Source organism: Bos indicus, chromosome 26, assembly GCF_029378745.1.
Source record: "Bos indicus isolate NIAB-ARS_2022 breed Sahiwal x Tharparkar chromosome 26, NIAB-ARS_B.indTharparkar_mat_pri_1.0, whole genome shotgun sequence".
Classification (NCBI taxonomy): Eukaryota; Metazoa; Chordata; class Mammalia; order Artiodactyla; family Bovidae; genus Bos; species Bos indicus.
The window spans coordinates 11,292,938-11,581,295 of NC_091785.1; the positions used below are offsets into that span (position 1 = coordinate 11,292,938).

Sequence of the window (288,358 nt, forward strand, 5' to 3'; positions counted from 1 at the left end):
CTGAACTCTAACAGGAGATTTAGAAGAACCAGGCTCAGAAAGGGAAGCACTCCTGATGGTCTAGAAAATTCCTTGAGGAAAGAAACAGAGACCTCACCTATATGATAGCTTTTGGCCGCTGTTCATATCGTGATTTTGCATTTTTCATTATTTATCATGTCTCTGGTTGAATGCATTTGTTTAAAAAAATATTTGGGGTGGGGGGAAGTAGGGTGGAGAAATTGCCGCCAATGCAGGAGACACAAGAGACATGGGTTTGAGCCCTGGGTTGGGAATATCCCCTGGAGTAGGAAATCGCAACTTGCTCCAGTATACTTGCCTGGAAAATCCCATTGACAGAGGAACCTGTGGGCTACAGTCCATGGGGCTGCAAAGAGTCAGACAGGACTGAGTGCACGTGCGTGCACACACACACACACACACACACACACACTCACTCACTCATTCACTTAAGGGTGTAGGACAGGGGGGTTTATCTTGCCCCCTTGCCCCTTCTGGTTCTCTGAACCAACTTTCCCTAGAGCAGTTTTTTCTGTCTGCTAACTTTAGGAGAAGGTGTGTGCGTGTGTCAAGGGGAGCCGGTCTTGTTTGAGTTTTGTGAAAAAAGAACAAAATTCTGGCCTGAACTGCTGAGGAGAGAGTGGTCTTTAAGTTGGACACCTGTTCTTCACCCAATTGCAGTCCCCACCTGGCCCATTTTATTTATTTATCCGTCTGGTCCCTTCAGTCATCTGAGTTCCCACTAGGAAATCTCTAAATCCTCCTGCATCTTAATAAATCTAAACATTTTAAGATATTCTTTCAAAGGAGTCTAACCTCTGCAGGCAGGTATATCCCTCCCTCCCTCTCCTGACAAGAGTATTACCAGTCTAAATACAAAGGTACACTCCTTGTCTGGGTTCCAGCAAATCCCCAGAAAAATCCCTAGCACATAGAGGTATTCAGTAAATACTTGTGGAATGAAGTATTCAGGATTAGCGATTAACTTTGGAAAGGATCTATGATGATTAACAGAGCAAATTAGTGTTTAAGAGGACCCGGACAACCACCTTAACTGCAATATCATTGTATTTTATGTTACCCATTAGAGCCAGCTTAACATGCTTTGGTTTAAATATTTTATTGTTGTGCAGTCTCTCAGTCGTATCTGACTCTCTGTGACCCCATGGACTGCAGCAAGCCAGGCTTCCCTGTCCTTCACTATCACTCCCTATTAACATGTCCTGGGTACAAATACAGTCAGGCTTCTAGGTTTCAATTTTATTTCTACAGAAGGATAGGTATATATTCCAGGCAGTAATGAAGAAAAACAATAAGCCTGAGTCTTAAAGAAATAATGAGTTTGCTTCTTTTACTAAGATAGTCTTTTTAAAAAAAAAAAGCTCTGAAAATCAGGTTTCTTAATGGCGCCAGGGCAGGGATAGGTGGCTGAACACTGCCCCCTTGTGGTTAGTATTAAAACTTAACAACCTAAGTGCCTACACTTAGGCGGCTGAAACTCCAATATTTCGGCCACCTGATGCAAAGAACTGACTCACTGGAAAAGACCCTGATGCTGGGAAAGATCGAAGGCACGAGGAGAAGGGGATGACAGAGGACAAGATAGTTGGATGGCATCACCGACTTGATGGACGTGAGTTTGAACAAGCTCCAGGAATTGGTGATGGACAGGGAAGCCTGGCATGCTGAAGTTCATGGGGTTGCAAAGAGTCGGATATGATTGAGCGACTGAACTGAACTGAAGTGCGTACACAGATACAGAGAACAGACTAGTAGGGGTTCCCAGAAAGAAGAGGGAGTGCGGAGGAACAAGTTAGGGGTAGAAGATTAAGAAATATGAACTACTATGTATGAAATAAATAAGCAACAAGGATAAATTGTACAACACAGGGAAACATAGCCACTATTTTGTAATTATTTTAAGTGGATATAATCTATAAAAATATTGAATCACTATGTTGTACACCTAAAACTAATATACTACTGCAGACCAGCTATCAGATCAGATCAGATCAGATCAGTCGCTCAGTCGTGTCCTACTCTTTGCGACCTCATGAATCGCAGCACGCCAGGCCTCCCTGTCCATCACCAATTCCCGGAGTTCACTGAGACTCACGTCATTCGAGTCACTGATGCCATCCAGCCATCTCATCCTCTGTCGTCCCCTTCTCCTCCTGCCCCCAATCCCTCCCAGCATCAGGGTCTTTTCCAATGAGTCAACTCTTCGCATGAGGTGGCCAAAGTACTGGAGTTTCAGCTTTAGCATCATTCCTTCCAAAGAAATCCCAGGGCTGATCTCCTTCAGAATGGACTGGTTGGATCTCCTTGCAGTCCAAGGGACTCTCAAGAGTCTTCTCCAACACCACAGTTCAAAAGCATCAATTCTTGGGCACTCAGCCTTCTTCACAGTCCAACTCTCACATCCATACATGACCACTGGAAAAACCATAGCCTTGACTAGACGAACCTTTGTTGGCAAAGTAATGTCTCTGCTTTGGAATATGCTATCTAGGTTGGTCATAACTTTCCTTCCAAGGAGTAAGCGTCTTTTAATTTCATGGCTGCAGTCACCATCTGCAGTGATCAGCTATACTTCAAATTAATTAATTAATTAAAAGTTCAATCTGGAACGTTTTTAAAGAAAGAACGCTTTGGTATTTGGAAAGTGAAAGTGAAGTTGCTCAGTCGTGTCCGACTCTTTGCGACCCCATGGATTGTAGCCTACCAGGCTTCTCCGTCCATGGGATTCTCCAGGCAACAGTACTGGAGTGGGTTACCATTTCCTTCTCCAGGGGATCTTCCCGACCCAAGGATTGAACCCGGGTCTCCTGCATTGGAGGCAGACGCTTTAACCTTCTCAGAGAAGAGATTGAGAAACCTGCCTCATCTGACTTCAGAATAAACTATCAGTATCAACTATCAAACCAGCTGACAACACTGGATGGAGAGCAAAGATTTTAGACATTTTTAATTTTATCGTAAAACTCACCAAGTAGTGTGTATTGAACATCTGGATGGAAATCACTGGGATGAAGATGATGAATAAGATCATGGAGTTTTTTCTTTTTTGAAACAAGGACTACAACTTTATTTGGAAAGCTAGGCGTCCTAGAAGATGGCTAGTGCCCCCGCGTATCATCTTATCTGGGTCTGAACGCCAGTTTCTTTTACAGACAGAGAAGAGTAGGAGGTGAGGAAAGTGAAAGTGGCGTCGCTCGGTCGTGTCCGACTCTGCGACCCCCTCTTTGCGACCCCATGGATTGTAGGCTACCACGCTCCTCTGTCCATGGGATTTTCCAGGCAAGGGTACTGGAGTGGGTTGCCATTTCCTTCTCCAAGATCATGGGGTTCTGAGGAAGAATTTCACAGCCCTAACTTTGGATGGTTCTCTGTAGGGTTTAACTGCTCATACTCCTTTGTAAGACCAGGAGCTTTGTGACGGCAGCAACCCTTCCTTCAAAGCCTAACTGTCCTAAACCCCAGGCCTCAAGGTCATCAAAGAGTTGATACCACTTTGCTTCTGTTACTGAGAACTAGTTCAATGTTGATCATAATACCTAACATTCTGAGAAATACATACATGTGCCATGCACGTATCAATGTGTTGCCATCCGTTCACTGATTCCGTCTGCACGGTGACCCAGTGAAGTGAGTATCTGTACTGTCTCATCTCACAAGTGAGTAAAGCCATGGAAAGATTACTCTGCTACTATGTACCCACGGGTACACTGGGGAAGGCTGACTACTCTGTCATGCTGTCTCTTGATGACAAAAGCTCGCCCAGGGGCCTCCAAAAGTTGTTCTGCAGGTTGTGTGTTGTGCAGGGTTGTGGCCCAAGGAACTTGGGGACAATCATCCAGCACCTTCAGCTTGCCAACTGTAGCCCTGGGGGGCTGCATCTGCCCACAGGGGTCTTTTCCTAATTAGCACAGAGGTGCTGGGAGCCAGGTACTGAGTTTAATGCTCTGTCTGTATTATCTCGTTTCATCCGTTTGTCTCCAAGCCTCTGCCTGTTCTGTTTGCAAGATCCCAGTGCTTCCTGCCCATGCAGAGAATTCTGTATTGCTGACATTTTAAGAAATTTAGGTCACATGACTCATTTGTAGACCAACCTCTGAATAGTGCCTACTTTTATTTTTATCTGTCAAAAGATGTTAACTGTCTGGGAAGCTTTAATTAAGCAACCAGGTCAACTAGGGGAGAATGGGTAATTTTGAAAGACGCTGTTAATAATTTAAAACATAAACTATTTTAAACCTATATTTTGTGCATCTTTAGTAGCAATATTTGTATCTAGTAATTTGTTCATTTTTCATCCAACCAACACTCTTTTTTCTTTGGTTGGTTGGGTTTTTCTTTGTTTTTGTTTTGATGGTCAGGCACTAAATTTGGTAGTGAGAATTCAATAAAGAATAAAATTATTGTTACCCTAAAGAAAATCCTAGTCAAATAAAGGAGAACTATAGGAAATGGAGCTTCCCTTGTGGCTCAGCTGGTAAAGGACACGCCTGAAATGCGGGAGACCTGGGTTCAATCGCTGGGTTGGGAAGATCCCCTGGAGAAGGGAAAGGCAACCCACTCCAGTATTCTGGCCTGGAGAATTCCATGGACTGTATACAGTCCATGGGGTCGCAAAGAGTCGGACACGATTGAGTGACTTTCACCCTATACAGTCTCTTTAGGAAATGGAACTTATTTATTTGTCCTTATATATTTAAGGGCTATTATGTGTCAACTCTCACAGCATCATCTTTCAGGATTTGGAATAGCTCAACTGGAATTCCATCACCTCCACTAGCTTTGTTCGTAGTGATGCTTTCCAAGGCCCACTTGACTTCACATTCCAGGATGTCTGGCTCTAGGTCAGTGATCACACCATCATGATTACCTGGGTCGTGAAGATCTTTTTTGTACAGTTCTTCTGTGTATTCTTGCCATCTCTTCTTAATAAACTCCAGTACTTTGGCCACCTCATGTGAAGAGTTGGCTCATTGGAAAAGACTCTGATGCTGGGAGGGATTGGGGGCAAGAGGAGAAGGGGACGACAGAGTATGAGATGGCTGGATGGCATCACTGACTCAATGGACGTGAGTCTCAGTGAACTCCGGGAGTTGGTGATGGACAGGGAGGCCTGGTGTACTGCGATTCATGGGGTTACAAAGAGTCGGACACGACTGAGCGACTGATCTGATCTGATCTGATGTGTCAACTGACACTAAAGGTATAAAGAAGCTCTGAATTATTACCACCAGAGAGGACAAATGCTTCTCATCCAAAATATACTTCCATCAAGTCAAAGTTACCTCTTATAACTAAGCAAATTAGGAGTATCCAGCACAAAGTTCACTTACTTCAAAGTGCTAGAATTCGTCACAGAATCTTCTCAGACCACTCTCTCCAAATAATCTCAGAAAGATACTCAAAGTGGAGTTGCTTTTTAAACCTAAAATTCATGAGAAGCCTTGAGCTTAATTACACTGACTACCTTAAAGAAAAAAACAATTGTATGCATAATATAAACACCAATGAGTATGAATCTTTAAGTCCTCAAAATTCGTCACAGTTAGCAATGTTTCCCAGATTACAGTGTACTTTCACAGACATTTTTATTTGATACTCATAAAATCCCATAAGGAAGGTTTTAACCTACTTTAATCTCTTTCTAGAGGATTAAGCAAGTCCAGTGGGGTTTGCCCATGTTCCTTTAGGTAATAGAGCCAGGTGTATACTCAAACCAAGTATTGTGTAGATTTCACAATGACATTACAAAATCCCACATCATAATTTGTTATTCCTGTCTTGACAGGGTTTTTATCATTCACTGCCAGCTTGACGAACAGATTCAAGCTACAATAATTCAGTAAGAAATAGATACTTTCAAAACACATCTGAAAAGTAATATCTCCCTCCGCAGAAGCCGCTGTTACTTGTAACAGCATATAATGGCCAGATTCACGGCCTGTTGTATGTTGTGGTGTCAAAGCATCCGTAATGGCTGATTGATGAGAAGTCAGCTGGCTTTGCAGTGAAAGTAGTTCCTGAACTGATAGGGTTGTACAGTTTAATTTCACTAATTCTGGGACAGACCAGGAAATTCCCAAGAAAGCGATGCCACCTAGTGGTAAAATCAGGCAGTTGGCCATATACCTCCAATAAACTGCAAAATAGAGTAACTTAGTCAACCGTGAAAAGGAGTGAATTCTCATACTCTGAATTCTTTCCAGAAGGCTCTCAGTTGACTTTTCCCACATCCACTCAGAGTAATCACTGTCTATGGTAGTGATAGCCTCATGGGATGTATTTCTTTAATAATAAGACAGTCAAAACGACTCCTTGATCCCCGGGCTGCAGAATGGATGTTGCGTCACAGTGTGAAACAATATTAATCTCTTTATATGTACACATCAAAGCGCTTGGATGACTGGCATCTTGTCAATGAGCAGTAATATTGTGAAAGGAGTCTTTTTTTCTGAAGAAGTAGTTTTTAACAATGGGCTTAAAATATTCAGTAAACCATGTTGTCAGCATATGTACTATCATCCAGGCTTGCTGTTCCATTTACAGAGCATAGACAGAGTAGATTTAGCATGGTTCTTAAGGGCTCCAGGATTTTGGAATGGTAAATGAGCGTTGGCTTTAACTTATTGTTATCAGCTGCCTTAGCCCCTAACAAGAGAGTCACCCTCTCCTTTGAAGCTATGAAGTCAGACATTGGCTTCTCTCTAGCTGTGAAAAGCTCTAGTTGGCACCCTCTTCCAACAGAAGGCTATTTCAGCTACACTGAAAATCTGTTGCTTAGTGTAGCCACCTTCATTCCTTATCACAACTCGATCTTCTGGAGGACTTGCTGCAGCTTCTACCTCAGTGCTTGCTGTTTCGCCTTGCCACTGTTTTATGTTATAGAGATGGCTTTTCCCCCTTAAACCTCATGATCCAATCCCTGCTGACTCCAGACTTCTCTTCTGCAGCTTCCTTATCTCTCTCAGCCTTCACAGAATTAAAGAGAGTTAGGTCCTTGCTCTGGACTAGGCTTTGGCTTAAGGGAATGTCGGGGCTGGTTTGATTTTCTATCCAGATCACTAAAACTTTCTCCATGTCAGTAATTAGACTGTTTAACTTTTTTATCATTCCTGTGTTCACTGTAATAACACTTTTAATTTTCTTTAAGAACTTTTCTTGGCAGGGCGGGAGGGATAAACTGGGAGATTGGGATTGACATATACACATTTATGTATATAAAATAGACAACTAATAAGAACCTGCTGTATAGCATGGGGAACTCTACTCAATACTCTGTAATGGCCTATATTGGAAAAGAATCTTTAAAAACAGTGGAGATATATATATATGTGTGTGTGTACATGTATAACTGATTGACTCAGCTTTCAACATGCCTCCTTCATTAAGCTTAATTACTTCTAGCTTTTGATTTAAAGTGAAAGGTGTGTATCTTTGGGGAATTCCCTGGCAGTCCAGTGGTTAGGACTCTGCACTTGCATTGCTGAGGGCCTAGGTTCAATCCCTGATCAGGGAACTAAGATCTCACAAGCTGCATGGTGGGAAAAAATGAAGTGAGAAATGGGCATCTCTTCCTGTCACTTGGAGGCCATTGTAGGATTGATAATTGGCCTAATTTCAATATGGCCAATTGAAACATTATGGAATGTTTCTTAGGAACAGGGAGGCCCATGGAGCGGGGAGCAATGGGAAATGGCCAGTCGTTAGAGCAGTCAGAACACACACAACATTTTTTGATAAGGTTCTCGGTGCCCCCAAAACAATTACAATAGTAACATCAACGATCCGTGTCAACAGATCACTCTAACAAATATAATACTAATTTTAAAAGTTTGAAGTGTTGTGACAATTACCAAAATGCGACACAAAGACATCAAATGAGCAAATTCTGTTGGGAAAATGGCCCAACTAGACTTGCTCAAAGCTGGGTTGCCACAAACCTGTAGTTCTTAAAAAATGCAACTTCTGTGAAGTGCAATAAAGCGAAGCACAGGAAAAACCAAGCGCGCCTGTTCTCTGCCTACCGGAGAAGGGCAACACACTTCACAGTGGGGGCCAGGGCAGGGGGGCCGTGCAGGGAGCCTCCCAGAGAAGCTGGTTTCAGAGCTGGAGTTTAATGGAAACCAACACACTGTGCAGAGAACGCAGCTTGAATTTAAACAGGCTGCCATGAGGCCCAGTCAGTGCAGCAGTGCGCGTCTTGCTGGCGCCTCTTCTAGCAGCGAGACCCAGGTGCTCATATTCTAAACGGAGCTCTCTCCGGTCAGCAGCAGACACATAGCTGAGAGTGAACTCTCACACTCCGCGTGCTGAGAGCCGAGGGCAGCTCTTTCATAACCTTCTCTTGAACTTCAGACTTATTCTTCCCGTGCATATTTTATATTTCTAATAAATATAAAAATATTTTTATATTTCTAATACGCATCTATAATTAATACATGTTATTGAATGATATATTTCCATGAGTACCTATAAATGCAAATGAATAGGAGAGACTTGGCAGTGTATGTACTGAACTGCCATCAGTGCTTCCCTCTGGGGAGACAGGAAGAGTGGAAAAGGGGAAATAGGTAATTACTTGATGTGTTATTGAATGATTACATGGAGGTCGTGTTATTTTTATAATTTTTAAGCTGGCAAAACAAATGTGATTTATACTTTTTAAATTCATTTTATCGAAGTATATACTTGATTTACAATGTTCTGTCATTTCTGGTGTAAAGTGATTCACTTATATCTATATCTATATCTATATGTATATATACACATATAACTGTTTGCATCTGCTAATCCTAAACTTCTGCTCCATCCCTCCCCTACCCCCATTCCCTTGTCGACCACTGGTCTGTTCTCTGTGAGTCTGTTCCTGTTTCATAGGTGAGTTCATTCGTGTCCTATTTTACATTCCACATATAAATGATATCATATGGCATTTGTCTCTTTCTGACTTCACTCAGGAAGCTGTATTCAATATCTTATAATAACCTATAATGGAAAATAATTTTTAAAAGTGTATATATATTTGTATGTGTATATATTCATATTACACATACATATATATGTATCACTTTGCTGTACTTTGTTATTTTGTTTGAAATAACACAACATTGTAAATAAACTGTATTTCCAATTTAAAAAAAAACAAAAAGGCTGAGGAAAGACTAGTTGAAGGAAACATTCAGTTGTTCAAGATATACTGAGTACCTGTTAATACCAGGTGCCAGATCCTGTGCTGAATTTTAGAATGTTTAAGCTTCTACCAAGATACGGACTGTTGGATCATTAATAGCTGATGTTGGCAGAGAAACGCTGGGACCCTGCATTTTGCCTCCACACAGTCGTCTATCCTGAATTGTCTCAGTGTGGGAATGTGTGCCAGCTGTAAGTCTCCAGAGACTCAGAAAACGAAGTAAGTGTCCTGACAGTATGAGTGAGCTGGAAAGAGAGAGGGGAAGGGAGAACCCTGTGGGTACCTACCGCTTACACTCACTCTCCTCAACAGATGTACACATCTTCGGAGTCATGATTTCTGAGTTAGTGTCCCTGAACAGCTCTGTGCTCCCCTAAGGACAGAGGAAAAGAGGGTAAATTATGGCCCCTCAGACTTCAAAGCAGCACAATTTTCAGAAAGTTCAAATGATCCACTTCTGCCAATAACATGGGGTGCCAATATAGTCCTGCCATCTGTTTTAAATTCTGACTGCCACAACTGCTACATATCGTAAATAAATATTTAAACCAGCTGCCAAGATGAAATTTTCTTAATAGTACATTTGTAAAGTATCTAATTTCAAGTATGATATGGAAAAGAAGTATGAAGAGTTTATAAAAGGCTAGGAAAAACGTTTTTTGAGTACAATGGAATGCAAAGGTCAATTCCATGCTTATTTGGTTTCCTCACTAAACCAGAAAAGTTTGCCCTTCCTAATCATGCCAGCTGACTCTTTGAGTTAGTGTGTGTTATTAATCACCATCCTAACTCCGACTTAAACACAAAAATGTGGTGCGGTCATGTGATTGGAATGTTCTTTAGCGTCCCTGCCTTTGGGGAATTAAAATGCTAGCTTTAACTTTTTTGAAAGAATGATCCCTATTTCCTAAATCATTTCCTTCAGGAAAGTCAAGTTTATTGAAAATAATGGGGGGAAAGAATCAAACAAAAAAAGAGAGAAATAATCACTATGCAGTGTTGATGCTGGAAGTAGATGTGTGCCTCACAGTCTTGAAAAACACCCCTGCTTGGTGGGCTGGGTGGACAGCCAACTATTAGAACGGCCAGCTGCGACTGTGAGAACAAAGGGTCTTGGCCCAAGTGATGTGATTGGCTCAAATGTCAAAATCATTTGGGGATTTTGTATACTCCCTGTTGACTCTTTGTTTAAGTGCTGCAAGGAAGCTGTAGGAGGTCATAATTGCAAGAAATGCAACAATTAATAAAAGCATGCTTTGAATAGAGTTTTTTTAATTAAAAAAATTGCTTTCTTGAAGTATATTCGATTTACAATATCACGTTCATTTGGCTTCCCTGATAGCTCAGTTGGTAAAGAACCCTCCTGCAATGCAGGAGACCCTGGTTCAATTCCTGGGTCAGGAAGATCCCCTGGAGAAGGCAAAGGCTACCCACTCCAGTATTCTGGCCTGAAGAATTCCATGGACTGTGTAGTCCATGGGGTCGCAAAGAGTTGGACACCACTGAGCAAATTTCACTTTCATCATGTTCGTTATAGCTGTATACACAGTGATTCAGTTATACACATATATGTGTATATATGTATTCTTTTTCAAAGTCTTTCCCCTTATAGGTTATTACAAATATTGAGTAGAGTTTCCTGTGCTATACAGTACATCCTTGTAGGTTAACTGTTTTATATGTGTAGCCTGTGTATCGGAGAAGGCAACGGCACCCCACTCCAGTACTCTTGCCTGGAAAATCCCATGGATGGAGGAGCCTGGTGGGCTTCAGTCCATGGGGTCGCGAAGAGTTGGACACGACTGAGCGACTTCCCATTCACTTTTCACTTTCCTGCATTGGAGAAGGAAATGGCAACCCACTCCAGTGTTCTTGCCTGGAGAATCCCAGGGGCGGGGGAGCCTGGTGGGCTTCCGTCTATGGGGTCTCACAGAGTCGGACATGACTGAAGCGACTTAGCGGCAGCAGCAGCAGCAGTAGCAGCAGCAGCGTGTGTATATTAATCCCAAGCTCAGTTGCTCAGTCATGTCCAACTCTTTGCGACCCCATGAACTGCAGTCTGCCGGGCTCCTCTCTTCATGGAATTTTCCAAGCAGGAATACTGGAGTGGGTTGCCATTTCTTACTCCAGGGGATCTTCCCAACTCAGGGATTGAACCCATGTCTCCTGCCTTGGCAGGTGGATTCTTTACCACTCTACCACCTGGGATTAAGCCCCATGTTAATCCCAAACTACTCATTTATCCTTTCCCCTACCTTCCTTTGCTCTTTGGTAACCATAAGTATGTTTTCTATGTCTGTGAGTCTCTTTTTGTTTTGGAAATAAGTTCATTTGTATCCTGTTTTTGGAGAAGGCAATGGCACCCCACTCCAGTACTCTTGCCTGGAAAATCCCATGGATGGAGGAGCCTGGAAGGCTGCAGTCCATGGGGTCGCTGAGGGTCAGACACGACTGAGCGACTTCACTTTCACTTTTCACTTTCCTGCATTGGAGAAGGAAATGGCAACCCACTCCAGTGTTCTTGCCTGGAGAATCCCAGGAACGGGGGAGCCTGGTGGGCTGCCATCTATGGGGTCGCACAGAGTCGGACACAACTGAAGCAACTTAGCAGCAGTATCCTGTTTTTAGAGTTTTTTAATATAATATAAATATTTATTAATGAAAAGATATAATAGCAATCTGTGAACACATATTTAAGTCATGAAACAGCTCTACAGACGTGGATGTAGACCTGTGTATATACATTTGCAGTGAAATGATTCATGTACTTTAAACTTTCAGAATGATGGACCTTTCAGAATAATAGAGTGTATACAAAGCAAAAACAAAAAGTGGGCTTTTTTCCTTTATATTTTCACTTGATCATCACCTCATTAAGTGCGAAGAAAACATGCTTATAGTTCTAGATAAATGACCCCGGGGAGTAAATTTTTAGCAGTTATGCAGTAAGAGTGAAAACAATATGTTTATTTTAATGATCTTTAATTTAATATGGTACTGGTTTATCAAAATAACAGGATTTCAGGATATGCTGGAAATTAATAGAGCTTTGTAAAGAAACAGAAATACCTAAGTGAATAAGTGACTCACAGTCATTTGGGAACTTTGACATTCCTGAGCCTGAAGAATTTAGAGCAGTTCCTCTTCTCAGTTCATGGGGAATACTACTTATTTTAAACCAGAAGAGATGGCCAAATAGAACATGAAAAGATGCTCAACATTACTAATTTTTAGAGAAATGCAAATCAAGTCTACAATGAGGTATCACCTCATGCCAGTCAAAATGGCCATCATTTAAAAGTTTCCAAATAACAAATATTGGAGAAGGTGAGGAGAAAGGGGGACCCTTCTGGTGTACAACTGCACTCTTCACATGCTAGCAAAGTTATCCTCAAAATTCTTCAAGGTAGGCTTCAGCAGTACATGAACTGAGAATTTCCAGATGTACAAACTGAGTTTAGAAAAGGCAAAGGAAGCAGAGATCAAATTGCCAACATTTGTTAGATCATGGAGAAAGCAAGGGAGTTCCAGAAAAGCATCTACTTCTGCTTCATTGACTACACTAAGGCCTTTGACTACGTGATCACAACAAACTTTGGAAAATTCCAAGAGATGGGAGTACCAGACCACCTTACCCACCTCCTGAGAAACCTGGATGTGGATTAAGAAGCAACAGTTAGAACCTTACATGAAACAATGGACTGGTTCAAAATTGGGAAAGGAGTATGACAAGGCCATATATATATCATCACCCTGCTTATTTAACTTCCATGCAGGGTACATCATGCGAAATGCCATGCTGGATGAAGCACAAGCTGGAATCAAGATTCCCTGGAGAAATATCAACAACTTCAGATATGCAGATGATACCACTCTGATGGCAGAAGGTGAAGAGAAACAAAAGAATCTCTTGAAGAGCATGAAAGAGGAGAGTGAAAAAACTAGCTTGAAACTCAGTATTAAAAAAACTAAGATCATGGCATCTGGTCCCATACTTCATGGTAAACAGAAGGGGAGAAAAGTGGAAACATGAGAGATTTTATTTTCTTGGGCTCCAAAATCACATGGTGATTGCAGCCATGAAATTTAAGGATGGTTGTTCCTTGGAAGGAAAGCTGTGACAAACATAGACAGCATATTAAAAAGCAGAGACGTCACTTTGCTGACAAAATTCTGTGCAGTCAAAGCTATTGTTTTTCCAGGAGTCATGTATGGATGTGAAAGCTGGACCATAAAGAAGGCTGAGCACTAAATTGATGCTTTTGAATTGTGGTGCTGGAGAAGACTCCTGAGAACCCCTTGTACTGCAAGGAGATCAAACCAGTCAATCCTAAAGGAAACCAACCCTGAGTATTCATTGGAAGCACTGATGCTAAAGCACCAATACTTTGGCCAGCTACCTGTTGGGAAGACCCAACTCACTGGAAAAGGCCCTGATGCTCAGAAAGATTGAAGGCAAAATGAGAAGGGGGCAACAGAGAATGAGATGGTTAGCTAGCATCACTGACTCAATGGACATGAGTTTGAGCAAACTCTGGGAGATAGTGGAGGACAAAGGAGGCTGGCATGCTACAGTCCATGGAGTCACAAAGAGTTGGACACAGCTTAGTGACTGAACAACAACAACCACCTCCCCAGTTGGTGGGCATGTAAATTGGTACAGCCACTATGGAGAACAGTACAGAGGGTCCTTAAAAAACTAAAGAAAGAACTACCATATGATCCTGCAATCCTGCTCCTGAGCATACACCCAGAGAAAACAGTAATTTGGAAAGATCCATGTACCCCAATGTTCATTGTAGCACATTTTACAATGGCCAGAACAAGGAAGCAACGTAAATGTACACCACCAGAGGAACGGATACAGAAGATGTGATACATATATACAATGGAACACTCAGTTCAGTTCAGTGGCTCAGTCGTGTCAACTCTTTGCGACCCCATGAATCGCAGCACGCCAGGCCTCCCTGTCCATCACCAACTCCTGGAGTTCACTCAGACTCACGTCCATCGAGTCAGTGATGCCATCCAGCCATCTCATCCTCTGTCATTCCCTTCTCCTCCTACCCCCAATCCCTCCCAGCATCAGGGTCTTTTCCAATGAGTCAACTCTTCGCATGAGGTGGCCAAAGTACTGGAGTTTCAGCTTTAGTATCATTCCTTCCAAAGAAATCCCAGGGCTGATCTCCTTCAGAATGGACTGGTTGGATCTCCTTGCAGTCCAAGGGACTTTCAAGAGTCTTCTCCAACACCACAGTTCAAAAACATCAATTCTTCGGCACTCAGCCTTCTTCACAGTCCAACTCTCACATCCACACATGACCACAGGAAAAACCATAGCCTTGACTAGACGAACCTTTGTTGGCAAAGTAATGTCTCTGCTTTTCAATATGCTATCTAGGTTGGTCATAACTTTCCTTCCAAGGAGTAAGCGTCTTTTGATTTCTTGGCTGCAGTCACCATCTACAGTGATTTTGGAGCCCCCCAAAATAAAGTCTGACACTGTTTCCCCATGTATTTGCCATGAAGTGATGGGACCGGATGCCATGATCTTCGTTTTCTGAATGTTGAGCTTTAAGCCAACATTTTCACTCTCCTCTTTCACTTTCATCAAGAGGCTTTTTAGTTCTTTTTCGCTTTCTGCCATAAAGGTGGTGTCATCTGCATATCTGAGGTTATTGATATTTCTCCTGGAAATCTTGACTCCAGCTTGTGTTTCCTCCAGTCCAGCGTTTCTCTTGATGTACTCTGCATATAAGTTAAATAAGCAGGGTGACAATATACGGCCTTGACGTACTCCTTTTCCTATTTGGAACCAGTCTGTTGTTCCATGTCCAGTTCTAACTGTTGCTTCCTGACCTGCATACAGATTTCTCAAGAGGCAGGTCAGGTGGTCTGGTATTCCCATCTCTTTCAGAATTTTCCACAGTTTATTGTGATCCACACAGTCAAAGGCTTTGGCATAGTCAATAAAGCAGAAATAGATGTTTTTCTGGAACTCTCTTGCTTTTTCCATGATCCAGCGGACGTTGGCAATTTGATCTCTGGTTCCTCTGCCTTTTCTAAAACCAGCTTGAACATTAGGAAGTTCACAGTTCATGTATTGCTGAAGCCTGGCTTGGAGAATTTTGAGCATCACTTTACTAGCGTGTGAGATGAGTGCAATTGTGTGGTAGTTTGAGCATTCTTTGGCATTGCCTTTCTTTGGGATTGGAATGAAAACTGACCTTCTCCAGTCCTGTGGCCACTGCTGAGTTTTCCAAATTTGCTGGCATATTGAGTTCAGCACTTCCACAGCATCATCTTTCAGGATTTGGAATAGCTCAACTGGAATTCCATCACCTCCACTAGCTTTGTTCGTAGTGATGCTTTCTAAGGCTCACTTGACTTCACGTTCCAGGATGTCTGGCTCTAGGTCAGTGGTCACACCATCGTGATTATCTGGGTCGTGATAATTTTTGTACAGTTCTTCTGTGTATTCTTGCCACCTCTTCTTAATATCTTCTGCTTCTGTTAGGTCCATACCATTTCTGTCCTTTATCAAGCCCATCTTTGCATGAAATGTTCCCTTGGTATCTCTAATTTTCCTTAAGAGATCTCTAGTCTTTCCCATTCTGTTGTTTTCCTCTATTTCTTTGCATTGATCGCTGAGGAAGGCTTTCTTATCTCTTCTTGCTATTCTTTGGAACTCTGCATTCAGATGCTTACATCTTTCCTTTTCTCATTTGCTTTTCGCTTCTCTTCTTTTCACAGCTATTTGTAAGGCCTCCCCAGACAGTCATTTTGCTTTTTTGCATTTCTTTTCCATGGATATGGTCTTGATCCCTGTCTCCTGTACAGTGTCACGAACCTCATTTCATAGTTCATCAGGCACTCTATCTATCAGATCTAGGCCCTTAAATCTATTTCCCACTTCCACTGTATAATCATAAGGGATTTGATTTAGGTCAAAATGGAACATTACTCAGTCATAAAAAGAACAGAATAGTACCATTTGCAGCAACATGGATGGAACTAGAGATTGTTGTACTGAGTGAAGTAAATCAGACACACAAAGACAAATATCATATGATATCACTTATATATAGAATCTAAAAAAAAAAGGCTTCAGATGAACTTATTTATAAAACAGAAGTAGAGAACAAGCTTGATTACCAGGGCATATGGGGGTGGAAGAGATAAACTGGGAAGTTGAGATTGGCATATACACACTACTATACATAAAATAGATGACTAATAAGAACCTGCTGTACAGCACAGGGGATTCTACTCAGTAGTCTGTTATGGTCTATATGGGAAAGAATCTTTAAAAACAAGTGGATATATGTACATGTGTAACTGATTCACTTTGCTGTCCGCCTGAAACTAACACAACATAGTGAATCAACTATACTTCAATAAAAATTTAAAAAGGAAGTAATAATGACTTTCATTTTCTCAACAGAGGGAAATGCAAAGACATTTTTTAAGATAATGAGAGAGACCTGGATTCTGCCAACCCAGAGATGGGACTGGGGACCAAAGACAAGCACCAGGCTCTTGAGAGGTGATCAATAAGAACTTGCCGAATTTACGAACTTCTGTCACGGAGACCTCTATGAACATGCTGTTAGAAAACTGAGTTTTTTGTCATAGATTGTTGTTGTTGCTATTGGAGAAAATTTGGAGGAGCCCTAGGTGAAGAAAGACTACATGATTGCAAGGTGTAATTGCTGTTTTCCCACAGTGTGAAATAATTATACAGTGTTGTCTCTGCCAGTTAGTATAAAGGTCTTTGGGGGAAGAGATGAAATCTTTAAGTTTCTGTGCAAACTGTCGTTAAAGTTTCCCGTGTGTTTGCAGAGCACTTCCACAATGCAAAGTGTTTATTTAGTAGCCAGAGATGACAGCAGAAGTAAGTAAGGGCAGGCTGACCTTATGAAGATGCCTTTCGTTGCTTCCATACTTGGAGTGAGGATCGTGCGTCTCATTCGAGACGAACCTCTGACCATCTTAAGAGGAGTAACTGCCCAGCTAAGAGACTTTCTTTCCTAAAAACTAAACACCAAAGGAGGTATTAGAAAAATGTGGGAGTGGAATAGCAGCTGAAAGCCCAACTATTAAACTGTGCTATTTGTGTGTGTTGTTTTGAAGGCTGTCAGCTGTTTTGTGGTAGCCATGGTGGAGTGACATCCATGTGGTGCCATCATTTTTAACACATAGACAGCAATTGGGTTTATTTAACCCATAGTTGATCATCAAACAATGTTGCTTTCCTACAACTAGGTATGACCTGCCAGAATATCAGGAAGTCTCATTTAAGTGTGGATATGATGTTTAATGTTAGTGGTAACATAACTGTTGAGACAATGAGTCTCAAATTTTAGGTTTTTAACAATTAGAAGATCTTTTTTAATGCATTCTGGGACCCCAGTCCCAGAGCTTCAATCACAGGCAGTCTGGGGGAGGTCTGCAAATAGTCCTGCATGCGTGTGTGCTAAGTTGCTTCAGTCGTGTCCGACTCTTTGCGACCCTATGGACTGTAGCCTGCTAGGCTTCTCTGTCCATGGGATTCTCCAGGCAAGAATCCTGGAGTAGGTTGCCATACCCTTCTCCAGGGGATCTTCCCCACGCAGGGATCAAACCTGTGTCTCTTACATCTCCTGCATTGGCAGGCGGGTTCTTTACCACTAATGCCACCTGAGAAGCAACCTCCCCACCCTTGCAAATAGTCATGTTAAGCAAACCCTCCAGGTTATTCTGAGGCATGTTGGCCTACACCACACTTCAAGATACTCTATATTCTGGGCATCTCCTTCTATAAAAGCCACTTGACGTCTGAGATGATATAATTATTTTAGTAATTATGCTGGGCTGTTATGGAGAATGTAGGATTTCACTTGAAAAAAGAAAACTGTCTTTGACCTACATCATTTCTAAGGACAAAAATGTTGAATAGGAATAAAAATAACTCAATAAAGAACTCCTCTTCTAACTATCTTTAAGGATGGCAGTGGGTTTAGAAGACAAGGTCTTCCTAATATAAATCATAATCAAGACAAAAATAGTATGTCATTTAAATATTAGCTATTGAAAAAAGGTTTACTTGCTGAAACTAAATATTTTAAATCTAATGAGAAATACTAAAAGCCAAATACCAAAATTTCTATATACCTCTCTTTCAAAGTAATTGAACTGGTTAAAAAATCACCACAAGATGAGCTGTTTCATGAGAAATATAAGTTTTCTAAGTCCTATCAGAGCTAAGAAGTGTAAGGGATTGACTAGAATAGAATTTATTTCAAATCATAATAGAGGAAATTGATATAGAAGTCAATAATTATTCCATTTTACAAAAGTAATTTTGGCATGAGTCTTCACAATGACAAGTCAGTGCTTTGTAGACCCAAGTATTTCTTCTTGGACCAGATGAAATACAAATTATTTAAACCTCAGAAAAATGTAGTCAGTAAGTTTCTTGTTTTCTGTTTTATGAGAGCTCTAGATGCACAAGTCTAGCATCAATGTTTGTGTAAATTGTGGTGGAAGTATGACGAAAAGAAAGAGAGAAGGCCGCAGGGCGGAATGTTAATATTAACTGAATAACAGAGAAGGAAAGCCTTGGAACTGAGACCTCAGATCAGCCCATGTGGAATTCTGAGCCTGGGCATGAGGAAGTTTCAATAAGATGAAAGATAGCAGTGATAGTTACACAATCAGGCATTGTGCTATGTACAATCCCTTTTGGAAAATGGAAGCAAATATCTGGATTATTTGAACTCAGAGAAAACCTTGATTTTTCCCAGGCCATTTCAAGATTCTTGATGACTGGTACATGATCATGGGTATGCTCCTTTACCTCTCCAAGCCTTGATCTTTTCTGTGAAGTGGAGACAGGAATGCCCACCGTGTTCGTATGCTGGGTGCATTAAAGGAGGTTACGTACATGGAATGCCAGGCACATGAACGGCTTAATCCTCAGACCTGTCCTTGTTATGAACTCTTTTCTGTGTTAACACTTTTTTTTCCTCTTAAAAGTGATAACTTTATAAAGGGCAGGCTCAGTGTCTGATTCTTAGAATCAGAAACGCAGGTTTGGAAGAATGTTAAAGGTCATCCCTGTCCCAATCTCTCCCTCTTCATCCAGTGCCAGGTCAGAAACTGTGAGAGTTCAAAAGAGTTCAAAGCAGGCTAATAAATTGACTCCTTCCTAACTGATATTCCCTAAACAGTTGTTCAACATTTATTTGGGAATTAAAAACGAGAATAAAAGCATAAAGTGTAATTTCCACTCCTCATACTTACTTTGGGTGAAGCTTTTAGCATAATTTTGCAACTCACCACTTGAACGATCAAAACTAATTTCTCCTGAGTTGAAATGTAAGACTCCATTATTGCTTCCAGATTCTCTTTTGCAGTACTGCATCAATAAGCTGACATTAAAACATTAGCAGGCGTATGACACAGGGAGCTCAGCCTGGTGCCCTGTGACAACCCTGAAGGAGGGGCTGGGATGGGGCTGGGAGGGAGGTCCAAGAGGTAGGGGACATACGTATACCTGTGGCCGATTCACGCTGTTGTGTGGCAGAATCCAACACATTGGATTGCAATTGTAAATTGCAATTGGATAATTGTAAAGCAATTATCCTCCAATTATCCTCCAATTAAAAATAAATTAAAAACTAATTTAGAGTATAAATAAACCTATGCTTCGTTTATAAGGGCTATAATATCCAATTCATTTTTCAATGAAATTGGTCATTAATGAATATCAAAATTATGTTTTCCCTGGTGTCTCCAAGAAGATGGCTTTCAGATTCTCTGGCTTTTATGTTGCCTACTTTTGCTGCTTTTTAAAGACTGTTCCTGACTGGTATTTCATACTTTGTTCTATAATTAAACTATACCATGGGGAAAAAAAACACATGAGCAATAATTAATCAGTAGTTAGCATTATATAATGAGTTGATAAATCTTAAAGTCTGTATGCAAATATATTTGGAATTTGCTTGGCATCCAAAAACTAGACACAATTTGGTGTTTTCTTTTTAAAGCAAATCTTAATGTCATATACCATTTTAGAAAGGTTGTTTTTTTTTTTATATCAAAGGGTAGTTATATCTTGGTCATATTCAATGTCTTTCTCTATGGCCATGAAAACAGATTATGCCACAGATGAAATGGTCCTTAAGGTTCTCTGAGACCAACTGTGTGATGCACAGATATTCCTCCAGCCTGATTTTGCTGAGTAGTCGTCATGGTTAATTAATGACCATGGTCGAGGCTGTGAGGTCAGGACAGCTGAGGTCGGTCATTGGCTGTAGAAACACAGCCTGAAGCACACGAAGAATTGTGTAATTAACTGAATATTTAGGGTACAGTCAACAAAACTCAATTGTTCTCAACAACCAAGCCATTTTCTCTGCTGTCACTGAAAGCTGTGTGGGTCGGATCTGCAGATAATTGCCTCCCTTCTCCATCTCATTTTGCTTGTCTAAACATTGCATAAATAACTACTTGATAAATTCAATGTTGATGTTGGCACGTGAACAGACAGACAAGAGTGACTGCTTGTTTCAAAATTTATAATTCCAACATAAATAGTAATCAAACCCCAAAGGAGACTGCTTAAAAATATTCCTGTTTAACATTCACGATCCCATTTAACTTGCCTAATTTCAACCCACACACTTGTGGAACTTAATACAAAAATACTCTTGGCCTATTTTTAAAATAATGTGACATTTGACAAACTGTTCAAGTATTGAATTTAAAAATATGCTCTGTGTGAACTATAGTTCTAATATAAATTCCAGATGCATCACTGGCAGGATTAACACTGGGCTTTATCTCTTCCCCAGTGCACCACGTCTACACACACACACACACAAACACACACAAACACACACAAACACACACAAGCATGAACACACAACCTAAATGCTAGAAAATGTAGTCTGAGAACATTCCATGAAAAAATATTAACCGGTCAGGGTAAGTTAACTTGAGTAGTTAATGAAAAAGCAATTATTTCAACATTTAAGTTTTCTTTTAAAATTACAATTTACATATCTCTTAAAGATACAGAAGAAGAAATGTACCACCTGCCTCACTATGGAACATGCTAAAATAGACATAATTCATTAGACACATTATGGCAGCCAAATGGCAAGAATTTTTTAGATGCCAAACCTGGTTAGAATAGCAGCAGTGAATTTCATGAACAGAGGGAAAGCAGAGGGAAGAAAAGAGAGAAGGAAAAGTCTAATATTAAAAAGATCCAATTCTTTCTAGTTGCTTTACAACCAAAGGGGAAAATTAAAACTCTTCTTAAGCTGTAAGAGCAAAAATTAAAAGAGAAATTCATTTGTTAAAAAAAAGAAAATGGAGACAACTGGGACTGAGGCTGCTGGCATTTATTTTTGCTGGCATTTATGATTTATTATTGTTACCACATCAACTCTGTGATAGATATTTGACTAAATGCACTTGGTTATTGTGTCTGAAAATGTGAGGATTCAAGGAACGTGCAAGAGAACTCAATTCAGTTTCTCAGTTAAGTCCAACTCTTTGCGACCCCAAGCCAGGTCTTCCCTGTCCATCACCAACTCCTGGAGCTTGCTCAAACTCATGTCTATTGAGTCAGTGATGCCATCCAACCATCTCATCCTTTGTTGTCCCCTTCTCCTCCTGCCTTCAATCTTTTCCAGCATCACAGTCTTTTCCAATGAATCAGTTTTTTGCATCAGGTGGCCAAAGTATTGGAGCTTCAGCTTCAGCATCAGTACTTCCAATGAATATTCAGGACTGATTTACTTTAGGATAGACTGGTTGGATCTCCTTGCAGTCCAAGGTACTCTCAAGAGTCTTCTTCAACACCACAGTTCAAAAGTATCAATTCTTTGGCACTCAGCTTTCTTTATGGTCCAACTCTCACATCCATACATAATTACTGGAAAAACCATAGCTTTGACTAGAGAGACCTTTGTTGGCAAAGTAATGTCTCTGCTTTTTAATATGCTATCTAGGTTGGTCATAGCTTTTCTTCCAAGGAACAAGTGTCTTTTAATTTCATGGCTGCAATCACCATCTGCAGTGATTTTGGAGCCCAGAAAAATAGTCAGTCACTGTTCCCACTGTTTCCCCATCTATTTGCCAGGAAGTGATGGGACCAGATGCCATGATCTTCATTTTTTGAATGTTGAGTTTTAAGCCAGCTTTTCCACTCTCCTCTTTCCCTTTCATCAAGAAGCTCTTTAGTTCCTTTTCACTTTCTACCATAAGGGTGGTGACATCTGCATATCTGAGGTTATTGATATTTCTCCTGGCAATCTTGATTCCAGCTTGTGCATCATTCAGTCTGGCATTTCGCATGATGTACTCTGCATACAAGTTAAATAAGCAGGGTGAAATATACAGCCTTGACGTAATCCTTTCCCAATTTGGAACCAGTCATTGTTCCATGTCTGGTTCTAACTGTTGCTTCTTGACCTGCATACAGATTTCTCAGGAGGCAGGTAAGGTGGTCTAGTATTCCCATCTCTAAAAGAATTTTTCACAGCTTGTTGTGATTCACACAGTCAAAGGCTTTAGTGTAGTCAGTGAAGAAGATATTTTTTCCGCAATTCTCTTGCTTTTTCTAGGATCCAACAGATGTTGGCAATTTGATCTCTGGTTCCTCTGCCTTTTCTAAATCCAGCTTGAACATCCGGAATTTCTCAGTTTATGTACTGTTGAAGCCTAGCTTGGAGAATTTTGAGCATTACTTTGCTAGCGTGTGAGATGAGTGCAATTGTGCAGTAGTTTGAACATTCTTGGCATTGCCTTTCGTTGAGATTGGAATGAAAACTGACCTTTCCCAGTCCTGTGGCCATTGCTGAGTTTTCCAAATTTGCTGGCATACTGAGTGCAGCACTTTCACAGCATCATCTTTTAGGATTTTAAATAGCTCAGCTGGAATTCTATCACCTCCACTAGCTTTGTTCGTAGTGATGCTTCCAAAGGCCCACTTAACTTCGCACTCCCAAATATAATGAGTAGAATATTTTATGAAATTGAAATGACACCATAGGTTAAAATAAAGAATATCCAATTAATGTAGATAATTTCACTTTTGTGCTATATATAAAGGATTTTTTTCAGCTTTCAAATGTAACTTATTTGTGAAAAATAGCTGTACTGAAATATAATTCACATACTATTTAATTAATTTATTTAAAGTGTATAATCAGTGATTTCTGAATTGTACAAGCATCACTTCAATCAATTTCAGAACATTTTCATCACCAAAAAAGAAACCTCATTAACAATGAGCAGTAACTCATTTCTCTCAAATCCTTAGACTTAGTAAACCACTAATTAGCTTTCTGTCTCTATATTGTGTGATAGCTTAATCTCTCAGTTGTGTCCGACTCTTTGCTACCCCCTAGACTGTAGCCCATCAAGCTCCTCTGTCCATGGGATTTCCCAGGCGAGAATACTGGAATGGGTTACCATGCCTTACTCCAGGGGATCTTCTTAACTCAGGGATCAAAACTGGGTCTCCTGCATTGAAGGCAGATTGTCTTTTGAAACTAGCCCCTTTCACTTAGTATAGTAGTTTCAAGGTTAATCCATGTTGTAATAGATACCAGTACTTCATTCCTTTTTATGGTTAAGTAATATTTATAGCTATAAATTTCTCCCTAAGCATGGCTTTACCTGCATGCAACAAAGTTTTGGATGTTGTGTTGAAATTTTCATTCATTTCAGTTTATTTTCTGTTTTCTTTGCGATTTTTGTTTGACCTATTGATTACTTAGAAGTGTATTGTTTACTTTTCACATATTTTGAATGTCTCAAATTAGCATTCTCAAATTTGATAATATATCCTTGCTTAAAATTTTATTTCTAAATTTTCAAGAAGCTTTATAAGAGACTCTGAGATGAGGCAATTCTATGGTAGTCCAGTACTTAAGACTCCACGCTTCCATGAGTTATGGGTTCAAGCCCTGGTCAGAGAACTAAGTTCACACATTTGTGAACTAAATTAAATACTCAAAGCTTACGAAATGGGTTAGCCATCAAACTGCTTCCCCAAAATATCTTTCATTTTCATAGAGGTGGTGGTAATGAACGAAAGCAAGATGAACTCACTGGCATTCCTTAGAAGCTGAGGCCATAACTTAATCATATTTGTATTTCATGTCCATCTGATTTTCCAGGCAACTCAGTGGGTAGAGAATCTGCCTGCAGTGCAGGAGACACAGAAACGCAGGTTTGATCCCTGGGTTGGGAAGATCCTCTGGAGGAGGGCATGACAACCCACTCTAGTATTCTTTCCTGGGAAATCCTAAGGACAGAGGAGCCCGGCGGGCTACATCTGTAAGGTCACAAAGAGTCAGACATGACTGAAGCGACTGAGCATACTCCTACACCCATCTGACTAAAGGAAGTCTTGTTCTTTCCTATTATATCACCCTGTTTCTTTTGTAGCATTTATCACTATCTGATTGTTTTCTCATTTATTTATTGGTCTCTGCTTAAAGTCAATTTTCCCTCACCAGAATGGAAGCCAAATGAAAGGAGGGATCTTGTTGTCTTATTCATAAAAGAATGTATTCTAAATGTTACCCAGTGCCTCCCGGATCATAGGCATTCAGTCAAAAGTAAATAGAATGAGTGAGTACCTAGAAGACCCTGTAGAAAATGTGCATTCATTAAACCTTCTTCAACAAATCTGGAAGGATCGTCTTCTGATCACTGGGAGGAAAAGTGCCTTCTCTCTAAACAGTTCTTACCAATAATGGAGTTTATGGCAATCTCTGATGGTGAAACCTTCCCACTCACTAAACAGAACCACAACAGAATTGTATCTACTAGTTTCCTGTGGGAAAATGCTCAAGAGTTTATATAACCATCTTAGTTACAGAGAAATGTGGTCCACTAAGCAGCTCTTGGAGAACCCCATGGACGGAGGAGCCTGGTAGGCTGCAGTCCATGGGGTCGCTAAGAGTCGGACATGACTGAGTGACTTCACTTTCACTTTTCACTTTCATGCGTTGGAGAAGGAAATGGCACCCCACTCCAGTATTCTTGCCTGGAGAATCCCAGGGACAGAGGAGCCTGTTGGGCTGCCGTCTATGGGGTCGCACAGAGTCGGACACAACTGACGCGACTTAGCAGCAGTAGCAGTAAGCAGCTCCTGCACAAGGTCTGGCACAGTAGAGGAAATAAAGTAACCACGATAATGGAATAGTATGTATTCAAAAGCACAATACACAGTTTACTCACGTTAATAGGACATTTTGCTCTACTATCACTTTGAAGCCAGATTAATTCTAGTTTCACTTTACTTGAAACTCTCTGACAGCTCCACACTGACTACAGAAGAGACCAACATCCTTAATGCAGAATACGAGTCCTTTCAGAATCTGGCTGTTGCCCTCTCTCCCGTGTCTGGTTTCTCTCTCACTAACCACAGCCTGGCTGAAGCAGACAGCATCCAGTTTCCTGAATACACAAGGCTTCTTCTTCCCTCAATGCTTCTCTCACCCTGCTCTCTCTGCTTGGGCAGCCCTTCCCTCCTGGTCCGCTCGGTGCTCTGGGCTTGCTGGTTAAGGCTCTGTGAAAACTTTTCTTGTACCCTCCTCCAGGAGAGAGGACCAATGTCTCCTTCAAGTGCAGCTTTCTACCCTCACTTGGAGGACTTCAAACAGGACCTAGTCCACGGCTACTGTTAGAACTACATTTCCCACCACTCTGCCCATTGTTGACTCCAGACGCACCGGCCTCTTTACGGGTCTTTACCACTTCCATTGACATTTTCCAGGAGTGAAAGAATTTCTCCCAGGTATTTCCATGGTGTGTCCTCAACTTTATTCAACTCTGCTCCAGCATCACCTCCTAAGAGAGGTTGTCTTTGAGCATTCTAACCAAAGAAATTTCTCCTTTTCATTTTCTAAACAGAATTACCTTGCTCTCTGGCCCCTCTATCTTTTTCCTCTTTGTAGTACTGATATAACATTATGTGATTAGTAATGTTATCTGTCTTCCCTTCCAGAATGTAAGCTCTCTGAGGATGGGTCTGAGTTTTGTTTACTGCTGTGCATATTTGTGAATGAATGAATGACACCTGAAATTATATGGTTGGTTGAAGACGTCTATCTTCCCCGCACTTGACAAACATCGGTCATAACCTATTCCTCCTAGTCTACTCAGTGCCCCTTCCTGGCACAAAATAACTTAATATTCCTTGTACAACTGAATGATGTCAAGTATAAATTACCTGTAACAATGGTTCTCAACAAAGGGACTCTGAATCCATGTAAAGATGGATGAAGAATACATAAACTGAAGAATGCAAGTAAATATTTCCACAATTCCTTTACTGAAACTCTTGGCACCAGATGTGTTTCAAATTCAGAATGCTTCCCTACTTAATTAACACCCTTAGTAGGGTCTGGTGGAGAAGGCAATGGCACCCCACTTCAGTACTCTTGCCTGGAAAATCCCATGGATGGAGGAGCCTGGAAGGCTGTAGTCCATGAGGTCGCTAGGAGTCGGACTTGACTGAGCGACTTCACTTTCACTTTTCACTTTTATGCATTGGAGAAGGAAATGGCAACCCACTCCAGTGTTCTTGCCTGGAGAATCCCAGGGATGGGGGAGCCTGGTGGGCTGCCGTCTCTGGGGTCGCACAGAGTCGGACACGACTGAAGCGACTTAGCAGCAGCAGTAGCAGCAGTAGGGTCTGGGGCAGTACCCTGTAATCAAACACATTAATTTCTTTGCAACGTGTAGAGACCTCCAAAGTGTCATAAATAATGCTCAAGTCAACTTTTTCTGTGAAATGAATTATCAAGATAAATTTTAAGAGTTTGGGATTTCAGAATTGTAGATGTGGGCTGTAGATGTAGACTAGCATATTGAGATCTGTGTAGTATTTTAATGCTAAAATGGGTTCCCCACATTCCAGTTTAGAAATCACCGATTTAACCTGTTCATTTAAAAAAAATCTATTTTTTTTTCCAGCATAGCTAGCATTAATGAAGTATATACTGTGTATCAACCTCTGTGCTAAGCTTTTTAAGTATACAGGTAAAAACTACTATTTGCCTCATTTTATAAGTGAGAAAGAGCTTCCCAAGTGGCACTAGTGGTAAAGAACCTGCCTGCTAATGTGGGACACATAAGAGATGTGGGTTCGATCCATGAGTTGGGAAGATCTTGTGGAGGAGGGCATGGCAACCCACTTCAGTATTCTTGCCTGGAGAATCCCATAGACAGAGGAGCCTGGTGGGTTATGGTCCATAGGGTCACAAAGAGTCAGACACGACTGAAGCGACTTAGCACCCATATGCACACATATGAATGAGAAAAACGGGTTTAAAGACAGGGTTAACTACTTGCCCACACAGCTCATCGGTGGATAGGCTGGATTCAAACAGAAGCTGTCTCACAACCAGATGTCCTGCTGTGGATCTTCTGGTCACCCTGACTTCATGGAGTTCAAGATAAGCATTCTTCAGTTCAGTTCAGTTCAGTCGCTCAGTCATGTCCGACTCTTTGGGACCCCATAAATCGCAGCACACCAGGCCTCCCTGTCCATCACCAACTCCTGGAGTTCACTCAAACTCATGTCCATCGAGTCGGTGATGCCACCTAGCCATCTCATCCTCTGTCGTCCCCTTCTCCTCCTGCCACCAATCCCTCCCAGCATCAGGGTCTTTTCCAATGAGTCAACTCTTCACATGAGGTGGCCAAAGCACTGGAGTTTCAGCTTCAGCATTCTTAGTCTTGCCAAATTTCTTCATGATGTTGAGCCAAAGTGTCTGTTATTCAAGTGAATGTAAAAAAATTCCTCTGGGTACTACTTCCTCATTGTTTAAAAAAAAAAAAAAGACTGGCTATAAGTAGCCAACATATAACTGATATTTGTATAATGGAGTAATTTATTTCCTTAGTTAAACCCATATTATATACATTTATAATGAGAGATCAAGTGATTCCAGATAATTTAAAAATTGTGTAGTTGCACTAACATGCCTTGATTTCTTTTGAAGAACCATGATCCAAGGGGTGTTATTCCCTGACGGATGAGAGTAGGAATGGCAGAAGAGAACAATCTGAAACAGGTACTCTCACAGGCGATATGTGGGTTTTCGCACTTACCTTTTTCAAAAACATCTTAGTTTCTGGAATTTTTTTCAGCCAGGTGGAAGTTGATCAAATGTTTTTGTGATGACCAAATTTTGAAACTCTTTCAGAATTATCAAATACAGTAGTGATCTTTTGGGAATAAGGAGTTAGTTGTGTAAGAACAATAAAGCTACATTAAAAAAATAAATCCTTGCATAGGGCTACACTACAGCTTTAAGTGAAGACAGAGCATTTTGGACCTTACCAAGCTTACGTGAAAGCTTCAAATTATGAAACATAGAGTAGCTAAAGTATAACACATATTCCTTTTATGATACAAAAGCAGATAATATGGACATAAAGGTTAAGATATGAAAATGACATACACACTAAAACAAATCACAACAGAAACAGGCTTTATTTCAACCAGACAAGTGAACACTTTCATTAACATCAACTTCTTCAAGACTTGAAGACATGGAAATTAAAGATGGTGCCCAGAAGGCAAAGAAGGAAAGTCTCATCATGGAACAATGGTACTGCCCTTCAAAAATCCCTTTCGACAATATGCTCAATTCAAAAGATTAATTAGTTCTGAATCATTAGATCTCATGTTTCAATATTTGTACAAAGCTCTCATTTTCAAGTTACCCATCAGTCCCAATGATATCTTTCAAACAGAAAAAAAAATATAGATCAGTATCATAATTTTTTTTTAAATTTTAGAAAGTGGGATTGAAATACAGTTTTCAGTCTAAAATATTTTAAATAAAAAAGTTTGTTATTATTTAAGATGCATTGTTACAAAGCTCCTAGGTACATACATGTACAAAACACAGATGTTACTACATGACACCTCAACCCATGACTTCTCCTAAACATCCCAGTGTGAACAGTTATCTACCGGGAGACTTTCCCTGTAAATTCCAGCATCTTGCACAGGATTTGCTGCCACTCACATGCTCTGCATGGATGAGGACATTTAATCAGAGAACATTTCAATGTAACATTATAACCCAACATAAAAGAAATTCAATGCAACACTTTATATTCATAAGGGTGATGACAAAATTGCATATATTAATCATTTTCAACTTTTGCCAGACTCACTAAATTCATGAACACTTCTTCAGAGTTTTCTCTTCAAGGGCACTTTTGAGAGCTTTAGGTCTCGTGCTTAACTTTGTATTGAGTTGGTCAGCACCTTGATTAATGTGAACAAGGACACTGAAGAATGAATGTGTTGCAGGGGTGGGGGAGGGGTCATCCGAGGACAGAAACGGGGAAGGATTCTCTTTTTCCATAAGACAGTCAAACAGAAAAAACAAGACCAAAAAAAGGGAAACAGACAAACAAACAAACAAAATAGTGTTCACAGTAAAACATGCCAGATTTGTAGTTTCATTTGAAACCAACAGCAAATCATGAAACGTCATGAAAAATATGTCAAGGTAAAATCTTCTAGAGTCATTACTAAATGAAATTAAAAATTATCACACTGATCAGTAAACCCCAGAAGAAAAATAACCAGCACTTACATTTCAGGTCCTTCTTTAAACATCATTCAGTTTTTCAGAGTCAATGCATAAAATTGGTAGGTTTGGCCACGTTGCACAAATGTTTTTCTTTTTTTAAAAATACCGTATACAGAAAAAACTCTTGTATTCCCCATTTTGAATCATAAGCTCAAAACCCAAGAGTAAAAGATCAGCAAGAAGGATTTTAAATTATGTACAAATCCAGCAGGTTCATCTGCCATAATGGCTTGGCTTCCGTCCCGTGGCTCTCACCCTCTCCAGCAGCAGAGCTTGCGTCCCTGTCCTCACAGAGGGCTGCTCCATGTCTATGGCTCATCTCTACTGGTCATCAGGCATTTTGAACAGTTCCAACAGTGCCCCGACAGCTCCAAAGTAACCCTACAACAACAATGGGAAAACTTCTGTATGATTATCTCTGAACCTTGGCCCAATACCTGCTGTTTTTCGTAATTTGAGGAATGCTGCCCACTAATGCTGTGTGTGCGTGCATGCTCAGTCACTCATACATGTCTGGCTCTTTGAGACCCTATGGACCGTAGCCCGCCAGGCTCCTCTGTCCATAGGATTCTCCAGGAAAAAACACTGGAGTGGGTTGCCATGCCCTCCTCCAGGGCACCTTCCTGACCCAGGGGCTGAACCCGCGACTCTTTGTCTCCTGCATTGGCAGGCGGGTTCTTTACCACTAGCACCACCTGGGAAGCTGTAGATAATGAGAAATTTAAAACCTGAACTCTGGTATGAAACATGATAGAATAATAATAATAAAAAATGCACTGTGTATCTATTTGCTTATAAACATTAATTAACAGATGTAAAGTGCTTAGAAAAATCTCTGGCACCACAGTATACACTACTACCTTGCTGTTGAGTATTTTTAGGATTTTTCGGATTATAATTATTTCATTTTAATCCGTGTTATGGCAAAATTCACATTATTACCTCCATTCCACAGATAAGAAATGGAAGGTAATAAAGTAAATTACCCTTTCAGGGTCACATGCCTTGTCCTGGGCTCAATCCCCAAATCTATCTGACTCCAAAGTTGTAATGTCTCACAGGAAGGAACTCTAAGCTTCTCTCATCTGTAAAAATGACAGAACCTGAAAAACAGAAATATTTAGAGAAGTTGGTTTCCAAAAGGCAGGAGACACCTCTTCTCTGCTTTTGCCTAGCTCAGTGGTTACTTCCTGCAGAAATGGGTGGCAGATGTCAGAACACTACACGGCAGGGATCTCTGTCTCCACTGCCAACTGCTAACATTTATTGAGGGCTTGCTATAAGCTAGAAATTGTTCTAAGAACGCTATATGAATTTCTTCACTTAATTCTCACAATAACTTTATGAGACAAATACTATTATCACTTCATTTTACAAAAGCTAAAAGAGAATGGAGAAGTCATTGACTAAGGTCTCCAAGTCAGTGGGAGCCTGTGTTCTCAACTGCTTCACTAGACTATTTCTTTTAGTTCCAAGATACATGCATGTGCATGCTCAGGCAGGTGTGACTCTTTGCAACCCTATGGACTGTAGCCCACCAGGCTTCTCTTTCAAGAATACTGAAGTGGGTTGCCATTTCCTGCTTCAGGGAATCTTCCCGACCCAAGGATCAAACCAGCATCTCCTGTGTCTCTTGCATTGGTAGGCAGATTCTTTTACAACCGAGCCACCTGGGGAGTCCACTTCTCTTAGGAGATGCTCACTCATATAACTGAAATGAATGAGACTGAGTGAGGACTCCAGGCAGGGCAGGAAAGCCACCTTACCAGCCCTCCCAAAAGTTCTCTCTCCATACCTTCCTCCAGAAAGACCTGCCTAACTGAGAATGAACCCAAGGAGGTAGAGAATTTTCTGAGAAGTACCTACAAGGAGATACAAAAACGCTCTATTTTCATTGGCCATAGAGACTGAGTTTAACACTTAGTAACAAACCATAGCTATCATCCAGAGGCCTAAGACTGTATGAAGGATATGCCTTTATACCCGGAGAAGTGGGTTCCCCAAAACATTGGGTTTTGCTCCCTATCTTACCATCAACTAACTACCCGTGTGCCCCATAGATGGCTTTTAATCCCTGATGACTTCCAGAGTTTGTTTTCTATTTTAGTCCAAGAGGATCATAACTTAGGGTTGCCAGATAAAACAGATAAATGCTAGATAAAATAAGTGTGTCCTATTTGATTGCTAAATATAGTAACACTAGGGTTTCCCCAGTGGCTCAGTGGTAAAGAATCCACCTGCAATGCAGGAGCCGCAGAAGATGCAGGTTCAATCCCTGGGTCAGGAAGATTCCCCTGGAGGAGGGCACGGCAACCCACTCCAGGATTCTTGCCTGGAGAATCCCATGAACAGAGGAGCCTGGTGCGCTACAGTCCACAGGGTCGCAAAGAGTTGGATACAACTGAAGCGACTTAGCACAGATATCCAGAAGAGTGTTTTTCTTTTTCATTTTATTTTTTTAAACAAAACTTTACAAGGAAAATCGATTAACTAAGTAGATAGAAAGGGAGATGCTCTGGTTGGGGGAAGGAAAGTGAAAATTCTGAGGCCCCATCCTCCCCACAAAAAAAGTTAATATCATTTCTTAGCCTGCGTAAAAACATGAAAACAAAAACTTTCTTTAGTACTAATGTCTATCATTGGCCTTTAACTCTTTTGTATTTAACTTCCTATTGTTTTATATGCTTTAATAGAACATAGGTTTGCTGCTGCTGCTGCTAAGTTGCTTCAGTCATGTCGGACTCTGTGACCCCGTAGACAGCAGCCCACCAGGCTCTGCTGTCCCTGGGATTCTCTAGGCAAGAACACTGGAGTGGGTTGCCATTTCCTTCTCCAATGCATGAAAGTGAAAAGTGAAAGTGAAGTCACTCAGTCGTGTCTGACTCTCAGCGACCCCATGGACTGCAGCCCACCAGGCTCCTCCATCCATGTGATTTTCCAGGCAAGAGTACTGGAGTAGGGTGCCATTGCTTTCTTCGAGAACATAGGTTTAGAGAGCCCTAAATAACTTAGAAATGAATCAGCAACTTTTCAAGTAAATAATTCAGTTTGGAAATGAGAAAAATGCCACAGTATTCATTACAATGGAAATTTATGATACTGCCTATTCTTCCTGCTGCATTATATCCAAGGCACTGGGTACCTGCTATGATAAATAGCTGCCTTCTAAAAAAAAAAAAAGAGCTGCTTTCTACAGTATTGATTTTATTTTCTTCCATTTTAAAATTAATTAATTTATTTTTGGCTGTGCTGGGTCTTCGTTGCTGTGTGGGCTCCTCTCGTGGTGAGCCGGGGCTGCTCTCTAGTTGCAGTGCTCAGGCTTCTCGTAGCAGTGGCTTCTCTTGTTGAGGAGCACGGGTAAACAAGTTCCAGTAGTTGTGGCACATGGGCTCAGTAGTTGTAGCTTGTGGGCCCGAGAGCGCTGGCTCAGTGTTTACTCCACGGCATGTGGGGTCTTCCCAGAACAGGGATTGAACCTGTGTCTCCTGCACTGGTAGGCGAATTCTTCACCACTGAGCCACCAGGGAAGCCCTACAGTATTGATTTTAAAGGAGGATAGAGGAGGTGGGAAGAAAAGAGGGCCCCCCTACTCACTCTTAGAAACCTCCAATTTAGAAACTGGATATAAGGGACTCTGAATTAATCAGAGCTCTCTACTTCTGTAAACAGGCTGCCTAATGTCTAGCACACTAGCCTCTCAAGGCCACCAGGTTACTAAGAGTAGCCTGAACACTTCTGTTCTCACTGACTGAGTTGTTTATTTGCCAAGGGTCAGTTGTGTTTATCCTCAAATTTGTTTAGGACAATTTCATTATTAATGTAATAATCTAATGTAAGTATATACCACCAAAACCAATAAAAAGAGTACAAGATGGAATGGTCACCTCTATGAAAATCCAGTTATTTTCTTAAAAAAGATGAAAAAGCTAGTTAATAATAGTCAAAGTTGCTAGGAGAGTAAATGTTCAAAGTTCTCATTACAAGGAAAAAAATCTTTGTAATAATGTGTGGTGGTGGATGATAACTAAACTTATGCTATTAATAATAACCATTTTATAATACATACATATATTGAATCATTATTGTATACCTTAAACTTATACAGTGTTATGTGCTAACTCTATCTCAAAATTGAAAAAAAAAAAAAAAAAAGCTACAAAGATTGAAAAAGGTAGTCACAACCGTTGCCCTCTATTTAGGTAGATTCTACATATGAAAGATTGGGATAATTTAGAATGATTTTGCAATCAAATTACTTCATAAGGATCTTTAATTTCTTGATCTACTTTAAAGAAACAAACCAAAAATCAAAAAATGTACACAATACTGTGGATTATAAAAAAGAGACAATTACAAAGCTCCCATCAGCAGAACCCAGGCTCAAAATTAGGTCTTGCACCTGCCTCAAAAAATTGGTGAGCAAGTGAACATTTACACATTTTATATTAAAATAGAATGTTTAAAGTAGGGAGGTATTTTCCTAGGATCACTCATTTTTTAACTTTAAAAAAAATCAACCATCTACTAGTCTTGATTGTCGGAGAAGGCAATGGCACCCCACTCCAGTACTCTTGCCTGGAAAATCCCATGGACGGAGGAGCCTGGTGGGCTGCAGTCCATGGGGTCGCTAGGGGTCGGACACGACTGAGCTACTTCACTTTCACTTTTCACTTTCATGCACTGGAGAAGGAAATGGAAACCCACTCCAGTGTTCTTGCCTGGAGAATCCCAGGGACAGAGGAGTCTGGTGGGCTGCCGTCTTGGGGTCGCACAGAGTCGGACACAACTGAAGCGACTTAGCAGCAGCAGTCTTGATTGTTGGATAAGAGAGCTTCCATTTTATATACTGTTCTTCCTTATCTTTTGCATAAATACAAACTAAGGAACCCGCTCACATGTTAGACAACCCAAAAATGTCCACAGAGGACAATTAAGTCCATGTGAACTCAACTTACCTCATGTTCCAAAAACAGAGCTTTTAGCTGTCCTTTGGACCAAAAATCCATGGCGTATGCTAGCAGCTTCATGGAGACCATATTGATTCTGAGAAAATTCCCAACGAACACAACCCTATCAATATTCTGGGAAAAGAAAAAACGAAAGAGAAACAGTGAACCATGGCATAAAAATAGCATTTAACAGATCCAATGCTTTGTATATCACTGTGCTCCAGGACTTTGCAGAGTGAATTTGTTGTTGTTGTTAAGCAGAATTATTTCAGGATTTCCAAGGTGAAGCCAAATCAACCTCATAGTTCATTCCACAGTTTGCATGGGTGAGGCAGAGACTGATATTGGGCTTGTTTACAGGTATTATGTTAGGTTGCCCTGGGTCTAATATAAAATTCACCTCCCAACATTTCATATATGAAATTAAAACTGGAATTCAAGCTCGACTAAATTGCTTGTGCCTTCCTTCAATCCCCCAAACTTCCAACTCTAGAATATTATCAACTTATAAATTATTTTTTTTTATAAATTTTATCTATTTTTTTAAAAAGTTTTTGGTGCTGCGAAGGCAGCACCAAATCCCAACCACTAGGCTATCAGAGAACTCCCAACCAACTCATAAATTAAATGGTTATGGTATAAGTTATTCATCTAACAAGTCTGGTCAGGTTGCTCTGTTGCAAACACTGGGAATACAAAAAAGAAATGGTACCCAGTTTCGCCCTTTAGGATATATGATGAAATATCCTGTTTGATCAATATGTGGGTTACAATAAGATAATGAAAATCACATTTATATTTTTGTTGTCATGGATACAGATTTGTATTCTGAACACACACCTCACACTGAACTCAGCCTGTCTGCCACACAGACGCTGCTCACCATCACTCACTCAGAGAGTCGGTTGCTATGGTCACTCACATAAAAGGGAACAGAGTCTTGGGATCTGGCATTATTTTCTGTTCAATCTATCAAGAGCAATCAGAGTGTGGGAACATCACTTTCTAACTGTCTCAGATTTCAACAATACATGTTAACAAATCTATTAACCACAGTGAAAATTTTCCCTGGGTAGAGGTGTGGGAGGTAACTTTAATGTTTCCACAAAGAAGAGCTGTAGCCACAAACTGCCCAGGTAGGACTTGCTCAAACTTTCGGTCCTGCTTTGCTCTGGCAGGAAGCCAGAAGAAAGGGAAATGGCATTAGAATGGGATAGATACTCCTATTTCAAATAAATTCCAGGTGCGTCAAAGATATAAACGTTAAAAAAAAAAAAGAGACAAAGAAAACACGGAAGAATTCTTTTTAAAAATGTTGAAGTAGAAAAGGTGTAACACTCAGACTCCATTAAAGAAAAGTCTGACATATTTAATTCAAAAATCAAATATTTATTCAGCATGTTTACCCTATAATGCAGATAATACAGAGTCAAAACAAAACAGAAAAACTAAAACCAGTGCTACCTCTAGTGAGGTTAAAATTGAGGGATGGGATGGCAGTGGTGACTCATTTCCATGTATACTCTACTTGTGGTGTCTTCAGAGCTCTGTATTATGTGTTTGTACTCTCTATTCCAAAAAAAAAAAAAGAATACAAACTTTAAAAGTTGGTAGAGAACTATTTGATAGCATTCCAGTAATCACAGAAAAATATTTTAGAGTCAGTAAATGTGGTGCCCCTCCGTGAAATGGCTGGAATCAAAGATCCTCCAGTCAGTGACTCCAGGGAGCAAAGCAATGGCTGGCAGGACGCTGGCCAACAGAAGCCTGGCCCCAAGCGATCCGTGAGTCCTCTTATTCATTCAACACCACAGAAACATTCAAAAGAGTTACTCCAACTGTTAATAGGATGTACCATGGCTACACTACAATCCAACAATAAATGGTATTAACACTGAAATAAAAGTCAAAAATAAAAGCAGTTACTCTACTCGTAAAGTGATTATGATACCTGTAAAAAGATCTGCTGGCTCACGGCAGCTCTCCGGAAAGTAGGGGAAATGGCACCTATTGCTCTATTGGATGGAAGACATTCCACCCAAGTGACCTTTGAGAGTTTATGGGCACAGCCAACTATACACATACTAGTCCTAGGGCTTGTTTGGCTACTTGGGAAAACTTTCCTCAAAGGTTAATGTCAAAAAGTAAATTCTCTGTTAAAGTGAATCCCATGACCACAGTGGACTTTGAAAAGGCATGTCTCTGGAATACATACTTTCATCTGAATACCACCCTCATTTAAACTCCAACTGAAATGGGGGCTTACAAAAAGCATGACACTGATCCATAGGCCAGTGACAAATTCTGTTCAATGCTGTAAAAGGAGTGTGTCTCTTTCGTAACCCTAGAGTTCAAAGGCAGGGCTGTCACCCACCTGTCATACAGGCTGCCTCCTACCCTGTGTAATATTCCACTGTTCAACTAGAAGGGGGCTGGAGAGGGTTTCTGCAGTTACCTGTATTGTTCCAATTCTTGATCTGAGTGGTGGCTATACAGGTGTGTGTGTGCACACATGCACATGTATCTGACAATCTGTCGGCTGTACCCTTGTGATTCGAGCCCTCTTCTGTATATATGTCACATTTCTATGAAAACTCATATTTTAAAAACTCTTACTGATGCTCCAGTGCTAAGTCGCTTTAGTCGTATCTGACTCTTTGTGACCTCATGGACGGCAGCCCACCAGGCTCTTCTGTCCGTGGGATTCTCCAGGCAAGAATATTGGCAAGCAGGGTCTTTACCACTAGCGCCACCTGGGAAGCCCCACTACTGATGCTACGGTGATTCTTTAATACTTTTGCTATTTCTTATTCCACATCCTAATGCCTCTTTCTTGTCTTCCTAATACAACTCGGTGAGAACTATTCTACTTGACACATCTTGTATTTCAGAAAAGGGTTCTGTTCTTCTCAAAGCAATTTTGCAATGTTTTAAAACACGTTACCAAAGCTTTGTCAGTCACCAACTCTGCCCTTTCTTGTGCCTGGGGCTCTGGCTGGCCTCAGCTGTAGCAAGCTCTCTGTGCTTTGATAGCCCTGTACAATGCTGCTTGAACTCCATGCCACAAGGCAACACTGTAAAGAAGCTGAAAGCAGAGAGAATATCGAAAATTGCAAGTGGAATGTTTTACCTGCAACTGTTTACAAGGATGCATGAGCTTTCCCTCACCGTTCAATAGGTATGTGTCCACAAGGTTGGAGAGGTTATAGTATGGACTGTCATTTTTACTGTTTCCCCAGTTAGATGGTTTTATTTGTCATCACCCAATGTCTCCTTAAAATACATACTCCTCTCCCTCCCCCAACAAACATCCCTCATGTTCTGCAAGGTATGATTATGAGAAACAGCAGGTTTTCCAAGGATCTGTAGTGTTGTGAGGGTCCCCAGTTACTGCGCTGCCAAAAATGGTGTTTATGAATGACAGATGGCTGTTCCCGGGTGAAGGCCTTACCTCATTCAGCGCACACATCCGAGCAATGGAGCCAATGTTGTTGGTGATGGTGACGAGGGTGGCTCGGGCGAGGTCTTCCTTGCTGATGGAGTCTCGCTTTTCCTTACTCATCATGTTGCCAAAGCTATGTTGGAAATATTAGCGAGTGTTCAAAATCATCCTCGGGCAGGCCCCATGCTTCCACCAAAGTACAGCGGAGAGTTTTATGAATAACTCTGATCAAGCTCAAATGACCTGATTTAGCTACCATGGATTACAAGCTGACAGGATTACCATATGGATGATTGGCCGCCCTTTTCTTAATAGGGACAAAGTAGCATGGCTATTAACGGGGGGAAAAATTTTTTTTTTAATGCCTCTAGATATCTGGACAAGAATGGAACAGGGGAAACTGTTGCAGTTTTCCAGAACCTTCTTTCAAAGCTGCCTTATTTTAAGCACAGGTATCCAAAGCTAAACATCTCAGTGCTTCACCAAGGGCAGGAGATCAAGTCTGAGCTCCAATACCATAGATCCTTGCACCAGGCTGGTGGGTTGACATTAAAAAAAAAACAAAAAACTAAATGAACAGCCAGGGTGGAGAGACTGCCTTGTGTTTAATCGCTACTGCTCCTAGCTACTTAGTCTCTACCTTGATGCTACCGCAGATCCTTGAAGGCCAAATCGTTCATAGTCTCCTCCGTAAATGTCCTTCACCAGCTTATCAACATTGGTGCTGTCGCCTTTGGCTGCCATTTCCAGAGCTTCTTCAAAGGTCTCACAACCAGTCAGCAAGCAACAAAGGCCTAGGAATGTTCCACCTCCAAGACTGAAGGAACAATAAGGTTTATTTTTTAAGTTTTACTGGAAGACTTTGCCCATCCAAGTCCCCAACTACATCAAGACCACTAATACGGGTGAATCAAAACAGAAAAAAAACTAAGGGGGCACTTGAATTAAAGTGCTGGGTGAAAAAGAGCTTCAGGGTAGATCGGATTGGAAAAAAAAAAAAAAATAGGGCAGAGACTAAAAGAAACATCAAGGAAAACTTGCCCTGAATTTTAAGAACAAAACCCAGAGAAAGACTCTCACTGATTTCCGTTGTGAGACCTTCAACCAGCCGCTGACCTAAGTGCTTCATGCAATCGTCCCGCCTAGAAACTGGGGCCAAATCATGAGCTAGCTCCCTTAATTTGGGTGGTGTGGAAGCGGCAAATAACCAGAGAAATGACTGCTATTAAAAAAAAAAAACAAACAAACATATGTAGCTAAATGCAAATACTTAGAAACTGTGTATACATGAAGCACAGTTCATATCTAGAGAGACAGACTCTATGACGACGAGACTGAACTGGGACTCTGCCAGGAATAGCCAGTCCCAAAGCTGTATCTTTCCTCCGACCTTGCTTCTCCTGCAGAAGTAATGTCACTGAAGATTCTCAGAAATTTCAAAAAGGAAACAATTGATGGATCTCACATTTGATTTTTTTTCTAGTAAACTTTGGAAAAGATTATTAGTATTTTACTTACCATGCGATAGTCAAAAAATAGCAACAGAGATCTTAAAATGGTTTCAGTGCTTGAACCATGTTTTAAAAGCTTTCAGTTTTTTTGTGGGGGTGGGGGGGTGGTGCTGCAGGGAATTCCTCTACGATAGTCTTTTGAGACAAAATTCGAAACCAATCATGATAGTTGAGAGGGAACTCAATTGTAAATTAATGTCAAAGTTATTTGAGGGGAAGAAAAGCAGATTCAGAATAAAACTGTCAGCAGTGAGCGCCTGGCAGAGAAGAGCACTGATATGGCCATGAATGGGCCTTACTTTCTGTTTGCCACTCAGAAGAGTAAATGCACATCAGTTTGTTCTGAAATTCCAAGAACTGCCAGCCCTGGGGATTCCATATGTGTTTGGATACTGGCTTTTAAGAGGAAATTCAAATTGAGATTGAGGTTATTTTCAAAACTTAAATCTAAAAAAAAAAAAAAGAAAATTTAGGGTAAACTATATTTATTGTCAAAAAGTTGTTACCAAAAAGGTACCAGATTATAGACACACAGTTCTTTAGGATTTACATCTAAGGTGTAACTGTAATATTTCTTAAATAGTGATTCTTACAAAAATGCATACTTGATTGAAATGATGTGTCTTCGTAGCAAATTAGGTAGTTAGGCACCAGGCATAGCCATGCAAACTAGGTGCAGTCCCGTGAGGACAAAAAGAGCTCCACGGGCATTACACTCTTGACAACTCAGTCACAGCAGAAATTCTGGATTTCCTCTAAGAAAGTTTGTGTTTATTTACATTTAACATGGTGCATCATGAGATGTTGTTAGTTTTTAGTCTGCCCCACATAGCTAGCATGGTTTAATGGGAACACTTTTTGGCTTGTGTGATGTGAATTTGTCTTGTTTTCTGTGTGTGTGTGTGTGTGTGTGTGTATAAAAAGCTTAGCTCCCATTTCTAGTTTCTACTTTTCATCCACACTAATATCCTGTCTTTGAAATCAGGTATTTGTATTCCTCAAGGTGTTCAGCAACTGACTCCAAACATACAAGCACTTAAAGGCACTGGCTGACTTAGAAAGAAGGCAACTCATCATCTGATGTGTTGGTATGAGTGAAAAGGGACGAGGGCTTTGTATGAGTGGAAAATGACAGGTGACTGACAAAGAATCGGTGCTGAATGGGGAAAGCAAGCATGCACTGGCACAGCTGGGACACTGCAGGTTGGACGAAAGAACGTACAGTTGCAGAAGAGCACTTTATTAACATCCTCAACCTGCCCCCCGTTATCCAGTCTAGTGATTCTCTCGCTCATCATCAGATGCATGTTTGTTTCAGCAGACACATAGCAAAACCCTCAGCAAATCAGAGACCAAAACATCATTGTTTTTTTTTAAAAACCCAACAAACCTGTAGTGAGGAATTTCAGGAAGAAAGTAAAAGAATCCAATTACATGAATGCTCATGCCCTTAAAACAGATTCCAAAAGAATGAAATAAGCTGCACTGCTCATTTCATTGAAGCTTGGAAAGTCTTTACATTCCTCTTTTCATAGATTACACATTCTAACAATATAAGCCGTTAAGTTCTGCTTTTTTTTTTTTCATCTGCTATAATATAATTGGAGTTGTGTCAACAGAAAGGAAATGTTGCTATGAATCTAGGATGCAGTAAAATTACATATAACACTGAAACAAATCATTTAAAATCATAAGTCTAAAAGAAAACTGATATCCTATAATAATGTGGGTTCCTAAAAATAAAAATGCTTAATAGGAAAATAGGGTATAGGAGAATAACAAAAAACCTAGAGTTACAGCCATCCTACTAGGAGTAGCAAAACTTAAAGATCAAGCCATTTGCTTCAATCAGCGATTTCCAAAGTGTGTTCCACACACTGATGTTCACGGCTGACCAAAATATAGGCACACCTCATTTTCCTGTGCTTTACTTTATGGTACTTTACAGATACTGAATTTTTATAAATTGAAGGTTTGCGGCAATCCTGGATCCCCAAGCCTATCAGTGCCATTTTTCCAATGGCACTTGTTCACTTGTGTCTCTGTGTCACATTTTGGGTAATTCTCACAATATTTCAAGTTTTAACATTATGATTTTATGTGTTATAGTGATCTGTGATCTTTGGAGTTAAAGGATTATGACTTGCTGAAGGCTCAGATTATGGTTAGCATTTTTTAGGAATAAAATTTTTTAATCAAGGTATATATATGTATTTTTAAACATAATGTCATTGCGCAATTAACAGACTACAATATAGTGTAAACACAACTTTTAAATGCACTGGGAAACCAAAAGACTTATGTGATCCGCTTTATTGTGATACTGGCTTTATCGCAGCAGTCCGGAACTGATCCTGCAATTTCTCTGAGGTATGCCTATAGTTTATAGATAAATGGTTTTCTAACTTGGATCAAAAACAAAACAAAAAAACTTTGGCAGAATAAATGGTTGGACAAGGAAGACCTGGGGTCCAGAGACTTGATATTTCGTTCCCTTCCCCAACCTGTGGCAGCCCTGGAAAGGGCTCTCTCATAACCTTCAGTCTCCTGCAATACCTTTCCAAAACTACTGGTTAAAGAGAGCTTGTCAGAAAGCTTGGACATCCAAACAGTATTCGCTGATTGCGAAGCACTGGTCATTAACCAGCATTTACCAGTCATTGGAATTTATAGGCATTACTGCACATATATCAGATACCAAGCAGCACAGTTTGGCTCATTATTCAAAGACAACCAGATCCTTGGAACCTCCAAGGTTGAGAGCATGTACCTGTGATATAAATCATGACTTTGTTTAGTGTTAATCAACAAAACTATAAATATCTCTAATTGTGGACAATGGTTAGCTTGTTGTTACCTTGGGACTAGCTCTACCAATTCGATGGCTCCTTTTGGGAGGAAGTCTGTAGTTGAAGATTATACCTTTCTCAGAAGATCACTCTCTTCAGGTAAACCCAGTCTAGCCAAAATATTTACTTGTCTCTGATACTTCTGACAGTCCTAATGAGGCCGTGGGGCCGATTCTTCAGCTTAGTGCTGTATTCTTAGTAAGAAAGTGTGTTGCCTGGAGGCAATTTACACACACACAAGCAGGATCAGTCAGGATGTGTGTACCAGGGTTTCTTTATACCACCAACTGTTAACATTTGGGACTTGACACTTTTTTGCTGTAGGGAGCTATCGTAGGATATTTAGCAACACCCTTGGTCACTAGATGCCAGTATCGCTGAATCTCCAGTTGTGACAACCAAAAAACAATGTCTCCAAACATTGTCAAACGTCCCTCCCCTGAGGGGCTCAATCTTCCCTTCCCCAGTGGTGAACCACTGATTTATGCAGACCCATCAAAAGTCATGTTAATACAGGAGAAAAGCTCCTGTTAATACAGGAGTGCTCGCCTCCTCATGCGTGAGTAGAATTACAGAATGTCGGTACTGGAGAGGCAGGTACAAATTAAGAAACAACTCACTTCATGGCACAAACAAGGATACTGAGGCTCAGAGGAGTTACATGGTATCTTTGTCTATCAAAAACAACACTTTCAATATCATGTCTCAAAGCACGTGTCACACAGCGCCAGTTCCTTAAATCATTCCTCCAAAAATGGGTTCTTGTGGTCCAATAAGTTAAAGAAACTTCATTCTAATCCTCTTACAAGTAAAGAAAACCCTTGTAATTTTGCTTACACTATGATCTCTCAAAGACTTCTGACCCTGTATCTTCGTTCCGTGTTGAATCCCTACTAACAGGAAGCTGAGCCCACATGCCCGTAGGGTGTGTGTACACAAAGAAACACTCCCTGCACCCCACTGCCATCACAGGGCTGTTTGTCTATCCACTGCACTTCCAAATTCCCTGTGAAGTGTGCTGACTATTCCAGTTTGCAGCAGGAGCATTTATCTGAGGGTAAAAAGCACTGTAAACAGAGTCTGGCTCACTGATTGGAATGACATTATTTCAAGCAATTCTTTCTGTGCTAGGCACCAAGGCAGTTCCAAAGGAAGGGTTTCTCTGCAGCCCTCTGACTATCACAAGCACCCTTCCACCTGGCTTCTGGGTTGTGTGACCCTTTTCCCGCACCTGACCAGTTTCCCACCAGAGCAAGACCTGTGTTTTATTAACCTTTCTATCAATCACCCTGTATAACACATTCAATAAATCCTTTTTGGTTGGTTGAGGAGGTAAGATCTTTCTTTTAAAAATGTATTCAATATAAGTAACCTTTTCAGAAACTGGTCTTTAAGGAAGAGGCCTGGGTTTAATAAGCACAGAAAGGTTCTCCTAGTGGAAACCGCGTTTACCTGGTCCCTGTAACTCTTTTATAGTTGTCCTTGGAGTACACAGCTAGGATGCTGACACCTGAGCCCATGTTCACCAGCAACATAGGGTACGGGTTATCCAGGCAGTACGGCTTTTTCTGACACAATTCGGGATTGGTGGGATTTTCAAAGTAGTAACATTCCGGCTTGCCGTTGAAGCCAATGGAGTCGACGTAAAGCAGGCCCTGAATCAGACAGTCCAGTTCGTCCAGTTTGTGGAGCTGCAGGTCAGCAATCTGAAAGAGAACAAGCCCGTGGGAGGGAGACTGCCACCACCTCAGGGGATGTCCTGGGGGCTTTTCTTTGGTCTAAACGTGTCATGAACGTGAAAGGCATGGAACCATTCTTCTAGCACCGCATTGGGAAATCTTGTTGAGACTCAGTCATTCCAGTGGAAAACCAGCCCTTAGCATGTGGGGTGGGTTAAATGCTTGCCCCTGAAAGATATGCCCATATCTTAGTTTTCAGAACCTGTGACTGTAACCTTATTTGGAAACAAGGTCTTTCCATATGTAATTAATTAAGGATCCTGAGATGAAGAGAGCATCCTGGGTTATCTGGATAGCCCTAAGTCCATGGACAATTTCCTGATAAGACACAGGGAAGACTGGATGGACGCAGGGGAGAAGGCCACATGAAGACAGAAGGCAGAGACTGGAGGGCTGCACGACAGGCCAGGAATGCCAGCAGCCACCGGATGCCAGAAGAGGCAAAACATGGGTTCTGCCCGAGAGTCTCTGAAGGAAGTATGGTTCTAGCAACACCCTGATTTCATCTTTCTGGCCTCCAGAACTGTGACTGAACACATTTCTGTGGCTTTAAGCCGCTAGAAGGGTGGTAATTTGTTATAGCAGCCACAGGAAACTAACCCAGCGTACCATGGGGTGAAGAGAGTGAGAATGTTCTGGAAGCAGAAAGACTTCTACACTTCCTTGAAAAGATACACAGTCTTGAGGGAGGCACGTAAGCCTGGGGGCTGGGGACAATCTCCTTTGAGCCCAAATAGCCCAGCTCTCCTTTTCCCAGGCACCAGGCTTTGGAGTTAGAGGGGCCTGACTTTGAATGCTAGCTCTAACACTTAGCTAATTGAGGGATGTGGGGCTAGTTCCTTAACTTCTCAAGCCTCAGTTTCCTCCTCTGTAAAATAGGGACGATACCCACAGCATAGTGTGAAGACTACATGATGATAATATATAAAATGCTGGGACTTCTCTGGTTGCCTAGTGGCTAACACTCTGCCCTCTCTGTGCAGGGGGGCCCGGGTTTGATCCCTGGTCAGGGAACTACATTCCAAATGCTGCAACTAAGAGTTCAAATGCCATAAATAAAGATCCCATGTTCTGCAACTAAGGCCCAGAGCAGCCAAACAAATAAATATCTTAAAAAATAAAATAAAACAAAATGCTTACACATGGCTTGGCAAGTATAGAGGACTCGAAAAATAGTGACTCTTTTACTAATAGCTTAAGCAATGGCACCCCACTCCAGTACTCTTGCCTGGAAAATCCCATGGATGGAGGAGCCTGGTAGGCTGCAGTCCATGGGGTCGCTAAGAGTCGGACACAACTGAGCGACTTTCCTTTCACTTTTCACTTTCATGCATTGGAGAAGGCAATGGCAACCCACTCCAGGGTTCTTGCCTGGAGAGTCCCAGGGACGGGGGAGCCTGGTGGGCTGCCGTCTATGGGGTCACACAGAGTCGGACACAACTGAAGTGACTTAGCAGTAGTAGCAGTAGGTAGTCCCAGAGTGTCCTTTCATGCTCCTGAGAAACAAAAACTCCTTTTCTCCTAGGTACTGGGGGGAAAAAGAAAAGGGGAATGAGTTAACTGAGGGCTAGCCTTAGCAGGCAATGGGTACTTTGCATCCTCAAAAGTTTATTAATGGTCCTCAAGAGTGATATTACTGCTGGTCCCCCAAAAAACGAAAACAATCTAATATTCACCAACATGAAACTGAGTCAACAATGGAAGATAATTTATAGGGTCTAATTTAAATTTTAAAAAATCTCTTTAAGAAAATAATAACTAGTATTTACTGTTTACTATATGCCCAACCCTTATACTAGATCATTTAGTTCTCACAAAAATCCTATGAAGAGGTACCATTATCCTAATGCTGTTTGAGGCTCATAGACCTGAAGTAACTTCCCCTAAGTGACACAACTGGCAAATGCCTTGCTGTTCTTCTGTCTTCATTCATAATGAGTCCTTCTTCTGGGATCTGGAAACCACCTACATGAGTACTATACTTAGATATATTGCCCCCAAAGCATCATCTTCATTATGAAAGTTAATAGCTAGAAGGAAATTTTGGACTTTTTGTCATCTCACTGTCCCAGTCAACAAAATCTACTGAAGCTTTATCTGCAGAGCAGAGTTAGAATAGGTTACTGGCAAGATGGTGGACTTTTTCTTGATATACAGGAAAAAGCATTCTAAATGACACATGATGATAAAGCAAATCTATCAAATGATCCTGAACATTTCATTTTCCACCAAGTGAAATTCTGGGTGAGATGCATACCATGTGTTCGGGGGTAATACTAGAGGTGTAAGAGAGCTAAACGCTATAGTGATACACAGCTGGGTAAACCCTGTCTTCTCTTCCTCCTAGATTCCTCAGCTCTATCCATGTCTTCCATTGCACTCACAGCAAGGGTCACATTCTGGCTTGCTTTGTGGTTCACTGGGTGCCCCTGCACACCACGCTCAAAGGCCTGTCCATTAGAATGGCTTAATAAACATTTCTTAAACAGAACAGGGAAAGTCGTCCCCTCTTAAATCACCCCACACTGAAAAGTAGTGATTTCATCAGCCAGTCTTGGGGTCATAGGTTAATCTGCTTAAAAATTAATCAGAGGTCCATCAACAATATTGAAACCCATGCCCAGAACTAACATCACAAACGTGAACAAAGTGTGTCCAGGAGACGTCCTGAAACTGCTCAGGAGAAAGAAAAACCTGTCAAGGCATATAAAGCATGCAACTTTGCTCTGAAAGGAAAGATCTCAACTTTTCCCTCAAAATCACTTTCAAATAATGTGCTAGCTGCAAACAGACATCTCTTCTATAGCATTTTACTGAGGGATGGGTATTTGTTTTTATTTTTTAATTGGAGTATAATTGCTTTACAGTGTTGTGTTGGTTTCTGCTGTACAACACGTGAATCAACTATATGTATACGTATATTCCCTTCCTCTTCAGCCTCCTTCCTCCACCCATCCCGCCCCTCTAGGTGAGCACAGAGCACTGAGCTGAGCTCCCCGGGCTGCGAAGCTGCCTCCCACTAGCTGGCTACTCTACATGTGGGTGTATTTATGTCAGTGCTACTCTCCCAATTGGTCCCACCCTCTCCTTCCTCTCCACAAGTCCATTCTCTACGTCCTCTTCTCTATTCCTGCCCTGCAAATAGGTTCATCAGTACGATGGATATTTCTGAAGCCTGAGGTCATGTACCCCACACTGAGAAAAAGAAATATTAGTCACTTTCATTGAGACCTATGGAGACCTCCCTCAAAGGTCTTTCTCATCCGGGAAATAGGACAGGCTCCCAAGTGTAAGCCATGAGTCAAATCATTACTTGGACAGCATGTTCAGATCCCAGATACAGAGAAACGCTCTTTCTTGGGACTTAGTTTTCTTTATACTGGGGGTAAAGAAAAACAAATGCTGCAGGAGCCAGTAAAGGAGTAAAGTCCCTTGACTAAACGCTCAAGTAACAGAAGGATGGGGATTGTGGCACACAAGGCAATCCACATGTGTTTAAAATTCACTGCAGCCCACGTGATAGTGGGGGCTCACTGTTGCCAATGATCAGATTTCTCAAGAGTCAGAAATCTAGACTTTTACGTGAAACTTCCAATTTTTAAATGCTGGCAGCTAGTTTAAATTAAATATCTATATAGAAGGGCACCATAACAGCTGTGGGCTACATCTGACTTCCCACTAATAGGCAGTAAATTCCTATGAATTTTATATGTATTCTTAATGGTGATCTCTATAATGGGTCTTAGATGATGGTAGATCTGAAATATCAGATGCAGTGACTATGCAGATGAAGCTTCAGTTAATGTGAACATAACCTTGTCACCAAGGTGTGTTGGTAAATGTTTAACAATTACCTCTCTAGGAGCAAAAGCCCTGGTTTACAGCTTTTACCAATTTCAGTTGTATCATCACTCCCACCATGGCCAGCTTCAAGCTGCCAGCACAATGTCACTAAGCACCAAGTTGGGAAGACACAGTGGGTTCTCACGAGCCAACAGGAGCTGACTCCAGCGCACCACTGCGTGTAACTCTCCTTAGCACTTTCAGAAGATATGATTTGCAGGACTTCCCTGGCAGTCCAATAGTTAAACCCTTCGCTTCCACTGCAGTGGGCACCAGGCTCAATCCCTGATGGGGAACTATGATCCCACATGCTGCACAGTGCAGCCAAAAAGAAAAGACAGTATGAGTTCTGCCCGTTCTTAAATCATTAAGTTTAAACTATTCCCCAAACTTAAAAACAAGAAATCAAAATTAGCCCTAAAACTCAAACTCTGTAAATAACGGGGATAGAGGAAGAAATAAAGTAAAAAAAAAAAACACACACAAAAAAACCCCCACTTTTTTTCAAATTATTACTATGATAAACTAATTCTGTTTTGCCCATTCCCAAAGTCACCCAAGCAAGCATGGGTGCAGTGGGGATTCTCAAATTTTAGGCACCATCAGAACACCTGGAGGCTTTGTTAAATCAGATTGCTGGGCCCCCACTCCCAGAGTTTCTGACTGCCTGTCTAACAATATCCCAAGTGATCCAGATGCTGCTGGTCCTGCGACCACACAGACTTTGGAGCTGAAGAGCTGGTATGAATGCATGATCACAGAGTGACAACAGGCCTTCAATAAAATCACATACTGTCCCCAGTACCAGCTGCTCTAGTTAACTTTCAGGGCTCTTTTCAAGAACCGGATGAGATGGCTGTGTGAATGCCTTGGAAACATGAGCTACACAATTTATACAAGAGGTGAAATAATTCAATCTTCTTAAGCTGAAATACATTTGGAAACCCACTTCCAAACCGAAGGCTCTAATTTCTCAAAGGAATTCAGTGATTCCCTGTATGCTGAAATTAGAAAAAAAATATGGATTATAAACACAAGACATGTTGAGGATACAATTGGAAGAGGTTCTCCTTATGTGCTTCCCTCTGTCAAAAATAACTAACTAGCAAAAATTATTATATATAAGATAGGCTAAACAAGAAGGCCCTACTGTATAACACAGGGAACTGTTGTCAGTATCCTAAACATAATGGAAAAGAATATGAAAAAGAAGGTGTATATGTGTATCAATACAGAGAATCTTTCTGCTGTACAGCAGAAATTAACACACAATTGCAAATCAACTAGTGAAAGTCACTCAGTCATGTCTGACTCTTTGCGACCCCATGGACTATATACAGTCCATGGAATTCTCCAGGCCAGAATACTGGAGTGGATCGCCTTTCCCTTCTCCAGGGGATCTTCCCAACCCAGGGATCGAACCAGGGTCTCCTGTACTGCAGATGGATTCAATTAGATTCAACTAGGAAATCAACTAGACTTCAATACAATAAACTTTCAAAGTAACTAAATAAATAGCTGAATGAATAAATAAATAAATGCATTCATACATACATATGTATGTTCATAAATCTGAAAAAAACCATCCCAGGAGGTTTCATGCCTGCTCTCTATGGGAGTATGCTATTGACCTACCCCATTATATCACTCTCCTGCCCTTGAGAAATGAGTCACTAAATTGTTTGTATGATACACATTTGTATGATACCCCACACTGTCCAAGGTGCTTTTGCTGACATTGGCTCTATAAGTCATACTGGAAATGGCAGAAAAGGTTATCTTACTAAGCTCAAGAACAATCTGCATATAAAATGGTTGACTCTGAACTATAGATTACACTAGGGGCTCTTTGCTCCTTACACAGGAGAGCTGAGAGAGACCAGAAAGAGAGTTGAATTTCAAATATGTTTTGTGAGTGAGAAAAATAACAAAACCTGAGTAGGCAAACAGAAGGCAGCCCATATATTGATACTTTCTTTTATAGATGGCTAGACTGTTAGGCAAGTACTCCAGACTTGCTGCCTGCACCAATCTGTTTATTAGGCTCCAGCAGCCTGAAGGAACAGTTCAGTTCAGTTCAGTTGCTCAGTCGTGTCCAACTCTTTGTGACCCCATGAATCGCAGCATGCCAGACCTCCCTGTCCATCACCAACTCCCGGTGTCCACACAAACCCATGTCCATCAAGTTGACGATGCCATCCAACCACTTCATCCTGTGTTGTCCCCTTCTCCTCCTGCCCTCAATCTTTCCCAGCATCAGGGTCTTTTCAAATGAGTCAGCTCTTCACATCAGGTGGCCAAAGTGTTGGAGTTTCAGCTTCAACATCAGTCCTTCCAATGAACACCCAGGACTGATCTCCTTCAGGATGGACTGGTTGGATCTCCTTGCAGTTCAAGGGACTCTCAAGAGTCTTCTCCAACACCACAGTTCAAAAGCATCAATTCTTCAGGGCTCAGCCTTCTTTATAGTCCAACTCTCACATCCATACATGACTACTGGAAAAACCATAGCCTTGACTAGATGGACCTTTGTTGGCAAAGAAATGTCTCTGCTTTTTAATATGCTGTCTAGCTTGGTCATAACTTTTCTTCCAAGGAGTAAGCATCTTTTAATTTCATTGCTGCAATCGCCATCTGCAGTGATTTTGGAGCCCAGAAAAATAAAGTCAGCCACTGTTTCCCCCTCTATTTGCCATGAAGTGATGGGACCAGATGCCATCATCTTAGTTTTCTGAATGTTGAGCTTTAAGCCAACATTTTCACTCTCCTCTTTCACGTTCATCAAGAGGCTCTTTAGTTCTTCTTCGCTTTCTGCCATAAGGGTGGTGTCATCTGCGTATCTGAGGTTACTGATATTTCTCCTGGACAGAGGCTTCTTTTTTTTGGTTAAATAAGACATGACTTTTCTCAAGTCAGATCCTTGAGAAACACACTTGCTCATGACCAACAAAAATTGAGTAACTTTCTCCTGGGGCATTACCCCAGAGGAGGGATAGAGCCTTTGATAGAGGTTGCTTAAATGCTGTAGGTCACCTTGGTTCACTTCAGGCTCCCTAGAAGAGATGGACACAGGCAACCCTGAGGGACCTGGGGAGCTCACAGCACTAGCAGTGGGTCAGCATCTGCTGAATCAGAATTGAGCTAACACTCAGCTCTCACCTAAGGGGGCACTATGAATGCCTCTTTATGGCTCTTTAGCTTTAGTTTCCTTATCCTTGTAGCCACCTTCTGCTGCCTTCTGAAGATGATGAAACTGAGTCCCACAGGAGGGACATGATTTATCCAAAGGCACCCAGATAGTTAAATGCAGAAACAGAATTCAGGATCAGTGCTTTTTCATTTATGAATTTGCACTTAATGTTCATGCTCCTAGATCTCAACCTTCTCAGTTTCAAAACTCTTCAATTATTGGGCCCCAAAGAGGAGAGTGAAAAAGTTGGCTTAAAGGTCAACATTCAGAAAACTAAGATCATGGTATCCGGTCCCATCACTTAATGGCAAATAGATGGGGAAACAGTGGAAACAGTGGGTGACTTTATTTTTGGGGGCTCCAAAATCACTACAGATGGTGACTGCAGCCATGAAATTAAAAGACATTTACTCCTTGGAAGAAAAGTTATGACCAAGCTAGACAGCATATTAAAAAGTGGGACATTACTTTGCCAACAAAGGTCCGTTTTGTCAAGGCTATGGTTTTTCCAGTAGTCATGTATGGATGAGAACTGGACTATAAAGAAGGCTGAGCAGCAAAGAATTGATGCTTTTGAATTGTGGTGTTGGAGAACACTCTTGAGAGTCCCTTGGACTGCAAGGAGATCCAACCAGTCCATCCTAAAGGAGATCAGTCCTGGGTGTTCATTGGAAGGACTGATGTGGAAGCTGAAACTCCAACACTTTGGCCACCTGATGTGAAGAGCTGACTCATTTGAAAAGACCCTGATGCTGGGAGGGATTGGGGGTAGGAGGAGATAGGGATGACGACAGAGGGTGAGATGGTTGGATGGCATTACCGAGTCAATGGACATGAGTTTGGGTAAACTCCAGGAGTTGGTGATGGATTGGGAGGCCTGGTGTGCTGCAGTACATGGGGTCACAAAGAGTCAGACACAACTGAGCAACTGAACTGAATTGAACTTGGTGGAGAAAAGATTCCATGGATCATTTAAGTAAGTGGCAGCATCAAATTCTACTGCTGGGTAGGGAACACGGACACAAAAGGAAAAGTGAACACCTGAATATAATCAATCTGATTGAAGGGAACGTTCCAGGGCTCTATTGCTAGCTCTTGCAGAAACTACTTATCAATGAGATAAATGATGCTCCTTTTGATTGTGCAAATCAATTTGCATTAGAGCTTTATTCAATACAATGAATAAGGCATTGATTTACTAATTTATTCATTAATGATAAAGTTTCTGGCAAGACTAATCCCAGAATCTTTCAACCCTTCCTTCTTTTATGTTCAAACACTTCTGTTCATTTAAATTTCTCTATTATTTTTCTTTCTTCTCATTTTATTCCCTGTGAGATGAACCTAGACATTAAAGAGATTATCTTGACTATAGAAATGGGGAAATTGGAACACACAGGTGTTAGAGATTGCTTAATAAAGAGGAAGTTAGGACTCCATGCCACTCATCCATATCTTCCATTTAGCCAACTCTGTCAAATCTAAATAAGCAACACAGAGGCAGAATATCCTGCTGGTCAGGATAAGGTATTATTTACTTATTTGGCTGCACCATGTGGCATATGGGATCCTAATTCCCTGTCCAGGGATTGAACCCACACCCTCTGGACTAGAATCAGAGAGTCTCAACCACTGGACTGCCAAGGATGCCCTCAGGATAAGTTACTATTCTTATTATGTAGAACCATACTGCCTAAATCTTGTTTATTTATAAAGGAATTTACCTGTAAGTAATATCAAAGATTTCATTTTTGTTTGTGAGCAAAACTCCTAAAGGACATTCATAAAACAGAAAAGACACAGAGCAAATGGGCAGAAAGAAGTACTCATTTTTAGTAAGATGTATAAAAAGTCTTTCCTGCAGGCCTCGGTCTATATATCTATGAAACTGGCACAATAATTATGTTTTTCACAGGACTCAAGAGTCTGGAAAACTAAAATAGTTCAGAAGGTGATTTACATCACCTTGTCTTTAGCACATTGTGCAGACATAATTGAAACAAAACTGAAGAGGGCAGCTAATATTTACTGGGCATTGTAAGTGCCAGGTACATATTATAGCCGCCAGCCCTATGAAGTAGGAACTATTTTTATTCTCATATAGATGAGGAAGCTGAAGCAGTGAGAGGTGAGGTAAACTTGTCCAAAGTTGCCAAGCCTAGTAGCCTAGTTCTTCCATTGGAGACGCCATGCTTATGGGCATAGGAGAGGCTTCCTTTGTTTCTCTAAGAGGTGGTTTTGTGGTTTGCACAGGGCTAAAGCGGAAGACCCTGATGCTGGGAGGGATTGGGGCAGGAGGAGAAGGGGACGACAGAGGATGAGATGGCTGGATGGCATCACCAACTTGATGGACATGGGTTTGGGTAAACTCTGGGAGTTGGTGATGGACAGGGGGCCTGGCGTGCTGCGATTCATGGGGTCGCAGAGTCGGACACGACTGAGTGACTGAACTGAACTGAACGCGGACATACCGTTCTGAAATCCTCTTCGAACTTGAAAGCCCCGCCTCCCGTGGCACAGAGCGTGGTGTGCAGGCTGGAGAAGTTCTTCTCGCTGCCCATCTGGATGAACTTGTGCATTGCACAGCTGGGGAAGCGGATGAAGTGCAGGTTCCCCTTCCGCCCACACATGGTCAAGTTTTTCAGTTCCAGGTGGACGTCTCGGATCCCGGTTTTCCCATAAGCTGTGTTAGAAGTCAAATACTTCCTGATGCTCTTTAGGTTCTCCACCTCCTCCTGCTCTTCTTCAGCTGTAATATCCTTCGGCTCAAAGTAGACCAATTTAACCAGCGTCCCACCGATATCCATGCCGAACCACGGGAACGCTAGGGGACAGAAAGAGTGACCATGAATTCTGTACATTCAAGAAACAGTCAATAATGAAACGCAGTGGTGTCGCATATGTATGTGCATTTACCATTAAATTTACCAGAATTCTACTCTAGGTGCCTAAAAGAAGAGACAGGCGAGGTGAAATACCCTCTTTAAAATGGTGCCCGTGATTCTGCTTTCATCCCACTCAAGAGTTGGACTCAGAATTGACTATGAGATAAGAATAGGATTCTCTAAGGCAGTCAATGGCCGCTTGCTTCTCAGGGCTCCAGAATGTCACCAAATGGAGTGCAATTTCAATACTTAGAGATACATATTTTGCATACACTCTGGCTCCCAAAAGCTATTTTATCAGAATTTCAGGGAAAGAAACAATGATCTGACACCAGAGGAAATGCTGCTATGCTATCTGTATGTACCAAGAGATGGTATGTTGACCCCTAAGCCTCATGCTCTCTTCCCAGAGCACTCTTGGATGATAATTATCACAGTATACAATTTTTGCCTTCACGAGCTGACTTTTATACAATGTGACTCCACTGCTTCACTCAACAGAATAAACAGGAAGGAGAAAGGAGAGACAGTGGGTTATAAGAGCTGAGGGGCAGACATGATGATTCCGATGGCAACAGGCCTCTCAAAAGAACAGATCGAATTACAACTCATTCCTTTCTTTTCTAAGGAAGAGATTCTCTCTCCATCTCCAGGTGCCCACCCAGAAGTCCTCACCTCAGCCCCGTGTCTCCTCCCCCATCGATTCTGATTTAATTCTTGGGGAGGACCTAGGCATGAGTATTTTTTTAAGTTCCCCAGATGTTCCAGTTTGCAGGCTTGCAAACTGCTGAACTACAAGAACCATGACCACCGATGGTCAAGCCTACAAATACCAGGTATACAACACAGAGGCATGTTTTGTGTAATATTTTAATACATAAATATATGTTTATATTTAATAAAATGCTGGAGAGGCTTACCTATGACAAAATGAATTTCCATAGTAATTATTTTTATTGTTATTGTGAGGAAAGGGCTGAGCTCCCTGAACAGGCTGAGTTTATTTAGAGGCAACCTGGAAAATTAATACTGGACTGTTGAATGCTTTGTAGTAAGCACAGGGCAAACCCAAATGGGAATCTGAAATTTGGAGATCCCTTTTCATCTTCCTCAGTAGACTGTATGGGCTAAATCTGAATCTTACAGTAAAAGTGAGTTTACATTCTAAATCAACTATACTGAGATCTCGGAGAAGGCAACGGCACCCCACTCCAGTACTCTTGCCTGGAAAATCCCATGGACGGAGGAGCCTGGTAGGCTGAAGTCCATGGGGTCGCACAGAGTCAGACACGACTGAGCGACTTCACTTTCACGCATTGGAGAAGGAAATGGCAACCCACTCCAGTGTTCTTGCCTGGAGAATCCCAGGGATGGGGGAGCCTGGTGGGTTGCCGTCTATGGGGTTGCACAGAGTCGGACACGACTGAAGCGACTTAGCAGCAGCAGCATACTCAGATCTAAACTAAAAACACCAAAACTGAGTTTAAAGACTCAAGAAGTTAAAGTGGCTTCTTTCAAAAAGCTTATTTCATTCAGCCCTAGACAACAGCCACTTGAGCCCTGGTCAAATTGTGCACATTATGCCTAGAGATTACACGGCCAGCAACAGAACTAGGACTTAGAGGAAGTCTTCTTTCTAGGCAGCCCCACTATTTAGCCCTCTCCATCAGTACACTGGGAAGGGAGGAGGAAGGAGTACATAGGAGGAAGCCATTCCTGCCTAGAATCTTCTCTCCTGTGCTTGCCTGTTGTCATTTGAGTTCTGATCCAAGCCAGCTCCTCCACACTTGGTAAGCAGTAACTCTAATGGTAAATCCCAAACTCCCTAGAAGATTGAGAATAGCAGGGACTTCCCTGGTTGGTTCAGTGGCTAAGACTGTGCTCCCAATGCAGGGGGCCCGGGTTCAATCCCAGTTCGGGGAACTAGATCCCATATGCTGCAACTAAGAGTTCTCATATGCCATAACTAAAGATCCTGTGTGCCTCAGTGAAGGTCAAAGATCCCTCATGCCACAGCTAAGACCTGGTGCAGCTATATAAATATTTTTTTTTTTTCTCAAAAACATATTAAGAGAAGCAAATTCTGGTAACAAGACTGTTAACAAATGTCCTCTTATCTTTGCAGAAGTTTGCAAAGCAAATCCCACACAGCTCAGTGTAGACTGGGAAGCTTGCCTATCCTAGCAGGAGAGAGCAGAAACCTGGGAACCATTCATCCCTAGCTCACAGATGATGTTCTTGGTCCATTCTCGAAAAATCACTGTCAGCACGGCCCACAGTGTGCATGCATGAGTGCTCAGTCACTTCGGTTGTGTCCAACTCTTTGCGATCCCAGGGACTGCAGCCCACCAGGCTCCTCTGTCCATGGGATTCTCCAGGCAAGAATACTGGAGTGGGTTGCCATTCCCTCCTCCAGGAGACCTTCCCGACCCAGGATTGAACCCATGTCTCTTACGTCTACCTGCACTGGCACAAGGGTTCTTTACCACTAGCGCCACCTGGGAAGCCCAACCCACAGTGTAATAGGTTGAGTCCCAGTTCAGGATTTTGAACAACTGCTTCTCAGAAGCAGCAGCCAGTAACTAGCTCACACTAACTTCCTTCACCTCTCTGGATCACAATTTCCTTATCTGCGAAAGGAGTGGACTGTGTAAGAATGGCCTCTAGCCCCCTCCCTCCCATAAACTTCCCAAGGATTTTTTTTTTTTTTTTTAAGAAACACATATACAAAAATCACAACCAGCCACAATCAAATAGGCCAACCAGAGCCCTAGTTTTAAACCCCACTGAAATATACTGTAGTATGTCAACAGTGTCCAGTTATGCAATCGAGGTTGCAGGTATAATCCATTCTTGTCCACGTAGGAAAGACACCTACTACTGAATAGGATGGGAGAAGTGTATTCTGGAACACTGCTAAGGATAACCATTTTTGACAGACTCTGCCAACATCTATTAAAAGCACACATACATTTTAAAATGCAGTTAATTCCTCTCTCGGACCATATTTTTTAAAGGACTAGTATTTGAGGATGGGTATAAAGAAGTTTACTGCACCCCTTCTTGTTGACTAGTCACCAAGTCATGTCCAGCTCTTTCACAACCCCATGGGCTGAACCTAGCAAGGCTCCTCTGTCCATGGGATTCTGCAGGCAAGAATACTGGAGTGGATTGCCATTTCCTTCTGCAGGAGATCTTGCTGACCTGGAGATCAAACCCATGTCTCCTGCACTGCAGGCAGATTCTTTAACACTGAGCTACCTGGGAAGCCCACTGCATCCCTTACAGTGGCCAAATGTAAGAAAAACAAAAAAGCAAGATCAAAACAAATTGGAAGCAACATACATGCCCTTTAACAGAGAAACTTCAATAAAGCATGACTTTCCAAACCATGGGATATTAGGCAGACATTAGAAAGAATGAATGAGATCTATACTAGAGATACCCCCAATCTTCTACAGATGAGAAAAACAAGAGATACCTAGCAGTGTAAATAACTTATTAACTCCATCTGGTTTGGAAAAAAAAAAAAACGAAGGGAGAAAGGAAAAGAGGAAGGAGGAACGAAGGACAGTGGGCAGGCAGGTGGAAGGCAGACCCCAAGTGTTTATGATTATATGAGCCCACAGGAAGGTAGAGAAGGCCACCCCTTCGGGTTGTTTATATTGTCGGAGGATGGTGGGATAAGTAGATTGTATAGGTAGAGGCTAGAAGTCAGAGAAAAGCATGAGAAAATTCTATACTTAGAAATTTCAGTACGTGAAGAAGTAAAATAAGAATTCAGTGATAATGGAAAATAAGACAGCTTAGTGCAGAATGGACAGAACAAGTTGTATGTAACCCAGAAAAGCCCCTGTGGCCTGTATATGGTTGGCTGTTGTTAATTTAAGTACAGGCAACTGAAAAGAGGTCTCCCTTTTTAAAATGTGTCTAGGGACAGCTAAGCATTTTATAAATTATTTATAATTCCAGTTTCTTCTTCCTGCGTCACCTCCTCCATTTCAAAGCTTTTGTTAGCAGCTCAGCAAAACAGTGGGGGAAAGTGTAGAGTTTTGAAAATTCAGTTAAATGGCATATGAGCAGTTTGGGTTAAGGTAAAAGGGAATAAGGATTGGAAAACTATAGTTTAAATGGCAATATAAATTGCTTTCACTTACTGTATTCATTCCTTACCTTCATAAAAAATTAAATGCCCTTCTATTTACATTTTAATGCTTTTATAGGACACTATATTTTAAATGTTCAGTTTTATTTATCTTCCTGATATCAAGGGCTACCTAAATGATAGTTCCCATATACAAGCTGTGGTTGGAGACAGAAGAGAAAGGGAAAAAAGAAATCCGAATGCAGCCACCATCCATGACTCATGTTTTCTTTAATCCAGGGTATGCAGATGTTTTGATAAATTTAGCTGAACCACTGATAAGAATCTCTTCTGTGTTTGCCAGAAGTGATGCTCCTTCTAGATACAGAATATCTGCACTCACTCTTTACTCTTCCCTTTTAAACCCAGATGCTTTTTTTTTTTTTTAGTTCAGAAGCCTCTAGATCAAGAGGACCCACATCTAGAGTTGATGTTGAAATAACTTTGTTTCACCTCCTAATTTAGTGCCAACTGTGCATCACCTAGGCTCTTTGACTGGGTGGGACTGTGGGGTTCTCTCCTTTGGGGAGGAGATGAGTATTTCACGTGGAGGAAGGAGAGTGAGCCAAATACCTGGGAACCAGAAGCACACCTTGTGGTGGTCACTGGTGCTGCTGGCCCCTTCCCTCCTGGACTGAGTTTCTTTCCCCACTCTTTGTTAATAGATTGTCAAGCAAACTAATAAATAGGTGGGAAAGAAGTTTGAGGATTGTGTAATCAACAGAAAAGAGACTTTTCAAGTACTTTGGAAGATATTTTTATACTATGTGAGTACCGATTATGCTCAAGTTGCCTAGGGACTTCTGCAAGTTAAAAACACCACCAATAACAACTTTAATTTAGATCCAAGTATGTAATACAAACTGTATTTCTTTACAAATTTCCTCAGTGCTAGCCACCCCCTCACTGTGTCTCAATTTGACTGACAGCATAATGAAATTCTCTGCTAATGTATTCACGGAAGCATTGAACTTTAAGAGGTGGAAGGGATCTTTGGTCAAATTCAACACTTTGTTTACAGATAACAAAATCGAGGTTTGGAAAGATCAAGGGATTACCCAAGGTTGATCACAGTAGGTAACAGAAACTATTTTCAGTTTCATGAGCCCACATATTCCCCATTTCGCTAGGCTGGTCTGAGTTGAGTTGTCAGTCACAGACAGAATGATTGTAGGCAGGTTTTTCTCGAGCCATTTACTAACCTGTAAGATGAAGTAGACTAACTAACTAACTAACAGAACTAAGGTTCTGTTAAATTCTTACATTTCATCATCCCAATTACACATATACAAAGTCCTCCAAAAGCATAGCTTTAACAGCATAAAATATAAGAGTTGAAAACCTAAGAACTATTTAAGGACCTGGAAGAAAATGGTAAATGTAAAATTTAATAAAAGGGTTTCCATAACATTGTGAAGAAACCCATAATTATTGTACACAGAGCAGTCTGCTAAACATTAAATACTCTACGCAAAGAAACTTGAGTCATGGTTTCTTTTAAATTAATGCATACCAGATTTCTTGAAATTTTAGTCACACTGCAACCCACTCCAGTATTCTTGCCTAGAGAATCCCCATGGACAGAGGAACCTGGCAAGCTACAGTCCATGGGGTTGCAAAGAGTCGGACATGACTGAGCGACTAAGCACAGCACAGCACAGCACAAAGGTATCAGAACACAAGCACTTCCAGAGTAGGAATGGGAATATAAATGGTTGGAATCCTTCCTCTGGGCTATTTGGAAATATATACTAAAAAGCACCAGATTCCTATGCCCTTTGATACACTGGTTCCGCTTTACCCTATAGAAATAGTTATGCATGCATTCAAAAATTTATCTTAAAAATCATTGTTTTACTACTACTACTGAGGAAATGAATTTCATGTCCAAAAATAAAAGGTTGGTTATAGACAATTATCCATTAATACAAAGGAACAATATATCACCATCAAAATAATTTTGTAAGATAGCAATTAATGCGGAGAAGGCAATGGCACCCCACTCCAGTACTCCTGCCTGGAAAATCCCATGGATGGAGGAGCCTGGAAGGCTGCAGTCCATGGAGTCGCTGAGGGTCGGGCATGACTGAGCGACTTCACTTTCCCTTTTCACTTTCATGCATTGGAGAAGGAAACGGCAACCCACTCCAGTGTTCTTGCCTGGAGAATCCCAGGGACGGGGGAGCCTGGTGCGCTGCAACCCATGGGGTCGCACAGAGTCGGACACGACTAAAGTGACTTAGCAGTAGCAGCAGCAGCAATTAATGACATGAGGAGAATGTTCATTATATATTATTAGGTGAAAAGTGCGGGTGGTTAGTGGTACATTTTGTATGATTACAGTTTTGTGTAAAAATTAAACAGTTACTTGTTCCCAGAAAACAAGACTAGAAACTTCAGGCCAAAATGTTAACAGGCATTATGGATAGTGTGTGCTAAGTCACTTCAGTCCTTTCCAACTCTGCAACCCTATGGACCACAGCCCACCAGGCTCCTCTGTCTGAATACTGGAGTGGGTTGCTGTGCCCTCCTCCAGGGGATCTTCCTGACCCAGGGATCAAATCCACATCTCTCATGCCTACCTGCACTGGCAGGCAGGTTCTTTACCACTAGCACCATGTGGGAAGCCCATTAGAGTGGGCTTATGGTTTTTTTCTTCTGGCTTTGCTGATAGGATGTTTTTCAATTTTTACAATCAATATGTTTAATCTTCATAAGCAGAGTTATTTTATAATTCTCAATCAAAAACTTCTCTGTAATGATGCAAAAGCTAAAAAAAAATGTTTTAATTTCACCTCAATGAACAGAGAGCAGGTCTGTGGTCTTGCTCATGAAAAAGTGTGCCTTCATTTCCTCATCTCAACAATTTGGGTTACTCATCTCAACAATTGCTTTCTCAAGCAATATTCTGCTCATGTCAAGCCTGTTACCAAAATCTAAGATAGCACTATAAAGAGCGTGTGATATATATATACACACACAATGGAATACTACTCAGTCAAAATAAAAGAATTAAATGTTGCTATTTGCCACAACATGGATGGACTTGGAAGGTATTCTGCTTAGTGAAATAACTAAACCAGAGAAAGACAAATACTGTATGCTATCCCTTATATAGGGAATCTAAAAAATAAAACAAAGTAGTAAATATAACGAAAAAGAAACAGACTCACAGATATAGAGCACAAACTAGTGGTTACCAGTGGGGAGAGAGGGGCAAGAAAGGGGTAGGAGAGTAGAGGTACAAACCATTAGGTACAGTAAGTTGCAAGGACATACTGTACAACACAGGGAATATAACCAATATTTTGTAGTAACTATAAAAAGGAATGATGCTAAAGCTGAAACTCCAGTACTTTGGCCACCTCATGCGAAGAGTTGACTCATTGGAAAAGACTCTGATGCTGGGAGGGATTGGAGGCAGGAGGAAAAGGGGACGACAGAGGATGAGATGGCTGGATGGCATCACCGACTCGATGGACGTGAGTTTGAGTGAACTCTGGGAGTTGGTGATGGACAGGGAGGCCTGGCGTGCTGCGATTCATGGGGTCACAAACAGTCGGACATGACAGAGCGACTGATCTGATCTGATCTGATCTGATAAATGGACTATAACCTTTAAAATTTGTGAATCACTATATTGTACACCTTTAACTTACATAATATTGTACAGCAACTATATTTCAATTTAAAAGGTTGGAAAAAAAAAAAAAAGAGGGACTTCCTTGGCTGTCCAGTGGCTAAGACTTCACATTCCAACACAGGGTGTGCAGGTTCCTTCCCTGGTTGGGGAGCTAAAATCCCACGTAACTTGCAGTCAAAAAACCAAAACATAAACAACAGCAGCAATAGTGTAACAAAATCAATAAAGACTTTAAAAATGGTCCACATTAAAAAAAAAAAAACAAAAAAACATTTAAAAAAAGAAAAGGAATGACAGGGGAAGCCTGACACTCAAGAGCAGAGTTGTTTAGCTAGTTAGATGCTTGACATCACCAGGGCTCTTTCAGGCAGGAAGGGACCTGATTTCCCTCACTGTTGGCAAGGCACACCCTTGACAGCCTGAATGTTAAACTTGGAATTCAGAACACACTTAAGAAAGCACAGGGATGTTTGTGGGAATGGATCACCATGGCAAAGGGCCCACGTCGCTGTGTGATAATAGCCCTTCTTCTACTGACAAGCCTCAGATGCCCATCAATTTTCTCCCTCTCCCAGACAGGTGGGAAAGAACCAAAAGGCCGATCATATTCTCATATGCAAAAGGGGAACAGAATAGTGAGAACAGTCCTTTCAGAGAATAATCCTTTCAGAACTCCCAAGGCAAGTAGAAGTATTACCACAAGTCACCAGAACTAACTTCTGGATTTCACCACCTCTGCCATACAGGCTCCAGTTAACTGTTAGGCACCAAAGGTTCCATGCCTACCATATTTTAAACAATCACAAAAAAATCAGAAGAAAATATGAATTTTCATGTCAAAGGAAATGCTGTCATACATAACAACACATCCAACTTTACAGCAACAGTCGTAAAAGGCCTTTTTTTTTTAAATGGAGCAAGAGGCCCATAAAGTCAAGAGTGCCTGAGATCCATGAGAGTGAGACTCTGTTTATATTCTGCTCTGTGCCAACCCCAGGTTAGAAGTGACGTGAAACCCAATCAGGGTCTACTTTGCATGTGCAATTTGAACCGCAGCTCTGTGATTTTCTTACAACTGTATTTCCCGAAAGCAACTCCCATTTTAGTATTTTATGCAACTAAATTTTAAAGTCAAATGTTTCAATTATCTTTAGTTTTAAAAACTGATTGTGTAGGGACTTTCCTAGTGGTTCAGTGGCTGGGACTCTCCTCTCCCACAGCAGGGGGCTTGGATTCGATCCCTGGTTGGGGAGCTAGACTAAATATCCTGCATGCGAAGATCAAAGATGCAGGGGGCTGCAACTATGATCTGGTGCAGCCAGATAAATAAAGAAAGAAAAATAAATATTAAAAAAAACCCAAACAACAACAACAAAAACCTTGACTGCCATCAACAACATTTCTCAAATTTGCCTCATCATAAAAAACATCCAAGGCACTTGTTAAAAATACAGACTCCTAGGCCTTTGCCTGGAGAGTCCAGAGCAGGGGGACTAGAGACAATGTTTTCAAGGAGGGGCCCCTGGAATTCTCATGGGTCAAGTTCAAAACCAGAGTTCTAGCTGAACTAATGCTCTTGAACGCTCGTAAGTACTGGACCACAATTTGAAAGTGAGAGTCAGAGTCTGAATGAGCTGTCTTTGCTCATAACTGCCAGGGAGCTCAGGCTGCCAACTGAGGCCAATGCATGGTAATGACCCGGCTGACGTCCCCATTCCCAGAGGGACTTGGAAACATCTTATCGCTTGCTAATGAAATTATTTCTGGACAATTTATAACACCAGTGCTGCGGGTGATTTTCACATTTTAAAGACAGCTTCTCAAGTTTCCAGTTATCATTCAACCAGGACTGAACCCAACCGACATGGGTCTAGAAATGATACACATATAATTAAATTTCATCATGTGCTCCTCTCTCCCAATGACTTTTAAAGGTAACCAGCCATTCTTCCATAAAGAAGTAAGCTCTGGCAACAGCACTCATGTATTTAGGTCAGGCAGGCAGATATTCTCTGATTTGCAACCCACGGCACAGACAACCCCATGAAATCAGAACAAACAGGTATACTGACATGAAAGTCATGTCTCTCTCTCTTTTTTTTTAAGTTAAGATTTGGGAGGGGAAAAAAAGGTCTTGCAGGGCCCCACTGTGGTGGCACCAGTAAGTGTATTCTTAGCCTGGATCTGGGCCAGGAGGAATCGGGGCCAAGTTGGAGCCAGACATGCTGCTGCTGCTAAGTTGCTTCAGTCGTGTCCGACTCTGTGTGACCCCATAGACGGAAGCCCACCAGGCTCCCCCGTCCCGGGATTCTCTAGGCAAGAACACTGGAGTGGGTTGCCATTTCCTTCTCCAATGCATGAAAGTGGAAAGTGAAAGTGAAGTCGCTCAGTTGTGTCTGACTCTGTGTGACCCCATGGATTGCAGCCCACCAGGCTCCCCCATCCCTGGGATTCTCCAGGCAAGAACACTGGAGTGGGTTGCCATTTCCTTTTCCAATGCATGAAAGTGGAAAGTGAAAGTGAAGTCACTCAGTCCTATCTGACTCTTAGTGACCCCATGGACTGCAGCCCACCAGGCTCCTCCGTCCATGGGATTTTCCAGGCAAGAGTACTGGAGTGGGGTGCCACTGCCTTCTCTGGGAGCCAGACATGACGGGACCCAAAATGTCAAACCCCTGAGGCTAAAACAAACTTTTCCTCGAGTCTCTTCCATGAGTTGCTGACAGGCTCAGTGAGGTGCAATCTCTTTCCAAGGTCCTGGAATCTCTCTCTCCATTCCACCTTCTTACAAGAAGTTAGAACAGTGAGGGCGGTCATTGCAGTGTCCATTGAACTCATCTTCTCGCCCTCACGCCTGAAGTCCAGCCCTGCTTTCCTGCAACAGGTCTTAAGGAGGAGAAATGAAAGGCAGATGAAATTTGTTTCCTATTCCCTTGCAATATTCTCAGGCTGAGTGTGTGTGTGTGTGTGTGTGTGTGTTGGGGTGGTGTGTGTGTGTGTGTGCATGTTCAATTGTGTCCTACTCTTTGGGACCCCATGGACTGTAGCCTATCAGGCTCCTCTGCCCATGGAGTTTACCAGGTGAGAATACTGGAGTGGATTGCCATTTCCTCCTCCAGATGATCTTCCTGATGCAAGGATCAAAACCGAGTCTCCTGCCTTGGTAGGAAACATTCTTTACCACGGCACCACCTGGGGTGGCAAGAGATGTATACAATTACAGATCTTCCATGTGGTCTTCACCTTTAGTTACACCACTCGACTCATCAGAAATGGCTTTGCTGGTGCTCAGCAGTAAAGAATCCACCTGCAAGGCAGGAGACATGGACTTGATCCCTGGGTTGGGAAGATCCCCTGGAGAAGGAAATGGTAACACACTCCAGTATTCTTGCCTGGAGAATTCCATGGACAGAGGAGACTGATGAGCAACAGTCCATGGGGTCACAGTCAGACATGACTTAGTGACTAAACAACAACAATTCATCAGAAATATAGTCCATGAATTAAAAAGATGCCACAGTTTTGACCATGCAGAGATGTGCCAAGGGGACCTGAAGGCAGTGCACCTGTATGACTGTCTCCAGTGTGATCGTTTCAGCCACCAGAGCTGATCCCAGCATCCACTTAAGAATGGTTCTTCCAACTTCCTAATACCCTGCACTGAAGCTCAAGATGGTAATCTCATTACCTCCTTAAACAAATCCCAGTTTAAATCTCCAAGAGGTTTAGCTTTGTGTCTTGACAAGCCACCAGAGCATGCTTACTTACTCTAGGGACGCTATTGACAATTTAATACCAGGGGGTGCTTAATTAAAGAGGCTTTGGGGAGAACGGCATTGCTAGGTGGCACTGCAGAGAACAACGGGGCTACCAGAAATGAGCTTTGTTCATTAATTTTAGCTGTGAAAGCCTGGCAAACCTTTCAGGTCTAGCTGGGTGGGGACTGAGAAAAGATGTGCTAACTGCGCATGTGGCGATACAAGCTGAAATCGAGGAGGTCACAAGGACCCTCCTTCAATGATCTAAGACCAAGTTATATGCTTATGGGGCCACTGATTCAGTGAACAGATACTTTGTTCTATAGACTGGGAGGTTCTATGGTGGAGTCAGGATGCAGCAATGAACCCGGTCTCCTGGCATTTACATTCTCCTCTGCAAGGACTGATCATTAATCAAGAAGTCTGGAAAGAAGAAGTGAAAATTCTGCTATGAGTGAAATTCACATTGTCCTTGTACCAGACATTACTTAATTAAAACAATCCTTTAATATTTACAAAGGGCAGCAGTTCTGTGCAGGGTTCTCTTTTGAGCACAGTAAAGTTTGACACTTCCCAGACATTCAGGAACCTTCTAATTCAACTGCAGATAAAGTTTGAACCTACTAAATGTTTCAAAATCACAGGATGCTAGTGTTGGAGGGATGTAAGGGCACTTTTTTAGGGAAATGCACATCAAAACCACAATGAGGTATTTCCTAAAACCCACTAGGATGGTTATAATTTAAAAAATGGAAAATAACAAGTGTTGATGGGGATATGGAGTAACTGGAACCCTCCTACATCGATGGTCAGAATATAAAACAGTGCAGTCACTTTGGAAAATAGTCTGGCAGTTTTGCAAGAGGTTATTAGACATAAGCTTGTCTATAATCTAGCAATTGCAGTCTTGGGTATATACCCAAGAGAAATGAAAGCATATGCCCACACAAAAATTTGTATGTAAATGATCAGAGCAGTATTACATATAATAGTCAAAAAGTGGAAACAACAGAAATGTACATCAATTGATGAATAACACAGGACATGTCCATACAATGAAATATCATTTGGCAATAAAAAGGAAGGAAATACTGATACATACTAACACACAAGTGAAGTTTGAAAACACTATGCTAATTGAAAAGAGCCAATCGCAAAAGACCAGATATATGATTCCATATACATGAAACACCCACAATAGGCAAGTCTATAGAGACAAACGGAGAAGGCAACGGCACCCCACTCCAGTACTCTTGCCTGGAAAATCCCATGGACGGAGGAGCCTGGTGGGCTGCAGGCCATGGGGTCGCTAAGAGTCGGACACGACTGAGCAACTTCACTTTCACTTTTCACTTTCATGCATTGGAGAAGGACATGGCAACCCACTCCAGTGTTCTTGCCTGGAGAATCCCAGGGACGGGGGAGCCTGATGGGCTGCCGTCTATGGGGTCGCACAGAATCAGACACGACTGAAGCGACTTAGCAGCAGCAGAAGCAGGACTAGGAGTTGTGGGAGAAAAGGGGAGTGATTGCTAATCAGGTTTTTTTGGGGGGTGATGATGTAGTCTAAATTGTGTTAATGGTTTCACTGTGAATATGCTGAAAACCACTGAACTGGGCACTTTCAATGGGTGAATTGTATGTGTGTATGTCTCAATAAAGCAGATTTCATAACATATATGAAGCTCTGACCCAATCCATGCATTTTACCAATGACTTTTAAGATATAAATGCCAAATTATAAATAGTTTTTGAAGGAAATCTTTCTAAAATGCATGACTCACTTCTCATATTCTTAAAGAAACATGAATAAAGTCTTAGCTCTTTTGATGACTCAGGGTCATGTGAGAATCAATTAGTGTACCCACTATATACTGATGCCCTCAAGTACCACATAAACCTGTGCTTCCCTGGCTGCTACGGTTTGAGTATTCATCTGTCTCTGTTATAGCTTTCTATGTCTTTCTTTTCAGCTAATGCTGTTAATTTCTTGGCTGCTGTTGGTGTACTGTAATGTCTATCCCTAACCTGCTATGTATGATTGCAGAGAAACCAGAAGATCAAGTCTGTTAAAGCTGTGACTTGGGTGAAAGTAAATAGACTCGAGAGAGTCCAGGAAGTACTCCAAGTGCAAAATGCACGAGCATCTCCAACTTGATCTACTTTTCAACACTGATTTTTGGCAGCTCAGAAGGGTTTGTTTCCTTCCAGATTCTCAGCTGCCTTCTGGGTTATGGCTGCCAAGATGCCAGAAGTGATGATCGCTGTGATCAGCAGGAACAGCCAGATGTAATATATAATTGGGAAAAGAGAGTCAAATTTCACAGATATATGAGTATTCAAAATATTTTGTCTGGTGCCACTTAGTTTGGGGGCATGGTGCCCTTCTCTATCACTAAGGTGAGACTGTCAAACTCTTGAGCATGGGAGCTTTTTTTTTTTTAAACATCTTAACTGTGGATCTCAAATATGAAAGAGGTAAAAACAGTATCTTACTTAAGTTGGTTTATTTTACAAAACATATCACGTATTTAACATTAAGTTAACTAATAAGAACGATGCTGTTTTGATGAACATAAAGACCGGAAAACTGTCATTTATGGATGACAGGCGCAGCGTCAGGAACCTCAGCACAGTTTATCTTTGTACTTTCTTTGGATTACACAATATGGAGACAAATTTGAGTCACAGACAGTAGGCGTAAATCCTATCTGGTTTTGCAGCAGTTTTCCCTACAATCTCAGAGATTTCGTGAATCAAAACTGATGCAGTAGCTTGAAAAGATTTACTGGAAATGTATCACAAAAAGCTGAATAGTAAAATATCTAACAGCTCCTCAGTTTACTTGTAGTAAACATTAAAAAAAAAACAAAACAAAAAGCCTCTAAATCTTATACATGCTAAAACTCGACGACGACATAATCAGGACACAACAGGTTATCCATTTACTTGTGAGAGCATTTGCCAACCAAATATGCCTAAGCCTTGCCCCAAATTTAATGGAGGGTGGTAAACGTGTGCTTAAGTACTAGCTTATGCAAGTTTATCTGGATGTGTGGGCATAGACACACAGGCCAAATTTCAAAAAATACTTCAGGGCTGCACACATGCCAATCAAAGGTCTCTTTTTAGAAGTTCTGGAGAAGTTTATTCCAGGGTCTATAAAAAATGCAGCAGCATTGTAACAACTAGTGTTAAGGGCATACTATGTGCCAGGCGCTGTGCCAGGAGCTTCACAGGCAATATTTAATTGTCATAACCGAACGAGGTACGCACTGTTATTATGCTCAATTTACAGATGACAAAACTGAGGCGCAGAGAGGTTAATGAACCCACCCAGACATTAGTTAAGTGATCTCCAGCTTTTTAATTACAGCTTTTAAATAAATAATTTTTTTTTAAATTGAAGTATAGTTGATTGTAGAATGTTGTGTTAGTTTCAGGTATACAGGTGTTTACACACACACACACACACACACACACACACACACACACATCCTTTATTTATTTTTGGCCATGCCACACAGTATGTGGAATCTTAGTTCCCTGACCAAGGCTTGAATCCGTGCTCCCTGCATTGGAAGCACAGTCTTAACCACATGACTGCAGTTATATCAATAAGAACTCACTGATGTTTAACTGATTTGATCCCTAGGAATGTTTGACAAACAAGAGTGATACTAGACAGATTCAGGATCTTTTTTTTCTCTTTTGTGGTTAACCTGAAATACAGGGTCATCGGTGGAGAGATTGCCTGGAATCACAAATATCTCACAAGTTTCAGCAATGTCCCTCTTGGCTCAACCCTGAATCTAGCACCTCCAGATTGCCAGGCCCGAGCCCAGACCTACATCCTACTTGTCTTTCTTTATCTCCAGTGTGAGTGCTAGCTTGCCTGTTCCCAGCCTACTGACTTCAGAAGAAAGGAGGGGAGAATTCTTGTAAGACTGTTCCTAACCTCTCAATGAGGGCTTCCCTAGTGGTTCAGTGGTGAAGAATCTACCCGCCAATGCAGGATGCACAAGGTCAATCCCTGGGTTGGGAGGATCCTCTGGAGAAGGAAATGACAACCCACTCCAGCATTCTTTCCTGGGAAATCCCATGGACAGAGGAGCCTGACAGGCTACAGACCATGGGGTGGCAGAGTCAGACACAACGGAGCAACTAAACAACAAGAAACCTCTCAAGCTCAAGACAAAAACTACATAGGAGATACCAGATGCTTCCATCTCAGTGATTTTGGAGTGACCCCAAAGCATCTGTTTTGGGGCACAGGACTATTTCATCCCAAGAAAGGTTTAAAAATCTCAGACCATGAAGAAATGGTTAAAAATTAATGATATTATGGAAATAGTACTTTAAGCATAAAAGCTATCTACAAATTCTTATAGAAAAAAAAATTAATGATAAACAAATAATAAAAGGTACTGCCCCCCGCCCCCCCCCCCACCGCAAAAAAGAAAAGGAATCCTTCAGGGCAACACGATATCAGATTTTCAGCTATCAACAAATAGGATGCAACAATTTTAACCATGGTTAGATAACTGAATTTATTCATCTCATCGTGCATCATAAAATACTATTTTCTCAATTGGATATAATACATTGTTAATGTTTTTAGCAAATAACAGATTATGCCTATTTTTTTAAAGCATTCTTATCCTTTAAACATATATATGAAAATATCTACCACTGAAATGATACGATATCTGAGATTTGCTTTCAATATCATCCAGTTTGGGAGGGGAAGATTTGCATGTAATAGCCTAAATAAAATAAGATTGGACATGAGTTGATAACTGAGTTGAGTGATGAGTACTTAGTAGTTAGTTATACCATATACTCTGCTGATGCTGCGTCGCTTCAGTCGTGTCCGACTCTGTGCGACCCCATAGATGGCAGCCCACCAGGCTTCCCATCCCTGGCATTCTCCAGGCAAGAACACTGGAGTGGGTTGCCATTTCCTTCTCCAAGGCATGAAAGTGAAAAGTGAAAGAGAAGTCGCTTAGTCGTGTCCGACTCTATTGACCCCATGGACTGCAGCCCACCAGGCTCCTCCATCCATGGGAGTTTTTAGGCAAAAGTACTAGAGTGGGGTGCCATTGCCTTCTCCGACCATATATTCTAGTTTTGTATAATGTTTGAAATTTTCCTAAATAAAAAGATTTAAAAACAAAAATCCCAACACTCTCCAAATACTTCTTCAGGACAGTGAGAGAATAAATGGAGCATAATGAGTTGCCTTTGGAGTAAAATGCAAGTGGGGATGAAATGGAGAAGTCCCTTTTTTGCTTGAGAGATCCTGTTTTGGAAGCAAACTTACATACCAAGTTCTTTCTCCTCCTGGCTGAGACAAATTTCAACCTGCCCATCATAACCAGAAACATGAAATGAAGATACTCTGGCAACTCCACCCTGTTACTTCAGCAGCAGTAAATTCTAAATCAGTGTAGAAATTCTAAATTGGCAAGGCTCAACTGGGGCTGGATTTATACCTATAGCCTCTTGATGAAAGTGAAAGAGGAGAGTGAAAAAGTTGGCTTACAGCTCAACATTCAGAAAACTAAGATCATGGCATCTGGTCCCACCACTTCATGGGAAATAGATGGGGCAACAGTGGAAACAGTGTCAGACTTTATTTTTGGGGGCTTCAAAATCACTGCAGATAGTGATTGCAGCCATGAAATTAAAATATGCTTACTCCTTGGAAGGAAAGTTATGACCAACCTAGATAGCATATTAAAAAGCAGAGACATTACTTTGCCAACAAAGGTCTGGCTAGTCAAGGCTATGGTTTTTCTAGTGGTCATGTATGGATGTGAGAGTTGGACTGTGAAGAAAGCTGAGCACCGAAGAATTGATGCTTTTTGAACTGTGGTGCTGGAGAAGACTCTTGAGAGTCCTTTGGACTGCAAGGAGATCCAACCAGTCCATCCTAAAGGAGACCAGTCCTGGGTATTCATTGGAAGGACTGATGCTGAGGCTGAAACTCCAGTACTTTGGCCACCTCATGCGAAGAGCTGACTCACTGGAAAAGACCCTGATGCTGGGAGGGATTGGGGGCAGGTGGAGAAGCGGACGACAGAGGATGGCATGGCTGGATGGCATCACCGACTTGATGCACATGAGTTTGGGTGAACTCCGGGAGTTGGTGATGGACAGGGAGGCCTGGCATGCTGTGATTCATGGGGTCGCAAAGAGTCAGACACAACTGAGTGACTGAACTGAACTGAACTGAAAGAAAAATTATATTGTTCTCCAATCCACAGGCGATGAGAGTGTAACTCAAAATTTGTTATTCAAATAAAAGCAATGGTGAATTATGAAAGAAGTATAAAGAAGTCCAAAGTTATGATTTTGCTCTGATTAATACTTGGGTGCAAACATGTAAGTATACACACACACAAAGACATGTATGTTATTGTCTCCTTTCCTTGATTCCCATGCTGCACTGCTGGTACACTAACACCTACCTGCTCGTTCTACCTGCTGGGTCATCCAGCACTAGCCCCAAAGCGTTAGTCACTCAGTCGTGTTGGACTCTCTGCGACCCCATGGACTGCAGCCCTCCACTCTCCTATGCGCATGGAATTCTGTGCAGGCAAGAATACTGCAGTAGGTTGCATTCCCTGCTCCAGGAGATCTTCCCGACCAGGGAGCGAACCCAGGTCTCCTCTATTGCAGGCAGATTCTTTACCATCTGAGCCACCGGAGCCCAGCTATTTTATTTTTTAGATTTTTTATTTTCTGTGGGGGCCATTTTCAAAGTCTTTTTGAATTTGTTACAACATTGCTTCTATTTTATGCTTTGGCTTTGGCCATGAGGCATGTGAGATTTTAGCTTCCTTACTGGGGATAGAACCTGCACCCCCCTCAGTGGAGGGCAAAAGTCTTAACCACTGGACCACCAGGGAAGCATGTGTGCATGTGTGCTCAGCCATGTTTGACTCTTTGTGATCGCAAGGAGTGGGGCCCACCAGGCTCCTCTGTCCATGGAATTTTCCAGGCAAGAATACTGAAGGGGGTTGCCATTTCCTACTTTTCTCAGGGAAGTCCCAAGCCTAACTATTTTTGATGTAGAAATTTCAGAGGGAAAAAGGAAAGCAGATAATAGTTGTTCATCTAAAATCCAAGGGGGATTTGCTCCAGAACCTTGAACCCCTCCCCACCAAGTGGATACCAAAATCTTCAGATGCTCAAGTCCCTTATATAAAATAGCATAATATTTGTATACAACCTACATGCATCCTTCTGTATACTGGGGATAGAACCTGCACCCCCCTCATTGGAATGATCTCTAGATTACTTATAATACATAATACAATATAAATACTATGTAAATAGTTGCCAGTACATGGCAAATTCAAGTTCTGCCTTTTGGAACTTTCTGGAATTCTTTTTCAAATATTTTAATAGAATCTGTAGTTGGCTGAATCTGCCGACACAGAATCTGCAGGTACAGAGGGTTGACTGTGTGTGAGTCTAAATTCTACCCTTATATTACAGTGGGTTTTCAAACATTTGTAGAATACTTTCTTTCCTGAGAATGAGGCTCCATCATCTAATGTCTCATATTCTAGTACTGTCCTAAGTATCAGAAGATATATTGAGCTTTTTCTCCCATTCTCTGCCCACAAAGCTGTGATAATTCAGTTTGTATTACTGCTGCCCTCTGGGACTTTTCTCTGAGTGACATGTGACCTGTATTATGGTCAGTGGTCAATATTTAACAACTGGATCTCTGAAAATAAAGCCCTGATTTTCGGCGTTTGCCAATTCCCGTTGTGTAAATACACCCATTGTAGCCAATTTCAAGCTGTCAATACAAGGACACTGACTGCAGAGTTGGGATGTAATGTATACAGCTGGCTCCGAGAGCCTGTAGCAGCCAGTTCCAGCACACCACTGGAACTCCTGGTTTGCCCAAGATGGTTCTGGCATCTTTATTAATGGTACCCTCTACCACTCTGTAAGGCTGCTGATGCAAAGGAGACATGGACATTTTGGACACAGTGGGGGAAGGAGAGAGTGGGATGATATGAGAGAATAGCGCTGAGACATATACATCACCAACAGGTAAAACAGATAGCCAGTGGGAGGTCAATGTATGATGCAGGGAACCCTAAGCCAGTGCTCTGTGACAACCTAGAGGGGTGGGATGGGGAGGGAGGTGGGAGAGGGGTTCAGGAGGGAGGGGGCGTATGTATACCTAATGCCTATTTATGTTGCTGTAAGGCAAAAACCATCACAATATTGTAAAGTAATTATCCTCTAATTAAGAAAAAAATAAAATAATTTTTAAAAGACTGCTGATGAAATATTATGTGGTCACTGCAAAGAATAAATCACATTTGGGCTACTTCTTCACAGTAGAAAGCTTCCATGAAAGGAAAGAAGACGTGATACCTTCCCTGACCAAACTCATGCTATCTTTCTTCTAAATACATGGTATCTCTTTAGATGTTTTTCATCAAATGAAGGTAGCTGAGGAAATATGAATGGTGAACAGTTTTAACTATGTTCAAGCCTTCTGACTCATACACACAGTTTCAGGACTTATGGAACTGCCATAGCACAGGAGTAGAATAAAGTCATGTAACTGGTTTCAGGCTACACTACAGCTTGGAATCACATGGAAGTAAATATCACACCCAGAGTCTAGCACGGTACCTTGGCCCAAAGGAATAAAAACTGACTGACCCCTGTGCGACCCATGGGGAGTATTAAATCTCAGTTTTCAAGGTCACCCAGGTCAATACTTACCTGATCTCCTTTATGACAGTCCAAAAAAAGTCATCCTGTAGTCTAAACTTTAATACTTTCTGGTAAGTCAATACAACCTGTACTCAATCACATGGGTGAAGGAATCTGTCAGCTGAGAGTATGGCTCTTGGTTCTTCAAAGGGTGGGACCCCAAGGAAAAGTAAAAATAAAATAGCTATCTTTAAATATCTATATAATATAAATTAGATGTGCTGCATTGTCAAGGAACACAGGGTAGAAACTGTGAGATGGATTCTGACTTAGTGTAAGGAAGGATATCTAACATCAACTCCCGTAATTTCTATTGAGTCCCTATGTTTTGATGGAAGACTCACCATACTGCTGAATCTCAAGTCAGCTGAGACTGAGCTTCAAGTCAGCTAAGTCCATCCCTGTCTCTTCCACTCCTGGACTGCTTACTTCAGGCTGTAAAGCAGTTGTTTTTCCGTAAGCCCCAGGATTCCCAGCAACTGGTACCACTTAGGCTGGCTTTAGCTTACAGAGGTCCATGCAGGTCCAGAGTGTCCCGAGCCTCTATCTAAAGTCCTGTGGCCTAAGATTCAGCATAGAGTCAAGGCCAGACAACACCAGAAGGTTCATATTCTGGCCTTGCAGGCAACAAGCACCCAGAAGTATCCATCTCATCTTCTGCCAGAACAAAGTTTGCTAGGCTGAGGGTTAAAAAACAACACCTAAGCACTGGATGTGGCTGTTCTGAATTCTGAAGCTTTGTTTGTGCAGCTTTTATAAAGGAAAAGTGCTCCCTTTCCTTATCTTTCTCCTCTCCATGGTGCCTATCTGCCTCACTCAAGGGCTGAGATATCAAACGGTAAAAGATCAAAGGAAGATACTTCCTGTTTTAAAAATAACTTTGTCCTGACACTAGATTAGCAGTAACATAAGTTACACAGCTTTCTTATTCACATCATTCTCAGGCAGGGCCTGCTCGTACTTGGTCTCAAGAGTTGCCATGGAGCCACCTATGAAAGTGACAGTGAGATAAAGACACGACACAGCCATGTGTCCTGCTTCCAGAAACCTCAGAAGGAATTAAGGAAGCTTCCATTTAGGAGATGATGTCAGATCAGGTTGGAGGATACCCTGAAACCCTGTCCACAAAAGTACTCAGTCAGAGCAAGATGGGTTGATGAGAATCCTGAGATTTTAGAAAGATTTGAAAGCCTCTGTGACTAAATAATAGCAAGAAAATTAATATTGAATACCTTTTATAAATAGTAGCTAGTATGAATAGTAAAATATCTTTTGCTCTGCACACATCAGGATATAGGCATTCTACTATACGAGACTTCACCTACATTTCCCACATTTGGTGCTCAAAACCGGTAAGATGTGTGTGTGCATGCTAAGTCCCTTCACTTGTGTCTGACTCTTTGCGACCCTACAGACTGTAGCCTGCCAGGCTCCTCTGTCCACGGGATTCTCCAGGCAAGAATACTGGAGTAGGTATCTATCTATTTCCTTCTCTAGGAGATCTTCTCGACCCAGGGATGGAACTCACATCCCTTCTGTCTCCTGCACTGGCAGGTGGGTTCTGTATCACTAGCGCCACCGGGAAAGCCCTATTTTCCACATTTGGTCCTCACCACTGGTAAGACAGATGCCAGTTATTTGTAGTCAACAAAGTGAGCCTCTGAGAAGGTAAGCATCTCAACTGAGACTGCACTGTGAACAGGTAGTAGAATGAGGCTCCGAATCCAGGTCTGGTGACTCCAAAGCTCCTTCCACTCTAGAACACCACCCATTCATCCTGGGAATCCAAGAGGGTCCTGAGCCTGGTCTCCTGACCCAGCAGAGTCCAAATCGAAGCTCAATTTTCCCGAGTCCCGGAGCCCTTGCTCGGTTTCCTGGAGAAGGATAAACGGAAATTTATTCCTCACAGTCCTGGAATCCAAGATTAAGACACTGGCAGATTCAGTGTCTGGTGAGCTCAGTTCCTAGAAAGCGGTCTTTTTTATTTTTAAGCTTTTTATTTTGCATTGGCGTATAGCTGATCAACAACGCTGTGACGGCTCCAGGTGAACAGTGAAGGGACTCAGCCGTGCATATACATGTATCGATTCTCCCCCAAACTCCCCTCCCCTCCAGGCTGCCACACAACATTGAGTGGAGTTCCATGTGCCACACAGTAGCTCCTTGCTGGTTATCCACAGATAACTGTCTTTTTGCTTTTAACCTCTGGAGAATTCTCTGGCCTCGTCCTTATGACCTAATCACTTCTAAAACGCCCCACCTCTTATTACCATTATCTTGAGGGTTAGGATTTTGATATCTGAATTTCGGGGGGACACAAGAAATAAATCTAGAGTAGGACCTATCTCATAGGGAGCTGGGAGTGCTGTAATGAGATAATCCATGTAAAATGTTTTGGTTCCTGGCACAGAGTAAGGGTCCCTTAACATCGGCTACTGTTACCTCCACTAACACATGAATGAGCTTTTTGCCAAAGGTGTACCAACTGTATACACCGATCTCTTCTACAAGTTTTACAGAACACACTTCCTTTCCCAAAATAATAGGCTTAATGTGGCAGAAAAGAAGGCAGCTAGCTGAAAATGGAGGCAGACTTGGCTTTGAATTCTGGCTCTGCCGTTCACTGACTTCAGGTAGGTTGCTTCAATTCTCCAGGCCTTTCTTTCCCCATCGTATAAATCGAGTGTGGGAGTGCTGACCACATTCTTTTGTAAAGACACATAGAGAGCAATGGGACACACAGCTGTTGCTCAATCATAGCTAAGCTAGTTACTTGGTCAATCAAAGTGACCACTGTAAGTACCCACTATTGTCATAAATCTTTTCACCTTCTTTCCAAACTATAGAGAAATCTGTTAGAGGCACAGATCATTATTTTGATGTAACTGCCTCTAAAAATAACACTCCCTTACCCCTTGGAATCATTGACTGCTTTCAAATACACTCCCAAGGATAAAACATAGTCAAACATACACACATACAATTAGCCAACTCTAAGCATCTAAAAGATCTCATAAATTAAGTAATGAGATACCAAGCTTGATAGCTGCACTATCCAGAGGAAAGAAAGGTCTGCTGAGACATTCTGAGCACCCTATCTAATTCAGAATATTGTCATCCCAAGGCGAACACTGCCCTACACAGTGAAGGTAAAGCATAAAATTAAATGTAATGGAAGTCAAACCTTGATTGCTTTTCATGGTTATTGGTTTGTATTAAAACATACACACACACTATTAAGAGTCAGGCTATCACACACATTTAAACAAAAAACCAACCCCAAACCTGTTAATTAAAACCAGTACTCTTCTTTCCTGACTAATTATGTCTCCAAAAACCATGCTGGATTTTGTTTTATACCCTTGTTGAATGTCCCACATGTTAAAAATTAACAGCACTCTTTCTGTCAAAATTTTTGGTTACTGTACCAAACAAAATATGTTTTGTATTAACGTTGAAATTCACTTGGCCTTTTGGGGAAAAGTGGTGTTAAGGTCCCTAATGAATCCTCACACCTAATTTAACCACGTAGATACTGAACACTTGGGCACTTAAATTCATAAATCTCTAGTCCAAATGTGCATTGTAGAATTCATAACTTCACTGACAAACTTAGAAATCGTACCACATCCCCGAGGTAGGAATTCTAGAGTGTGCCCCTGCTTTCCATCCTAAGTCTTTTGTTCTTGATTTGCAAAGCTTGTCCACCATCTAGAAGTTCTGATTATGTTTTTAATAAAAACGCATATATAGTCACACCGTTCCAGCCAGAAAATTCTACCTATTTACCTTTATATCCTGGTTTTTCCATTAGCCCGATTCAGAAGTTGGGGAAACTCTAGGTGCCAAAGCTAAATATCCTAATATTTAGGAAAGTGAAGACTTACACTTTGTCAATGGTGGCCAGCTAAAACTGGTAATAGACTTGTGTTTCTTCAGTTTATACCCCACGAATGTGTTAGGTGCATAATGAACTCTCACCCATTTTCTGCTCGAGTTCTATCTGCATGATCTCAGAATCCAGAACTTCAACTAGGAGGCTGCAGGCACTGCTCCAGCCCTTATTCCTGCTTGTTGAAGAGGGCAGCTCACATCCTCGAGTCTTCTGATGACTCTCAAATATTTGCCTTTCTATAGCATAGTGTTTGCTGGCTCAAACAGCAAAAAAGTTATCTCCTTTGCATTTTTCTCCTCTCTTCAGTAGTATGGCTCATCTACAAGTATCCTTAGGGTCTAAAATATCCAGGATTTCAAGGCAACAGCTCTATACTTTTTTGTGCCATTTCTGTTCCTTCTCCAAAAAGTATATATTCATCAGTTTCATCAAAAATAAAAGAGTTATGTACAAAATTGTTGCTGCTGCAGTGTTTATGATGTTTAGAGACTCAAGCTGCAGTCTAAAGCTACTAGAGACAGGTTAAATAGATTACGGTGTATCTATATAATGCAATATTGGGAATGTAATACAACCACTACAAATGACGCTTTAATGCTGTAAGAAAATGCTTTTACTAAGATTTTCAAATAAAAAAGGGTAAGTTGGGAGTTTGGGATTGATATATATAGTACTATATTTAAAATAGATAATCAACAAAGACCTACTGTATAGCATAGCTGGTGGTGTTTAGTTGCTAAGTTGTGTCTGACTCTTGTGTGACCCCATGGACTATAGCCCACCAGGCTCCTCTTTCCATGGAATTTTTTTTCAGGCAAGAATACTGGAGTGGGTTGCCATTTCCTTCTCCAGGGGATCTTCCTGACCCAGGGACCAAACCTGTGTCTCCTGTGTTGGCAGGAAGGTTCTTTATCATTGAGTCACATGGAAGCCCACTGTACAGCATTGGGAACTATTGATACTTCGTAATAATTTATAATGGAAAAGAAAATGAAAAGCAATAGATATATGTATATGTAAAACTGAATCACTTTGCTGTATATCTGAAACTAATATAACATTGTAAATCAACTATGCTGCTGCTGCTGCTGCCAAGTCGCTTCAGTCGTGTCCGACTCTGTGCAACCCCATAGACAGCAGCCCACCAGGTTCCCCCATCCCTGGGATTCTCCAGGCAAGAACAGTGGAGTGGGTTGCCATTTCCTTCTCTAATGCATGAAACTGAAAAGTGAAAGTGAAGGCGCTCAGTCGTATCCGACTCTTCTCGACCCCCTGGACTGCAGCCCACCAGGCTCCTCCATCCATTGGATTTTCAAAGCAAGAGTACTGGAGTGGGTTGCCATTGCCTTCTCCATCATTACTCCCAGACATAACCAATTAGATCATATCTTCTTATTTTCAATAAGCAGTCAGCACTTCTCAAATAATTCAGAACATTGATTTCCAGGTATTTATCTCTTATGCTATTTATCCAAATAGATTTACATTGGAATTGAGCACTTTAGAAATGTATTAATAACAAAAATGTATTAAACACTTATAATTGGACCACATATGGCTTTCCTTGTCTTCTATATAGATATACTTACTCAATCATTAATTTACTTATAGTAATACCATCCAGACCTATGAATAGTAATAGCCTGAGAACAAAATCCTGAGCATTAACGTCTGACCTCAGAGTTACAGGGTTTAACCAAATCATTTATTCACACACACCTCAGATATGCATTGGTTCAAACTTTGCACCTTTCCATTCATGCGTACCTTTGTTTACTGATTCCCTAATTAAGTCACTAATAATAATAAAGTCAATATGTAAAATTCAAAAAACCCTAAAAACAATATCCTAGAATATTACTAAGGTCTATCTATAGGCTTATTTTTCATAAAACTAAGATGCTATGTCTTTTTTGCAGCAGATCACGTTACACACAAAGATTATGGGCTTACTTGCTTCATGTCAATCCCATATTTATACTTTATCTACTATGCCTGTCCTTCATTCACTTAACTTTTCCATGTTTTAAAGATGGTACATATGGTAGCCAGCCTCCAAGACAGCATCCAAGGATTCCTGGCTCCTAGTACTCGTAGCCTTGCAGTCTCCTCCCATATTAAATCAACTATGGTCCAACATAAAATAAAAATTAAAAAAATCGTATCTTAGTGTGATCCAAAATTACCTTCAGCAAACGGCACATTTTAAACAGCCATTTTCTCTGGGTGATGGTATTTGTGAGCACTTCTTCCTGCTTTGTTTCCTCCAGTTTGTATTATGTAATATTTTTATTGGAACAAGGGTGTTGGAAGTAACTGTGGGACTAGGAGTGTCATAGATAATCAAATAAAACGTTTTGGCTTTCTTATATTAGCCAACTCCCACCTTTTTGTAAACAAGAAAGTCAATCTGAGGTGTCTCTGTCAGCTCAGTCTCTTGTCCTATGGGTTAGTGGTGGACAGTGTTTTGCATGTGTGATAACAACTGGCATTTGCCAAATAACTGCTATGTGCCAAGCAGGAATGTACATATATATATATATATATATACACACACACACACACATATAATATATATCTTATTTAATCCTCAGATCAACCTGATCACATAGTATGATTAGCTCCATCTTATCAATACTGAAACTGAAGCATAGAGGTTAAATAAGTAGCCCCAGGTCACCCAGATGCAATTTAAACTCAAGCCCTCCAGAGTCTGGATAACTCCACCATTTACAAACATTAGGCTCTTGGCATTTTATTAGGACTATAAAATTAGTTTCAAAATATTTGGGAAATGAGCTGACTTCATAAGGTGCTACTTACGTATGCTTCAAAGAATCAGAACACCAAGGAGCATACAAAAGGATTCTCCCTATAGAGACCTTACCGAGACTCCATTGAAGGGCTTTCGCCTCATCTGTCCCATGGATGGAAATGGCTACTTTGATGAGGTGGTGATGATGTCACCTGTACCTTTTTCGTCAACATCAATCAAGTATTCATGTATCCAAGTTGCAAAGCATATGAAAAAAACTATCATCTGTAATAAGACTTCCAACTTAATTGGGGAGATAAGACCAATAACATGCAGGGACAAGGCAAAAATAAAAAATTTTTAAATGATAATAAAATGCTAAGCCATGTGGTAGACTAGATGACTAGGGTGGAAGTTATGAAGAAAGAACTCTCAGCTCTTTAGAATCTTAGCACTTTGAAAGTACAAGAAACAACCCTTGAAGATCATTTCGTGGACTCCAGCATTCCAAGAGGAGATCTAACCTGGTTGAGGCCACACAATTGCTCAGTAGCAGAGACAGGTAAAGTAACCAAGGAAGCTCAATGAACAGTTAAGTCTTGGAAAAGCTTTCCAAGGATAAGCACAGTGAGTGAGGTCATGGTACTTTTGATGAACAGAGTGGACAAGATTTCCTGGTTTAACAAAATCAACCTGCCACTACTCTGATTTTTAGATTACAAGATTGTGAATAGTCCTCGTACTGAGGGATTAGATTTAATTTTTTTAAATAATCAAAAACTACTGAATTGCCTGTTTCGTTGCATTCATTGTTTTCAAAAATGCAGTATTTCAAAGTGTATTGCACTCTACCCAATATATTACTAAATAGAAACACATCTACCCACATATGCATTCCAGGTGCCTATCTGACAGAAGTGATACCTGGCTGTCCTAAAGCACTTCTGGTTCAGATAGAAACAGGAGTCTGAAGTTGCAGACTGTAAGTAGGAAGTAGTTATTTGTCCAACTTTGATGATTTTATCAACAATACACTCAAGTAAATTAAATTTCATTTAAATTTCATTTAAAGCATGTAAATACTCTTTGTAATAATTGCTTATGTAAAATTTATCAGTCATCAGAAAACAGAGAGATACTTAAGTCTAAGTAGATTTGTTTTAGATTACCTAAAAAATCAACTGATTTGGCAAATTTTTTCTTTTTTTTTGTAAAAAGATACTTGAATATTAATACACAAGGTATAAGGATCCTAAATTAAACCTAATTTCAACTAAGAAAATTTGGTAGTGAACACAGCAGATGTGGCTTAGAACATGTAAAATTTATTTCAGAAACGTTTGTTCAAATTTGAGGAAAAAATAGGCTAATGAAACACCAATTCTGATGAATTTTTTTAAAAAGTTGATAAGTAAGTATGATCACTAAACTTAAAATACGTACGGTTTTCATTAAAAAAAAAAATACAAAACCTATTTCAATACCTGACAAAACACACAGGCATAAATTTATACTTTCTTATATTCTAAATAATGCTTCCAGTGGATTTTCAAGCAAAAGTTAAGCCTCAAGGTTATTCCTCTGCCTTCCTGCAGAGAAAATTGTTGAGAGTATATTTTCAATTCCTCAAAAATTATTTCAAGAGGTATGATACACTCAAACATAGACCATTTATGCTCGCAATACTACATAAAAACTCAAAGCAGTTCTCTTTGTTATATTTTAGCTATTTACATTTTAAACTCTAATATAGTTTGTTAAAGTAAATCAGAGAAATAAATGAAATGTGGCTTCAAAAGAAGTAAAACAGGTTAATAAATCATAAACAATCAATACTAGTGCATAAATAAAGTCATTTTCTAACAAGGTTCAAAAACAAAAGAAAACAGAAATTCAGGTTTTAGATGCCTTCCTTACAACCCTACCAATCTGCTGTGTGGGTTCAAAGTTCCTGACAAGAAGTTAACTTTGAACCTGAACTTTCAGACTTACAAAACACAAGTATCAGAGTTACTGAGTCCCACAGTTGGGTTAAAAAGCTTCCCAAAGTCTCAGACTTTAACTGAATGCAGAAAAGCTAAGAGTCTAAGATAATAAACAGAAACAGCAAAAAGTGAAGTTGCCAAATATCAAGGTTTTACAGATGAATCTAAAGTATATCTAGCAATTTCCCTGTATGAAACAATAAATAACCTATACGCAAATATGCATGTTTGAATGCAATCACGTTATTAGCATGCATTCTACTTACTTTGCTTTTTGCCATTTATAAGCTTCATTGGGGAGACCCAGAAAGAGGTAACAAGTTGAAAGAAGTTCGGCTCAGATAAGAAACAGCTGTATACTTGATCTACAAATTTGCATCTCAGAACGTTCAGTGGGGGAGAGACTCTTCTCAAACTAACATATATACAAGCTTTAGATTGTGAAATTACGCATTTCAGCTTTCAGCACTGTATATTACTATTGGAAACCTCAACTCTACCTCCCCATTCTCCGAAAAAAAAAAAAAAATCCACCTCCAATCTTCATTGGTCCACATAGTTCCGGCCCACATGGTATCAGTGGGTGTGTCCCTCCCAACAAGTCCTCTCATTGGCTGCGAGGAAACAGCCTCTAATAGGCTGTGATTTGGGGGGCTGTCAAACTCCACGCCTCCAGACCTCGCGCTCGCCAATAGACCCAGGGAGCTGGCGGCTCCTCTGCGATTCAAAGGGCAGGCTGACTGCCTGAGCGCCAACCCCAGAAAGATGAGCTCTCAGAAAAGGACGAGGAGAAGGGCGACGGCAGCTCAGGCTCGCCCCCCACCGCTGCTCGACTCCTACTCCCGGACCGCACCAAATGTTGGCACACGTGCATTTTCCCACCGACAAATTAGCGCGTTTGCCTTCTGCAGAGCCGTTACCCGAGGAGCAGCTCAGAAGCCGAGTCAAACCGGCCCATTTTACAGATGAAAGCAGGAAAGGGATCTGTAGCGCCTGGTGCCCCTGGGGAAAGAATCAGTCCCGTGCGCCCCCTCAAAGCCGTCCCCAGACAGCCGGGGCTGGGATGCCCCGGGCGCGCTTAGGTGCCTGTCCCGCCGCTCCTGGGGGTCGCGCCCCGTTCTGCGCCCGCGCTCCCCTCCCTGAGAGACTTACGCGGCCTGTTCTTCCTCCCGGAGTCCATCCTCCTCCGCAGCCGGCATTTCTTGGCGGGGGAATCGTGCTGAGGGGGCGGCGGCTGTGGCTGGAGCTCTGGCTGGAGCGGCAGGCGCGGGGGTGCCGCGTCGCCGCCGCCCGGGGGGCCCCGGCTGCAGAGGCGCGACGGGTGGAACCCGTTGTGCAGCAGCCCGTTCACGGCTGCAGCGCCGACGCCGGCGGGAGTCCCCGGGGCGTGCGGGGCCGAGCGCTCAGGCTGCCCGCCGTGGTCGCCCATGCCAGAGGCTGGTGGGGCGGCGCGCGGGCCCCGGCTCAGACGGCCTCGCTGGAGGTCATTCTCGGACGTCTTTATTTCCCCGGATCCTCCTTGCGGCTTCCGATTCAGCAGCCGCAGAGCCGGCGCTGGAGGATGGCGAGCCGGGCGCTCCTCCCCTCCTCCCTCCGGCGTTCCCACCTCCTCCACGCCCTGCCCCTCGAGTGCCGGCCCCCCGGCGCCCGCCTGGAGCATGCCCACTCCCGGCGCGGAATTGGGGATCCCCGCGCACCCCCAGCCGGGGCCCCCAGAGCCCGCCTTCCCCCGCTGCCCCAGTCGCGCGACTTCAAACGAGGCTTCCTCGCCTCCCAGACCTGTCCCCGCTACTGAGCATGCCCAGTCCTGCCCGCCACCGCCGAGCTTCAACATGGGGACTGAAGTTCTCCGGCTTCGCAAAGAAGAGATGGGCGGGTTGGGCTTTGTATGGCGGAGCAAGCCGAGAAGGGACTGGGCGAGGCCGGCGCGAGAGGAACGAGCAGCTTCGGGAGGAATGCGGGCAGGGGGAGCGGGGAGGCAATAAATATATGTAGAGGTTTGGGTTTGCTAATCCTGTCCGCACCGAGCTAGATACCTTTGCAAGGTCATTCACGTTGTCCCCTCCTCCCTGAAAGCTTTGTGAGCGTATATGTATTTCTCTGGGTTTAGTTAAGTGACCAAACTACTCACAGGCACGAGGGGAAGAAGGAGAACGATTATTTATAGACAGGTAGGCAGATTTGGAGAGGGAGGGGAGTGTAATTTCTTTACTGGCACTCACAGACACCATGTGGCCTCATGGAGTTGTCTTTTACAGGGAGGAACCTAGGAATACAGTGTAAGGACAGTGAAGGACATAGATGTAGGCGGGATTAACCGGTGCTGGAAGAGACCAAGTAAACAGAAGCAGTCCCAAGCTATAAAAAGCACTTTCCTCACCCAGAAAGGACGCTGAAGAGACAATGTCACCCTATTTATAGACTAAGGAGTTGCCTGTGTTTTCAGAGGGGCAGGCAGCATCACAGGGGAGACAGCACCACAACCCTGGAGTCAGAGCTGGATTCAAACTCCAACTCAGGCACCCAACAAACCCTGAGAAACTCATTGCTCAAGTTAACACACCTGGTTTCATGAAACAGGACTGGGCATGCTCAGTAGGCAGGACAAATTTGGGTGCTGAGGACCTTCCCAAAGTTGTGCAATCCCTTGAGGCCTCAGCTCTTGACTCTAGAAACTGTCTTGAGAAATCTGCTACAGTCCTGGTGCACAGTAAATGCCCCGAAGAGTTGGTTATCCTTATTACTGTTATTATTAGCAGATCGCCCTTCATTTCCAACAAGGGGAATAAACCATACTCACAGTCATGTTTATTGTGTAACTTACTGTGTGTGATGTTCTCCATCATCTGCACTTATTTAATCTACAGAGGAGTCAGAGGCCTCAGAACACTCAGCAGCAGCCAGGGGCCTGTACCTGGATGGGAATTCCTTCCAGCAGTCTAACCTGGAATCAGCTTTAGGACCCATGACCACTTGAGTGCACAGGTCCCTTGACTCTTTTTTTTAGATATGGAAACTGAGCCACAGAGGGATGGCTGAGGTTATTAAGAACAAAGCAAAGAATAAACCAGGTGGTTAAATGACAAAGAATCCAATGGAGGAAACACAGGAGGCTTGGGTTCAATCCCTGGGCGGGGAAGATCCCCTGAGTAGGGCATGGCAATCCACTCCAGTATTCTTGCCCGGAGAATCCCATGGACAGAGGAACCTGGCGGGCTAGAGTCCACAGGGTTGCACAGAGCTGGACTCGACTGAGCTCGCACGCACATTAAAGAATAAGTCTTAATTCTCCTATTTTTGTTTCCCTGACGTTATCATCTTATTTGAAAATATGAAGGAAAAACCTAGGTGACCTGGCCCCTGCCTCACCTTGAGCTCCTGATTCTCCCTCTATAGAGCAGCCTTTCAGTTCCTCAAACACACGAACATTCCTTTTCATCTGCTGTGTTCCCTTGCGTGTTCCCAGATGTCTGTTTACCAGATTCCAACTCAGTCTTCAGATCTCTACTTCAACCTCTTAAAGTAGCCTTCCCTGACCCTTGGAACAAGATTAGAGCTCCCTCCTCCTACGCTTGACCTTCATGACTATCAGTTTGTAACACCACAATGGGGGTATAATAGGACATGACTGAGTTGTTACAGTGATAAAATGAATATATATGTAAAGTGTCCAGCCCATCATAAGTGCTATAAAAAAGCTCAATATTTGATTGTGCGTCTCCCCCAACTACACTGTAATCTCCATTAAGGCAGATGACTCTCTTTCATAACTATCCTTAGGAAGCTCTTGGTAATTATTTGTGACTGAATAAATGACTTGGGTGGTATTTCCCCAGCGTGTCTCTCACTTTCTACTGTAAATTTGCTAAAAACAAAACGCCTGGATTGTCACTCCTAAATATTCAAATATAAAGCTTTCAAATTGACATAATTTAAGCTCAGTAGTTTAGGAAGCACTTTAGAGCAGAAATGCAGAGAGTTAGCAATGCAGTGTATCCAAGGACATATCCTCTCCAGCATGATTCCCAGGCATGGTGAGGAAGGCCTGAGCCAGGTGGCTCAGACCCAGGTAGGGCAGGAGCACTGGTGCTGGGGACAGAACATCCTCTGCCTGCTTCCTTTCTCTCGTCTTTGCTCTGGGTGCCTTGAATTGGTTATACCTTGCATGTGATAGAGAGGAAGCCAGGTGGCACATCGCAGGTTTATGGGGTGTGTGGGAGTCAGGGGGGTGCGGGGAGGTTGCGGTTCAGAGGTGTCATTTTGAGGTATGAACTATGATGTGCTCCAGCAGGGGAATGGAACAAATAATGTTTGGAAGAGAGAGAAGGAGGAAGAACCCACAAGGCACTCTCTCCCTCTGTTCATTCATTTATTTACCAGTCATTTATTATGAGTGCACTATGTTGTAGGCAGTGAAATAAATGCTGGGAGTAAGTACGAAGTCAAAACAAATGGCTTCATTGCCCTCTAAGGGCTTACAATTCATAGACAGAGAGAGACAGAGACAGGTAAGTCAATGATTCTCCATCATGTGGGTACATAAGAATAACCTAGGGACTTTTTCCTTTTAAACTTCTTGTTGAAAATAACATACATACAGAAATATATACATATCCTAAGGGTAGAGCTCGCTTCCTAAGGCCCACTTGTCTTCACAGTGAATTTTGCAGTGAATGAAACAAAGTGTGTCACCTATACTATGGAAGGGAACTCCAAAGGACTCCAGAGAGTGAGCAATGATGGAACAGGGAAGAGAAGAGGAAGATGGGGCTGAGATGGGTGTTAAAATACGCTTCAGGGAGGAAATGACCCTTAAACTGAAGTTTGACCAATCATGGAATTTCATCATGGAACGCTGAAGGAAATCCATTCAGAACTGAGGGAGTGGAGGCTCTGCAGGTGTTTTGAAACCATCTGGCACGCTTGGGAACCTGCCAGGAGATCAACAAGGCCGAAAGGCAACCTACCGAGGGAGGAGGTGAGTGATGGCCAAAAACGTGAGATGGGGTCCAAATCTCAGATGGCTTTCTGCACCATAGGAATCAATTCAGACTTTTTTCCTGAAAGCCATTAGAAACCACTGAAGAGTTTTAGATTGTGGAAAAACTCCTAGATTCGCATTCTGGAAGGATCTCTGGCATCAGTCTGGAGAACAAAATAGGGGAGGAGGTCCCTAGTTGGAGGGACCAGATAGACGACTACTGGAAACAACCAGGAAAGAAGTGAGATGGGACCAAGTGAAGGACATACCATTCAGAATGAGATCACTAAGGGGACTCAAAAACTGTTTAAAGAATTCATAGGACTTAGTAACCAACTGCACAACGAGGAAGAGGTAAGGCCAGGATAATTTTTATGTTTCCAGTCTGGGCAACTGGGAATCTGGTGGTTTCAGCATGTAAGACAAAATATGCAAAAAAGAAGCAAGACCTTCTACTTATATTCTCTCTGGGATTTATATTTAAGAAGGGTGATCCTTTAAAAATGTAGATATGATCATGACATTCTTGTACTTACACTGATAGGTAAGCCATATCAATATCTGTCTGTTTCAGTCTAACTCCACACTCCCCACTTGCCTTCTTTCCTCCCTCTCTCTTCCCCTCCCCCCATAAAAAGAGGGAGGTCAGCACTAGTTTTTAACTACTATTAATTAGACTTTTAATTTACTTTTTTTGGAAGACAGAGATTAAAACCTGTCCACCATGCCATCATTATACATGATCACTGTAGAAATTCTAGTTCCTTGCTAAAATGGAAATAAAATCCAATGTGCCCAAGCTTTTTACCACTTAATAACCACACTGATGACACAGTATGAGCTTGGGAAAGGATACTCTTCAAGGCATAGTTTAAAAAGAATTACTAGAATTTTAACTGTCAGAATACTATCCACCCACGATGACGTCTTTCTTTCATTTTTTCCTCTTCTGCTATTGGTGTCGGGGCCTTTCTTAGAGATTCGCATGAGGCACCTCAGGAGGCTATTTTCAAGGACTGTGCTATTTTCGATGACCGTGCTTTTCACTTCGACGACAGTGCTTTCTTCAGGGCCCTAGGGGGTAGCACTGCTTCAGGGAGTCAAAGACCACCAAAACCCAACAAAACCGCCCTGTGAATAACAGTGTTACGCAGAGATTCTGAGGACCACTTCATCAGAGCCTCCCTCTTCTCCTTTCTTCAGAATTGAGCAACTGCTATACAGCAGGTACCATACCAAGTACCAAGGACATAGTCTTACGCAGAAACAAAGTTCCCATCCTTATCCAGATTACAGAATGGACAGGTCTTAAGCACGTAATCACAACAGCAAAAGCGTAACCATCACTCCGAGAAATGCAAAAACGGAAAGACTCCCAGTGCCATGAGGGCACATACCAGGGTGACCTGGACTCGTCTTAAACTTTAGTAGATGAAATGACATTTGCTGAATTCTGAATGCTGAATAGAAGCTAACTAAGGTGGAGGGGGAAGTGCAGGAGGTATTCTTAGGCTCTCTTATGTCATAAACATGTGGGCACTTCATAAACACTTGCTGATTGAAAAGATGAATTGACCCTGTTCCTCTCAATAGGGCAAACCGAATGTCAGGAAGATTATTCACCAAAATGAACCACTGGAGAGGGTTTAGGCCAATCCCGTTCTTTTTACTATTTTTTCTATATGGCTTGATGGAATATTTTAGTTTTTGTTGTTGGGTTTTTTTGGTTGTTGTTGTTTTTTCTTTTTTGGTCAATAGAAGTGGAAAAACAAAACATCAGCAGTTGCCACTACAGTAATAACTGTGTGTACAGGAATGAAACACACCCCACATGAACTAACTTCCTGTTACTCACTACTATTTTTTGAGCACCTACCAATGATGATTTATAGGTCACCATTACCAATGGTGAAGGGAGATGGGAGTGTGACTACCTAGGAATTTGATAAGCTATAATCAGAGTGACCCCAAATACTGGGCATAAGTTTAGGAATGTATCTGGCTTTAGCAAATTGTCAGTAGGCTTATTATCTAACATTTATTGAGTTCTTACATGCCATACACTGTACTAAGCACACTGGAAGTGTCATCTTTTTTAATTAGCAAGGTAGTCATGTGAGTTGGATTTGGATACTATTATTAGCTCATATTTTGTATGAGCAAACTAGAGCTTAGAGAGGCTAATGGGTCCAAGGTCACACAGCAGAAAATCTAACAGACATTTGAGTCAGGTCTGGATGGCCCTAGAACCTCACGTTTTGTAACTCAACCACCATGCCGCCCTCCCAAAAGATGGTGTACCTGCTGTCACCTGCAGATTTTACACCACGGTTGCAGACACCTGATATAGTATCCACTGCCCACACAACACTGCCTTTTAAACTACTGAGTCCCTTTACTTCTCACTGAAATGTTTTTGCTGTCCAGTGTCTTAGACTTTTGTTTCCAAAAGGGCTTTTTTCCCTCCCTTTTAAAAAATATGCCAGCTATTGCCATTTTTCTATTTTGTATATCTATTCAACAAATATTTTAAAACGATGTGCAAACCATTGTTCCAGTTACAGTGATGAGCAAGGCAGAGAAGTCCCTCCCATTCCGGAGCACACATTCCTTTGGGGAGGGGGACAAGGAAAGTCAGAAAATAAACAATAAATACAGTCTGTGTTACGTAACATAAAAATTAAACGAAATGACGTGAAAGAGAATTATTGGGAGAAAGGAACCAGTTTACATGCAGGTAGTTGAGGAAGCCACACTGATACCGGTTTCTGAGGGCTGAGAGACTGAGGTGTGAAGCACTGTGAAGAGAGGTTTAGAAGAGCATTCCAGCACATGGAAGAGGGAAGAAAATGAGTATCTGGATGAGATGGCTGGATGGCATCACCGACTCGATGGACCTGAGTCTCAGTGAACTCTGGGAGTTGGTGATGGACAGGGAGGCCTGGCGTGCTGTGATTCTTGGGGTCGCAAAGAGTTGGACACGACTGAGCGACTGATCTGATCTGATCTATATCTATGTGTGTGTGTGTTTGACTCTTTGGGACCCCATGGACTGTAGCCCACCAGGCTCCCTCCTCCGTCCATGGAATTTTCCAGGCAAGAATACTGGAGCAGATTGCCATTTCCTACTCTTAGGGGATCTTCTGACTCAGGAATGGAACCTGGTCTCTTGCGTCTCCTACGTTGACAGGTGGACTCTTACCACTGTGCTGCCTGGGAAGCCCACTTCTGTATCTATATCCATATGTGTATGTGTGTGTATATATACATATGAATATATATACGTATATATATTCATCTCTTCATCACCAAAGTTCCAATATTTGGGGGCATGCTGATGAATAAGGGGTATGCATTTTCCTTTGAGAATGACAGCAGTGGAAGGAAGAGTCTTTGATTAGGTCCCAGCATTCAGGACATTCAAATTTGTCTTATAGTTTTCCTGTTTTCTGAGTGAAGTCCCCTCTGAATCCTGAAGTTTCGTCAGCTACAAATAATAAAAGCTGCTTTAACTCATTCCTACATAAAATGAATTAGTACAGGGAACTGGGTGAATAAAAATCTCTGAAAGGCTAAAGGAACAGCCTCTAGGCTGAGCTCCCAGCAGTGAATCCCACCACAGGATCACCTTCCTAAGGGAACTGCTGCAAGGGAGCTGCTACTTCTGGTACAATAGTAAACCAAGAAACCAGGGAGTCATTGCACCCTTGGGTCCAGGGCTGTCTCAGGCTGAAGGGAAACGTCCAGAATTCATGCCCTATATTCTGTCTGTCCAAATCCATGGTGTAATTCATGCCCTATATTCTGTCTGTCCAAATCCATGGTGTCCAGGACAAGACACCAGGACCCCTGCTGCCATGCCACCGCCCACCAGACGAAACGGCAGAAGTCGGGCCTCCTCCTCCATCTGGACTTCCACATGCTGTCCAGCTGCATCTGCTTGGCAGAGCTAAGCGGTGTACAGGACCCGGGCACTAGCAGGGCCTGGGAAACTGACATCTTCAATTTTCTCATGTGTAGCAACTGATACGGCATGTTTAGTTCAGTTGCTCAGTCATGGCTGACTTTTTGTGACCCCATGAACTGCAGCACACCAGGCTTCCCTGTCCATCACCAACTCCTGGAGCTTACTCAAACTCATGTCCATTGAGTCGGTGATGCCATCCAACCATCTCATCCTCTGTCGTCCCCTTTTCCTTCTGCCTACTATCTTTCTCAGCATCAGGGGCTTCCCAATGACTCAGCTCTTCTCATCAGGTGGCCAAAGTATTGGAGTTTCAGCTTCAGCATCTGTCCTTCCAATGAATATTCAGGACTGATCTCCTTGCAGTCCAAGGGACTCTCAAGAGTCTTCTCCAACACCACAGTTCAAAAGCATCAATTCTTTGGCCCTCAGTTTTCTTTATAGTTCAACTCTCACGTCCATACATGACTATTGGAAAAACTATAGCTTTGACTAGATGGACCTTTGACAGCAAAGTAATATCTCTGCTTTTTAATATGCTGTCTAGGTTGGTCATAGCTTTTCTTCCAAGGAGCAAGTGTCTTTTAATTTCATGGCTGCAGTCACTGTTCACAGTGATTTTGGAGCCCAAGAAAATAAAGTATGTCACTGTTTCCATTGTTTCCCCATTTATTTGCCATGAAGTGATGGGATCAGATACCATGATCTTAGTTTTCTGAATGCTGAGTTTTAAGCCAGGTTTTTCACTTTCCTCTTTCCCTTTCATCAAGAGGCTCTTTAGTTCCTCTTTGTTTTCTGCCATAAGGGTAGTGTAATCTGCATATCTGAGGTTACTGATATTTCTCCCAGCAATCTTGATTCCAGCTTGTGCTTCATCTAACCTGGCATTTCGCACGATGTACTCTGTATATAAGTTAAATAAGCAGGGTGACAGTACACAGCCTTGATGTACTCCTTTCCCAATTTGGAACCAATCTGTTGTTCTATGTCTGGTTCTAACTGTTGATTCTTGACCTGCATGCAGATTTCTCAGGAGACAGGTAAGGTGGTCTAGTATTCCCATCTCTTTAAGAATTTTCTGCAGTTTGTTGTGATCTACACAGTCAGAGGCTTTGGCGTAGTCAGTGAAGCAGGAGTAGATGTTTTTTTGCAATTCTCTTGTTTTTTCTAGGATCCAATGGATACTGGAAATTGATCTCTGGTTCCTTTGCCTTTTCTAAATCCGGCTTGAACATCTGGAAGTTCTCAATTCATGTACTGTTGAAGCCTAGCTTGGAGAATTTTGAGCATTATTTTGCTAGTGTATGAGATGAGTGCAATTGTGTGGTAGCTTGGACATTCTTTGGCATTGCCTTTCTTTGGGATTAGAATGAGAATTGACCTTTTCCAGTCCTGTGGCCACTGCTGAGTTTTCCAAATTTGCTGGCATATTGAGTGTAGCACTTTCACAACATCATCTTTTAGGATTTGAAATAGCTCAATTGGAATTCCATCACTGGCAGTAGCTTTGTTTGTAGTGGTGCTTCCTAAGGCCCACTTGGGACTTCGCATTCCAGGATGTCTGGCTCTAGGGGAGTGATCACACCATTGTGGTTATCTGGGTCATTAAGATCTTTTTTGTATTGTATACGGCATGTTACAGGGAGCTGAAATGGAGCTGAGTGAGCCCATCTATTTACCTGCAATAACCTCAATTGAGAATCTTGATAATGAAGTGGCACTGTTTGCCTCAGAGTTTTCTGTTTCCAGCAAACCCCATGGGACAATTGTTTACCCTAGGATGTAGCCAGGCTTGAAGCTCCCTATAAATCCTTCAAAGGGGCTGAGATTGAAAATAGGACTAAGCAACTAATAATAATAATGATACTACCTTATGCAGTTAAGAATTCCACCTTTGAAGTCACTCAGACATAGGCTTGAATCCCAGCTCCTCCTCTCAGCCAGCTTCCTCTATTATCTGGCACTTTCCAAGAATTTTGTGATGAGGTAAATGTACCGTGTCTACTCTTTGGTGGTGGCCACTGGCCATGCATCATTTCTGAGTACTTGATATGTGGCTAATATGACAAAAGAACTAGATTTTAAATTGTATTTATGTTTTAATTAATTGACATTTTAAAAGTTAGCTTATTTTAAAAACCACTTTATTGAGCTATGACTGACATATAAAAAAACTGTACATATTTAATGTATACTACTTGATGAGTTTGGAGATAAGTACTATATACCTGTCAAACCATCACAATTTGGCATAAATTTATCCATCACCTCCAAAAGTCTCCTTCTGCCCTTTTCCTCTTATTATATGATGATGATGATAAAAATACGTAATATACCACCTACCTTCTTAGCAAATTTGTAAGTATACACTAAAGTATAGCCATATTGTTTCCCACAGTAGCTAAACCATTTAAACTCAAATAGTAATATGTGACCAGTAGCTACTGTACTGGAGAAGGCAATGGCACCCCATTCCAGTACTCTTGCCTGGAAAATCCCATGGACAGAGAAGCCTGGTGGGCTGCAGTCCATGGGGTCTCTAAGAGTCGGACACAACTGATTTCACTTTTGCTTTTCACTTTCATGCGCTGGAGAAGGAAATGGCAACCCACTCCAGTGTTCTTGCCTGGAGAATCCCAGGGACGGGGGGAGCCTTGTGGGCTGCCGTCTATGGGGTCGCACAGAGTCGGACACGACTGAAGCGACTTAGCAGCAGCAGCAGCAGACCTACTGTATTGGACAGCACTGTATACAATGGGGATCACAGTGGTACCTACCTCATTCATTTATTCAATGAATACTTATACAGTATCTTCTATGAGCATCTACAGGTATTGTGCTAAGGAAAACATCCTGAAGCCTACAACCAGTAAGGCAATCAGACCCATTTAACAAGTGAACAAATAAAATAGCTACAGTTTATAGTCAGCAGTATAAAGGAAGTAACACGGTAGAGCTTTGCAGAATAACAGGGGGTGAGAGGACACAGGATAAAGAAGTTCACCCACATGCTGGCTTCTCCATAACCTAACATAAAACATGAAAAAAGTGATGACTTAAATCACAACAACTGGAACAGGACCTCTCAAAAGCAAGAAATTTAAAAACATCCCACCTTTGATTGCAACACTCTTTTAAGTTGCTCTGACACTTGACCTTTTATTTTTACTGAGAATAGAATGTTCTATATCTGTTTTTTTTTTTTTTTTTAAACCAGCTTCTGTGGGTCTTATGCTTATGTGCTCAGATCTGTTGCCTGCCATGCCCCTGCCCTGCCTGGTGAGGCAGGGGGCTGGCTCCCGAAAGCCAACTTTCTTAGGGTCAGTTGTCTTCCAGCAGGCTTAGTCAGTGGGAGATGTTGGTGAGAATGGCAGAATCTTCTCTTCCTCCCCTCGCTGTCTAGGGAGGCATCTCCCCAAAGTTGCTGACCCTCTTCTGGGGTCTCCATCACCTATGGACACGCCTGCATTAACTGTCTTCTGCTTGGTGACCGTAACTCCTGGGATCTCATTCTATCACCTTCTCCCTGCTTCTCGCCAGCCTAAGGTGGTGATGGCTTCGTGCCATTGCTAATGTCTGTGTTGCCTCACTGTCCTCTGACTAGCTTCTCTGCTTCTTCTTCCTTCTCTTCTGAACACCCTGGTTGGATGTTAGATGACAGACCATCTATGATGTTGACTCAGGATTGGACCTAGGACCATACCCGAAAACAGTTTTAAGGTTTTAACTACTTCCCATGGCATCCCTTTTTGGCCCACCCCTCAGGCCCGTTGAGGTATGATATTCATTATTCCATTATGGGTGGGTATATTTGTGTCAGAAATGCAACCTTCAGAAAATTAAATTTATCAAGTCAGCTGGGCTGCAATCATATAACCGCTGAAATAATGTATTTAAAAGGTCTGGAATCTCTGAATAAAGATTAAACAGTCCACTGGTCATATGAGATGTAGCATGTTCAATCAGTATACTGGAAATTTTATTAGCATACTTTATACTAGTTTCTGTGTAAATAAATAAACCCAAAAACTCAGTGACTTAATGCAATGAAAGTATATTTGCTGTTCTCAAAGAGTTCAATGTTGTCAGCTGGGGGGTGCCTGGTCTGTGTGGTTCATTTGGAAACTAGTGTTGCCCTAGATGTTGACGTCCGCTAGCAGATGAGGGACAAAGAGAGTAGAAAGGATGGTGGTGGTGTTTTAGGGACCAAAACTGGAAACAGCATACATCAACTTTGGCCACATCTCACTGGGCAGAACTCAGTCAGTGTTCCCTCTGCACACCCACACCAGTTGCAGGAGAGCCTGAGAAGTGCAGTTTAACTTAATGCCTAGGAAGAAAAAGAAATGACCGTGGAAAATACATGGTCAATAACTACATTTCATTCTTCCTCCCATTTGTAGAATAAACTCCTCCCCGCTCACTTCCTAAAACATTATCCAAAGCTCTAGACCTTGGTGTCGGAGAAGGCAATGGCACCCCACTCCAGTACTCTTGCCTGGAAAATCCCATGGACGGAGGAGCCTGGTAGGCTGCAGTCCATGGGGTCACTAAGAGCCGGACACGACTGAGTGACTTCTTCACTTTCATGCATTGGAGAAGGAAATGGCAACCCACTCCAGTGTTCTTGCCTGGAGAATCCCAGGGACGGGGAAGCCTGGTGGGCTGCTGTCTATGGGGTCGCACAGAGTCAGACACGACTGAAGCGACTTAGCAGCAGCAGCAGCAGACCTCGGTGATGCTCAGCCAGTTCTATTTGGTTCACATGTTGTTCTTTTTGGTTGAGTACTTTGCAAACTAAAAAGAGGAGTCGTCTGCCCCTGCTCCTTTCTCGTCCCCAAATATACACTGGCGAGCAGAGACAAGGAGCTTCAGGGTCCCATCTGGAAAGGGAAGCAGTAAAAGAAAGCCGACAGTGGCCCAAAGTGGTTGGTCAGGCATTGAGACATTTCCCTGACCAGAAAGCACTGGAAAATGTCTTTTGATTGGACTCTCGCTCTCCTATATGAGAGGCATTATCTTGTCCATATTTCTCTGTGACCCCTGGTTCCACTCTTCTGGAATTCTCTTCATTGTTCATTATCTATCCTCCGTGGCAATATCTGACGTGAGTGATGGGGAGTAAATTATCTCTGACACTATGCAGATTTTGTAGTCTGCCTCCTTCTCATGGAAACCTGTAAGTCCAAGGCTGGTTGTTGCTTTGTACCTTTTTCTAAAATTTATTTTTGGTTGCTTTGGCTCTTCATTGCTACTCACAGGCTTTCTCTAGTTGCGGCAAGCAGAGGCTACTCTTCATCGAAGTGCAGCGGTTTCTCTTGTTACAGAGCAGGATTTCTAGAGCGAGGGCTCAGTAGTTGTGGTGCACAGGCTTAGCTGCCCTGCAGCATGTGGAGACTTCCCGGACCAGGGATGGAACCCATGTCCCCTGCATTGGCGGTGGATTCTTATTCCCTGTACCACCAGGGGAGTCCTGTTCTGTGCCTTGACTCATCTTTGTCCCAGACTTCTGTTTTCTTTGGAAATATCATTTGTGCAAAAACCTAACAGACTTCCCATTGATTTCCTTCTAGACAGTTCCTATGCCACAAACTGAAGACCGAACACTGTTGCAGGCAGTGTTCTCAACATTCTTTATATCTTTCCCCCTTATCCTCATGCCTCCCTCATCTTAATGGCAGCCACCTGGATGATGTCAGGATCGAAATGGAAAGCCACACCTGGGAGGTGATCTGTGCCGAGAGGTGGTGGTGACATAGCCGTTCTCTGTTGCTCACAATTTTCTCACTTTTATTTCCTACCATTTGAGGTCTAGATGTAGTCTACTTCAAGACTTCCAATTAATGTAGTTTTTCTATTTTCTTTCACTTCTCCCTGCAAACTGCCCAAATGTGCCAGCCACTTGTGGCCAAAAAGCACTAACAGTTTGATTCCTTCCAACTGCTTCTCTTGGAGCTGACAGTCAGGAAGCATATGGCTGGCCTCTCAACTGAGAATTCTTGCCAAGTTTTTGCCATGACAGCATGCATTGCCACCTTTTCTGCCTCCGGGATCAGTTTCCTTTCTTCCCACAACTGGCATGCTAAGCCAGTGCCACTTATTTCAGGTTTTCTGGATTTTTTATTTTAGGAGTTCCCGCCTTTAAATTGTAATACTGGAGAAGACTCTTGAGAGCCTCTGGGACTGCAAGGAGATCAAACCAGTCAATCCTAAAGAAAATCAACCCTGAATATTCATTGGAAGGTCTGATGCTAAAGCTTCAATACTCTGGCGACCTGATGCAAAGAGCCGATTCATTGGAAAAGACCCTGATGCTGGGAAAGATTGAGGCAAAAGGAGTAGAGGGTGGCAGAAAATGAGATGATTAGATAGCATCACAGACTCAGTGGACATGAGTCTGAGCAAACTTTGAGAGATAGTGAAGGACAGGGAAGCCTGGGGTGCTGCAGTCCATGGGGTCACAAAGAGTCAGACATGACTTAGTGACTGAACAACAGCAACCCCCACATCAAGGTCCCATTTGTGGTGTTTGTTATGGTATTAATGCTAGTTGCATAAAAAGAACCTTCAAGTCTCAGTACCTTAAGACAACAAACACAGTCAAGTTCATGTTTCACTCCACAGTCCAATGTAGGGGTGAGGGCGAATGTGGAGAGGGAACTCTGAGCTGTGCAGTCAGAGAGGAGGCTCAGAGGTTCTACCATCTTCAATGCATGACTCCTGAGGGTGCTCTGAGCATAGATATCCAGCCAGCAGCTGGGAGAGGACAGAGAGCACAGATGATCATATGGGTTGTTTTAAGAGTTGGGTCTGTGAGTGGTGGTGTCTCACTCTGCATACATTTCATTTGTCAGAAATCACCAGTATAGCACAAAAGCTCAGTAGGTCATATAAGTGAGTTGAATAGGAACCAGGATGAATTCAGAAAGTGCATATTCTTTCTAAAGTGAGCAGCAGCCACTCAACTCCAACTGCTTATTGTCAGGTGGGAATGCAGGGTTGTCAGAACTCATTTTTCTAAAGTAGCCAGAAATCCAGATTTTTACATGAAGTCTTGTGATGTTGTCTTCCAACAACACAAGAGAAGAATCTACACATTGACATCACCAGATGGTCAATACCAAAATCAGATTGATTATATTATTTGCAGCCAAAGATGGAGAAGCTCTATACAGTCAGCAAAATTAAGACCGGGAGCTGACTGTGGCTCAGATCATGAATTCCTTATTGCCAAATTCAGACTTAAGTTGAAGAAAGTAAGGAAAACCACTAGACCATTCAGGTATGACCTAAATAAAATCCCTTACGATTATGTAGTGGAAGTGGGAAATAGATTTAAGGGACTAGATCTGATAGACAGAGTGCCTGATGAACTATGGACGGAGGTTGGTGACACTGCACAGAAGACAGGGATCAAGACCATCCCCAAGAGAAGGAGATGCAGAAAAGCAAAATGGCTGTCTGAGGAGGCCTTACAAAAAGCTGTGAAAAAAACAGAAGTGAAAAGCAAAGGAGAAAAGGAAAGGTATACCCATTTGAATGCAGAGTTCCAAAGAATAGCAAGGAGAGATAAGAAAGCCTTCCTGAGATCAGTGCAAAGAAATAGAGGAAAACAATAGAATGGGAAAGACTAGAGATCTCTTCGAGAAAATTAGAGATACCAAGGGAACATTTCATGCAAAGATGGGCACAATAAAGGAGAGAAATGGTATGGACCTAACAGGAGCAAAAGATATTAAGAAGAGGTGGCAACAATACACAGAAAAACTATACAAAAAAGATCTTCATGACCCAGATAATCATGATGGTATGATCACTCACCTAGAGCCAGACATCCTGGAATGCAAAGTCAAGTGGGCCATAGGAAGCATCACTATGAACCAAGCTAGTGAAGGTGATGGAATTCTAGTTGAGCGATTTCAAATCCTAGAAGACGATGCTGTGAAAGTGCTGCAATCAATATGCCAGCAAATTTGGAAAAAACAGCACTGGCCACAGGACTGAAAAAGGTTCAGTTTTCATTCCAATCCCAAAGAAAGGCAATGCCAAAGAATGCTCAAACTACCACACAATTGCACTCATCTCACACACTAGTAAAGTAATGCTCAAAATTCTCCAAGCCAAGCTTCAACAGTACGTGAACCATGAACTTTAAAGATGTTCAAGCTGGATTTAGAAAAGGCAGAGAAACCAGAGATCAAATTGCCATCATCTGTTGCATTATCAAAAAAGCAAGAGAGTTCCAGAAAAACATCTATTTCTGCTTTATTGACTATCCCAAAGCCTTTGACTGTGTGGATCACCACAAAAGGCAGGTCTTTCTCAAGACCTGCCTCTTGAGAAATCTGTATGCAGGTCAGGAACAGTTAGATTTGGACATGGAACAACAGACTGGTTCCAAATAGGGAAAGGAGTACGTCAAGGCTGTGTAATGTCACCCTGCTTATTTAACTTACATGCAGAGTACATCATGAGAGACGCTGGGCGGGAGGAAGCACAAGCTGGAATCAAGATTGCCGGGAGAAATATCAATAACCTGAGATATGCAGATGACACCACCCTTTGCCTGAGGACACTCAGGCAGTCTGTGAAGAAGCCTACATGGGTTTACTGGTGTCTCCCATCAAGAGTCGCACCATTTTGCCCACCATGCGAGTGTGCCACCTTGATCAATCATCCATCTCCAATCGAGCCTTCGGATGATATAGCTGCAGCCAACATTACATTTGCAACCTCATGGGAAACTGTGAGCTAGCACCACCCAGCAAAGACTCTGAGTTAATAGATTCTTATTTCTTTTTTCCTTATTGTTGTTTTAAGCCACTAATTTTTTGGCATTAGAGCTCAGCAATGGATAACTAATAATGGCCCTAAGTCATATTTTACATTTTTTAAATACTTTTATTTATCGGGCTGTGCTGGGTCTTTGTTCCTACGTGGACTTTTCTCTAGTTGTGGTGTGGCGGCTTCTCTGCTGTGGCTCCCGGCCTCTAGAGCACAGATTCACTAATTGTGGCACATGGGCTTAGTTGCTCCCCAGCATGTGGGATCTTTATGGATCAGGAATCGAACCCATGTCTCCTGCTTGGCAGGTGGATTCTTTAACACTGAGCTACCAGGCAAGCCCCATTAAAAAAAATTTTTTTTTAATTTAAACATTGTATATTAAAAAAGATTCCTTCTACTGAATTCAGGTTACGAATTTATAACATCTATAGGGAAACCAAGAAACAGTGGGCTCCCTTTTTGTGATTTTTGCTTGTTTTGAATTGAACTTTTCAAGCATGATAAATCCAAGAGGGAAAGTGATTTAATTAACTGCATTACTTTTTGCCAGATTCAGTAAGATTGAAGCTTAAACATGATTCCACTATTTATTGGTTATGAGACCTTAGAAAATTTACTTGACCTCTTTTGACTACAATTTCCTTAACTGGAAGAAAGGAATAACAACAGAAGTACTTCTTGGGGCAGGGGGGGAAATTGTGAAATACTTTGAAATAAGAAAAAATTAGTGGGTGTCCTATCTGTTAATCTATTAAAAGTTTACTCTCTGCATTTCATTGGCTTTGAGTTATTTTACAACTCTACAATTTGCAGAAAACAGAGTAATGTAAATGTTCTTATACATAGAAATGCAAATTGTGTCCAGGGGTATGCAACCCATTACTTTCCCATGGATAAAGATCAGTTTTACACCAATAAAGTAAGTGCTTAATTAAGCATTCCTGATGGCTTAATGTATTCTCATTTGGACTGGCTGCAACATCTTAGTTATTACATCATTAATTAAATTAATAAAACCAGAGACATGTTTATATTTGTGAGTCATGACTCAACTTAAAAAAATTTCTCCTTCAACAGATTTCAGAGTGTTATTATGATGAATAAATTAATTAATGCATGTAAAGCCCTTGGCACCATGACTGGCACAGAACTTAAAATGCTAAGGAAGAGGGTAGTGAAGATGCAAAGATGTGAGGTCACCAATTTAGGTGAGACAAAGGTCTGTTGGTCTACCTTCTCTACAGATTCCTTTTGCTTTTTAAAAAATTTCCTATTTATTTGGCTGTGCCAAGTCTCTTAGTTGCAGCATGTGGGATTCAGCTCCCTGACCAGGGATCAAACCTCATCCTCCTGCATTGGGAGTGAGAAGTCTTCTCCACTGAACTACCAGGAAAGCCTCTTCCATTCCTGATTTCTAAAAAGAATAATCAGAGAAAACAACTTTGCAAATCAACAAAATGGCAGTCAACATGCTAACCAACACAGCAATTACACAAGATTTCCAAACACTCATCTCACCTATCCTATCCCAGTGAGAAAAATAATACAATACCAACTTTAACAGTTGCTGAGAAGGCCCATGAAAGTAATATACATGGGGGGACTGTGAATGAGCCAGAAGGGTGCTAATCTGAAAACAGATTTAGAAAGCACGTGTCTGAGAATTCTTTCAATTCTCTGCTTCCTGGTAAGTAACTGAAATGCCTTAAGTGGGCCAGCTATAAGAAACAGCTCTATCAATTTTTGTTCCAGACAGAGATCAAATATTTAATAAAGAGAAAACATTTCTTCTTACACTGCCAACTGAAATTTTTATCACTTGCCATCTGCCTCTGCAAAGATTAGGTCACTAGCCACCACAGTTGCTGACCTACACCCCCTGAAAAGAGTTCAGGGAGGCAATCAGGAATGAGGCACTCTGTGCTCTGGGGAAAAACTCACAGAATAGGCCTTCAGATAGTTAGATATTTTCAGAAGATTTTATGAGCAGAATTTCTTGTATCTGCTCATAACTAGAAAAGCACTAAAATAATTAATGGAGACATCTGCTCCTCTTGACGAGCACCAACCTTCTTGTGACCAGCAGTAACCTTCGGCCAAAATATGTGCTTGTTTGCACATATCACCCCCACCTCCCAAATCACATATATACAGACCTCCCCCCTTACCTCTTCAGAGCAGTTCCTTAGAGCTACCTGAGAAACTGTCTCCCAGGTTATAGTCTTCAATTTGCCCCCAAAAAACTTAACTTCACAACTCTTCCCTTGTGCATTTTTTTTCAGTCGACACTAGGAAGTGAACAAACCTGATGATAACTGGAAACAAATACTCTGGCTTAGCATCAGAGAAGCAGTATGGAATGGAATGATGAACTGGAAGTGGGGGCCACTCTAGTCAAATGTTGCCACCCAGGAATTCTGGCCTCGGTTTTGTAAGAGCAGCAAGAATCTCAGTTATTACGGATATTTCTTCAGTTCAGTTCAGTTCAGTCGCTCAGTCGTATCCGACTCTTTGCGACCCCATGAATCGCAACACGCCAGGCTTCCCTGTCCATCACCAACTCCTGGAGTTCACTCAGACTCACTCACGTCCATCAAGTCAGTGATGCCATCCAGCCATCTCATCCTCTGCGTCCCCTTCTCCTCCTGCCCCCAACCCCTCCCAGCATCAGAGTCTTTTCCAATGAGTCAACTCTTCGCATGAGGTGGCCAAAGTACTGGAGTTTCAGCTTTAGCATCATTCCTTCCAAAGAAATCCCAGGGCTGATCTCCTTCAGAATGGACTGGTTGGATCTCCTTGCAGTCCTAGCTCAAGCAATTAACTAAGCACCCAAATCAGGCAATCAAGACACATCTACCATTTCTTTGTGACCTCTGACTTAGGCCATGATGTTCTGGATGTGCTCTCTAGGTGGCAACTACTTGTTGGTGACACTCATCAGAAGTTTCTTATCATGGTTTGAAGCCTTATTTACTGGCATGAGTAGCAGATGAAGTGCCAGAGAACTGCTGATCATGTTTGCTTATCAGACTGGGGTTGCTGGTCCTCAACAAAGAGAAAGAGTAAGTAATATTTGCGGCTCTCCTGTCAGCCACTGGATACTTTCTTTTGCCATTGCACTTTGCTTTGTCCATCATAAAATGTACACGTGGGGAGAAAGGGTTCTAAGTATGTTCATCCTTTCAGGAAGCTTGTGAAAAACTGTAAGTGTTAGTCAGTCAGTAGAGTCTAATTCTTTGAGACTTCATGGACTGTAGTCCATCAGGCTCCTCTGTCCATGAAAGTCTCCAGGCAAGAACACTGAAGTGTGTAGCCATTCCCTTCTCCATGGGATCTTCCGGACTCAGGGATTGAACCCACATCTCCTGCATTGCCGGCAGATTCTTTACCATCTGAACCATCAGGGTAGTCCAGGAAGCTTGTATTGTAGTAGAAAACAGACAACTTTGGAGTCATATAGACATAGATTTGAGCTGCAGCTGCAGTGCTTAAGAGGTAACTGACTATGGATACTTTGCTTAACACCTCTGAGCCTTGGGTTTCCTCACTTGTAAGAGAATAAAAGTTGAATACAGAACCAGGCTTCTTCATTCTGACTGTTCGGCCATCTTCAGTGTGTGTCTTTCTGCCCATAGGTTGCAAGGTGGCTGTTACAAGTACAAGCATCGTTTCTGAGTTCCAGGCAGGAAAATGCAGAGTTAAGGTTAAAAGGCACATGTCAGCTATGTCTCTTTTATCAAAATTCAGTAGCTTCCTAGAAGTCATATTGAGCAGACTTTTGTTACTGGTCATATTAGCCACCTCTGGTTGCAAAGGAACTTGGGAAATAAAATTTTTTTTAGTTGAGTACATTTCCACTTACTCATAGGGCAGAATTCTCCTCTGAATGGGAGATTGGCTATTGGGTTAAAAAAAAAAAACAAAAAAACAAAAAAACAACCAAGTGGTATCTGCCAAAGTGCTCAATAATCCTGGATATTATGTTTATATTATATTAGTTTTTATCTCAGCTAGTATATTTCCTTTGTCATCATATCCAAAGGGCTGGGCATATGGTGTATGTGTGTGTATTCATTCTTGCTTCTTGCCCATCTAACTGGTACGTCAGAAGTACATTCTTCCCAGCTAGACTTAACAAAAAGCTAAAAATTAAAAAGAAAGAAAAAAAAGGCACTTCTTCCATAAGTAACTATGCCAAGAAAGTACCTTTGGTGTTTTTGTTTTTGTTTTTTCTGTTGAAGATGAACCATTATCATTATGATAATAGCTAAAATTTACTGAGCATTTATGGTGTGACAGAGACTGTGCAAAGTTTTTCTATTCATTATAACCATTATAAAAACTCTATAAAGTGGATTCCATCATCCCTACTTTACCAGTAAGGGAACTGATGCTCAGAGAGGTTAGTTGGCTTAAGACCACACAGCTAATACACAGTAGAGCCAATATTTGAAGGTGGATCTGTCTGATTGCAAAATTCCTGCTCTCATTTTATAGTATTGACTATACTGGCAGGTTGTGAGATGTTCCTCACCTACATTTGGAAACTCTTTCCAAACTTTATTCTAAAGCCCAAATCTTGGTCTCAGCACTTGGCCAATGCCACAATAATAACTGATGTAGGTAAACTCCACCAATGGATTGTAGAATTAGTGAGGTAAAGTTTGATGAAAAACAGGATAGATGCATATTTAAAAAGTATCTCCACATGAGAAACTCAATTATAAAAATAGTAACTTCATAGTGTAGAAAGCAGGCTCACATCACCGTAACCAAGTAATCCAAGTTAACATCACTAGTAATGAGACAGAGCAGTATCATGTGACCCCTGAAATGGTGCCCTGAGAAGCGCACAGCATTACTTCTGTAGTGTTCCTGCCAAAAATGCACAAGCTAAATTTAATCATAAGGACATCAGACCCAACTTGAAGGACATTCTACAAAGTAACTGGCCAGTATTCCCCAAAAGTATCAATGTCATGAAAGACAAAAAAAAATTAAGGAAGTGTCTTAGCCTGAAGAAGATAGAAAAATATGACAACTAAATGTAATGTATGATCTTGGATTGGATCCAGGACCAGGAAAAAAAAATCAGTGTGACAATTAGGGAAATTTGAATAATATCTGTATATCAGTTAATAGTATGGTAAGAAAATTTTCTATTCTTCATAATTGTGCTATCATTATGCATTGTGAACATTTGGAAACTGGGTGAAGGATATATGAGAACTTATTTTTGGTTCTTGGTGACTTTTTCTTGCATCATTTTTTATAAGTTTGAAATTATCTTAAAATTAGAAATTAAGAAAAACCTGCCTTACCCAGTTCACCTGCTAAAGGTGTTTACTTATCAAAATTATGTCTGAACTGCAAGTATGTCTCCACCAGTTTTCTCATCTGCTCTGTGTTCTGTCTCTAAGAGGCTGACCTGTTCTTTGTCCAGATGGTACCAGGCTCAGTGGTGCCAGATCTGAGAACTATTCACACCCTAGATAGCATACATTTGTATATTCATTATGACAACTTTCTGGCAAATGAAAGGAAAATGTTTTGTGCTAAAAAACAAAGTATTGTGACAGTCTGTCATGATATGGAGGTAAAGTGTCTGGGGAAGGCTACTTTGTTCTAATTCAGTGCGGGTGAGCAGTGGTCCTGCAGTCTGTTTCCTTCCGTCACCACCCGGGTACAGCCTCTCCTCGTCCAGATTAGATCTCGGCATAGGCCACCTCCTGGTGGAGGGATATCCCCTTTCCTTATCTCTCCTTCAGCTGCAAAACAGAACCTTCTCCCAGATTTTCAAATATCCTGAGGCGCGACATCCTCAGTTGGCAGCGGGTAGGCTACACTGACCAGCCAGAGTGTAAAGAGGAGATGCAGACCTCAGGGCTGTAAGATGAAGAGCTGATTCTCAAACTTTCCCCCAGAGGTTCCCCAAGGTAGAGGAGAGTTCTATCAGTTCTGCAAATAACTGAAAATCCAGTTGAGGCTAGATTACACACAAAGAAATTTATTTTGAGCTCTCAGGCAGTCCAGAGCTCAAAGGGGCTGCAGGGCCACTGCCATAAGGGCTTCCCTCCATTTCTTTGCTACTCTCCTGGTTCATCCTTTGTATATCAGTTTTGTCTCTAGATTAGAGTCCTCACTGAATAAATGGCTTACAGAGCAAATGCAGACACACATTTCTTCATGTTCTACAGGAGAAAAAGACCACCTTTCACCCACTGTACCACAGAAACCTTTCCCTTCAGGCTGACCGAGGGGTCAACTGAGGTCACACGTTCCACTCCTCGGCCAATTACATGCCCAAGGGAGCTGTGCCATGAATGGCTGGAGCCTGAGTTCCTAAACCATTCAACGGCAAGGTGGTGGGATTACCACGAGTCGTTCAGAGTAAGCAAGACACACTCCCAAAACTAGGAATGAGGTTCAATTCCTTTGAGTACTGGGCCTCCTGAAGAAAAAGTGGATACCTGAACAAAAATCAGGGCTTTGCCAGGGAAAGGGACGGGAACAATTGACGTTGTTAAGTGAATTCCTATGCCCTGTGAATCTAGAGTGTTGGCCCAGCCTGACCTTCTACAAACAGGACTTTTCTTTGTATACCTTCTTCCTTTATAAATGGATTATACTGCTATGGAAGTTCCTCAAAATATTAAAAACAGAACCATCACATGATCCAGCAATCCCACTGCTGGGTGTACATCCAAAGAAGTGGAATGCAGGATCTCAAAGAGATATTTTCACACCCATGTTCCTGACACCACTGTTCACAATAACCAAGAGGTAGAAGCAACACAAATGTTCACCCCCGGATGAATGGCTAAACGAAATCTGGTTTACAGGAATATTATTATCAGTCCATAAAAAAGAAGGAAATTCTATCAGAAGCTACAACATGGATGAACCTTGAGGACACTATGCTAAGTGAAATAAGCCAGTCACAAAAAGACAAATATTGTATGAATCACAAATGGCCATCACATTGCGAATATTATATGAATCACAAATGGCCATCACATTGCGGGTTGTGATGACGTTTCACAAATTAATAATTTTCTCTTCCATCACATTTCATCTAATTTAAAAAATCCTTTTCCTGCTTTCTTTTAAAATTTTATTTACATTCTTGCTCTATTTCATAATGTCTGAGCTGGGTTCATCTTAGAATGAATCTTCCAATTTTGTGGGAAATTGGTTACTTTATTTTATATATATATATATATATTTTTTTTTTATTTAGAGGATAATTACAATATTGTGATGGTTTTTGTCATACATTAGCAAGAATTGGCATTAGGTATACATATGTCCTCTCCCTCTTGAATCTCCCTCCCACCCCTTAGGTTGTTATAGAACACTAGCTTTGGGTTCCCTGCATCATGATGGAACTCCCACTGGCTATCTATTTTACATATGGTAATGTATATGCAGATATTTATTCTGTGGCATCCAGAAACCCTTAGCCACATTTGAGAGGAAAGGTATGGAACCTGGAGGAATGGGTTTTCTGGAAGACAATCTCTCTAGTTAAGTGAATTGTAATGTCGTCATATACATGATGAACTATTAGCCATTAAAAAGGCTTATGAAGAGTATAATTTTTAAATGCGGGAAATTCTTATTTTACAATAATAAATAAAAAAGACAAAAGAGAAGTCAACGTTGACCATGACTATAAAAGAAAGAAGTGACAGGAACAATATTGGGAATTTGAAACAGAGGTATAGGAAAATACCCCAAAAGAAACCAACGGAAATGTTAACAGTGGTAGTCTTTGGGTGGTAGATTTCCAGGAAAGTTTTTCTTTGAACTTTCAATTTTCTTGTTTTTTTTTTTTCCCCCCTCCTAATTTATGATGCGTGTAGAATGTTTAGTAAGGAAAAAGTGAGCTGGGGTAAACATAAAAATTGCATCTCTAAGGGACTCACTTATAAAAACATAAACATTATGACCACTGTTCTGGCTGTTCAGAGAAATTACACTACCACCCACGCCCCTGCTTTTTTATTTTTAATGTGATTTTTGACAGTTGAGGTCAACATAAAACTTCTACTGTAAACATAAAAATAACGATAGGTCCAAAACTAGGTGGCTCAGCTTTCTCTGTGATTTAACTTCTTGGCCATTTAAAGTTTTATCTCTGAGTAACAACAAACTATTCCTATTAGCATTGAAAGTAAAGTAATTCAGAACAAAATGCAATTCTTGGTTGTCCGAAAAAGGATTAAAAGTCTTCTATACAAAAATAGAAAATTGTTCACAGGGATATAATTTGAAAGTCTGAAAGCAGCACATTTATGTGTAAAAAGGTCATTTTGTTTTAATTCTCCCTTACGTAACTCACATACTAAAATTTAAGGAGGCTGAGTTTGTTCCATGTGAGTGCTCTTTAATAGTGCTGTCATTCCGTTTCTTCTAAGTACAGCTTTACATAAGCATCCCCATGTGGAAATTCCAAGGTCAGAATAATTCAGATTCTCTCCTGGGGACGAACTGTGTTTGTCTCGTGTAAGATGACGGAATGTCCCTGTAGTGAGATGGCTCTGGGTTCGGTCTGCAGACTCTGCTAAGACTCAAGCCCCTGGATGTGGTCCAGCCATGATCTCCATCAGTGTGGTCACAGGGCCGCTCTGAGCTGGCATTTGCAGCTGCTGCTCTCCCCTGCCCTGAGCACCTGCCCTGCAGAGACTTGAACTTGGTCTATCCAGGCATGTTCTAGTCAGCTGCTGTTGGTCTGCATCTTACTACTGTGGGGCTTTAGGTTAATCGGTAACTTAACTTTTTGTGGCAGGAAAACTTATTGAGAATCAGTTTTTTTTTTTACATTCTCCAGACCCTGTGCTCACCATCCCTTTTCTCAGCAGCAGACTCGTGGTATTTTCCTGCCTTGGGGTTTTTTTGCACAAGGAAAGACATTGCCATGGACCACTTTTTGCTTTGTTAAAGTTCAAACTCGGCCAGCTTCTTCTATGCATTCTTAGAAAGACAGGAGAAAGGGAGACTCTTTGAGAGAAGCAAGAAGGAAGAGACAGATATACCTGTCACTAAAAAAGGGGAGGCCTGGGAAGGGGAGGAGCCCAGAGATTTGAGTAGCTAGAGGAGGATGCTAGTGCCCAGAGAGGAAAGGTGTGTAGTGAGGTATACCTTGACCTACCCCAGCCCCTCAAAGATCCTTGACATTGCAGGTCACACAGAAGACATGGCATGTCTCATTTCAGAGGACATTTCCTAGTACAGAAAATGGGCATCCAGCAGGTAATCATGCAGTTGGATAAGAAAGGACAGGGCCAGACCCCCCCAATGCTTTAGCACACTGGGCAAGAACTGGAATCCTGAGTCAGGTCCCGTGAAGGAAGCCCTCTAATGGCTGAGATGTCATTTCTTGCCATCCCAGTGGAACCATGTTAGGAGTTAGATTTAATTAAATTTTAGAGCATAAAATAACTGGACATTTCTTACTCATTTGAATTTGTGTATATTTCTGCTTTGGCTGTTTGAACCTCTATTTCTTCATCATATCCTGGAGATCAAACACTTGCCTCATAGTATCACTGTAAGGATTAAGTTAGGTTAAGATGGGAGGACCTGGGAAGGCCATTGGCCATACTCACTAGGTGGTTGGTTGCTGTTGATTCTCTAAAAAGAATGTTTTTTCCCTTCACTTCAAGATGGGACTGCCAGAAAGAATGGCAGAAGCTGCCATTCAGCTTCTATGGAAGGCTTTGGGTTAGGGAAGGCAGAGGGGCAGTGATTTTAAAAGTAATAATAATGATTGCTACTTTTTTTGGAGTCTATTAATTGGGGACTTTTTAATATTGAGGTTTAAACTGATTTGGGCTTTCCGGGTGGCTCAGTCGTAAAGAATCTGCCTGCCAATGCAGGAGACGCAGGAGACTCAAGTTTGATCCCTGGAGCAGGAATATTCCCTGGAGAAGGAAATGGCAACCCACCCCAGTATCCTTGCCTGGGAAATCCCATGGACAGAGGAGCTGGCAGGCTACAATTCGTAGGGTCACAGAGTCAGACACGACTGAGCACACATGCATGCACATAAGTTGATTTACAATATTTTCTTTCAGGTACAGTACCTGAATTCACAATTAAAAATTCACAATTTTAAAAGATGGTAATCCATTTATACTTATTATAAAAATTGGCTACATTCCCTGTGCTGTATAATATGCCCTAGTAGCTCCTTTTATGTATAGCAGTTTATATCTCTTAGTATCTCTTAGTACCCTAAGCCTGTTCTCTATAACTGTGAGTCTTTTTTTTGTTGTTGTTGTTATATTTACTAGTCTCATTTTTCAGATTCCACATATAAGTAATAATATAGAATACCTGTCTTTCTCTGACTTATTTCACTAAGCCTAATGCCATTCAGGCCCATCTGCACGGTTGCAAATGGCAAAACTTCATTCTTTTTTATGGCTGAGTAGTATTCCATTCCACCCCCATGCTGTATCCTTTTATTCATAATGATAGGCAGTATTTATTAAGAACCTGTTATGGATCAGACATTCCTAGACTATAAATCTTGTCAGAGGTTTTTCATCTGTTCTGTGGAGTTCTAAGATTCCATGGAGGGTCTCAGGAGCTGCAGTGAAGGGTCAAAGGGAAACCTGTGAGTCCACATACAGGGCTGATTCCTTGGCTTCAACTAGGTCAGTTTTGCATTTACCTGCTTAATGCATTGATCCTCTACGTGAGACTTTGTTTGAGAAGTAGTATGTCTTTTAAAAATGTTGGAAAACTTCTACAGAAATATTGGATCATGATGGCAATCTAAACAAAAACATGTTCATCCAGCCTTCCTCCCCTGATCTAAACCCTAGAACTAACCTAAAGGATATATATATCTACAGATACCTATAAATATATAGATTCTATATGTCTTTAGATATATAGATATTTGAAGATCCTGTTGACTTGCAAGAATTTCTCTAAACGGATCAAACATTCTGCACAAACTGTTGAAATACAGAAAGTAGAACTGAGATAATACTGAAAAGGGACCCCTGCCCAACATTAAAGAAGAGGGCACCTATAAATTGTGAGTCAGGCTTCAGTACTGCTCCAATACTCAATATTTTCCAGTAGTTAGGGAAAGGAGATAAACGGTCAGGAGGCAGTCCCAAACCAACATTTAGGGTGATTCTGGTAGCATTCCAGCAGCAGGGACAATCAGGCAGTTCCTCTTTTCTTCCTTCCACCTGTGCTACGCAGCAAACAGCCAGAGTAATTCCAACAGGACCTCTCGGGGATTATAAGCAAAGTAATAACCAAGAGATGTGTGTACCCCATAAGAAGTGGGAGTTCCCATGCTCAGAAGACCAGCTACTGATCCACTTGATCTGGTGGTATATCCTTCCTCTAACCATAGGAAGCAGAAACAACGAACAGATAAGCACTCGAACATATACGCAAGGCTAAGAGATAATGGAAAATGCAGACAGATGAACAACTGAGAATCACCAAGTATTTGAAGAAAAACAAAGAGGTGTCCCAGAAGGAAAGAATGGAGGGAATGAAGGGAAAGAAATATTAAAAAACCAACAGAATAAAATAGCTCATTGTCAATGAAAGACATGACACCTCCAATGAAAAGAGCCCATTAATGCTGCTTCAAATGAATAGAAAAACAAAGCAAAACCCAGATCACATCCAGACACTTGATGGTAACATTTCAGAAAACAAGGATAGATGACAATTAAAAAATTATCCCTAGGTAAAGAAATTAACAGCTAAAGTAAAGCATATTACTTGGGAGAAGGAGACCATCATCTATTATTATAATTTTGTAAAAATTATAGAAAACCCTGGCGTCACATGGGAATAAAGTCCAAAAATAAAATCACACAAGGCCAGTTCCCAGGGTCTGCCTCACAATACCAACTCTAGTGTCATCTAGAGCTAGCTGTTCATCTGGCTACATACCAGTGAGGTGCACTTTTAATCATGAGCTGTCTTCCCATTAGCTCACACCTATTTCAGTGACTAATTTTGAGACTGGCGTGGGTACCACTGAGGACACAGGGCCCACCCCTCACATCCCTACTTACCAAAATGGAGTTGCTGCTGTTTTTCTCTCCGTGGAGACTCTCACTCTCTTCCATGCCATGTCTTTCCTGCACAACATCAGCTCGTCCCAATCCAAGAACAGTGCTGAGTGGAGAATGGGAACCAACCTCCAGTCAGGTTACCTGCGAGTCCACACGAAGGTGAAGGTTATTATACCTTATAAGAGCAGCTTGCAGAGAGGCAGGGCATGAGACAATGGGAAATGAGAGGGACCATTCTGATGGGGAAGCGGTGAGGACAACAGAGAAAGGAAGGCTGGTCTGCAGAGGGGCTACAGCATAGTGTTTCCCCAGGGCTAGGGAGTAGAGGTCCTGAAGTAAAGAGGGTAAGCGGAATGCAGTGTAGAAAATCAGATTTTGTCAGATCAAATAGGATTGATATGGGAAAATACAAGATAGTGTTAACTAAAAGTAATCTGGATCAAAGAACCTGTGAACACAGTTTGATCCCTGAAGGTGTGTTTTCTTTAAATCTTTTATATGCCTGCTACATGCTGAGGGCACAGCAGACAAGAGGCATGAATGGAAAGCCTGCCATTTGTACCCCCAAAGGGCTTATAGATCAGCATCATAGATAGCTTTCAAAGTAAACAAAGGTTAAGAGTGACTCTCACTGGCTGTAACATTGTTCTTTTAGTATCGCTAAGTCCTGTTCAATTCTTTTGCAACCCCATAGACTGTAGCCCTCTAGGCTCCTCTGTCCATGGGATTTCCCGAGCAAGAATACTAGAATAGGGTACCAGTTCCTTTTTCAGGGGATATTTCTGACCCAGTGATCGAACCTGCATCTCTTGCACTGGCAGGCGGATTCTTTACTGCTAAGCCACCTGGGAAGCGGTTGTAAAACTAGGAGTGAGTTAATTTTCTTCCTTATAAATCATGCTTTCTACAATAGCTATGTATGCCTTTTATGAGAGAAAAGCAATGAATCTTATATTTTAAATACACAAACACTACAGAAAAATGAAAACAAAGGAGACTAGGCTATAGAGAATCGATTCACACTCATCAGGCTAACAACAGCTTTATTTATAAAACACAATGCCAATTTTATTTATTCAGCCATGTCCAAGATCTTACGATAGCGGCCGAGGTTATACAGAGGGTTAGGATAAATCCTTGTTCACAAGGAAGATTAAATTATGGTTTATGTGGTATTTATGGAAGAGGGAGCTGGAAGAATGGTTAACAGATAAGGCACGTATTAATAATTGTATTTCTTTGATGAATAAAATAAGGGCTAACTAGAGGTGTATGCGGAGAAGGCAATGGCACCCCACTCCAGTACTCTTGCCTGGAAAATCCCATGGATGGAGAAGCCTTCTTTCCTTGCTTATGATAAAGCTTATTTCTAGGAAAGGTCTTAGCAATATTTAAAATTTATACTGATGAAAACAAACCTGTAACACATGCAACAAATATCACTTCTTGAAGAGATGATGCTGGTGTTACCACTGCCTGTGAAACCAGGTTGGAGCTGAACATCTGATGAGGAGCCAGAAACAGAATCCCCAAGTGATGAAGTGTTACCAAACACAGAGAGACTTTCCTTTTTCAAGACTTTCCTCAGTATTACTGGTCTCCCTAAACTCAGGCTTGCGTTTAAGCAGTTTCTGTTTTTAAAAAAATTTATTTATTCACTTAGTTTTATTTTTGGCTGAGTCTTTGTTGCTGCACAAGAACTTTCTCCAGCTGTGGCGAGCAGGGGCTACTCTCTAGCTGTGGAGTGCAGGCTTCTCATTGCGGTGGCTTCTCTTGTGGAGCGTGGGTTCTAGGCAAGCGGGCTTCAGTAGTTGTGGCCGCATGAATGCAGTTGCCCCAAAGAATGTGGAATCTTCCTGGACTGGGGATCAAATTCATGTCCCTTGCACCAGCAGGTGGATTCTTAACCACTGGACCACAGGGGAACTCCAGCAACTTCTATCTAAATGAGTAAACAGTCATAATCTCTTGCTCACTGATAAACATACGCTGTTCAGGGCTAGCAATTAGTTGGTCACACATTTTCAGCGTTTGGTCTTTGGAGACTTTTTCAAAGACTGTGCTTGTGATGCCACTGTCGGCACTGCTATCTTTGGACTGACCTGTACTCACCACTCTCTCAGCAATCTCCCCGTGACTCAAAGAAAGCATGGGGGCGTCGTTATGTGTTCAGCATCTCTTCAAAGTCTGCTCCTTTCGACTCCATTTACACTGTCAGCTGATACGTTTTTGGCAAAAGTAATGAGCTTTGCTATCATCTTTTAACCAGAGTCTCTAAATACTTCAAAATCTTTATCGGTCAGGTAATTTTCAAACATCATTGTGGCCCAAAGTCTGTACTAGTTAGCGTTGATTTACTGACATCATTCTAAGCGTTAGCCGTTGTGTTGGTGGCTCAGAGGGTAAAGAACTGACTGCAATGCAGGAGACCTGAGTTCGATCCCTGGGTTGGGAAGATCCTCTGGAGAAGAAAATGGCAACCCGCTCCAGCATTCTTGCCCAGAGAATCCCACCGACAGAAGAGCCTGGTAGGCTACAGTCTGTGGGATCGCAAAGACTTGGGCATTACTGAGTGACTAACACAAAGGGCATTCTCGAGACTAAATTCTTAAGGAAATCTTGGATTTTCAGGCTCCTGTTGACCAAAGCAAGAATACTACTCAAAAAAAGGAAAAAAGCATTTATACCTGTTCTTCAAGGAGCATAGAATTCCCTGGTCACAGGGTCATATTATGGATGTAACACTGGGGGAAAAGTAAGTGCCATAAACATTATTTTTCACAAGAAGCTCAGGAGGGGGATGTGCAGAACAGTTGTCCAGGCACAGTAAAGTTTTGTAATTGTCTTCCAGTCCAGCTTGCTTGCAATGAGTTCATGTTGCTGGCACAAAGTGCTAATACAACCAATCCAAAAAGATTCCTCTTGTTACTGGTGCTTTCCTGTTTGCATAATACTGCAAAGGTAAACTGTGTACACCTTTTTGTTTTTTTAATGTATTCATCTGGCTGCACTAGGCCTTAGTTTTAGCACGTGGGATCTAGTTCCTTGACCAGGGATCAAACCCGGGCCCCTTGCACTGGAAGCCTAGAGTCGTAGCCACTGGACCACCAGGGGAGTCCCTGTGCACACCTTTTAAACATCTTGGACACAGACTTTTCTCAATCACTGTCAATTTTAACTTGTGTGTGTCTGCAGCCTAAGCACAACCAAGAACAGTCAACCTTTGCTTGGCATCCTAGATATCTGTTGGTGCCTTTTTGTCTGCCATTGTTAAGGTTTGTCTAGGAATGCAATAGCAGTACAGAGCTGTAAATGTGTTCAGGGCTAAGGTTTTCATCAGATATAATCTTGGCAAATTCATCAATATCATTTTCAGTGGTCTCGTGATCATCAGCAGCTTCTTCACCACAGATTTTAAGATACTTGATACCATGATGCTTTTAAAAGTTTTACAGCCAGTCTTCTGAATATTCACACTCACTCTCAATGTTCAGTTCTTCATGGTATAGCCTAGCTTGTTTTATGACCTACAAGGCAGTCAGTGGTGTATATTGACTTCTTTGTTGTTGAATCCATTCAGTTAACACACAGTCAGGATCCTTGTTTTTGGTCCTATGAAATGTTTTTCTATTTTTCACTAGCACTTGGTTATCACCATCACCGTAAAAATTTTAAGAACTTATCTTTCTGTCTGTACAAGTCATAAATGTTGATGGTTCCCACACCATATTATTCAGTAAGGCATCTCACAGACATACCACCACCAAGCTTTGCGGTAACTCCACTTTCTGAGCTACTGACAAAGACAGATGCATCCTTTTCTTCTGTTACCCAGAGGCATGTCTTTAACTCTTTGGGTCATTTTCACAGTGCAATTAATCCTCAAGCCACCAAATGTCAGCCGAGAGGAGACATTAGTGGTGATGGATATGATGGATATGAGTGCTGAGATATACCTAAGGCTGCAGAGCTGAGGTTTTGCTTCCAAATAATCCTGGTGCCAAACTTATAAAAATGCTTTTGGGTCTCAGACAGTACTTTTTTGGTTTTGTGTTTCGTCTATTTTGGAATTGTGGAGTAGAGACTGTAGATCTGTATTAAAAATATCATTTTAATGATGACAAGACTGAGGCTCAATTAGTAACTTGATTTTCTATTTCTTTTCAGTCTCCTAAACTTCGGCCACTTTATTGGACAAAGAAATTTTATTTTTTTTTGGTATTGTCTGCCAAGATGATTTGAGTTGGAATATTTTTAGCAAAGGAACCTAATACTCTTGGCTGTTTGACTGACATAGCCAATAGTTGAGGCCCGTGCTGGGCAGTGTGAAGATGCCTAGGCAAGAAGAGGCTGGATGTGCTAAATTTATAGTCATTGAATCTAGATGTTTCTTTTCCTTCCAAATGATCTGTTTGGTACTTAATCTGTCTAGATACTTATTGTCCCACAATGAGTAATCAGGACAAATGAGAGAAAACAGCTCATTTCAGATCTGTCTCAGATACTCCTACAAGTTTCCCATAAATATCCACTCATCTGAAAGGTTTTGTTTGTTTTTTCTAATGATTCCCTAAATTATACATCCCAACTGTGACTCAGAATTATTGTTCATCAAGTTTCAGAATTAAAAACGTATTTTAGACATTCTGCTAAAATATTTCCTTTAACTTAGAAAGAATTCATTAGAATCTTGAATGCCTTTTAAGAGTCTGTGGTTAGGGTCCTACATCAAATATTATTTTATAAGTTCTTTGTGGAGGACCGGCCTTTCTCCCTAGTCTCATCATCCCCATATTTGTGTAGATCTTCATGGAACATCTATAATGAACTGGAGATTGTTGATTCAGGCCTAAATCTTTTTCTCTTTTCCCATTATGTGCGAGAGCTGTCCTTAGGACTGAGGGGTTTATAAAACTATGTAAAGCACAGTTCCTGTAATCCCAGAAGTTTAAAACCTAGTAAATAAAATGAGAAATATATAAAATCCAATGAAAATTCTCTATCTCAGAAGAGGAAGGGATCACATTTGTTACAATCTATACCACACTTATGTTATTTTTTTACATTGGTTTCTCCTGTAAGACGGCAATAATAACTACCATTTATTGGTCTCTTCTGTACCCAACAGAGGCTGGCATTTAAAAAGCACCAGACTCAGAAATGTCCATTGACCTTACTCAGTGTCACAAAATTCTAAGTGAGAGAGTCTGGAATTGACCCTACTACTTGACTGCTGCTGAGTCTTCAGTCGTGTCCGACTCTGTGTGACCCCATAGGCGGCAGCCCACCAGGCTCCCCCGGCCCTGGGATTCCCCAGGCAAGAACACTGGAGTGGGCTGCCATTTCCTTCTCCAATGCATGAAAGTGAAAAGTCAAAGTGAAGTCGCTCAGTCGTGTCCGACCCTCAGCAACCCCATGGACTGCAGCCTTCCAGGCTCCTCCATCCATGGGATTTTCCAGGCAAGAGTACTGGAGTGGGGTGCCATTGCCTTCTCCAACTACTTGACTAGAAAGCTCTATTTATTTTTCACTCTAACTTAAACAACACTCTTTCCTTTGCCTTCAGCATATATTCTGTGTTCCCACCTGTCTCTTCACTATAGTCCATTCTCCTACTTTAGAAAAGAAAGGCATACCCTAACTTATCTGAAATCTTATGGTATATTATCTCAATAAGTAAAAATCTCTGGTTGCCCAACAAAAGGACGATTCAAATGACTGGGAGACTTCACTGGAGATCCAATGGTTAAGACTGTCTTTCGATGCAAGTGGTGCAGGTTTGATCAGGGGACTAAGATCCCATACGCTTTGTGGCCAAAAGACTGAAACATAAAACAGAAGCAATATTGTAACAAATTCAATAAATATTTTTAAATGGTCCATATTAGAAAAAAATCTTAAATAAGGCTCCTTGAACAATTAATCAAGGCACATAAAATCCTAACGTTTGTCTTTCTTATACATATTTCTGTTAAGAGAAAAATGTTGCTTTAGAACCAGCATATTTTGGCCAGTGTTTGGATACTCTGAATTAAAACAGAATAGGTATTGGGGGTGACTGTGCCTCGGCCCTTTATGGACTAGAATCAAAGAATGCAGTGCCCTTGAAAGTTCCATGATAGTAAAGGAAAGACAGCTTAGATTTTTTTTTTTTTAAGGAAAGCAATTTTTTTCAGCTACTTAAAGAATGCTCATCTTGGCACTTGTCATTAGCTAGAAAAAATTATAAGATTTTTCTCAGGTTAGTTGTCTATCATCCAATAAGGGAGCTAAACCCTATTTTATCAAATCAGATCATGAGATACTTATCCTGATTAAAGTCCATTCCCATTTTTAATATTTATTTGATTGTGCCAGGTCTTAGGTGTGGCTTACAGGAGCTTTAGCTGTGGCCTGTGGGACCTAGTTCTGTGACCAGGGATTGAACCTGGGCCTCCTGCATTAGGAATGCAAGGTCTTAGCCACTTAGCACAGGACAACCAGGGAAGTCCCCCATTCCCATTTTATTTCATCTTTTGAGTTACTTACTGTTTACTATCTCCTAATAGCTTCCCAGGTGGCTCAGTGGTGAAGAATCCACCTGCCAATGCAGGAGACACAGGAGATGTGGGTTTGAGCCCTGGGTTGGTCATTACGATCTCCTGGAGTAGGAAACAGCAACCCTAATAACAACATCTCCTAATAACAACAAGTGAATTTGCTAGATGCTGGGCCAATTAGTTATTAGCTGTGTGACAGAGACTGGTTGTGTGCTCATCAACTGGGCTTCTTCCTGGGTGTGAAGGAAAACCACATTTCCCACTCTCCCCTGCAGTCAAACTGGGACCACATGCCTAGGTTCCTATCCCAGGAACATGAGCAGAAGTAATCGACACCACTTTCCAGGCCTAGTTATAAACTCTCTGGGCACCATTATTCAAGCTCTCTCTTCTCCTTCTGCTGGGCCCACGGAGGTCAAAACTGCAGATTACCAGATGAAAGGAACCAAGCCACTGTTCTGAAGACAACTGCACAGGGGTGACCCTACTATCACTAGGGCTATGACATGAATGACAAATAGGGTGGAGCTGTAATTTTTTAAAATAGCATCTACCTTTAATTACCCTGATTAATATAAACAATGTATACTTTTATTATGGAGAAGTAAATGGCAACCCACTCCAATATTGTTGCCTGGGAAATCCTGTGGACAGAGGAGCCTGGCAGGTTACAGACCGAAGAGCTGGACACAACTTAGCGACTAAACAACTACTTACTTTTATTAAGCATACCAGATTTCGAATCAAGATTCCTAAAGAATATCACACCTGTTCTCATAGATCTTGATTTATATGCAACTTCTACTCTTAGCTGGATACTACATTGCATTATTGCAAATTAAGAAATGAAAAATGTGTTGCTTTGTTTAAGTCATGTAAAATTACTTATATGAGAGCTGTATCATCGTAATCTTGACAGCTCATAGAAATACACTGTACAACATGGATTCTGTAACTTCTCAGTGATTTTGATACTGTTACTTAAAAGAAATATTAGCATATCTGAATTGAAAAATAAAATCTGACTTTTTCTGTCAGAAAATAAGTCATATTTTAGAGATTAGTTTCCAAATGAGGACTGGCTTTATTAATTGGGTCATATGGCTTTGTCATTTGTGGTCTGGTTGACCACAAGATAGGGGTACTTTCCATATATTCAGTGAATGAAAGCTTTAAGTCTTGACATAACTATATTTAAAATATGCTAAAAGAAGTTTATAAAAAACACTTTACTATCATAAATAACTGAAATTAGTATCTCCAATTTTGACTGAGTATATTGGTTTAAATGAAACACTGCTGAGTGAAAGAATAAAAGGTAAAATTAACATTTACTAGATAATCTGTGATAATAGCATTTTTGGTGCAGTTTCAGAGACTGAGACTCTTAATATCTGTCTAATAAAACCTTTTATAAGTGAGATGGTTTCTAATTTATAGCTTTCAATAAAACTAAAAAGAGGACCTAATTCAATTATTAGCTGATAAAACTTTTAAGTAATTTTGGATAATAAATCACTTATTTTTGACATCTAATTTGAAAGAAGTTAAAGAAATTGGGTGACACTGCCATAATTTCTATTATTATATTATTATTGTGAAAAACAGCAAGAGAATAGAAGTGGCACTTTGTCCTATTTTTAGAAATAATGTTCTTCTAGGAGTACCTCAACTAATGATATACGGAATTTAGAAAAATGGTAACAATAATCCTGTATACAAGACAGCAAAAGAGACACTGATGTACAGAACAGTCTTTTGGACTCTGTGGGAGAGGGAGAAGGTGGGATGATTTGGGACAATGGCACTGAAATATGTATAATATCATATATTAAAGGAATCGCCAGTCCAGGTTCGATGCACGATACTGGATGCTTGGGGCTGGTGCACTGGGACGACCCAGAAGGATGGTATGGGGAGGGGGGAGGGAGGAGGGAGGAGGGAGGAGGGTTCAGGATGGGGGACACATGTATACCTGTGGCGGATTCATTTTGATATATGGCAAAACCAATACAATGTTGTAAAGTTAAATAAAATTAAGTTAAAAAATAATAATAAAATAAACTTTTATTAAAAAAAAAAAATTATTTTTGCCATACTGCATGGCATGCAGGATCTTAGCTCCCTGACCAGGAATTTAACCCTTGAACTCTATATTAGAAACACAGTCTTAACCCACTGGACCACCAGGAAAGTTCCCCCACTAACTTCAATAAAATGTACACGCCTACAAACTTCTACTTAGGTGCTTGGCAATTACGAAAAATATTTAACTGAACTGATTTTTTAACTACGTGTACAACAATAATAATCTTAACTACAGAGTATTTTTTTTTAACTTAGAGGGAACTAAAAAAATTAAAATCTGTATCTGTTTTTGTTTGAAGCACATGATAAGTGATCAGTGAAAATCTTTGGAGCACAAATACTCTGTATTAGGGTAAAAAAAACTTGCATTAGGGTGAAAAACTGGGGGAAATGGAATGAAAAAGAGCTCAGGAAGTAAAAAGAACAATGCTCATTTTCTGAGTGCTAAAGAAGAGTTCATGTATTTTTAAAAAAATGTGTGCTAGTCTCAGAGTTGCTAACATGAGATCATACTATTCTAATTACTTGGAGCTGATACTTTTCCTTGTGTATCTATTTTTAAAAAATTGGTTAGGTTCTTATAATTTATGTATTCATATTCTGGCTCTGGCACTGCCTATGATGAGACCTTGGGCATGCTGCTTAACTTTTCAGAGCCTTGGTTTTTTCCCTATAAAATGAGAAAGTTGAACCAGATCACTTGCATGTCCCATTATGTCTCTAATATTCTATAACTCTGTGACTAAAGACTCAGAAATATTCCTTTAGATGACTGAAAACAAAAACTACCCAAAGAGGTGTTTCCTTTTCCCCCCTTCTTTCTCATTTTCCTTTTTCTCTCCCAACATCACTAAGGCCCTGTTGGCATACAGCAAAGATTGTATGTTTTGAGGGAGTTACTAAAATTGGTCTCATTATGTTCCAATTAATTACAGTGAATTCACTGGCTTCCCTCAACCAAAAACAGTCAAACTACTCATGACATCATTATTTCCCCTAGTAATGAAAATCTGAAATGCATATAATAAAGGTAATATTTTCTGAAATAAAAAGATCACATTGGCATGATCCTTCTTCCTCCTTCTGAGGAAGACAGAATCTTGAAATAGCTCATCAGAAAGAGAACTCTTTAGAAAAGTTCACCAGAAAGTCTATAATTGCTCCTGAAAAATATGTGAGGTCAGCTAGCACCGCCTTGTGCTATTTTCAAAACAATGCAAGATATAATGCATAAATAGTACTGTTTTGGTTTTAAAAGGTCTGTCTGGTCAAGGCTGTGGTTTTTCCTGTGGTCACATATGGATGTGAGAGTTGGACTGTGAAGAAGGCTGAGCGCCAAAGAATTGATGCTTTTGAACTGTGGTGTTGGAGAAGACTCTTGAGAGTCCCTTGGACTGCAAGGAGATCCAACCAGTCCATTCTGAACGAGATCAGCCCTGGGATTTCTTTGGAAGGAATGATGCTAAAGCTGAAGCTCCAGTACTTTGGCCACCTCATGCGAAGAGCTGACTCACTGGAAAAGACCCTGATGCTGGGAGGGATTGGGGGCAGGAGGAGAAGGGGACAACAGAGGATGAGATGGCTGGATGGCATCACCGACTCGATGGACGTGAGTCTGAGTGAACTCCGGGAGTTGGTGATGGACAGGGAGGCCTGGCGTGCTGTGATTCATGGGGTCGCAAAGAGTCGGACACGACTGAGCGACTGAAGAAAACTGAACTTTCATTTTGATAATAGAATGGTCTGATTTTTCATATTTGCAGTGAGAAAAAGTCTTGAAATGCTAGTGCTGTGTTCTTCTTTCTTGTTCCACACTTCCATGTAGTTAGATCCACCCATGTCGACTTGGGGACAACTGAGATTTTTAGATCAGGGATTCAAAGAGAGACAGTTAATAACTCAACTGATGGACTTCCAAAAAACAGCAGAGTAGGGCAGGGAACCCATGTGAGGAGATGGTTGCTGACCAACCCTGGGGAGCTATGTGGAGAGGAGTCCGGGGACTGCAGTTCATCCCCACCATGCGAGTGAGCGTGCCTCTTCGCGTATTAGGAGAACCGCAGGTGGTGCGGTCATCACTGTCAGCTCATGGTTGCACCTGCGCTGGGCCTCTTGGCTCATCCAGCTGAAAGACATCTGCTGCTGCTGCTGCTGCTGCTAAGTCGTTTCAGTCGTGTCCGACTCTGTGCGACCCCACAGACGGCAGCACACGAGGCTCCCCTCTCCCTGGGATTCTCCAGGCAAGAACACTGGAGTGGGTTGCCATTTCCCTCTCCAATGCATGAAACTGAAAAGTGAAAGTGAAGTCGCTGAGTCTTGTCCGACTCTTAGCGACCCCATGGACTGCGGCCCACCAGGCTCCTCCGTCCATGGGAGTTTCCAGGCAAGAGTACTGGAGTGGGCTGCTGCTGCTTAGTCGTGCCTGAATCTTTGCAATCCCATGGACTGTAACCCGCCAGGCTCCTTGGTCCATGGGATTTCTCAGGCAAAAATACTGGAGTGGCTTGCCATTTCCTTCTCTATAGGATCTTCTTAACCGGGGGATAGAACCTGGATCTTGGCAGGTGGATTCTTTACCACTGAGCTACCTGGGAAGCCCAGAGAATGTCTGCCTGTGTCCTAAGACCTTGCTAGGCTCCCAAATGAACTGCTGTGAATTTCAACCTTGTCAACAGGATATATTTGAAAAGATATATATTTAAAAAGATGTTTATCTTTTCAAAATCGTGTGAGATCCTTCCCCACCAGAGGACACTGAAGATGAAGTAGAAAACAGAAACCCCAGCTTTAGGACTTGGAAGAGTCTGGACTGGGAAACCCATCTGTGGAGTATGTGTGTGTGTGTGCGTGTGTGCGTGTGTGCGTGTGTGCAGTTACATGTATATATTTATGATGAAGAAATATTAAAGTCTTAAGACCAAATGAGATGGCATATAAGAAAGTGCACAGTGTGAACTCCTCTATACATCCTATTAATAAAAGTTTTATTGAATACCTAATGAGGATTTATTGGGCACCTACTATGTGCCAGGCACTGTCCTTGGTACTAGGGATATAGTGGTGAACAAGATGGATGAGGTCTCTGTCTCATAGGTCTGCCCTATAGTGGGAGAAGACATATTATAAACAAAGAAAGTAATTTCAGTTATTGTAAGAACCTTATGAAGAAAGTAAATGAGGTCAGTTGGATAGAAAGTGACTGGCTAGGGGGGTGAGGGGTGAAGGGAGCAACCTCAGGGACAGTGGGCAAAGATCACCTCTTTGGGGAGGGTAACACTGACTAATGACAAGTTAGTCATGGAGAGACATCTGGAGAGAACAGAGGGAAGACAGAGTGCAGAAGCTCTCAGGCAAGTACCAGTTGACCATGTTTTAGAAAGATGGCCAATGATGCAACTTCTGCAAGCTCAGGAGTGGGGAGCCTCCTTCAGTGAGGAGATGATGGGGTATTATAGCTCAACACAGAGTTAAGTGAATAGTGTGTTGTTTCTTTGACACACCACATAAGAAAATTCTTATTACGAATTTAAAAAGAGCTTGTAACAAAAAGCTTCCCTGGGCCCCCTCCTGTCCTGCTTCTCAGAAGCAATCACCCTTACAATCTACTTTTAGTTCTGTTGACATATTTTTGAATAACACACTCCTAACGTTATTTCTTCATGTATTAATTATAGGCACTATCTACTTACTTCCTACAATGACAGATAAGCACTTAGCCAAGAGAGTTATGGTTATTTTTCTGCCTCTACTGGTTACCCTCACACCTATAAATAATTAACTTCTATGTCCTGTTCCTTCATCTCTTGATTCCCAAATTGTAAGACTGGGATATTACAGACCTAAACCTTTCTGTTGCTTTTCTTCCTCCCATTTCCCCCCTGCATGTCTCTGTTGCACACAACCTCCTATGCACTACAGAATACAGTAATTCTAACTCTTTTTTAGCATGTCATACATACAGGACCCTTTATATGTAGGTGCTGCCTGCTTTTTCCATCTCCTGTCATTGTCCACAGTAGCTATACTCAAAGTCTTACTGAACTAGGTACTTACAGTTTTTGTAATGACTTTTGTGTGCTCATGTCTTTTTTTTCATTACCTCATATATTTTCATTGCCTGGAATGGCCACCTTCTACAATTCACTGGCAAACCCCATTCATTCATTTCAGTCTACATGCCACTTTACAAAACCTTCCTTGGTGGATGTCATTTATAAATATAAAAAATATTTATTCAATGGCTGTTATATGCAAGGCACTGTTGTAAGTGTCAGGGTTACAGAGGTTCTAGACAGACACGCATGAGCTTGCATACCAGTGACTTATGCAGATTGAATAAAAACAAATAGCATGATGAAACATATTATGTGTTAGGCTTTACTAAATAACTAACAAATGCTATTTTAATCCTCACAACATTAGGGAGACTTTTATATCCTTCCCGAGGTCACTTCCTGTAAGTGACTGAGTTTATATTCAAACTCAAATCTGTCTATCATCAGAGCTGTCACTCTAAATTATTCTCATTCTGCTCCTATTACTCTTTGTACACTTCTATCATAACATTTGTCATACTGTTTTGAAATTGTGCATGGATTTCCCCATATAAACCACAGGATATAAAAAAAAAAAATCATTCGTGTGACTATTTTCTCAGTTTTCTCAGGATGGCCACAGAAGTAATACCATTCTACAGGCATAAGAGAGAAATGATTGCATTACATACGATGGGTGCTGTAGGGAACAGGGATTATATTCTTGCTTGAAATCTCAGATTGAGAAAGACTTGCTTTAGGACAAAGCCTTCTTAAAGACAGAGATACCTGCTGCATAATGGGTACCTGATAAATGTTTGTTGAACCTGTTATTCAAACCTTTGCAAAAATACCTACTCAGTTTTTGGATTGAAAAACTGTCTACATTAGTCCTGTATTTGGAGATGGCTTTGCAGCAGGAGCTTGGCACTCAAGTCTTCTTTCAGTAGAGTTTCAGGGTGTTCAGTCCAAACTTTAAGAAGCAGTAGGAAGCAGTGGTTAACTGTGCAGACTCTATAGCCATCTACCCAGATTCCAATTCTATCGTTTACTATTTGTACAATAAGTGATTATTTAACATGTGCCAGGCACTTTTAAAAGTACTTTACAGGCATTTCCTGACTAAACCTAACACCTCTGCGTAGTGAATACCTTTACTATTCCTCAATAGTGCTACGACTCAGTTTTCTTCTCTACTAAAGGCAGAGAGTTGGACATGACTTAGCAATAGAACAATAACTAAAGGCAGGATACTGATAACAGAATACTTTACATGGTATCTAGGATTGAATGAGTATAAAATGCTTAGAATAGTATCCAGCACAGAGGAACTTAGTTATTACTACTTGTACAGGCTGTGATCAGAGCAAGAAATCAGCTTGATGTAACTTAATTTTTTCATCTTAAGCTAACGTTCACTTCAAAGGGACTAATGGGAATTATCTGGAATGGGCCTAAATCTTAAGCATCTCCCAATCAAGTTGGCTCTGTGTTTCTAAGGGAAAACTAGTGGCTGGTGCTGAGATGGAAAAAGCAGGAAAAAATACCTCTGAAATCTGTTCAGTTTTCTGCATCTGCTCTGCCATGTCCCAGTTCCACATTATCACCACCTCTTGTTGGGATGGCTGCAATAGCCTCCTGGCTGGTTCAACGGCATTCTCCTTGGCGGCCTCTATTCTCTGCTCCAGGAGATTAACCTTTTCAAAACACAAAGGCAAATAGTATTGTATGATACGCACACTTACAACAGTCCTTTGGTTTCTCATTGTTCTTAGAATAAGAATCCAAATCAGCCACTTAGTTGACTAAGCCTTGTAGGATCTGCCCTTAGCCCATCCCTCTCCACCCACCTCAGCCACATCAGCCTTCATTCATTATTCGGCAAGTATTTGTTTGATCACCACGTATTTACGGAGTCACTGGGGATACAGCAGTGACCAAGAGAAACACAGCTCTTATAGAACTTACCTTTTAGGAGGTGGGAGAACAATGACAACAAAAACCAGACATGTAATAATTACTATAAAAAAGATAATTGCTGGTTGTAATAAGTAGGAAAATGAAATCTAGCCTGCAAATAAGAAAGAGGAGCATTTGAGATAAGACGGACAGTCTTTTCTAAGCAGGTAATATGATAAAAGAGATCTAAAGCAGGAAGAGAAGTGAGTCACATGATAAATGGAGAGGAGAGAATTCAGGTGGAGGGAATCTATGCAAAGGTTCACATATGCTACAAGAGGCTGGTGTGTTTGAGGTACCCAGAGTAGAACTCATGGTACAGAGGTAAGAAAGTGGGGAGTAAGATTGACTGGTACTTGATCCTGTAGGGCCTAGTAGGTCATCATAAGAATTAGGAATTTGGGGGACTTCTGGTAGTCCAGTGGTTAAGATTCTGTCTTCCAGTAAAGGGGGTGTGGGTTAAGACTCTACCCTCCAATGTAGAGGGGGTGTGGGTTCGATCCCTGGTCAGGGAGCTACGATCCCACATGCAGGGCAGTGTGGCCAAAAAAAAAAAAAAAAAAAAACTATGAACTGTTTGTCACATAACTGTTTTGGTTCTATTTTCTTTGTTCTCTCTTCTTTTGTTCTCCCTAATATTCTTTTTTCCCCCTCAAATCTTCTGAAGGTAAGTAGTTGCAGACACTGATACACTTTGCTGCTAAATACTGAAACAAACATCTTTCCAAAATAAAGACATGCTTCTACATGGTTACAAATTATCACATGCCCCCAAATTAATACTGACTCAGTATAATCTACGTGTAATCCATATTTAAATATCCACAATTGTCCACAATATGTTTTTCTTTTTGCAGTTACTTTTTAAAAAATCTATAACCAATGAAGATTCATGAATTTCATTTAGCAACAAGCACCTGCCTTTTGACTCTCTCTTTCCCTAACACTGACATTTCTAGGTCTGTTGACCTGTAAAATGGTCCTCACGATTAGATTCAGGTTAAACATTTCTGTCAGGCTTCCCGGGTGATGCACTGGCAGGAATCTGCCTGCCAATGCAGGAGATGCAGGTTCGATCCCTGGGTTGGGAAGATCCCCTGGAGTAGAAACTAGCAATCCACTCCAGTATTTTTGCCTGGAAAGTGCCATGGAGAGAGGAGCCTGGTGGGCCCCAGTCCAAGGGGTCACAAAGAGTCGGTCTTGAGTGACCACACACACACACACAATCCATTGTTTTAGCATTCACTGATAAGCTTTATCTATGTTGATTTTGGGGCTTCCCAGGTGGCACTAGTGGTTAAGGAACCTGCCTGCCAAAGCAGGAGACATAAGAGACGAGGGCTCAATTGCTGGGTCAGGAAGATCCCCTGGAGGAGGGCATGAAAACCCACTCCAGGGTTCTTGCCTGGAGAATCCCATGGATAGAGGAGTCTGGCAGGCTACAGTCTACAGAGTCCCAAAGAGTTTGACATGACTGAAGTGACTTAACAGGGATGTCAATTTTTACATTGGGAGTTGCAAAGTGGGGACAGTTTACTATTCTTTTTGCATTAACTGGCATTCTCGTGTAAAGAATAGCTTTCCATTTTTAGTCCTTTTCTCCCTCATCCATCCTCCTACAAAGAGGACTTAAAACATTAAATGTGTTATTAAACTATTACCATCATTATTCTTTTGATGCACAATTTGTGCCAAACATGGTCAGTGTAAAACCCTTTATGCCAGATCCAGTGTCCTTTGTTAAATGACTTCATTCATTCTGAAGACTTCTTTGCTTTTTCTGACAAGAATGTTCTAGGCTCACTTTATAATTTTCTTGCCCCAGACCTGGAAGCAGTCTTCTCTCCAAGAGGCACTGTTTTCTTTTAGGGATAAATGGTATTTAGAAACCATTTGGGTGGCTTGGTCCTGGGGTGTTCATTGTTACTGGGGTGCCAGGGCTTCTATGCCTCCAGGCCCTCTCAGTGGACCCAATTAAGATAAAAAAAAGATAATAAAACCCAAACAACCCAGGTCATTCTACTACCAATTCAAATCTAACTTCATGGGATTCTTCTTTACTTTCTATTATATTTATTTCCCTTCTCCCACAGTGAGAACCCTAGAACCAAACATGAATATATTTACTGATTTGCTTTTTCCTATAACACATGCATAATAGTTTCAAAATTATACCAATACCCGTTTCAACATCAAGCCTACTAAGCCAAGTTATTAATTTTTTTGCATTTCTTTTTGCTCTTCATCATATCCCACAACTCCTAACTCCTGAACATAGTATACTGTGCCCAAGTTAACTGAACAAGCTCTTTATCTCTGTGTAGCTATGCTGACAATTTGATATACAGGTAAATTCATCTCTTTCTTTGCATTAAATTTTAGGGCTTGCTTTTATTTTTAGATTTAATTTTTTGAAAAGGCAAACTCTGTTTTTTTTAAAAAGTTACAGAAGTCACATTCTCATCCCCTATAGATAACCATTTACAACTAATTTTCTGTTTTATAGTTTTTGTATTTCTATCTTCAAAAATATACCAAAAATGTGTGTGGAATATATATGTATGTAAACTCTGATTTCTTCTTTTTGCTTACATAACAGTACAGTTTTTATATACTTTTGCATCTTTTTTCTTCACTGAACAATACAAATATCATTTTATTCTAAAACATCATTGAAGTGCTTTAAGCCAGAGGTTGACATGATCATTCCCACCTGAAGCTGGTTTTGCTGCCCTATAAATAATGGAGAACACGATGTGAAGCAGGCGACCAGCTGGAGGCTGTAGGGGTCTGGGCAATGAAAAGGGAGGGGAGCATTTTATTTCACTTCTAACAAAAAAGTGCAACAGATACATTTGTTTATGAACTGGATGAGAGTGGTGAGGGAAAAGGAGAGCTCAGAGATGATTCCTCCTCATGAATAACTAGGTAGATGTGTGGTAGTGTCATTTACTGAGGCACAGATTAGGGAGGAGAGGCTTCACGTTTTGCAATGAAAAATCACGATCCCATATTGAATATGCCAAGGCAGAGATTAACAGTAAACAAGGAGAGGGTGACCTTTTGCTGGCCCAGAAGCCAAATGAAGAATGTTTCAAGGCTGAAACATTTAACTGTGTGGATGAAACAAACTGTGAGGAATACTTCTGGGAGCGAGAATAAAATAAGGCAGAAAATCCACTGGTTCTTGTATTTATCCTGCCCCTATACCTGGGTGCTTACTCCTCTCTTTTTTTTAAACTTATTTGACATCTAATAACCCTTGGAAATCCAGATCAAACACTACTTGCTCAGGTTCCAGTGACATTGTCTTTAGAAATGCTCTAAACATTTTCTTCAAAACACTCAGTACAGTTGTAATTTCTCAATTATTTGTCTTTGCAATTTTTTGTCAATTATTGGAATATAACAGTGACAGACTTTTATTTTCTTGGGCTCCAAAATCACTGCAGGTGGTGACTGCAGCCACAAAATTAAAAGATACTTGCTCCTTGGAAGAAAAGCTATGACAAATCTAGACAGCATACTAAGAAGCAGGGACACCACTCTGTTGACAAAAGTCCGTATAAAGTTATGGTTTTTCAAGCAGTCATGGACAGATGTGAGAGTTGGACCATAAAGAAGGCTGAGCATTGAAGAACTGATCCTTTCAAACTGTGATGCTGGAGAAGACTCTTGAGAGTCCCTTGGGCAGCAAGGAGATCCAACCAGTCAATCCTGAAGGAAATCAACAATGAGTTTTCATTGGAAGGACTGATGCTAAAGCTGAAGCTCCAATACTTTGGCCACCTGATGTGAAGAGCCAACTCACTGGAAAAGACCCTAACGCTGGGAAAGACTGAGGACAAGAGAAGGGAACAACAGAGGATGAGATGGTTGGATGGCATCACCGACTCAGTGGACATGAGTCTGAGCAAACTCCTGGAGACAGTGATGGGCAGGGAAGCCTGGCATGCTGTAGTTCATTGGGTTGCAAACAGTCAGACATGACTGAACAACAAAGCTCCTGGAGGGTTAGGGTCTGTTTTGGTAGCTCTCCTCCACTGTCTCAGTACGGCCTAGTCTAGTGTGTGGTACTTAGCAGGTTTTCAATAAATATTTGTTGAACAATAAATAAATGTAGCACCTGGAGGGCCCAAGAGTTGGAATCAGTAACAGCTAGTAAAAAGCAATACAGGCATTATGAGGTAAAGACTGGAAGCGTAGATTTTTGGGTAGACTTGCCTGAAGGGGTAATGAAGAATTTGACACAGAGGCCCCTAAAGACTTAAGTTCCAGCCCAAACAGTAAATTACAGTTTTATTTGATCATCTCTGCTTTCTTCCCTTTCACATCTACTTTCTCTGCTCATTTTTACTCCTGGCCTTGCATCCCTTCTTTACTCCAAACTGGCTCACCACAAATATGATTTTGTGGGGAAAGAAAGCAAACGGAATGAGACAGTGGGAAGTTAGAAAGGGAAGCGGGGTAGGTTATGGGAAACATAAATGTAGAAAAAGAAAAAGAAAGACAATAAGCTCAACAAAACAGTTACTATGTTACAAATGCTGCTAACCAAATAAAACAGTGGAAAATAAGATCACATGTGAGAGGGCAGGTCTTGAAGTCATCCAGCTGAGTTTAAATTCCTAGTTCCACCATTAATAGCTGTATGCCTTTGAGCAAATTATTTAATCTTGAACTCAGTTTCCTAAAAATCTATAAAAATGGCATAATAACAGTTTAAAATCTATAAAAAGTGCATATTAACAGTATCCACCTCATAGGGTTGTTCTCCAGATCAGTACCATAACCAGTTTTAAAGTGCTTAGGACCACGGCTGGCACAAAGTAAATGCTCAGTTAACGTTAGCAGTTACTTTTCTTTAAAATGAAGCACAGCACGCAGAGATGGCCCAAGTAGTAAATATTTGTCATATGACTGTAATAACACTGCACCAAAAGAAAAGGATCACTTTAAGATAATCAGAGACGATGTACTGGCACTTACATTTGAGCACTGCAAAGACCTTACCTGTGCATGCAAGATAGGTAGCTGCTTTATATTTTCAGAATGGCAAAAACTAGCAAACAAACCCACAAAGAGTGAAGAATGCTTTTGAAAATCTTTTCTGAGAAAAATGTACCTTGTCCATGAGGGCGCCTATGGACAACAGGTAGGATCATGAAGCGAAGGAAGTGAAGTGACCTTCTGGGTGCGGGCAGCGCTCATTCTAAGTTACTCTTTAGAAGCAGAGCCTGTCCCGGTCCACAGTGAAAAGGCCTGCCATTTCTCACCTGGTCCCTAAGGGAGTCGCGGAGTTAAGTGGAGTGGCAGCGGCCTCACTTCGGGGCCTCCGCTACGTCTTTATTGTCTCCAGATTGGAATCCGAGATCCGCAACGCTGCCAAGAGAGGGTGGCACCCACCGCAGCCAGGAAGCAGCATCCTACCCGGCTTGGCACGCGGATACCCGCGGGAAGCTCCGCCCACTAGCCGCTCTCCAGTCTGCTTCCGCCCATTGGTCGCTCGGCATACCGAGACCCGCCCCCAAATTTGAAAGCTTCTCCCGGGAGCGGAAGAAAAATCCACAGAGAGAGACCGCGGCGCTCCAACGCGTCTTTCCGGAAGCTCCGCCCACTCCCAGCGTTCAATGCGGGACCCTGGCCGCCATTGTTTGAATTTGAAAAGGGCAATAACTCAGTGCTGGTCGCGGGTGGGGCTGGCAGGTTAACGTTTGCAGGTGAGGGCCCGAGGAAGGAAATGGGGGACTCCGTACATACCAGGTGAGGTGAAGAAAGGTCTCAGACGGTGTGAGTACCTTCCGACCGGGCTCAAGACGCCCCTCAGGTTACTGTCGATACGTGGGGCTCCGGGTGCTCTGTGGAGGGCTGAACCATTTTACTAGAGTTAGGGTTTAAATCTGGTCTCTGCCGTTTCAGTCCATGGGGTTGCAAAGAGTCGGACACAACCGACCGACTGAACAACAACAACAATCGCCGCTTATTAACTCTGAGGCAAGGCAAAGTCTTCAGTATCTCTGGGCCTCAGTTTCTTCATCTGTTAAAAGGGCTTAATTATAGAACTTACCTCTTCCGCCTCTTACGAAGATAAGGATAATGTGTAAAACTGTTAGAAACAGTGCCATTGGTATAGTAAGCACTATGTATTTGCAAGCCTTAGTATTTTTATTATTGTTACTGCTGCTTTGAGGATCAGGCCTCCTTTGCCAAATCTGGTGTCTTGTATCCCCAAGGTGAGCATTTTGCTCGGCAAGTGGCTTGGTCTGTTTTTAGGGCAGTCGGGGGCTCGATGTCTGTGCAGTTATTTCCAGACTGCTACCGCCGGTGCCGGGGCGCTCCCTTCTTGGTCTTTGCAGTGCGGAGCGAAAGGCGGGGGTGTGTGGCGTGTGTGATGACTGCAGTCATCTCCACCCACCCACCCTCACCCCCGGTTTGGAAGGTTTCCCCCATCTCATTATACTTTTTGGTTCAGTAATTCCTGCTTAATGTCGCTCTCTAATATTCCTTACTGGAGGGCTAATTGACAGAAGGTCGAGCCTTATGGGTTAGTTTGTTTTTAATCCCCAAGCTGATCAAATTCAGGTTTGAATCCGTTCTTAAAACAAGGTAGCATTACCCGGAAACAGCCTTAACTGTGTACATTTTATTAAATGTCCAAGACCTGAGACTTCAGGTTGCAAAATAATGTAAAAGACTCATAAGTTAATTGTAAAGACTTTTTTTGACTGTATTTTGTGGATGACATGCGGCAACCTCAGTTAGTAATCAGTCTTCAATCATGAAATCTCATTGGAGAGACGAAAAAGGATACCATTTCTCAGACTTGGGAACAGCCTTCCGCAATGAGGTCTTGAACCTTGCTGTTGGCTAGAGATAATATAGGACCAAAAAAAATTTTGCGCATAGAGAATTTTATTTATTATTTAACCCACTTAACCCACTATACAAGGAGTCTTTATCACTGCCTAAATCTCTGAATTTGTTGTAGGGGTACAGAGTAGTATAAGATAAGGTCCTTGCTCTCATTTCTAGTCTAATTAGGGAGGCCACACATCCATAGAAGTTAACTACAAGTACAGGAAGTGACAATGTATCTCTCAATTTTATGATTGTTAAGGGGCAGTTTATTCATGAAAACTGAACATAGAAGCAAGCACAAACAACTGTAACATTTTTTTTTTAAGGAGGTACAATATTTTTTTTTAACTTAGTAATTTCATAAAAGATGTGTCAACATTTTTTTAAGCCAAAAATTAATTGAAGGCCAAGAATGAAGGTTACTTTCCAGTTTCCTGGGCATTTCCATGAAACTTGAGTTATGAAATGTCAAGCCATTACGTTCATGTTTTTGTAAACTTTTCCTCTGTGTTCTACATCAGTGGTTTTTATTCTATCAGATACGTTTTCTTTCTAATTTTCACCCATAAATTAAATATTTGAAATATTCTATCAAACTACATTTAAATACTTTTCTCATTTTGATTACATCACTGATACAATGAAAGCAAAAAGCAATAAAGATTAAACGTGCTTAATTGTATGGTTGGTTGATGTAGTTTGCTGGGTTTTGTTGAAGGTAATTGTATAGTTTCTTTAAATCTTTGAAGTTTAGGAAAAAAGAGAAACAGCTTTGTATTGAGTTTGGGGGTTTCAACGCTGATCAAGGAAAAAGATACCACAAGGTGGCAGTAACACACAAGGGTCTTTACCAGGTTAGCACTTGGACAGGACTGCATGCTTGGAAAGCTGCCCAAATCGTGAGACTTCTCGGAGACTAGAGTGAAGGGCTACCACCTAGAAGGGGAGGGTAAGGAATTGGAGAGAAGTGGGAATGATAGCAGAGGGAGCTCAGTATAAGTGTCCTAGCACAGTAGGGAGTCCGCATATCTGAGAACTTCAAAGGGCAGCAGTGGCTTGGGGTCTTTATTGTCTTGGATTTTGTCTGTGGCTAGCGAATGGTTGAGTGCAGTTTCATGGAATGTGCAAACCAGATAGGCTCTAAATGGCTAAAACTAAGATTATTTTGGCTATGTATAAAGCAAACAGATGTATAAAAATTTGAGTTTGACACCTCATTGGTTTTTTGAACTAACGTTGCCAGCCTGCTGTGAAGAAGTAAACAATTCAGGGCCAGTATATGGGGACCATCTTTGGCTCATTTACTTAATGCCTGTGGATGCCCGTTACAAGTACCTTCTTGAGCCAGGAACCCTATTGGCAGTGACTGTTCTGAGTATATCATAATATTCAAAGAATATGGTGCTCTCTCCATTTCTCCCTAATATTGTGCACCTAGTGGATTCTCAGTAAATATTTGAATGTTAATATTTTATCAGTGAAACTTACCTCTACATTTGTCTTTAAATTTAGCGAGATGCTTAATTTAGTTGTAGTAGTTTCAATTCAGTTCAGCCCTTCAGTCGTGTCCGACTCTGCGACCCCATGAACTGTAGCACGCCAGGCCTCCCGGTCCATTGCCAACTCCTGGAGTTTACTCAGACTCATGTGCATTGAGTCAATGATGCCATCCAACCATCTCATCCTCTGTTGTCCCCTTCTCCTCCTGCCTTCAATCTTTCCCAGCATCAGGGTCTTTTCAAATGAGCTAGTTCTTTGCATCAGGTGGCCAAAGTTTTAGAGCTTCAGCATCCGTCCTTCCAATGAATATTCAGGACTGATCTCCTTTAGGATGGACTGGTTGGATCTCCTTGCAGTCCAAGGGACTCTCAAGAGTCTTCTCCAACACCACAGTTCAGAAGCATCAATTCTTTGGCGCTCAGCTTTCTTTATAGTCTAACTCTCACATCCGTACACAACTACTACGAAAACCAGAGCTTTGACTAGACAGACCTTTGTCAGCAAAGTAATGTCTGCCTTTTAATATGCTGTCTAGGTTTCTTCCAAGGAGCAAGCGTCTTTTAATTTCATGGCTGCAGTCACCATCTGCAGTTATTTTGGAGCCCAAAAAATAAAGTCAGCCTCTGTTTCCATTGTTTCCCCATCTATTTACCATGAAGTGATGGGACCAGATGCCATGATCTTAGTTTTTGAATGTTGAGTTTTAAGCCAACTTTTTCACTCTCCTCTTTCACTTTCATCAAGAGGCTTTTTAGTTCTTTTTCGCTTTCTGACATAAGGGTGGTGTCATCTGCATATCTGAGGTTATTTCTATTTCTCCCGGCAATCTTGATTCCAGCTTGTGCTTCATCTAGCCCAGCATTTCTCATGATGTACTCTGCACATAAGTTAAATAAGCAGGGTGCCAATATACAGCTTTGATGTACTCCTTTCCTGATTTGGAACCAGAATGTTCCATGTCCAGTTCTAACTATTGCTTCCTGACCTGCATACAGATTTCTCAAGAGGCAGGTCAGGTGGTCTGGTATTCCCATCTCTTTCAGGATTTTCCACAGTTTGTTGTGATCCACATAGTCAAAGGCTTTGGCATAGTCAGTAATACAGAAGTAGATGTTTTTCTGGAACGCTCTTGCTTTTTTGATGATCCAGCAAAAGCAATTTGATCTCTGGTTCCTCTCCCTTTTCTAAAACCAGCCTGAACATCTGGAATTTCTCAGTTCATGTACTGTTGAAGCCTGGCTTGGAGAATTTTGAGCATTACTTTACTAGCGTGTGAGATGAGTGCAATTGTGCAGTAGTTTGAGCATTCTTTGGCATTGCCTTTCTTTGGGATTGGAATGAAAACTGACCTTTTCCAGTCCTGTGGCCACTGCTGAGTTTTCCAAATTTGCTGGTATATCGAGTGCAGCACTTTCACAGCATCATCTTTCAGGATTTGAAATAGCTCAACTGGAATTCCATCACCTCCACTAGCTTTGTTCATAGTGATGTTTCCAAGGCCCACTTGACTTGGCATTCCAGGATGTCTGCCTCTAGGTGAGTGATCATACTATCGTGATTATCTGGGCCGTGAAGATCTTTTTTGTATAGTTCTTCTGTGTATTCTTGCCACCTCTTCTTAATATCTTCTGCTTCTGTTAGGTCCATACCATTTCTCTCCTTTATTGTGCCCATCTTTGCATGAAATGTACCCTTGGTATCTCTAATTTTCTTGAAGAGATCTCTAATCTTTCCATTCTATTATGTTCCTCTGTTTCTTTGCATTGATTGCTGAGGAAGGCTTTCTTATCTCTCCTTGCTGTTCTTTGGAACTCTGCATTCAAATGGATAATATCTTTCCTTTTCTCCTTTGCCTTTCGCTTCTCTTCTTTACTCAGCCTTCTCAGACAACCGTTTTGGCCTTTTGCATTTCTTTTTCTTGGGGTTGATCTTGATCCCTGTCTCCTGTACAGTGTCACAAACCTCTGTCCACAGTTCTTCAGGCACTCTGTCGGATCTAATCCCTTGAATCTATTTGTCACTTGCACTGTATAATTGTAAGGGATTTGATTTAGGTCATAACTGAATGGTCTAGTGGTTTTCCCTACTTTCTTCAATTTAAGTCTGAATTTGACAATAAGGAGTTCATGATCTGAGCCACAGTCAGCTCCCAGTCTTGTTTTTGCTGACTGTATAGAGCTTCTCCATCTTTGGCTGCAAAGAATATAATCAGTCTGATTTCAGTATTGACCATCTGATGATGTCCATGTATAGAATCTTGTGTTGTTGGAAGAGGGTGTTTGCTACGACCAGTGCGTTCTCTTGTCAAAATTCTACTTCTTTCTGCTTCATTCTGTACTCCAAGGTCAAATCTGCCTGTTTACTCCAGATATTTCTTTTTTTTTTTTTTTTAACTTTACAATATTGTATTGGTTTTGCCATACATCAACATGAATCTGCCACAGGTGTACACGTGTTCCCCATCCTGAATCCCCCTCCCGTTTCCCTCCCCATACCATCCCTCTGGGTCATCCCAGTGCACCAGCCCCTACTCCAGGTATTTCTTGACTTCCTACTTTTGCATTCCAGTCCCCTCTAATGCAAAGGACATCTTTTTTGGGTGTAGTAGTTTACTGGTAAAGTATTCCATATTCTATTCCACATTCACCTGTGACATATCAGGTACTGTTTTAAATACATTCACATCTTTTTTTTTTTTAAGTCATGCCTCATGGCTTGCAGAATCTCATTTCCCCAGCCAGGAATTGAACCTTGGCCCTGGCAGTGAAAATGCTGAGTCCTAACCACTCAACCACCAGGGAATGCCCAGTACTTTACTTTTTACTTGTATCGTTTGGAAGAATTCAGTTGAAAGTAATTGTCCAGATAACCGAATTTAACTCCTAAATTATAAAACATTACAAAGTCTCATATTCTTTAGAAGACACTAAAAAAACTAAGCACAAGGTTATATTTATTACACCTTCTTATCTGACTTCTGAGAGCATTTCAGACAGATTGAATGTTTTATACTATCTTACTTTGTAGATTATCTTCACTCTTGAAATCTCTTTGGATGAATCTACCTACCTATAGGTTGGATCACATGAACAGTAGTGGTAGGCAGTGTCCAATATTAGTTGATTCAGAATCTGTAAATAATCTGTTCTTTTGTCTTTTCCATGGCTCATTATGTTGGAATAGTAATATCTTTCTTTTGGAAAGATAGTAGATGCAATAATATGTTTCTTTTGAAAATCTAGTTTATGTGGCAAGAAGTAGCGGGCTGGACTCATAGACTTTTTAAACTATGGATGGTTTATATGCTGATATATTGAGATTTTCTAAAGACGTTACTGTTATTCTTACAGAATGGAATCTAATTTAAATCAAGATGGGATGTCTAGACCATCTTATGTTTTCAGTGCTGACCCACTTGCAAGACCTTCAGAAATAAATTTTGATGGCATTAAGCTTGACCTCTCTCGTGAATTTTCCTTAGTTGCTTCAAGCACTGAGGTAAGTACAAGAAAAGTATTATGTTGATTGTCGTGATTGAGTGTTAATGGACGTGTGCACACATGCACACATACACTTTTTGACAGGTACGACTAAAGACGAGCTTTCCAAACCTTGTAGGTTTAAGACAGACTTATCTCAGTAATTTTCTCATGGTGCCCTAAATACAAAACAGTTGCTTTCCAAATAGTAGGTGCAGACAAGTTAATAACTATTTATGCCTAACCTAGTAGCCATTTGAGAAAAAATTAAATGAAAAAAGAATTTTAACATCCTTCTTCACTAACCAAAGGTTACTTACTGATGGGTTATGTGTGCCTTTTGGGTGCTGCACAACTTCTCAAACTTTGCAATCAGATTAGACACTGCCACCTTCGTTTCCTTTTCTTCATTGTTTTGGGGTTGGACTTGCTTTTCATCACAACAACCACTGAGAAATCCAGCTTCACTAAGATATGACTTTATCAAAAGAAGTAGTGTGATCCAGTGTTGAAACCAAATTACTTCATGGTTTTCAACATGTGTCAAGTATTGGTATGGTTCTCTCAAAAATGTCAAGTATTCCACTATGCCCCCGGGAACTGCCGTTAGTTTAAAAAATCATGCAGATTAAAAAAAAATTAGTAGTGTTTAAGAAATAAACATAACGAAGTTTCTACCACCCTACCTGTTACTATGTTTGCTGTGTTTATAGACCTTTTCTTACAAATGTACTTTCATTGTATTTATATTCTCTTTATTACAGATTAGATTGTTAACTTTGATGCCTTAGAGATGTACTAACCCCTTTTATAAAGACAGATGGAGTGGATATATGCATAGGTATAACTGATTGACTTTGCTGTACAGTAGAAACTAACAACATTGTAAATCAACTGTATTCTTATAAAAAAAAAAGACTGAACTCTAATTAATGGAAACTGTGTACTTTGGGTTATAATGACATGTAACAAAGTTAGCACTCTGGTGTGGGGTGATAGTGGGGGAAGCTGTGCTTGTGTGGGGACAGAAAGTATATGAGAACTTTGTACTTCCTCATGTACTTTCTCTGTCCTCAGTTTTGCTGGGAATTTAAAACTACTCAGAGTGACTTTGTTGTGTGTGTGTGTGTGTGTGTGTGTGTTATGTAAGTAAGGGGTCTAGGAACTGACACTAGCAAAAAAGGCAGACTAGAATGCTCCAAGTCCTCATTTCCCCCATGAAACATTAAAACAACAACAGTATCTAGAGACTAACTAAAATACCTTTATGAGAGCTCTGAAAAGCAAAAATGCACACCAACCATGTGAATACCCAATTAAAAAAAAAAAAGCTATGAAATGGTAGGAAAAAAAAAAGGATGGAAGGGGAAGAGGGGGTATAGGAAACATAGATAAAAGAAAAGTAATTATTTAATACCCATTTCATGTGTCAGGCTCTTTTACTTTAGCTGATTTAATCATAAAAGAAGAGAGGAAGAGATGGCCTGTTTTTGTACTGCTCACAAGCTGTCACTGGTTTTTGCAGTTCTAGATGGTTGAAGAAGAAAAATCCAATTTCATGACATGAAAGTTATATGAAATTCAAATATTGATTGGTTTACTTATTTTCTAGGTCTTCTAGGTCTGCTTTTGTATCACAGTGGCATTTGCTTGCTGATGGGCACATGTGTTTATAGTGTCTGGCTATTACAAACAAAGCTTCTATGAAATTTTGTATACAAATCTTTGTATGGATGTATGTTTCCTTTTTTTCTCCCCCTTGGATGAATACCTAGGGTTGGAATGACTGGATCATTTTTAAGAAACTACCAAACTTTTCCAAAGTGATATAGCATTTTATATTCCCGGTAACAATGTGTTAAGTTCTTCCACATCCTCACCAACCCATGGTGTGGTCAGTCGGTTTGTTTTTAAATAGACTTCATTTTTTAGAGGAGTTTTATATTCACAGCTAAAATGAAGAGAAGATACAGTGATTTCCTATATTCTCTTTGCCCCCAAATAGCTTCCTTCATTACTAACATCTCCCACCACAGAGGTACATTTGTTACAATTCATGGATGTACTTTGACACATAATCACTCAGACTGGTTACAGTATAGTTACATTATGGTTTATGCATGGTGTTACACATTCTATTGAACAAATGTGTAATCACATGTATCCATCATTATGGTATTATAGAGTGTATTTTCACTACCCTGAAATTCATCTGTTTCACCTGTTCACCCACCAACATTGATCTTTTAACTATCTCCAATGTTTTGCCTTTTTCAGAATATCATATTTTAATAGTTGGGATTATATGGTCTGTAGCCATTTCAGATTGGCGTCTTTCACCTAGCAGTAGGCATCTAAGATTCTTCCATGTCTTGCCATGGCTTGATAGTTCAGTTGTTTTTAGTTCTGAATTATATTCCGTTATAAGGATGTTCAGTTCAGTTCAGTTAAATTGCTCAGTTGTGTCTGACTCTTTGCGACCCCATGAACTGCAGCATGCCAGGCTTCCCTGTACATCACCAACTCCTGGAGCTTACTCAAATTCATGTCCATCGAGTTGGTGATGCCGTCCAACCATCTCATCCTCTGTCGTCCCCTTCTCCTGTCTTCAGTCTTTCCCAGCATCAGGGTCTTTTCCAATGAGTCAGTTCCTTGCATCAGGTGGCCAAAGTATTGGAGCTTCAGGTTCAGCAATCGGTCCTTGAAGCGAATACTCACTTCTTTAGGATGACTGGTTGGATCTCCTTGCAGTCCAAGGGACTCTCAAGAGTCTTCTCCAACACCACAGTTCAAAAGCCTCAATTCTTCAGTGCTCAACTTTCTTTATAGTCCCCACCTCTCACATCCATACATGACTACTGGAAAAACCATAGATTTGACTAGATGGACCTTTGTTAGCAAAGTAACGTCTCTGCTTTTTAACATGCTTTCCAGGTTGGTCATAGTTTTTCTTCCAAGCAGCAAGCGTTTTTTAATTTTATGGCTGCAGTCACTGTTCACAGTGATTTTGGAGCCCCCCAAAATAGTCTCTCACTGTTTCCATTGTTCTGAATTATATTTAGTTCTAATTTTAATTTAGTTTATAATTTAAACTAAATATGTGTAAGTATATATTTAGTTTATAATTTTAATTTAACTTTTGTTTATAAGTTTAGTTGTGAATTATAATTAGTTCTGAATTATATTCCATTATATGGATGTACTGTGGTTTATTCATTCACCTATTGAAAGACATTTTAGTTACTTCCTTTTGGGGAACTATGAAAAAAACTTTTATGAGCATTCATGTGCACATTTTCTGTGGACATAAGGTTTCAGTTTATTTGGATAATTACCAATGAACGTGATTGCTAGATTGTATGGAACAAAAATATGTTTAATCTTGTAAGAAACTGTTAAACAGTCTTCCAAAATGGCTGTAACATTTTGCATTCTCACCAGCAGTGAATGAGAATTCCTGTTGATGCACATCCTCACCAGCATTTGGTTGTCAGTGTTCAGATATTAGCTATTCTAATAGATGTGTAGTGATAGCTCATTTTAATTTGCATTTCCTTGATGACGTAAAGTGTGGAGCATCTTTTTATATGCTTATTTGTCATCTGTATATCTTATTTGATAAGATATCTGATAAGGTCTTTGACCCATTTTAATCAGTTTGTGTTCTTATTACATTTTAAGAATTCTCTATATATTTTGGCTAATAGTCCTTTATTTGGTATCTTTTTGCACATATTTTCTCCCAGTCTCTGGCTTGTCTTATCATTTTCTTGATTATGTCTTTTACAAAGCATAAAATTAGTTTTAATGAAGCCCAGCTTATCTGTTACTTCTTTCATAGATCATGCCTTTGGCGTTGAATTAAAAAAGTCGTTACCAAACACAGGATCATCCAGATTTTCTAGAATTTTAGTAGTTTTGCATTTTACATTTAGGTTTGTATTCTTTTTAAGTTAATTTCTTTGGCGGGTGTGAAGTCTATGTCTAGGTTAGTTTTTTGCATATGGATGTCCAGTTGCTCCAGCACCACTTGTTGAACAGATTGTCTGCTCCCTTGTGTAGCCTTTGCTTTTTTGTCAAAGATCAACTGACTGTATTCATGTTGATCTGTTCCAGGGCTCTCTTCTGTTCCACTGATTCGGTTCTTTTGCCACTGCTACACTATCTTGATTACTGTCGCTTATAGTATGTCTTAAATCTGGGTATTGTGAGTTCTTCATCTTTGTTCCTCTATTTCAATTTCATGTTGGCTATCCTGAGTAGTCTTTTTATTTTTAGTCATTCTAATAGGTATGTATTGATAATCTAATTGATATTTGCATTTACCTAATGACCAAAGATGTTAAATATGTTTTCATGTACTTATTTGCCCTCTGGGTGTCTTCAGAGAAATGTCAATTTAAATCTTTTGCCCATTAAAAGAATTTTTTTTTAATTTTAAGTGTTCTTTATGTTCTCTGGATACATCTGTCTGTCAGATATATCCTTTGCAAGTATTTCCTCTATGGCTTGTTTTTTCATCCTTTAACTGTTTTGGAAGAGAAGTTTTAAATTTTGACGAAGTCCGTTTTACCAGTTTGTTCTGTTATGTATTATGCTGTTGATGGCATATCTAAGAAATCTTTGCTTAAGGCCACAAAGGTTTTCTTCTATGTTTTCTTTTAGAAGTTTTTAGTTTTATATTTAAGTCTGTGATCTCTGACCCATTTGAAATTAATTTTTCTATACAATGTGAGATATGTATTCAAATTGCTATTTTTAAAATTGTATATAGATATCCAATTGTTCTAGCACAGTTGGTTGAAAGAGCTATCGTTTCTGTACTGCGTTTCCTTTACAACTTTGTCATAAATCAAATACTCTTGTATGTGGAGGTTTATTTTTTAATACTCTATATATTCTGTGTCATTTATGTATCTCTCTGGCTGTCGGTACCCCACTGTTTTGATCACTGTAGCTTTAAAATGTGTTGAACTCAGGTGGTAGTGTTAGCCCATCAAATGTCTTCTTTATCAGAATTGTTTTGACTGTTCTAGGAACTTTGCATTTATCTATGAGTTTTTAAATGAGCTTGTCAGTTAATCCCTCCAAAAAACTTCCTGGGATTTTTTGTTGCATTTGCATTGAATCTATAGATCAGTTTTGGAAGAATGGATTGGATATCTTAACACTGAGTCTACCAAATAATGAATGAGGCATATCTCTGTTTATTTTGGCCCCTTCTAATTTCTCTGAGCAATGTTTTTAATTTTCAGTGTATGGTGTTCCTGATCTATTGTTAAGATTTTTCTTTAATTAGTTTATAGTTTTTGAGGTTATTGCAAATGGTATTTTTTTTTTTAATCAAATTCTGTTTCTTCCAAGCATATACAGAAACGTTACTTTTTGCATATTGGTCTTCTATCATACTACATTGCTGAACTCATTTAATAGTTCTGGTAACTTTTTTGAAGGTGTTGTCATATTTTTAACATATAAAAATGTAGATGTTCATGATGTCTGTGAATAAAGACAATTTTATTTCTCCTTCCCATCCTTTCCCTCTTCCTTTTTCTTCTCTTCTTCTTCCTCTTCCCTCTCCTTCGCTCTTTCCTCCTCTCCCCCTCCTTTCAACTGATGACTTAGGCTAAAACATCGAGAACCTCTCATATAGTGTTGAATAGAGGTGGTGAAAGCAGAAATCCCTTTGTTGTTACTCATCTTGCTACTCTTCTCTGATTCAGTCTTTTGTCATCAAATATGCTGTTAAGTATAGGTTTCTTATAAGTGCTCTTTATCAGGTTAAGGAAGTTCCCTTCTGTTCCAGTCTGCCTGTAATTCTTATTATGAATGGATGTTGAATATGTGTATCAAATTCAAGTCACTCATATGCACTTCTTTTGCATCTAGTAGTGATGAAAGTTTCTCATTTGTTCTTTTAATCTACTAATTGATTTTTGAATGCCAGCTTGACCTTGCACTAGGATAAACTATTTTTTGTTAGGATATACTTTCCTGTTTTATGTATTAGCTAATATTTTGTTAGGGAATTTTTGCCTCTCTTTTTTCCTGACAGGCAACTTTTTTTCAGATTATATTAAAACAATTACATGTCAATAATAAGAAAACAGTCTAATAAAAATGGACAAAAGATTTGTACAGATACTTAACAAAAGAAGCTATACATAGGGTTAATACAGACATGAAAAGGTGCTCAACATCATTAGTCATAGTCAGTTCAGTCACGTCCTACTCTTTGCGACCCCACGAACTGCAGCACGCCAGGCCTCCCTGTCCATCACCAACTTCTGGAATTTACCCAAACTCATGTCCATTGAGTTGGTGATGCCATCTAGCAATCTGTTGTCCCTTTCTCCTGCCTTCAATCTTTCCCAACATCAGGGTCTTTTCAGATGAGTCAGCTCTTTGCATCAGGTGGCCAAAATATTGGAGTTTCAGCTTCAGCATCAGTCCTTCCAATGAACACCCAGGACTGATTTCCTAAAGGAAGGATGGACTGGTTGGATCTCCTTGCAGTCCAAGGGACTCTCAAGAGTCTTCTCTACCACCACAGTTTAAAAGCATCGATTCTTTGGTGCTCAGCTCTATAGTCCAACTCTCACATCCATACATGACTACTGGAAAAACCATAGCCTTGACTAGACGGACCTTTGTTGACAAAGTAATGTCTCTGCTTTTTAATATACTGTCTAGGTTGGTCATAACTTTCCTTCCAAGGAGTAAGCGTCTTTTAATTTCATGCTGCAGTCACCATCTGCGGTGATTTTAGAGCCCAAAAAAAGTGAGGTCAGCCACTGTAGCCATTGTTTCCCCATCTGTTTGCCATGCAGTGATGGGATGGGATGCCATGATCTTCGTTTTCTGAATGTTAAGCCAACTTTTTCACTCTTCTCTTTCACTTTCATTAAGAGGCTCTCTAGTTCTTCTTCACTATAAGGGAAATGCATAAATTAAATCCACAATCAGATACCACCCTCACACCCACTAGAAGGGTGATAATGAAAAAGACTGGCCCCACCATCCACTGGTGAGTGTACAGAGCAACTGACATGTTTATCCACTGTTTGTGGGAATAGAAGATGGTACAACACTTTGGAGAACATTTTGCCTTTATCTTATAATTATTAGGGATATTGTTCTGTAATTTTTTCTGAGGATATCTTTGTCAGATTGTGGTATTCAGGTTATGTCAAACTCAAATTAATTGAAAGGTGTTCTCTTTCCATTTTCTTAGAGTTTTAGTCTTTAATTTGTGTAATTATAATCTTAAATGTTTGAGAGAATTTACCAATAAACTACCAGGTTATTGCAAATGGTATTGGTTTTTGGAGGGTTTGGAGTTTTTATATAGGATTATTTTGTTTGAATATAAGTTGAATTTCTTTAATAAGTATAGGGTTATTCAACTTTTCTTCTTGTGTCTTGTTTGGTGAATTGTGTTTTTCATGTAATTGTTTTCTTTTTACTTTTTAATATAAAGCATTTCTTTAAAATTATTTTTAAAAAATGAACTAAGCTAATTCCTTTCTTAAAGGAAGCAGTAAGGAGAATATAATACACCAAAATAAATAAATAAATAAAAAATGCATGATGGTCTTGAGCATTTGGGTTAATTGAGTATTCTGGGGACTTGTGATTTACTCTGCTCTTCTATGTTTTAGTGACTTTCAGCCCTGTTATTTGTATCGGTTATAAAAGTTACAGTTTTATGCCAAAGAAGCATATTGTAAACTTTAAATATAAATATAGAAGGCAGGGAAAATTGAATCTTCTCTGGCATTTTTGTTTTTTTTTAAAACAGATTTGTTTTTCTTTAAACAAATATAAAATGGATGAAAACAGAAGAGTCACTGTTTGCTTAGAGGTTTTGTATAATCTCAGATTATTCTATAACAATCAGCCACTTTAAAGAAAGGTGATCTCTGAAACTCTACATTTTGTATCTTTAAAATATTTTCTCCTTTTTAAGGCAAACAGTTCTGAATCTAAAGATTATCTCCAAGTTTGTCTTCGAGTAAGACCATTCACACAGCCAGAAAAAGAACATGAGTCTGAGGTTGGTGCTGAATTTAATTTTATAGTTTATTTCCATTAAGTGAGCACAATATCATCATTTTAATGTACTTGTTGTGGGTTTTTAATTATTTGTGTTCTAGGGCTGTGTGTATATTCTGGATTCACAGACTGTTGTCCTGAAGGATCCTCAGTATACTACCCTTGGTCGTTTAAGTGAGAAAAGCTCTGGGCAGATGGCACAAAAATTCAGTTTTTCCAAGGTAGGTACCCATATGAAACTGAAAATTTTTCTTTTAAGATAAAAAGACTTGGCTTGAGCTAAATTGCTGCTGCTGCAGCTGCTAAGTCACTTCGGTCGTGTCCGACTCTGTGTGACCCCATAGACGGCAGCCCACCAGGCTCCCCCATCCCTGGGATTCTCCAGGCAGATACAGTGGAGTGAGTTGCCATTTCCCTCTCCAATGCATGAAAGTGAAAAGTGAAAGTGAAGTTGCTCAGTCGTGTCCGACTCTGTGCGACTCCATAGACAGCAGCCCACCGTCCATGGGATTTTCCAGGCAAGAGTACTGGAGTGGGGTGCCATTGCCTTCTCCAAAATTGCTACCTAATTGTATATAATGAACTCTACACACCTGTGCGACTCCATAGACAGCAGCCCACCGTCCATGGGATTTTCCAGGCAAGAGTACTGGAGTGGGGTGCCATTGCCTTCTCCAGAATTGCTACCTAATTGTATATAATGAACTCTACACACCTGTGCGACTCCATAGACAGCAGCCCACCGTCCATGGGATTTTCCAGGCAAGAGTACTGGAGTGGGGTGCCATTGCCTTCTCCAGAATTGCTACCTAATTGTATATAATGAACTCTACACTCCTTGTGCTTATGAAACTTAGATCTTAGGTTCTGGTATTTTTTTCTCAATGGTAGGGCTCAACTTTTAGGTGTATAAACATATAATTGGAAGTGAATAAATCATTGTAAAAATCTTACAGTCTCTTTGTGGTTGGTGGAAATGTTCTTTTAACAGTTTAGATGAAAGGTTATTGGCTGGATCAGATTTCTATCGTGAAAACTTTTGGCAGTAGTTAAACTAGGAATTGCATCTATTGGGATTGGGGATATGTCAACTCTAAGAATGAGTCTTGTAAGACAGATCTTTTAAATATTAAAAATATTAAAGGGTAGAACTCATGACTATTAATTAACTTGAATTTTCTAAAACTACTTGTTTTAAAAAATGCTTGTTTAGGTTTTTGGCCCAGAAACTACACAGAAGGAATTCTTCCAGGGTTGCATTCTGCAGCCAGTTAAAGACCTCTTGAAAGGACAGAGTCGGCTGATTTTTACTTACGGGCTAACCAATTCTGGAAAAACTTACACGTTTCAAGGTAAATGGTTTTATTTTTGGTAGAAAGAAAAAAGGAAGCCCTAATATTTGCTCATTTTCATAATACTTATAGTTATGTTTCCATTACCTTGCAAATTTACTCTGTTTTTAATAGTAATAGCATATTGAATGTGTATTGCCCATGGCTTTTAAATCAGATTGACTTAATTTGTAAAACTGCTTTACCCATATGATAGAGAATTAAATGATGATGAAAACTTGGGAAAAGGACTGATGTAACATAAGGAATTAAGCAAAGAAAACCAGGGAAACACTTTATATTTTATTTTACTTTTATACTTTGTGATAATGAATGATAGCCAGTTTTAAAATCGGATCTGAATGTAAAATTTCAAGTTTTACATCAGACTAATAGCTGATAAATGTCAGTTATACAATGAAAACCAAAGTGATTGAACACTGAGTAATCTGCAACTTTCCTCACTTTTTGTCTTAGCTTTTTACTCTTGCCTATTGGTGGTATAAAAGGAGTCTTAGTAGCTCAACAATGTTTCTTTACTCTTCCTTAGTACTTTGAGAGACTGTAAAACACAAATTCTTGTCATAGGCACAGAAGAAAATACTGGCATTCTTCCTCGAACTTTGAATGTATTATTTGATAGTCTTCAGGAAAGACTGTATACAAAGATGAACCTTAAACCACATAGGTCCAGAGAATACTTACGGTTATCACCAGACCAAGAGAAAGAAGAAGTCGCTAGCAAAAGTGCATTACTTCGGCAAATTAAAGAGGTATGGGAGTATTTAAGCAGATAAAATACACATAATTGTGACCTTTTATTAGCTCTTCAGTTTGTTTTCAGCCTGTATTGAAATAGCTTGTTGTAGTTGTTGTCTTTTCTTTGTGATTAAAAGCTTTTTTGAAGACATTTCTTCATTTTGTATTGTACAAACAGCTGAAATGTTTAAACAAAACAAATGTAAATGTTCTTTAATCATTTTAGGTTGTAGAAACAGCAACTTTCTATATACTGATTTTTTAAAATCCTTTTTCTATTTGTAAAAGTAATGTGTATATACAAAATCTAAACAAGAGGATATGAAAAATAAAAAAATAATTTTCTATAATTTCATTTCTGAAGAGAAAAACTAATATTAACAGATATGAGCATATCCTTTTTGGTCTTTTTCTCGGTATACCAAAAATAATAAAGTCTACTGAGGTTTCTGTGTACGTCTATACATTGTGTAGTCTGTGAGTCATGTCCGATTCTTTGTGACCCCATGGATTGTAGCCCCCCAGGCTCCTCTGTCCATGGGATTTCCCAGACAAGAATACTGGAGTGGGTTGCCATTTCCTTCTCCAGAGCATATTCTGGACCCAGGGATTGAACCTGCGTCTCCACCTTGGCAGGCGGGTTCTTTACCACTGAGCCACCTGGAAGTTCATCAGATCAGATCAGTCGCTCAGTTGTGTCCGACTCTTTGCGACCCCATGAATCGCAGCACGCCAGGCCTCCCTGTTCATCACCAACTCCTGGAATTCACTCAAACTCACATCCATCGACTCAGTGATGCCATCCAGCCATCTCATCCTCTGTCGTCCCCTTTTCCTCCTGCCCCCAATCCCTCCCAGCATCAGAGTCTTTTCCAATGAGTCAACTCTTCGCATGAGGTGGCCAAAGTACTGGAGTTTCAGCTTTAGCATCAGTCCTTCCAAAGAAATCCCAGGGCTGATCTCCTTCAGAATGGACTGGTTGGATCTCCTTGCAGTCCAAGGGACTCTCAAGAGTCTTCTCCAACACCACAGTTCAAAAGCATCAATTCTTCGGCATGCAGCCTTCTTCACAGTCCAACTCTCACATCCATACATGACCACAGGAAAAATCATAGCCTTGACTAGACGAACCTTTGTTGGCAAAGTAATGTCTCTGCTTCTGAACATGCTGTCTAGGTTGGTCATAACTTTGCTTCCAAGGAGTAAGCGTCTTTTAATTTCATGGCTGTAGTCACCATCTGCAGTGATTTTGGAGCCCAGAAAAATAAAGTCTGACACTGTTTCCACTGTTTCCCCATCTATTTCCCATGAAGTGGTGGGACCAGATGCCATCATCTTCATTTTCTGAATGTTGAGCTTTAAGCCAACTTTTTCAGTCTCCACTTTCACTTTCATCAAGAGGCTTTTGAGTTCCTCTTGACTTTCTGCCATAAGGGTGGTGTCATCTGCATATCTGAGGTTATTGATATTTCTCCCGGCAATCTTGATTCCAGTTTGTGTTTCTTCTAGTCTAGTGTTTCTCATGATGTACTCTGCATATAAGTTAAGTAAGCAGGGTGACAATATACAGCCTTGACAAACTCCCTTTCCTATTTGGAACCAGTCTGTTGTTCCATGTCCAGTTCTAACTGTTGCTTCCTGACCTGCATACAAATTTCTCAAGAGGCAGATCAGGTGGTCTGGTATTCCCATCTCTTTCAGAATTTTCCACAGTTTCTTGTGATCCACACAGTCAAAGGCTTTGGCATAGTCAATAAAGCAGAAGTAGATGTTTTTCTGGAACTCTCTTGCTTTTTCCGTGATCCAGCCGATGTTAGCAATTTGGTCTCTGGTTCCTCTGCCTTATCTAAAACCAGCTTGAACATCAGGAAGTTCATGGTTCACATATTGCTGAAGCCTGGCTTGGAGAAGTTCATATACACACGTAAATATAGTCATATATAAACAGTTGCGTATATCTTTATTCCTTTTTTTTATATGTGGGATAATGGTCTTTTATTTGAACAAAAATGAGATTTTATAGACATTCTATAACTTGCTCTTTCATTTAACATATCATAAATCTGTTACTACATTAGTTCACGTGTCTCATTGGTTTGTTTTTTCCTTTTTTTTAAATAATTTTTTATTAAAACATGTTTTAATAAAGTTATACTTGTCTTTTTTCCTTCTGTGCCTTTTGGATTTTGTGTTATGTTTTTGCATGTTTGTTCTAAAATTGTTAAAAACTAGTAACAATCTTTTTGGATATATTGAAAACACTGATGGGGATTTGTTTTTAAATAATTTAGAAATCAAGGTTTCAAAGTAGTGTTGCTCAGTAGAGAGTAAAGTTCAGAGTCCATGATTATGCTCTCTGAAAGTAAAATAATATTTTAACAAGATTTGTAGAGATTGGTGGATATTTGTATAGATAATTCATAGAGGAAATTCAAGTCATTAATATTGAAAAAAAAATTCTCCAACAGGTTATCTAGTTAAAATATTATTTTGCCTGTGAAATTATTAAAATATTAAAAACTTGAGATCATATTTTCTTTTTTAAAAATCTGTTTTTATTGAGGTTGCTGTACAGTATTATATGTTTCAGGTATATGACATGAGATACACACTTTTACTTCCATAGATTGATTGTAAACTGTATTTCTCCAAAGCAATTTAGCAGTACTATATTATGAGTGAGAACCTAAAAAAAAGTTCATTATCTTTTCATCTATCAATTCAGATTAAGGTATATAGCCTAAGGGAACAATTCAATTACAGAAAGAAAAAATATACTAAGGTGTGTATCTTAATAGTATTTAATTAAGTCATTTCACATCACATCTAGTCAGTTATACAGCCACAAATGTTTGTTAATAATTTTTAATTTTATAGAGAGAAAGCTTACAATGCAATCAGTGTAGGGAAAAGAATATATTGACATATTAATAGTAATTGCCTCTGAGTGGCAGGGATCATATATGACGGTATTCCTTTGAATATTTTCTGTAGTTTCCCCAAATTTCTTATTAGGTTGTTGAATTGAGTAGATGTAAAGCTGGTGACTTATTTGGATAGGTAATGAATTTACTGGTTATTTAATCTTAACAAAAAACATTTTTTAACTTAAGAAATCTTTTTCAGGTTGTTATGCATAATGACAGTTATGGTGCTCTTTATGGTAAGGTTTCCTTTCTCATATACTTTTAAGATGTTGATTATTTAAAAGACTTTTAATTTTTGAATCACTTCTGGTGATTTAATTTCTTTAATGACACAGTCAATAATACTTCAAAAATGGTACATAACTATATGAAATGCCAGTCACTATAAGGGTTTATTTGGATTTAATAACTGATTGTTACTGATTGTTAACTTTTACTGATTGTTAACTTTTATGTTGAATTCAAGAGTGGCACTATTTTTTTCTCTGTCCTTTACGTTTAATTTCATTTTGGTTTGTTAACATATATGCAAAACAAAAAAGCCAAATTTTGGTTAACACAAATATTTTTATCTGCTTTGGACACTGCTAATTTGGACACTGCTAATTAGAAGATTTGTATACTTAAGTTTCTCAAGCTGGGGAATCTTAAAAGATAATGAGATAATAGCCTATTATCTTATTTAATTTTGTGATTATCTTTTTTTTTATTTTCTGTAGGAAGTCTAACAAACTCTTTGAGTATCCCAGAGTTTGAAGAATCCATGAAAGATTGTGAACACTCAAACTTGAACATAGATATTAATAGAAAATTTTCTGTGTGGGTATCTTTCTTTGAGATTTACAACGAATGTATTTACGATTTGTTTGTTCCTGTATCATCTAAGTTCCAAAAGAGAAAGACACTGCGCCTTTCCCAAGATGTAAAGGGCTATTCTTTCATAAAAGGTATACTGATGAGTATTGTTTCCTTTTTTGCTCTGAAGTTTCTTTCTAGGCTTTGTTATAAGAAAGCAGACTGGAAATTGAAAGTTTTTATACTATTTATTAATAGCAAGATAGTAAGAGTAGTTTGTGCTTTGAAAATATGTTTTGGAATGTTCATTAAACCTGAAGGTAAGAGGGTTTAGTAATTTGTTTCTGGAGTATTATTGATTGGATTTTAGGGAATAGGAAAAGCTGTGTGTGTATATTCACATTATTCTGCTGCTCTGTAACAGTATTCAGACCTTGGAGTTACTAGGTATACCACAGTGGTATTTTTCCAGCCTTTTAAAAATCACTACCCTACAGCAGGAAATACTTATTAATGACATCATGATTCTCCACCTGCACGCATGTGTGTGTGTGTATGCATATTTACAATTGAAAATGATCATTAATTATATTTACCCTCACTGCAAGGAGTACACTTGGGTGTTTTGTACATTCTACTTCATTTTTACAAAATGCTAGTTATGGCTCAAGAAATTTGATTTCATGACTCACAAATGAATTGCAATCTATCTAAAATCTCATAGCTAGTTAATTATCTAGGTTTACTCTGTAATGTACTTTGTCTTTTTTTTTTTTTTTTCCGATGTCTAATTCTGAGGAATCTTAACCTATTTTTAATTTTCCCTTTGGCAAACTGTTGAAGAACATTTACTTTTTGTGTTTATGCTAGAAAATCATTATAATATCCTCGTCTTGTGTATTTATTTTCTAGTGGAATATGAGATAGCTGAGTTGGCTATACCTAGGACGTGTTATTAAAAGAAAGATTTCATTATATGTCTTTAGGAAAGAGATTACAAATCTTCAAAGAGATTACATTATATAGCAAATGCTGTACATTTGTAAATTGATATGTGCCTCTTTATTTTTTAAAGATCTACAGTGGATTCAAGTATCTGATGCCAAAGAAGCGTATAGACTTTTAAAGCTAGGAACAAAGCACCAGAGTGTTGCTTTCACAAAACTGAACAATGCTTCTAGTAGAAGGTAAGGAGTAAATCTTGTGGTATAAGCCTGACCTGAGGCACCCAGGTGTTCTGTGCTCATTTGAAAGTGAAAGTGAAAGTCACATAGCCCCGTCGGACTCTGCGATCCCATGGACTGTAGCCCGCCAGGCTCCTCTGTCCGTGGAATGCTACAAGCAAGAATACTGGAGTGGATTGCCATTTCCTTCTCCAGGGATCTCCCCGACCCATGGATTGAACCTGGGTCTTCTGCATTGCACGCAGATTCTTTACCAACTGAGCTTATAGGGAAGCCCTAGTAGCTGTGCTTATTTAAATACAACTAATTTAAGATTAAATCAGACAGTAGGTTGTCTGATAAGATTATCAGGACTAATTTCATGTTCTAACATACAATTTACTAATTTGCACTCAAAGTGAAGTATTTTTATTCTCTCTATACGTGAATATCTAAACTCAATGTTTTAATTGCCTGTAATACAGGACATTTCTCTGGGTTTTTTCTGCTTACTCCATGAACATAGACACTGTATAAATACTGAGTTAGGCCAGTATTTCAAAGGGCTAAGGAAGGATTTTGTTTTAATGAAAGGGATTGGAGAATGAGAAACAAAAGGATGTTAAGTTTAAACAGTGAGATACTTAAAACAGATTTTCTCTTAAAGGGAAAGAGCCCCGTCTCCCATGTATGGCTTAAGGACAACATATAATCCAGATAAGCCAATATTTAGTAGGCATCTAAGCCAAATGTATACTTGGCTTGATTCAAGTGATTTAGCTGTACATTATACCTAAAAGCAATACCTTTGTAAGCAAATTGAGACTTTATTATGAATTACTTCATTCATAGAAGTTGGAATGTTGAGAAGAGTAAATTTGAAGGGTCTGGGGCTAAGTGAAAGAAAGATAAGCTCTTTGGTTTTAGTAGTTGAGTGTTGTGTAGGTGGCAGTGGAGCACTAAACTGAGATACCTGACGGCTAGTTGGAGAATGTAGTACTGTGATGATGGCCAGTATTAGGGTGAAAATAGATATTGATTTAGATGCTTGCCTCTCCTATTAGAATGCAGAAATAAAGAAGGAATGATAATATGTAATCTTTGTTTATTTCTTTTAGTCACAGCATATTTACCATTAGAATATTACAGATTGAAGATTCAGAAATACCACATGTAATACGAGTCAGTGAGTAAGTTGAGCATTGTTTAAATTGTTATTATTTTGAATTTTTTTGTTTTGAAGAATTTTTTAAAGTTTTTTTCCTTTGGTTAATTTAGATTGTCTTTATGTGATCTTGCTGGCTCAGAACGAAGCATGAGGACACAGAATGAAGGTGAAAGGTTAAGAGAGACCGGGAATATCAACACTTCTTTATTGACTCTGGGAAAGTGTATCAGTGTTTTGAAGAATAGCGAAAAGTCAAAGTAAGAGTTGCTGAACATATTATCAGCATATCAAGGATTATATTAATAATATTTACACTTTCAGCTTTGCTAGTTTTAGAAAGTTCTTTTCTTTTTAACTTGCTTCTTACATAATGACTAGGAATGATAGAAATGAAAAGCATTATCAGTCAATGCCAGTGACTCAGGTAAACACAGTATTTTCTATAGCAAATATGTATCAACAGACAACTTAGATAATAAGCTTCTAATGCTGGTTTATTAACAGACTTTGAAACCATATTATTCTTATTAATGCACTGTGTTTTTCTAGATGTGGTAGATTTCTGTATTAACTAGCATTTTAGGCTAAGTAAATGATAAATCCAGCCTTTACCATTTTCTAGTTAAGGTTTATATATTGCATAATTGCTATACACTAGAGAACACAACCCACTTCATTGTGACTTCCTTTACATTTTGCCTAGTTGGTTATTATTGTCAGTATTAATAATAATAGTAGCAGTGTTTAAAGAAAACAACATGAATAAACAGAAAATGACTAGTACAAATGAAACTAATCACTAACCTAGAATTTAAGTCCATGGTTGTTATGTTATCTCTTTGTAAAATTTATCAGTATCCTGACTTCACAAGACTTGTTTTAACTTTTAATTTTTTGAAAATTTTTTCCATAGGTTTCAACAGCATGTGCCTTTCCGGGAAAGTAAATTGACCCACTATTTTCAAAGTTTTTTTAATGGTAAAGGGAAGATATGTATGATTGTCAACATTAGCCAATGTTCTTTTACCTATGATGAGACACTCAATGTGTTGAAGTTCTCAGCCATTGCACAAAAAGTAAATATAGCTAAATTTCAGAATTTGTTAAGCTTTGTATTATTAGAGTAGTAATGATTTTTTTTCTTAGAGTAGATAATACATTTTGCACTTACAGCTGTAAACCTAGAAAATAATTGAAAATTAAAAATGTAATATTTGAGTAGTAGGCATAGGAAAAAAATTGAAAGTTACCCCTGCTTAAGAGAAAATGACCTCAGTAATAAATAACTTACCCATTACAAATTGCAAGTACGCAGCGAACTATATGCTCTGCTGTCCGTCTGGCTTATATAGTGGCTAATCAGGAAACCACCTGCTGGAAATAGTACTAAGACCTTAACCCAGGAAAGTAGATTTATATGTAGTATACATGTGTAATTAGCTTTTTTCTTATCAAATATGTATTTGAGTATGCTAATTCCTTCTATATTTGGATAGATTTTTCTTTTTAATTCTCAAGTTGTCATTTGACTTAAATTTATAATTGTTTTTTCTTTGTTGACAGTTTTTGCCTTTGTTTTAAAAGTTACATTCAATATTTTACCAGGTTTATGTTCCAGATATTTTAAATTGCTCTCAAGAGAAATCATTTGGACCTGTCAAATCTTCTCAAGATGAATCATTAGATATTAATAATTCAGATAATAAAATACTAAATGAAAAAAGATCCACAATTTCATGGGAAAGTAGCCTGGAAGATGTGGTGGAAGATGAAGATTTGGTTGAGGATCTAGAAAAAGCTGAAGAAAAGCAGAATGTGGAAACTGAATTTATTGATGAAGATCTACATGATACATTAGAGGATGATAAGGCTTTTAGTAGCCATGCGGGGAAGAGAGTATGTATTAACTCATACTTCTAAAATTGGCTTATTTATTATTCTGAAGTTATGGTTAGTAATTCTTAAGGCTCTTTCTCCCATTTTTTCCAACAATACACTAAGTTTATCTTTCATTACATGTTTTGAAAGTTGCCATTTCCTTCTCCAATACATGAAAGTGAAAAGTGAAAGTGAAGTCGCTCAGTCATGTTTGACTCTTAGCGACCCCACGGACTGCAGCCTACCAGGCTTCTGCGTCCATGGGATTTTCCAGGCAAGAGTACTGGAGTAGGGTGCCATTGCCTTCTCCAAATATAATGAATACTCATTTGCATTTCATCTGGATTTGCTAGTTGTTAAAATTTTACCATTTTTATATTTCTCTTTCTGTGAGTGTGAATACACATCTTTTTTGCCTGTATCATTTGAAAACAAGATGCAGACATAATGACACCTTACAACTAACTACTTCAGCATGTTTCCCAAGAACATGGGTGTGTTCCTCACAATCAAAAGGCCATTTTCATACCTAAGCACTTTCACATTAATACAGTAACATAGTGTTGTATTGTCCATATCGAGATTTCTCTAGTGGTCCAAGTATTTCCTTTCATAGCCACTTTGTTTTTGATCTACAATTCAATACATTGCTTTTGATTATCACGTTTCTTTAGTTAATCTCTAATCTAGCATAGATATTTTTGAAAATTTGTGGTTAATTGTCTTGTAAAAAACCTCCAGTCTGGATCATCTTATTATCATAAGATAATTATCATAAGATGATCCAGGTTTAACACTTTAGGCAAGCTTGTTATATATATGAAGTTCTGAATTTCCCATTGAATCACATTAGGAGGCAGACAGTGTCTAATTTCTCCATTTTTGGTGAAGCCAAGTTTTAGTTAACTCGGTGTTGTGTTTCAGGTCTCTTTTCATTGTTCCCCAGTATCGTTTCACCCTGTGATTTTAGCATACTCCTCCAAAATTTTACCTTGCAGTCTTAAGTACAAGAGTGCAAAATGTGTGCCTAGTACCGATTATTCTATTTTAAAAAATCACTTGATCATCTTATATTTATAGAAACAAATAAGATTTAATGGTGTTTCTTATAATTTCTGTCCAAATAAAATTCATACATATATTTAAGTTTCATTAATCCTGAAATACGGCTTCCCAGGTGGCTCAGTGGTAAAGAATTCGCCTGCCAGGGCAGGAGATGCAGGTTTGATTCCTAGGTCAGAAAGATCTCCTGGGGAAGGAAATGGCAACTTGCTCTCATATTCTTGCCTGGAGAATCCCATGGACAGAGGAACCTCTCGAGCTACAGTCCATGGGGTTGTAAAGAGGCAGACACGACTGAGTGAGTGAGCACGCATGCACACAGTTCTGAAATATAGATCATGTCCACATTACTGGTTCCCCTCATTAACTGACTTGAGTGGTGTTGACACATCTGACATCATAGTACTCTTTTGGACTATAGACGTTTAAATAGATCAGTGATGTATTGAGTTAAATACTCTCATCTTAATAGTTTATTCCAGTGTCCCTGAAAGCCATTGTTGTGCCTGTGTTGCTTAGGAATGAAGATGAAAGCTTCAGATGCCATTAGTCCTAGTTTATCTGGTCACCATGTGATTGAACATGCTTTACCCTGGATCTCTGTAATGTTGTACTTCCCTCAGTGAAAAACTAGGCTAAGTTGTTAATAGTCATCCTTTAATTTTTTTTTGATCTCAAAACTGAAGTTTATATATCAATGTAATGTTTGTTAAACTTATTAAGTTAGTCATTTATGAATTTATTAAGGAAAAATAATGTCATTTATGTAGGATTATGTAGTGTAAATGCATATCTTATAATATTTACTAGGTACTTCAAAATTAAAATTTCATCCAAGTTTTTTGTAATACTTCTCAAAATTAAAATGATTAGGCTTCTCATGCTTCACATTGTTAGCATTTTATTAATTAGAGGGTTGTCAGTATTAAAGATCATTATGAAATTATTAAAGATCATTATGAAATATATTGATAGTAACATATCTATGCTTAAAATTCATTTAACTTGAATAACCAACCAGAATTTTTTTCACTCAATACTTTATCATATACTAACAGTGGTAGAAAACTAGTTGTTGAGAATTACTGAAAGAAACCAATTTCCCAAGGTTTTCATACAGATTTCTCTGAGTCTCCCACATTTCTTCTTCCATGTGAAAAGTGAAAGTGTTAGTAAGTCGTGTCTGACTCTCTGTGACCCCGTGGACTGTGCCTGCCAGGCTCCTCTGTCCATGGGATTTCCCAGGCAGAAATTCTGGAGTGGCTTGCCATTCCCTTCTGCAGAGGATCTTTCCCACCCAGGGACTGAACCTGGGTCCCCTCCATTGCAGATGGGTTCTGTACCATCTGAGCCATTAGGGAAGCCCCTCTTCTTCAATAGTTACTGTGAGTTACTATTAAATATTTATTGTTTTGAACAGTGGGAAAAGAATGTGGTTATTTAAAATTATAAAAATATTATATAATCATGACAGAGTCTAGAAAAAGAAAAAGGGAAATAAATATAAATGTCTCTAAATCTACTTATCGTGTTAATAGAGTTTTACTGTTTGTTACAATGTTGTTAACTGATTTTCTTCATTTAAAAATAAATTGTGGAAATTATGAATTGTAAATATGTCATCATAATTCATTACAGTAGTTTCACTGTATGATGGTGCTATAGTTGAACCCATTTCTTAAGTTTGACTTTCAAGTTGCATTTTACTTTTTCTTTTTTGTTTACATATAACCACTCATTGTTGCAAAAAACACAGTGTCTATTTTATAGCCAAAATATAAAATTATTTCCTCAGTAGAAGTTCTTAGAATTTCAAAGTCAAGATATCTGTAAAATATTTTCAAATATAAAGTTGAGAAAGTGAAAGATCTGTAGCTTTGAGAGAGTTTATTAGTTTCTTATTGAGAAACTTTAATCAGAAACCTTAAAAAAAGGCTATCAGGCTGTTTTCTTGACTGCTATAATTTACATACCTATACTGGCTATAATGTCAAATTTTAATTGTTTTATTGTTTATTGTCCATGTTAAATGATTAATTATGTGTGTGCTTTCAAAGACAGAGTTGTTGCTTACATTTGGATAGTTATAGAAACCCAATAAAATATGTAATATCTCCCTTTGCCATTTTGAAAACTGGGGATTCACAGTAACTGCTCTGTGTAACATGTCAGGTTTATATTTTGACAGACTAACTTTAAACTCAGACTTAAGCATTTACCACAGACTTGGTCCTTACTTTCCCTACCTAGGAAATTTGAGTGCTCCTACTAAGTATAAAAAGGGTTGTGTAGATTAAATGAAATAAAATATGAACTCCCCAAAGTAGTTCCTAGTAGATAATAGATGCTCATATTTTCTTTCCTCTTCATTCTTTGTGTAACCAGACAGACATTTGAACTGTGTTTCTAAAATGTGGTGAGACGAACTTGATTTTTCACATTAATCAATCTCTGCATATACATAGTTTTTAGTGAAAATACTATCTTTGGTAAAAAGAAACATAGTAATGAAATGAAAAGTTTTATTTTTAAACACATGGAATATCTTTCTCTTGGAATTTATTTGCTTTTTAATTAGAATTTTAATATTTATATTTTAGAAACTTCTGGATTTAATAGAAGATTTGAAAAAAAAACTAATAAATGAAAGAAAGGAAAAGTTAACATTGGAATTTAAAATTCGTGACGAAGTTACACAGGAGTTTACTCAGTATTTGGCCCAACGAGAAGCTGACTTTAAGTAAGTTTTTTTGTTCATGTCTAATAAAAATTGAAAATTTTATTTACTTGTGAAAAAAATTTATTTTTGCTTTTTTATATTAGGTGACTTCTAAACTCTAATCTTTATGCAAGCTTGAAAATAGCTATTACTAATCCCCATGGTGACTGTGAATTATATATGAGTGAGCATTTAAATTGACTTTTAATTTATAAGTCTTTTTATTTACTTTCTGAGCTCAGATGGTAAAGAATCTGCCTTCAATGCAAGAGACCTGGGGTCTATTCCTGGGTCAGAACGATCCCCTGGAGAAGGAAATGTCAACCCACTTCAGTATTCTTGCCTGGAAAGTCCCATGAACAGATGAGCCTGGTGGGCTAGTCAGTGGGGTCTCAGAGAGTTGGACACGACTCAGCAACTAACATTTTCACACTTTTACTTTAATTTATAATGTGCTTAACCTTAGAAATTTAAAATAAAAATGTAAAGTAGTGGTTTTTCTGTTTCTTAATGGGATTTATTTCTGTTATAAAGGGAAACTCTCCTTCAGGAACGAGAAATTTTAGAAGAAAATGCTGAATGTCGTTTGGCTATTTTCAAGGATTTGATTGGTAAATGTGATGCTCAGGAGGAACCAAAGAATGAAGATCATGCCATAAAAGATGAAACTGAAGTATGTTAACTGAAATATTAAATACATGAAGTATAGGTACCAGGATTTAGTATATAACATCAGTGATAATTTAATATACTTCAGATTTTTAAAAAAACTTAATATGTAACTTTAAGTAAGTGTGCTTTGTTAGGAATATAAACACAAATAGTTTAAGTATAGCTATTGAACTTAGGAAAAAGTAGCTTTTACGTTTATATCTCAGTTTGGTGTTGCTTGAGTCATTGTGTTGTTTGTAGGTAGATTGCTTTTTGTCTGATTATGGGATACCCACTCAGATTTGTTTTAAACTCAAGAATTTTATGTGGCTGACAGACTTGTGGGATCATTTAATTCTATTCTTATTAAAACAAAAATATATATAGAAAAATCATTCTTGCTTGGCTGAATAACCGTTCTCTACTGTTTAGGAAACATTTTTCTTTTCTGCTGCTTCTACGGAAGCTGAAATTAATCACATCTTTTTGGAATGGTTGGTTGTTTTTGTTTTGCTTTGTTTTTTAATTACTCAGTTCAGCGGTCCACGATGATAATGTCTAGGCTCTTGCCCTCAAACCATCATTCTGTGTCCCTGACATAGTTTGGGATTCAGTCTGAATTGTGAAAATGAGGATTTGTTTCTTCAGCTTGCCCAAAAAATATTTTAAAGACTCATATGACTAAAAGTATACCTGAACTAGGTAATTATAATTGTTCTGTAAACTGTACATAAACAACGTACAGTTTATGACATTGTTCTTACGGAGAAATAAAGTCTCATGTTCCATAAAATAGAAGATGACTAATGGAACACATCTTTTTCATATTTGGAGCTACTTCTATATAAGAAAACATAAACATGTCTATAGTCACCTAATAGAAAAACATAAATAATATGTTTAAAAAATTGTAAGTTGTGCATTTGTTTTGCTATTTGTTTTTAAAACATGCTAGATGGTACCACACTGAAGTAGTGAAAGCCACTGTTAACATTAGGCATGTGGTTTTTGCTATTTTTAGGAAGGACATAATTATGTAGGAATTGAAGATATTATTGATTCTCTTCAAGATGATGTCACTGGTATTAAGAAACAGGCTGAAATTGCTCACTTATATATTGCATCTCTTGCTGACCCCCAGGAAGCTATTGCTTGTTTAGAAATAAAGTTTAATCAAGTTAAAGCTGAATTAGCTAAAACCAAAGAAGAATTAATCAAAACCCGAGAAGAGTTAAAAAAGAGAGAAAGTGGTAAGTGGTTGTATTATATCCCTATGTAGATGTTACAAATTCTTAAAAAGACAGTTGGTAAGTATGAGATTTATGCAGCTTATTTACAAACTGGTCAGAAAATGATGGAGGTAACATTTAATATTTTACCATTTGTATGAGTTTACAGTAATTTACTAGTAAAAATATATTTTTCCTTTTCTTTACTTTTAGACTAATATTACTAGAAAATAGACTTTCAGGAAAACCCAAAACCTAAGTATAGCTTTATTAGCAAATTAAGAAATCTCATAGGAAATTGTAAAGCTGTGAAGTTTGTTCATTTATATGTGTGTGTGTGTGTGTGTGTGTGTGTGTGTGTGTGTGTGGTGGTGGGGGACTGGGAGGACTTGTCACACCTGAGTTTCAAGTATTAGATGAAATACGCTGCCCTTTTCTGTGTGAACAAGATGGGTGGAAAATAGCAGATAAGTGATGCCTCATTATGAAGTGGATCAGAAAGGTATAAGCTACTTCTCTTCTGACATTATTCCAGAAATTTCCTACTATTGAGCAGATGGCATTCATTTTTGCCCTGGGTTTTGAAAGTAGCTTTTTCAGAAACAGTACTCTCTGGTGGTAGAATTTGTAGCTGTTTGTGTACTTTTAGGGCTGTGAAAATTCTTTTTCCTGAGTATAACAATGAAGTGTCTGCTGTAGCAGCTTATGTTTCATGTTTATTTAGTGATATATTTTTTTAGGTGCTTAGATATTTATTTTTAATATTCTTACTTTTTCAGAATCAGAAATTAATTTAAATTCATTGGTTCAAGAGCTTGAGAAATCTAATAAGGTAATGCGTTTAAGCTTTATTTTATCTTAATAAGGAAATTAATAAGTAAAATTGACAGTATGGATAATTAATGAGTATATAAGTGACTTCACTCTCATACCTCTTTCCATATATGGTCTCTGGAAAGTTTCTTGGTCTTTCCAGAAAAGGTTTTATTTGTATATGTGTATATATATGTGTGTGTATGTGTGTAACATACATCTTTTAAAAATTTTATACAAATAGGATTGTAGTTCTGTGTCTTGCTTTCTTCCTTTAGAAGGCATCTTAGATCTGTATGTGCTGCCAGAGAATCATCTCTATGTCACTCTTTTACCAGGTACATTGTATTGAATAGATTATTTAAATAGTATTTATCTTGTCTGAAGTTACTGTTTTAAAATTTAGGATATGGCCTGATCAGTGTGCAGCATCAGAATCTGAAAATCTCTTGCACTTTATACCTTCAGATCAGATAATTACTCTAAGTGGTTGTAGATGGATTTGACATTGTGAGATCTAAGTATGAAATTGCAGGGATACATAGAGGTGAAGTGAATTTAAAACTCTAAACTTAATATTTTTCCTGACCTTCTCTTAACTTACATTTGTTCTTCTAAAGAGCTGAATATTTTAACATATGATCAGATATAAATAATTGGAAATCTTGGCATCTAATACCCAGTACTTAAAAAGATAACCAAAATAATGTACTCAATACAAGACATTTTAGCTGTTGTTTAGACAGTTCCTATTCTCCTTTCCTTTTATTTTTTTCCTATTTATAAAAATAGCTGCTAGTTGTAAACATACTGTTATATTAAACTATATAAAATAGAAGGTACAGTAGTCCCCCGTAATGTCTCTCTTACATTGAAAACAAATCCAAACCAACTTGCTTGGTAGCTCTTAGAGATTATTTTATGTATATATACACATACATACACACATATATGTATTTTTTATAGAACATTTTCTATGAACTCTTTTAAGTTCTTTAGTTGTCTAAGTCTCACAACAACCTTATGATGCAGATACTGTTATTTTTTTACGTAGGCATTAAATAACTTGCTTGAGGTTCACAACTAGAAAGTAGAGAAGCTTGGAATCAAACCCAGATCATGTGACTCCTGATTCCTCTTATCCATTATGATGTATTGCTTCTCTTTCATTTTATATTTAGGCATGTTAATTTTTTAAAATAAAGTCATGCTATGCATAGTGTATTGCTGTTGTTTTGTTTTGTTTTGTTTTTTTTGCTTAATCTTAAAATTTGAAGCAGTTCTAAACTGTATCATATTTGCATTCTAGTTATCCCCAAAGTACATTGACTAAACTTTGTTTTTTCCCTTCCCAAAGAAAATAATTATGCAGAATCAAAGAATTCAAGAGTTGATGGATAAAATTGACCAAAAAGAGGATACTATTAACAAATTTCAGAACCTAAAATTTCATATGGAAAACACATGTAAAGGCAGTGTAAGAATCTAATTTTATTTGTGTTATAAATTAAATAAAGAATATGTTTTGTTTGGTTTAAAATTATTTAAAATAGCTGATACAACTTGAGACTAATTCACTAAGAATGTTGACTTGCTTATCTTGGCATTGAATGCAATTCACTATTGCACCGAGATGAATTTTTGAAAACTTAGAAGATGGCAGTTTGATCTCTACAAACTAAGCTATGAATGCTTTGTACGTAAAAGGGACAAGACCGTGTAGCCCTTAGAAGTTTAAGCCTCAGCAAACTGGATGGGGAGCTCTGGGGTGAAAGAAACTTAAATGTGCTTTGATTCCACAGATCATAAAGATCTGTATCTCTCTGTAGCTCTACTCTATTGATATATCTGTCTATATCTGTATGTCCATTTCTGTAGAACTATAAATGACATTAGGTTTTAGAAGCTTGTTTCTAGTTTGTACAATTTTGCTAAAGTTCATCTATTTAATAGCAGGGATATTTTCTTTTAAAAATTACATTATAACTATAGCATATAAAGCCTTTATGGGCTTGTCAGGGCTCAGCAGTGAAGAATCCGCTTGCCATGCAGGAGGTATGGATTCAATCCCTGGGTCGGGAAGATCCCTGCAGAAGGAAATGGCAACCCAGTCCAGTGTGTCTTGCCTGACGAATCCCATGGACAGAGGAGCCTTGTGGGCTACTCTCCATACTGTTGCAAAAGAGTTGGACACGACTCAGTGACTAAAATATAAACTACAGTGTTTTAAGGGTTTTTAAGTAGCCTTTCATAAATAGAAATTTAGGTAATTTTATATTTAGTTAGTTTAGGATTGGATGATCAGCCTGTCTTTTAGTTGTTTTATTAAACAATGGTTTTTGGCTTTCTTTTATATTCATTTTTTATTGCAGTACCTTCAAATTATTTTTTGACATATTGTTAATAACACAATAGGTTGAGTAAATTAATAGCTAAAATTCTCTGCTTTTGTATGTCTTTTCTCTAACAGAGGCAAGCGTGGTATACAGTAGTTTCCCTTTATCTGCAATTTCAGTTTCTGTGGGTTAACCAAGGTCAGAAGGATTAAATGAAAAATGCCTGAAATAATTCATGAGTTTTACATTGTGTGCTGTTCTGAGTAGTATGGTGAAAGCTTATGCCATATTGCTCCATCCTGCCTGGCCTGACTCATCCCTTTGTCTAGCATATCCCTCCTGTTAGTCTTGTTTATCAGATTGTCTGTTGTTGGTATCATAGTGCTGTGTTAGAGTAATGCTGATTTTGCTTAATAATGCCCCCAAAGCAGAAGCGTAGTGATGCTGACAATTTGGATATGTCATAGAGAAGCTATAAAGTGCTTTGTTTAAAAGTAAAGGTAAAAATTCTCAATAAGGAAAAAAAAAATTGTATGCTGAGGTTGCTAAGATCTATGGCAAGAATGAATTTTCTATTTGTGAAATTGTGAAGAAGGAAGAAGAAAATCTGTGCTAGTTTTGCTGTCGCACCTCAAACTGCAAAAGTTATGGCCGTAGAGCATAGGTGCTTAAGATGTAAAAAGCATTAAATCTGTACAAGATAATTTTGAGAGCAACAGAGGCTGCATTCACATAACTTATTATGGTATATTGTTATAATTGTTCTATTTTATTATTGTTAATCTCATTCTGTGCTTAATTTTTAAAAAAAAAAATATTTATTTGGCTCTGCCAGATCTTAGCTGTGGCGTGAGGGATCTTTAGTTGCAGCATGTAGGATCTAGTTTCCTGACCAGGAATCAAACCTGAGTCCCGGGCACTGGGAGCAGGAAGTTTTAGCCACTGGGCCATCAGGAAGGTCCCTGTGCTTAATTTTTAAATTAAACTTTAGGCATGTACTAAACTTTGTAAGCATGTAAAGGAAAAAGCATAGTGTATATAGGATTCAATATTTCCATGGTTTAAGGCAACTGCTAGGTCTCAGAATGTATTCTCTATAGGTAAGCAGGGACTACCGTACTATAAAATGTTACATTTGACCCTCCTTTGGGTCTTGAGAGTTGAATGCCAGTACCCACAACTTTCTCTGTATCATCTCAACATCAGATAGGTTTTTGATGCTACAAGGGTAAATAAGGAACATTGTCTGGAGAACCATAGCTCAACCTTTGTCTACTCTTGTAGCAGACCTCTCTTTTGGCATTTATTATAATATTTATTAATTATAGATAAATATAAATGCCATTTATTGGCATTTATCATTATTTTGGCATTTATTATTGGCGTTTATTCACTCCATCTGACTTTTTGTCACTTCCGTTGAATACGTTATTGTAAATTAATTAATAATTATATTAACAGTTTAGGATTTATGTTAATATAGTTATCAACAAATTATATTGGTAATGTAATTAATATTTTAATTATAATTTATAATCATATATTGTTGGATTTTTTTCCAGATCTGTTTTATGTATTATTGTTTAACTTTTCTGAACTGGGAGAATACCCCTGTAGTAAGGTAGAGAGTTAGGAGGAGAAGCATAAAATGATTTATTTTGTCAAGAAAAACTGAGATTCTGTGTGCCGGATGCTCTGCTAGATGGGATTATATAGATTAATAAAAACTACTCCCCTTAACAACTCCCCAGTAAGAGAAAAGCAACATAAATGTATTTATAATGAAATGTGCAGTGGTAATCAGTATGTACAAGAAGCTGAGAATAGAAGGGTTTGAGAGAATACTTTGTGCAGATGAAAATGATTAAGTTGAATCTTAAATGGCAAGTGAAATTTATCTAGTCCAAAGTAGGAGCAGTTGGTGGGTGTGAGGGACAAGAAGATACACTGCTTTTCTAGATAAAAGAATCAGAATGCACAGTTATGGACATAGAAGGCTTTCAGTCAGTGTAGGAAAGTATAAGTTTTAATAATTTGCTCAAGAAGAAAGTTTGAAGCAGGAGAAGTGAATAATGATGCTAGGAGCAGTAGATTGGGGTGAGATAGTGTGTGTGTTAGTCACTCACTTGTGTCCGACTCTGCGACCCCATGGATCACAGCCCTCCAGACTTCTCTGTCCATGGGATTGATTCTCCAGGCAAGAATACTGGAGTGTGTTGACATTTCTTTCTCCAGGGGATCTTCCTGTCCCAGGGATCAAACCGGGATCTCCTGCACTGCAGGCAGATTCTTTACCATTTGAGCCACCAGGGAAGCAAAAGGCCTTAAATACTTCATTAAAGCATTTGGGTTGTATTCTGTAGGCAGCAAGGAGTCTAAGGAGAAGGATAGCAAAGTTGATTTTTTATTTTGAGTTGATATTTTTAGAAACTTGGAAGATAGGATTAAAGTGGAATTAGAATGAAGGCTGGGAGACCAACTAGAAACCTCTTGGAAAAGTTCTGGTGATAGTTGATGAGGTTTTGATTTAAGGTAGTTGGGTAGTGGTAGTATGGATTAAGAAGAGGAAATTGATTTGTGAAATAAAAGGAGGAAAAACTTTTTACAACTTAGGGCTTTTGACTTTTTCAAGTAAATGAATTGCTGGACCTCCAGGCTCTTAGCACTTTGAGATTATTTGCCACCTGTTTTTGTTGAGTGAGTGAGTGAAAGTTGCTCAGTCTGTCCGACTTTGCGACCTCATGGGCTATACAGTCCATGGAATTCTCCAGGTCAGAATACTGGAGTGGGTAGCCGTTCGCCTCTCCAGGGATGAAACCCAGGTCTTCCGCATTGCAGGTGGATTGTTTACCAGCTGAGCCACCAGGGAAGCCCAGGAATACTGGAGTGGATAGCCTATCCCTTCTCCAGGGCATTTTCTGAACCAGGAATCGAAACAGTGTCTCCTGCATTGCAGGCGAATTCTTTACCAGCTGAGCTCCCAGGACTTGATCTGAATTTTAAGTTCAGCCTTAGATTTGTTGAAGGTTAAGGAAAAAAAAAAAAAACTAGAAAAAGAGAAGCCAGAGACAGATCACTTCTATTGCCTACAACTTTGAAGAAGATTGTTGGAACTTTAGCAGGGGATTATATCTATTTCTGTAGTATGTTTGCATATCACGTAATGTTAATAATGTTTATGTAAATAATAGTAAAAAAGCAATATAAAGTAAGCAATATTCCTAATTTAATAATCCTTGCCTTTGAGTAAATTTTTTAGATAGGCTCTAGACTCTGTTTTATCAACTAACTTAAAACAGTGTGCTAACTTGTTCACATAAATAAATGCAAAGTAAATTAGAACTTAACCTGACTGTGCTGATCAACTGTTGATCTAGGGTCACTGTTCCAAAGAGTCCAAAGCAGACTCTTTTAATGATTAAAAGTTTGTTTTGAATGGTTCTTTAGCATCCTTCCTAACAAGAATACTCTAGGCAGAAAATATTCCTTTTGGGAACTGACACTTGTGGAGGATAGATTTTTTTCTTGGTGAAGATTGTATAGTTTGAAGAGGAGAAAATTGATTAGGTGATTATAATACGTCTGAACGTGGAAGAGGGGACAACTTAAAATTGTCGTGGACTGTTTGAAAACTCAGACTTTGTCAGAGGTCTGATTCCTCTATCCCAGGACTTTGTCACTTATCAGTGACACCAAGGGACTAATTGTGAAAAAGCATGGAGGTTGTTCTTCATGATATTCTTTGATTAGGGCTATCTAAAAAAATTGCTCTTTTTTTTTTTAATCATTACTTTATGACTTAAAATCGTTTAAATCTATATCTCTTAACAAAGTGATGATTTTATAATATAAAATGATGTTTTATTTTCTCATATAGTTTTACCTACCACCTACCCGCCCCCCGCAAATGGTTGGCTACCAATATGTAGGGATTTAATTAATCTCTGCCTTTCCCAAACCTTTAATTACTTTATAAACATGCACTTAATTGCTAAGGTTTCACCCTTCTTTCTGGCTTCCTTTCTGCTGTCCTATTAGGGAGGTGTAGTCTTTGCCTTAAAAAATGAAAATCTAAATGGTCTTTTTCATCTAGATAAACTAGGAACTCAGTTTTAAAGCAGTATGTAGATTGTGTATCTTTGAATATACAAAGGCAAGAAGCTAAGATTAGAACTTTTTCTGGGATTGGTTAAAGTGTAGGACGTGGTTACTTTGAGCTTTGGTTGCAAAACAAAATGACTGATGTTTTCTAGTTATTCATAATTACTCAAAATTTTAAGTGAAAGTATCTATAAGGAGCAATTATGTCATACTGTTTTCCTATTTCTCTTTGTCAAAGCTCATTTTGTTTATGATTTAGAGGTAAGTGTTTTAGGACTTGGTTATCTGCAAATAAGTCTCTAACCCACCTAATCTTAGAAAATCTAAAGATGAATTTGTTTTTAGTTTTGGTTTCAGGATGAAACTACACAGTTACTTTTTTTTGGTGGGGGAGTCCTGCTTAGTGATTATACAAGTTAGTTAATATTACTTATTTCATAGAGTCATCAGTTATTTTAGGGTAGGGTGAGATTTAGGAAATAACCTAGAAAATATCTCAACAAACTTGAAAATATAATTTTTATAATGCAGTATTGAATTTTAATTTATATAGTTCTTACATTTATTATAGCTTTCTATATGTGAACTAATTTTAATTTATTTTACTTTAGGACAATGTTGGTAATTCTTCTTTAATAATAAACAGTAAATTGGTTTGTGATGAAACGACTGAAATGTCTAAGGACAGCAAAACTAAAACGTATTCAGGAAGAAAAAGATTAAATGAAAACGAACTTCAACAAGATGAACCACCAGCAAAGAAAGGTACTTGTTCAGCTGCTAACAGGAGGCCATTAAGAAAGCTGACTCCTACACCAGGAAACACAAAAGTTGCAAGTAGAAGGAAATTTACTTATCTAAGGAAAAAACCTGAGAAAATCTAAATGTCCCTAATTTTTACACTAACATGTTATAAACTATCTAGAGGATGCAGGTATTTAAAGCTGCCTTTATTTTAATGTTTTTAGATATTATGCTTTTATCAATTTAGCATCATGATAATTCTCTTATTTCTGTGCCTATCGTAATTGAAAGTCACCTTTTCTGCCAATATTTCTCCACATTTTGTTTCTCTCTTTATTCTGTTTTTCATTTGAAGAAAAGGCCATTTGACAGGAAGACTTTGAGCTAAACGTTACAAAAGGCAAATGTGGTCAGGTTGTGTTTTCTGTGAAACTGCTAGAAAAGAAGTGTGCTGAGCTTACTCACTTTGTGCTGTACCTCCCTGGCTATGTAGGAGAACATAGTGGCTTTCACCTTGTCTCTAAACTATTCTGTCTTTAGGAAAACTTTTATAATATAATACAGAGAAGGAAGACTTTCTAAGAGAACATACATTACTTTAGAAACCTAATTAGCTGCTTCACTTTGAGATAAATGGATAAATTAAGTCTTGCTTTGTTTATTAGTAAAATAAGTTAAATATACCTGCCTCCTAAGGTTGTTAAGAATAAAAACAATTGGATAATACACCAATATAATACAAACTTCATAGAACCTCAGTAAAAGTAATGTTTTCAAAAGTAGTTGACTTAAAGGATAATATAGCAGTAGTCGGACACGACTGAGCGACTGAACTGAACTGAAAGCATTAGCTATATTAATGTAATAATTTATGAGCTAATAGGTTGAAACTAATATGCATTTGTTGCTGTTCAGTCACTCATTTGTGTCTGACTTTTTGGCACCCTGTGCACTGCAGCATCGGAGAAGGCAATGGCACCCCACTCCAGTACTCTTGCCTGGAAAATCCCATGGGCGGAGGAGCCTGGTAGGCTGCAGTCCATGGGGTCACAAAGAGTCAGACACAATTGAAACGACTTAGCAGCAGCAGCACTGCAGCATGCTAGGCTTCCCTGTCCTTAACTATCGACTGGAGTTTGCTCAAGCTCATGTCCACTGAATTGGTGATGCCATCCAACCATTTTATCCTCTATTGCCCATTTCTCTTCCTGCCTTCAATCTTTCCCAGCATCAGGGTCTTTCCCAGTGAGTTGGTTCTTTGCATCAGGTGACCAAAGTATTGGAGCTTCAACATTAGTCCCTCCCATGAATATTCAGGATTGATTTCCTTTACTATTGACTGGCTTGATCTTCTCGCTGTCCAAGGGACTTGTGGGAGTTTTCTCCAGCACCACAGTTCAAAAGCATCAGTTCTTCGGCAGTCAGAGTTCATTATGGTCCAACTCTCAGATTTGTACATGACTACTGGGAAAAACCATAGCTTGACTAGATGGACCTTTGTCAGCAAAGTGATGTCTGCTTTTTAACATGCTGTCTAGGTTAGTCATAGCTTTTTTTCTAAAGAGCAAGCGTCTCTTAATTCGGTGGCTTTAGTTACTGTCCACAGTGATTCTGGAGCCCAAGAAAATAAAATCTACCACTGTTCGCACTTTTTCCTTATTTATTTGCCATGAAGTGATGGAATTGGATGCCATGATCTTAATTTTTTGAAAGTTGAGTTTTAAGCCAGCCTTTACACTGTCCTCTTTCACCTTCATCAGGAGGCTGTAAAGTTCCTTTTCATTTTCTGCCATTAGAGTAGTATCATCTGCATATCTGAAGTTGTTGATATTTCTCCCAGCAATCTTAATTTCAGCTTGTGATTCATCCAGTCTGGCATTTTTCTCTGTATATAAGTTAAATAAGCAGGGTGACAGTATACAGCCTTGACTTATTCCTTTCCCAATTTGGAACCAGTCTGTTGTTCCATGTCCAGTTCTAACTGTTGCTTCTTCACCTTTTTACAGGTTTCTCAGGAGGCAAGTCAGGTGGTCTGGTATTCCCATCTCTTTAAGAATTTTTCACAGTTTGTTGTGATCCACACAGTCAAAAGCTTTAGCATAGTCAATGAAGCAGAAGTAGATGTTTTTCTGGAATTCCCTTGCTTTTTCTGTGATCCAGTGGATGTTGGCAATTTGATCTCTGGTTCCTCTGCCTTTTCTAAATGTGGCATGAACATCTGGAAAGTCTCAGTTAACTTACTGTTGAAGCCTAACTTGGAGAATTTTTTTTTTTTAATATATATTTTTTAAAATATAAATTTATTTATTTTAATTGGAGGCTAATTACTTTACGATATTGTATTGGTTTTGCCATACATTGACATGAATCCGCCACGGGTGTACATGTGTTTTGAGCATTACTTTGCTAGTGTGTGAAATGAGTGCAATTGTGTGGTAGTTTGAACATTCTTTGGCACTGCCCTTCTTTGGGATTGCAATGAAAACTTACCTTTTCTAGCCCTGTGGCTGTTGCTGAGTTTTCCAAATTTGCTGGCATATTGAGTACAGCACTTTAATAGCACCGTCTTTTAGGATTTGAAATAGCTCTGCTGGAATTCCATTACCTCCACTAGCTTTGTTCGTAGTGATCTTCCTAAGGCCCACTTGACTTCACACTCCAAGGTGTCTGGCTCTAGGTGAGTAATCATACCATCGTGGTTATCCTGGTCATGAAGATCTTTTTTATACAGTTCTTCTGTGTATTCTTGCCACCTCTTAATAATATCTTCTGTCTCTGTTAGGTCCATACCATTTCTGTCCTTTATTGTGCCCATCTTTGCATGAAACATTCCCTTGGTATCTAATTTTCTTGAAAAGATCTCTAGTCTTTCCCATTCTGCTTTTTTCCTCTGTTTCTTTGCATTGTTTACTTCGGAAGGTTTTCTTATTTCTCCTTACTATTCTTTGGAACTCTGCATTCAAGATAGGTATATCTTTCCTTTTCGCCTTTGCCTTTCGCTTCTCTTCTTTTCTCAGCTATTTGTAAGGCCTCCTCAAACATTTTGCCTTTTTGCATTTCTTTTTCTTGGGGATGGTTTTGATCACTGCCTCCTGTACAGTGTGTGAACCTCCGTCCATAGTCCTTTAGGCACCGGAGAAGGGAATGGCAACCCCCTTCAGCATTCTTGCCTTGAGAACCCCATAAACCGTATGAAACAGCACACTAATATGCATGGTCATTTTCTATTATCCACTGAACGAGTGGTGCCGTAACTACAGGGAGTATAACCTTTTTATGATTTCCACAGCACTGTTCCTCTGTTTTTTACCTTGTTTGGAGCCATGGAGTAGTTGAGAATTCAGGGTAGTTGAGAATGTAGGATCTGTAGATCACTAGGAAGTGGAAGTGTGCAGGAGCGAGTGATCCACATGGTACGGCTAATCCTAAGGGTAACTCATTCATGAAAAAGATGATTATATAGTGATCTGAATTGTTAGCAATAAATAATTTGGATGTGAGTAGGTTTATAAGTTTAGGTAACAAAATACTTTTTCCCCCCTAAATTCATAACCACTGTGGCTATTTCTTAATTATTTGTTGTTAAGAGATTATAAGGACTACGTAAGAGATCATATGACAATTATAGCTATAATATAACCATTTTCCCCCCTCTACCTGCTACTAAAAAATCTCCAGAACAAAATACATGATTTCTGTACTTACTAGGATAGGATTAGGGGGTTATAGTTATGCAGGATTGATGTTTTCTGCTCTTAAAAGGAAATGCAAAGCTATTTCCCTATGAAAGTGAATTTACTTCTTTGCGTCACTGTATCTGTATTTTGGGTAAACTGAATAACCATGTAAACATTTCAAGAAATAAGCCTTCAGAATAGTGATAAAGGAGACAAACCAGAAATATGCTATAGTCTGCTCACCTGTGACTTTTCAACCAAAACTAATTTTTGTAGCAAAATATAGGTAAAGCAGTATATGTACAGGTTGGCTGTGGTGGACATATTGAATTAAAGTAATTATCTTTCTTATTGCTATGTTTATTTTTTATAAGTTAACCTATGTTAGGCTCATATACTATAAAATCTACTTCATCTTTATTGCTAGACTAATAATTTAATTTCTTCCTGACAACACTGTTCTGAATATGGTCTATGAATCCTTTGATATGAAACATAAAAATTTATAAAAGGATAATGTGAATATCTGAATATCAAATGCAAATCCAATTTCCTGAAGTATCTTATGTAGTTATCTAGTTTATTAAAGTATAGTAAGAGAACAACGTGACAAAATACTTTTTTGATCACAAAAGCTATATTGCACTTGCTTTAATTTACCTCAGTGTTTAGGGACATGTCCATATAGTATGCATGACTCAAGTCTCTTCTCTCAGGATATTCAGGATTTATTTGTGAGCTCTGAATTTCTGATTATCATTTTTAACTTGCTTACATCCCATCTCTCCTGATAAAGGGTTCAGACATTTTTTTTATAACTTGTCTTCTTAAAGGGCAGGAGGATTTAGTCATTTCCACTGGTGAAGTTCCACCGATGAAGTCATAGGTGTGAAAATTGTGCCATAAGTACTAAATTACTTAAAGGGAAAGTAGAACAGAAGTGTGAATCAGGGGGAAAGAAAGTTATTCCACTTTGGGATGATGTGGCTACAGTTTTGTAAAATGTTAGGAGACAGTCTGATAAAAAATAATGCATTGGTTGAAGATTATTTTAAAAAATTCATTAGAATAAATGGGCAAGTTTGTTATAAAAGTAAATAAGAGTGAATCTGTTAGTTTCCAAAGTAGCTGGAATCCTTAGAATAAACTGAGAATCTGAAGGAGCTAAATTATGAAAATGTAACTACAAACATAGGAAAATCTTCAATAATCAACTCATTAGCTTTTCAGAAACCAGGCTATAGAGCAGGAGTAATGCCATGATTTTCCTCTCCTTTTTGAGTCAGAAGAGACAATGTAATTTATAGGTATTAAAACGTTATCCAGTGTGCTTTTAGTTAGTCTGTTAAAGAAATCTTGGAATCCTGTTACGGGATTACATAATTACTGCTGCCCAAGAGCATTTAAACTATTGCGTGAAGGAAAAGAATATGGATTGTATTTGAAAAATGAAAACTTAACAAATAAAGCTTGTTTTCACAAGTATACTACTGAATGTAAAAATGGATAAATTTTTGGAGTGGCAAAATGATGTTCCCAGATTATATAGTGAGTTTCGGGGTGAGGGGATACTCTAACAGGGGACATCAGTATATTGAGAGAACTGGGATTTCCCCCCCGCCCCGGTCCTGTTGAGGTATAATTGAGAAATAATATTGTGATATATTTAAACTGTTTAACATGATTTGATATACATTGTGAAAAGTTTCCCACCATGTTAATTAATTAATACATACATCATCTCATGTATTCACCTGTTTTCCCCCTCTTCTTCTTTTTGGTGAGAACACTCAAGTTATACACCCCAAGCAAATTTCAGTTTTACAATACATTGTTATCAATTATAGTCACCATGTTATAGTTAGATCCTATGACCTTATTCATCCTCAACTGAAAAACTATACTCTTTTCCATCAACCACTATTCTACTCTTTTTTTCTATGAGTTAGATCTTTTTTCTTCCTTGTATTGATACCATACAGTATTTGTCTTCCCATGTGTAGTTAATTTCACAAAATGAACCCTCCAGGTTCACCTATGTTGGAGATGGCAAGATTTCATTCTTCTTTAGGTTGAGTAATTATATTCCACTCTATACATACTTATACCCCTTTTGAAAAAATCCATTCACCCATCCATTGACACTTGGGTTTTTTTCAACGTCCTGGCTATTGTAAAAAATGTTGCAGTGAACATAGGGCATGAACTCACATGAACTTTGAATAGTGATTTCATTTCCTTCGGATATATACTCAGAAGTGGCGTTGTTAGATCATATGATAGTTCGATTTTTAATTTTTTGAGAAATCTCCATACTGGTTTTCTACTGCCTATACTACTTAATATCCCCATTAACAGTGAACAGATGTCCTCTTTCTTCTCATTCTTGTCAGCGTTTGTTATCTCTTATCTTTTTGATGATAGACATCCTAACAAGGGTTAGGTGATAATCTTACTGTACTTTGGATTTCCTTTTCCCTGATGATTAGTGATATTGAACACCTTTTCCCGTACCTGTTGATTATTTGTATGTCTTTTTGGAAAAATACCTGGTTGGCTCCTCTGCCAGTTTTTAAATTGAATTGCTTGATTTTTTGGCTGTTGAGTTGTGTGTTTCCCATATATTTTAGATATTAACTCCTGGTCCTACCGGACAAATGGTTTGCAAATATTTTCTCCCATTCCACAGGTTGCCTTTTCATTTTGTTGACTGATTCTTGTGCATGCATACTGTTTGTATGTAGGATAGTATTAATTTTAAAGAGCTTTTTATGATCTTAAAGATGCCTTCTTAATTGAATAGATTCATTAGACTGGGTACTATCGTCTCTCATCGAGATGCCCGAGAGCCTGCCACAGCAGGGGGGAAAATTTAAGGGCTTGAATCTCATTGCTGTGTGAGATTTGATATTTATCTCTTATGGAACAATTACATGTAGCCAGCCTGCCAGATAGGGGCTTTGTAATGAAGCAAACTGATATGTTTAGATCCCAAATGTATTATAGGGGTGACCATCAAGTTCTTCCAGAAGTTTAAACAGATAAGTACCTGGATCATTGTGTATGTACGCTCAAGGTGTTTGCATGTACAATACATTCCAGATTTACCAAATCAGTATGTTTTATATCTGTTTGGAATCTACATTCTGAGTTCTCTTGCTCACTCTAAAACTAGAGAATCACTGTTGTAAAAAAGATACCGTAAAGATAAAACCTTAAAATTTAAAACATAAAATTACACTACAGTAACTGAGTTAATGTAACTGGGGCATGTTAGATTATAAATTTGCACATATCTAGAACCGGAGTAGGTGACTGATTACAAAAATTGTGTTTTTCTGATCCAGTGATATGTCTTAGAGATAGAAAAGGAGAACATAAGCAACATAGCTAAATGTCAAAAATAATTCATTTAGGATTATTGTTCAAGTATGTAAAGATGCATTAGACACAGAGAGTCTTCTGTTGGGAAATTTGGAATATAATAGATGAGAGCAACAAGTATACATAGTATTTCAATATAATATGATGTACTCAAATTCATAGGATAATATGGTGGCACTTACTAAAAAGACAACTATAAAATATACCTTTTAAAGATTCTTTGTACAGTTAACAACTGAAAGTAATAGATTTTTTGGAGAATTTCAATCCAGTTCTCCCTTATGACTGCCTTCTACATTTATGGATTTCATATTGTACCTGGAACCTCTAAGCAGGAATTTGATTCTTGATATGCTTAACGAGACTGCCAGATAAAAATACAGGTGAAATTGACAGATAAATGGCCAATTGGGGGGAGTGCATGAAGGTTAGAAGGACGTGTTGAGTGGATCAATACAGTATTGTGTAAAAAAGACATATAAATTGTATTAGAGTCATGTTGTATATAAAATTCACACATATAAACATCAAACCATGAAGTGAAATAGAATAGGAAAAAAATTTAAAAACCAAAGGTTCAGATTCTTATGTTTTGAAGTAATTTTCCTAGGATATGAGACACTCATCAGATGAGTTATTATCATAATGGAAATTGTATGAAAGCATAAAAAGATAAATTTGTATATCTGGAGAATTGAGAATTATGTTTCAAGAGTTAATCATGCAATCTGGGAGAAAAATTTGAACATAATTTATACCGGACAGTTGTGTGAGATGATTTATTTTGTCAACATAAATATTAAGAATTAACTTTTAGCTAATAGTGCATCCTCTGGACACAGTTTAATTTATATCAACTGTATTTGTTAAAGTTCTTGTACTTACATAACATTTAGAAAATGCTTTAACATACATTATATATTAATTTATTTGGCCCTCTTAACACTATCTTGTAGAAAGTAGGGCAGAGAAATATCCTATTTTTGAAATGTAGGTATTAAGCCTGAAAAAGACAAACTTTTATTTATTTTTAACTAGCTGAGCTCTTCTGTACAGATTTTCAGTTTTTAATAATGTCTAACTATATCCCAAGCACAGTGTTCCAAGTTCATTTATTTTCTTGATCTTCACAATAACTCTGAGATGAAAGTGAAGTCGCTCAGTCGTGTCTGACTTTTTGCGACCCCACGGACGGTAGCCTACCAGGCTCCGCCGTCCATGGGATTTTCCAGGCAAGAATACTGGAGTGGGCTGCCATTTCCTTCTCCAGTGGACCTTCCCGACTCAGGGATCGAACCCAGGTCTCCTGCACTGCAGACAGACTTTACCCTCTGAGCCACCAGGGAAGCCAGCTCTGAGATAGGTGATATTATTATTTCCATTTTACATTTGAGGAAACAGCCATGGAATCAAACAGTTGATTGACAGTTATGCAACTAGTAAAGATAAGGCTCCATTAGACTTAGCAGAAGTTTAACCATTTTTCTCCTAATTTCCGCTCTGAAAGTATAAGGCACTCTGTAAATCACTGATTTAGTAGACCTATAATATAATTGTACTTTTAAACTCTTCTTTAGTCAGCCTTAGGGTGTGATTCCCTACCCTCTGTCTCATAGTAATAATAGAGATTTGTGGTAGACAATTCAAATAACATTAAATGCTGTAAAAAGAAAGTAGAAGTAACTGGTAATCCCATTCAGAAGTAGCTGCCAGTATTTTCTAGTACATCCTTTACTAGTAACTCTGCTGTGACTTAATGGAACTATAATTTTTACCTAATTGGGTTTATAATATGTATGTTTTGCAACCTGATTTTTCTTTTTTAACTCAATAGCTTATCTCTGTTTTTCATTGTTTGTTTTCATATGTTTCATATTTTTGAATATTGGCTTATATGGTAACTTAGATTTTATTAAAGTTTGCAAGATTAATAATGTATATATATATTTTTTAAAGGACTTATGCATGCTAGTCCAGCTATCACTGAAGACCAAAAGAAAAGTGAAGAAATGCAAGAGAGCATTTCAGATGAGGAAAACATTAGACTTCTACAAGAAAATAATGAAGAGCTAAAAACACGTTTACTCACCATTGAGAATGAACTTAAAAATGAAAAGGAAGAAAAAACAGAATTAAATAAACAGATTGTTAGTTTGCAGCAGGAACTTTCTTCTTCTGAAAAAAAAAGTTTAGGCTTTAGTATAGAGGTCCAACAAATTCAGTCGAGTTATGACAATGTGATTTCTGAGTTACATGTGCAGAAAAGTATAAATCAAGAACAGAAGGAAAGGATCATGAAATTGTCAGAGGAGATAGAAACTGCTAGACGAAACATCACAAACAATGTTTCACAAATAAAATTAATGCAAGCAAAAATAGATGAACTGCGTAGACTTGATTCAGTTTCTCAGATCGCAAACATAGATTTACTCAATCTCAGGGATCTGTCCAGTTGTTCTCAAGAAGATAATTTGCCAAACACACCGTTACATCATTTGGATAATGATTGTTTGATAAGTAAGCAGGTTAAAGAACATGGTATTCAAGAACTTAGTAGGGAAAGGTCTTTCCACTCTACTGTTGAAGCCATTTGGATAGAATGTAAAGAGATTGTAAAGACTTCCTCCAAAAAAACCCATCAGATTGAGGAACTAGAACAACAAATTGAAAAATTACAGGCAGAAGTAAAAGACTATACAAATGAAAACAATAGACTAAAAATAGAGGAGAGGGAGAAAAAGAATCAAGATGATTTACTAAAAGAAAAAGATAGTCTTATACAGCAGCTGAAGGAAGAAGTGCAAGAAAAAACCATTAGTCTTGATATTGAAGTACAGCATGTAGTGGAAGGAAAGAGAGCACTTTCAGAACTTATGCAAGATGTTACTTGCTATAAGGTGAAAATAAAGGAACTTGAAGCAATGTTAGAAACTCAGAAAGATGAATGTAGCCATTCAGCCAAGTTAGAACAAGAAATTATGGAAAAGGAATCTATCATTTTAAAGGAAGAAAGAAATCTGAATGAATGTCAAGCAAATCTTAAAGATTCTATCCAAAATGCCAGAGATTTAAGTGAAAGGGAGGTCAAATTGAAAGAAGAAATCATGCAATTAACAAAAAATTTGCAAGATGCTAAGCATTCACTTCAATTAAAGGAAGAAGAAAAGGAAAGAAACTGGCAAGAAACAGAAAAGTAAGCTAAACGTTTTTAAAAGGTTTTAAAAATTTGCATTTCTTTTATTGATTTTTCCATATAGCTTTTAAAGAATTTAGGTGGGCATAACTTAAGCTGGTTAAATATAGCATTGTATGTTGAGAGAAGAACTTGAACTTTGTATAAACCTTTGGGACTGAATGTTATTTATATGCAGAGTTCTGTTTATAAAATCTCCTGAAATCCTCTTTGAAGTACTCATTCATGCTATGGAGATTCCAAATTTGTGAAAAGATCTAATTTTGTAGGTTACTGGTCACACATATGATCCTAAGTGATTAGTGATATATCACCATAGGAAAGTGATTTTTGATTTTTAGGTTGAAAGAGGAGCTCTCTGCAAGCACTACTCTTACCCATAATCTGAAAGCTGATCTTCAGAGGAAGGAAGAAGATTATGCTGAGCTCAAAGAGAAACTGGCTGATGCCAAAAAGCAGATTGAGCAAGTACAGAAAGAGGTTAGTTATTTGAAAAGTTGTGTGGCCAATTTAAATGATAATCATTGTTTTCCTTATATATCATGTTTATACACTAATTTTAGTATTGACCAGAACATTTGTCAACTCCATAATTTTTTTTAAAATGATGTGATGTTATTTCACCAAAAATTTAGTCAGCTTAAACAAACCAAAGAATGTCTAATAGTAAGAAAAATACTTGCCTTATGTAAGATTAGAACCTTTTTTTTCTTTTAAGGACTAGGCTCAAGTCTCCCCAAAAAATAAAAAGTAAACTTCTGTTTACAGATTTTATGTAGGAGAGTATGTAGTGCAGTTGTGACAAGTTTTTATTATAATTTGATTTTAAAAATAGGAAATACGTTCACATGGTAAAATACATGGAAGTGTATATAGTGAGGGGAGGCCGTCAGGCTCCCACCAAGGAATCAGATGTTACCAATAATTGTTTTTTCTTCACTTCTCCGTCTTCCTCTGTTGTTCCTTCCTTCTCTTCCTGTTAAAAAATGGAAACCTCCAATAAACACTATGTGAACCTTGTTTTTCTTCACATAGTGTATCTTGACTGTCTCTCCATCTCAAGATATAAGATATAAGTTTCCAGGTGACTTTTTTAATGACTAGGAACATGTATTTATGGTTAATAAGTCCCCTATTGTTGAACAATTAAGGTAATTTCCAGTTAATGATGCAGTGATGTCATTTTGAACTTTTGTAAGTCTTCCTGTGAAATAAATTCCTGAAAGTGGAATTTATGAGTCACTGGTTTGTACATTTTGATATTTTTTATGCTTTTTAGAGATTATGCTAATTTACTCACCAGAACTAATGTGTAAGAAAGTATTTTTTTCTATACTCTTATCCACAAAGTAGTATTTTATCATTATTTCTTTGATATCTGCTAACTTGACATGTAAATAATATATCTCAACTATAATTCTAACTTGCGTATCTTTAATTAGAATGAACATTTTTTGGTTTACAGTTTAATTTTTTTTTCTCCTGTGGTCTGAGTATTCATATTCTTTAAGTTTAGGTTTTTTTTTTTTTATTGTTATTGCTTTATGGGAGCTTATATATTTAGGAAATTAACTTTTTAGGGATATTAATTGTGGATGACCCCTGTACCTGACCCCTATCTTGACATTTTTCTTGATTTTGATTATGGTGCCTTTTTCCCTTGGAGCAATTTATTTTTCTTTTATGAATGCTGTATTTTATATCACAATTAGACCTTTTTTAAAAGTTGAAATAATTTTAAATATTTTTCATTACTTAGAGTTAGTTACAAAAGAATACTTAAATGCTAAGGTCTGAAGATTGTTCACATAGCATATGTTTGTGTGTCTCATCCATTTTTTGTTTCCTATCCCCAATGAAGTTAATATAATGAATGTTTTGTATTTGTCTTTTTTTAGATCTGTTAAAAATGTAAGTTAAACTATATATATATTTTTTATTTCTACACATTAATTGTGTTCTGAGACATTATCCACATCATATTCCTGAGAGTCATTTATGTATGGTTATAATCAATCACTTTCACTGCTGTGTAATGTTCCAAAGTGTGTGTGACTATGCAATTTAGTTATCTTTTCTCTTGACCATTTAGATTGTTTTCATTCTTTGCTCTTAGAAGAAAGAGTGATCCTATTTTAAACATGCCCTAGGTATACGTGTACAAGAATTTGGAGAGCATGGGGTGGAATGGTTGGGTCAGGAGATAAAGGGGTATCTTATGGTTTTAAGTTGTATTCCTCACAGTGTCTGTTTTTATTCACTATATGTCTATTCTAGTTTTCACTTTGTGAGATACGTTTGTTCATATTTTCTTTTAATTTTTCTGTCCTTTTAAAAATTATTATTGTGTTGGATTTCTTGTGTCTGATTCTTTTTTAAGAATTTTTTTGTTTATTGATTTATTTTTGGCTGTGCAGAGTCTTCACTGCTACGCGAGAATTTTCACCAGTAATTCTTTACCATTTCCCACCAGGGAAGTCCTTGGTTCTAATTCTTATAAAATATATTGCAAATACCTTCTAGCTTACTTGTTGAAAGTCAGGCCTCCTCTTTCTATGAAAGCCAGTCAGTGTTACACTTATTTCTGTGATTATTTTTTCACTTAATTTTTTTCTGTTATCTCGATATTTATTTTTCTGTTAGTTCCTCTGCTGCTGCTGCTAAGTCGCTTCAGTCGTGTCCGATTCTGTGCGACCCCATAGACAGCAGCCCATCAGGTTCCACCGTCCCTGGGATTCTCCAGGCAAGCTGGAGCGGGTTGCCATTTCCTTCTCCAATGCATGAAAGTGAAAAGTCAAAGTGAAGTCGCTTAGTCATTCCCGACTCTTAGCAACCCCATGGACTGGACTTTTAAAAAGATTTAAAACTTTTTATCCAGCATTTAAAGTCCTTGAATAATTTTTTTAGGTAGCCTAAGAAAACTGACAATAATATAACATTAATGTAAATTTAAAATGAATGAAAAGAATGGGTGTGAACTTTTTGATCAAATAAATTATAATTTTCATGACTGTTAGGCCTGTACTGGTAAAGAGAAGCTCCCGCTATGACTTGGGAGATACCCTCCATCTCCATATATGTAAAATAGTTACTCTATGTGCTTATGTGTTTTTATTTTTATAAATGGGATCAGCTATACCTAACAGAAGCAGAAGATATTAAGAAGAGATGGCAAGAATACACAGAAGAATTGTACAAAAAAGATCTTCACAACCCAGATAATCACGATGGTGTGATCACTGACCTAGAGCCAGACATCCTGGAATGTGAAGTCAAGTGGGCCTTAGAAAGCATCACTACGAACAAAGCTAGTGGAGGTGATAGAATTCCAGTTGAGCTATTCTAAATCCTGAAAGATGATGCTGTCAAAGTGCTGCACTCAATATGTCAGCAAATTTGGAAAACTCAGCAGTGGCCACAGGACTGGAAAAGGTCAGTTTTCTTTCCAATCCCAAAGAAAGGCAATGCCAAAGAATGCTCAAACTACCACACAATTGCACTCATCTCACATGCTAGTAAAGTAATGCTTAAAATTCTCAAAGCCAGGCTTCAGCAATATGTGAACCATGAACTTCCTGATGTTCAAGCTGGTTTTAGAAAAGGCAGAGGAACCAGAGATCAAATTGCCAACATCTGCTGGATCATGGAAAAAGCAAGAGAGTTCCAGAAAAACATCTATTTCTGCTTTATTGACTGTGCCAATAAAGCATAGTCTTTGACTGTGTGGATCACAATAAACTGTGGAAAATTCTTCAAGAGATGGGAATACCAGACCACCTGATCTGCCTCTTGAGAAATCTGTATGCAGGTCAGGAAGCAACAGTTAGAACTGGACATGTAACAACAGACTGGTTCCAAATAGGAAAAGGAGTACGTCAAGGCTGTATATTGTCACCCTGTTTATTTAACTTCTATGCAAAGTACATCATGAGAAACGCTGGACTGGAAGAAACACAAGCTGGAATCAAGATTGCCGGGAGAAATATCAGTAACCTCAGATATGCAGATGACACCACCCTTATGGCAGAAAGTGAAGAGGAACTCAAAAGCTTCTTGATGAAAGTGAAAGTGGAGAGTGAAAAAGTTGGCTTAAAGCTCAACATTCAGAAAACTAAGATGATGGCATCCGGTCCCATCACTTCATGGGAAATAGATGGGGAAACAGTGTCAGACTTTATTTTTTGGGGCTCCAAAATCACTACAGATGGTGACTGCAGCCATGAAATTAAAAGACGCTTACTCTTTGGAAGGAAAGTTATGACCAACCTAGATAGCATATTCAAAAGCAGAGACATTACCTTGCCAACAAAGGTTCGTCTAGTCAAGGCTGTGGTTTTTCCTGTGGTCATGTATGAATGTGAGAGTTGGACTGTGAAGAAGGCTGAGCGCCAAAGAATTGATGCTTTTGAACTGTGGTGTTGGAAAAGACTCTTGAGAGTCCCTTGGACTGCAAGGAGATCCAACTAGTCCATTCTAAAGGAGATCAGCCCTGGGATTTCTTTGGAAGGACTGATGCTAAAGCTGAAACTCCAGTACTTTGGCCACCTCATGGGAAGAGTTGACTCATTGGAAAAGTCTCTGATGCTGGGAGGGATTGGGGGCAAGAGGAGAAGGGGATAACAGAGGATGAGATGGCTAGATGGCATCACTGACTTTATGGACATGAGTCTGGGTGACCTCCGGGTGTTGGTGATGGACAGGGAGGCCTGGCGTGCTGCGATTCATGGGGTCGCAAAGAGTCGGACACGACTGAGCGACTGATCTGATCTGATCTGATATATAAATACTGCTTTTAAAATTTGATCTAATTTTAAGATTTTTTTTTTCATAGTTTTAGGTGGTATCTCTTTTTAAGTAATGTTTTACTGTGCAGATAACTAACATTACTCTTAAGGGCGAGAATTAAGAGTGTCTTCTGTCTTTCATTGTTCTGAATTTACATGTATCATCTCATTTAATTTTCATACAAATGTTAGGCATAGGGACTATTTTTAGCTTTCATTTTACGACTAGGGAAATAGGCATTAAGAGAAATAACTTGTCCAGTGTTAGAGGCAGGATGGAAACGGAAGCAGTCCTTATGTACATCTTGGTGTAATATATAGTCTCTATATTATTGGCAGACAGTTTATTTCTGTAAAATTGATGAAGATGGTGTTTATTAGTGGAAGTCCCTTGTTTTTGAACAAAATAATATATAAAGTTAAATTTTATTAATGTATGATTATACAAGGAATATATGTTTATTATAGTAATTTTGGAACATAACAGGAAAACTAAAAAGAAATGTAAAAATCCCCTGAAACCAAAGAACTGCTATTATTATGGTATCTCCATAATTTTTATGAAGGGGAACTTTGTTCAGTTTATTTCCTTCAGTTTATGAGATCCCTAGGTATCTTGAAAATTGGCCTAAAAATGTACTTTGATTACATGTTTTCTCTACTTATCCCTTTCCCTTCTCTCCCCTCTCTCCTTCTCCCCTCTTTTCCTTTAAGGTTTGCATACTAATTCAAAGTGCTTTTTGATTTCTTTAATAGGTTTGTAGGATTAAGTTACCTGTAACACCAAAAATCAATTGACCTTCCCTTGCATGGGTACTTTTTGATCTTGTAATTGTTCTGTTTTCATCTTCTACATGCCATTATTAGCTGTTAAGTTACTTCTTATATTACTGGATCATATTACTTAATAAATCTTGGAAATCAGAGTCAGTATTTTTCCCCTAGAGTATCTCTATTGATTTTTCCATGGTAATGATTTCCCTCTTGCATGCATGGGACTATTCTGAGTCTTTTTTGGGAGCATTTACAGAGTTTGAGATTCTGATAATTTGAGTTACATCATGTATGTTGAAATCTGTAATTTTTCTAATGCTCTTAAAAGGACATTAATCTTTGAAACAGTGGCCTTGAATTTTAAACAACAAAAGCAGTTAATATTTTTAGAAATACCTAATTTGATTTATTACTTTGTAGATCTCTGTAATGCGTGATGAGGAGAAATTGTTGAGGATTAAAATTAATGAACTGGAGAAAAAGAAAAACCAGTGTTCTCAGGAAATAGATATGAAACAGCGAACCATTCAGCAACTTAAGGTAACAGTTTTGTTTTTAAAGATGATTTAAGTAGATTCTGTTGGTATATTTTAGTGTTTAATTAAATGTATATATATATTTTTTTAAGTAAGAAATGGATAATCTGAGGATTGTAACCTGGAAGACAGTCTTTCAGAAAGCTCTTAGGACTGTTCTACCCATTAGAGGTCAAAGCAAAATTGCATACTTTTTGAGACAAAGGGTTATACATTAAATGATATATTGTTGACAATTTACAGTACTCAGATGTGCAGTATAAAGTGAGTAGGGGGTAATCATGGCCCCTTTGACCATAAGAAGGAAGGTTATCTCCTAAGGAGTTACCTTGCTGGCACCAGGAGAAAATAGCTTTTTACCATCCAGCAGGCATTCCTGTGTCTTCTAAGGAGGGGTTAATGCCAGTGCATAATGCACAGTTAAAATAGGGTAGGAGGCGGGCACAGAGAATTTTATGTTTGAAAAAAATTTTTCTTTTTTTTCTTCTCCTGCCTTAAAATGTTTATCACAACTCAGGACTCTTAGGTGGTAAACCCAGCCCAGTTGTCTGGTCAAGGTGCCTAGAATAGCTGGGATTGCTCCAGAGATGCGTTTGCATTTGCCGTCAGGGAAGGGCACCGCAGCCCTGGGTTTAGGGGAGATTCCCAGGCCTTGGGAGCCCAGTTTCAGGGGGATGTCTTAGTCCGCCATCATGTTCCCTGGCACCTGCAGAGCAAGAGTCACGTTTTCAAGAGATGTTTAGAGGCCTTTAGGGGGGAAAAGCTGTTAAAATCCTACTTTCAAGAAGACAATTAGTTCATGATTCCAATACCTTAGGGATCTTTAGGGGACTTTGAGGAACAGCTATGAGTACTTGGCGATAAATGATTTGAGCATCAGTCCAAAGGAATGGTGAGGTGTCAAAACAGATGGAAATTTTGTTTATAGTGCGCCCTTGTGTAACCAGACACCGACTAGGCTCTTTCCCTCACTGTCGGACCACCTTTGACTACCGCTGTTGTTCTCCGTCTGTTTCCGTCCCCATCTGCCTACCTCTGTCGCTCTCCATCTGCTTCTGTCCTGTCTGACCACCTCCATCGTTCTGTTAACAGCCTGTGGTGTTCTCAGCGTTTGGGTCTCTGGTCACCCACTTCCGCCATTCTCCATCTGTTTGCATCCACCGTCCTTGTTCTCTGTTTCAGTTGTGTCATGCTACTGCATCATTCTACATCCACCTCCGTCGCTTTCCATCTGTCTACCTCCCTCATTCTCGTCTATTTCCACCCTGTCCGTCCACCTCCTTGGTTCTGTTTTCCTTTCTGTGGGTGCATCTCTGTAGTGCCGTTTCTGGTCTGTTGTGTCCCTGTCCGTCAGCCTTTGTAGTTCTCTGTGTTTCCATCCGTCTCTGTCCATCCACCTCCATAGTTCCTCTCTCGTTTTCTTTCATTGTCTCTTCACCATCCTTCCAGCTCCAGATGGAAGGTTAGATTACCAGACAGGTTAAAACTAAAATTGAAGGATTTCCAGTGTCCATAAATTAATGTTGCGTCTTTTTCAAACCTTCCAGCTACTTTCTACATATAGGGCATGTGGGGGCCCTATTTTTTCTGCATCTTGAGTTTACTTGATAAAGAATTTATTTATGGTTTACTTTGTTGTTCCCATATTAAATATATTTCTTCCCCTTTATGCTTTTTGTGTTGTGTAAGAGAACATACATGCTAGCTTAAAATGTTGAGTGAAGAAGATGATTTGGCATTTTTGAGGTAGATTAAAGGTATAAAGTTGGGGGTTTGTTTTTGTTTTATTTTTTCCGATTATCACTCTCACCTTTACTCTGAGGTGAAACAAACTTGGAAGCTTAAGACTTAGCCTTCTAGGAGATGGATTTCAAAGTTAATAATAAACCCTGTTCAAGTCCTACTATTAAATATTGGTGTATAATTAAGTTTCACTTGGATTTCATGTTCTTTCATTTTGCAGGAGCAGTTAAATAATCAAAAAGTGGAAGAAGCTATACAACAGTATGAGAGAGTGTGCAAAGGTCAGAAACAAAACTCTTCTTCCAGTACTAAAAAGACTGCAAAATAAGTAGCTAGAATAACAATTGGTTCATCATTTTCCTTTGAAAATTTTGAAGTGAAATAAGGACAATATAAAATGTAACTTTATCAAAAGAGAAAAGCATTGATTCTCAAGAGTAACTTACCACCCTGAAGTTTATCAATGAAGAGGGACTAATTTGGATCAGTAATTTGGATGTGAAAATATATGTCCCTACAGAATCTTATTTTCCTACCCTTTTAGGCCATTGTCCCAGAAGCATCTCATATTTCCATAATATTTTTGGAATTTTCCTTTATTTTGGCTCCTTTGTCATTGTTGTCAGGTGTGAATAGATCTTGGCTAGTCTATAAAACATTCTTTGAACCAGAATATAGTTTCTTTCATATTTTAATATTTTATTTCTTGGCCATATATCGAGATGTGTGGTGTAGGCCCATTTTGAGTACTCTTAATCTTCCATCTTCTCCATTCTCTCTAAACTTTCATCCAGGCCACTTGTACCCTACATAGTGTCAGATCTTTTTGGGTTTTGCAATCCGTCCTTTCCTTTATTTTTTAATTATTTGTCAATTCATTTTCTCTCACTTTTGTTTTTTAAGTAGTATTAATTGTATGAGTATTTTTTCTAAGTATAAAGGTGATGTGTAGCTTCCCCCTTTTTGAAACTCTTTTACCTTGGCTTTTGTGATCTATTCTTCTGGTTACTGCCTTTCTCTCAGAATGGACCTTAGCCGCTGTGACAGATTTCCTGAATAAGGCATCGTTATCTTTTTTGTCTTTGTTTTCACTGTTGAGTTCCTTCACCTTTGTGATTTTAACTTTGTATTAGACATTCTCTGACAAGCCAAAAAGTACATTTTTAGCTCTTAAGGATTTCCCTGGCTTCTAAAGTTCTATTTAAATACTGAATGCCATTTACCTAGGTATCTTATTGAGTTTTTAAATTGAGATATACAAACCATAAAATTTACCCTTTAAAAGTGTACAGTATGGTAGGTTTTAGTATATTCACAAACTTGTACAACCACTACCACCATATAATTCCAGAGCATTTTCATCACCCTAGAAAGAAATGCTGTACTGATTAGCAGTCACTCTCCATTCATGCTTCCATCAGAACTCCAGTTTGGTTTTATCTTAACATAGACATCTTCCCTCTGAGTGTGTTTCTTCTCCCTATCTGTTGCCATACAGACTTCCCTTTTCTTACAAGGACACCAATTATGTTGAATTAGGGCCCACTGTGGAGAAGGTGATGGCACCCCACTCCAGTACTCTTGCCTGGGAAATCCCGTGGGCTGAGGAGCCTGGTAGGCTGCAGTCCATGGGGTCGCGAAGAGTTGGACACGACTGAGTGACTTCACTTGCAGTTTTCACTTTCATGCATTGGAGAAGGAAATGGCAACCCACTCCAGTGTTCTTGCCTGGAGAATCCCAGGGATTGGGGAGCCTGGTGGGCTGCCGTCTATGGGGTCGCACGGAGTTGGACACGACTCACGTGACTTAGCAGCAGCAGGGCCCACTGTAATCCAGTAAAGGGAGTTCCCCAATGGCTCAGCTATTAAGAATCCACCTGCAGTGCAAGAGACATGGGCTCCATGCTTGGGTTAGGAAGATCCCCTGGGACTTCCCACTGGAGCAACCCACTCCAGTATTCTTGCCTGGAGAACCCCATGGACAGAGGAGCCTGGTGGACTGCAGTTCATGGGGTCGCAAAAAGTTGGACACTACTGAAGCAGCTTTGCATTCAGGTACACTAATCCAGTATGACCTTATTCTAAACTTGATTACCTCTGCAAAGACTCTTTTTCCAAGTAAGGTCATATTCACAGGGAGTAGACATAATTTTTCCCCTGACATGCTGGTGGTTATAAAGGAGTATGTCATTTTGGTTCACTCAGCTGCAGCAAGTCTTAGTTGTGGTCCGTGGGATCTTCCCAGAGAAGGCAATGGCACCCCTACTCCAGTACTTTTGCCTGGAAAATCCCATGGACGGAGGAGCCTGGTAGGCTGCAGTCCACGGGGTCGCTAAGAGTCGGACACGACCGAGCGACTTCACTTTCACTTTTCACTTTCATGCATTGGAGAAGGAAATGGCAACCCACTCCAGTGTTCTCGCCTGGAGAATCCCAGGGACGGGGGAGCCTGGTGGGCTGCCGTCTGTGGGGTCACACAGAGTCGGACACAACTGAAGTGACTTAGCAGTAGCAGCAGCATGGGATCGTCATTGTGTCTTTGAGATGTTTTGTTCTGGTGCACAGCTTCTCTAGTTGTGGACACAGGCTCCACAGAACAGGCTTCGTAGTTTAGACATGTGGACTTCGTTGGTCCACAGCATGTAGGATCTTAGTTTCCTGACCAGGGATTGAAACCATATCCCCTGCATTGCAAGGCAGATTCTTAACCATTGGACCACACGGTAAGTCCTGTTTGTTGTTTTGATTTACATTTCCTACTGATATTGAGCATCTTGTCTTCTGCTATTGGCCGTTGGTATATCTTCTTTGCAGAAATGTCTGTTAACGTCCTTAATGTGCTTTGCCTATTTTGGGCAAAAGTTGCCCCCTCAGACAATGCAGTTGGGTTGTTTGCCCCCTCCCCCAACTTGTTTTTTTTGTGTGTGTGTGTGGAGTTGTGATTTTTATATTTTCTGGCTTCTAGACTCTTATCAGGTAAATGTTTTCTCCTATCCTGTGGGTGGTTTTTCACTTCCTGGGTAGTGTCCTTTGATAGATAAAAGTTTTTAATTTTTTAAGTTAATTTTTACTGGAGTATAGTTGCTTTACAATGTTTACAAAGTGAAAGTTTTTCATTTTGACGTTACCTATCTTGTTTTGATTGCTTATGCTTTAGGTATCATGTCTAAAAACCTGTTGCCTAATCTAAAGTTACCTCAGTTTTCTTCTAAGGGTTTTATAGTTTTTAGCTGTTGTATTTAGGTCTTTGATTCACTTTGAATTAATCTGTTTGAGTATAATTTTGTATATTATGTGAGGTAGATGTCTAACTTAATTCTTTTTCATTTGGAGATCCAGTTGTCCCAGCACCATTTGTTGAAAAGACTATTCTTTCTCCTGTTGCATTGTTTTGCATCTTTGTTGAAAATCAGTTGACCATAAATGTAAGGATTTATCTCCTAACTCTTAACTGTTTCATTGTTCTATATGTCAGTCTTTATGCTAGTACCATACAGTATTGTTACTTACCTTTTAGTGAGTTTTGAAATTGAGAAGTATGAATTCTCTCACTTAAAAAAAAAATTTTATTTGGCTGCCCTGGGTCTTAGTTGTGGCACTTGGGATCTTTAGTTGTGACATGCCAACTCTTAGTTGTGGAATGTGGTATCTAGTTCCCTGACCAGGGATCGAACCTGGGGCCCTGGCAGTGAGAGATCTTAACCACTGGACTGCCGTGAAATTCCCAATCACTGAGTATTTCTAATCCAGAGTTTTACATGACATTTGTATGTCGTTTCTTTCACAAGTTGGTGCAATGTCCCTTCTTTGCACAACCAACCTGTTCTCGAACATTATGCTTAAGCTTTTCTTCCTTGAAGCCTTGCTAGGACATTATATAGCTTTCAGTGATCCTCTCTCCTGAATGTTAAACACTTGATTGATTGTCTGCCAGGCATTTATTTAGCTATGATAATTCATAGCTGTCTTTAGATAGCTTTGATGAAATATCTAGTTCCTGTCCTTTTGCTTTATTTTGTGTTTTATTTGTTGCATATTTCTGGATTCTTTTCTTGAAATAAAGTTCAGTTATTGGAGGCTGTGACCAATATAATTATCTTTTTTCTTTTACTGTTTCTGCCTTTCAAAATAGATGGATAGCCATTAGTGAAGTTATCATTGGTGTCTTGGAACTTTACTGATTGCTATCTAGATACTTAAACTCCTTTTTTTGAACCCTCTAATTTAGAGCAGAAGATAGGATGTAGGAAGAACAGATTATTTGAATAAAATTGTGATTAACTATATAGTCAATATATTTGCATATCATGCTTTTTCAAAGGAAGAGTTTGGGGCAGAATACCAGTACTACTTTAACCCTAAGAAAGAATTCTGTTTCATTAATTCTCCTGGTGGCTTATATCAATGAACAGAAATACTGAAAATTACTCAAAATATTTTCTCATTGTTTTGTTTTAAGCTTACTTTATAGTAAGTATTTTAAGGAAGCCATCTTTAGATATTTGTGTCATTTTTAGTGTTTCTTTTAGTGCTCTGAGTTTGAGCTATGCATTTATAAATTCATCACCTCTGACATGAATAGTAGTCTTGGTAAGAGGTGTGGGAAGTGAGCCCTGGTACTGTGTCACCAAAGACAATAAGCCAGTCTTTCCTCCTTATCTCTTTCAGGTAGGATTAGAATTATTTATAATCCATTATTATAGTTATTTTTTCAAGGGCCAGAAACAGTTTTAGTAAGGTTATAATAGCACAGTTGTTCCTGAGGAGCTGGTTTAAAAAGCACTAGAAGTAAATATTTTGCTTTGAAAATTTTTCTAGAAAAAATAATTACTTGAGACTTTTGAAAAAGTAAATTTGGGATTGAGTACTTATTGTTTTAAGGAGGTAAAAATTATAGTTTTAGTTTTGGTTTAAGAATATTAATAGTTCAGTTCAGTTCAGTCGCTCAGTTGTGTCCGACTTTTTGCGACCCCATGAATTGTAGCACGCCAGGCCTCCCTGTCCATCACCATCTCCCGAAATTCACTCAGACTCACGTCCATCGAGTCGGTGATGCCACCCAGCCATCTCATCCTCTGTCATCCCCTTCTCCTCCTGCCCCCAATCCCTCCCAGCATCAGAGTCTTTTCCAATGAGTCAACTCTTCACATGAGGTGGCCAAAGGACTGGAGTTTCAGCTTTAGCATCATTCCTTCCAAAGAACACCCAGGACTGATCTCCTTTAGAATGGACTGGTTGGATCTTCTTGCAGTCCAAGGGACTCTCAAGAGTCTTCTCCAACACCACAGTTCAAAAGCATCAATTCTTCGGCGCTCAGCTTTCTTCACAGTCCAACTCTCACATCCAGACATGACCACTGGAAAAACCATAGCCCGGACTAGACGGACCTTTGTTGACAAAGTAATGTCTGTGCTTTTCAATATGCTATCTAGGTTGGTCATAACTTTCCTTCCAAGGAGTAAGTGTCTTTTAATTTAAATTTTGTCAAATAGGTTTTTTTTCTAAATCCCAGTATATGTGTTTATTAGTACAGGTGTACCTCAGAGATGTTCAGATGCTAAATCACTTCAGTCATGTCTAACTCTTTGTGACGTTGTGGACTGTAGAGCCTACCAGGCTCCTCTCTCCATGAGATTCTGCAGGCAAGAATACTGGAGTTGGGTTGCCATGTCCTCCTCCAGGGGATCTTCCCAACCCAAGGATCGAACCCAGGTCTGCCACATTGCAGGCAGACTTTTTGCAGTCTGAGCCACCAGGGAATCCCTTAGCACACCCATGCACATAGTTAAATGGCTTAAAACAATGCAAATACATTACCTTACAACTCTGGAGGTCAGAACTCTGAAAAAAGGTCTATTAAGGCTAAAATCAAGATATCTGCAAAACTGTGTTCCTTCTGGTTGCTTTAGGGGAGAATCTGCTTCTTTACCTTTTCCAGATTAAGACATAATAGTATTATGTTTAAAAAAACAGTGCTCACACCTAATTAAAAAATACTTCATTGCTAAAAAATGCTAACCATCATCTGAGCTTTCAGGGAACTGTAATCTTTTTGCTGATAGAGTAGAGCCTTACGTTGATGCTGAAGACTGCTGACTGAACAAAGTAGTGGTTGCTGAAGATTGGGGTGGCTGTGGCAATTTCTTAAAGTAAGACAGTGAGGAAATTTGCCGCATCAATTGACTCTTCCTTTCATAAACAATTTCTCTGTAGCATGCTCTGCTGTTTGATGCCTTTTTACCCACAGTAGAATTTTTTCAGAATTAGAGTCAAGCCTCTTAGACTCTGCCACTGCTTTATCAGTTTATATAATATTCTGAATCCTTTGTTGTCATTTCAACATTTTTCACTCAGAATAGATTCCATCTCAAGAAACCACTTTGCTCATCCATAAGAAGCAACTCGTCGTCTGTTCAAGTTTTATCATGAGATGGCAGCAGTTAAGTCGTATATTCTGGATAACTGGCAGCACCTACGTCAGCACTTGGCTTCTTCACCTTGCACTTTTATGTTTTGGAGACAGCTTCTTTCCTTGAACCTCAAGAACTAACCTCTGCTACCTTGAAACTTTCCTTCTGTAACTTCCTTACCCCTCAGCATTCATCAGATGGAAAGAATTAGGGCCTTGCTCTAAATTAAGCTGTGGCTTAAGTGAATTTTGTGGTTATTTTTGATTTCTCTGTCCAGGCCACTGAAAGTTTCTCTATATCAGCAGTAAGTCTCTTTGGCTTTGTTATCATTTGAATATTCACTGGGGTAGGACTTTAAAGTCTCTTGAAGAACTTTAATTTGCAGTCACAACTTGAGTATTTGGAACAAGAGGCCTAGCTTTTGGCTAGTCTCAGCTTTTGATATGTCTTCCTTACATAATCATTTCATGTCTAGCTTTTGATTTAAAGTGAGAGTTGTGTGCCTCTCCTTGAGCACTTCCTTTCACTTGAGCACTTAAAGGCCTCTGTAGTGTTATTAATTGGATTAATTTCAATATTGTTGCGTCCTAGGGAATCGGGAGGTCCATGGAGAGGGAGAAACAGGGAAATAGCTGGTCATGGGAGCAATCAGAGCACGCACAGTCTTTATGGGTTAATCTTACTATCTTGCATTGTTGCAGTTCATAGCATCCCCCCTAGAAATACAATAGTAACGTCAGAGATCAGTGGTCATAGGTCATCATAACAAATACAACAGTAATGATAGAATTATTAAAATGTGATTCAGAGGCAGGAAGTGAACAAATACTGTTAGAAAAATGGTGCTTATAGACTTGCTTGATGCAGGATTGCCACAGACTTTGAATTTATAAAAAAACACAGTGTATCTGAAGCACAATTAAGTGAAGAACAGTAAAATAATAGTTTTATAATTTTCATTAATAGCTTAATTGAAAATGATTAATTTTATTTGAAAAGCTTTTCTGTCTGTTTATTCTTGCATTCATCTGTACATCAATTATTTGTTTGATCCTTCATTGATGCCAGTACTGGTCTAGGCATTGAAAATATAGCAGTGAACGAGACAAAGTTTTGTCTTGGTGGAACTCATATTCTATTTAAGTTAACTTAATTTTCAATATGGATATCTAGATGTAGATGTTAATAATTTCTAAAATGTTCTTTATAAATTTTTAGATCTGAGTGTTAAAGAAAAAATAATCAAAGACATGCAAATGACCCTGGAAGAACAAGAGCAGACTCAGGTAGAACAAGATCAAGTGCTTGAGGCTAAATTAGAGGAAACCGAAAGACTGGCCACAGGTAAAACAAGATTGCTTACATATTTCAAAGCATACTTTTTCATTTTCTTTTACTAGTTTGCTTTCCTTTTTAATGTGGTTTAATATTTATAATAATTTATAATAAGAAAGTATTTATTGTCTTTTTGGAATATCCTGTCACTTGTTATGTTTTACTGTGATGAAAATCGTTGTATCTCATTGAAAAGAGGAATCAGTATACTTTCATAATAACTGGATGATAGCTTGCAGTGTTCCCCAGATGTTAAGAATAAACTTTCAACTTTTTTCACCTCTCTACAGCAATTGGTATCATCTTGTATGTTTAACTCAATAAATACTCTGATTCTGTCCTTCAGAATACCATCAGTGGGTTTTGTTTTTTTTTTTTTAATTTTTGAGAGCATGAGGTTTCCTATATATTGGCATGCATTTAAACTGTATACTCAGAACACTATTCAATGAGTTATTGAGAGGTTTTCGTAGTTCTTGTCTTAGAATTTGGTAAACTTGTAGAATGGTCTGTGTGTATGTGTGTACGAAAGTCTCTCAGTCATGTCCGACTCTTTGTGACCTCATGAACTATACAGTCCATGGAATTCTCCAGACCAGAATACTGGAGTGGGTAGCCTTTCCCTTCTCCAGGGGATCTTCCCAGCTTAGGGATCGAACCCAGGTCTCCTGCACTACAGGTGGATTCTTTACCAGCTGAGCTACAAGGGAAGCCCAGAATGGTCTCAGTTCTATTTAATATCCTGGCCTATGATCTTCTGCTTCTGGGCTCTGCTGTCTGTATTCCTGTCTGTATCCCATGCCACACACATCTCTGTGCAGTATAACTTTTGCATGTAGTTTAAAAAAAATTTATATTTCCATATCAGAATTGGAAGAATGGAAGGAAAAATACAAAGATTTGGAAGCCAAACACAATCAAAGTTCAAATAAAGAATTTGAGGATAACACAGATGTACTTAATACAAAACTCAGTAAGCTTCAAGATGAGTTACAGGTATGATTTTTATCTACATGTGTAATTTTATCTATATATTTATTATATTTCTCTTAAGATTATTTAGTAAATATTTTATAATTAATTTAGATATGGAGGTACTCATAGCTGGGAAATGTTAGAAAATAATTTCTCAGTACACATTGAAATGACATGGGGAAGAGATTCCCTAGAATACAAGCTACTAAGTGCCAATGAAAATGCAGTGGTTGGGTCTTCAGTTTTACATATTTAATTCTTGTATCATCATGTCTTACGTCTTTGTACCTATTTTTGTACTGTTTAAACTTTTAACTCTTCAAATACTTCTGTAGAGATGAAACTATTAGGAAAATTATTTTGATTATTGTAAATGTAAAGATGGGCTCGATAAAGGACAGAAATGGTATGGACCTAACAGAAGCAGAAGATATTAAGAAGAGATGGCAAGAATACACAGAAGAATTGTACAAAAAAGATCTTCACGACCCAGATAATCACGATGGTGTGATCACTGACCTAGAGCCAGACATCCTGGAATGTGAAGTCAAGTGGGCCTTAGAAAGCATCACTACGAACAAAGCTAGTGGAGGTGATGGAATTCCAGTTGAGCTATTCCAAATCCTGAAAGATGATGCTGTGAAAGTGCTGCACTCAATATGCCAGCAAATTTGGAAAACTCAGCAGTGGCCACAGGACTGGAAAAGGTCAGTTTTCTTTCCAATTTCAAAGAAAGGCAATGCCAAAGAATGCTCAAACTACCACACAATTGCACTCATCTCACACACTAGTAAAGTAATGCCCCAAATTCTCCAAGCTAGGCTTCAGCAATATGTGAACCGTGAACTTCCTGATGTTCAAGCTGGTTTTAGAAAAGGCAGAGGAACCAGAGATCAAATTGCCAACATCCACTGGATCATGGAAAAAGCAAGAGAGTTCCAGAAAAACATCTATTTCTGCTTTGTTGACTATGCCAAAGCCTTTGACTGTGTGGATCACAATAAACTGTGGAAAATTCTTTAAGATATGGGAATACCAGACCACCTGACCTGCCTCTTGAGAAATTTGTATGCAGGTCAGGAAGCAACAGTTAGAACTGGACATGGAACAACAGACTGGTTCCAAATAGGAAAAGGAGTTCCTTAAGACTGTATATTGTCACCCTGTTTATTTAACTTATATGCAGAGTACATCATGAGAAACGCTGGACTGGAAGAAACACAAGCTGGAATCAAGATTGCCGGGAGAAATATTAATAACCTCAGATATGCAGATGACAGCACCCTTATGGCAGAAAGTGAAGAGGAACTCAAAAGCCTCTTGATGAAAGTGAAAGTGGAGAGTGAAAAAGTTGACTTAAAGCTCAACATTCAGAAAATGAAGATGATGGCATCCGGTCCCATCACTTCATGGGAAATAGATGGGGAAACAGTGGAAACAGTGTCAGACTTTATTTTTTGGGGCTCCAAAATCACTGCAGATGGTGACTGCAGCCATGAAATTAAAAGGCGTTTACTCCTTGAAAGGAAAGTTATGACCAACCTAGATAGCATATTCAAAAGCAGAGATATTACTTTGCCAACAGAGGTTCATCTAGTCAAGGCTATGGTTTTTCCTGTGGTCATGTATGGATGTGAGAGTTGGACTGTGAAGAAGGCTGAGCGCCAAAGAATTGATGCTTTTGAACTGTGGTGTTGGAGAAGACTCTTGAGAGTCCCTTGGACTGCAAGGAGATCCAACCAGTCCATTCTGAAGGAGATCAGCCCTGGGTGTTCTTTGGAAGGAATGATGCTAAAGCTGAAACTCCAGTCCTTTGGCCACCTCATGTGAAGAGTTGACTCATTGGAAAAGACTCTGATGCTGGGAGGGATTGAGGGCAAGAGGAGAAGGGGACGACAGAAGATGAGATGGCTGGATGGTATCACTGACTCGATGGACGTGAGTCTCAGTGAACTCCGGGTGTTGGTGATGGACAGGGAGGCCTGGTGTGCTGTGATTCATGGGGTCGCAAAGAGTCGGACACGACTGAGCGACTGATCTGATCTCATTGTAAATGTAATTATTACGCTGAAAAAGAATAGAATTGTATGTCTGAACATTGGAATAGATTTGAAACTATATTACTACATTTGAAAATATATTACTACATAGAAGATAATCTGTTTTCTGTTTATATATTTTTCTGTATTTAGCTTTCACATACCATGAATAGGACGTACAGGGCAAAGATTTTTTAATGGGACTTAACAAATATGTAAAACTTTATACATTTTATTTATTAGAAGTTACAATCCAACTGTAGTTTTGGCATTGAAGAAAGCATAGTAATGGGTTTTGAAAAGATTGCATCTAAATTATTTTCTTAAATTCAGGCTGTAGAGAATCAGATGTTAAACAAATAAATCCGTTCCTTTCTTTTTTGTAACTATTAATTACATACTATAGAATTTATCCTTTCCATTGTCAGAACTGAAAGCAGCTGGAACAGAGTGGATAATCCATTAGTTATGAAAAAATACACTAATTACTTTGTGAATATTCATATTAAGGAATACTGGTGTGTTTTGCATTCTAAAATAATAAGATCATGTATCTTAGATAATAAGCTTTGTAATTCTGTAATGGACTAGTGATAATTTATCTGGCACAGTGGTTTTGCAAGTTTTAAAAACAGATCTTAAATACATAGCTTTTAGTGTAGTAGTATTATTTTTGCTTCAAAAGAAGTTTTACGTCAGTTTTGAATGTATAAATGAGATGTTTTTGAACTTGAAGGATCTATGGAAGCCTCTTTAAAATTTACTGATCAACTGTATTTTCTATCCAGCTATTCCCTGTATTCTTTAATAAATATTTGTCCTGTTACACAAGTTACTCTTTATTTGACATTCTGTATACCTGGGAAAATTTTATTTTGGAATCTCAGCTGGAAATGACCACTACAAATCAAAAAAATTTTTTTTAATCTAGCATTTAAAAAGACTTGGTTCTCTGTAATTCAGAAATTTCAGTTATTTCTTCTTAAGCTCACTGATGAAGGAAAGTTCTTAAATGGATTTTATAGCAAAATTAAGTTTATGAATGAAATAACTATTTAGGAAAGCAACCAACAGTGTTCATTTTATAGTCTGAAATATACTCAAACTTTGTCATTATTTAAAGAAAAATGCTTGTTTTAAGTTTTTGAAAAGGTGAAATGAAGAGCCATGGATTATATGGAAATGTTTATAAATGCAGATTTATTAACTGCTTTCAAAATATGTGATAGTTACTTATGCTATTTCTACATGTAGGAATCGGAACAGAAACATGAAGCTGAAAGAAAAAAATGGTTAGAAGAAAAAATGATGCTTATCACTCAAGCAAAAGAAGCTGAGAATCTACGAAACAAAGAGATGAAAAAATATGCCGAAGACAGAGAGCATTGTTTGAAGCAACAAAATGAAATGGTTGGTAATAGTTGTACTTTATCTGCTGTGTATTTTGCCTGCTTTCTTTGGCTTCTTAAATTGTTGCCTGGGATTCTTAGATTCTTATCAGTGTCTACATGGTTGTGTGGGTTTGGTTGGTTGTTTATTTTTAAGGCAGTTTGTCTATTTGTAAGATGAGTTTTCTATCCCAGTTTATCTTGAAGTTCTTATTCTTGGGAAAATAATTATTTCTCAATATCTAGATTCAGAACTTAAAAATATTTTCCTTTTGACTGCCACAGGGTTATCCCTACTAGAATGTAAAATATTTGCATTTTGAACTGTAGATTCTAACATGGTGTATGCATTTTACCTCATAAGCTGCTTTTGTCAGATCTTTTTTTAAAAAAAAAAAACATCAACTATATAGTTTCTAGAAGACTGTAGGTAGAAATAACTTTGTTTTACTAGCTATAGTTCTCAAGTAATTCTGTCTTATTAATAGTTTGTGTTTTTTCCTCCTATTTTAATCTACAACTTAGTCTCTTTGATACTCAATCAGAAAAAAGTTCAAAGTCATCGTTGATCCTGGGAAAACTATTGAGTAATATGTTATCTTTAAATGAAAAGATAACCTAACCCTAACCTAGTTCCCTGTTTACAGTAATACTAACATGGCAGTATCACATTGCCATCTGTTGGCATTTCCTTTGTTTATGACAGAATTTTACTTATATCAGCTCAATTTTTCTGAACAAAAACATTAATTTTCACTAAGTTAAAGAAGATTTTCCCACAGATTTTAAGAAATATTTTTTATTTTGAAATCACTTTATTTCCAGAAACATTGCAAAGCTAGTACAGAGAATTTCTCTATATCTATTACCCAACTTCTGATGTTAGAGCTTACATAACAACAGTACATTGATCAAAACCAACAAATTAATATTATTATAATACTGATTGCTAAATTATGGATCTTACTAGAATTTTACCAACTTTCCCAATAATTTTTTTTTTTCCTGGATATAGGATCATATCTAGGATACTGTGTTCCATTTTAGTTGTCAGGTTTCCTTAGAGTCCTGACCCTGTTTTCTTTGTCACATGACAAAGTACGTGAGACTAATACTTGTTATTACTACAGCACCCAGGTAGCAATATATTTCACTTCATGTACCAATGCCACATGACTGGAGTTACCTTCAGGAAGTGTTGTGCTGAGCAAGATTGAAATGCTACATCTGTCTTAACAGGAAATGCTGCTGCTGGTTCTGTTTCTGTCCATAACCCATTTAACCTTCCAGACGGTAACAAGAGGCAAGAAGTGAAATCAGAGCTGTTGACTTTCATAGTCAGTCACTCCAGCCCCAGACCAGGAATGGGCCTACTTCTTTTCCTAATCAGTGGTCCCTCTGGCAGCAATGCCAGCAAGTAAACCTCCTTTGAATTTTTAGTCCTAGAGCAAACTAGCTTTCTCCTTTCTCCTATATATTTCTTTGCACTTGTACCTAGGACGTGTGTCTGCAATATTTAAGAAATAAATTGTTGATTTTTTAGAAGCCTTTTAAGCTGGAATACACAGAACACAGTAAGTAAAATAAACCGTGTTCAATGAATTATTATAAAGCCAGTCCCCAGTTAACTACCATTGAGTTTAAGAAATAAAACAATATTAGCATCCAAGAGACCCCATCTTCTCAATGATAATAACTATTCTATCTTTTAATGTTAAACTTCAGTTTTGTTCATTTTTTAAAACTTTATATAAATAAAAATACGTAGAATGCATTTTCTTGTGCCTGGCTTCTTTCACTCAGTATTATGTTTGTGAGGATCATCTATATTTGTTCCAAGTAGCTGGAGTTAGTCTCCTTTCATTGCTGAGTATTTCAGTGTATAAGTATACCACAGTCTATTCAATTTAAAGTTGAAGATACAGGGGTTGTTACTGTTTGGGGCTGTTATGAGTAAGATATCCTGTAAACATTTTTATATATTTCTCTTAGTGCACATGTGCATTCATTTCTATTGCATATATAGCCAAGAATAGAATCGCTAGTGGATAGGGTAAACATCCCTGGAGGAAGGGATGGCAATCCACTCCAGTATTTTTACCTGGAAAATCCCATGGACAGAGGAGCCTGGCGGACTGCAGTCCATAGGGTCACACAGAGTCTGACATGAATGAAGCAGTTAGCAGGCAGGCAGGCACGGTAAACATATGTGGAACTCTAGTAGAATGCCAGACTAATTTTCAAAGTAGTTTTACCCATTTATACTGCAATTTGTATTGTTGGATGTTTTGTTTATTGGCTCTGCCTACCCAAGTCCCCTTGTTTATTTTCTGTTTGACTTTTTTATACAGGAGTTCCTTATACTTTCTGGATAGGAGTGTGTTGCAATTACTTTCTTTCAAACTCTGGTTTACCTTTTTACTCTCATTGCCTTTTTAGAACAGAAATGAAGAATTATTCTAATTCATTTTCTCAGTCTTTTCCTTTATTAACTTCAAGGACATGAAGCTGTTCTCTTACATTATTTCCAGAAAGGTTTGGGGTTTTACCTTTCCTATTTTGATTCCAGTATTAATTTTTGTGTTGGGGTGAGATAGGGGTAAAGGCTGTCATCGTTCTTATAAATTTGAATTACCAATCGACCTGGTAGTACTTTTTGAAAAAGCTGTTACTTTTCTACTGCTCTGCAACTTTTGTTGTAGGTCAGTTGTCCAGTGGTTAACTTTTGTATATGGTGTGAGATTATAAGTCTTTTTTTCCATTTGGCTGTTCAGTTGTTCCATCACCCTTTGTAGAAAAGACTGTTGTTTTCTCCATTGAGTTTCTTTGACATTTTTATGGAATATCAATTGACCATGATATTTTTGGACTGTATCCTCTGTTCTCTGATGTCTGTATATCCTTAAGACAATATCACACTGTCTTTATTATTATATATAGTAGGCTTAAAATGACATGGTATGATTGCTTCTACTTTGTACTTCATTTTCAAAGTAAATTTGACTATGTCATTTGCATTTTCATGTTATTTTTAGAGTCAGCTTTTCCACTTCTACTCACTCACAGACACACAGATACACACACACACTTGCTTGGATTTTTATTGAAGTTGCTTTAACTCTAGATCTTCTAAGGGAGAACTGACATTTTAAAAACAATGAATCTTTTAATCTTTGAACACAGGTTCTCTTTATTTAAAAAAGAAAGTGAAAGTGTTAGTTGCTCAGTCTTGTTCTACTCTTTGCAACCCCATGGACTGTAGCTGGCCAGGCTCCTTTTTCCTTGGAATTCTCCAGGCAGGAATACTGGAGTGGGTTGCCAGTCTCTTATCGAACCTGTGTCTCCTGCATTGCAGGCAGATTCTTTACTGTCTGAGCTACCAGGGAAGCCCCTTGTTTATTTACATGTTCCTTTATTTCTTTCAGCAGTGTATTGTAGTTATGTTTAGATCTTGCACATATTTTCTCTAATTTGCCAGTTTTTCAACCCAGTGAAAAAGTATTTTTAATTTTCATTTTTCTGTTGTTTGTTGCTATTGGTTTTGTCATTTATTTTTTTGTAATTTTACCATCTCATTTTGCAAATATTGAGGGAAATGCTAGAATTAGTTTAAAAGCTCTAATTGTTTATTGAAGGAAGTGCCCAGTAAGCTTTTTTTGTTTTGAATGAGGTGGAATAGGATATAATATGTGGATAGTTAAGGTATATAAAGGCATTATGTATTTGGTTTTTTAAGTAAATATTTTATCTAGACTTGTCTATGTAGTTTGTTGTGTATCCTGTTCACAGTTGTATTTATTGTGTTATCCATAATAACTTCAAAAATTCTTAGATTCATAATGTTACAACATTTACTTTAGCATTTTGTGTTTATTCTGTTTAGGAAATACTTAAAGGACAGTTGGCTGAGAAAGATGGTAACCTCCAGCAGTGGCGGGAAGAACGCGATCAACTTGTTGCAGCTTTAGAAATACAGCTGAAAGCACTGATCTCCAGTAATGTACAAAAAGATAATGAAATCGAACAATTAAAAAAGATCACATCAGAGGCTTCTAAGACAGTCAGTAGAATCTTTTTCTTTCTATGCCTTTTTTGATTAAACATAGGAGTTTTCCAAAATTATTTAATTGATTAACTTTTAAAGAATAAAAATGTTAGTAGATCAGTTAGGAATCATAGATTGAAAAAATTATTTGCATGTTTGCCATGAATTTTGAGTTTTCAGAGTTTACTCTGAGTTGACCCATCAGTGACTGGTTGAGGAATAGTACTTTCTCTAATATTTTGGCCATATCTTCAGGTAGAGTATTTAGAAAATAAACAACTGGTGATTTAGTCCCTCATCTGTCTTTAAAATATGGCAGTGTGACTCAGCCTGAACTCTTGCTGATATTTAAATATTTGAGCCCATCCTAAATTTATGATAAAGATACACACTGTTTTTGAAAATAAGCACAATGGTGAGGAGATGTGAGTCATTCATTGGCCACACCACTCAGCTTGCAACATCTTAGTTCCCCGATCAGGGAATGAATCCGGGCCCCAGCAGTGAGAGCTCTGAGTTCTAACCACTGAACTACCAGGGAATTCCCAGGAACTACTTTTGTAATATGCATTGGAGTTAGGAACCCTAGATGAAGAAAGTATTGCATTTCTCAGATAGCTGTTTCCCAGGAAAATTGAATCAGGGTGCATCTAAAGCTAGTCTTTTCAGAGTAAATGATTGGCATTTGAAAATATGCCATTCTAAAGCCTTTAGATAAATAATAAAATAAATGTGTATGTGTGTATCTGTCTCTTACATCAAAAGACCTTGTGATTCTCAGAGAAAGACTGCTCAAAACAGGTATTAGCATGTTGTATAAATTGTACAGAATAGACAGTTAGAAAAATGAGGTATCAACTACTGTCATTGTGGTTTGGGACCTTTGGGAAAATTACTCAACATTTCTGAACTTTAAATCAGAGGTGATAATGTCTTCCTAATGGAATTGTGAAAATTTATTGAGAGTGTTTATAAAACAGTTAGCACAGTTATTACAACAGTGGAAGTCAGTACATGCTAGTTGCTTTCTGCATTATGAGTGCAAATAGGATCTTTTTTACTTACAATTTTGGGTAGGTGACATAAGAGATGTATTTGACTTTTGATTTTGGTGGTAGTGATTAGAGGGTCCATGTTGGAATTTATCAAGTTTAGCAATGTAAATATGATTTTTTTTTATAGATAGGGTTTAGGAATAGAGAATATCCTGTGACTAAGTGGGATGAAGAGCGTGCAGCAAGGAAAAGTTTAGTTATCAGTATAGTCTTTTCTACTCTGATTCTGTAGTTGCATTCCTAAGACACCTCCAGTTTTTTAGAATTACATTATCAAAGTGATTTGGGAGGTTTAAGCTCCAACTCAGTACAGAGTCTGGTTTTGTTATTTAATGTCTCTAGGTCTCTGTTTCCTATACGGAAAGTAGAAATAATGATTCTTGCCAAATCTAACTCCGAGTTGCAATGAAAGTAAAATGAGAGAATATATGTAAAACACCTTGGAACTTGAAAGTAATCTTTCAAATTTCTGTTTAGGTCAGACTCAGAAGAGGCTGGAAAGTTGCCGAGTCTATGAGCATGCAAAAGAGGAAGAAGGAGAGTTAGTTGGTCATTGAAGTCTTTAGTTACTTCCAGTATTTAATTCATCTAAATCTTGATTTTATATTCTTTAGGTGAATTATTTTAATGTATATTCAGTTACAGCGGCTTGTTGCTTTAATATTTCCTTATTTTAGGAAAAACAGACCGTGGATATCCACCTCACACAAATGAGTTCAACAGATCCTGGCAGGGTTGAAATTGAACCTCAGTCAACAAGTTTTGAAATTTCCAGAGGTGAAGTAGAGGTGGGTATTTGATAACACAGTCTGTTCTTTAACCCTCTTTGCCAATGACCATTAATTACTAAATAACACTTGAAAGTATAATTTAATTAGCTGTTGAAGGTATCTTGCTGTACAGTTAGCTATGAGTGCTCTTGGGAAGGAGAACTAAAGGCTTTTGAGGGGAGATGCAGTTCTCCTGAGGAAATTTGATCCCCAAATGATACTGATCTCCTCAAAATGATACTGATCTCAAACAACAGATCTTTTAATATAAATAAATTTGATGGTCAGAAATAGGAAATCCCACCAAAGATAAAATTTGGATGACTGTTTTCTCTCATAAGTAGTCCATTTAAAAAGCATTCTAGTAAATAGTATTTTTTGGAAATTTTACCCACTTTACAACTTTATCACAAAATCCCAGTAACCTCACAGTGAAGTTTCTTTGGTTTGAAGTGGGCTTGGGGTTCTGTGACTCATGTTGTATAGCACAGAGTTTATCAGAGTGCCTATGAAATAGGTAAAAATCATGTGTCACTTTTTGAAAATAAAATTACTTTTTAAAATATTTATTTCAAAAACATTTAATGGGAGCATTCATTGTTAGGAACTTTGCTAAGCCCTGAGGGTAAAGACATAAGATCGCCATCCTCGAGGAGTAAGAATTCTAATAAGACAGGTATTTAATGACTGTCTTGTTTGACCATTAGGACTGAGTGTTATGAAGAGAGTGCTGAGAAGGCACACTGAGGAAGATAGGATGAATTTTGCTTGAGTGGCTGTGTAGAAAAAGTAACATTATACTGGGTCTTGAAGGCTAATGGAAGTTTACCAAGCAGAGAATGGGAAGAGAAAGGCATTTTAATTCAGGAAAATAGCATAAGGCATTCCTTACAAGGCTTCAGAAGAACCATGTTACTTCCACCACATGCTGTTAGTCATAGAAGCCATTAAAGCCAGCCTCTATTCAGGGGCGGGGGGATGAGACTCTTGAGGAAGAATAGTATTCACAGCAAACTGTAGTTTACCACAGTGAGGGTGCTTATTACCTGGTAGCTCAGACAATAAAAAATCTGCCTGCATTGTGCGAGACCTGGGTTCAATCCCTTGGTTGGGAAGATCCCCTGGAGAAGGGAATGGCTATCCACTCCAGTATTCTTGCCTGGAAAACCCCATGGACAGAGGAGCCTGGCAAACTATAGTCCATGGGGTTCTAAAGAGTTGGACACGACTGAGCAACTTTAAATAAACAATAGATATTGGAATAGATAGGGTGCTTATTAAAAATCCTAGACTCTTTTCTTCGAGATTCCTGGTTTAGTAAATTCGTGGTAGAGTTCAAGAATTTTTAAAACTCTTTCTCCAGAGTATTCTTATGATGATACAGGTTTGGGAAATACTGAGTACCATGTGTAAACCTGGAGAAAGTAGATGACAACTCACTCTTTATATCCCTGTTGTGGTGAGTTTGACCCAAACGTTTTATCTTTCCCAATTCATTCTTTTTAATAGGTATTTGACAGAGGTAATTTTTGGCAATTTAGAAATTCATGTTCTGCAAATACGGTTTGTTTTCCTTTTAAATTCTGTTGTAGGATGGATCTGTAGTCCTTGACTCTTGTGAAGTGTCAACAGAAAATAATCAGAGCACTCGATTTCCAAAACCTGAGTTAGAGATTCAATTTACACCTTTACAGCCAAACAGAATGGCAGTGAAACACCCAGGTTGTACCTCACCAGTGACGGTTAAGATTCCCAAGGCCCGAAAGAGGAAAAGTCATGAAATGGAAGAGGTAAATACTTAACTATTAAGTGAACTAAACAAGTAAGTTTTATTATTGTTCAGCTATATAGTTAAACTCTGCTACGTTGCCCTCCTGTGCATAAGCACTAGTATTAGAACCCAGAGTCATAGTTTACAGTGTATTTAATACTCTTAAGAATGTCGCTGTGCTAAACAGTCCTTAAACAAAAAGCTTGAGGATTTTAAAATGTGTAGACGTTTCCTTGTTTCAGTGAAGCTGTGATAGGTCAAATGGTGGTGAATTTTAGTAGAAAGCTATTTCAGTATTCCAGTTCTGTTCATACTTAGTCACTTTCCTTCCTGTGGAGTAGGAAAGGGATTAAGGATAAAGGAATTAGAGAAACTGAAATGACTAACTTGCTTGAATAGAATCATTGTGATTTAGTTAAAATCTTAGGTCTCTATGATCATAGTAGGTTTCAGAAGAGAAATTCTTTTTCTGTGAGCCAGTATGAAAATTTGGATCCTATTTAGTGGTAGGCCAAAAATGATTTACTTTTGCTTCTGCAGCTTTCTGATTGTGGGGTTACCAACCTTCTATCATATTCTAGCCATGTCGGTTCAGCAAGTCACATAAATTTTCTGATTCTCACTTTCCTCCTTTTGAAATAAAGAATTAGATATACTGTGTTTAAAATGTTTTGCTGTAACATTATGTACCTGTAATAGGTACATAATAAATGACAATGTTTATGCTAAAAGCAGTATTTATGTTTAAAACTCTTTAGCACAATAACTTTTTCTCCAACTTGTCTTTTTCACTTCTTTAAAGAGTAGTGTATTTTCAAGCTGGTGGAAGAACAGAAATAATATTAAACATACTCCTGAGGCTCTCTGTCAGATAATACATTTGATGAATGAATATTATTTAGCATATTTCTTGCTACACGTAGAGCACCTTAAAAGATTGTTTTGGAGAGCCTTAGTTAACTTTTATTCTATATTTAATACACTTAGATACCATTAAGATACAGATGACCCTTGGACAACATGAGGGCTCAGTGCCAGTCATTGTGCAGAATTAAGAGACAGTTATTTTATTCATTTTACTGCTGGTATATACTCCCCATTTCAGAATTACTTACAACAACAGATTGTTCAAAGTAAACCATGTAGAAACTTAAAAGTTTTAAGTGATTTTGCTAGGCTCTTTCCTGCTGTAGTAAACAGTGTTGTGAAGTCTTCAGGAAAATAATTTATACAATGCTATATTCTACTCTAAATTCTACTCCAAATTTGAAGTGCTCTATTGAAAACAGCAAGTGTGATGGAGTTACAATCTTTCTTCCTTTGCTTTCCCTGATTACCATCTATCTGTCTTTCCTCTCTTTAGAAAATCTGCTTTTTGTCATCCTTATGACTTTACTTTGTAACTTGAATTCTGAGGCTCAGTCGTGATCTTCTCTCTCTTTCTGTTCTTGCCTTCCCCCGCCCCCTTTATGCTTATCATCTTTAGCACAGTTAGGATTTGCACAAGTTCAATTCAGTTAATAACTACAAAAGATTTTGTCTTAAGTAAGGTTATGTGGGGAAAAAGAGTAAGATGTCATGCCTATTTAGTACTGAAGGCAGATTTTATTTCTTCACTATCATTTTTTACCTGTGCTTATACTGAAGATTTTTGTTTTCAGTGTCACCAAGTACCAATTAGAGGTCATACTCAGCATGATTTGGGAGTTGGGAAAAGGGTAGATATATTACTATGTTGTATTTTAAAGATGGGACTCAAAAGATGTTATCCCTTCATTTAAGTAGTGTAATTTCATTATGATGCATGTGAAAAATTCATACCTTCAATCATTTTGTAATAAAAACATGTATTATATCGTCAGGCTGTGCACTTAAACCTACATATGTTATATATCAGTAATATTTCACTGAAGGTGAAAAAATTGTGAGAAGAAAGTTGTACCTTCAGTCAGGGTTTCTCAGCTTCAGCATGATTGACATTTTTGGCCAGATATTTCTTTGTTTTGAAGAGTTCAATGTCCTGTACATTGTAGGGTTTTTTAGCAGTATTCCTGGCCTCTACCCACTAGTTGCCATTAAACCTGCCTCTTATACCCAGCAATGACAATCATAAATATCTTCAGACATTGCCAGTGTCCCCAGTCAGAATTGCTCCTGGTTAAGAACTATTTGCTTGTTTTTTTGTTTGTTTGTTTTCTTTTTTTTCTTCCTCTGGAGTCTAGAGAGAGAAAGAATATGTTGTTTAATCAGTGCTGAACTTCATTATTTTTAGGACTTTGTGAAATTTGAAAATAAGAAGAATGCTACACCAAGAATTAATTTGAAGTCCCCTGTTTCTGAGCATAGAAATTCTTTCAAAAAGGAACAAAAGGTTTGTCTTTTAATTTGTCCAGAATTGACCATTTTCATAAGTTACATTTGTGAAGTAGATGATGAAAGTAAAAATGTCAAATTTGATTAGTAATTATTCAGAAGTTGAGTCTTGTCCAGTTATAACTCACTTATATTCTGTTTTCTATTTATCTAATTCAACTTAGATATATAACCTTTAACATTTGACAGGTAGCAGGTACTTCTTGATGTGTTCATCTCTGACTTAGCACTCTTATCACACTCATTCTCTGGCCCTTTCATCCCTCTCCGTATATTATTAACCCCAAGTTCCCTGCCTGAGAATTTATAACTTGTGTCTGGCTTCTTTAATTCAACTATGGCTATAACTGTTTGTTCTAACATGCCTCATTACCAATAACAACAAAAAAATGTTTGTTTATTAGGTTTCCATACGCCCATCATCTAAGAAAACTTATTCTTTACGGAGTCATGCATCCACAGTTGGTGTAAACGGGTCTGCTAAGAAAAAAGAAGGAACGCTACAGAAATTTGGAGACTTCTTACAACATTCTCCAACTATTCTTCAGTCAAAAGGTTTGCAGACTATTAATTAAATGACCCTTTATGTTAGATGTATGGTGTTTTCTAATATCTGATTTGTATAAACTCAACCACAGTGACTCTTACATCTCCAGTAGAAACTGTTCTGTGTTAATGTTAGGTATTGAGGGAGGAAGCATGAACCTATGATGTGCCTTGGCGTTCACTGTGTGGTGGGAGAGAACAGTCTGTATTTAAATAATTGATCCAGAGTAGCTTCCCAGGTGGCGCTAGTGGTAAAGAGCCTGCTTGCCAGTGCAAGAGATGTAAGAGACATGGGTTTGATCCCTGGGATGGAAAGATTCTGTGGAGAAGGGAATGGCAACCCACTCCACTATTCTTGCCTGGAGACACCAATGGACAGAGGAGCTTGGAGGGCTACAGTCCATAGGGTCGCACAGAGTTGGACACAACTGAAGCGACTTAGCATGCGTGCATGCAGACTGCTTAATGCGTTGTAGAGATACAAGGAAAGAACTATGGTAGTATTGGAGGAAAAGAACTGTTGGGGCTATGGGAAGATTTGGTATTAATAGAAGAGATGGGATTTAACTTGGGTATTGAAATGCTGGAAGATTATACCTCCTAGAAGTAACCACTATTAGTATTATGGTATATATTCTAGTGCTTTTTTCCTCTGCATGGATAAATATTACCTAATCTTATGTACTATATCAAAAACATATTTCTTTAAATATCTATAAAATTTAGTTGCTTAATGCTTTTTTCTTTATAATGTAGACATATTAATACTCTGGTATTAATAATGTGATAAGATATATATTCTCTCTATACACTTATACATAAATACATACTTACATACACATCTACCAGAAAGAACAGTTTTAATATAAGTAGAGTACCAGGGAAGTGGAGCACTTGTGTAGGCAGTTCTAGGTAGCAATATGCATCTGGCATCTAGAATGTGGAGAGGTTATTAGGAGGAAGCAAGCAGGAAGGAGTGAGTTTTCATGAAATTACCTGAGTGGTGGTGGTGGGATAAATTGGAGACTAGAGGTGGGGAGAATGAGGAGGGAAATGACTAAAAGCAGGGGGACACTTGAATTGAGTCACATTGGTTGTGTAAAAATACTTTGTGTAAAAACTTACCACAGAGCTTCCCAAACTTTCTTGGTTCACAATGCCTTTAATGTGTCAGTAATTTTTTTCAGTGCGTCCATGCACCCAAAGAAACACCTAAATAGTCCCATTCATTAATACTTAAGGCCAAACAATCCCTGAAAATTTAGCTTCTGAAAATCCAGGTTGCTAAAATATGTCACCATCCAAAGGAAGGATATTTGATACCTTTTTGAAACTGTGTACTACCTTGAGTTGAGTGTCACTGTTTTCCTTAGAAATTTAAAATATTCCAAGTTGCTCTTGTGAATTTGCTGCAACATGTCTTGGCACACAGTTTGGGAACTTCAGACTTAGATCCATTTGTGTGTATGTATGTGTGTGTATATATATATTGTGTGTATGTATGTGTGTGTGTGTGTATATATATATATATATATTAAAAGTATACATTGTTGGAAAGGTATCATTTGTATAAGCATAGAAAATATCTGGAGAGGTAAACAGCAAATTGTTAAATGTCTAAATTTGGAGAGGTGGGACTTGTTATTTTAGATTTTTAGGTATTCTACTTAATTATATTGACCATTGTTTATATTTATTTAGTTGCTAAATTGTGTCCGACCCTTTGTGACCCCATGGACTATAGCCCACCAGGCTCCTCTGTCCATGGGATTTCTCAGGCAAGAATACTGGAGTGGGTTGCCATTTCCTTCTCCAGGGGTCTTCCCGACCCAGGAATCAAACCTGGGATTCGGGTTGATTCTTCCCAACCCAGGAATCGAACCTGCATTGCAGGTAGATTCTTTACTGACTGAGCTACAAGGGAAGCCCTTCTCCTTGAAAACATATTTCCTTTTGATATATAAACAATATATTGCCATAAAAAGCAATGCATATATGGTTTATATATTAACAGGAAACATGTTTTCAAGTAAAGGGAAGTACCCAGATAGTAATGACTTCCTGACTTGGTTGATTTAGCTTAACAGCTTCCCTACTATATACCTGGTGTGGGTTTCTTTTTTTAAAACTCCTTTCTAGGAATATATAGATTGCCTGTTTTGGATTGTAACTGCAGTACATGTCTCTTGTTGATCACTTGGAAATAAAGGGAAAAAAGAAGAAAATAGAGGCTAGTTCTTAAAATTCTGTTGCTCTGATAACTACTCTTAATCCAGTACTCAGTATCACTGTTCTCCCCATTTATCCCTTATGCCTATCTCCTATCCATTCAGTACATAGCAGCCAGAGTGATCTTTTCAAAGTACAAATTATTTAAGCCATTTAATTTTTTGTTTTCTTATTATCTATTCCAGTAGGATATAAGCTCTGCAAGTGCGACATGTCTGTCTTGTTTACATCTTCGGCTCTTAGTACAGTGGTTTGCACATAGTAGTGTGGGATTTTGAGGCTCCAACCCAAATCCTATGTGTGATTTGTTTCAGGCTGACCATGGGCGACTACAAAGGTTTTACCTGTTAGGCCTCATAAGGAAAAGCTGCCCTTCCCACATCAAACATGATACACAGCCAGTGCATTCCAGTCTTTGAAGGGAGTTAGTCAGTCAAGGACTCAGATCTCCTGCTGGCCATACTCTTACACATATCTGCATTCCTAGCCTGTGTGTGTGTGTTAGCCACTCAGTGGTGTCCAATTCTTTGTGACTCCATGGACTGTAGTCTGCTAGGCTCCTCGTCCATGGAATTGTCCAGGCAAGAATAGTGAGTGGGTTGCCATTTCCTTCTCCAGGGGATCTTCCCGACCCAGGTATTCAACCTGGGTCTCTTGCATTGCAGGCAGATTCTTTTACCACTGAGCCACCACGGAATTGCTAGCCTAGGGGCCTTCATTTGGATGCTCCTAATTGTGAGTGCCTTCAGTAGAGAATGTCCTCAGGCATCTCTGCTGAAGACTTTATGATGGGGAAGGAGAAGGAACCTTGGAGACACTTTTTTCCACTGACTGTACTTTTCCACTCCTCCCCTCTAGTCTCCAGCACCAAGGTCCATAAAACTGCAAGTGCGGAAGCCTTCTGACAGTGATAGAACCACCACTTCTGTGCTGATGCACCTGACCCAGACATGCATTATCCCATGGGGGAGTGTGGAGCAGGGCGGGGTTTGGTATGTTCTCAGTTTAGACTTCCCTGGTGGCTCCGATGGTAAAGCGTCTGCCTACAATGCAGGAGACCCAGGTTCCATCCCTGGATTGGGAAGATTGCCTGGAGAAGGAAATGGCAACCCACTCCAGTAGTCTTGCCTGGAAAATTCCATGGACAGAGGAGCCTGATAGGCTAGAGTCCATGGGGTCGCAAAGAGTTGGACACGACTGAGTGACTTCACTCACTCAGCTTAGCCTCTTGCTTATTTAATTGCAGTAGATGGTTAAAGGCTTTAACTTCCATGTTGACTTATCTTAATTAGCTACTCTGACATCTGGCAGCTCCGCTCTTAGGCTCAGCTTAGCCACTGACAGGTAGACACTTAATTCTGCTTATTCCCTTAAATGTGTTCTTTTTTTAAAAAATATATATTTGATATAATATATATATATATTTATATATTTTAAATCCAGAAGTTTTCCTAAATGGAAATGTTTTGTGCTGAAATCAGTATTTGTCTGTTAAAATAAATAAATAAATAAATAAAGCAGATGTACAAAGTAAGAAATTGAAAAATTCCTTTTCAACTCCCTAGAAACCATCAACTGTTAAAAATTTGGTTTCTGTCTTTTAATCTATGTATCTGTGTGCATGTGTTTGTTAACTGGAAGTAAATGGCTCACAATTACAAGTTACTTTTACTTAATATTCATGTGGACATCTTTACATGTGAATACTGAACTAGCTCTGCCAACCTTATTATTCTTAGTGCTGCATGGTCCACTGTGTATGTGTACTGATCTTTTCCATAAATGTAGTACTGACCTCTTCCGAGTCGTTAAGGATGCCTGAGTTTTACTGGTGGTAGTATAATTTACCAGTATGTAAATTTACCAATAGTAAATTTACCAGATTTACAAAATTTCAACCTTTACAATATGTTGAATATTAGTGAAGTGATATTTTATTTATTTGCCTATTTTTGCTGTTGATCATTAGGTCATGTATTTATTGGGCATTTCTTTGTTTTCTATTTGTGTCCTTTCACCATTTATAAATTGCAGTGCTTTTTAATATGGCTCTTTATGAAGGGTTTATAATATTTGCAATTAGGAAATTATTTCAGGATTTAACTGATAAATTTTTTTTCATAGCAAAGAAGATAATTGAAACAATGAGCTCTTCAAAGTTCTCAAATGTAGAAGTAAGTAAAGAAAATGTGTCTCGACCAAAACGGGCCAAACGAAAATTATACACAAATGAAATTTCATCTCCTATTGATATATCTGGCCAAGTGGTAAGCTACTATTTCAGTTCTCTTAAAAGTAAAACTCTTTATGTTCTTTTTAATTCTGAAATACTCTTACAATTTGAATTACATAGTGGTTTGAATCTTTTATTCTGTACACCAAGTCTCATAAAACTTGCTTTAAAAGTTATACTATTGGTACTGGATGTGTTAAGTTTGTAGTAATTGAATGTAAATGCTACATTGATGTATACAAGTGTCACGTGCATCTGCATTGGTAAACTCATTAGAATTCTAGAACTTTTAATTCCATCAATAGAATTATCACTGTTTAATAATTTCTTGGCTTCTAACATCTGTTTTTTCATGTTATCTTTATCATAAGAGTTGTACAAATCTGGGCCTAAGTCTGCCTGGTAAAAATATAGACTTGACATTCAGTCATTTCCTCCCACTTTGCCTCTAAGCCTTCCATGTTCTCTTCAGAAAAGACTGTAGTTCGTCACCCCGACTCTGTGACTCATTCTCCTGACTCAGAACACGCTGTTCTATTACAGGGAAAGTTCTAATTTTCTATCATGCTTGCATTTGCCTAGTGGATAAAAGTGAAGATAGGAAAATAATTAAAGGAAAAGCCTTCAACAGGAAGTGGCCAAGAAAAATCAGGAGAGACCTTTTTGTAACAGTAGCTGTCAGATAAAAGATAGACACTTGAAGCAAGTAGTAAAGAATTAGGGTCATTAGGACATGCTTTTCAAGGTGCTGTTCTCTTGGTAACTTTTTTCCATCTGTCTGATAAAGTACATGATTTTCTCCCTTGGCTGAAATTGTTTCTTTTCTTAGTTGCAAAATAATGCTCTACTTGTTATTGCAAAAAATAATTTCTTAAAAATTACTCGAGATACTTGTTTCGAAATATTTTAGTTATTATTTCAAACTATGTATGTCCTGAATTCAGTAAAAGTGTGGATTTCTTTAATTTTAGAATGAGGTGGTATTGTAAGAATCTTTTATACTGCCTCAGGCATGCTTTTTTTATAGAAGATAGTGTAATTGCAGTCCAGGAGGACAAAAATTACTGTCATGTACTTATTTCAGTTATTAAACACTGAAATATGAACATATCTTATTAATTGTAAGTAAGGTTTCATTTTTACTTTTATTTTCACTTATAAAATTTGTGAAATTGTTAATTTCAGATTTTGATGGACCGTAGAGTGAAAGAAAGCGATCATCAGATTCTCAAACGACGACTTCGAACCAGAACAGTCAAATAAATCACTTATGGAGAATATTTTAATATAAATTTTGTATTCATAATCATTGTAACTTGTATCATAACTTTTTAAAGATAATTGTATATACTGTGTTGCATCAAATCCCTTTGTATATACATTGTTATTTTATACTGGTATAATTTTAATTCAATAAAGAAAACATGTCAACAATAAGTTTACTTGTCTACTTTTCTAAGGCTTTTAAATAATAGCTTCTTTTTAATAATAGCTTCTTTTATCCTAGGCGTGGGCCCAGAAGGATGCTATGGTTTTTGTTTGTGTTTATATACATAGATGTTATAAATTAGATCTTTGGTTTACTTATATTTAACTGTTGTAGGACTTGCTTTTACTGCATCTGTTAGGAAATACAGGTGATTTTACATATCTATGCAGGAAGTAAGTGTGTATAGGTCATCTGGTTGCTAAAATGTGCACATATTTTAGAAAAGATGTCAGGTTTTTAATTAGAATATCTTTTATTTTTAAATAATAGAATAGAGTTGGCTTTCTGAATTTTTTAGGACACAGATGATTAGAAGCAGAAAGTTAGAAGGGAAGAGGAGATAACATCTAGAGGCCAAAAATAACACTGTTATCTAAGAAATACAGAATTTTAGTTGGCACACGCCCTGCAACTAGAGAAAACCCACATGCAGCAAAAAAGACCCAGTGCAACCAAAAAATAAATAAATAAAAATAATAAATTAAAGCCATATGTAGAGAGAAAACTGCAGTGAGGGAAGGAAGATCAGTGATTGCCTTGAAGCCATGGTCAGGAGATGGAATCTGAGGACATGAGGAAACTTCTTGGGGGAATGGCTATGTTCTGTGGCTTGAGTGTTCTGTATGCAATCTCTAAAAATAAAATTGTCTTTGAATTAATTTTATTGCTTGAAATATAAAGCTGGGAAAAAAGATTTTAAAATAAGCACCAAAACTGCAATGAGGTACCATTCTGTGGAGACCAGAATAGCTAAAATTAGAAAGACTGACAATACCACGTGAAAGATTCTGGCTTCTAGCATGTACATTTAATGGAAATTTTTTCCCCCTGTAGAGTAACTGCACTCATTCTTTATTGTGGCAAGAGATCATATTTTGGAAAATATTTTGGAGGCATTTTTTGACCTAAGGTTCAGTTCAGTCACTCAGTCGTGTCTGACTCTTTGCGACCCCATGGACAGCAGCCTGCCAGGCCTCCCTGTTCATCAGCAACTTCCGAAGCTTACGCAGACTCACGTCCATTGAGTTGGTGATGCCATCCAACCATCCCATCCTCTCGTCCCCTTCTCCTCCTGCCTTCAATCATTATCAGCATCAGGGTCTTTTCAAATGAGTAAGTTCTTCACATCAGGTGGCCAAAGTATTGGAGCTTCAGCATCAGTCCTTCCAATGAATATTCAGGACTGATTTCCTTTAGGATGGCCTGGTTGGATCTCCTTGCAGTCCAAGGGACTCTCAAGAGTCTTTTCCAACACCACAGTTCAAAATCATCAATTCTTCAGTGTTCGTCTTTATAGTCCAACTATCACATCCATACATGACTACTGGGAAAACCATAGCCTTGACTAGATGGGCCTTTGTTGACAAAGTAATGTCTCTGCTTTTTAATATGCTGTCTAGGTTGGTCATGACTTAAGGTATGGTGACTTTAAAATGATAGAATTATAATAGAAACATTTTATTAAAGCTCACTTTAGAATACAGGTATTAATAATTCCACTTGATGAAGTGGTTATAGCAAATTTGAGGGAGTTTGCAAATCTGTAGGTAGAATTTAAAATGAAATATAAGACAAGTATAAGCTGGGTTCTGAATGCCCTAGGGGCTATCATTAGAGGAAGGCTTTTGTAAAGGAAATAATGCTTTAATACTTAGAGTAATCACTTTCTAATTTATGTGTTTTATAAGTTTAAAATTTTATTTTTTCTTATGTCAAGTTATGCCCGATTTGTGATTAAAAGTCAGTTTAGCAAATGCTTATCAAAAGTTAATGATGATAAATACTATTTAAAGGCATAACAGAAGAAAGCCAAATATTATATAATCTAAAAATGGAAAGAGGATATATACTTCTGAATTCTCCTTTTGGTTACTAATTTTTTCATCTTCAGCATTCAAGAGAAGTGAAGACTTTATATGGAAGTTAAGGGAACAACTTCAAAGAAGTTTAGTAACCTATTGGTAGGTGTGTTAAGCCTGTAATTTTTTTCTCCCTGTGGCTTTCAGAGGTATGTTCATCTGTTAATGCAATCGTACCCATTTTTAAGAAGTCACAGTCCAGTATACTGAATATTCTTACTGATCTGAGTCTCAAATCTCAATCGGGGGGACCTGTGAATGTCATGTTCTGGTTACTCTGATCTACTATACCAAGCTGTGCTTCACTTCCCAGCTGCCCAGCTTCCCTAATCTTGGTCTTACTCACTGCTTTTGGAGCAAGAGGAAAGTACTATACTTGAGCTATTTAATCTCTGCCTACAACCATCACTGCTGATGTAATTGCTGTAACTGCAGTTTGATTAAGATGGGCATTTTCCATCCCCTCTTCATACTTGGTAAAGCATGTAGGCTATCAGTGTTTCTGATTTGGCCAAATCCCAGATACGGACCAGACTGGGTACTAGATTGGAATTCTACTGGCTGTCATTCTTCAAAGCTTTTCATTTCCTATTGGTGACTAGTATCTTTGAACCAGTATCTGAACTTTGTCTCAGTGTCACATACACAGTCAAGTCCCTTGTTTCCCCAAATACGGAATTCATTAAGGAACTACTATATATAAAACATAACTACTAAGGACCTACTGTATAGCACAGGAAACTGTTCAATGTAATGACCTAAATGGGAAATAAATCTAAACAAGAGTGGGTATATGAATAATTGATTCACCTTGCTGTGCAGCAGAAACGAACACGACATTGTAAATGAATTTATACTGCAGTAAAAATGTTTAAAAACAGAAAAATATCTACACTCCCCCCCGCCCCACACACACACAAAGAGGAAGTTTAGGCTTTGCTTAGGCTGTTTCATGGCCAAGTAGGCTAAACTTTCATAAATGGGAGGCTTCATTGTGGCTTTCTAAACCTAAGGCTTGAGCTAGCAGAGCCTAGTCTAATAATAGCTAAGCATTCAGTCTTTGGTTCTAAAACTCACTTTTTATTTTCCATGTGACTGAGGAACATAAATTTATGTAAAACAGTAGATGAACTGTTTATAATAGCCAGGACATGGAAGCAACCTAGATGTCCATCAGCAGATGAATGGATAAGAAAGCTGTGGTACATATACACAATGGAGTATTACTCAGCCATTAAAAAGAATACATTTGAATCAGTTCTAATGAGGTGGATGAAACTGGAGCCTATTATACAGAGTGAAGTAAGCCAGAAGGAAAAACATAAATACAGTATACTAACGCATATATATGGAATTTAGAAAGATGGTAACAATAACCCGGTGTACGAGACAGCAAAAGAGACACTGATGTATAGAACAGTCTTATGGACTCTGTGGGAGAGGGAGAGGGTGGGAAGATTTGGGAGAATGACATTGAAACGTAAAATATGTAAGAAACGAGTTGCCAGTCCAGGTTCGATGCACGATACTGGATGCTTGGGGCTGGTGCACTGGGACGACCCAGAGGGATGGTATGGGGAGGGAGGAGGGAGGAGGGTTCAGGATGGGGAACACATGTATACCTGTGGCGGATTCATTTTGATATTTGGCAAAACTAATACAATTATGTAAAGTTTAAAAATAAAATTAGAAAGAAAAAAAAAACAGTAGATGAACCTTATGGTACAGACTCAGCATGACTAGATTCTATATCCAATCTAAATGCAGATACATATTTTCCATACAGTTTGTACACCAGCAATATGATTGATGACTAGTCCCACAAAACTAGTGCAATATTAGTTTTATATCCTTTAACTAGCAGTGTATGGTTCAAGAATACAGTTTATGTATTAACATTTAGCCTCCTGTCCATATTATCATTCCATTTATCATTTATTTTGGGACTCTTGTCTTTAGAATACCATTTAAAACTTAATAACCATTGACAGCACCAAAATGATGTTCTCGAGGTAAAATATGTACGTGGATTATTGGGCAATGTTAAAACTAACTTCTGAAAGTTTCAACAGAAAAGAAAACAAATGATTTCTCAGATAACACATTAAGTGGAAATTTGAAGACAAGATACATGTCATTGATCAAGATTTGTATCAGTGATCCAGTAACCAGAGATCTATTTAGTAGACCATACTGTGGCCATCACTCATACATCTATAGTTACATTCATACTACAGAGTTGAGTGGTTGTGACCCTTGTCTGCAAAGCCTGAAATTTTTACCATTTGATCCTATACAGAAAAAGTTTGTTGGCTCCTGTAGTAGACAGTCCAACATACATAATGCCAGTCGGTAAGTGGTATTTATCCAGCAAGCTGCCAAACATGTTTTGGTCATAATCAGGAGATGTTTCTTGCCACTTCCCGGCATATTTTGGATTTAATGTAGTATGACAGTGTCTGGCATATAGGTATATTTTTTGAACATTTACTGTTTCAATTGACCTGTTTTAACTAAAAACAAGTATATGATACCCTTATTTTTAAAAATGGACCATCACAAAATAAGAACTTAGAAATGCTTAGTATTATTTTTAAAAGAAAATTTTGATTAACATTTTAATACTGTCTCTAGATGATTTTGTGAAGCATTACTGTTGAGGAATATAGTTTGGAAGGACTGTCCAAGGTCCTTGTTACTTAAAGTGCAGTCAATAGACAGTGTGGGCATCACTTGGAAGCTTGCTAGAAAAAGACACTCATGGGTTCCACCCTAGACGACTCCTGGAAACAAGTTGTTTTTTTAAACAAGATCTCCAAATAAGTCATGTAAAGTTTGAGGAGTACTGCCAGTTACAGTACAATGGCTAGTGATTGTGAGCAACTTCTACTCATGCCCTGCTGATGCTAATGTACTTGATAGAACCATTTTGGAAAATTGGTAGTATCAATTAAAACTCCCCCACTTAAGGTGAAAAGCACAGGGAAGACTTGATTCCTGATGAAACTATTTTCTACCATCCTGGTTAAAAAAATGTAAACAATTCTCACGTCACAAAATTCTATACAGCTCAATGAGTTATCAAAAGTGAATGCATCTATCTAATGAAAAAGCAAATTTTCTGTTATTACTCTCTTGGTCTGTCCCAGTTACAACCTGTCCTGTTATTGAAAGTAACCAACTATTTAAATTTCTAACAGCATAGAATGTACAAAAAGTATGCATATGTTGTGGCTGATGCCATTTGTACTAAAATATACTTGTGCGATTTATCTATATTTTTCTTTCTGGTTATAGTATTTTCACTTATTGCTATGTGATATTCCATTATATATCACAATTTATTCATTCACCTATGGATGGACATTTCAGTTCAGTTCAGTTCAGTTGCTCAGTCGTGTCCGACTCTTTGCGACCCCATGAGTCGCAGCACGCCAGGCCTCCCTGTCCATCACCAACTCCCAAAGTTCACTCAAACTCAAGTCCGTTGAGTCGGTGATGCCATCCAGCCATCTCATCCTGTGTCGTCTCCTTCTCCTCCTGCCTCCAATCTCTCGCAGCATCAGAGTCTTTTCCAATGAGTCAACTCTTCGCATGAGGTGGCCAAAGTACTGGAGTTTCAGCTTTAGCATCATTCCAAAGAAATCCCAGGGCTGATCTCCTTCAGAATGGACTGGTTGGATCTCCTTGCAGTCCAAGGGACTCTCAAGAGTCTTCTCCAACACCACAGTTCAAAAGCATCAATTCTTTGGCTAGCAGCCTTCTTCACAGTCCATCTCTCACATCCATACATGACCACTGGAAAAACCATAGACTTGACTAGATGGACCTTTTTGGCAAAGTAATGTCTCTGCTTTTGAATATGCTGTCTAGGTTGGTCATAACTTTCCTTCCAAGGAGTAAGCGTCTTTTAATTTCATGGCTGCAGTCACCACCTACAGTGATTTTGGAGCCCAAAAAGATAAAGTCTGACAATGTTTCCACTGTTTCCCATCTATTTCCCATGAAGTGATGGGACCAGATGCCATGATCTTCGTTTTCTGAATGTTGAGCTTTAAGCCAAATTTTTCACTCTCCTCTTTCACTTTCATCAAGAGGCTTTTTAGTTCCTCTTCACTTTCTGCCTTAAGGGTGGTGTCATCTGCATATCTGAGGTTATTGATATTTCTTCCAGCAATCTTGATTCCAGCTTGTGCTTCTTCCAGCCCAGCGTTTCTCATGATGTACTCTGCATATAAGTTAAATAAGCAGGGTGACAATATACAGCCTTGACGTACTCCTTTTCCTATTTGGAACCAGTTTGTTGTGATCCACACAGTCAAAGGCTTTGGCATAATCAATAAAGCAGAAGTAGATTTTTTTTCTGGAACTCTCTTGCTTTTTCTGATGATCCAGCGGATGTTGGCAATTTGATCTCTGGTTCCTCTGCCTTTTCTAAAACCAGCTTGAACATCAGGAAGTTCACGGTTCACATATTGCTGAAGCCTGGCTTGGAGAATTTTGAGCATACTTTCCTAGCGTGTGAGATGAGTGCAATTGTGCAGTAGTTTGAGCATTCTTTGGCATTGCCTTTCTTTGGGATTGGAAAGAAAACTGACCTTTTCCAGTCCTGTGGCCACTGCTGAGTTTTCCAAATTTGCTGACATATTGAGTGCAGCACTTTCATGGCATCATCTTTCAAGATTTGAAATAGCTCAACTGGAATTCCATCACCTCCACTAGCTTTGTTTGTAGTGATGCTTTCTAAGGCCCACTTGACTTCACATTCCTGGATGTCTGGCTCTAGGTGAGTGATCATACCATCGTGATTATCTTGGTTGTGAAGATCTTTTTTGTACAGTTCTTCTGTGTATTATTCTTTTTTTTTAATTTAATTTTATTTTTTAACTTTACAATATTGTATTGGTTTTGCCATATATCGAAATGAATCCGCCACAGGTATACATGTGTTCCCCATCCTGAACCCTCCTCCCTCCTCCCTCCCCATACCATCCCTCTGGGTCATCCCAGTGTACCAGCCCCAAGCATCCAGTATCGTGCATCGAACCTGGACTGGTGACTCGTTTCAATATATTATACATATTTCAATGCCATTCTCCCAAATCATCCCACCCTCTCCCTCTCCCTCTCCCACAGAGTCCTAAAGACTGTTCTATACATCAGTGTCTCTTTTGTTGTCTCGTATACAGGGTTATTGTTACCATCTTTCTAAATTCCATATATATGCATTAGTATACTGTATTGGTGTGTTTCTTTCTGGCTTACTTCACTCTGTATAATAGGCTCCAGTTTCATCCAACTTATTAGAACTGATTCAAATGTATTCTTTTTAATGGCTGAGTAATACTCCATTGTGTATATGTACCACTGCTTTCTTATCCATTCATCTGCTGATGGACATCTAGATTGCTTCCATGTCCTGGCTATTATAAACAGTGCTGCGATGAACATTGGGGTACATGTGTCTCTTTCCCTTCTGGTTTCCTCAGTGTGTATGCCCAGCAGTGGGATTGCTGGATCATAAGGCAGTTCTATTTCCAGTTTTTTAAGGAATCTCCACACTGTTCTCCATAGTGGCTGTACTAGTTTGCATTCCCACCAACAGTGTAAGAGGGTTCCCTTTTCTCCACACCCTCTCCAGCATTTATTGCTTGTAGACTTGAATCACAGCCATTCTGACTGGCATGAAATGGTACCTCATAGTGGTTTTGATTTGCATTTCTCTGATAATGAGTGACGTTGAGCATCTTTTCATGTGTTTGTTAGCCATCTGTATGTCTTCTTTGGAGAAATGTCTATTTAGTTCTTTGGCCCATTTTTTGATTGGGTCATTTGTTTTTCTGGAATTGAGCTGTAGGAGTTGCTTGTATATTTTTGAGATTAGTTGTTTGTCAGTCGCTTCATTTGCCATTATTTTCTCCCATTCTGGAGGCTGTCTTTTCACCTTGCTTATAGTTTCCTTTGTTGTGCAGAAGCTTTTAAGGTTAATTAGGTCCCATTTGTTTATTTTTGCTTTTATTTCCGATAATCTGGGAGGTGGGTCATAGAGGATCCTGCTGTGATGTATGTCGGAGTGTTTTGCCTATGTTCTCCTCTAGGAGTTTTATAGTTTCTGGCCTTACGTTTAGATCTTTAATCCATTTTGAGTTTATTTTTGTGTATGATGTTAGAAAGTGTTCTACTTTCATTCTTTTACAAGTGGTTGACCAGTTTTCCCAGCACCACTTGTTAAAGAGTTTGTCTTTTCTCCATTGTATATTCTTGCCTCCTTTGTCAAAGATAAGGTGTCCATATGTGCGTGGATTTATCTCTGGGCTTTCTATTTTGTTCCATTGATCTATATTTCTGTCTTTGTGCCAGTACCATACTGTCTTGATGACTGTGGCTTTGTAGTAGAGCCTGAAGTCAGGTAGGTTGATTCCTCCAGTTCCATTCTTCTTTCTCAAGATAGCTTTGGCTCTTCGAGGTTTTTTGTATTTCCATACAAATTGTGAAATTATTTGTTCTAGCTCTGTGAAGAATACCGTTGGTAGCTTGATAGGGATTGCATTGAATCTATAAATTGTTTTGGGTACTATACTCATTTTCACTATATTGATTCTTCCAATCCATGAACATGGTATATTTCTCCATCTATTAGTGTTCTCTTTGATTTCTTTCACCAGTGTTTTATAGTTTTCTATATATAGGTCTTTAGTTTCTTTAGGTAGATATATTCCTAAGTATTTTATTCTTTTTGTTGCAATGGTGAATGGAATTGTTTCCTTAATTCTCTTTCTGTTTTCTCATTATTAGTGTATAGGAATGCAAGGGATTTCTGTGTGTTAATTTTATATCCTGCAACTTTACTATAGTCATTGATTATTTCTAGTAATTTTCTGGTGGAGTCTTTAGGGTTTTCTATGTAAAGGATCATGTCATCTGCAAACAGTGAGAGTTTTACTTCTTCTTTTCCAATTTGGATTCCTTTTATTTCTTTTTCTGCTCTGATTGCTGTGGCCAAAACTTCCAAAACTATGTTGAATAGTAATGGTGAAAGTGGGCACCCTTGTCTTGTTCCTGACTTTAGAGGAAATGCTTTCAATTTTTCACCATTGAGGATAATGTTTGCTGTGGGTTTGTCATATATAGCTTTTTCTTCTGTGTATTCTTGCCACTTCTTCTTAATATCTTCTGCTTCTGTTAGGACATTTAGATTTCCAGGTTTTTTTGTTGTTATTTACAAATAATGCTGCCATAAACACATATCTCTGAGGTGTACCTAGCAATTGAAATTTGTAAGTTATATAATATATTTGTATGTTCAGCTTTAGAAGATACTACCATTTTCTAAAATGGTTGTACCAAAGTACATTAGCATATACATGTACAACTCAGCAGGGCATGAGTTGTAGTTCACAATCACTTGGCATTACATGGTTTTAATTTGCATTTCTTTGATGACTAATGAGTTTGAGATCCTTTCATATGTTTATTGACTATTTGATTATCTCCTTTTACTAAGTCATTTGCCCATTTTAAAATTGGGTTGTCAGTCTTATTTATTTGTAGGAATCCTATGTCTTCTAGATATGAGCTCTTTTGTCATTTATATGTGTTGCAAGTATTTTTTCTCTCTGATTTGCCTATTCACTCTTTTTTTTTTAAATTTTTTTACCTTTTACTTTTTTATTTTTGTTTCACTCTTTTAATAATATATATTTTGAATAATTTTTCACGTTGTACTTAGAGAGTTGATCAGAACCATCTAATTCAGTATTGCCAGAAGTAGAACTAGTTTCCTTTTTAATAACTAAATTTTATAGCAGTAATGTATATTTTGGAGAAGGCAATGGCACCCCACTCCAGTACTCTTGCCTGGAAAATCCCATGGACGGAGGAGCCTGGTGGGGCTGCAGTCCATGGGGTTGAGAAGAGTCGGACACAACTGAATGACTTCACTTTCACTTTTCACTTTCATGCATTGGAGAAGGAAATGGAAACCCAGTCCAGTGTTCTTGCCTAGAGAATCCCAGGGACGGGGGAGCCTGGTGGGCTTCCATCTATGGGGTCACACAGAGTCGGACACGACTGAAGCGACTTAGCAGCAGCAATGTATATTTATGATTAAAACAGCCATTATCAGCAGGAATTAGTTTGACAAGATTTTAAAAGATAACAATCTATTTCAACCTATTCAGTCTTCATTTGAAATCTTCTAGGATATGTAAAAAAGCAATAGATAAGATGTAGCCTCCATGTTACATGGGTAAGAACTTCTATAGTTGTATATTTATGCTTTTGATGATCTTCTCTCAAGATTACCAACTATGTGTTCAACAAATGCACATCAAATAGATCTGTATTGGTTGGGAAAAAGAGACAAGCTGAGATCTTGGCAATGTAAATATTAGAAAAATATTTTAAAAACTTATTTGTAAATAACTTCAAGATTATAGAAAAGTTGCAAGAATAAGAATATTATATGGAATACCTATATAATTTTTACTCAGATTCTCCCTTTTTCAGCGTTATTAAGGTATAATTGATGGAAAAATTATGATACTTAGAGTGTACAAAGTGATTTGATATACGTATACACTGTGAAAATATCCCCCATCAGGTTCACATATCCATCACCTCATGTATTTACCTTTTTTTTCCTTTTGGTAAGAAAACTTAAGTTCTAGCAAATTTCCGTTATACAGTATGGTGGTCTTCAGCAATACATGAACTGTGAAATTCCAGTTGTTCAAGCTGGTTTTAGAAAAGGCAGAGGAACCAGAGACCAAATTGCCAACATCCGCTGGATCATGGAAAAAGCAAGAGAGTTCCAGAAAAACATCTATTTCTGCTTTATTGACTATGCCAAAGCCTTTGACTGTGTGGATCACAATAAACTGTGGAAAATTCTTCAAGAGATGGGAATACCAGACCACCTGACCTGTCTCTTGAGAAATTTGTATGCAGGTCAGGAAGCAACAGTTAGAACTGGACATGGAACAACAGACTGGTTCCAAATAGGAAAAGGAGTATATCAAGGCTATATATTGTCACCCTGCTTATTTAACTTGTATGCAGAGTACATCATGAGAAATGCTGGGCTGGAAGAAGCCACAAGCTGGAATCAAGATTGCTGGGAGAAATATCAATAACCTCAGATATGCAGATGACACCACCCTTATGGCAGAAAGTGAAGAAGAACTAAAAAGCCTCTTGATGAAGGTGAAAGAGGAGAGTGAAAAAGTTGGTTTAAAACTCAACATTCAGAAAACAAAGATCATGGCATCTGGTCCCATCAATTCATGGGAAATAGATGGGGAAACAGTGGAAACAGTGTCAGACTTTATTTTTTGGGGCTCCAAAATCACTGTAGATGGTGACTGCAGCCATGAAATTAAAAGATGCTTACTCCTTGGAAGAAAAGTTATGACCAACCTAGATAGGATATTGAAAAGCAGAGACATTACTTTGCCAACAAAGGTCCATCTAGTCAAGGCTATGGTTTTTCCTGTGGTCATGTATGGATGTGAAAGTCGGACTGTGAAGAAAGCTGAGCACCGAAGAATTGATGTTTTTGAACTGTGGTGTTGGAGAAGACTCTTGAGAGTCCCTTGGACTGCAAGGAGATCCAACCAGTCCATTCTGAAGGAGATCAGCCCTGGGATTTCTTTGGAAGGAATGATGCTAAAGCTGAAACTCCAGTACTTTGGCCACCTCATGGGAAGAGTTGACTCATTGGAAAAGACTCTGATGCTGGGAGGGATTGGGGGCAGGAGGAGAAGGGGACGACAGAGGATGAGATGGCTGGATGGCATCACTGACTAGATGGACGTGAGTCTGAGTGAACTCTGGGAGTTGGTGATGAACAGAGAGGCCTGGCGTGCTGCGATTCATGGGGTCGCAAAGAGTCGGACATGACTGAGCGACTGAACTGAAATATTAATGAGGAGGAGAAGAAAGGAAAAGCAAGGTCTGAGTGTGTACCTAGACTACTGTAGGGCTTTGTGTTCTTAGGTGAGTGTTGATACTCACAGGAGGAATGACTATCCACCTTAACAGGTCCTTAAGAGAATTAAATGAGAAAATATGTGAGAAAGTTTTTGGTAAATACAAAAGGTATGAAAGTCCAGTTAAAACTACGTGACAGTTTTGCCAAAGTACCTGATTGTGTACTTAGTGTGTGTGTGTGTGTGTGTGTGTGTGTTTGCTTAATGCATTCTTATCTCACTACAGGGAGAGTCACTCAGGAAGAAACTGGGATTTAGAGTTCTTATATTCTAAGACAATCCTTAGTGATTTCCCCTCTGGAAACTGTAAAGGGGCCCCTGGAAGATGATGGAATCTACATACACAGATTGCTCTTTTCCCTTTGTGGCCATCAGTTTATCATCGTTTTAGAACTTCTAACTCAGTGTATATTAAAATCATGTACGTATTTTTTAAACCAAATATCGCTGGCTGGATTCTGTTGCCGACCTCATTGAGTTAGTCTGGGGCAGGGCTGGGGTATTGGGATTATTGAACCCCTGGTGATTATAAGGGCTTGCAAGGTGGCACAACGGTAAAGAGTTCGCCTGCCAATGCAGGAGACTTGGGTGTGATCCCTTGGATTGGGAAGATCCCCTGGAGAAGGAAATGGCAACCCATTCGAGTATTCTTGCCTGGAGAATTCCATGGACAGGAGCCTGGCAGGTACAGTCCACGGGGTCACAAAAGAGTCAGTCACGACTGAGCTTGTGTGCAGAGGGATCCCAAAGTGCACCCAGGCCCGAGAACTGCAACTGATGTTGCAAACATAAATTCTTCCACCAGAGGGAGACAAAGCACTTCTCTGTGAAAAGGCCTGGCATAAAACCCATTCTCTGACTTCATAGCTGCACCAATTTATGTAAAGTGCCAAGCAGGGCAAAAATGTGGGAAGATAGGTAATATTATCTTTGGCACTGTTCCTTGCCAACCAAAGAAGTTCTTGCCACCACGGGAGAAAATTCCAGGAACTGGAAATGCAACCCAGTCCAGTATTTTTGCCTGGAGAATCCCAGGGCCAGAGGAGCCTGGTGGGCTATCGTCTATGGGGTCGCACAGAGTCAGACACGACTGAAGCGACTTAGCAGCAGGAGAAAATTCCAGGAACTAATTTTAAAAGTAACATCGTTAAAAATACCTCATTCATTCAGTTACCTGTACTAGCATCTAGAAATCTTTTCATTCCTTCAACTACCTCACTTTGATAAAATAGACTGCATGAAAAAAAGGGTTATATTGTTCATATCAAGTGGAAAATTTACATAAGATCACTTGAAAAATTTGACACAAGATCACTCGAAGAATCATGCAAATAGAAATCAACATCAGCAAAAGTAAATTAGCTTAAGTTATGCTCACAAAATTTTAGGAAATATGCATACATAATAGTGTGATTTAGATGTATTTGACTGGCATCTCCCAATTTTAATTTCTCCCATCTCATGCCTACTTCATCATGCATTGCAGGCAGACTCTTTACGATGTGAGCCACCAGGGAAGCCCCATCCTCCATCATAAAAGCCATAAAAGCTACAAACTTGATCTCTGTCCTCTTGTGGCTGAAGACGGTCAGTGAGAAGGAGGTGAAAATCACTGGGGAGGGCTTCCCTTCATGAATAAAATGGCAAAGAAATTTCTCTCTTTTCATTACCTAGCAGTGTGCTTGGCAAATGCCATATGTGATGGAGCTCATTATGGTATGGAACCAAAGTGAAAAGATATTAGCTTGCCTGGAAAGAAATGTAATTTGATGGCCAGGACAAGGAAGTAAATGATGATTTATGATCTGATTATTCAGTTCAGTCACTCAGTCGTGTCCGACTCTTTGTGACCCCATGGATTGCAGCACACCAGCTTCTCTGTCCATCACCAACTCCCGGAGTTTACTCAAACTCATGTCTATTGAGTTGGTGATGCCATCCAACCATCTCATCCTCTGTCGTCCCCTTCTCCTCCCACCTCCAATCTTTCCCAGCATCAGGGTCTTTTCCAATGAGTCAGCTCTTCGTATTAGGTGGTCAAAGTATGGGAGCTTCAGCTTCAGCATCAGACCTTCCAATGAATATTCAGGACTGATTTCCTTTAGGATGGACTGATTGGATCTCCTTGCAGTCCAAGGGACTCTCAAGAGTCTTTTCCAACATCACAGTTCAAAAGCATTAATTTCTTCGGCGCTCAGCTTTCTTTATAGTCCAACTATCACATCCATACAGACTACTGGAAAAACCAAAGCTTTGGCTAGATGGACCTTTGTCTGCAAAGTAATGTCTCTGCTTTTTAATATGCTGTCTAGGTTGGTCATGACTTTCTTTCAAGGAGGAAATGTCTTTTAATTTCATGGCTGCAGTCACCATTTGCAGTGATTTTGGAGCGCAAAAAAAGTAGTCTGTCACTGTTTCCATTGTTTCCCCATCTATTTGCTATGAAGTGATAGGACCAGATGTCATGATCTTAGTTTTCTGAATGTTGAGTTTTAAGCCAACTTTTTCACTCTCCTCTTTCACTCTCATCAAGAGGCTCTTCAATTCTTCTCTTTCTGCCATAAGGGTGGTGTCATCTGCATATCTGAGGTTATTGATATTTCTCCCAGCAATCTTGATCCCAGTTTGTGTGATCCCAGTCCAACATTTTTTATGATGTACTCTGTAAGTAAGTTAAATAAGCAGGGTGACAATATATAGCCTTGATGTACTCCTTTCCTGATTTGGAACCAGTCTGTTGTTCCATGTCCAGTTCTAACTGTTGCTTCCTGACCTGCATACAAATTTCTCAGGAGGCAGGTCAGGTGGTCTGGTATTCCCATCTCTGTAAGAATTTCCCACAGTTTGTTGTGATCCACACAGTCAAAGGCTTTGGCATAGTCAATAACACAGAAGTAGATGTTTTTTCCTAGAACTCTCTTGCTTTTTCGATGATCCAGTGGATGTTGGTAATTTGATCTCTGGTTCCTCTGCCTTTTCTAAATCCTGATTGAACATCTGGAAGTTCATGGTTCATGAACTGTTCAGTTGGTCCTAAAAGTCAGCATCACAGCTACTATAGCTCCCTTACCCATGCATATATTCTCATCAGTCCCAAATGGGCATATCTACTTGAGCCATTAAACTGTGAACATGTCAAGGGCGTTACCTTTAAGGTAACACTGATAAAGTTGTACCTTACACTTTTGACAGGAAAGCGCTCATTTTACCCTAATGAAAGTCAGGGTTTTTGTGGCGATGGTTGCTTGATCCTGGCTCTGTCCATAATAGCACACTGGAGAGTATGATTTATGAACTGAGTTTTTATTGTTCAAACTGGGAGTTAAAGAATAGCGTCTTGACAAAACCACCTGATATCACTTATATGTGGAATCTAAAAATGACAGAAATGAACTTATCTGCCAAACAGACGCAGATTCACAGACAGATCAGACTTGTGGTTGCCAAGGGGGAGAAGGTGCAAGAGGGTTTGATGAGCAGTTTGGGGTTAGCAGATGCAAACTATTATCTATGGACAAACAAGGTCTACTGTGCAGCACTGTATACCGCTCTAACGGTAGAAAGTGAAGAGGAATGAAAGAGCCTCTTGATAAGGATGAAAGAGGAGAGTGAAAACACTGGCTTGAAACTCAACATTAAGACCATGATCATTAAGATCATGGCATCTAGTCCCATCACTTCATAGAAAATAGAAGGGGAAAAAGTAGAAGCATATGACAGATTTTCTTTCCTTGGGCTCTAAAATCACTGAGGCTGATGATTGCAGCCATGAAATTAAAAGATGTTTGCTTCTTGGAAGGAAAGCTATGACAAACCTAGACAGAGTATTAACAAGCAGAGACATCACTTTGCCCGCAAAGATCCATGTAGTCAAAGCTACGGTTTTTCCAGTAGTCATGTACAGATATGAGCATTAGTCCATATAGAAGGCTGAGCACCACAGAATTGATGCTTTTGAATTGTGGTGCTAGAAAAGACTCTTGAGAGTCCCTTGGACTGCAAGATCAAACCAGTCAATCCTAAAGGAAGTCAACCCTGAATATTCATTGGAAGGACTGTTGCTGAAGCTAAAGCTCCAACACTTTTGCCGCCTGATGCAAAGAGCTGGCTGATTGGCAAAGACCTTGATGCTGCGAAAGAGTGAGGGCGAAACAAGAAGGGGGCGGCAGAGGATGAGATGGTTAGATAGCACCATTGACTCAACGAACATGAATTTGAGCAAACCCCCGGAGACAGTGGAGGACAGAGGAGCCTGGAGTGTTGTAGTCCATGGGATCACAAAGAGTTGAATATGACTTAGTAACTGAACAAGAACCACTGTAAAGCACAGAGAACAGTAGTCAATATCCTGATAAATCATGATGGAAAAGAATATGAAAAAAAATGTCTATAACTGAGTCTCTAAGCTGCACAGCAGATATTAACACAGCATTGTAAATCGACTACATTTCAATAAAATAAAAATTTTTTAAAAGAGCAATCTCTTGATAGCAATACAGTGAAAGCCTTGGTGCTGTAGCAGCTTCTAAGATGGAGCATTTATGGACCCTGGTGTTTGGACAGCTGGACAAGTGCAGCTGTATTTGAGACATATTAAAATTTTTGTGTGTTGTTTATCTGATAGTCAAACATAATGGACATCAAGTGTTTCATTTGGCATGGAAATGGCTTAAAAAACCACTCCACTGATTCCTTACCTTAAGAAATGAGAGGGTTTCAGATGCCATGATTTTCGGATTTTACTTGTTTTCAGAAACTCTGCACAAGTGAAATTTTAGGCAGAAGTCCACTATACAAAACAGATAAAAGCTGAGTTGCTCTGACTGAAACTGAGTGTGGGTCACTACCTACCTGAAAGTGGTAGAAAAGCACTGGACTTAGTGATGTCTAAAATTCCTTCTACCTGTGACAATCTGTGTGTCCAAGTGAATTCGTTTTACAGGAAGTAATCGTCCAGATTGTGATTAATCAGATGTCGTCCTTTCCTTTGACACTTAGGAAGGACAAAGTAGAATTAGTAACTGCCTTCATTTATTCTTTCCACGATATTTGTTGAACACTTACTACAGCAATGTATTAGGCACTTTGGAACAAGAATACGAAGGGAAAATTTTAGAAGGCGCTCTGAATTTAGTAGAAGGGCTGATACTTATGACAGGTAACTGTAGGTGCATTTATTAAGATTTACTATGTGATGGGCATGCATTGCTTCCAATTTTAAAAAGTATTTCAGTGAGCATTGGTCTGACTCACAGCTCTTGTTCTTTTCCACCTGCTTTCATCACACCCTTATTTCCTTTTTTTTCTGAAACTAATATGCAGATGATTCCTCTACTTGTTTTTATCTCTGAATTTGCCTATCTAATTTTGGATATTTCTTAGAAGCCCTGCCTCTACTAAAGTGTAAGATGATAAAGTTATAACGTGTTTTTTTTTCCCTCCCCTTTCAGAGAGGCATTCCAGAGACCCAGCCTCTTCCCACAGCATGCTGTGTCCCAGGTCGGGGGTAGAAGAGGTCATTTTGTACATAATCCTCATTTTCACCTATTTCCATGCTGAGGCTGTTAGCAAATTTCACCATTCCCTGCTCTGCAGGATTCCTGGCTTTCTCTCCTTCCTCCTTCCTCTGCCAGGCCAGATCCCTCACCTGAGTTCTGGTCATCTCACATCTCTCTCACTGCTGTCTTCTACTCTTTATTCCTCCCTTTCATATTTTGCATAACTCAGCAAAGGTTCTTTTTGACCATTCTAAGGTAAGTGGTTTGAACCCACAGCTTAGTCCTTGTCTTCCTGCTATTGAAAATTCCCAGGTGCACGGTGGAACAAATGTTCTCATTTTGACACAGCTCTCAATGGCCAGATATTCTCTTCCATTCACTTTCGGTTTTTAAAAAACATTTTTGTTTTTCTTTCATGGACTACAAAATAATATCTGTTGAAAAAATTTAAACATATGCTTTTTCAAAAAGTAAGTGTAAATCATATGTAATTCTGTCTCTCTGGAGTGGGAGGGGAGGTGGGGGATCTCTAAGGTATATTCTTTTGGATTTTTTTCCCCTATGTATTTTTTTTTTTCAACAAAAATAGAAGCAAATACACATACTGTTTTGTGGCTTACTTTTTCATTTAACAATAGTTAGTGAACATCTTCTGATTTTATTAAATTTTTTCCCTTGATATCATTAAAGACTGTGTAGTGTTCTATCAGATGGATGTGCCCTACTTTGTTGGTCATCTGACTTTCCCAGGTTTTCCCTATTAAAAACGTCCTACCCTCAACAATATTGAAGCTAAAGTATAACATACATCAGTGAAATGTGTTAAATGTTTTTTCCCTTAGGTCAATTCATAGAGAAAATATTTACACATAACCCACTTCCCAACCAGATTTCACTTTGTGTTTCGGTCAAACTTTCTTGTGTGACTAGCCAGTTCCTGGATTGCTCCTTCTTGGCCATTGAAGACCCACTTCTCTCCTGTCAGTCATAGTCTCTCACTTTATACCACACCTGTGTTGGCAGATTTCACCCCATGAACGCTGCTCACTTTCCTTTCTGCAGGTGGAAGGAGAGCAGAGCCTCCAGCTCCTTTCTCTTTCCAATGTTACCGTTATTCCTGCCTCTTTCTTGGAAACAGAGAGGCATGCACAAATCCCTTAATAACTTGAGCTTCACTTAAGATGGTGCTGGGGAAGCCCCTCCAGTCACTGTGTGACTCAACTCAGACACACACACACACACACACACTGCCTTCTCAGACCTTTACCCAAGCCCCAGGTTCCCAGCGATGCTCCCACTGAGAGGCAGTCTGCATCCAGCACGGTGGAGATAGTTCCTATCTTTGGTGCGAGAAGAAAAGTCAAGCACTAAGTGCTATCATTTCAGGAAGTCTCAAGGCTCATTTTATGTTATTATATGTTTTTTACAATTTTTTTTTTTTTAGGCCGTGCCCCACAGCATGTGGGATCTTAGTTCCCTGGCCACAGAATTAACCCACAGTTCCCCTGCATTGGAAGTGTGGATTCTTAACCACTGGACTGCCAGGCAAGTCCCCCATTTTATGTTATGATGTAAGACTTCTAAAGAATCTAAAAGAGTGGATATAGATATTATATAACTGATTCACTTTGCTATACACCGAAAACTAACACAACATTGTAAATCAGCTATATTCCAACAAAAATTAAAAAAATTTTTTCTTTGATAGAAGAAGATAAAACTGTAGTTTTTCAAGCTGGGTTCTGTGAGGCCCTTGGGTTCTAACCCAACTTCTTGGGGGTCATCCCAAGTGGGGAGCAGAGAGCAAAGTTGAGGTGACCTAAGCTGATCTGTCTTTTTGTCTTGCCAGAGAAGAAGAAATGAAGAAGCTGGAAGGAAGCGAGGGCCTTCCTAAAGTAAGCAGAGGTCACACGTCTTAACCCAAAGTTCCCAGTCTTTTCGTCTTTTTTGAGAGAAGGCTGCTTCTGCGTCTGGAAGGGGGCCCAAGAGAATCCCCCAGAGGTTGAGAGTTGACTTGGAGTTACTTTCTGATATGGTGTCTGTGAGTGCCGGACAGGGAGGCCTGTGCAGAGACACAACTGAGCGAGAGGGAAGGCGACAGCTGTGTCCCGTTGCGCGACGTGGCAGACACACTCAAGTTCTCCCGTGGGCCCCGAGTGAGTGGGGAAGCGAGTGGAGAGCAGGGACTGATGGTCAGATACTCAGAAAATACTGATATAGCCAGATACTCCTCCTGAAAATACTATTTGAATGTTGCCTTAGATTTTGGGGAAGAGGTATATGAAACAGATGAAGTGGAAGCAGGGACTTTTTCCAGGCTCCTATGTTGTTGTCTGGGTTTGGCCTCTGGCTGGAAGAGAAAATTTCCTTGGGGAAATTTCAGGGTTGCTGGACAAAAGCTCTACCTTACGGAAAAGCCAGGGAAAGCTTGTGGATTTGGTGTTTTGTGGGGTTGCATTAAGTCCAGACTAAACTCTAGTGCCTGATGAACAACATCTGGCTCATGAACTGTAGATAGGACAATTAGTTTCTCCACAATCAGTCCATCTAGACTAGACAGCAGTGCCGTTTTTTCTTAAGACATTAAAAAGAAGAGGCATAATGGATGGGGACTCTCAGAGTGGATTATCTCAGATGCAGAGGATCCTCTGGAAATATCCAGCTGCTGAAAAAATTATAGGAGAGCAGCAGCGGCAGAGGAGGCGGGGCTGAGTGTGGGAAAGAAGTAGATCCCTCGGCGAGAAAAGCAGTGTGGACTCCCTGCAGAGTCAGGAAACCTCAGGGTCAAATCCGGCTGCTTCCTGGGAGACAGAGTTGAGAGTAGGCCGGCACGCTGCCCTGCTCTCTAAGAATCCAGGTGCTGCTAGGACGAAGTGAGGGATGCTGGGAGCTTCCACTGCGGGGAGCTGGGTTTTGAAAAGCATCCTCCTTGCCTGTTCCATGTTAATTAAACTGAACGTGGGAAAGGAGCAGGAACCCTGTGGGGAGAAGCAGAGCGGGCCAGGTGAAGGCGAAGCTGTTGCTCAGCCCATTTCCGCTGCTTGAATCTGTACTCTGTGCCTTCTAGCTGTGTAACCTTGAATGTGCTCCCAACACTGTCTGTGTATTGAGTTTCGCATTAGTCAAGGGGAATAGTAAATGCCTTCTTCGTAGGGTTGATTAGAGGACGAAGGGAGATGGGTTTTTTAAAGAGCTATGGTAGGCCCTACCTAACATCTAGATGGTTCTCAGTGAATATTGGCTCATTTCTTCCTCCCTCAGCAGAAACTAACTTTTCCTCTGGTAATCTAGCAAGCATGGGGTGGCAGGAATTGACAATGATTTCACATAACCCTCTTTCTAATTTTTGGCTTTAACACAGATTGCAAGGAACAGAGCAGGTCACTGCAGGAGGCCTGTCATCTGGATCCAATACAGCCCTGCAAGCCACAGGCCTGAAGACACGTAATTCTAATTACCTGGAAGCAGAGAGGGGACTTGCCTGGAGGTCCAGTGGTTAAGACTCTGCAGTCCCAATGCAGGGGGCATAGGTTGCTTGATCAGGGAACTAAGATCCGTCATGCCACATGATGTGGCCAGGAAAAAAATAAAAAAAGAATGACTTTGGAAAACCCAAGCTGAGTGAAAAGAATAAAAGCTTACTAATATAACATTTACGTACATGTTTAAAACATACAAAGCAATGTCTAGAGCCAGAGAGAGAGGGAGCTGATTGGGTTGACTGACAACACTTACGAACATTGACACTGGTGTGTTGATTTCTGTCCCCCTCTAAACACATGTGTGCTGTGCTAGGTCACTTCAGTCATGTCCGACTTTTTGCAACCCCATGGACTGCAGCCTGCCAGGCTCCTCTGTCCATAGAATTCTCCAGGCAAGAATAGTGGAGTGGGTTGCCATGCCTTCATCCAAGAGGGGCAGGTAAAACTTGGCATTTCCGAGTGTCTGCAGGCAGCCAGCAGCTAAAATTGACTGAGTGGCTCATTCGCGTCCGACTCTTTGCGACCCCATGAATTGCAGCACGCCAGGCCTCCCTGTCCATCACCATCTCCCGGAGTTCACTCAGACTCACATCCATTGAGTCAGTGATGCCATCCAGCCATCTCATCCTCTGTCGTCCCCTTCTCCTCCTGCCCCTAATCCCTCCCAGCATCAGAGTCTTTTCCAATGAGTCAACTCTTCGCATGAGGTGGCCAAAGGACTGGAGTTTCAGCTTTAGCATCATTCCTTCCAAAGAAATCCCAGGGCTGATCTCCTTCAGAATGGACTGGTTGGATCTCCTTGCAGTCCAAGGGACTCTCAAGAGTCTTCTCCAACACCACAGTTCAAAAGCATCAATTCTTTGGTGCTCAGCTTTCTTCACAGTCCAACTCTCACATCCATACAAGAAAGTTTCAAATTCTAGTTCTGTTTCCATGGATCTAGGTGGAAGTTAGATGAAAACAGAGAAGGCTTAGAAATGGTTGGGGTGAAGAAATCAGCCCTACCAGGAAGCATTAACTTTCCCCCCTCTAACTTGCCAAAATGCACAACTATTTACAATGACTAGCTCATCCTGGTCTACCTGGACTTTTCCTGGCTATATCACTGAAAATCCTGAGTTCCAGTAAACCTTTGTCTTGGGCCAACCAAGACAGTTGGTCATCCTCCTGGAAAGGACGAAGAAAAACTGTTGAGAAAGAGACAGACTCAATGAACTCTGGATGGATAGGCTGGGGTCAGGAGTAAGGGGAAATGGGTGGGGTTAGCTGCTTGAAGTAGGCCTGCAGAGTCACAAAGCTGAACTCTTAAGTAATTGAAACCCAGAAGTTGGAGAGGTTGCGGAGGCCACCTTGAAAAACCAATAAGCAAATAATCAAATGCCAAAAAATGAAGGCAATCTACTCCCCACCTGAAGTTGGAATAGGCTAGACCTAAAGATCTCCTTTGGGACTTAGGGCAGAGAAAGAAAATTAGTTTTTTAGGGAACTGGTCTGCAGAGAAAGACTCCATTAAAATTGCTTAGAGTGTTTATTAAACAGTTTCCTGGACCTTACCCCAAACCTACCAAACTTAATTGTTCAGGCTTAGGACTGGGAATTTGTCCTTTTAATAAGCACCTTGGCAAAGTTAATATGAAGTAGGTTTGGAGGATCACTTGCTCTGGAGTGGAAACTTTAAATTTTAATTTGTGACCACTCACCCCTAGAAGTGAAAAAAAATTTTTTTAATATATATTGTCAACATATGTTGTTGTTTAGCTGCTAAGTCATGTCTGACTCTCTGTGACCCCATGGACTGTAGCCTGCCAGGCTCCTCTGTCCATGGGATTTCCCAGGCAAGAATACTGGAATGGCTTGCCATTTCCTTCTCTGGGAGCTCTTTCTGACTACAAGATCAAATACGCATCTCTTGCACTGGCAAGCAGATTCTTTACTGCTGAGCCACCTGGAAGTCCCAACATATATATATTGTGTATATATATATATATATATATATATATACACACATTTATATTAAAAAAAATGTATATATATGCAGCTGTCTTTTAGGTTTCACATTTCACACTTCTAGAAGTGGTTTAATCGAATTGGTCTATGTTCTTATCATACCTTGGATCTTTCTTTCCAGGACACATTTGTCTGCTAGACCAGAGTTTCATGAGGGCAAAGGACTCTATTTGATTTACCTTTGTACTCATACAGACTGTGCTTGGCCCATAGGAAATGTTCAATAAAATATTGGTTTGAGCTGAATTTTAAGGACTCCTCCTTGAAAGAAAGGGGGCTTTCCAGGTGGGTCTAGTGGTAAGGAACCAGGCTGCCAATGCAGGAAACACAAAAGATGTGGGTTCAATCTCTGGGTTGGGAAGATCCCCTGGAGTAGGGCATAGCAACCCATTCCAGTATTCTTGCCTGGAGAATACCACGGACAGAAGAGCCTGGCAGGGTATAGTCCATATGGTCGCAAAGAGCCCGATACAACTGAAGCAACTTAGCACGCACCCTTAAAAGAAAGAGAGCTTGTCCATGGAACAATGCTGGTTAATGCTAACATTGCATGTCCAAAGTGCTTCAGGTTTCCATGGAAACTCTTCTAGGAGTTCATGTAGTCACCTCTACCTGTCGGTGCCAGGTATCCAGAGAGTTTAAAATCCCATTTCCTAGTCTCCAGCTGGTTTTCTCCTGCAATGGCAGAACTCCTGCTGTAGGAGAAAGGACCCTCCGTTAAAAGAGCAGCAGGAGATATTAGTAAGAAGCTTTCAGTCCAGACAAGTAAAGAGTAAAGCAGTGGAACAGCTTCATTCTTCAAATATCACCTCCCCATAGGAGGCATGACTCAGTGGGGAGGTCTCCTCGAACAGGTAGGCGGGAGAACAAATCCGCTTTCCTCTCTTGGGGGCTTTATTGTTGAGTTCCAGTGATTGCTAACATCAATTATGCCATCACTACTTAATAGCACCTTTGAAAATAGGGATTGCTGGCTTTGGAAAAACCTAGTTAGTTTCTTTATCTACTTTGGGGTAAAAAAAGTCAACATGAAAATGAAGATTGAAAGACAAGGAGTGCTTTCATGGTGATGTAACTGCTTCCAGGCATGGGTGGCAGATGCTGTGCACGTTTAGGGAAATGATGAAATGGTGGAAGGTTGTAGCTGGGGAGATGTTCACGATTCTGACCCTCAGTCTGCATCATCACTGAGGTAGGTGTTGTGAAATGACCCAAATCGCTCTGGTACAACCACTGGGTTCTTTTTGGCAAATGTACAAGTAGTTTTCAATGATTAGAAGCTGCTAAGGGTTATATGTTCCTGCTCATAACTTCCTACTAGGTTAGGATGGAAGCAAATTTCAAGCCATACCTGACATACATACTCACATTTAGTAGCAAGGAGACCCCCAAATGATCAGATCTGATCTTTGAGGTCTTTTGACTATTGGTAAAGAAAAAATTATCTGTGACACTTGTTACAACAGTAAGGCAGATTTTTTTCTTCAGGACCTTTGAGATAGGTATAGGGACTAATGCAATGGGGCTTTGATGTAAGGGAGAGAGATTGTGCTCAAATCCTGATATAATAAGAAAAAGTGGGAATTTTTTAAAAAGTGGAACTCTGTGTGTGTCGGGGGGATGGATTGGTGGGTAGGAAATTATTGAGGAAACATCAAGGGGAGGGGAGGGACTCTGGCCAAACTGTCCTCATTAGACTGTCACTGAAGGCAAGCTAGGATGATCAGACATCACCTGGAGAATGGTGGAGACCCTAATGAGCAAGGAGATGTGGAAGATGGGGGTTCTGGCTAAACTGACTCAGTGGGACTCCTCTTGAGGACATGCCCAAGGACAGAGGTTTGTTGAAGCAGAGTTCAGAGGATACAGATTAGAGTTTGATCAAGGAGAAAATCTTTGTTACTATACCTCCATGAGAAGAAAATGTGGCTAGACTCAGCTAACTTTACAGTTAAATCCCAATGGCAAGAATCCCTTGAATCAGTCACTGTTGTGTCTGGAATCAAGCTTGGGGTACATTTCAAAGGATACAGATGCCTGCGCTTGCTCAATTTGTTTACACTTCTCACACTAGAGCAATAAAAGACTATAAGACTTTTAGCCAAACCCACTGTCATGAAGACTGTTCATTCTAGTGGAAAAACATAGTTCGTTATCACTACCTGGCGTTGATAAAGATGGTTGAGACAGTCATAGGGGCCAGCTCTGAAGTGTGGCTTCCTGCCAGTCTTTCCAACACTAGCTGCCAGTGTGGAGTGGTGTTCCCCTTAGGGCAATTGACCACTCGAGATTATAGCCTGGAGCTAGCAGGCAGTTAATGCCAAGTACTTAATGTAAATTACAGACTGCAGGATGGTGGAACTCAGGACTTTTTTTTAAAGTCTAAAACCATAACTGGAATAAAGCAAGGCTCTTGTGCTTCTTTCTGGTGTAGTACACCAGTCGTGCATGGTAGTGATTTTTAAGAAAACCCATATTGACAACAAAGGCATAATTTTAAAAAATTTACTCAGTCTAACAAGGTGGGAAAGACCATTCCTCATATACAGCAGAACTTAAAATATGTGTCCCTATCATTGCCTCTCTTAAAATATTCCTCACGGACAAAAGCTGCTTTCAGAAGCTCTCAATTTCTTTCAACTCACAACTTTAAATATTCTTCCAATTCCAGACTCACTTCTCTGTCTCCTCTCTCTTATTTTCTCTCACAATTATTTTTTGCCTCTTTTGTGGGAATCTAGACTTTCTTGCTGATTTCTCGCCATTCTTGCCATCAGTGTAATGAAGCACAGAAATGAGAGGTAGGTGGGGAATTAGGGAGAAAGGCGGGGCAATTGTCAGAGTTTGGGGGGAAGGGAAAAGAATGAATATTTCCCCCCACTTGTTACATAACTTAATAAAACCCCAGGCTCATGAGTTGAGTAAGATATCTCTATATACAGGTTATTCATTTTGGATCTCTTGTTTTTCTTAATCACTCCCCTTCCATTACAATACTCTTACATTTAAAAATAGTTTCATGTTTTAGATTAGTGTAGCAATAACATATATTCCAATGGAATTACAAAGTTTCTACTAGTAATGAGACTATTTTTCTTGTGCTTAAAAATGATAGTAAAAAATGTATTCTCAGCTACACCACTGCAGTGTTTAAACGCATGCAAGATAATAAACAGAGCAACATGGAGTCTGTAACTATATTAATATCCTCCTCAGAATGAGTTGGCTTTGGTCCCTCTCACAGTGGGAGTCAGGTTATTTGACCTGGTAATTAGTGGGAATGCGAGATGAAAGGTAATTGTGTTTCTTTACTACTCAGCAGAGAAAAGAATTTTTGGAGCAGGGTGAAGGTTTCCCTAAGATTATATCAATTGATTAGTGGCCAGAATCTGGTGCTCTTTCCTCATTTTAAAGCTGTCCCTTTGCCAGATTTTGTCTGGCAGAAAATGGTTTGTTTTGACTAGGATATAGGAATGTAGAAAAGGACTTTTATTTCTACACATACACAAAATTGAGCTTTGGGTAACTGGGACAGTTTAGATAAAAAGCAATAAAGGAGGAGTGCATCCTCTTACAGCATAATGCAATTTGGCATCTGTTCTCAGGTTTGCTTATAACAAAAGAAACTCAAGCACCTCTCCTAGGCTGTTGCTCTTAGTTAAGTTGCAAAGGAGCAGCTGGGAAACATTGCTCTGATTGAGACTTCCCTAGGCCTGCTGAGAACAGGATGGGTGATGCTGAGAGCTTGAAGAGGAGAAAGTCGACCTAAGAGAAAAAGTTGACAATGAAATATTGTACTGGGTGGAGTTAAACAGGCAAGAAAGATTTAATTTGAGACTAGGTAGGGGTTTAATTGCAATAAAGTTACAACAGAAGAGAGAGTGAACTCCATGGGAAAAAAAGGCTGGAGGGTTTTGTTTGTTTGTTTTTAATTTACTTTTTTGGGGCACGCAGCATGTGGGATCTTAGTTCCCTGATTAGGTCTCAAACCTGCACCTGCTGCATTGGAAGTGTGGAGCCTTAACCACTGGACAACTAGAGAAGTCCCTGGAGGGTGTTACTATTGAGGTGAGCTCATGGGAAAGTACTGAAGGCATTAGGAGGAGGCTGGTTGATGTGATTAGGCCACGCGTGTTTGCTTGTTGACATCAGCCTCCTACTCCCCACAGATTAGAGAAATACAGACCCAGTCTTTTTTGACGATTACATTTTCAAGGGCTGCCCTTCCCTCCCCTGCCTCCTAGAGAATGATTCTTAGGTTGTAGAAGTTGTTGTTGTGTCGTTGCAAAGTTGTGTCTGACTCTTTGCGATCCCATGAACTGTAGCATGCCAGGCTCCTCTGACCATGGGCTTTCCCAGGTGAGAATCCTGGAGTGGGTCGCCCTTTCCTTCTCCAGGGGATCTTCTTGATGCTTGTCTTCTGCAATTCGCAGGCAGGTTCTTTACCACTGAGCCACCTGAGAAGCCCAGGTTGTAGAAGTGTTACGTCTCAAAGGGGCAGAGAAAGAATTTACAATACAAATTTTCTAAAGTTAATGCTCTAGGAAAAGGGAGATCAGTAGTGGGCCTACAGTTGGAAAGTAACCAGTTTCAACTTAGTCAAGTTGAGGGGCAGGTTAAGGTTTTCTTTGTCAGGGGGATGAGGCTTGGAGGCAGGTGGTTGCAGGGGTGTCAACTGAGATAAACTGGATTATACCGGGAAGCGTCTCTGTTCAAAAATTCCCCATTACAGGGACTGCCCTGGTGGTCCAGTGGTTAAGATCCTGCCTTCCAATGCAGCAGGGCTGGGTTGGATTCCTGGTAAGGGAACTAAGACCCCACATGCTGAAGGGCAGCTAAGCCCATGCGCCACAACTACGGGGCCCACACGCCCTGGAGCCCTCGCGCCTCGACTGGAGAAGCCTGCACACCATAACAAAAGACCTGAGCGTCACAGCCAAGATCCCACATGCCACGTCTAAGACCCGCACAGCTAAATAAATAAAGTAAGAGGAAACCAAGGTCATAAAAGCAATTCCCCATCACAGGCAAGCCACCTACGACATCACACTTAAAGTGATTCACCCTTACCTGTACTACAGCTAAGTGGTTGGCATTCTAACATATTACAGTATTAGAGTTTTAAAAATTTGGCTAGATGTTTATCTTTACCAGTGTGTCATATGTTTTCTTGTTACTAATTAGCATTCTTTTATTCAGTTTGAAGACGTTCAGCATTTCTCGTAAGGGAGGTCTAGTGGTGGTGACTCCCTCAGCTTTCATTTGTCAGAAAAAGTCTATCTCTTCTTTATTTCTGAAGGACAGTTTTGCAGGATAGAGTGTAGTTCGTCAATAGTTTTTTGTTTGACTATGTATGTATATACACGTACGTAATAGTCCATTTTATGCTGATAAAAACTTAACTTTGCATACAAAAACTCTACCCTTTTACTACGCCCCATCCTTGCCCTTTTGATGTTTTGATGTCAAGTGTGATCTTTTGAAACATAAGTTAGACGAAGTCATTAATCTGTTCGAAATCCAGTCATGCTAAAAGTAAATGTCAAAGTGCTTGTGATGGCCCAGCGCTGCTTCCCCATCCCCAGCTGTTACCTCCTGGACCTCGCCTCCCGCTGCTCTTGAGGTCTATGTTACCTCCCAGACCTCGCCTCCCGCTGCTCTTGCGGTCTCTGTTACCTCCCGGACCTCGCCTCCCGCTGCTCTTGCGGTCTCTGTCTCCTGCCACTCTGGCCTTTTGCTGCTCCTCCAGTCCTGGCCTATCCTGGCTGTGGCTCTTTGCCTGGTTATCTCCTTTGCATCTTTTTACACCCAAGATGAATGCTGGGACTAATCCCTCATCTTCTTTATGTCCACTCAGACATCACTTTCTCAATAAGGCTGACTTGGACCACTCTATTGAATACTGTAAACTTCCTCTTTATCCCACCCGCAACCTTCCTTACCTGTTGTTATTCTTTTTGTAACTGTGTAATTTACAGTATCATTTATTGTCTGTCATCACCATCTACTATCGAAGTTTCCTAAGATTAAGTATTTTGTTTTATTTACTGATACACCTCAAAGGCCAAGCACACAATAGGTATTCAGTAAATATTTATTGAATGAACAGATGCAGGCAGCCTAAAAATGCCCTGAAAGTGGGAACTTTGACTTGAATTGGGAGAGAACCCTTTGGTAGGGGCTAGGAGGGAAAACGGCAAGAAGTCAGTCTGGAGCCCAAGCCACCTTGAGGCTACTGTCGGTTGTGGGGTAGTTATAGATGGAATTTGTCCTCTCCTTATTCACATATTAAAGCCTTAATGCCCCTTGTGCCTATATTTTTAGACAGAGCCTTTTATAAGGTATTTAAGATTAAATGAAGTCATAAGAGTGTGACCCTAATCCAATGGGACTGGTGTCCTTACAAGAAGAGATACCGGTAATGTGTGCACACAGAGAAAAGGCCACGTGAGGAGAGGGAGAAAGTGGCCATCCTGCAAGCCAAGGAGAGAGGCCTCAGGAGAAAACAAACCTGCCAGCAACTTGCTCTCAGATTTCTAGCCTCTAAAACTGTGAGAAATACATTTCTGTTACGTAAGCCCCCGTCTGTCATATTTTGTTGCGGCAACCTAGTAGGCAGGTAGTATTTGGCGTGAGAGTTTTTACTCCTGTCTTGGGAGGATCTGTCAGAGGAAAAGGAGAAGTGGCCAGAGAAACAGAGTTGGAAACTTAACCCTGTGCTCCCTTGGATGTTTGTGCAGGTCACTGTGCTTTTTCCCTCCAGCAGGTGTGAAACACATTGACTACTTGCCCAGTTTCCTTGATAAACTTGCTCTCATTTTGTGGCTCCTGCTTCAAGTAGAGTGGCTGGGGATGGGGATGAGTGCGGTGTGGCGTGTTTGGTCATTCATTTGTCCATCCGTTCACTCTTTCAAGGAATATGTGTTAGGTACCTGCATGTGCTAGGCTCCTGTGACATAGAGATGAATATAATATGATTCCCAGCATAAATCAATCATGTGCTGATAGTGGAGAAATACATAGGCAGATAATTGCACTACAGTGTGAGACGTCTGAAGACAGGCATTCTAGTGACAGCAGTGATAGAAGAAGGTGCTGAACAGGAGGAGCTCTTGCATCCTTCTTGGTGACACCCAAAGTTCACAAATGTTCAAGTTAGCACAGATGCAAAACTGAGCCAAAGAGAGTCATTTTGGCTCATAGATATTAAGAATGTTAGTTTGCATAGAGCTCTCCAAGGATTCTGTAAACAATTGACAAAGCCTCATTCCGAAGAAAGCAACATTCCCAAAGGAGCACATCATGATGAAGTCTTCAGGATTCTGAAACCCCCTCTAGTGAATAAGTGCTCTTGATGGAATTCGGGCTTCAAATATTCCATTGTGTCTCGGTTCTACCGGCCTTCTGTTGTGCCTGAATTTCTATGGGAACAGGATTTAACCTTTGAGGTAAAATGGTTCTTAAATGGCACGATGGTGACAAGAATGTCATATCAGCACACTGAATTGCCGCTGTCCCTCGTGTGGTATTTTGTGCTTTGTGAGATCCCCAAAGTACAGTTTAATGGGAATCACTGTCACTGTAGAGTGGGTAAGGGCATTTTGTCTCAGATTTGGTGCTAGCTTAGAGACAGGGAGCAATGAGTAGGTAGAAATGCACATTTGTTTAGAAGGAAAAGGGTAAGCACAGTGGGGTTCCTCAGGGGTTCGTCTGAGTCAGCCTTAGTTAGTGACTTTATAAAGGATCTGCAGAAGGCTTTGTACTGTGAAATCTCCAAGTCTGCAGCTAATGCTGAACTCTTCTGAGTCGGGAAAAACCAAGCTGATGAGTCCTGATTCCCTGATGAGCAGGGGAGACTTAGGAAGCTGTGCTAATGGGCAGGAAAGTGGTAGATGAGTTTAAGTGTGGACATGAGCGACATAATGCATTTAGAAGAGGAACATTAAAAAAATTTAAAAGGATGATTCTAAAATGGGACACAAGAGACTCATGGAATCATGATAAATTCTGGCCGAATGACATTAACCCACATGCTTCTGCAGCCAAATATGTGTATTATAAAAGGGAAAACAAGGACAACTGTTGTAAGTATGATGTTAGATTTTCTGAAGCTCAGCCTCTTGGTCATGCATTAATTTAATTTATGTTTATGGAGCACCTACTATGTGAAACATGTGTTTGGCACTGTGCTGGATAGGAACAGGGCTTCAAGGGAGATGGCCTGATAACTATGCATCATCTGATAAGTGAAGGTGGTGGAGGGAACCAGTGAGGGTCCTTTAAATTACCAGGATCTGGCAGGCAGCCTAGAGTGAGAAGCAGCCAAGAACCTCAGGCACTGGTGGAAGCATCTGCTGATAAGGAAACGATGGTGTCCTAGGAAGGATACCCTTTGCTTTTGTGTTGACTTGATACAACAATCGCTGCCACTTGTAAGAGCCTATTACATGCTCTTACACTGCTAAACACCCTTGTTTACCCAAATCTGTAAAAACCCAGACTCTCTCCCTTTCTTTGACAAAATGAACATTCTCCTTGTTGCAGTAACCTAGATAAAATAATCTTCTCATTAATTGTCCCATACATCTTATTTTTCACAATTTCAAGCAATTAACTATAATTAAATATTTGTTTACCTAACCTCTGTATATTTGCTCATCAGGCACTATATTGGCCTCCACATGTATAGCACTAAGCAAGGCAGACATAACTCTTTTTGGAATCCCCAATTCACAGTCTAGTGAGGGTGTCAGATGAACAAGGAATTACACCAAAGTGTGATGATTGTTGAGATAGGTGATATAGTGCAGCATCGGTTATAAAACAGGAAAGGATTTAATCCAGCATTGAAAAGTGCAATGTTTACTTTCCTATGAAATGCTTCTTTAATTTACATCTTAAAATACAGACATTGCCTTTGCCAAGGAGCAACGTGACTGATCATACAGAGGACTGATGTGTTTGAGGGAAGGCTTTCCGTGGCTCTGTCCTGGCTGCTCAGGGGGCTCCCAAAATGAATAGACAGTGGCCAGATGGATTCCCTTTGTTGCTTCGTGATGGAGAGGACTCCACGGATGAATAAGCAGGCTGCCAAATCTTGGGTCTACTACAGGCCCAGTTTGAAGGTGAAGATGAGGATGAAGGTATGTTTCCTTATATGAAGTATAAACCTGAATTGATCTGGATTTTCAGTGTGTGATAGGAGGTAGAAGGAACTTGCTGATGGTCCATTTAGAAGACAAAAAAGGTCTCTGAACCAAGGCCACTGAGCAAGAAAGCATTAAAAATATTTCCTTCAAGTTTGTTTTATTTAGTGAATTGCCATGGCAATGGTCTATTGGGAGGAAACAGTTCTACTTACAAAGTTTTTTATTTTAGGAATTTGCCTGACTCCCATAGTGTGGGAAACTCAACGTTTAATATTCCCTAAGATCCCGGTGTGCAGATTTTCTAAATTTTTAAAATTTATCTTCGGGCCTTGAAAGGAACCATGATAGATATAAACACAGGTCCTGGTTTCTATGAATATTTTACAGTAATAATATTATTGTTTATGATAATGATTGTAAAAGTAATCAATTACAAACATTCAGAGAAAGAAGCAAGAATAAAATAGTATTTATTAATATTCTCTCTCCAACAAGGTAGTGATTATCAGCTTCATTTTACATATGAATAAACTGAGGCTTCAGGTTGAATACCTAGGTTTGTCTGGCTGCAAAACCACACTCAGAACCACTCTGCTATACAGTTTCTAAACATTGTCACGTGTTTTTGAGACAGTCATTTCCTAGGCAGGTTGATAGGGAGTCTAGGGGTCCCCAAGGAGAGGGGGGTCTGGAATTCTCAAGGAGGAAGAAAGGACAAACTTTTTTTTCTTTCTCCACATTCCTTAGGATTATATAACAATAATGTATCCTGCCTGAGGACAGTCTCTGGATTAAGGACAGTCTTTGGATTAAACCTTCTGGCTAATTCTGTTATCTTAAAATGTAAATTATGGGAGTAGGTCTGATGAGGTCTTTACAACCTCCAGACATTCTTTGGATTCACTGGAGAGTATATAACTTCATTGTTAACACTAGCAAGCGGGTATTCTTTCTACCCCCTTCTGATGCCTATGTCAGAAGCTTTCTCTATCTCCTTTATACTTTAATAAAACTTTATTACACAAAAGCTCCGAGCGATCAAGCCTCGTCTCTGGCCCCGGATTGAATTCTTCTCCTCCGGGGGCCAAGAATCCCGGTGTATTCGTGTGATTCAACAACAACCTTTCATTTTCCCATGGCCATTACATTTATTTTTAATGGTTTGCATTTTTAAGAAAGTACACTTTTTGAGGTGTTATGGTTTTTATTTATTTTTTCATTTTTGGGCTGTGCGGCACGTGGAATCTTACGTTTCCCATCCAGGGATTGAACCCATTCCCCCTGTGGTGGAAGCACGGAGTCTTAACCACTGGACCACCATTATCATTGAACACTGTGACTACTATGAAAGAGAAGTTGCCCCAAACCTGGTATAGGAGGGAATCTTTGTATATGATGTAATTTGCTACCTCTTATTTGGGAAGAAATGAACATTCCAGTAAAATACTTAAGTAATTTTCTGGTAAATATTAATGGAACAAAATCTTGTTCTAGGAAAACTGTCATGTATCTACCCTGCTGACTGACTCAAAAATCTAGCATCTTTAGCAAGCATTCTTTTCTTGTATATTTCCCTGTAACATTTATCTATAAAGAATTCATTTTTGATCACCTCACTAGAGGCTTTTGCCCTTGCACCAAGACTGCAATAAACTGTGACAATGCCCATAATTAAATAGCCTGGAGGGTTTCGATGAACACTATAGCCTCACATCTCTGTTGTGGAACCTAGCTTTATTATAAATCCAGTGGGTAAGGAGTCCTTCAACTGTCTATTTCTTACCAACCCCTTGCCAGCTTCTCCATTGTCTTCCCCACTGCACAATGATTTCTGTTCCCAAATGATTAGGACCAGAGACATGGAGATGGCTTAGTCTTTGCCTGTATTGGAAACTTGCCTTGGAACATGTTTTTCCTTAAATGATTCTGAACCACATTTCAACTTCTAAGTGAATTTTTTTCAGAAAAGATGTCATGAGAGGGGTGACTCATGAAGATAAGCTTAACTGCCCAAGATCTAGGCTGGAAAGAAGAGAGGTGCATTGGGAGATAAAACCCCAGCTAATCTCTAAGATCAACAGTCTAATCTGGCTATCAACAGAAACTGCCTCACCAAATCCTGAACACAAGAGAGAGCAGCCTCTTTGGAGTTTAAGTGAGACATGATTAGGATAAATAAAAGGAGATACTGTACTTCCTGAGTGGACAGTGAGTAGAAAGAAATATTAAGAGGTTAAAAATATTTTGATACATTCACAGATAAAAAAGCCATGATTAAAGGACCCTGAAATGCTTGAGAATGTTATTCCTGTTAATATGGTAATCAGGGATAAATTACATGCCCAATGTATTGTTGAAGATGCTGTTGGACTAAATAGATCGTTGATCCAATCCAGAAAAGTTATCATTTCCTGTTTTTGTTTTGGTTGGGGGGGTTGTTTTCATCATTTTGATAAAAATTATAGAGAAAGAAGCATATTACATATTTAGCATATTGCTAAATTTCCGGTGATAAAGGAAGCAGGGCAGTTGACCATGAAGAAGGCTTAAACAGCATTATATATCATTCCCTAAGGTCCTCAGCATCAATAAGGCTGAAAAGTACGGTGTCTCAGAGTTCAGACTTGAGAATCTGAATTCCACCCAGCTCTGTTATATGCCAGACTTGAATTTTTCAGCAAATAATTTCATCTCATTCAGACTGTTTCCTCTTAAAGAAAATGGAAATACCTTTTCCACAGTGTATGTGAAGCTATCTACTTCTGTTTTGTTTGTTTTTCTTTGTATCAATTTCTCCTAGGTTTTTCAAGTAATAATTTTCCTATAGAAAATAACCTCCCCTTAACTTTGATCCAAATAGTTCAAGTAAGATTGACTCACAGAAGGAGCTCAAAAGGTCAGCAGGTAACACAGACCTGGTAATGGGAAAACCCATGCTGCAGGGATTGGTTCAGTGGTGGACACGTGACCTGAACCAGGCAAATCAGAATCAGTTCTGGGACTTTTGCTGAGGTTATTAGAGAAACTCCTCTGGGGTTACGTATTAGCTGGGCTGCCATGACGCAATACCATAAACTGGACAACTTAACAACAGAGATTTATTTCTCACAGTTGTAGAGGCTGAGATTTCTAACATCAAGATGCTTGTAGGGTCAGCTTCTGGGGAGTATTCTTCCTGGCTTGTAGGTGGTTGCCTCCCCTCTGTGTCCAGATATGGTGGAGAGCACAAGCTTTCTGGTGTCTTCTTCTCTTATAAAGACACCAAGCCAATCAGACCAGGGCTCCAACCATACAACCTCATTTAACCTTAACTACCTCCTAAAGGCCCTATCTCCAGTATAGTCACATTGGGGGCTGGGACTTCAACGTCTGAATTTAGTTGGGAGTGATACAAATCACTTCACAGCAGGTTTGTTTTGCTGATAGGATGTAAACCTGGAGCTAATGGCATTCATCTCATAATTACACAGAGACAACCTGAGAATAAGGCAATTTAGAAGGAAGTGGAGAGGAGAGAAAAAAAGTGTCTGGATGATATCATTGAGGTCATGTCTTTAGCTAACTATGTTCCAGAATTTTAGAGCTGCATTTTTGCCATTTGCAATCCAAAGACTCTTGACTAATAGTGAGTTGTTGGGAAGATACAATGAAATTGCACTTATGAAATACTTAACACATTACCTGGAGGAGAGTAAGTGCTCAACAAATACTAGCTGTTATTATTACTATCAGCAATTGCATCAGTGACAAACTCAATTGATTTTGGATTTTTCTGAGACATCTAATGGAAATATGAAACAGTTTAATCACCTGAAAAATGTTGTGAGGGTAATTTAGAGAACTATAAGTTTTGTGGAAATTCATTTTTGAAGGGCAGAGGGTGGTTGGACAGACTGCTCTCAGCAAAAAAGAAACAGCCGTAGCAGCACACAACTCATAACTTTCAGACAATGTGATTTGTCTTTCCAATGACTTGAAGGAAAGGTCAGTAGAAATATATCAAAATGGAGAGCTGAAGTTACAGAAGATGATTACTTTTGGCCCTCAAATCAATTCAACAAAGTATGAGCAGAAGGGAAAGGAAAAGAAATAGAAAAATATATAAAGTTTCAACAAATTATTTAGCTGTTTGAACAAACACAGATCAAAACTAGTGGACTGATGTTTTGGTTTTCATACTTGGTGGGATATTACATTGATAAAGAAAACAACTTATGACATCACATTTATGATTGCCTTTCATTATCACTAGATTTACTTTTTTTTTTTCTGTTTATTTTACTTTACAATATTGTATTGGTTTTGCCATACATTGACGTGAATCCACCACAGGTGTACATGTGTTCCCCATCCTGAACTCCCCCCAACCTCCCTCCCTGTACCATCCCTCTGGGTCATCCCAGTGCACCAGCCCCGAGCACCCTATATCATGCATTGAACCTGGACTGGCGATTCGTTTCACATATGATACTTTACATGTTTCAATGCCCTTCTCCCATATCATCCCATCCTTTCCCTCTCCCACAGAGTCCAAAAGACTGCTCAATACCTCTGTGTCTCTTTTGCTGTCTCACATACAGGGTTATCGTTACCATCTTTCTAGGTTCCATATATATGCGTTAGTATACTGTATTGGTGTTTTTCTCTCTGGCTTACTTCACTGTGTATAATAGGCTCCAGTTTCATCCACCTCATTAGAATGGATCAAATGTATTCTTTTTAGTGGCTGAGTAATACTCCATTGTGTATATGTACCACAGCTTTCTTATCCATTCATCTGCTGATGGACATCTAGGTTGCTTCCATGTCCTGGCTGTTATAAACAGTGCTGCAATGAACATTGGGGTACACGTGTCTCTTTCAATTCTGGTTTTCTTACTGTGTATGCCCAGCAGTGGGATTGCTAGGTCATATGGCGGTTCTATTTCCAGTTTTTTAAGGAATCTCCACACTGTTCTCCATAGTGGCTGTAGTAGTTTGCATTCCCACCAACAGTGTAAGAGGGTTCCCTTTTCTCCACACCCTCTCTAACATTTATTGCTTGTAGACTTTTGGATAGCAGCCACTCTGACGGGCGTGAAATGGTACCTCATAGCGGTTTTGATTTGCATTTCTCTGATAATGAGTGATATTGAGCATCTTTTCATGTGTTTGTTAGCCATCTGTATGTCTAGATTTACTTCTTTTGAATGGCAGAAAATATTCTTACTATTTTGCTTATAGAAATATTTTTTTCTGTACAGATCTCCTAAGGAACTCTATATTCCATTTAAAATTTTGATTTTGAACATTATATTTTAAGTTTAAATTGATTTCTCTCTCTCTCTCTCTCTTCCTCTCTCCTCTCCCTATCCCCACCCCTGACCCTTACAGGGGAAAATATATAAAAAAAGATTCTGATATTTTTATCTAGAGCTTAAATAACTCTACAATGCTTAGAGATATTAACAAGATGGCTGTCTTCACCAAATGAGGAAAACCTAGCAAAATGTGTGTGTTTATTAAGGTGGTGTAAGACATTTTCAAAGCAATGAAAATATATAGTGATATGTAGGGGTGTAGAACCTGGAATTATAATTTTTAGAAATGACTCATTCCCAACACTCTCTGTCGAAATGTAGAAGACCCAGGGCTTTAGAAAAGTCTCTAGTTTTCATAATCTCAAAAAATAAGAAAATAAATACAAATCCTAAAATATTTTGCCATTTCAAGGGGTGAGGAAATAGAAAACATACAAATAAAATATCTAGACAGTACGAGGATATATTATTCTGTATCTTCAATTAAAATTGTTTGATATAAAGCAAAAATTCCTGTTTTGTCTTTAGCACCCTGTTTGATATGTAAGAATTTTCAGCAATATGATCTGGATTCTTTTTTGGCGTTGCCACTGTCAAGGACAGACTCTTTATAGAGACACACATTTTGGAGCATCTTGAGTTTAAAAAGCCACTGTAGAATTGGGTCACTGACATCCAGATGCCTAACTCCTTGACAGCAGAACTAGAATGGCCCAGATGAAATGTTTTTGTGTCCTTCTCAAAACTTTCATGAGGGTAAAACATATGATTTTACCTTCTATTTAGTCCACTGGTAGAAAAGAAGGAAAAAGTTTGCTTTAAAGTTCAGAATGCTATACTTGTTCAGCGTGCTGAAGTTGTTCAAAATTTGGTATGCAATAATTCCGAAATGGATGCGTCCCACATTTCTCTTCCTATCAGTCAGTTCAGTTCAGTTGCTCAGTCGTGTCTGAGTCCTTGTGACCCCGTGGACTGCAGCACGCCAGGCTTCCCTGTCCATCACCAACTCCCAGAGCTTGCTCAAACTCATGTCTATCGAGTCGGTGGTATATGATACAAAAAAAAAAAAAGAAAGAAAAAAGTATATTAAAAATGGTGGCAAGGGTGGTTCCTTGTCTTTAATCACTGGGCAAGGATTTCTATAACACCTCAATATGTCCCAAACAACATTAAGATAGAGGGGATAGAATGATGTGGGAGACAAGCATCATCCTCTTACCCTAATAGAGCTTCCTGTTTAGTCAAGGAGACAGGTCAAAAATACAAGGGCCTAGAGAATAGAAGAAAAGGACTTAAGTTAGTGAAATGACAAAGTGGTGAAATTTGTGACAGACCAAAAATAAGATGTACTGAATAAATCTCTTCAAGTTTAATGAAAAAGAAAACGCTCTTTGGACCATGGAATGTACATTTCTCTAGGCACTTTAGAATCATACATCATTCGAAACTCCTACATTAAAGGAAAACTGCATAAATAATTTTGTAGGTGGGAAGGAGAAAAAAGACTATCAAGAATAATGTCATGGTCTGTGCATGAGTTGGAAGAGAATTTCTAGTCACGCGGCAGAATGAGAAGAGATAAGTTTATTAGAGTGGGAGATGCTATTAAAATAGTGGGCTGGCTCAAGGGAGAGGCAACACTTTTGTGGGCTAGTAGCCAATTTTTCTAGCCTCAAGACAAAGACAATTCCTGCTGGAGGGCTGGAATTAGGTGATTGGTTAGGATGCTACAGGGTAGGTATTTCCACCTAATATGGAATCAGGGAGCTGGCTGGTTTAGGTCTTTTCCAGTGAGTTGGCTCCTCACATCAGGTGGCCCAAGTATTGGAGCTTCAGCCTCAACATCAGTCCTTCTAATGAATATTTAGGATTGATTTCCCTTAGGATTGACTGGTTTGATTTCCTTGCTGTCCAAGGACTCTCAAGAGTCTTCTCCAGCACCACAGTTCTAAAGCATCAATTCTTTGGCACTCAGCCTTCCTTATAGTCCAACTCTCATATCCATACATGACTACTGGGAAAACCATACCTTTGACTATACAGACCTTTGTCAGCAAAGTAATGTCTCTGCTTTTTAATACATTGTCTAGGTTTATAATAGCTTTTCTTCCAAGGAGCAAGCATCCTTTAATTTCATGGCTGCAATCACCATGCATAGTATTTTAGAGTCCAAGAAAATAAAATTCGTCACTGCTTCCACTTTTCCCCATCTATTTACCATGAAGTGATGGGACTGGATGCCATGATCTTAGATTTTGAATGTTGAGTTTTAAGCCAGCTTTTTCACTTTTTCCTTTCACCTTCATCAAGAGACTCTTTATTTCCTCTTCCTTTCTGTCATTAGAGTGGTATCATCTGCATATCTGAGGTTGTTGATACTTCTCCTGGCAATCTTAATTCCAGCTTCTGATTCATCCAGCCTGGCACTTCACATGATGTACTCTGCATATAAGTTAAATAAGCAGAGTGGCTTTGGTATAGGGCCATACAAATAGCTCAAGGTGTCATGAGGAAGTGGCTCCTCACTATAATTTCTGAGGAAGTTACAAATTATCAGTGACATGAAAGATTAGTAGGAGTTAGGCAATAAGGATTGGGGAGAAAAGGTTTACATTGAATGCAACAGTAGCACTGATTGTGGGACGGGAAACAGCAAGTGATGAACTGAAGGGGCCAGTGTGAGATTGAATAGGCTGTCTTGAGAATTTTAAATTCTTCCTGAAACAAATATAAAATCAGTAAAGGATTGTAAACAAAGTGATTTAATCATATGTATATTTTTTATAGGAATACCCTAGATGGAGTGAGTAGAATTGAATAGAGAGAAGTCAAGATTGGATGTGTCAGGGACAGTTAGGATGCTATTACAGTGGTTCAGGTGAGATGGGCTGGGCTTGGACCATATGGTTGATGGTTGAAATGGAAAGATGATTTATCACTTGAAATTAGGAGTAGCCTTGACCAAAAACTTTGTACTATAGTAGATTGGGCAGATAAAATGTTTATTTCTTGCTCACATAATTGAACTATGCACATAGTCAGCATAGAATTAGATTGGTGGCTTCACAGTCATCAATACCAGGGACTAGATCCTTCTATCTTGTTTTCCAGCATATAGTCTCTACCTCCTGATCCAAGATTGTTGCTCCGATTCCAGCCTTGTTGTTACAGCTAACATGAATGAGGAAGGGGAGAAAAGGGTATGCCCCCTCCTTTTAAGGGCATTTATAGAAATTATACATGATACTTTTAGTTACAGATCATTGGACAGAAGTTAGTCATATGGCCGCATGTGGTTGCAAGACGTGTAGAGAAATAAAATGATTATTATAGGACCAAAGTTCTAGTTGAAAACATGGGATTTTATGACTAGAGACAAAGGGGACAATGAACAATGGAGACAACTAACATCTGCCCAGAAGTAGACAAAGTTGAGATATGTTTTGGAGGTCAAGCTAGCAGGATATGATGATTAATTTAATTCAGGCAAGGTGAGGAAAAGAGAAGGAAGAAAACTGAGTTCAACTTTCCTGACATAGTCAAAGGGATAAGTGGTAGTATATTTTTGAATATAAAGAAATGAAAGAAGGGGCAAGTTTGAGGCAAGAAACTAGACTTAATTAACTTCTAGGAGCTTGTCGACTCTGTCTTCAATCCTGGAGGAGAGCAGTTTATCCGATTGCTGTTGCTGTTGTGATGTGCTCTATGACCATATAGGTGGGTTTGTGTCAGCGTGTATACAATCTGTGTGTATACAAAGTTACTTAGACTCATGTAGATGCACACGCATTTCTAATTTTATTTTTATGCAATGGTAGTGTTCAATTATCACACCATTATAAATCTTAAATTTTTCACTTAATGTATCTTAGAGACATTTCCATATAAGTGTATGAGTGAGGGTGTGCATGCTCAGTCATGTCTGACTCTTTGTGACCCTATGGACTGTAGCCCACCAGGTTCCTCTGTCCATACGTAGGGTTTTCCAGGCAAGAATACTGGAGTGGGTTGCCATTTCCTTCTCCAATAAGTGTATGAAGGGGTACCTTAGTATTTTTAACCATCACAGAATATTGTATTGTACAGCTATGCCATAATTTAACCAGTCCCTGAGTTGTTTCTAGTTGTTTCCTATTAAGAAAAATGCTGAAATGCTGTAATACATGTCCTTACACATGTCATTACCACATGATTGAATATAATTGTGGGTTAAATTCCTTTAAGTAAAATTGTTGCGTACAAAGGCGCATGCATTTGAAATTTTCATTTGCCTATTTCACTCCATGGAAGTTTTAGCAATTTATACTCCCACCAGCAGTACATTAGAGTGTTTTCCTACACTCTTGCCAACTGAATGTGTTAAACTTTCTGAACTTTGCCAAGCAAAGGGCTTAAAAATTATACTTAGATTTGGTTTCATTTTGCATTTTTCTTACTATGAGTGAGATCAAACATGTCAAAAGTTTAAAAATCAGTTTTATTTCCTTTTCTCAATAAGTCTTCACTTTTCTAATTGATTTGAAAGAATTGGTGACATATTGAAGAGATTATCTATTATGTTTTGTGAATACTTTCCTCATTTTATTCTTTTATTGCTTATATTTTCCTCATAGTAAATTCCTTTCTGTGAATTAAGTTAGATGATTATTTTTTAGTTGAAATAGAATTCCATATAACATTATATTAGTTTCAACTGTATAACACAATGATTTTAATATATGCATATATTGCAAAATGATCCTCACAATATGTCCAGTTAACATCCCTCACCACATATATTTACAACTTTTTCTTGTGATGGAACTTTGAAGATCCACTCTCTTAGTGACTTTCAAATAGACAGTACAATGTTATTAGCTATAGTCACCATGCTGTACATTACATGCCCAGGACCCATTTATTTTATAACTAGAAATTTGAACCTATCGACACCCTTAACCTATTTTAGCCACCTATTCCTGTCCCCATCAACTATCACTCTGTCCTCTGTATCCATGAGGTTTTTTTCTTTACAGTCCATATGTGAGATCATACTACTTGTTTTTCTCTGATTTATTTCACTTATGTAATGCCCTTAGAGGGGCTTCCCAGGTGGTCCTAGTGGTAAAGAACCTGCCTGCCGTTGCAAGAGACAAAAGAGATGTGGCGTTGATTTTTGGGTTGGGAAGCTCCGCTGGAGGAGGGCATGGCAATCCACTCCAGTATTCTTGCCTGGAGAATCCCATGAAAAGAAGAGCCTGGAAGGCTACAGTCCATAGGGTTGCAGAGAGTCAGACATGACTGAAGCAACTTAGTATGCACTCACACAGTGTCCTCAACATCCATCCATATTGTTGAAAAATGGCAGGATTTCCTTCTTTTTACAGCTGAATATTATTCTATTTATCATTAATGGCTTCTTACTCAGATCAGATCAGATCAGTCGCTCAGTCATGTCCGACTCTTTGCGACCCCATGAATTGCAGCATGCCAGGCCTCCCTGTCCATCACCAACTCCCAGAGTTCACTCAGACTCACGTCCATCGAGTCAGTGATGCCATCCAGCCATCTCATCCTCTGTCGTCCCCTTCTCCTCCTGCCCCCAATCCCTCCCAGCATCAGAGTCTTTTCCAATGAGTCAACTCTTCGCATGAGGTGGCCAAAGGACTGGAGTTTCAGCTTTAGCATCATTCCTTCCAAAGAAATCCCAGGGCTGATCTCCTTCAGAATGGACTGGTTGGATCTCCTTGCAGTCCAAGGGACTCTCAAGAGTCTCTCCAACACCACAGTTCAAAAGCATCAATTCCTCGGCGCTCAGCCTTCTTCACAGTCCAACTCTCACATCCATACATGACCACAGGGAAAACCATAGCCTTGACTAGACGAACCTTTGTTGGCAAAGTAATGTCTCTGCTTTTGAATATGCTATCTAGGTTGGTCATAACTTTCCTTCCAAGGAGTAAGCGTCTTTTAATTTCATGGCTGCAGTCATTGTCTGTAGTGATTTTGGAGCCCAGAAAAATAAAGTCTGACACTGTTTCCACTGTTACCCCATCTATTTCCCATGAAGTGATGGACCAGATGCCATGATCTCTGTTTTCTGAATGTTGAGCTTTAAGCCAACTTTTTCACTTTCCACTTTCACTTTCAGCCAGAGGCTTTTTAGTTCTTCTTCACTTTCTGCCATAAGAGTGGTGTCATCTGCATATCTGAGGTTATTGATATTTCTCCCGGCAATCTTGACTTCAGCTTGTGCTTCCTCCAGTCCAGCGTTTCTCATGATGTGCTCTGCATATAAGTTAAATAAACAGGGTGACAATATACAGCCTTGAGGAACTCCTTTTCCTATTTGAAACCAGTCTGTTGTTCCATGTCCAGTTCTAACTGTTGCTTCCTGACCTGCATACAGATTTCTCAAGAGGCAGGTCAGGTGGTCTGGTATTCCCATCTCTTTCAGAATTTTCCACAATTTATTGTGATCCACACAGTCAAAGACTTTGGCATAGTCAATAAAGCAGAAATAGACGCTTTTCTGAAACTCTCTTGCTTTTCCCATGATCCAGCGGATGTTGGCAATTTGATCTCTGGTTCCTCTGTCTTTTCTAAAACCAGCTTGAACATCAGGAAGTTCATGGTTCACATATTGCGGAAGCCTGGCTTGGAGAATTTTGAGCATTACTTTACTAACGTGTGAGATGAGTGCAATTGTGCTGTAGTTTGAGCATTCTTTGGCATTGCCTTTCTTTGGGATTGGAATGAAAACTGACCTTTTCCAGTCCTGTGGCCACTGCTGAGTTTTCCAAATTTGCTGGCAAATTGAGTGCAGCACTTTCACAGGATCATCTTTCAGGATTTGGAATAGCTCAACTGGAATTCCATCACCTCCACTAGCTTTGTTCGTAGTGATGCTTTCTAAGGCCCACTTGACTTCACATTCCAGGATGTCTGGCTCAGGAGCCGTGGCTGCGCGGGCGCAGGAGGGCCTAGAGGAGCTATCCCACGTTGAAGATCAGGAAGCGTGGCGGTGAAGAGATACCCCTTGTCCAAGGTAAGGAGCAATGGCTGTGCTTTGCTGGAGCAGCCGTGAAGAGATACCCCACGCCCAAGGTAAGAGAAACCCAAGTAAGATGGTAGGTGTTGCAAGAGGGCATCAGAGGGCAAACACACTGAAACCATACTCACAGAAAACTAGTCAATCTAATCACACTTGGGCCACAGCCTTGTCTAACTCAATGAAACTAAGCCATGCCCGTGGGGCAACCCAAGACTGGCGGGTCATGGTGGAGAGATCTGACAGAATGTGGTCCACTGGAGAAGGGAATGGCAAACCACTTCAGTATTCTTGCCTTGAGAACCCCATGAACAGTATGAAAAGGCAAAATGATAGGATACTGAAAGAGAAACTCCCCAGGTCAGTAGGTGCCCAATATGCTACTGGAGATTAGTGGAGAAATAACTCCAGAAAGAATGAAGGAATGGAGCCAAAGCAAAAACAATACCCAGCTGTGGATGTGACTGGTGATAGAAGCAAGGTCCGATGCTGTAAAGAGCAATATTGCATAGGAACCTGGAATGTCAGGTCCATGAATCAAGGCAAATTGGAAGTGGTCAAACAAGAGATGGCAAGAGTGAATGTTGACATTCTAGAAATCAGCGAACTGAAATGGACTGGAATGGGTGAATTTAACTCAGATGACCATTTTATCTACTACTGCAGGCAGGAATCCCTCAGAAGAAATGGAGTAGCCATCATGGTCAACAAAAGAGTCCGAAATACAGTACTTGGATGCAATCTCAAAAACGACAGAATGATCTCTGTTCATTTCCAAGGCAAACCATTCAATATCACAGTAGTCCAAGTCTATGCCCCAACCAGTGACACTGAAGAAGCTGAAGTTGAACGGTCCTATGAAGACCTACAAGACCTTTTAGAATTAACACCCAAAAAAGATGTCCTTTTCATTATAGGGGACTGGAATGCAAAAGTAGGAAGTCAAGAAACACCTGGAGTAACAGGCAAATTTGGCCTTGGAATACGGAATGAAGCAGGGCAAAGACTAATAGAGTTTTGCCAAGAAAATGCACTGGTCATAACAAACACCCTCTTCCAACAACACAAGAGAAGACTCTACACATGGACATCACCAGATGGTCAACACCGAAATCCGATTGATTATATTCTTTGCAGCCAAAGATGGAGAAGCTCTATACAGTCAGCAAAAACAAGACCAGGAGCTGACTGTAGCTCAGACCATGAACTCCTTATTGCCAAATTCAGACTTAAATTGAAGAAAGTAGGGAAAACCACTAGACCATTCAGGTATGACCTAAATCAAATCCCTTATGATTATATAGTGGAAGTGAGAAATAGATTTAAGCACCTAGATCTGATAGATAGAGTGCCTGATGAACTATGGAATGAGGTTCATGACATTGTACAGGAGACAGGGATCAAGACCATTCCCATGGAAAAGAAATGCAAAAAAGCAAAATGGCTGTCTGGGGAGGCCTTACAAATAGCTGTGAAAAGAAGAGACGTGAAAAGCAAAGGAGAAAAGGAAAGATATAAACATCTGAATGCAGAGTTCCAAAGAATAGCAAAAAGAGATAAGAAAGCCTTCTTCAGCGATCAATGCAAAGAAATAGAGAAAAACAACAGAATGGGAAAGACTAGGGATCTCTTCAAGAAAATTAGAGATACCAAAGGAACATTTCATGCAAAGATGGGCTCGATAAAGGACAGAAATGGTATGGACCTAACAGAAGCAGAAGATATTAAGAAGAGATGGCAAGAATACACAGAAGAACTGTACAAAAAAGATCTTCATGACCCGGATAATCACGATGGCTTCTTACTACATAGGGTCAATATAAGTACTTTTTGGTGTTTTGAACCTTATTTTCCTTTGCCTACATAATTTTACAAAACATGCTCACACCATGCATACTATTTAGGTATTTGCTTTTAATCACATGTAATAATGGAAATCCTTCTATATCATTCAATATTTTTAAAAATCGTTTTTAATGGTTGTATGTATGATTTTGTCCTTTTGAGGTACAGTAATTTAACCAATCCCCTTACTCTCATTTAGGTGATTTCCATTTTTAAAGGGCTTCCCTGGTGGCTCAGATGGTAAAACGTCTGCCCATCTGCCCGCAATGCGGAGACCTGGGTTCGATTCCTGGGTCGGGAAGATCCCCTGGAGAAGGAAATGGAAATCCACTCCAGCACTCTTGCCTGGAAAATCCCATGGACGGAGGAGCCAGACAGGCTACATTCCATGGGGTCGCAAAGAGTCGGACACAACTGAGCGACTTCACTTTCACTTTTTCTTTCCATCTTTAAAAACCAATGTTTAGCTACATATTCATGGTAATTCATTAGGATAAGGTATCAAAATAAAACTTGTATGTGTAGCGCAAAAGCCTCTCCTGTAACTTCGTGGCCTCAGGCGGCTCCACCGGACTCCTTGGATCTCAGGTCTCAGAGCGGTAGCTCCAGGCGTATCCTACAGGGCGTTGGCGCAAGGCTGGAGGGCAACAGGCGCTCTGCAGCCCTTCCCTCCCCTCGCGCCCAGCGTAGCCCTTAGGCATGTTGGTACCTTACCAAACCGCCATCTCCAAAGCCAGTCACAATTTTAATTTCTTCTAGAAAAAATTCAGATTTTGCTGGAGAAGAATTGGTTCTTTATTTGGGTATGTACTTTGCAAATCCCTGGTGGCTCAGACGGTAAAGAATCCGCCTGCAATGTGGGAGACCTGGGTTGCATCCCTGAGTTGGGAAGATCCCTTGAAGGAGGGCGTGGCAATCCACTCCAGTATTCTTGCCTGGAGAAACCCCATGGACAGACGAGCCTGGCGGGCTACAGTCCATGGGGTTGCAAAGAGTCGGACACTACTGAGCAACTGACCACACTTTGTAAATTATACAATACCGGACTCTTTCCTCCCACCTGCCCCCACCCCCGACTCTCCATTCTCCTATTAGTGCATATAAAATATGTTCCTAGTAGTTCAGCTTATCTCATAGCATATTTACGGGGAGTGAGTGTGATTTGTCTAGAAAAGGAATGGACATCCCCCAAAGATAAAGTGAACAATGAGACTTCATGTCCTCATTTGGGAAGCCACTTAGGGTGTTTTCCCTTATGCCAAGAACAGCTGCGTCATCTTTGGGGAAAGCTAGGTTTTGCCATTGCAGGTTAAATATGCCTATTAGAGGCATAAGACTGAGTGGGATACCAGTTTGACAGTGCTGGTTTTGTATGCTGTGGCCTGACCTAAGCTGGAACTACATTTATTTTATGGTTAGAGTTGGCGAGCGGGAGATGTGCAAGATTTAGGAGGTGAAAGTGAAGTGGCAGCTGTCATTGCCTGCAGTTGGGGTTGGCTGCAGTGAGAGGCAGAGGCAGATATGCTAGTGGGTCCTAGTTTGTTCCTGTTCTTCTGTTTTGCCTCCAGATTTTTCTGCCCAGTCTGCCCTGCTGGCCTACAGGAGCCCCGGGTCCCCCATCAGATACAGGGCCGCAGCTTTCCTTGGTCTTCTTCACCAGCTCCCATCTGTGTCCCACTCTTCCAACTAGATGTTCTCTTCCCCAGATTTTCCTGCAAGTTCTGAGTTTCCCCTCATACTACTTTGCGAGGGCTCAACAATGGCTTTTCTCTGCTCCTTTCCCTCCTCAGTCTGGGCTTTCCTTCCTCGTCTCCTCCCGTTGTTGTGTAAGTTCTCGTTCTGTAAGTTACTAGACCATAAACTTCAGGTAGGCATACTGTCTGTTTTTATGACAACTATAGCCCCAGTGCCTGGCACCTAGAAGATATTCAATAAACATTTGTTGAATTTGTAAAGGATGTAACACATGTGCTTGGCCCATAATTAGCACTCAGTGAATGATTTGCAATTGGTTATCCAATATTGTTACCTGACAGAATTGAAGAGGACTCTTCCTCATGGGCCTTGGTTCCTGGTGAGGACACAGAGAAGAATCTGAGGTCTTACCCACAGCAAAAACAAGTTTATTGAAGAAAGAACAGAAAGAACAGCCCCAGGGACAGGTGGCTTCTCTCCAGCAAGACAAGCACTGGAATGATGAGGTAAGGGGTTTTCAACACAGGGCTTTTACTTGTTCATCTAGGAGGGCGTGGACTGACAGTTTTGATTGACAGTTGCAAGTTACATAACGCTGGTCTCTATTACACATATCCTTCCCATAATTCAATCTGTTATAATCAGATGTATATAGAGAATATTTATGAACCCTTAATGGGCTCCTGGGAGAAGGCAATGGCACCCCACTCCAGTACTCTTGCCTGGAAAATCCCATGGACAGAGGAGCCTGGTAGGCTGCAGTTCATGGGATCGCTAGGAGTTGGACATGACTGAGCGACTTCACTTTCCACTTTCATGCATTGGAGACGGAAATGGCAACCCACTCCAGTGTTCTTGCCTGGAGAATCCCAGGGACGGGGGAGCCTGGTGGGCTGCCGTCTATGGGGTCGCACAGAGTCGGACACGACTGAAGTGACTTAACAGCAGCAGCAGCAGCAATGGGCTCCTGTGTCTCCCTTGAAGACACAACTGTGTGTCAAGGGTGCATGTCCCTGATTTGGAAAAGTCTCCGTGGTTATTTTGTAGGATATCTGTGAGTGCTCCTGGGCAGCATTGGGGCGTATCTGGGGTGGGATTTCCAGATGAGCTTGGCACTTTTTCAGCTAGGCCACCTCTCATTGCTCTTGCCTTACTTCCTACCTAATAGTGAAAGTGTGAAAGTGCTAGTCGCTCAGTCAGTCCCTTTTGACTCTTTGTGACTCCTTGGACTGTAGTCTGCCAGGCTCCTCTGTCCCAGAATTCTCCAGGCAAGAATACTGGAGTGGGTAGTCATTCCCTTCTCCAGGGGATCTTTCCAATCCAGGGACTGAACCTGGGTCTCCTGCATTGCAGGCAGATTCTTTACTGACTGAGTAACCAGGGAAGCCCACTCTCAAATGTGACTGTGTGGCCTGAGACAGAAGGTACATAACCAACTTGCTTTTACTATCTGGCTTAAAAGCTTATTAGGGAAAACTACTTTTTAATGTGTTTTCATAGGCATTTGAGGATCTCTGGACCTCTAAACTCAATCCAGTCCCTGGGAAGCCCCAAATTACCTATAGATAGGGTGGTCTGAAAAATTTTGGCTTGCACCTCACTGCCCAGTGATACATTCATCATAACTCTTTCCTGCTTTTCCTGGATTTTTTTTTTTCCTTTTAGTATGTTAAGGTCAGCAGAATTGTCTTTCCCTACTTGTATAAGGTCATGTGGACTTCCTTAAAAATTATTTTATATGTAACTAAGTATTTATTCTTAGTTACTCATTGGAAATAACTAAATATTCTTATTCATTGGAAAAGACCCTGATGCTGGGAAAGATTGAGGGCAGGAGGAGAAGGGGACGACAGAGGATGAGATGATTGGATGGCATCATTGACTCAATGGACATGAGTTTGAGCAAACTCTGAGAGATAGTGAAGGATAGGGAAGCCTGGTGTGCTGCAGTCCATGGGGTCACAAAGAGTCAAACATGACTGAGCAACTGAATAACAACAAAGTATTTTTTCATGTCTGAGAGAACTATTTTCTTTGCTTTTGTTTTGACTCAGTATCTTTTCCCCTTATTTATGTAAAAAATATGTAGCTCAACCATCCATGGATGAGTGTACAGCATTGTGCTATGAACATGTTGTTGTTGGAAAATTGTTAAGGACTTCAAATAATCCATGAAACAAATACATGGGATTTTTGTTTAAAGTATCTTTAATAGTAATTTCTCATTTTGTTATTAATTTCTCACTTAAATGCCTTCCTCTCTGCAGTCACCCTCTGTGTTTTTTTCAGTCTAACCTTATTGAGGCTTCCAATGTGGGTTATTTTCAAATATCTTTTTATGTTGATTCCTAACATAATTCCACAGTGATAAGAGAACAGACTCTGTATAACTTCAATACCTTGAGACCATGAATTTTTTTGTACCTTGTTTTACATCCCTGGATATGGTCAAGTGTCTCCTAGTTTATAGTCTATGGGAACTTGAATAGACTTTGTATCCTACTATTGTGTGAAAATTGTATAAATCTTAGTTATGTTGAATTGGTCCACAGTGCTTTTCAGGTCTACTAGATCCTTCTACTTCTCTGCTGATGCTGCTACTAAGTCACTTCAGTCATGTCCGACTCTGTGGGACCCCGTAGACGACAGCCCACCAGGCTTCCCCATCCCTGGGATTCTCCAGGCAAGAACACTGGAGTGGGTTGCCATTTCCCTCTCCAATGCATGAAAGTGAAAAGTGAAAGTGAAATCACTCAGTCGTGTCCAACCCTCAGCGACCCCATGGACTGCAGTCTACCAGGCTCCTCCATCCATGGGATTTTCCAGGCAAGAGTACTGGAGTGGGGTGCCATTGCCTTCTCCATTCTACTTCTCTGTATATTCATTAATTTTTGAGAGTTTTATATTGAAACTCCAACCAAAAATCCTTATCTACTTAAAAAATAAATATAGTGGCACTATGTAACCTTGTTCTGTATTTTCCAAGTCTTTTGTAAAGGTGTTATCATATTTTAATAATTAAAAAAATAAAAATATAAAACAAAATACACAAAAAAGAAGAATTCGTGAAAGGCATAGTCGGTTTTGGGGGAGGGTAATTTTCTGCTAATAGACTTTAACATATCTTCAAGGCTTTTCATATACTATATCTAAACTAGTATACACCATTTTAACAAGTCATAATAGTGATTCATAAAATTGTGGTATTTATTCTCTTGTCCCTCTTGTTTTACTCTTTTCTCAGTGTTTTACTATGGAGAGCTCACATTTGTATCCTGTTTTATATTCTCCCATATGGACTATAACATATTGGTTGTATCTGGCACTTCTGTTCGATTAGACTTAGCATTTTTCACTTTCCTCATTTTCATTCATTTTCCTCTTTTTGAAGTATTTCTCATCATCTCGTTAGAGTTTCACTTTGGCCTTAGAGTCTACTCAATCTCTTTAATGTTCCACAAGCACATTTCATGGGTTCTAAGTATTCTAACGTGCAATTCATTTTTGCACTCTCTAAACCTTTACGAATTTAATACATACTCAGAAAAACAGAAAATTCTTCAAGTAAGTATATTAACACTTAGCAATGCTTATAGTTCCTTTAATTTAACATCGTTAAAGTAACATATGTTCTCCATCACGGAGTAAAAAAGTTAATGTCATAATGCAAGCTAGCACTCTGTTCTAGTCTTTATCACTTTACTGATTCTCACTCCCCAAAGACAACAACTTACATCTCTTTTAACTGTTTCCTCTTTTAGCTTCACATTTCTTCAACATGTCTGTAATACTATTTATTTTTTAAAGTGTAGATGATTTACAGTGTTGTGTTATTTTCAGGTATACAGCAAAACAAATTAGATATATTTATATATGTAGATATATGTATATATGTATACACACATACATATATCTTTTGCAGATTCTTTTCCACTATAGGTTATTATAATGTATTGAATATATTTCCTTATGCTATACAGTAGGTCCTTGTGGTTTATCTGTTTTATATACAGTAGTGTGTATCTGCTAATTCCAGACTCTTAATTTATCCCTTCCTCCCTGCCCCCCATTTCCCCTTTGGTAACCATAAGTTTGTTTTCTGTGCCTGTGAGTCTATCTCTGTTCTGTGTATAAGTTCACTTGTCTAATACTATTTCTTAATAATAGTTCAATTTATTTCTTTTCTCTTTCCTTCCTACTATTGAAGATGAATTGACTTTCTTACAATTGGGCACATATCCCCTTTTCCCCAGGGAAGGCAATGGCACCCCACTCCAGTACTCCTGCCTGGAAAATCCCATGGACAGAGGAGCCTGGTAGGCTGCAGTCCATGGGGTCGCTGAGGGTCAGACATGACTGAGCAACTTCACTTTCACTTTTCACTTTTCACTTTCATGCCTTGGAGAAGGAAATGGCAACCCACTCCAGTGTTCTTGCCTGGAGAATCCCAGGGACGGGGGAGCCTGGTGGGCTGCCGTCTATGGGGTCGCACACAGTCGGACACGACTGAAGTGACTTAGCAGCAGCAGCAGCCGCCCCTTTTCCCATCTTCCTAATCTAGAAATATTTCATTATTATATCAATTTTCAGTGCTTATTTTGACACTGTATGATTCACAGCTGATCTAGTATATATTGTCTTCTCTTTACTATGTATTGTTTTTTCTTCGCTTAGTGACTCGGATTTTCCACCCACCTGATCCGCCACAGGTCCCTGGTGCCTCCCATCCAGAGCTTCCCAGGGCCCGCAGCCTGGAAGAGCTTAGCTTGCTCACACTCTGCCACTGCTGGTTAGGTTCTGGCTTCCTCACATTTGCCAACAAGTTGCTACTCATTCACACACAACACATTCTTCCAAATTTTATTGCTGTTGTCTTCCTGCCACTTCTGCTTATCCTTGTGGTTTGACCTTGTAAATTATTCCTTTTACTGTCATTGTAGGACTTACCAGGAGGGAAGTGGAGGGAAGTGTCCTTGTTCATTTTTTGATGATTAGTGCGAAGTGTCTCATAAAATCCCTATACACATTTTTATACACTATTTAATGCTCATATAGTGTCCTAGAATCCTTAGAGCAAAGTAGCTGTTTTGCCGTGCGGACAAGCGTGTGTGCGTGTATGTGTATTGAGGAGAAGAGGGCATTGAATGGTAGTTGAGCCTTAATTGTATGTATTACTATATTTATTTAAATTACAAATTTAATCTCCCTTGTTCATTTTTTCCCACATATGTTATAAATAGCTTAATTTTTAAAATCTATTCTTTCATACACTGGCATTAAATCTGTGTCAAAACAAGTTCCTTTCCAGGAGTGAATAGAACCTATCTTTCTTGGAAACTTGAAAATAATTTTTCAAAATACAGCAGACCTTTTTCTTCTTTTTGTTAAACATGCCTGTGCCCCACCTACACACATTAGGAAAAACTAAACTTTAAAAACTATGGAAAAATTTGAAGTATAAAATTTGTCATAGCTCTAGATATGAGGATATAAGACATCTAAAATCATTTCTGTTTTTATTACCTCATTTACTTATATTAAAGTTCTCTCATATAAGTCCATTTATTCCTGTTAGTCTAAACTAATAGAATCAACAAATGTTAAGTACCAATAACATTTAAATACATATATTTTTTATTCTAGAATTTCTTGGATACCAGTGATGGAAACTCATCTCAAACTAACTGAAACCCAAACGGTAATTAACTTGTATAAATACTTGGGAATTCTGAGTTTATTTAGCTCTAGGTATAGCTGGATTAAAGTGGGTATTAAAAGACATTGTCAGATTTCTAGGGTTTCTTTCTCTTCTCTCTCTGTCTCTCGGTCTGTGTATACCTCTATCTATATATGTGTGTGTTGTTGTTTGGTTGCAAAGCTGTGTCTCTTTGTGACCTACCAGGCTCCTCTGTCCAGGGGATTTCCCAGGCAAGAATACTGGAGTGTGTTGCCATTTCCGCCTCCAGGGGATCTTCTTGACCCAAGAATCAAACCTGAGTCTCCTGCAGGAAGATTCTTTACTGCTGAGCCACCAAGGAAGCCGTATGTGTATGCAGGTATGTTTATTTTACAGTAAATATTTTTATCATGTTGCCAGTGTTATTCAAACAAATATCCAAATGAATGTTAATCATTTAAGATAGTTTTTTTTAGGAGACTAAAACACTAATGGGACATGTGTATACTTTTTCTTTTGAATTTCCTTCTGAATTAAAGCCACAGAAAGAAATCAGTCTGATAATTTTATAATCATTGAACTTTCACTGGTTCCCATATGATATTTGTTTTATGGACACTTGTGTATTGCACCTGCACTCCCTTGGATGTTTAGGCTCTGAGTCAACAGCTGTGTGTTCTCACTGGCTTTGCCTGTATTTATCTTCCAGAGCATCATGCCTTCACACTGGATGGAAGAGAAGAAGCCGTGGCAGGAACAGGGCTCCCAAGAGAGGTCTGTCCAGGTGGGTGAGCATGGCTTCACCTCAGAGAAGCTGCTTCTGGGGTCCCTGGATGGAGGATCTGGAGGCATTGCTTCTGGAGGCCATGGAAGCAAGGGATCCATGGGGGTAGGGAAGCCACCCTTCCTACCCACAAGTCCCACTGCCTGCACAGCGAAGGGTCCTGCTTGGGCTGCACTGGCAGCTGCTCTGATGGAGCATTGCTCACTCTCACATCATCTGTCCCCACATCGTCTCCTGGCTGTGCTGTGGCCCTCCGCCCTGTCCCTTGATCCTCCCCTAGATCTGCCTTCCTCCTCCGAGTGTTCTTAGTAGCAGTTAGAGGATGTGCTGCTTGCAGTTGGCGGGCACCCTATCCCCACCCCTGGGGCTGGGGAAGGAGAGCTGTTGTTAGTTAGATTGGCTGAGGGCTGAGGCTTCAGGTGACTGGGCAGCCCTCCGGCTCAGATCTCTTATAACCCAGGAGTGATATTGGAACATGACTTCCTGTTTCTGGCCTATCAGCGAGTCCTGGATCTCCATTTCCAGGTGAAACCATGGATGCCATGAAGTCAGTCTGCCCAGAGTCCTTGTGGCTCCACGGAGAGCTTTAGTTGCTCATATCCATGAGTCACAATAATCCACGGAGCCATCACAATCTGCTCTAAACTGCCTCTCTTGACGGGATCGAGGATAAGAAATTTCTCTAGCAGATTTTCACGTTCCTTTGTCAAGAATGGAATATGATGTGTTCTGCTCAGAACCTGCATCTACAGCTGCTTGAGTTTCCATCCCTGGAAAGGCCAGAATCCATCGCACTGAGGACAGGATGACTTCCTGTGGTTCTTCCCTGGAAGAGTTCTGGGGCAGGATGAGGGAGACCACCCCAGAAGATGTCCAGCTCGTTGTAAAAAAAGTGAATTTGTTGCTGAAGCCAAAGTCTGATGTTCGTGTTCGAATCCAAGAGCAGGTTTTCTGCTTGTAAGTCTCTGTGAACAGCACCCTTCTGGTGACCAGTCACACAGAGCTCACTGCTGGTGGACTCTGCCTTCAGCCTCTCTGCTTTCCTACTGCCCTGAGCCATGGGTGCTCACCCACCTCTCCTCCACTAGCGTCCTCCGAACATGAGTCAGAGTTTCAGCATCTTTAAATGTAGAAGTTGCAGCTGTGAGTTGAGAAAACATGCCATCTACTCTTTTTTAAGTTAACAATCCACTGCGCTCTGTGTGCCTCTTATTTGGCTTGGGATGAGGGAGTAAGGGCATCTGGGTGTTGGCTTGGGATGAGGGAGTAAGGGCATCTGGGCGTTGTCACCAGTAGCTCAGAGGAGGAAACCAAGACACCTGTGCATGATTTTTTAAAAGAACGTTCTATTGACGGTATAGATACAGAAAAGTGCACAAATCATGTGTGCTGCTTGGTGACTGCTTACAGATTAAATTCACTTAATCAATATTCAGATCAAGAAACAGGACGTCATCAGCTCCCCTCCCCTCACCCCCACAAGCCCCTTTCCAGTCACTTTCTCCACAGTGATAGTCACTACTGTGTCTTCTAACCGCGCAGATTAGGTTTGCTTGTTTTTGAACTTTCCGTAACTGGAATCACACAGCGTTAGACCCATTGTGTCTGCTTCCTTTGTTTGCTGTTTTTATGAGATTCATGTCGTTCATTTGCTATTTTAAATGCTGTAGAGTAACCCATTGTTTGCCCATTTTGCTGTCACTGGGCATTGGATAGTTCTCGGCTCAGTTCAGGCTGTTAAGAAGAGGGAGTGCTGCCCTGAACATTCCTCTCCAGTGTTCAGTGAACATTTATGGCTTTCTGTTGGATATACACCTGGAAATGGAATGGATTGCTTAAGAGGGCTACAGTACAGTTTTTGGTTTTAGCAGACACTGCAATTTATACCAATTTACACACCCACCAATACTAGCCCTTTAATTTTAATCTTCCTGTGGGTGTCGGGGTGTCACACTGTGATTTTAATTTGCATTTCCCTGATGCCTAATCAAGTAGAAGACTTCTTCATATGCTTACTGGCCCTTTTCTTTTCTGTGAAATGCCCAATCATGTCTTTTGCCTATTTTTCTTTTGGGTTGCCTGCATTTTCCTTATTGGTTTGTAGATATTCTTTTTTTTTTTTAATATTTATTTGGCTGCACCAGGTCTTATTTGCATCACTTGGGACCTTTGATCTTCCTTGCATCATGCAGGATCTTCAGTTGCAGCATGTGGGATCTAGTTTCTTGACCAGAGACTGAACCCAGGCCCCCTCCATTGGGAGTGTGGAGTCTTAGGCATTGGACCACCAGGGAAGTCCTGGTTTGTAGGTATCCTTTGGTTTGGTGTGAATTGTTTGTTGCATTTGGCCCTGGATATACATTTCCTCTCATCCCCACCCATCCCTGTTTAACTTTCTGATGCCACCTCCCACTACTTTATCAATTGCTCATTCCTTCCCCAAAGCTGGACTTCCTTCTTCCTTGAATATGCCCTGCCAGGCACATTCCCACCTCATGCTCTGCTCTAGTTCTTGCTTATGCCTGGGACCTTCTTTCCCTGGATCCACAGAACCCTCTCCCTCACCTCCTTCAAGCATTTGCTCCAGTGTCAACTTCTTAGTGAAGTCTTCCCTGATTTACATCTTTGGTCTTATAAGGTGTGTTACAAGAGCTATCTGCCACCCTCAATCCATTGTTTTCTTTCTTTTTTAAAACTTTGCATTATGTAAAAATTTAAACATCAGTGCAGTTCAGTCGCTCAGTCGTGTCCGACTCTGCGACCCCATGAACTGCAGCACGCCAGGCCTCTCTGTTCATCACCAACTCCCGGAGTCCACCCAAACCCATGTCCCTTGAGTTGGTGATGCCATCTAGCCATCTCATCCTCTGTTGTCCCCTTCTCCTCCTGCCCTCAATCTTTCCCAGCATCAGGGTCTTTTCAAATGAGTCAGCTCTTCACATCAGGTGGCCAAAGTGTTGGAGTTTCAGCTTCAACATCAGTCCTTCCAATGAACACCCAGGACTGATCTCCTTTAGGATGGACTGGCTGGCTCTCCTTGCAGTCTAAGGGACTCTCAAGAGTCTTCTCCAACACCACAGTTCAAAAGCATCAATTCTTCGGTGCTCAGCTTTCTTTATAGTCCAACTCTCACATCCATACATGACTACTGGAAAAACCATAGCCTTGACTAGATGGACCTTTGTTGACAAAGTAATGTCTCTGCTTTTTAATATGCTGTCTAGGTTGGTCATAACTGTCACAGAACTAAAAAGATTAGTATAAAGGCCTTTTCTCACATATCTAATATCCAACAGCTATAATTATCAATAGTTTTGCACACTTATTTTATCCATAAATACTTCAGTCTACATTTGTAATAGGTGCATTTTTAATATACAATACTGATCCATATTCAAATTTCCCATTTGTCTCAAAAATGTTTTGTTACATTTGATATGTTTGAATAAAGCTCTAAACAAGATATACTTGTTTTTATTTTTTCCATAACAATTTGCTTATTATGGAATATATTTATCATATATATCAAAATGTATATATTTTTACTTATTGATTATTTTTATGTTCCTCTCCCATTAGAATTCTATTCCATGTGAGCAGTGATTTCTATCTGTTTTGTTCTTTGTTGCACCTCTAGCACCTAGAACAGTTCCTAGCAGTAAGTAGACATAAAATAAATGTTTGGAGAAGGAATGAGTGAATACGTTGGCAAGACGGATGTAATAGCACAAGGGGTATGCTGTGTCAACTTGGTAAGATCTGTTATTTACCCTCTCTAAAACTTTGGGCAACTTCTCTGAGCCTCAGATTTTCTCATCCGTGAAAAGGGACCAATAATACCAAATTTTCAGGGTTATTTTGAGAATTAGACAAAACTGAGTGTGCAGAACCCCACACTCTGTGTGGATACTAGTTTTATATGTACCTGCCTTTGTTAGCCGTATCTGTAAGGCATAAGCAGATGAAAGAGCTGCAGGGATGAACTTAGCCTTGCCCAAAGAGAGGTCTGACCTTTGTCCCTGGCTCCTAGGAGGTAACAGCTAAACCCCTTGGAATTTTCTGAGTGATAGGAATGTCTTTTTTATTTAGCGTCACACTGGATAGTATGCTATTGAAGTGTCTCCTGGTGCGCCCTTTGGGCTCCTTGATATCTGCCCTGCTGGGATGAGGGAGAGAGCTGAATGCTGAGTTCAAGCACATGGCTAATCAGTTAATTATGCCTTCATATGAAGTATCTACAAAAACTCTAATCAATGAAGACTGAGTGAGCTTCCCTGTTGGCCATGCTCCATTCATACTGTCACACATCAGTGATGGGAGGATAATATGTCTTGAGGGCAAAGAAGCTTTATGTTTGGAAAATTCCAAGACTCTTCCCTATGTGTCTCTTCATTTGGCTAATTTTAATATTCATTGTTTCCCTGTTATAAACTATAAGCGTGAGTCTAAGCTTTCAGTTAGTTTTGTGAGTCCTTTCAATATATGATCAAGTCTGAGGGTGGCTTTGGAAATCCCCTGAATTTCAGTTTGTGTCGTAAGTGAGGACAGCCATGGCAGCTGTGCTCTTTAACTTTACCTTCGGACTCTATTCTGGTATGTAGTGTCAGAAATTTGGGAGGCTTGGCACTCTGAAGCACTCTACCCTTAAACCTCATCTTTGGGCCAATTGCAAGTAGTTGGTGTTAGGAGAAGTGGGATTCAGGATAATGACCCTGACCCACTGAAATAGGCAGTTTGGGAAGAAAAAGGATGAGAGATCAGGGCTTGACAAGCGTTTGATTCCTGAATGGCCATGGGGCCACCCACAGGGTAGAATGGGTGACAGATGGTACGGCTGTGCTGTAATCAGTTACTGGAGGTAACTGCCAATAGAATGTTGAAAAAGCTACCAATAGAATGTTGAAATGATGAATCCATCTCCTAGGAAGTTAGCTCATTGAATGCATAAAGAAATGTAAAGTAGTAAAGAAATGTAAGTAATCAGTTCTTTGGTTATTGCTGTTTGCTGTTGTTTAGTCACCAGGTCGTGTCCAACTCTTTTGCGACCCCCATGGACTCTGGCCTGCCAGGCTCCTCTGTGCATGGGATTTCCTAGGCAAGAATACTGGGTTGCCATTTCCTTCTCCGGGGAGCTTCCTGACCTAGGGATTGAACCCCCATTGGCAGGTGGTTTCTTTACCACTGAGCCACCTGGGAAGCCCCTGTTGTTTATAAAGAGCTAACATAACAGTGAGGAGAGGGGTGGTGAATCCCAGTGACCACGCCTGGATTTGGCTGGCCTACGTGTCTGCCTCCAACTCTAGGCCCACTACCACTGGGTAAAGTTAAACTGAAAGAAGAAATAGTGTTGTGTCACGTCCTGACGCTAGAACAAAATTGGATTCTGGCCATTCTGTGTTACAGACTCTAGCCTCAGGGCCCTCAGCAACGGGTAAAAGAAAACTAGAAGAAAGTCTGGGTAGATCTTGACACAAAACTTGAATCCCAACCTATCCACGGGACAACCTGTGGCCTCAGGGCTGCTGCCACCAGGTCAGGTTAAAATGAAAGTAAGAGAAGGTGGGGGTACTTTCTGATGCTGGGCAAACTTGAATTCCAGCAGGCTGAACTACAGTCCTGGTCTCAGTTACTTCCAATGAGAACAGTTACACTGAAACACCAGCACATCATTGTATACATATACAAAAGGAACAGCTTTCATTTCACCTCTCTGAGTTGCTGGAAAATGCAGAGCTTAGTCGAAAGTCAGGTTGGAATTGACATTAACAAGTACTTTTGCATGGTGTATTAGAATACTAAACTTGGTGTCCAGAGATCTGCTTTTAAATCCCTTCTTTACCATTTATCATCTTTTTGGCTTTGGAATTCGTATTGGCCTACTTGGACTCCAAGCAGAATACTGATGCCTGACTGGCTTAAATACAAGAAATTAATTTTTTCACAGTTCTGAAGGCTAGATAGGGTACTATTGAGATTGTTACCTGAGACCGTTCTGCCAGGCTTGCAGACTGTGTCCTCACATGGCTCTCTTCTCTGTGTGCACACAGAGAAAGATGTTGCTGTTGTCTCTTCCTCTTCTTATAAAGACACCGGTCCTAGAGGGTTAGGGCCTCACCCTTATGACCTTATCCAACCCTAATTATTTCCTTTAAGGCCTTATCTCCAAATACAGTCACATTGGGGGTTTAGGACTTCAGCATATGAATTGGAGGGGAAGCAGAAACAATTCAGTCCATTATGGAAATATTGTTTAATTTTAGTGTATATCTCATATTGCATTGCCGGGTGGGTCTGAAGATTAAGTAAGAAGATATATGTAGTAGACACTTAGTATTTGAGTTTAAAAAAAAATACTTATTTGCCTGCACTGGGTTTTAGTTGTGGCCCGTGGGATTTTTAGGTGTGGTACACAAGATATATATATATATTTCAGTTGCATCATGTAGGATCTATTGCCTGACTAGGGATCGAACCCAGTCCTCCTGCATTAGGAGTGTGGAGTCTTAGCTATTGGACCACCAGGGAGGTCCCTAGTTATTATTTGATTTTTAAAAGTGTATCATTTTTTAGCCCTCTGCTACTCTTGCCTGGAAAATCCCATGAGCGGAGGAGCCTGGTGGGCTGCAGTCCATGGGGTCGCTAGGAGTCAGACACGACTGAGCGACTTCACTTTCACTTTTCACTTTCATGCATTGGAGAAGGAAATGGCAACCCACTCCAGTGTTCTTGCCTGGAGAATCCCAGGGACGGGGGAGCCTGGTTGGCTGCCGTCTATGGGGTCGCACAGAATCGGACACGACTGAAGCGACTTAGCAGCAGCAGCACGCATTGCCAACTGAGAGGAGGGGAGATGATGAGTTTAGAATTTGTATAAGTAAATTGAGCACATTACATGTAATTTGATTATATGTTGATTTTCAGCTTATAAGTTGATTTTCAGCATTTGTGAAAAACATGTAGGGGTTTTTGAAAAAGAAAACATTCATTTCCTGGATTTACAATGCTTTCTTTTCACTATGCACACAAACGTTAAATAAGCCACTTTCAGTCATGACTAGTGGCTTCGAACATCACCAGATAGCGACTGACGTTAGAGAACTTTGAAATCTATGAGGTGAAACACAGAGGTAAAGCATTTGTGTTATTTTTATACCCTGCATCTCTTGTCAAAGGCTTTAAGGTAGTTAAAAAAACAAAACACCAAAACTTCTAAGTGCATTTGGTGGTTTCAGTTGAATTAAAATTTTTTTTTTAATTGGCATATAATTGCTTTACAATGTTGTATTAGTTTCTGCTGTACAACGGTGTGAATCAGCTATGTGTATACATATACCCCTCCTTCTTGAGCCTCCCTCCTGCCCCTGCATCCCGCTTCTCTAGGTCATCACAGAACACTGAGCTGAGCAACCTGTGCTATACAGCAGGTGTCTGTCTACCCATGGCAGTGTATATATATGTCAATGCTGCTCTCTCAGTTCGTCCCACCCTCTCCTTCCCCCTCTGTATCCATAAGTCCATTCTCTACATCTGTGTCTCTACTCCTGTACTGCAGATAGGTTCATCAGAGCTATTATTCTAGATTCCAGTTTCAGTTTTCTGTGGCTTATTGAACAGTCATGGAGTACTGGGGCTAGCAATTCGAGGGTTTTGTCATTTGTGTGACTGTGAGAATAAGCCATAGCCACTTAAAAGAACTTCAGGCGTGACACTTTTTGTGTGTGCAGATCTGACACATGTAACCTAGACTGTGTACATAACCAACTTCTCACTCTGTGCTTTCCAAATAACACTTGCCACACAGTCCAGATAATTTCCACCATGTGAAAAACATGGTGCATGCTTTTCAAAAACATGTACAAAAGTCCGAATTCAATGTTTTCAGCAAACATTGGGTATGTACTTGCCGTGAGCCAGGGGTCAATGCTTTCTAGCCAAAATCACCAGGAACATATCATGTTGTACCAGTTGGACTTATTACTCACTGTACCAAGGGAGAGGAGAAGGCAATGGCACCCCACTCCAGTACTCTTGCCTGGAAAATCCCATGGACAGAGGAGCCTGGTAGGCTGCAGTCCATGGGGTCGCTAAGAGTCGGACGTGACTGAGCGACTTCACTTTCAGTTTTCTCTTTCATGCATTGGAGAAGGAAATGGCAACCCACTCCAGTGTTCTTGTCTGGAGAATCCCAGGGACGGGGGAGCCTGGTGGGCTGCTGTCTATGGGGTCGCACAGAATCGGACACGACTAAAGCGACTTAGCAGCAGCAGCAGCAAGGGAGAAAGCACATCATAAGGGCCTGAGGGACTTCTCAGTAAGAGGATATTAGAAGGTGACTATTACAGGATTTGATTTGTTTTAGGTGATTTTGTGGAGGGGCTAAGGAAGCAGGAGTTTGCATTGGATGTCAGGAAGCTAGTTCATTCTATGAAAAAAAATAAAAGTGGAGAGAACCCATGTATGGTTAGGCCACTCAAGACAGTTACATCTCCCGTCCAACCAGTGACGGCTTCACCTACGCCCTACTCAGCTGAATGACTTTCCTGTGTATTTGCCCCAGGCCTCTGCTGGTGATTTTTCTTATCAAAAGGGCTGTGAGGGGCGGGCACCTCTGCTGGTTTCCCTGGTAACTAATGAGCCCACCAGACATCAATTCCACTATAACTGGTAACTTCCCTCCCCTCTTCCCCTGGCGAAGACTGCCACCACATTCTGCCGCTTTCTGCAGCACACTATGAAGTGTCGCTCCAGGACCTTTCTTCAGATGTGTAAGTTCCTCCATCCATTAATCTCTTTTGATGACTCCAGTCTCTTTCTCAGGTCTTGAAGCTGGGCAAGCACAGACCTCGTGGTCTGCAGGGCACAGCTCAACAAGCTGTCAGGGATGGCAGGGGTGGAGGGCTGACTGTGGGAGAAGGTACACAAAGTTAATAAAGCAGAGTGTGTATCTTGTTCATTTGGGGGGTAGGATGGGCAAACAATAAGTCATTTATCTGAGGTGGATGGCTTGTGGAGTTAGTGGTGGTAAGAGAGGGCAAAGCAATAGGTTGGGGCCAGATTATAGAGGACCTTGAGTGGAGGAAACTGGGAGTCATTGAGTAAGTTTGAGGAGGTGCCAAGAATCACAACTGACAGGTCAGGCTCCTAACAGGGTAGGGGTTTTCATACTCTTTTGATCATGTTACAATAAGAGATACATTTTACACCAAAACTTAGTACATACACACAGACACACACACACCTGTGTTTTAACAGAACACGATTCAGCCTTATACTAGAGCTGCCCTCTATTTCCCGTTCCATTTGGCTACACTTCACCTCTCTCTATGCTACTTCACTCTTTTCTATTTCATGCTGGCTTTTATGCACCCAATTGATTTTTCTTCCAACTCAAAAATGGCCTGAGGTCTGAAAAATATTGTTTTTAGAAGATAAATGAGTGTGGTGTGGGAAAATAGGAGTAGGAGGGCTGTTCATAGCACAGCAATAGTTCATTTACCAAAAAATTCATTAATTCATTCAATCAAAAATATTTATTAAGTATCTCCTACATACCAAGCATGAAGATATGAAGATACCCAGACCCAGCAGTGCTCTTGGAGAGCTCATGGTCAGCAGGGAAGACAAGGAGTCAATTCACTTTGCAAGTCTTTAATAGACAGTTGTGAAAATATTGCAGGATGATCTAAACTGCCTGAGAAAAATAGGGAAGATTTTACAGAGAAAAGGGCATTTGAGGTGGTTCTTGAAAGCTAAGTTTGCCAAGGTGAGGGGACTGGTGGAGTGTAACCTAAGGGAAAGGGTCGTGTGACAATGACAAGCAGGTCTGAAAGCACAGAGTGTGATCTGGGTAGGGTTGCCAGATTGAGTAATAAAAATAGAGTGCCGCCAGTCAAATTTGAATTTCAGATAAACAATTACTAACTTTCAGCATAAGTATATGCCATCAGTCTGGGAGGGGCACGACATTCTGTGTGACTGGAATATGAGTGAGCCTGGGGGTGTACTGGGATCATGCTGTGAAATGTGATGAGAGAATAAAGAAACTCCCGTGTAGACTCAAGCTTCTACTGAAGGGTAATTTGAGAGATAATTGTGGAACGCTTGGAAAGACATTAAAAAAAAAAAAAAAAAAAAAAACCACTGAAAAATATGCAACCCTTGAGTCTTTAGCTTATTAAAAATAAAGGTAGAATCACAGTATGTAGGTGGGGTGATTATTAATTATTAACCATTATTAATTACGTTTGAGTAACTGTTTCTCACCTTCTCTCCTGATGCCTTTGTCCTCATGTTTAGTTGAAAAGAGAGGAATGAACACATTTTGCTATAGGTACCAGTTTCTTATTACACTCTAGACTGAAGCCATATTTAGGTTGGTAACAGTCATGGAATGAATAACACGTGTGTGATCAGCCAAGTGAATCTTTTTTCTGTTTAAGCAATTTCCCAGATGTAATACATACAGGTTGTCTACCTTTCATCCTCTCCCTTCTGCCTGCCCTCCCCAACCCCCATCTCAGCTACTCTTCAAAATACTGTAAGGGTGGCCCCTGGCAGGCATGTGATGGGGCAAGTAACTCAAGCTGGACCAGGCAGTCTTCAGCCTCTCTTGTGCTAGTTGTAATTGTGACTTTAAACTCAGGAGCTCAGGGTAGCCATGTTTTCCTCCCATATGGGCTGGAAAATCAGAGAAAGCCAGTCAATATTGGCTGTAGGGTGTGGAGACCTGTGCAGCCTTTCAGTGAAGGAAGGATAGAGAGAGTGTGAGCATTTGGATTAAAGCAAAAACATACTAGAATGAGAAAGTGAAGAATGAAGAGACACAAAAGAGAGGAGAGAGAGAGAGACAGAGACAGACAGACCGACAGATAGATAGGGTTGGTTACATTCCATCTTTGAATTTTGTGCCCTTTTACCTTCTGATTCCTCTATGTTTAAGATCACTACGATGGATTCTGTGACCTGAAATGAGTACTAATTTAAAAACCAGATCACTGGGAACAGTGGCTCTTGTCAGTCTCTTGTTTCTGGAGAGTGAAGACCAGAGAAAGGGGATCCAAGCCTCAATGCTGTCATGGATGAGGGGAAAGGAATGTAATATCTTCTTTCAGGAGACATGCTTTCTCTCCATTACCAGGCTCTGTGAAATACGTTGCAAGGTATATCTGTCTGCAACAGGACAGTCTGAACATTGCTTGCCATTCAGTGCTCACGAAAGGAAAGTATGAAGACTGAGGAGAGTCAAGATTATGTAATTTTTTCAAATTGAAGATTTGTGACAATCTTGAATCAACCAAATTCATTGATACCATTTTTTCAAACAGCATTTGCTCACCTTGTGTCTCTGTGTCTCATTTTGAGGTTAAGCCCTGAGCCTTTGGAGTGGGAGCACTGACTCCAAGACCCTGGACTACCAGAGAACTAACTCTAGGGAGTATCACATATTGAGAACTCACACAAAGGAAACCACTTGAATACAAGACCCGGCATCACCCAACCACCAGGAGCACCCTGTACAGGAAGCCTCATCTAAACAACAAACAAAACAAAAATACAAACCCAGCAGACAGGATTACCACCTCACTCAGCCTTGCCCATCAGAGGGAAAACAAACAAACAAACAAACAAACAAAAACAACACAAATCGCACCCTATATGAAGCTTACACAAACCACTGGACCAGCCTTAGGAGGGCAGAAACCAAAAGGAAGAAAGAATTCAACCTTCAAGGCTGGCAAAAAGAGACCTCAAACACAATAAGGTAAAAAAAATAATGAAAAGGCAGAGAAATACTACACAAATGAAGGAACAAATTAAAAATACAGAAAGATCAAATAAATGAAGAGGGAATAGGCAAACTACCTGAAAACTAATTCAGAATAATGATAGTAAAGATGATCAAAAACCTTGAAAACAAAATGGAGAAAATGCAAGAATCAATTAACAAAGACCTAGAAGAATTAGAGAATAGACATACAGAGACAAACAACACAATTACTACAATTAAAAATACTCTAGAAGAGATCAATAGCAGAATATCTGAAGCTGAAGAGCGAATCAGTGAGCTGGAAGTTAAAATGATGGAAATAACTTCTGAAGAGCAGAATAAAGTATAAAGAATGGAAAGAACTGAGGATAGTCTCAGAGACCGATGGGACAATATCAAAGGCACCAACTTTCGAATTATATGGGTCCCAGAAGAAGAAGAGAGAAAGGAAGGGTATGAGAAAATTTTTGAAGAGATTATAGTTGAAAATTTCCCCAACATGGAAAAGGAAATAGTCAATCAAGTCCAAGAGGTGCAAAGAGTTCCATACAGGATAACCCAAGGAGAAACACACCAAGACACATATTAATCAAACTAACAAAGACTAAACACAAGGAAGGAATATTAAAAGCAGCAAGGGAGCCTGTCGGCTGGAACCACCATCTTCCAGTAATTTGCCAAAATGACCAACACAAAGGAAAAGAGGAGGGGCACCTGCTGCATGTTCTCTAGGCCTTTCAAAAACATGGAGTTGTTCCTTTGGCCACATCTATGCAAATCTACAAGAAGGGTGATATTGTAGATATCAAGGGCATGGGTACTGTTCAAAAAGGAATGCCCCACAAATGTTGCCATGGCAAAACTGGGAGAATCTACAATGTTACCCAGCATGCTGCTGGCATCACTGTAAACAAACAAGTTAATGGCAAGATTCTTGCCAAGAGAATTAATGTGCCTATTGAACATATTAAGCACTCTAAGAGCCTAGATAGCTTCCTGAATCATGTGAAGGAAAATGATCAGAAAAAGAAGGAAGCCAAAGAGAAAGGGATTTGGGTTCAGCTGAAGCACCAGCCTGCTCCACCCAGAGAACACACTTCATGAGGACCAGTGGAAAGGAACCTGAACTGTTGGAGCCCATTCCCTATGACTGTAGGGCCTGTTGGGTGTAAGAATAAAGACCTGGACTGTACAAATGTTTCTCTTAATTGAGTAGAGATGTTGTGTCTAAATTCAGTGGGTGATGTGTTTTCAAATCTAGTGTTTCTTCTTCCTGAAAGATGTAAGATAGTTTGTTATTCAGTATGTTCCATTGGTTAATAAACTGCCAGATATTGCCAAAATAAAAAAAATAAATTGCCAAAAAAACCAGCAAGGGAAAAGCAACAAGTAATATACAGGGAAACCCCATGCATTTAATAGCTGATGTTTCAGCAGAAACTCTGCAGGCCAGAAGGGAATGGAAGGATATATTTAAAGTACTGAAAGGGAAAAATCTACAACCAAGATTACTGTGCCCAGCAAGGATCTCATTCAAAATTGATGGAGAGAGAAAAAGCTTTTCAGACAAGCAAAAGTTAAGAGAATTCAGTGCCACCAAACCAGCTTTACAACAAATGTTAAAGGGACTTATATAGTCAAGAAATATAAGAGGAAAAAAACATCTACCAAATCAACCCCAAACAATTAAGAAAATGGCAATAGGAACATATATCAATAATTACTTTAAATGTAAGTGGATTAAATGCCCCAACCAAAAGACACAGACTGGCTGAATGGATACAAAAACAAGACCCATATATATGCTGTCTACAAGAAACCCACTTCAGACCTAAAGACACATATAAACTGAAAGTGAGAGGATGGAAAAATGTATTTCATGCAAATGGGAAGCAAAAGCTGGAGTAGCAATCCTCATATCAGACAAAACAGACCTTAAAATAAAGATTGAAAGAGATAAGGAAGGACACTATGTAATGATAGAGGATCAATCCAAGAGGAAGACGTAACAATTGTAAATATCTATGCACCCAACGTAGGAGCACCTCAATACATGACAAACACTAACAGACATAAAAGGAGAAATTGACAGGAACACAATAATAGCAGGAGACTTTAACACCCCACTCACACCAATGGACAGATCATCATAACAGAAAATTAATAGGGAAACACAAGTCTTAAATGATACATTAGATGAGATGACTCTCATTGATATCTTCAGGACATTCCATCCAAATGCAGAAGAATACACCTTCTTCTCAAGTGCACATGGAACATTCTCCAGGATAGACCACATCTTGGGTCACAAATCAAACCTCAGTAAATTTAAGAAAATTGTAATTGTATCAAGCATCTTCTCTGACCACAATGCCATGAGACTAGATATCAATTACAAGAAAAAAACTGTAAGAAACACAAACACATGGAGAGTAAACAATGTATTTCTAAACAACCAACAGCTTACTGAAGAAATCAAAAGTGAAATCAAAAAATTTTTAGAAACAAATGACAATGAAAACATGACAACTCAAAATCTATGGAATGCAGCAAAAGCAGTTCTAAAGGAGAGTTTATAGCAATACAATCCTACCTCAAGAAACAAGAAAAACATTGAATAGACTACCTAACTTTTCCCCATAAAACAACTGTAAAAAGAAGAACAAAAAACCCCCCAAAATTAGTAGAAGGAAAGAAATCATAAAGATCTGAGCAGAAATAAATGAAAAAGAAACAAAACAATAGTAAAGATTAATAAAACTAAAAGCTGATTCTTTGAGAAGATAAACAAAATTGACAAACCTTTAGCCAGACTGATCAAGAAAAAAAGAAGAATCAAATCAACAAAATTAGAAATGAAAAAGGAGAGGTTACAACAGACAATGCAGAAATACAAAGGATTATAAAAGACTATTATGAACAACTATATGGCAATAAAATAGATAACCACAGATTCTTAGAAAAGTTCAATCTTTCAAGACTGAACCAGGAAGAAACAGAAATTATAAACAACCCAATTACAAGCACTGAAATTGAACCTGTGTTCAAAAATCTCCCAAAAAACAAAACCCAAGGACCAGATGGCTTCACAGGAGAATTCTATCAAACATTTAGAGAGGGGTGAATGCCTATCCTTCTAAAACTCTTTCAAAAAATTGCAGAGGAAGGAACACTTCCAAACTCATTCTACGAGGCCACCATCACCCTGATACCAAAATCAGACAAAGACAACACAAAAAAAGAAAACTACAGGCCTATCACTGACGAACTATCACTGATGAACATAGATGCAAAAATCCTCAACAAAATTTTAGCTAACAGAATTCAGCAACACATCAAAAAGCTCATACACTATGATCAAGTTGGGTTTATTCCAGGAATGCAAGGATTCTTCAATATGCACAAATCAATCAATGTGATACACCATATTAAAAAACTGAAAAATAAAAACCACATGATAATCTCAATAGATGCAGAAAAAGCCTTTGACAAAATTCAGCATGATTTGTGATTAAAACTCTTAAAAAAATGGGCCTATAAAGAACCTACCTCAACATAGTAAAGGCCATATATGATATGAAAAAACAAATGCAAAAAGGCAAAATGGTTGTCTGAGGAGGCCTTTCAAATAGCCATGAAAAGAAGAGAAGCAAACAGCAGAGGAGAAAAGGAAAGATACCCATTTGAATGCAGAGTTCCAAAGAACAGCAAGGAGAGGTAAGAAAGCCTTCCTGAGCGATCAGTGCAAAGAAATAGAGGAAAATAATAGAATGGGGAAAACTAGAGATCTTTTCAAGAAAATTAGAGATACCAAGGGAACATTTCATGCAAAGATGGGCACAATAAAGGACAGAAATGGTATTAACCTAACAGAAGCAAAAGATATTAAGAAGAAGTGGCAAGAATACACAGAAGAACTATACAAAAAAAGATCTTCACAACCCAGATAATCACAATGGTGTGATCACTCACCTAGAGCTCTGGCATTCTGGAATGCAAAGTCAAGTGGGCCTTAGGAAGCATCACTATGAACAAAGCTAGTAGAGGTGATGGAATCCCAGTTGAGCTATTTCAAATCCTAAAAAATGATGCTGTGAAAGTGCTGCACTCAATATGCCAGCAAATTTGGAAAATTCAGTGGTGGCCACAGGGCAGGAAAATGTCAGTTTTCATTCCAATCCCAAAGAAAGGCAATGCCAAAGAATGCTCAGACTACCGCACAATTGCACTCATTTCACATGCTAGCAAAGTAATGCTCAAAATTCTGCAAGTGAGGCTTCAACAGTACATGAACCAAGAACCAGATGTTCAAATTGGATTTAAAAAAGGCAGAGGAACCAGAGATCAAATTGCCAACATCCA

The 288,358-nt window shown here is 39.6% G+C and overlaps 3 protein-coding genes across 12 annotated transcripts; 2 read left to right on the plus strand and 1 right to left on the minus strand.

Annotated features, from left to right (window-relative positions):
• Positions 1-28,705: 28,705 nt before the first annotated feature.
• On the minus strand, positions 28,706-133,035 carry PANK1 (pantothenate kinase 1). 6 transcript variants are annotated; one of them, XM_070780450.1, is made up of 9 exons: positions 132,874-133,035; positions 127,186-127,335; positions 112,978-113,118; positions 53,836-54,188; positions 44,045-44,298; positions 38,873-39,049; positions 38,242-38,365; positions 34,797-34,922; positions 28,706-30,222 (listed from the first exon to the last, which is right to left on the minus strand). In XM_070780450.1, exons 4-9 carry the CDS (start codon positions 54,169-54,171, stop codon positions 30,163-30,165), a joined length of 1,077 nt encoding a protein of 358 aa, XP_070636551.1. In that variant the 5' UTR covers positions 54,172-54,188; positions 112,978-113,118; positions 127,186-127,335; positions 132,874-133,035; the 3' UTR covers positions 28,706-30,162. The 6 variants fall into 6 exon arrangements, with proteins under 6 accessions (XP_070636551.1, XP_070636552.1, XP_019808466.2 ...); XM_070780451.1 differs by lacking the exon at positions 132,874-133,035 and adding an exon at positions 132,723-132,842; XM_019952907.2 differs by lacking the exons at positions 112,978-113,118; positions 127,186-127,335; positions 132,874-133,035 and adding an exon at positions 84,336-85,147.
• Positions 133,036-133,218: 183 nt separating this feature from the next.
• On the plus strand, positions 133,219-217,862 carry KIF20B (kinesin family member 20B). 5 transcript variants are annotated; one of them, XM_019953157.2, is made up of 33 exons: positions 133,219-133,360; positions 139,306-139,453; positions 147,404-147,490; positions 147,591-147,710; positions 148,703-148,841; positions 149,409-149,593; positions 152,706-152,742; positions 153,226-153,453; positions 154,377-154,488; positions 155,583-155,654; positions 155,743-155,889; positions 156,546-156,708; positions 157,238-157,528; positions 161,173-161,312; positions 161,826-161,964; positions 162,964-163,192; positions 163,951-164,003; positions 165,342-165,461; positions 171,033-171,186; positions 180,183-181,419; positions 181,761-181,899; positions 187,398-187,517; positions 189,477-189,537; positions 196,885-197,010; positions 197,870-197,997; positions 201,270-201,425; positions 205,287-205,463; positions 207,181-207,291; positions 208,866-209,063; positions 211,317-211,415; positions 211,822-211,972; positions 216,317-216,459; positions 217,611-217,862. In XM_019953157.2, the coding sequence occupies exons 1-33, from the start codon at positions 133,338-133,340 to the stop codon at positions 217,686-217,688; spliced, it is 5,511 nt and encodes a 1,836-aa protein (XP_019808716.2). In that variant the 5' UTR covers positions 133,219-133,337; the 3' UTR covers positions 217,689-217,862. The 5 variants fall into 5 exon arrangements, with proteins under 5 accessions (XP_019808716.2, XP_070636560.1, XP_070636561.1 ...); XM_070780459.1 differs by having other exon boundaries at positions 208,968-209,063; XM_070780460.1 differs by having other exon boundaries at positions 163,084-163,192.
• Positions 217,863-284,697: 66,835 nt separating this feature from the next.
• Positions 284,698-285,158, plus strand: LOC109579105 (large ribosomal subunit protein eL21-like). The gene has a single exon (XM_070780392.1). The coding sequence runs from the start codon at positions 284,768-284,770 to the stop codon at positions 285,098-285,100; it is 333 nt and encodes a 110-aa protein (XP_070636493.1). The 5' UTR covers positions 284,698-284,767; the 3' UTR covers positions 285,101-285,158.
• The last annotated feature ends 3,200 nt before the right edge of the window (positions 285,159-288,358 follow it).

Coding starts and splice junctions, on each gene's coding strand:
- LOC109579105 (XM_070780392.1), top strand. CDS start 284,768: ATGCAAATCTACAAGAAGGGTGATATTGTAGATATCAAGGGCATGGGT.
- KIF20B (XM_019953157.2), top strand. CDS start 133,338: ATGGGGGACTCCGTACATACCAG. Junction 197,011..197,869: donor AACCGAAAGACTGGCCACAG/GTAAAACAAGAT, acceptor TTTCCATATCAG/AATTGGAAGAATGGAAGGAA. Junction 201,426..205,286: donor TGAAGCAACAAAATGAAATG/GTTGGTAATAGT, acceptor TATTCTGTTTAG/GAAATACTTAAAGGACAGTT.
- PANK1 (XM_019952907.2), bottom strand. CDS start 85,017: ATGTTGAAGCTCGGCGGTGGCGGGCAGGACTGGGCATGCTCAGTAGCG. Junction 39,050..44,044: donor AAAAGAGTTACAGGGACCAG/GTAAACGCGGTT, acceptor TTGTTCCTTCAG/TCTTGGAGGTGGAACATTCC. Junction 34,923..38,241: donor GGATGTGTGCGCTGAATGAG/GTAAGGCCTTCA, acceptor TTCTTTTCCCAG/AATATTGATAGGGTTGTGTT.